Source organism: Callithrix jacchus, chromosome 18 (assembly GCF_049354715.1).
Source record: "Callithrix jacchus isolate 240 chromosome 18, calJac240_pri, whole genome shotgun sequence".
Classification (NCBI taxonomy): Eukaryota; Metazoa; Chordata; class Mammalia; order Primates; family Cebidae; genus Callithrix; species Callithrix jacchus.
Genome location: NC_133519.1, coordinates 8,137,858 through 8,417,648, shown reverse-complemented (window position 1 = coordinate 8,417,648; position 279,791 = coordinate 8,137,858). Strand labels below are relative to the sequence as shown.

Sequence of the window (279,791 nt, the reverse complement as noted above, 5' to 3'; positions counted from 1 at the left end):
CAATCTCGGCTCACTGCAACTTCTGCCTCCTGGGTTCAAGTGATTCTCCTGCCTCAGCCTCCCAAGTAGCTGAGATTACAGGTGCCTGCCACCACACCTGGCTAATTTTTTGTATTTTCAGTAGAGGCATGGTTTCACTATGTTGGCCAGGCTGGTCTCGAACTTCTGACCTCAGGTGATCCACCTGCCTCAGTCTCCCAAAGTGCTGGGATTGCAGGCCTGAGCCACTGTGTTCGGCCATTTTTTTTTTTTTTTCTGAGACAGAGTTTTGCTCTGTCACCCAGGCTGGAATGCAATGGCAAGATCTCAGCTCACTGCAATCTCTGCCTCCCAGGTTCAAGCGATTCTTGTACCTCAGCCTCCTGAGTAGCTGAGACTACAGGCACATTGCCTGGCTAATTTTTGTATTTTCAGTAGAGACAAAGTTTCACCATGTTGGCTAGGCTGGCCTCAAACTCCTGGCCTCAAGTGATCCACCCGTGTCAGCCTCCCAAAATGCGGGGATTATAGGCATGAGCCACCACACCTGGCCACGATGTTTTTGGTTTCTTTTCCGTCCCTTAGTTCAAGGCATGGCTGTATTAAGAAAGAGTATGGTGTAGTGGAAAGTGTGGTAGGGAATAAGAAACCAGGGTCTGGGCCGGGCGCGGTGGCTCACGCCTATAATCCCACTTTGGGAGGCTGAGGTGAGTGGATCACGAGGCCAAGAGATCGAGACCATCCTAATCAACATGGTGAAACCCCATTCCTACTAAAAATACAAAAATTAGCTGGGCATGGTGGTGCGCGCCTGTAATCCCAGCTACTCAGGAGGCTGAGGCAGGAGGATCGCTTGAACCCAGGAGGCGGAGGTTGCGGTGAGCCAAGATCGCGCCATTGCACTCCAGCCTGGGTAACAACAGTGAAACTCTGTCTCAAAAAAAAAAAAAAAAAGAAACCAGGGTCTGTCTTCCCTTGTTGGTTGGTGGCTGTGATATCCAGATAGTTAAACATTTTGCTGGGGTTGGTGACTCATGCCTGTAATCCTAGCACTTTTGGGAAGCCAAGACAGGAGAATCTCTTGAGCTCAGAAGTTCAAGACCAGCCTGGGCAACATAAGAAGACGTCCATCTCTGTTTTACAAAAAAATTAAAAATATATAAATTTTTAGAAAATACATCCCCCCACTTATACATGTACAATGGGATTTTAGTATTTAACCACCCACTGTACCAAGACTATTATGAGACTCAAAACAAACCGTGGAAACTATAATGCATTTCAAACACGGAAGTAACCATTGTCATCTCCCCAGTTACACAGTACACTTCTTGTGCCTCTCTGGCCCGCAGTGGTGCTGAGCACAGGGCACTGCCCGGGGAAGACACTCAGGATACGATGCTGGCATTCCCACTGACCTCTCTTGGGGACAGCTGGCCGGATGAAGTAGGGGAGCTGCCTCATGGCTCCTCGTAGCTCCTGCTTCAGTGCCAGGACATACTCCCCTTCCTCTCCCGAGGGCAGAGGTACTGGGCGAAACTCCAGGGGCTAAAGAGGCAGGGCAGTAGTCAGTTCAGGGAGAAACTGCTGGTACACACCTGGGAGGACCCTCCTCCCAATTTAATCTAATACACCCACTGAGCAGAGGCCAAAAGAGAATGAGGGGAGTAACATATCATTTCGAAAGCTAGGGAGAAGGTGGACACTTCTTTGCCTCCAAAACATCCCCCGTGCATTGGGAGTACAGAGACAGACAGGGGCAAGATGAGGTGCTATCTCGGCTCACTGCAACCTCCATCTCCCGGGTTCAAGTGATTCTCCTGCCTCAGCCTCCTGAGCAGATGGGATTACAGGCATGCACTACCATGCCCAGCTCATTTTCGTATGTTTACTAGAGATGGGTTTTGCCGTTTTGGCCAGGCTGGTCTCGAACTCCTGACCTCAGGTGATCCACCCACCTCGGCCTCCCAGAGTGACTTTATGATGGTCTGGGAGGAACCCAGAATCATGTAGTCGGCCAGGATCACATGAGAGTCTGGGAAGGGAGTGAAGAGACTCACAGGGAAGAGTGGAGAGGGCTGCAGAGTGGGTGGGGGCAAAGCATCCCCTTTCCCAATGCCCACAGCCTCCATGTTGAAGGTCAGCTGGCCCCGGCCACGACCTCGGCCCCCACCCCGGCTGGCCATAGTGGAGGGGGCCTGGGTATTCAGAGATCCAGTGAGAAAACCTGATAAAGACAAAAAGAAAAAGGAATGTAGTTGAATGGACAGGAAGCCAAGGACATAGAAGACATTTCTTCTCTCCCTGGAACATGAAAAGTCAATGTCATTCAACAAATTTTGACTGAGAAGGCACAGTGTCAGACAGAATTTCTGGAAATATAAACATGAATGAGACATGGTCCCCCAGACAGGTCAGATAATTACAATGTAGTTTAACTAACGCAAAGGAGAAAGTGCCTGGACTCCTGGACACAACTCTACATCCCGAGGACAGTTTGATGTTTATCTCTATCTGCATTCCTTTTGTTGTTGCTTTGTTTTGAGACGGAGTCTCACACTCAGGCTGGAGTGCAATGGTGTGATCTCCACTCACCGCAACCTCCGCCTCCTGGGTTCAAGCGATTCTCCTGCCTCCGTTTCCCAAGTAGCTGGGATTATAGGCGCCTGTCACCACACCCAGCTAATTTTTGTATTTTTATTAGAGACAGGGTTTCACCATGCTGGCCAGGCTGGTCTTGAACTCCCGACCTATGGCGATCTGCCCACCTCAGCTTCTCAAAGTGCTGGGATTACAGGCATGAGCCACCGCACCCAGGCTTCATTTCCTTATTTTTATTTTTAGAGATGTCCTGTCACCCATGCTTGAGTGCAATGGCACGATCACAGCTCACTGTAGCCTCGAACCCCTGGGCTCAAGTGATCCTCCTGCCTCAGCCTCCCAAAGTGTTGGGATAACAGGCATGAACCACTATGCCCAGCCACTATGAATTTCTACGTACAACCTTTGAATTCTTTCTCTCTTTGCCCTTCCAAACCCAACCAGGCCCCAATTCAATATAATGCAATGCATTCAGCAAAGCATTAATTTTTCATCTACCATGAAAACAATAGTGTGCCAGGCACTGTGAGAGCACAGGGATGAATCATCAGCTTCATTGTCAACCAGGGGAAAAGAGACGTTACAATCAAATTGATCTTTTTTTTTTTTTGAGACGGAGTTTCGCTCTTGTTACCCAGGCTGGAGTGCAATGGCGCGATCTCAGCTCACCGCAACCTCTGCCTCCTGGGTTCAGGCAATTCTCCTGCCTCAGCCTCCCGAGTAGCTGGGATTACAGGCGTGCGCCACCATGCCCAGCTAATTTTTTGTATTTTTACTAGAGACGGGGTTTCACCATGTTGACCAGGATGGTCTCGATCTCTTAACCTCGTGATCCACCCGCCTCGGCCTCCCAAAGTGCTGGGATTACAGGCTTGAGCCACCGCGCCCGGCCCTGATCTTTTTATTTTATCTGAGACAGGGTCTCTTTCTGTCACCCAGGCTGGGGTACAGTGGCGTGATGATGGCTCACTGTAGCCTCAACCTCCTGGGCTCAGGTGATCCTCCCACCTTCACCTCCCAAGTTCCAGCTGGAACTACAGGTGTGTGCCACCATGCCTGGCTTTTTTTGTTTGTTTGTTCATTTTTGAGACGAAGTCTTGCTCTGTCACCCAGGCTGGAGTGCAACGGTGCAGTCTACGCTCACTGCAACCTCCGCCTCCTGAGTTCAAGCGATTCACCTGCCTCGGCCTCCCGAGTAGCTGGGAGTCACAGGCACACGCCACCACATCCAGCTAATTTTTCTATTTTTAGTAGAGACAGAGTTTAACCATGCTGGCCAGGCTGGTCTCAAACCCCTGACCTCATGATCTGCCTACTTTGGCCTCCCGAAGTGCTAGGATTACAGGTGTGAGCCACCGCACCCGGTCAAAATGGATTTTTTTTTTTTTTTTTTTTTTTGAGATGAAGTCTCACTCTGTCACCTAGGCTGGAGTACAGTGATACTCTCTCGGCTCACTGCAACCACCTCCTGGTTCAAGCAATTCTCCTGCCTCAGCCTCCTGAATAGATGGGATTACAGGCGTGCACTACCACGCCCAGCTCATTTTTGTATTTTTACTAGAGATGGGTTTTTGCCATGTTGGCCAGGCTGGTCTCAAACTCCTGACCTCAGGTGATCCCCCCCACCTCGGCCTCCCAAAGTGCTGGGATTACAGGCTTGAACCACTGCACCCGGCCCAAAATTGATCTTTTTAAATACCACTTGGAAGCACAGAATCTTACAATTGGGAGGATCCTTAGAGGTCAGGTAGTCTAAGCCTCTCCCAGTGCAGGACTTCACTGGAGGGCAGCAGTGCGATCTCAGCTCACTGCAACCTCCGCCTCCCAGACTCAAGTGATCCTCCCGCCTCAGCCTCCTGAGTAGCTGGGACTACAGATGTGCCACCAAGCCCAGTTAATGTTTGTATGTTTTGTAGAGACGGGGTTTTGCCATGTCACCCAGGCTAATCTCAAACTCCTGGACTCAAGTAATCCACCTGCTTTGGCTTCCCTAAGTGCTGGGATTAAAAGGGGTGAGACACCATGCCTGACATTACTCTGTGAATTATGATTCAGCTTTTGGTGACACTTCCCTAAAGAGATGGTATCCATTCTCCCCCAAGGCAGTTTATTCCACTGTGATCAACATTGATGAATCCAAAATTTCTCCTTCTGCTGAATTTTCACTCTGCCTCTTGTCACCAAACCTGAGAAACCAGTCAGAGGCAGCTAGGATGGGGGAATAAAATCACCAGATGAAAAGGAAACTTGAGAGAAATGATACCCCAGTAGCAATGAGCACACCTGGCACTCAGATCTTGGTCTCTAAAACAATTTTCCAGTAAAAGGTACCAGGGCTCCCTGGAGTCCTAGCTGACTCTAGGACAGGGTAGGAAATACACAAGATGAGTCTAGAGCATCTTGAGGTACCAAAAAGTAAGAAAGTGCTAAAAACCACAACCACACTCTCATATTGATGGTGTTAGCCGGCGTCATGCCTATAATCCCAGCACTTTAGGAGGCTGGAGTGGGGAGGTCACTTGAGCCCTAGGAGTTTGAGACCAGTCTGGACAACAGGGCAAAACCCCGTCTTTATAAAAAATACAAAAATTAGCCAGATGTGGAGTCCCAGCTACTGGGAAGGATTGCTCTGGCTGGGGTGATTGATGCTGCTGTGAGTCATGATTGCACCGCTGCACTCCATCCTGGGTGGCAGAGTGAGACTCTATGTCAAAGAAACAAAAAGCAGAAAAAAAGAAAATAGCTGGGAGTGGTGGCTGACACCTATAATCCCAGCACTTCAGGAGGCCAAGGCAGGCGGATCACCTGAGGTCAGGAGTTTGAGACCGGCCTGACCAATATGGAGAAATCCTGTCTCTATTACAAATACAAAATTAGCCAGGCATGGTGGTATATGCCTATAACCCCAGCTACTCAGGAGACTGAGGCAGAAGAATTGCTTGAACCTGGGAGGCAGTTTACGGTGAGCTGAGATCATGCCATTGCACTCCAGCCTGGGCAACAAGAGCAAAACTCCATCTCAAAAAGGAAAAAGAAAAAAATGAACATTTTGATAAAGCTGTGTCAAAGGGACATTAAGAGCCAGCTGAGGGGCCGGGCGCGGTGGCTCACGCCTGTAATCCCAGCACTTTGGGAGGCCGAGGCGGGTGGATCACGAGGTCAAGAGATCGAGACCATCCTGGTCAACGTGGTGAAACCCCGTCTCTACTAAAAATACAAAAAATCAGCTGGGCATGGTGGCGCGTGCCTGTAATCCCAGCTGCTCAGGAGGCTGAGGCAGAAGAATTGCCTGAACCCAGGAGGCGGAGCTTGCAGTGAGCTGAGATCGAGCCATTGCACTCCAGCCTGGGTAACAAGAGCGAAACTCCGTCTCAAAAAAAAAAAAAAAAAAAAAGCCAACTGAAAAAGCTCCCAACATCAAAGCTGGAACAATTTGAGGAACGAAATAAGTAAACTAGTATTAGATTATAACCCCGAAGTATAAGATAAATATCTGAGTCTATAGTGATATGAATAAATGACTACATCTATTTATAGGGGGAGAATAAACAAATCTCTCACGTAGAATTCCAAATAAAATATGTAGACACTCCCTCCTAAAGGGAGCAGGGGAGCATGACTTCCCACTTCTTTTTTTTTTTTTTTATACTGAGTTTCTCTCTTGTTGCCCAGGCTGAAGTGCAATGGCACCATCTCAGCTCACTATAACCTCCGCCTCCAGGATTCAAGCTATTCTCCTGCCTCAACCTCCTGAGTAGCTGGTATTACAAGCATGTGCCACCACGCCTGGCTAATTTTGTATTTTTAGTAAAGATGGGGTTTCTCCATGTTAGTCAGGTTGATCTCGAACTCCTGACCTCAGATGATCTCCCCCCCTCGGCCTCCCAAAGTGCTGGGATTACAGGTGTGAGCCCCCACACCTGGCTATAACTCCCCACTTCTTATGTGTGGACTGTGTACAGGAAATTTAATTCAATATAATTTAGGAAATCAGGAGGAATATCTTCACAGTGAAGAGAACAGATAAACACGATTTCAACCAGATGATTAAGGTCAGCGTCAGTACTCAGCGATTATGTCTTCAGTATGTGCCCTTATGATAAAATGGTACTTCACTCTGTGATCATCCTCCTAAAAACCCATAAACCCAGGTTAATAATGAGAAAAACATCAGACAAATTCCAGCAGAAAGGCATCCTACCTGTATACTCAACTCCACAAAACTGTCAGTCATCGAAAACAGGAAAGTCTGAGAAACCCGTCACACTTGAGGAGCCTAAGGAGACGTGATAACTAAATATAACGTGGTACCCTAAATGGGATCCAGGTACAGAAAAAGAGCAATGGGTAAAAACCAAAGACATGTCAAGCAAGTATGAACCTTAGTTAAGAATTTGGGACACCGAGGCAGGTGGATCACAAGGTCAAGAGATCGAGACCATCCTGGCCAACATGGTGAAACTCCGTCTCTACTAAAAATGCAAAAAATTAGCTGGGCACGGTGTTGCATGCTTGTAATCCCAGCTACTCAGGAGGCTGAGGCAGGAGAATTGCCTGAACCCAGGAGGTGGAGGTTGCGGTGAGCCGAGATCGCGCCATTGCACTCCAGCCTGGGTAACAAGAGCGAAACTCCGTCTCAAAAAAAAAAAAAAAAAAAAGAATAATGTATTTAATATCTTAATCAACAGCCATTGTTTCCTCAAAATAACTAAGTATTCATTCATTAATCGTAACAAATATACTCTACTAAATCTACAATGTGAATAGGGGAAACTGCACTGGGGCAAATGAGAACCCTTGGCATTATCTGTTAAATTTTTCTGTAAGTCTGAAACTGTTCTGAAATATAAAATCTATTAATTAAAAGATAAAAAATAAACCTTGAGGCTGGGTGTGGTGGTTCACGCCTGTAATCCCAGCACTCTGGGAGGCCGAGGTGGGGTGATTGCTTGAGTCCAGGAGTTTGAGACCAGCCTGGGTAACACAGTGAGAACCCATCTCTACAAAAAATAAAAAAATTAGCCAGGCATGGTGGCACATGCTGGCAGTCCCAGCTACGTGGGAGACTGCGGTGGAAGGATTGCTTCAGCCCGGGAGACAGAGGTTGCAGTGAGCCGTGATCATGCCACTGCACTCACCCTGGGTGACAGAGTGAGACCCTGTCTCAAGCAAGAACAAAAATCAAGTAGCAATTCAAAATTCACAAGACATTAGTTGGTGCAAAAAAAAATTTTAAATAATATGTAGATAGTAATCTCTTGTCAGAAATATATACACACATATGAATTAAAAACCTGTTATTGAAGGATAGGTACCAAAAATTAACCTTCAAACCAACTTGAAGGATCAAGTTTTTTTTGGTGGGGAGAGTTGTGTATCTTTTTTTTTTTTTTTTGAGACAGAGTCTTGCTCTGTCACCCAGGCTGGAGTGCAGTGGTGTGATCTCGGCTCACTGCAACCTCTACCTCATGGGTTCAAGCAGTTCTCCTGCCTCAGCCTCCCGAGTAGCTGGGATTACAGGCACCCACCACCATGCCCAGCTAATTTTTATATTTTTAGTAGAGACGTGGTTTGGTCATGTTGGCCAGGCTGGATTCAAACCTCAAACTCCTGACCTCAGGTGATCTGCCCATCTCGGCCTCCCAAAGAGCAGGGATTACAGGTATGGGCCACCATGCCCAGCCAGATTATATATACTTTAAGTTTTTTTCTATACTGAATAGAATACTATAATAACATTAAAATATTAAAAATCATTAAAATGCGCCAGGTGTGGTGATTCATAGAGGTAATCTCAGCACTTTGGGAGGCCAGGGCAGAGGATCACTCGGGCCCAGGAGGTGGAGGCTGCAGTGAGCTATTATTGTACCACTGTGTACCAGTCTGGGTAGTAGAGTGAGACCCTGTCAATAAATAAATAAATAAAATTCAAATGTAATAACAGAACACTAAATGAGATTAACAACCTGTAGCTAGGAGAAGACAGAAAAATGTCTATCTGAGGAATCGGGAAAAGTTTCAAGCCCAACTGCCAGGAAAATTTTGAGGAAACAATGGCTGTTGGTTAACATATTAAACTTTGATCTGTTTGAAAAGAACATATTATGGGGCCGGGCACGGTGGCTCACGCCTGTAATCCTAGCCCTTTGGAAGGCTGAGGTGGGCAGATCACCTGAGGTTGGGAGTTCAAGACCAGCCTGACTAACATGGAAAAAAACCGTCTCTACTAAAAATACAAAAATTAGCCAGGTGTGGTGGCACATGTCTGTAATCCCAGCTATTCAGGAAGCTGGGGCAGAAGAATCACTTGAACCCCAGAGGCAGAGGTTGTGGTGAGCCAAGATCATGCCACTGTACTTCAGACTGGGTCACAAGAGCAAAACTCTGTCAAGAAAAGAAAGAGAAAGAAAGGAAAGGAGAAAGCGGGGGAGGGAGGGAGTGGGGAGGGTACAGCAGGGAAGGGGAGGGAATGGGAGGGAAGGGAAAAGAAAAGAACACATTATGGGAGAGAAGATGTCTCATGAAGACAAGAGAAATAAGAATTTGTTGACTGAGCACAGTGGCTGACGCCTATAATCCCAGCACTTTGGGAGGCCAAGGTGGGCAGATCATGAGGTCAGGAATTCGAGACCAGCCTTGATCAACATGGTGAAACCCTGTCTCTGGTAAAAATACAACAAGAAAAAATTAGCTTGGTGTGGTGGTGCATGCCTAAAATCTCAGCTACTCAGGAGGCTGAGGCAGAGAATTGGTTGAACCAGAGAGTCGAAGGTTGCAGTGAGGAGAGATCGTGCCACTGTATTCCAGCCTGGCTACAGAGTGAGAGAGAAGAAAGAAATAAAGAAAGAGAGAGAGAGAGACAGAGAGAGAAAGAAAGAAAGAAAGATTTATATCCCTAATTCAGCAATCTCACTTTAAAAATCTATCCCAAAGACATCATCAGATACACAGTCACAGATATAAGTAAGTCACAGATACTCATCGAAGCTATTTATAGTAGCAAAAATTCCGAAATAACTGAAATAATCTAACAATAAATGAATAGTTATAAATATTATTTAAAAAATTAAAAGGGGAATATGTTCAGGCATCTAAATTCACTCCCTATGGTGGGACATTAAGGGTGAGTCAGTTTAGTGGACACCTGTCACATTCATGGTGGCAGCTGGTAATTTTTTTTTTTTTTTTTGTATACAGGTTCTTGTTCTGTTGCTTAGGCTGGAGTGCAGTGGCACAATCTTGGCTTACTGCAGCCTCGACTTCCCCAGCTCAAGCAACCCTCCCGCCCCAGCCTCCTGAGCAGCTAGAACTACAGGCCTGCGCGACCATGCCTGGCCATGTCTTTGTAGTTTTTGTAAATACAGGGTTTTGCCATGTTGCCCAGGCTGGTCTTGAATGCCTGGGCTAAAGTGATCTGCCCACTTCAGCCTCCCAAAGTGCTGGAATTACAGGCGTGAACCACCATGCCCAATCAGAAATGACTTGCGTTTAAGAATGCTACCACTTCCACCGTAGAGGAGGGACAGATTCCTCTCTCTCTCTCTTTTTTTTTTTTTTGAGATGGAGTTTCACTCTTGTTGACCAGGCTGGAGTGCAATGGCGGATCTCAGCTAATCATAACCTCCATCTCCCGGGTTCAAGCGATTCTCCTGCCTCAGCCTCCTGAGTAGCTGTGATTACAGGCATGTGCCACCATGCCTGGCTAATTTTTGTATTTTTAGTAGAAACAGGGTTTCTCCATGTTGGTCAGGCTGGTCTCAAACTCCCAACCTCAGGTAATCTGGCTGCCTCGGCCTCCCAAAATGCTGGGATTACAGGCGTGAGCCACCGCGCCCGCCAGAGATCCCTCTTTTACAGTGGAAGTGTAAAATGCATTTCCTTGAGCTATCTATTTATTTGTAATATTTGTTGGATATTGACTAAAGAACAGATGTTAAACAATGGAATGACTACAAGAGAGGTAAGAGAGTTCCCTCACTAAAGATGTTACATAGAAGCTGAGTAATAACTTACTAAATAGTTTGTTGAAGAAGGATGCCTGGCTCTCGTAGAGGATTCCCTATGATGACCATGGTTTAGCATTGTGTCTGGCATACAGTAGTTGCTCAGTAAATATTTGTTGAATGAATGAATAAATACATGACTTCTATGGGCCCTTCCGAACTTGAGACCTTGTGATCCATAGTCTCCCCTCACCATTCCAGTTCTCCTTGGTTTCTTCCCTCTCTAGATTGTAGAAACAATTATGAAACCCTAATATTATGAACCACTAATTTAACGGCTCTTAATTACATACTGTATTGTCTTTTACTGTTCCCTAGTTATGTTAGGAGTTTAAATTCTGCCTCCCCCAAAAGAGTACTAGTTGCCAGAAACCAACTCTATTGAACTAATGTTTATTGGGTGCTACGTATTAACTACTAGCACCTGTCCTACAAAACCTTCTATTCTAAAAAGCATGGAAACGTTAAAGGGAGAGAGTGCACTAAGTGTTCTAATAAAGGTACACACAAAACGGTATCGTCAGACGGGGGAACAACTCATTTTGCAAGAAAGGCGGCCCAGAAAAACTACAGGTAGAAGGTAGTATTTCCGCTAGTCTTCACAGATAACAGGGGTTCGTCAGGCTCTTGGGATAATATTAAGGGATTCGGGGGAAGGCGATGCTATACCAAAGAGAGGTACAAGAGGCTGTCTCGTTTTCTGCTTTAATCTCTCTCCCCACGCGCGACAGAAAACTACCATTCTCTAGCATACAATCAACACAGAAATGCGAGCCCAGGAGAGAAAGAGTAGGGCTTAGAAAGAGGCTGATCCAACAACCCGCTGGAAAGCGTTGTCTCTTTCGCAGCCTGGCCGGGATGAACAAGCTCGGGAAGTGTGGGACCGAACCAGGTCCGAGCCACCAGGTCCGAGCCTTACCTGCTGCCCCTCCCGCACGCGGAGCCCAGGAAGCGGCCAACTTGAAATGTACTGGGCTTCCTCCAGGCGGCGGCGTTTTAGGCCCGCCTCCCGGAGCTCCCCATTGGTCAGTTCTCTCGGCCAATGCCGGAGAAGCCGAGGAGGGAGATCCGCCCTCCCGAAGCCTCCGGAGAGAAGGAGGGAGGGAGGGAGCGAGTCCGCCGGAACCCAGGCTTGCGGAGCAGGTCGCGGAGAGAGTTGGAGTTGCAGAATCACCTGCGGTCACTTATTTCCGGTCTCACTCCAGATGAAGGAGCCCCTGGCAGGCGAGAGTTCACCGAGGGAGCGTGACACTCATATCTCATCGAGGAACTGTGTTGAGGGAGCCCCCCAGAGAGGCCATAAGAGACGTGGGCCTACGGAGAAATAAACCCCTGTGAAAGCCGCTCTTTAGGGATCAGTCTTTTTGTGGCTCTGGCTTCACAGCTTGGTCCCTTCTCCATTACTCCAGCCTTCCTTTCAATCCTACACTGCCTCTCTCCAGAACCACCAATGGATACTTCTTTTCTAAAAATGTTTTCTCTGTGGGTTGCTGCCGCGTCTGTGCGAAGGTGGGCAGAGGGTTTGAGGAGGGAAGGATTTGGGATCAGAATACTAGGAGAGACAGGGCAGGAGCCCAGCTTTTTCTGCATTTTTCTTATTTTTATTAAAAAAAGAATTTTTACATATAGAGGTGGGATTTCACCATAGTGGCCAGGCTGGTCTCGAACTCCTGATCTCATGATCCGCCCACCTCGGCCTCCCAAAATGCAGGCAATTACAGGCGCAAGCTACCACGCCCAGACTTTTTCTGCATTTTCCACTACCTTCCACCTCCTGCAAGCCCCTTGGGAAACGGGGCAGAGTGGAAAGAGGAGTCCTATTTTCACACACACAAAAACAGAAACGGGGAAAGAGTTCAGAATGGAGATAAAATCTAGGAGTTAGTCAAGAAGAACATCCAAGATGTTAGAGAAAACGGCCTGTAGACTGGGTGGCCATAGGCGTAGTGGCAAGTGCCCAGTCTTTGCCATCGGACACAAATTTAGCTGTGAAGCTTGGGAGAACTTGCTTAACCTTATTAAGTCTGTTTCTTCATCTGTAACAAGATGATAGTTCCTATCTTAGAGAGCTGTGAGGACTGAAGATAGTGTATGTAAGGCACATGGCACATAGTTGACACGCGTCCAAGAACAGACTAGTAAAAATGGGTAGCTTCAGGCCGGGCACGGTGGCTCACGCCTGTAATCCTAGCATTTTGGGAGGCCGAGGTGGGTGGATCACCTGAGGTTAGGAGTTCAAGTCCAGCCTGGCCAACATGGTGAAACCCCAACTTAATAATAATAATAAAAAAATGGGTAGCTTCCTGCAAATATTTCTCTCTCTACCATCCCTGGGAAAACTATTTTCAGTATCTTGCATCTGGGGGGTCTCCAGCCTCTGCATTAGCTCAGGACCCTGAGTGAACTTTCCAAATCCTTATCATTTTTCTTATTCTCCCACTTCCCTTGGTGCCTTCCAGCTGGACACAAACTCAGTACCAAAATATGTAGATGGAAGCTATGGTAACCATGGAGACAGGGCAGGTGGCAAGGAGAGGCAGAGACAGTGTGAGAGACCAATAGACGGATAGGAAGAGAGAAGATGGAAGGAGCCTTTCAGACAGACCTTCAAGCAAGATGGAAAAAATAATACGTCTAAGCAAGACTGAGATTAAAGAGATGCAATGAGAGACTGTATTGCAAGGTTCGCTCTTCTTCCTGCCCGTTTCCTATCTCCCTTCCCACAGTAATATGGGTGGAGGCACCTGGGAATGTCCCTTGCCCTATCTAAAAGTGTCCCCGTATCCACCTTCCTTATAGTTATCTAAAAGGTTTATATAAGGGAGCTGAGGTCCAAATTTCTCTGTGATGGTTGTTCCGTTTTTGAGAGATGGGGCGGGGGTGTATCTGTGTCTGACTCCAGGCTGGACCGTGCTCTCCTTCACAATTAAACTCCAGGAAGACAGCCACATCTCTTGCCTCTCTTTGCACAGTATGGACACCGGGTATGGATCCAAAAAGCCTCTCTACAGCCTTCTGCCCAGTGTGCCATGTGCCGTGTGTGTGGCAGGTCAACTCTGGCGCACAGGAGCGCATAAACACACAAAGTGCGGAGAATGGGGATCTGCTGAAGCTCAGCGAAGAATCTTCATGATGGTCCCTGTCTGGGTCGCAGAGTCCCCTAAGGAACACTTAGGTTTGTTGGGACTGAAGGGAAGTCAGGATTGGAGCCTCTAGGTTTTTTGAGGGTTTATGTGTGCATGAGTGGGGGAGCAGCTTGGTGCCCGACGCCCCCACCCGCAGAGACTAGGCTATAAATAGCACAGCAGAGCTCCGCCCCCCCCAGCTTCTCTCCTCCCGAGCCGGCGCTGTGCCCGGGGCGCTCCGGGAGGAGGGACCCGGATCCGGCGCCGGGGCGCAGATACTGACACCAAGGGAATCCGGGTGCCCCCCCCTCCACGCCATGCGGGCCCCCAGGAACCTGGCTCTGCCACCTCGGCTGCCCCGTGGCCACGGCCCCAATCCTGGCCAGGCGGAGATTCTGCGGACATTCAGGTATCTATCTGGGCGCACGGGCTGGGAGGGGAAAGAGCAAGGAGTGATGGGGAACAACGCCGGGGCAAAAGAATCCCCCAATTGTCCCTCCACCCGTTTTAGGTCCCAAATGCAGGATGCTTCCCTCCCCCCACTCAATTTTTGGGGCTGTGGCAAGCTAAAAGAGGTTAGGAATGAGAATACGTGTGTAACTGTAGGGTCCATGTGTGTGGGTGGGTGGCGTTCAGCATCCTAGAAAGGGGGATCCCAAGTGTGGATAAGAAAAGGGGGATACAGGAAAGGTCTGATAAGCCATGGGGTGAGGGCGGGGGTGCGGACATCCCTGCGCGTGCACGAACGCATTTGCACGCACGCTAGTCCTTCAGTGCGGGTGCACCCTTCCCACCTCCTCAGGCATGCGCTGCGGGGGAAGGGCCAGCTCAAAGGCGTGAGTTAGAGGAAGGACTATAATGCCGTGAAGAGCTCCCTCACCCCACGCTGGGTCCCTGCATCCCTCAATTTCCCTGCCAAATCTATCAATAAGATCTCTCTCTTGCAGGGATCGGCTTCGTCACTGAGACCTCAGGCCTCTGCCATCCACCCCCCCACACACCCCTAGCCATCCTCGGCAGTTCTCAGTCGCGGCTCCATCTGTGCCCTCACTCCAGCCGCAGCTATGTTGCACACTGAGGGCCACGCTCTTCTTCGGGCGGTGGGTCAGGGTAAGCTACGCTTGGCCCGTTTGCTCCTGGAGGGAGGCGCCTACGTGAATGAGGGTGATGCGCAGGGGGAAACTGCGCTAATGGCAGCCTGTCGGGCCCGCTACGACGACCCCCAGAACAAGGCACGCATGGTACGCTACCTCCTGGAGCAAGGCGCGGACCCCAACATCGCAGACCGCCTGGGGCGCACCGCGCTCATGCACGCTTGCGCCGGGGGTGGGGGCGCCGCCGTGGCCTCGCTGCTTCTTGCCCACGGCGCAGACCCCTCCGTCCGAGATCACGCGGGCGCCTCGGCTCTTGTCCACGCCCTGGACCGCGGGGACCGCGAGACCCTTGCCACGCTGCTGGACGCCTGCAAGGCCAAGGGCACGGAGGTCATCATCATCACCACTGATACCTCGCCCTCGGGCACCAAGAAGACCCGGCAGTATCTCAATTCTCCACCATCTCCAGGGGTGGAGGATCCTGCTCCCGCTCCTCCTAGCCCGGGGGTCTGCACGTCGCCTTCGGAAATCCAACTGCAGACCGCAGGAGGAGGAGGGCGAGGGATGTTATCCCCTCGCGCCCAGGAAGAAGAGGAGAAGCGGGACGTATTTGAATTCCCTCTTCCTAAGCCCCCCGATGACCCCTCCCCTTCCGAGCCGCTCCCCAAACCACCACGCCATCCCCCAAAACCACTCAAAAGGCTCAACTCCGAGCCCTGGGGCCTAGTGGCCCCTCCTCAACCAATCCCACCCACCGAAGGGAGACCGGGGATCGAGCGCTTGACTGCCGAATTCAACGGCCTGACCCTGACCGGTCGACCCCGTCTTTCCCGACGTCACAGCACCGAAGGCCCTGAGGACCCGCCCCCATGGGCGGAGAAAGTGACTTGCGGGGGTCCTCTCTCGCGCCGAAACACAGCACCAGAAGCTCAGGAGTCTGGTCCCCCTTCAGGGCTGAGGCAGAAACTGAGCCGCATGGAGCCAGTGGAGCTCGACACCCCCGGACATCTATGCCCTGACTCGCCAGAATCCAGCCGCTTGTCCCTGGAGCGCCGCCGATACAGCGCCTCCCCGTTGACCCTCCCTCCAGCCGGCTCGGCTCCCTCTCCGCGCCAGTCCCAAGAGAGTCTGCCAGGGGCAGTATCTCCGCTAAGCGGACGAAGGCGGAGTCCGGGCCTGCTGGAGCGGAGGGGCTCGGGGACGTTGCTCCTGGACCACATCTCGCAAACGCGGCCGGGTTTCCTGCCCCCTCTCAACGTCAGTCCCCACCCTCCCATCCCCGACATTCGCCCTCAACCCGGAGGTCGGGCACCCTCGCTGCCTGCCCCTCCTTATGCAGGGGCGCCAGGCTCTCCCAGGACCAAACGCAAATTGGTGAGACGCCACTCCATGCAGACTGAGCAGCTCCGCCTGCTAGGGGGCTTCCAGAGTCTAGGTGGGCCTGGGGAGCCAGGGCGCTGAGAGGAGTGAGAGGACCCAAGGAGGGTGGGGACCAGGACCTTAATGGGGTAGGTGGGAGAACCGCTCACACACACACCAGGAAAACAGGGATCCCTTGCATGTGCTCATGGGTGAACGGGGCACCCACACATGGTTAAGCATGTGTCCATAAGCACAGTACTCTTATTAGCAAGAAAGAATAAGTACTCTACTTACTGGATATATAGACACATGTATTCATGCCCTGGTCATTTCACATGCATATGGGATTACTTGTGTACCCACAGGCACAGCTCACCAATAAACACACAGGGCTAGGGTCCCAAACTCTCTTGCATTTGTTCAGAAGCAGTAGGGAACCCCTACTTATGGGCAGTCTCCGATGTCTTTGCCCTCCTGCAGAAGCAGTCCCTTGCTTTCCACGTATGCTCTGCAACACAGCCTATCCTAATTTCGCACACTACTCTCCATGAACATCCTAGCCCATTCTGCAGGTCTTGCTTCTTTCTCCAGCCCTGGCTCCTCAGTCACACCCTGCTTCCAGCCCCAACCACTTTTCAGGATATCTTTTTCACTCTTCTTGGGGGTTCCCGCAGCAACCCCCAGCCTCAGTTCTGCTGCTGTCTTTCCTGCTCTCAACTTCACTTCTCCACTTCCTGCTTTTTATTCCCACCCTGTTCCTCCAACAACTACAACAGATTGTCTCAGTTTCCCAGGGCGTGGGTCATGGGCTCTAAGCTGCTCTTCTGTCTGTCTGAGCTTATGAACACCCCCACAGGTAGAAGTGGGGAGAAACCCTAAATCACTCCTCTCTCCACTTGACATATCAAATAAATGTGTTCAGAAGTCTCTGTTTTGTCACTTCTGCCTGGAGGTGTGGATATGGGGAATGAGGAATGAGGAGGGAGGGTAATACTAACCTGTAGCTGTAATGATCCAGGGGATACTTAGCCATTCCAGCCACCTTCTTTCCAAGAAGCCAACTGACCAACTGTGGCTATAGAGAAAAGGCAAGTGTCCCGTGTCCTAAAGGTTTTAAGGCATTCGACAAGATTTCATTTCCTCCAGTTTTCTCTATGTTCGACCTTGAAATCTTTAAGGTTCCTACAAAGAGTTTCTCCCTCCATCATCAGCAGATGTATCCCAGTAGATTAACTGTCTCTTTTTCAAACTTCCTATTTCCTGACCACTCACAGTTTTTATTCGGGGTCTAATTTTCATTCCACCAAGTGTGTTTCTTCTATTTTTCTTCTACTTCTGGCCTTTATTTCCCCATCTTTGATTTCTGAGCCACTGTAGGAAAGACGATGGGGGGAAGGCAGTTAATATAACCTCACTGAAGTAAAAATGGTACAGTGACTACATGATAAAGGTTATGTAGAGTGTGTGTGTGCATGTGTGCAAGTGTGTGTGTGTGCGAAGTAATCAGAGGAACCCAGCCTGACACGTTATACGAACAAGGGTAATTTTCTTAATCCCCCCACCTAGACTTCTTAGTTTGCTAGTTTTCTGCATATACCCTAACTCTTTCTCACTCTAACGGGAGGCAAAGAGATTGCCCATCCTACTCTCTCTTATTCCCTTCTCCTACTTAGAATAAGTGAAATCAGAAAATTACCCAACAATGTGGCATAGTAAAAAGATAAAAATATTGGGAAACAGAACACCTATGTCTAAACTCTGAATTCCACTTAGTTATTTAATTTTGGGCAATTTATTTAGCCTCCCTGAGCATCTGTTTCTTTACCCTCAAAATAATAAAATCCAGTTAGTGATAGTGATTGTAAATAAGACAGCCACAACAGTACATTGCATAGTTTATGTTCATTAAACGTCAGTATCTTTCTTGCCTTAGCTCCACCACCAATTGCATGTGATGTTGGACAAGTCAAATTACCTCTCTGAGCCACAGTTCCCACCCCTACAATTTATAAAATGAAATGGCAGAACAAAATGATCTCTATTCTGTCTGTAATTCTCCCCAGTCTTACATCCAGGCCCATTTTATTTCTTCAAGCCCCGCCCCAGGGTTCTAGCCTTCTTTCTAGTGCGCGCCGCAGGACTCCCGGAGACGCGCCCAAGCTCCGCGTCTGCCTTTCAGAGTATACGCTTTTTCTCTTTGCAATTGGTTCTCAGAAGCTCCACCCTCCTCAATAATTTGCCTATGGCGGAGCAGGAGCCCTCCAGCTCCCGCCCGTCACTGGTGATTGGCATGGGACCTGGCTCGTTCCCGCCCCCACTTGACTGACGGCTCGGCCCGGGCACCGCCCTCAGTCCCCAGGCGCAAGCTGACTAGGGTGGTTGGGACCGTTAGCTGGCCAGGCTGGCAGGCTCCGGGGCGCTACTCCACTGGCGGCCGGGATGGAGACGATGCGAGCGCAGAGGCTGCAGCCTGGTGTGGGCACCAGCGGGAGGGGCACTCTCCGAGCGCTGCGGCCCGGAGTGACTGGGGCCACGGCTGCCGCCGCCACACCCCCTGCGGGCCCCCCGCCTGCCCCGCCGCCTCCCGCACCGCCTCCGCCGCCGCTGCTCCTGTCTGGGGCCCCCGGACTGCCCCTGCCCGCCGGCGCTGCCGGGAGTCCGGCAGTGCTGCGAGAGGCCGTGGAGGCCGTGGTGAGGAGCTTCGCCAAGCATACGCAGGGCTATGGCCGAGGTGAGTCTGAGTCTGGCCTCCTGCGCGACACCCTCTGTAAGGGAGCCTTGCTCCCACAGTCCTCTGGATCGCTTTTCCTGGCATGGAGCCCTCACATGCATTTCCTTTTGGGGAGTTTCCTTCTGGGCTATGCACACGCACAGACGCGCATACTCAAACACGCGTTTAAGCCTCCTGCCTCCTCCCCGTTACTGAGTTATTAATATATTCTCCAGGGACCCTTTTCCAGACACAATCCGCTTTTCTTCCTGAGCTTTTCTCCTTTAGAAATGGAATTCCTCCTCCGGCTTAATACCTTAACATCTCTCTGCCTTTGAGAACCAGTCCCCATTGTGTGGGGTCTTTTTATTTCAGATCAGGTCCACACCCTCTCAATCTTTCCTCTGTCATCTCTGCAGTTCTTGGACTCCCCTGTTAATTTGCTTCAGCTCCTTAACCTTGACTTTTAAATTCTTTACTTACTTCACTCTGAAATTTCGGTGCAACTTCAGATTTACTGGGGAACTCGGCAGTGCCTCTGCAAGTCACTCATAATAATTGTGCATTTAAATCCGGACCTGTACCATCGATCCCGCAGCAGCTTCCTGTGGCTTAGTACCTTACTTTGGTGTCTTTTTTAGTATGGAGACTCACAACTCCGGCCTTGCTGTCTGGCTCTGTTTTCCTGGCCCTTGCCCAGGAACTGAGGATAAATCCCAGGCCTTGGCTCTTTCAATGTTAGATTCTGTGGAAATGCGCCAGGTTAGAAACTCTATTTGGGTTAGAAATCTTCGTCTTAAAGATGTCTAATTTCTGGAAAGAGGGATGTGAGGGTTTTCTTTGTCGTTTTTGTTTAACCAGTGTAGTGTCCTGAGTTTGAGTTAGAGATTATAGTGTAAGTAATAAGGAAGATACAGTGAAGAGTATGGAATACAGAATTTAAGCCTGGGATTTATAAGACATCCCTCCTGGCCGGGTGCGGTGGCTCACGCCTGTATTCCCAGCACTTTGGGAGGCCGAGGCGGGCGGATCACGAGGTCAAGAGATGGAAACCATCCTGGCCAACATGGTGAAACCCCCTCTCTACTAAAAATACAAAAATTAGCTGGGCTTGGTGGCACGGGCCTGTAGGCCCAGCTACTCGGGAGGCTGAGGCAGGAGAATTGCTTGAATCCGGGAGGCAGAGGTTGCAGTGAGCCCAGATCGTTCCACTGCATTCTATCTAGCCTGGCGCCTGGCGACAGAGCAAGACTGTCTCAAAACAACAAAAAAAAGACATTCCTTCCATCTGCTTGGCCAGGTCCTACTTGACCTGGAAGTGACTATACCTTCAATTTTCTAGTTTTAACAATATGGAGAAAAGTTACAGGGCTTTTCGGTAGATTTTCTTTTTTTTCAGAAAGTTTAGTGAAAAGAACACACGCAGGCTTTGGAGATCTTTGTCACTTACCAGCTAAATTTTTGGGGAATGGACTTAACCTCACTGAGCTTCAGTTTCCTTAAGGGTTACAATATGGATTAACTGAGACATTGCAACTGACATCTAATGGGTACCTAAAAATGATCGTTATCTCAAATTTGTTGGTTCGTCATTCCTTAAGTATAACATGCTTCATTTTTTCCCACTCTTAAATCCTGATAATGTAAACCAAAAAATTCCAATGAAAACAGACTTTTAGAGCCATTTTGCTGTATGTGCCTAATGATTCATTATCATCAATTTCCCTTTGTTCTTCATACAATTTGAACTCCTACTATAGGGCAGGCACTCTGCCAGGTGCTGGGGATGCAAATGGATGAATCCAAAACTCATGAGGAAATATTGTTATTTTTCTAATGTAATCCCTGGATTTAACAAGGCGGTGTGATGGAACTGCTATTGGCTACTGTCCTACTACTTGAAGTCTCTAAGTCAAGATCAAGGGAAGGTTTTTGCCTCTGGGCACAGGAGGAACCCCTAGTAGTCACACTGCATCTGAAGGCTTCCATAGGCATTTATTAACGTTACAGAGGAGTACACCCTTTTTCTTGTTTGTGTTACCTGGAGAGCCTCTGCTTTGGCTCCTAAACTGGGCATCCTGTAAAAACTTTCATTTCCTTAGCAAGGATGAGGAACAAGGGGATTGTGCTGACAAAAGGCGATTAGTCAGGTTTCAGACTCTGTGGTGATTTTCTTTCCTCTCGCCCCATCCTCCCATCGCAGTCTTTCTCATTATTCTTGAGTTTCTCATTTCCAGTCTGGGTGTCCAGCCAGTACTTTAGGAGAGTCTGGCAGATAGTTCAGCTTCAGGCAAGCAGAATCTCTGCCCATTTGGCTCAGACGTTCTTCACCACATGGAATCACTTACTCTGCTTCAGTTCTTAGGCAGAGTTGCCACTGGCATGTACTCACATACCCTTGTGACTGATGGCGTGGTATCTGGGGGAATGGCTGTATTCCCCTGAATGCAATTTACTTTGGCCTCTGACTAGACAATTCATTCCCTCATCCAGCAATGCTTTACCACATCACCTTCAATTAACATCCTTCATCTTCTTCCTGAATGCTCTGAATTCACCTTTCGCAGTCAGTCTTTAGATCTACCTCCACTCATGTGCGGATATCAGTATTTATTTATTTATTTAAAAACACGTTTCTGTCCTTTATCTGCCTCCCTCACCCACTTACCCAAGATACACGCATAGCTCCGTATTCTGTAGGATCTTTTTTTTTTTTTTGAGACAGAGTTTCGCTGTTGTTACCCAGACTGGAGTGCAATGGCGCGATCTCGGCTCACCACAACCTCCACCTTCTGGGTTCAAGAATTCTCCTGCCTCAGCCTCCCGAGTAGCTGGGACTACAGGCGCACACCACCATGCCCAGCTAATTTTTGTATTTTTAGTAGAGACAGGGTTTCACCTTGTTGTTCTGTAGGATCTTAATAAGTTTGTAGTACATGGGATTTGGAATCAGAGGACCCAGCCCTGCCAAATAGTTGGCTGTGTGATCTTGGAGACGTTGCTTGATCTCTGTATGCCTCATCTGTTCTCTCCATTCATTTAACAAATATTTATTGATCACCAGATGCAGTGGTGGACAAGGCAGATACTTAGTCCCTATCTTGATGGAGCTCACAGTCCACTTTACCACGCATGTGTGAGAGGATTAATGGTGTAATAAAGCAGACTAGCCCAATAGAAAGAGGATTGACTTTGGAGCCAAACAAACATTGTTTCTAAATCCAGTTCTGCCATTTCTGGCCTGTTCCTTCACTTGCTTACTTTTTGTAAAATGGGTATTATAGTACTTCTGATAGTTTTGTGTGGATTAAATTAGATAAGGAATAGAAAGTATGCAGCACGTGGTACTCAGTGTGGTTGCTATTATTGTGCATTTGGAAATGCTTTGGAAACTGTAAATGATAGGTATTGTTCTGCATTACCATTTACTCTGCCATTTTCTTTTCTATGGCATATAGTCTCTTTCTGATGTTTGACATCTGGCAATCTCTAAACTGGCAGGATTGAGTAACTCACATTCCTTGCTCTGTAACTGCTACATTTCCTTCTTCAAATGTGTTGTTTGAGGATTGTTGCTATCCTTTTATGTAGCAATATGGCTGTATGATTGGAGATTTTGCCCTGCTATTCCACTAAGTTGAACAAATGAATCTTGTGTGTTATTTTCTGTTTAGTTGTTCCTTTTCCTCAGAATCACAGACAGCTTCTTTTCTGTAAGTGACTGGAGTTAACTGGGTTGAGCTGAATAGTTCCAATTTTTGGAAATGCTGAATTAGTGCCTTATAATAGTTTCCTGTGGCGGCTGTAACAAATTATCACAACTTTAGTGGCTTAAACCAACAGAAATTTGTTCTCTCATAGTTCTGGAGGCCAGAAATCCAAAATCAGTATTACTGGGCCAAAATCAAGGTGTTGGCAGCACTGTGCTCCCTCAAGAAGCTCTAGGGGAGAATCCGTTCCTCGTCTCTTCCAGCTTCTGGTGGCTGCTGACCTTGGTTTTTTACTTGATTTATTACTGTATCATTATAATCTCTGCCTCTGTGACTCCTCCTCTTCTGTGTTTTGTCAAATATGTCTCTTTTTTTTAAGAGATGGGATCTTGCTGTGTGGCCCAGGCTGTACTGCAGTGGTGCAGTCATAGCTCACTGCAGCCTGGAACTGCTGGGCCCCAGTGATCCTCCCGCCTCAGCCTCCCAAGTAGCTAGGAATACAGGTGCATGTCACCACACCTGACTGATTTTGTAAAAGCATTTATAGAGACAAGATCCCACGATGTTGCCCAGGGTGGTCTTGAACTCCTGGCCTCAAGTGATCCTCCTGCTTTGGCCTCCCAAAGTGCTGGAATTATAGGCATGAGTCAGTGTGCCCAGCCTGCCTCCCTAGTGCCCACCTATGTAATCTAGGTAATTTCCCCATCTCACATCATTTAAAACCATCTGCAAAGTCTTTGCCAGATAAAGTGACATTCACAGGTTCCAAGGATTAGGATATGGACATTTTGGCAGGTGGCATTATTCAGTCTACCAGAGTTCCCTCTCAAAGTCACTGTTAACTTTGCCGTCTCTCCTTCCGAAGAGACTGTGCACTGTGGGCTATTTAGGGGCAGGTGTACCTTCTACAGATTGAAATAGAAAATAGATGAAATATTTTTAACCAACCTCCCTATCTTCCATAATAATGTGAATAGGGACAATCTTTCTCATCATCCTATATGATCAAGGAGAATCTTTTTATAATCTCTTAATTTCATTGTCGCTTTATTCCTGCTCCTCCACCACAAAGTTGAATTTATTCTTTCTTTTTCTTTTTATTTATTTATTTATTTATTTTTGAGATGGAGTTTCACTGTTGTTACCCAGACTGGAGTGCAATGGCACGATCTCAGCTCACCGCAACCTCCGCCTCCTGGGTTCAAGCAATTCTCCTGCCTCAGCCTCCCGAGTCGCTGGGACTACAGGCGCGCACCACCATGCCCAGCTAATTTTTGTATTTTTAGTAGAGACGGGGTTTCACCTTGTTGACCAGGATGGTCTCGCTCTCTTGACCTCATGATCCACCCTCCTCGGCCTCCCAAAGTGCTGGGATTATAGGTGTGAGCCACCCCGCCCGGCCTTTTATTTTTGTTAATTACCTTCCTGACAAGGTTGTATTTATCCTTATGATATAACAGTTTTACTGTAGTTTCATATATTGTTTTAATATTTTTATCCTGGCCAGGCATGATGACTCATGCTTGTAATCCCAACACTTTGGGAGGCCAACACAGGAGGACTGCTTAAACCTCAGGTTTGAAACCAGCCTGGGCAACATAATGAGACCCTATTTCAAAAAAAAAAAATTTTTTTTAATTATCCAGGCATGGTGGTGTGCGTCTTGTAGTCCCAGCCACTCCGAGAGCTTAGGTGGGAGGATCACTTGAACCCAGGAAGTCAAGGCTGCAGTGAGCTGTGATTGTGCCACTGCATTCTAGCCTCGGCCGTAGAGCAAGACCTTGCCTCAAAAAAATAAATATTTTTAGGCAGGCGTGGTGGCTTATTCCTATAATCCCAGGACTTTGGGAGGCCAAGGTGGGAGGATCACGTGAAGTCAGGAGTTCAAGGCCAGCCTGGCCAACATGGCAAATCCCATCTCTACTAAAAATATAAAAATTAGCTGGGGTGTGGTGGTGTGGGGCTGTAATCCCAGCTACTCGGGAGGCTGAGGCAGGAGAATTGTTTGAACCTGGGAGGCAGAGTTTGCCATGAGCTGAGATCACAGCACTGTACTCCAGCCTGGGTGACACAGTGAGACTTTGTCTAAAAAAAAAGTTTTTATTTTGGCTGAAAAGGATCACTACTTCTCATTCCACTTAGATGTTCACATATTTTATCTCCTAAAAGCAAAAACTTAAATATTCTCTTTTTTGTTATTCTACAGCAGGGTATAGGCACTGAAATGTTCCTATCTTGGTCTTTCTTATGAGGGATTTTGAGAAAATAATTGTCAAATGTGTATATCTCAGCCATCCCTGCCCTTCCGCCTAAATGTTCTTTAAGCATCCTTATGTAAACCATTATATCCATGGCTCCTCACTAAAAATATGATTTAAGAAAAAGTGGGCACTCCACACATACACATGCACAATATTCATATGCACACACTCACATAATTTTACTTAACATTTTTAGGAAGCTTGTGCGCCCCCGTGAAGCTCAGCTATGGATGGGATCTTGGAGCCTGGGTTAAGATTCCCGAATTGGAAAGAATATTAGCCCCAGGATATCTAGATTCATGCCCCAACTCTGCCATAGCTATGTGACCTCAAACAAGTCTTCTGTCCTTCCTTAGCTTACACCAGACCAGATGTCTAAAGTTCCTTCCAGCTCTGGAAATGAATGAGTCTACAAGCATTTTCAAATGCACATCACAATTGCTTTTTCCTTGACCACTTTGCCCAATTATCATTTCATATTCACATTTGTAAAATAAGACTCCGCAGGTCCCTTGGCTTTTAGTAATCCTTAAAAAATGGTTCTTTTAAATAGGACCTGCCCAATCATGGGGGTCTCCTCCTCTTCCTCTTTATTCCAGTATCCCCCTGCTGTTTGCATGTCACGAGAGCTGTCACCCAGTGCATTGTGCTAAACTGTCTCAAAGAGGGAATTGGAGCTGAAAAGATCTCTTGGGAAGAACAAAGATGGCAGAGCTTTCTGGTCAGTATTGACCTTTGAAGAGCCGTGCCAAAACCAAGGGTGGGAAAGAGAGTTTCCGTTTCATGCTGGATCTTTTTTTTAATTTTTAAATTTAAATTAAAAAATTTTTTTTGGCCCATGACAGAGCCTCAGGAGGTCTTGATGACATGTGTTCTCATGCTGTCTTTTAACAGAAGAATGAGCATTCTTAGAAGTCAGTTAAATATATGTTATTAAAAAGAGTTTATCCTGCTTCTCAGACTCAGGCTAGTACATGAGTGTTTATTTAGTCACAGAGCTGGCAAGATCATTTATTATTGGCCACTGATTTTAAATTCTTTCCTTGCTGGGCGTGGTCACTCATGCCTGTAATTCCAGCACTTTGGGAGGCCGAGGCAGGTGGATCACATAAGGTCAGGAGTTCGTGACCAGCCCGACCAATATGGTGAAACCCTGTCTCTACTAAAAATATGAAAATTAGCTGGGTGTGGCAGTGTGTGCCTGTAATCCCAGCTACTCAGGAGGCTGAGTCAGGAGAATTGATTGAACCCAGGGGGTGGAGGTTGCAGCGAGCTGAGATTGTGCCATTGCACTCCAGCCTTGGCAACAGAGCAAAACTCCGTCTCTAAAATCAAATCAAATCAATTCCTTGCTTGCAGGAACTGTGTGTTATTCTTTGCCTGCCCAGTGCTTAGAATAATGGCAGGGACCTGTTAAGTGCTCAAGTTTTTGCATCTGTATATGACAGCCATGAAAATGTGCATCTCAGATCACCTGCTGTAGGGAGCATAAGTAACAGCCTCAGCTACTACCCACTCTTTGCCATCCATAACCACATTTGCACCACAGAGTTGCACATTCGCATCCATAATCACATTTTCAGGAACTATGCTTCCTGTAGATGCTCCCAGCCAATGACTGAGCACATCCTGGGTATTAACACAGGCAGATGCTGGTGAGGTGTGGTATTCTTTTGGCATGAGCACTTCTCACTGGCTTAGCCAAATCCTTTTTGAAACTGTGCTATAGTCTGAGACTGTCATATCCAGATCTCATTTCTTTCCCTCTCTCTTCCACAGTTGTCAGAGCTTCGCTGTGCTTGGAAGGCTCTCCCTGTTGTCTCCTACTTCCTCCCCAAAAAATCTCTTGCAATTGCCTATCCCATCTTGGTGTCTTCTTGGCAGATCTGAATTAAGGAAATATGAAGGAATGAATGAGGCTTTGTTGCGATTAAGAGTAGGAGAGGAGAGGTCGGGCATGATGGCTCACACTACTGGGAGGCCGCTTGAACTCAAAAGTTTGAGACCAGACTGGGCAACATAGTGAAACCCTGTCTCTACAAAAAAATACAAAAATTAGCTGGGCGTGATGGCATGTGCCTGTGGTCCCAGCTAGTCAGAGGCTAAGGTTGGAGGATGCTTGGGCCTGGGATGTAGAGGTTGCAGTGAGCTGAGATCACTCCGCTGCACTCCAGCCTGGGCAATAGAGTGAGATCCTGTTTCAAAAAAAAAAAAAAAAGACAGGCCGGATGCAGAGGCTCCTAAAGTAACCCCAGCACTTTGGGAGGCTGAGATGAGCAGATCAAGAGGTCAGGAAATCAAGACCATCCTGGCTAACACTGTGAAACTACGTCTCTACTAAAAATACAAAAATAAGATTAGCCGAACATGGTGGCACATGCCCGTAGTCCCAGCTACTTGGGAGGCTCAGGCAGGAGAATCCCTTGAACCCAGGAGGCAGAGGTTGCAGTGAGCTGAGATCATGCCACTACACTCCAGCCTGAGTGACAGCGAGACTCTGTCTCAAAAAAAAAAAAAACCAAAAAGGGACAGTGGTCAGTATGTTGCAAGATATTGGAGAGCACGTGTGATAATGATAATTTATTATCATGAGGCTTTAGCTAAAACTATTTGAAATGTTTGGAATCCTAGAGTCAATGTGATCTAAAAGCAAACTGATCTCATCCCTCCTTTTTTTTTTTTTTTTGAGACAGTGTTGCTCTGTTGCCCAGGCTGGAGTAGTGCAATCTTGACTCACTGTAACCCCTGCCTCCTGGGATCAAGTGATTCTCCTGTCTTGGCCTCCCGAGTAGCTGGGATTACAGGCACGTGCCATCACGCCCAGCTAATTTTTGTATTTTTAGTAGAAATGGGGTTTCTCCACGTTGGCCAGGCTGGTCTTGAACTCCTGATCTCAGGTGATCTGCCCGCCTCGGCCTCCCAAAGTGCTGGGATTACGGATGTAAGCCACCATGCCCTGCCTCTTTTTTAAAAGTTACTTTTTGGCCGGGCGCAGTGGCTCACGCCTGTAATCCAAGCACTTTGGAGGCCAGGGCGGGCAGATCACCTGAGGTCGGGAGTTCAAGACCAGCCTGACCAACATGGTGAAACCCCGTCTTTAAACATAAAATAAAATAAAAAAGTTATTTTTCCTCAGAGCTGAGTTCAGAGGAATCCCTCCTTCTTTTTAAAGTCCTCCAATTGCTTCCTATTGCTCTAGAATAAAGCCAATACTCGATCCTAACATGGCCTAAAAGGCCGTACTTGGTCTGGTCCCTGCCTCTTCTTGCAGCCTCATCTTGCGTGACCCTTCCCCTCACTCACTCTTTCATAGCCACAGTGATCAAGTCCCTTTGTTCGTCATGTTCGCTGCTGTCACGCTGCTCCTTATGCTCGGGACGCTGTCCTCTCACCTCTTGCCTAGTGAATCCCTAGTCGTACCTGAGCTTAGATACTGCTCCTCAGGGTAGCTTTCTTTGACCTCCTTAACTAGGTCAGATACTCCGACATCCATCACTCCTTTATAGAACTCGATCACGGCGGCAATTTTACATTTGTTTGAGATTTCATTAATATCTCTTTCCCTCTTTACACTGTTGGCTACATAAGGAAAACGTAGAGGATGAGAGGAAGTGTTCTAGAATACCGTGTCAGGTCTGGAGTTTGATTTTAGGCTACTTACAACTAACAAATTAGCCACTTACTGTTTCATGGATGCTGGCCGAAGTCAAGAGACTTCAAGATCAGAGACAAAGGACTTCATTATTCATAGCACAGCAAGTAGCATGAGCATCATGTCTTTGTTAGTCCTCCTTGCCTCCTCCCAAGTCCAACGCAGAGGGCTAAGGCAGACACTTGCATAGGCCATGGGTTGCTTTGCTTCACAACAGAGGAACACTTAGAGAACCTGCAGCTTGTGGCACTTGCCGTTTTATAACAAGCTGAAGCAAACTTGTTCTTTATCTGAGTGAAGACAGTACCTCATCCCTCAAGGTTTCTTGCTACAAGTAGAGTCCTGAAAAATAGCCCAAGTAAAGAGCAGTCAGGGTTCTGCAATCTTGGTGTACCTAGAAAGATGTGAAGGAGCATGAGAAACCCATGGAGGCCTGCTTCTTTTTCACGTCCTCCAACTGCTTCCCATTGCATTGCTTCCCATCCCAGCAGACGGTTCCTCCAAAAATCATTTATACCCAGGTAGAGCCTCAAAAGAGAAATTTTCTCTCTAATCCCCATGCCCTGGCTTCTCTTACTCATGGTATATACATAGTATTGTAGGTTGAAAAAGGAATCTGGCAATGGATGTGCTCACTAGAAGCACAGGCTCGAGAATGGTTATAAGGGCTATATTTCCTTAAGCCAGCAGTGTTGCATAAAAGAATGCTCACTGGAACCAAGACTGCTCGAGTTGGAATACTCAGACTGCTACTTTCTAGCTGGTATAACCTTGGGCAGGCTATTTAACCTCTCTATACCTCATTTCCCTCATCTGTAAAATAGGGATAGTAGGCCGGGTGCAGTGTTCACCCCTATAATCCCACACTTTGGGAGGCCAAAGTGGGTAGAGCACAAGGTCAGGAGTTCCAGACCAGCCTGGCCAACATGGTGAAACCCCGTCTCTACTAAAAATACAAAAAATTAGCCGGCCATGGTGGTGCACGCCTGTAGTCCCAGCTACTCAGGAGGCTGAGGCAGGAGAATTGCTTGAACCCGGGAGGCAAAGGTTGCAATGAGCCGAGATTGCACTACTGCACTCCAGCTTGGGTGATAGAGCAAGACTCCATCTCAAAAAATGAGAAAAAAGATAGGGATAGTAAAAATATCTGCTTCATGAAGTTGCTGTGATGAAACATGTGAAGCAGTTACAGAAATGCCTGACATACAGTAAGTGTTCGATACATGTTAGCACTTACCGTGCTGGTGGTGGTGATTACCCTGGGCCAGCTAACCGACTGTGGAATAATCTCCTTGTATTTCACCAGGCAGTGATGATGGTCTGCTGACACTGGGAACTCTGCCTCCAAAATTTAGGTTATTCTAGGACTAAGTTAAAATGTGAACTATTCAGATTGGAGTTGGGAGTGAAAACATATTTAAATAAAATAAAACGTGAACTAGAAAAGTGGTGAAGGAGGGCAGGCATACTCTGGTCTTCCTAGGCAAATTAACTTAATCACAGTCTAGATTTATTAATTTAAATGCTTTTAAATGGTGATAGGTAGGGAGCTAAGAGGCAGACTCTTAATGTAGGTACAGATTACAGGTATATTGAAGTGTGGCACCACTTGGAGGTGTTCTCATTGCTGAACTTAACTACTTCTCTCTTGTAGTGAATGTGGTGGAGGCCCTTCAGGAATTCTGGCAGATGAAGCAATCCCGTGGGGCTGACTTGAAGAATGGGGCTCTAGTGGTTTATGAGATGGTTCCCTCCAACAGCCCTCCGTATGTCTGCTATGTCACCCTGCCTGGGGGAAGTTGCTTTGGGAGTTTCCAGGTAAGAGTTGTGAGATGACAGCAGCAGAGGTAAATGCTTAGATGTTAGTAAGGGCTTTCTCCACCACTTTGGCCGTTAAACTGCCTGAAATCAGATATTTGAGGACCTAAATCAATCCTGGGAAAATTATTCTGACAAGCGTCTGAGGCCCTCTTGACCGTAATGGAAGCTCAGTACCATGCTTTCCTTTCAAAAACTCAAACCCATTTTGAATTGGAGCAGTTATGAATATGCCCTTGTTCAGTATATCAGACTGCCGGCATCCAACCCATGCTCTGATCTGGCTTCAGTTACTGCATTCCAACTTTCTTCCATGTCTTACTGAGGATAGAACAGTAGTATTCCTTGCATCCAGTGCTTTTTCATAGGCAGTTACTAAAGAAAGCAGTGTTGGAGTTCTCTAGGAGGTCAGATCGGAGGCACGATGTGTGGGGGAAACAGTACCCATCTGGGAGTTAGGAGATCCAAGTTCCCATTCTTCTGGATGTCAACGGGGCAAATCTGTGGGCCTCACTTTTCCCATCTAGCATGAAGGAGATAGGTTAGATTATTTCTGAAGTCTTTTCTATACTAACATTCTACAATTTTATGAAATACCTATGATGATGAAAAGAATGGTTGCCATTATGAGGTAGTGAGAAATTATGGAGTGGTATGAATAGTCTCATCAAAGATCGATTTTTTACATTGCAGACAGGGAAGCAGCCTTCAGAAATGTCAATTTAGAAGTCTGAAATGGGGTCGGGTGCGGTGGCTCATGCCTGTAATCCCAACACTTTGGGAGGCCGAGGCCGGTGGATCAGAAGGTCAGGAGTTTGAGACCAGTCTGATTAAGATGGTGAAACCCTGTCTCTACTTAAAAAAAAAAAAAAAAAGGGTGATGAAAAATGAGAACACATGGACACAGAGAGGGGAGTACTAAACACTGGGGTCTATTGGGGGGAAAAGGGGAGGGCCAGTGGGAGGGGGAGGTGGGGAGGGATAGCCTGGGGAGAAACGCCAAATGTGGGTGAAGGGGTGAAAGCAAACAAAACACACTGCCACATGTGTACCTATGCAACTGTATTGCATGCTCTGCACATGTACCCCAAAACCTAAAATGCAATAAAAAAATAAGAATAAAAAAATATATATATATAATTTTAACAGTAATAAGGACAAGAAAATTGAGTGAGAAAGAAAAAAAAAAAATTTTAGCTGGACTCGGTGGCAGGCACCTGCAATCCCAGCTACTCAGGAGGCTGAGGCAGGAGAATCGCTTGAACCCAGGAGGTGGAAGTTGCAGTGAGCCACTGCACTCTAATCCGGGCAACAGAACAAGACTCTGTCTCAAAAAAAAAAGTCTGAAATGGAATTTAGAGAAAATAATAAACACCTTTGCTGTTTTCCATATGGTTTGCGTAACCCTTAGACAAGGTTAAAAGCCCTTCTATGTGTCTCCATGGCACCTGGAACTTCCCCTATCATATCACTTATTACAACATATCATAATTGTTTGTCTCTCCTCGCGCACTGTGTTCCGTGTAGGCAAAGACTGTGTCTGTCTTCTTTCACTACTATCTTTGAGTAAGTAATTAATTCTGTCGACAGTTCAAACGGGCATTTTTCCCGTCCAGTGATTATATGCTGACTTAAGCAGCCTTCCTTGTTCTGCATTCAGTTTGGCATGAGCTGCAGCCCTCTCCAGTTCCTTAATGACTTCAGGATGTTGAACCAACATCCCAACCGCTTTACAATAAAAACCTGGGAGAGTGTGTTGAACACAACTGATTTATCCAAAAAGCATCCAAGTGTTTTCTGTCTCAAGTGTTTCCCTCCCACTGTTCCTTCCTCTCTCTCAGATGCACAAATACACGTATTCTCACTCTTTCTCCCCTGCCTAGTTTTGCCCCACCAAAGCTGAGGCCCGGAGAAGTGCTGCAAAGATTGCGCTAATGAATTCTGTGTTTAATGAACATCCTTCCCGAAGAATCACTGATGAGTTCATTGAGAAGAGTGTCTCTGAGGCCCTGGCATCTTTCAATGTAAGTTACACGGAGCTGGAAGGAAGGAGAGTGGGGGATGGGAGAACCTGCCTGTTGGGAAGTTGTGAATTACTGTGAAACAGAGAATGAATTCTTGTTTTCTTTCTGGTCCACTTCTCTGTTCTTTTGGTCTGTTCTCTGTCAGTCTATTGTGTCATGTGCTCCACATGTCTCAGTCTCTAATTCTTTATCTGTTTATGTGTTTTTTGTTGTTTTGTCTCTTTCATTGTCTCTTTAGTATCTAAAAATCTTTAATTCCAGGTTTATGGAATTGTAGAGCTTCCAAAATGAAAATTGAGGTTGAATTTTGCTTTTGCTAATTTTGGCTTAAGACTTAATTCCTGCTGTCCTTTTTTTATCAGACTGCTTCTATTGTTACTTGTCTCCTGCCTCCATTACTTCATCTTATTGATAAAGAACTCGTTTATAATAAAATGTCTTGTTTCTTTAATCTATTTTAGGGACAAGGAGGATAATTTATTTACTCTCTTTATTTACAACTGTTCTTTCAAATGATGATGATAAGAACCATAGTTAATCCTAATTGAGTATTTACCTTGTAGCAGGGAGTCTTCTAGGGGATTTACATGTATTTTATCTCATTTGATATCACAACAATCCTGTGAGGTGTAAGTACTATCACTGCCCCTATTTTACAGATGAGGAGACTAAAAACACAGAAGTAAAGTATTGCTTTACATAATATAGCTAGTAAGTGGTCACACCAAGATTAGAACCCAAGTTGACTTAATATAGAGTTACATCTTAGAAATTAACACTGCCGGCCGGGCACGGTGGCTCATTCCTGTAATCCCAGAATTTTGGGAGGCCAAGGTGGGTGGATCACAAGGTCAGGAGTTCAAGACTAACCTGGCCCAGATGGTGAAACCCCCGTCTCTACTAAAAATACCTAAAAATAACTCGGGAGGTAGAGGTTGCAGTGAGCCAAGACTGTGCCATTGCACTCCCACCTGCATGATAAGAGTGAAACTCCATCTCAATAAATAAATAAATAAATTCCTTGTTATTAAAATTATGGTTCTAGGTCGGGTGTGGTGGCTCACACCTGTAATCCTAGCACTTTGGGGGCTGAGGTGGGCAGATTACTTGAGCTCAGGAGTTGGAGACTGGTCTGGGCAACATGGTGAAATTCCATCTTTAAAAACAAAATTAGTTGGGCATGGCGGCATGCACCTGTTGTCCCAGCTACTTGGGCGGGGGGGGGGGGGGTCTGAGGCAGGAGTATTGCTTGAGACCAGGAGTTCAAGCCTGCAGTGAGCCAAGATTGCGCTACTACATTCCAGCCTGGGTGACAAAGTAAGACCCTGTCTCAAAAAAAAGAAAGAAAGAAAAAAGAAATTATGGTTCCTGGCTGAGCGCAGTGGCTCACGCCTGTAATCCCAGCACTTTGGGAGGCTGAGGCGGGTGGATCACGAAGTCAGGAGTTGGAGACCAGCCTGGCCAATATGGTAAAACCTCAGCTCTACTAAAAAATACAAAAATTGTAGTCTCAGCTACTTGGGAAGCTGAGGCAGAAAAATCACTTGAACCCAGGAGGCAGAGGTTGCAGTGAACTGAGATTGTACTCTGCACTCCGACCTGGGCAGCATAGTGAGACTTCATTTCAAAAAAAAGGTTCTGTAGTCATCATTTGGGATCTGTGTGGGATTGGTTCTAGTACCTTCCAGAGATACCTAAACCCAAGGATGCTCAAGTCCTTCATATAAAATAGCACAGCACAGCCTGGGCAACATAAGGGGACTCCATCTTTACAATAATAAAATAAAATAATTAGCTAGGTATGGAGGCACTTGACTGTGATCCCAGCTACTTGGGAGGCTGAGGCAGGAGGATCATTTGATCCCAGGGAGGTCGAGCCTGCAGTGAGCCATGACTGCACCACTGTACTCCAGCCAGGGTGACAGACAGAACAAGACAGTCTCAAAAAACAATAAAGTACAGTATTTGCATATAACCTATGCACATCCTCCCAAATGAATGCTTTAAACCATCTCTAGATTACTTATAATACCTAATGCAATGTAAATGCTGGGTCGGGCATGGTGGCTCATGCCTGTAATCCCAGCACTTTGGGAGGCCAAGGTGGGCAGATCACCTGAGGTCAGCTGTTCAGGACCAGCCTGGCCAACATGGTGAAACCCATCTCTACTAAAAATACAAAAATTAGCTTAGCAGGGTGGTGCATACCTATAATCCTAGCTACTCGGGAGGCTGAGGCAGGAGAGTTGCTTGAACCCAGGAGGCAGAGGTTGGAGTGAGCTGAGATCATGCCACTGCGCTCCAGCCTGGGCAACAGAGTAACAGAGTGAGACTCCATCTCAAAAAAACCAAATAAATAAATAATAATAATAATTATTATTATTTTTGAGATGGAGTTTCGCTCTTGTTACCCAGGCTGGAGTGCAATGGCGCAATCTTGGCTCACCACAACCTCCGCCTCCGGGGTTCAGGCAATTCTCCTGCCTCAGCCTCCTGAGTAGCTGGGATTACAGGCACGCGCCACCATGCCCAGCTAATTTTTTGTATTTTTAGTAGAGACGGGGTTTCACCATGTTGACCAGGATGGTCTCGGATCTCTTGACCTTGTGATCCAGCCGCCTCGGCCTCCCAAAGTGCTGGGATTACAGGTGTGAGCCACTGCGCCCAGCCCATAAATTTTTATTTTAACTTAAATTTTATTTAATTCTCAAAGCAATCCTTTAAGGTAGCTCTATGATTATTTCCATCTTACAGATGAGGAAACTGCAGAACAGAGAGGTTAAATGACTTTGCCAAGCCCACACTATTTGTAGGAGCTCCATTCCATGCCCTTAACTTCTATGCTGTATTGGTTTTTATACACATTAGGCTTGAATGCAGGGCAGTGTGTCTTGATTCTAACCCTGCAGGGTTACATAACTAATAAAAGACACAATAGGCCAATGTCCAGAAGACCACACTGCTACCCAGAATTTGTCACAGTTATACCAGATTTAAGAAACTCAGTACAAGAATATAAAATATTTCATTAATAATATTTATACTGACTACAGTTGAAAAATAATATTTTGAACACAATGGGTTAAATAAGATACATTATTAAAATTAATTTTACCTGGTTTTTTTTTTGAGACAGAGTATCGCTCTGTCATCCAGGCTGGAGTACAGTGGCCTGATCTCTGTAATCTCTGCCTCCCAGGTTCAAGTGATTCTCCCGCCTAAGGCTCCTGAGTAGCTGGGATTTACAGCACCCACCCCCACGCCTGGCTAATTTTTATATTTTTAGTAGAGATGGGGGTTTCACCATGTTGACCAGGCTGGTCTCGAACTCCTGACCTCAAGTGATCCACCCATCTTGGTCTCCCACAGTGCTGCGATTACAGGTGTGAGCCACTGCACCCAGACTTACCTCTTTATTTTTTTTTGTTTTGTTTTTAATCTTTACCTCTTTATTTTTACTTTATGTGGCAGAGATAAAATTTTAAATTAAATATGTGGCTTGCATTTTTTTTTTTTTTTTTGAGACTGAGTCTCGCTCTTGTTGTTCAGGCTGGAGTGCAATGGCACGATCTCAGCTCACTGCAACCTCAGCCTTCCAAGTTCAAGCAATTCTCCTACCTCAGTCTCCCAAGTAGCTGGAACTACAGGCATGAGCCACCATGCCCGGCTAATTTTTGTATTTTTTAGTAGAGATGGGGTTTCTTGATGTTGCTCAGGCTGGTCTCAAACTCCCAACCTCAGGTCATCCATTTGCCTGAGCCTCCCAAAGTGCTGGGATTACAGGTGTGAGCCACTGTGCCCGGACGCTTACATTATATTTCTCTTGGACAATGCTACTGAAGATGGTAATCCTGGTTGAAAATCTATTTGTCTTTTCTGTTCTTCTACTACCAGGGCAACAGGGAGGAAGCTGACAACCCAAATACAGGGATTGGTGCCTTCCGATTCATGCTGGAATCCAACAAGGGCAAATCAATGTTGGAGTTCCAGGTACTTCCCCATGTACTTCCTGGCTCTAATAACATGGTCAGCCTGCTACTATAATATATAATGCCTCCTACTAATTCCTAACTCTTCAATACTGGAAAGGAAAGAAAGTTGTTACACTGTTTTGCAAATCCTGGCAGGGCGTGGTGGCTCACACCTGCAATCTCAGCATGTTGGGAGGCTGAGGTGGGTGGATCACTTGAAGCCAGGAGTTTGAGACCAGACTGGCCAACATGGCAAAGCTCCAGCTCTACTAAAAATACAAAAATTAGCTGGGCATGATGGCACATGTCTGTAGTCCCAGCTACTTGGGAGGCTGAGGCAGAATTGCCCGAACCCAGGAAGCAGAGGTTGCAGTGAGCTGAGATTGCACTACTACACTCCAGCCTGGGTGACAGAGCAAGTCTCTGTCTCAAATAGATAAGTAAGTAAGTAAATAAATACTTTCCCCAAAGGCCTGTCAGAGTTAGTGATGAGAGATGCTTCTACAAATCCATATTCTAAAAGATTTCCCATGTAATTCTGATGCAACCTCCCAATATAAAATCACTGTCCTAGGCCGAGCATGGTGGCTCACGCTTGCAATCCAAGCACTTTGGAGGCCACAGCAGGTGGATCACATGAGGTCAGGAGTTCAAAACCAGCCTGACCAACATGGTGAAACCCCATCTTAAAAAAAAAAACAATCACTGGTACTTCCTATCCTCTTCCCCTAGGAGCTAATGACAGTTTTTCAACTGCTGCACTGGAATGGCAGCCTGAAGGCCATGAGGGAACGACAGTGCTCTCGGCAGGTAAGAGAGTTTAGGAGTGGGGCCGAATGCGGGAGCAGAATCTGTCAACAGACTCTTTTGAGGTGGTTACTATTACAAATAAGGTCTACTGTGACCTATGGTTGAGAATATTGAAAGCCTTACCTAAGTACCCTCTTCGTTCCTATCATCTCTCCTGTTTAAATCTTAGCTGTGATTGTCTATCTTGCTTCTCCCACTAGGAAGTTTCCTTTAAGAATCTCCTTGAAGGACTCAGGTGCTGACCTCAGTCAGGTCTCTAAAGCTAAGAGTTCCTAGTCCCAGTTCAGTCAGTGTGGTATGTATGATATGAACCTTTACCTTCTCAATGATGTTCACATTCCCCTCCCCTACTAGGAGGTGTTGGCTCATTATTCACACCGGGCCCTGGATGATGATATTCGCCACCAAATGGCCTTGGACTGGGTGAGCCGGGAGCAGAGTGTGCCGGGGGCACTGTCTAGAGAGCTGGCCTCCACTGAGCGGGAGCTGGATGAAGCTCGACTGGCAGGCAAGGAGCTGCGCTTCCACAAGGAGAAGAAAGATATTCTCATGCTGGCTGCTGGGCAGCTGGGCAATATGCATTCTTCCAGCTGCTAGGCATCCACCCACATACTCGCCATCCTCTCCAAGGCCTTTTTTGTATGTCTCCTTTCTAAGATTTAGGATGACGTTTTGTACATACTTTCTCAATTTTATACTTAAATATATATATATATATATATGTACATGTATAAATTCTACACCTAGATTCCTATTTGCTAAGAGACCCCTTTTCTTACTTCCAGCTTTTGGATGCACTTTTATTTGCAACACCTTTACTCCACTTTACAAGAAAGAGCAGGTGGTCTTCGAAGCTTTGTTAGCTCCTAAACTGCCAGTGACTTCTGTAGTCATTTCAGTAGCACTAAGATTGGCTCGGTGTTCATGTATCTCAGTCTTTTCAAGTATCAGGATGAGGATTATATGCCCCATCCTTACTCTCACTCCTGCTTCCTCTTGGGCTCCAACATGGTACGAGTATGAAGATCCTGCCTTTAGTTCTTGAACCGAACCTGCTTGGTATCCCTTTCCTCCCACCGCTACCTTACTCCTCGCTGCCTCCAAATGCCGCTTTGTTTTCAGGCTTCCCTACCTTACTATTCTGAAGGAAGAAGAGATCTTGCTTCTGAAACCACTCCTAAGAAACTGCCCAGGGACAAGGTAAATTACAAACAGTTCATGGGAGTTTACTCCCAAGTTGCTTCTAGGGCATATGCATACCATACTAATGGTCTAGATTTCTGGCTATACGCTACAGTAAGATGGGGGTTTTGTTTGAAACTGATTATCTTTCAGTATTTCTTCTGCACATCTCCCCTCCTCACCCAGCTTAGTTAAACCCTGTGTTTAGACCTTCCTGCCTGCAGATATTAGTAGAAGGTAAAACATATTTCCATATTTCCCTTCAGCCAACATTTTAGTTTTTGGAAGCGTCATCAGTCCTATTTGGTTAGTGAGGACCATGTTCCCCATATTCCCGCTACGTTGCTGCTGTTTACTGCCTTAGAGTCTCACTTGTTTTCTCTCTTTTCTTTCCTCTTGTTCTACATGAACATGAGTTCATCAGAAAAATTAAATGAGACTTTAGTATTTTGGCACTTCCTAATTGATACCTTGAGAGGCTGCAGGAAGGGAAAGAGAATCAATCAATGATCAACTATTTGTGTGTGTGTGTGTGTTTTTTTTCCTGGATACAGAGTCTTGCACTGTTACTCAGGCAGGAGTGCAATGGCATGATCTCAGCTCACTGTGACCTCCACCTCCCAGGTTCAAGTGATTCTCCTGCCTCAGCCTCCCGAGCAACTGGGATTACAGGCACATGCCACCTTGCCTGGCTACATTTTGTATTTTTAGTAGAGACAAGGTTTCACCATGTTGGCCAGGCTGGTCTTGAACTCCTGACATCAGGTGATCCACCTGCCTTGGCCTCCCACAGTGCTGGGATTACAGGCATGAGCCACCGTGCCCAGCCTATCTGTGTCTTTAATACCATTCTTCCCCACCTCTCTCCTGGGTGACATAAGAGAAAAACAAACTGGAGTAGAGTAGCTAAAGTGGTCTCCTTTGGGAGAATTTTTTGGAGGTCTCTAATAGACATATCCCCCTTGTTTCTGTCATCTCTCTTATACCACATTATTGTTCCATGTACTTTCTAAACTGAGCATGGGAAGTTTAGTTTTCCTGCAATTGGACTTTCCACTTAACAATTATACACTTTACCCTTAGAAAAGATTAGGTTCCAAACAGAAAGTTCAAGTGTAACAACAAAAAGAAATAGATTAGGAACTGGGCCATCATTTGCTCTTTTGGATTTGATAGAGGCAAGATGAAAGGCAGCTTCTTGCTTTTGAAATCATGGTGACGAGTACTATGGGATTAGAGGTAGGGAATCCAGCTACACTTTTACTGGGGCTTGAAACAGGCTTCCTTGAATTCTCCAGGCCTCATCATTTTTTTTTTCTTACCAATCAGAAGAGAGGTAGAGTTCTGAAGTCCCATCTTTGTATTCCATGAAACACACGGTGGGTTGGACTAAAGGCACAAACTGCTAGACGTACCATGTGTGTGTGATTGTGTGGATATTTATAACCTGCACTCGTCAACGCTCCAGCTTCTCCTGTGCTCCCTTCTCTGAGAAGAAGTGTGGGTTAAGTGCTGTGAGTTGTGGGAAGAATTGCCCTTGTACCTCCTGGATTTATTACTTTCCTCAAATACCAACCAGTAAGATTCCCAAACAGCTTGAGAAAAATTGTTTCCTGATCTGTCCACTTTCGGTGTCAAAGATTTTACTCATCTTCTTAGTACATTCTATGTATTTTATATGTATAATTTTATACAATTAAAAATAGATTTTTGTCTAGTGAGCCAGACTGACTCTTTCTTGAGACGTATCTATCAAGAGAAGTTCTAAAACATCCCTGCCCTTTTACATATATAATAAATAAGAATTTGTATTAGCATGTTTGGGGTGGTAGAAATGATTGTTCAGCTGGGGAAAGGCAGCCTGCCTCCCTTTCTCCAGACATTTCACCTGGACTTTGTCCTTGGCCCTTTCTCCTCAAGCTCTACCCCGCGACTGGCAATCTCATCCACTGTGGTGGCTTCAATTCCACTATACACATGACTCTCAAATCTCTTCTTCCCCAGCCTGTTTTGAGCTTTTACATCTATTTTCTGCATACTAGACATGGCCACCTGAATATGACAAAAGCACTTTGAAACAGATCTAAAATAAAATCTATTTCTCCATACTCATTCCTCTTTGACTCTCTAGATCTATTATTAGAATTATTGTCTACCCTGTTACGTAAGCCACACGCCTCAGACCCACCCTCAACTCTTCTCTACCACACTCTAACCAGTCACTGTTGAGTCTACCTCCTCATCTCCTTTTTTTCACCCCGCCCTCTAATCTCCTAATACATATATATAAATTTGTTTTTATTTTTGAGATGGAGTTTTGCTTTTCTCACCCAGGCTGTACCGCAATGGTGTAATCTCAGTTCACTACAACCTCTACCTCCCCGGTTCAAGCGATTTTCTTGCCTCAGCCTCCCTAATAGCTTGGATTACAGGCACCCAACACCACACCTGGCAAATTTTTGTATTTTTAGCAGAGACAGGGTTTCACCATGTTGGTGAGACTGCTCTCAAACTCCTGACCTCGGGTGATCCGCCCGCCTTGACCTCCCACAGTGCTGGGATTACATGTGTGAGCCACTGTGCCCGGCCTACCTCCTGATATGTTTTGTCTGTATCTGCTGCCTTAGTTTAGGTTCGGTCCTTTCTCATCTCCAGACTGGATCACTGCTATAGCTTCCCAGCTGGTTTTCACCTCTGATCTTAGCATGCTCCGTACTACTGTCGTTATCTTTTTTTTTCATTTTTTGTAATTTTTACTACTGTCGTATTTCTTTATAAAATACTTATGACTGTGACACTCCCTTGCTTAAGCCTTCACTTAGCTATCTACCTTTAGCAGCATTTCCCAGTGTTTTTGTTTGTTTGTTTTTGAGACAGGGTCTCACTCTAATGCCCAGGCCAGAATGCAGTGGCGTGATTTTGGCTCACTGCAACTCCGCCTCCCAGGCTCAAGGGATCCTCCCACCTTAACTTTCAGAGTAGCTGGTACTACTCTGCACACACCACCATACCCAACTAATTTTTTTTTTTTTTTAGAGATGGGGTCTTGCTATGTTGCCCAGCCTGGTCTTGAACTCCTGAACTCAAGCTATTCACCCACCTTGGCCTCCCAAAGTGCTGGCATTAGTCATGAGCTACAATGCCCAGCCTACCATTTCCCAGTTTTATATGTGTTCCTGAGATTATTTTAGATGATAGATGGGCAAACAGTTTTTGTTTTTGTTTTTTTTGAGATGGAGTCTCGCTCTGTAGCCCAGGTAGAGTGCAGTGGTGCGATCTTGGCTCACTGCAACCTCTGTCTCCCGGGTCCCAGTTCAAGCAATTCTCCTACCTCAGCCTCCCAAGTAGCCGGGATTACAGTCATGAGCCACCATGCCCAGCTAATTTTTGTATTTTTTAGTAGAGACAGGGCTTCACCATATTGGCCAGTCTGGTCTTGAACTCCTGACCTCGTGATCTGCCTGCTTCGGGATCCCAAAGTGCTGGGATTACAGGCATGAGCCCATGCCTGCCCGGCAAACAGTTTTTAATAGTTATGCTTTTATCTAAATTTGGTTGGTTGTGATTCCAGCAATGCAGTTTATTAAACAAAATTATAAAGTGACTATTCCCTTGAAAGATAGCATCAAAAACTAGTTTTGAGAAAGAAGATGAAAGGCTCAGTCTATAATTCCTGGATGCCAAGAAGCAGAGTTTTTCAGAATTAAAAACAAATTAAGAGCTCACTTTTATCTAAATTTGTAATAGAAAAATATTGATTTTCTATTCAGTGTAAATTTATGTTTAAAGTCAGTCTAAGGGAAAATAAGCAAAAACTAGTATGGGGACTATTTGCAAATATTAAAAACCATGAATACTCAAATATTTAAGTAGGTAATTTCTTGCTTATAGGATAAATTCCAAAATCCTTAGCATAGCAGACCTTAAACTGTATTTCCAGCTTTATTTTCCAGTTACATAACAGCAGGAAGACAGAATTTCTTGCTATTCTAATATCCATTCATTCAGTAAGTACCAAATGTCTACTACGAGCCAGACACTGGGCTAAACTTTGGGGGTTTTAGCTGTAAATAACTATCTCTGCCATAAGGATTAATTTTAATGGGAAAAACAGACAATAAACAAGTTAGTGGTAGGCATAGTGGCTCATGCCTGTAATCCCAGCACTTTGGAAGGCTGAGACTGTCAGATCACCTGAGGTCAGGAGTTCAAGACCAGCCTGACTAACAGGGAGAAACCCCATCTCTACTAGAAATACAAAAATTAGCTAGGTGTAGTGGCACACGCCTGTAGTCCCAGCTACTCAGGAGGCTAAGGCAGGAGAAAGCTTGAACCCAGGAGGCGGAGGTTGCAGTAAGGTAATATCACATCACTGCAGTCAAGTCTGGGCGAGAGAGCAAGACTCCATCTCAAATTTTTAAAAAAGCTGCAAAAGCCCTGGGATGAGAAAGAGTACACCACAGTTGACTGAAAGTGTAGGGCGAGCTCAATGGGTAACAGGGAAGAATGGTGGTTGAACAGGTTGAAGACACAGGCCAAGCTGGCTGTGTGAGTTTGAATTTTTATTCTAAGTGCAGCAAAAAGCCAAGGAAAGAGCCAGGTGCAGGGTTACATGCCTGTAGTCCCAGCTGCTTGGGACACCAGAGGATCCTTCATGCCCAAGAGTTTCAGGCCAGCCTGGGCAATATAGCCAGACCTCTCTAACAAAAAAGGGTTTTTGGCTCAGAGCAGTGGCTCATGCCTGTAATTCCAGCACTTTGGGAGGCTGAGGTGGGCAGATCACGAGGTCAGGAGATCGAGACTATCCTGGCCAACATCGTGAAACCCCGTCTCTACTAAAAATACGAAAATTAGGCCAGTGTGGTGGCAGGCGCCTGTATTCCCAGCTACTCAGGAGGCTGAGGCGGGAGAATCCCTGGAACCCAGGAGGCGGAGACTGCAACAAGTTGAGGTTGCAGCGAGCCAAGATTGCACCACTACACTCCAGTCTGGGCGACATAGCAAGACTCTGTCTCAAAAAAAAAGTTACGGGGCGGGGGGGAGTTAGTAGGTATGTAACCACACTGATTTTTAAGACGGTCACACTACCTACTGTGAAAATGCATTAGTGTCTCCTAATTGCTTTTTAAATTTTATTTTTCACTTTATTCTTTTTCTTTATTTTATTTATTTATTTTTTTGGAGATGGAGTCTCAGTCTGTCACCCAAGCTGGAGGGCAGTGGTGAGATCTCAGCTCGCTTGCAACCTCCTCTCCCGGGTTCAAGTGATTCTCCTGCCTCAGCCTCTCGAGTAGCTGGGATTACGGGTGCACTCCACCATGCCCAGTTAAATTTTGTATTTTTAGTAGAGATGGGGTTTCGCCATGTTGGCCAGGCTACTCTCAAACTCCTGACCTCAGGTGATCCAACAGCCTCCGCCTCCCAAAGTGCTGGGATTACAGGCATGAGCCAGTGCACCCGGCCCTCTTTCTCACTTTTAATTTTCAGTTGTCCCACAGAAGGTTCTCCTAATCTCAAAACAACTTCTTTGCCTGGAAAAGTACTTAGCCTCAAAGGTCCAATTGAAACCCGAAGTTCTTGCAGTTCCTAGAAACTTTCCTTGTACTGCCACAGCACTTTATGACAGCAATTATCACTCTCATACAATGTTTATAATGTAATTATTTGCCCTTTTATTGCCAGCAACTCCTTTAATATTAGACATCCATGCAGGCATTCAGAAATAAGTGAATCCGGCCCACTACTTTTTAAGGTTTACATCAGGATTCCAGAATTTGGGGGGCCACTGTTTCAAATCTGAGGTTTGCAAACGTGAAATACCTGTACCATCCTGAAAAAAAGATAAAGCCCCTATTTTGCTGAAGGCCGTAATTGATATAATTTAAAAGCTAATACGAGTAATTCCCAGAAGTATTAAGGGAGTTTTATCCTTTTGTTTTTTTTTTTGAGACGGAGTCTCACTCTGTCCCCCAAGCTGTAGTGCAGCGGCCTGATCTCGGCTCACTGCAAACCTCCACCACCCGGGTTCAAGCGATTCTCCTGGCTCAGCCTCCTGGGTAGCTGGGATTACAGGTAGGGAGTTTAAAAACAAAAAACCCCTGATATCTGTCTCACCAATCGTATTGCAACCAGGTCTGTTAGTTTCTTGAAGAGAAATTCGGTGCTGCAGAATGTTTCAGAAGCAGTTATTTGTGCCCGCACTGCTATCAAACTATTTTTTTTTCTTTTTTTTCTTACCTCAGAAGATGCCGCTTTATATCAAACTATTTTTTAGAAACGCTCCTATCATACAGCACTCTGCCTCGGAACAGGGTAAAGGCCTGGAATTTTTGAAAAAGTTTCTTCAGTTACCATTTCCCGGATTGGGATGAAGCCCTCTAACAAGGAAATTACGCCGATCCTTACTGTGAATAGTACAGTATTTCTCAACAGCTGCCGCGGCTAAGAGGAGGCAACTAACCCCTGTAATCGGTACCTCCCAACATGGCAGCATTTAGGTCGCGACCTGCTCAAGATGGCCATAGGAACACTTCCGGCATCTTTCCGAACTAGGCCCGCCCCCATTGCGTATTTTTACCGTGCCGAGGGCGGGATTTAGAGTTAGCCTTTGATTGGTCAGCTTCACTGGTGACCTTTTCCCTCTGCGACAGTTTCCCGAGGTGCCTAGTGTTTGAGCGGCACAGACGAGAGCTCCATCGAAGGCAAGATGGCGGACGTGCTAGATCTTCACGAGGCCGGGGGCGAAGATTTCGCCATGGATGAGGATGGGGACGGTGAGGACAGTGGAGGCGGCTGCGGGAAGCGGGGAAGGTGCGAGAGAAGGCTGTGATAGGAAAATTTACTCTTTTTTGTCCCCGGTCGTGAGGATGGGAATCGGGTAACCGGGTCTTGGGTGGACTAGAGACTCCTCCCCTTTAGGAGAAGGGAGGGCGGGACCGGGAAGCGACTGAGACTAGAGGCAGTTTGGGTCGGATTGCAGATAGTGTCTTGGGAAAGACAATTGTTACAAATGACTGTCATGGTTACTTACTCTCTTCTTTTCTTGGGCTCCAGAGAGCATTCACAAACTAAAAGAAAAAGCGAAGAAACGGAAGGGCCGCGGCTTTGGCTCCGGTGAGTGTGGGCAAAGTCGGGTAGAGCTGCGGGTTTTGGAGTCCCCACCTAACTCATAGGAACAATGGGAGAAAGGAGGAGGTTTCGGTGATCTCGTGTCTGTCCCTTATAGAAGAGGGGTCCCGAGCGCGGATGCGTGAGGATTATGACAGCGTGGAGCAGGATGGCGATGAACCCGGGCCACAACGCTGTGAGTAATAATGGAACCTGTGAGTTATCCGTGTTTATGGTAGTTAGAAACCAATAAAATAGTTAAACGCAGTAGAAATGGATTCAGAGATAGTTTAAACAATCCCTGGCCTGGTGCAGTGGGCTCACACCTGTAATTCCAGCACTTAGGGAAGCCTAGGCGGCTGGATTATGAGATCAAGAGATCGAGTCCATCCTGGCCAACCTGGTGAAACCCCGTCTCTACTGAAATACAAAAAATTAGCCAGGCGTGGTAGTGAACGCCTTTAGTCCCAGCTACTCGGGAGGCTGAGGCAGGGGAAGCGCTTGAACCCAGGAGGTGGAGATTCAGTGAGCAGACATTGCGCCACTGCACTCCAGCCTGGTGACAGAGCAAGACTCCATCTCAAAAACAAAAACAATCTGAATCCGCACTCAGTCCACTCCTGTGAGCCTGCTTGAAGTGTTTCTCTCATGTACTTAGACAACTTCCCTCCGTCCCTCAACAGCTGTTGAAGGCTGGATTCTCTTTGTTACTGGAGTCCACGAGGAAGCCACTGAAGAAGATATACATGACAAATTCGCAGAATATGGGGAAATTAAAAACATTCACCTCAACCTCGACAGGCGAACAGGATATCTGAAGGTATCCAATGAAGTGATACTTCATTGCCTCTCTTCTTTCATAACTCTTAGTATTGGTAGTTCTGTGTTTGATGTGGTTGGAGCAAAGTTGAAATAAAATGACATTGGAAATCCATGTTTTATCAGACACGGAAGAGACAGAAACAGACATGATGAATATATACAGTAGAGATATATGATGTACATTCATTGCTTAAAGTTTATAGGTTTTTCTGAGATTGAATTTGAGGAAAAGGATACTCAGTGATGCTTGGGGAAATAGGAGGGTTTTCATATCTGTCTTTTCACTTTCCCCAGGGGTATACTCTAGTTGAGTATGAAACATACAAGGAGGCCCAGGCTGCTATGGAGGGACTCAATGGCCAGGATTTGATGGGACAGCCAATCAGTGTTGACTGGTGTTTTGTTCGGGGTCCACCAAAAGGCAAGAGGAGGTAAAATGAAGAGGGCAAACACTGTTTGGGTGAAGGGAATACGAACGAAACAGAATGAGGGCGTAGTATTATGTCCCTCTAATGGACTTTTCCCTGCTTCTTTGTTCCCTAGAGGTGGCCGAAGACGCAGCAGAAGTCCAGACCGGAGACGTCGCTGACAGGTCGTCTGTTGTCCAGGTGTTCTCTTCAAGATTCCATTTGGCCATGCAGGCTTGGACAAACAGGACTGGGGTGGAACTTGCTGTGTTTATATTTAATCTCTTACCCTATGTGTGTAGTATTTCTTTTGAGTTGCAAATAAATGTTCAATTTTTTGTTTTCTACATTTAATGTTACTTTCCTGTCCTAAAATTAAAAGTTCTAAAGCATAGTAAGGCAGTATGGAGCATTGTGAAGATACTCCTAGGGACTGAACTGTATGTATTTCTTTTTTTCTTTTTTTGAGATAGAGTCTTGCTGTGTTGTCCAGGCTGGAGGGCAGCTGCACGATCATAGCTCACTGAAGCTTCAAACTCCTGGGCTCAAGCCATCCTTCTGCCTCACCCTCCCAAGTAGCTGGGGTTACAGGCACATGCCACCATGCCTGGCTAAACTTTTAATATTTCTATAGAGATGAGGTCTCACTGTGTTGCCCAGGCTAGTTGTGTGAGTTTCTGTATTAGACATAGTCTCAAGTTCAGGCAGGGTTTAAAATGGAGACACTGCTCAGTATTTCTTTTTGGGGGGGATTAGGAGAGCAGGAAATTGAGACGTTAAGATCTTATGGTATTAAAGAATTATTGTGTTTCTCTATACTGTGTTAGGATCAGATTGATGTTATAGAAATGTCTTTTGTTTCTCCTGCCTTTCTTGATGTCACAGTTTTTTGTACTTCCGTTTGTCTAAGGGCTTGAATGTCCTGTTGGAACATTCTCCTAGACCCTTCTTCCCTAGAAGAGTCCATACTAAGTTCTTGGTGCCCTCTTCGGCAGCCAAGGGTGAAGGCCCCATAGAGGAGAGGATCCAAAGGAGCATTGAGGAGGCCAAAGAGGAAAAGGATGTGGCTGAGGCTGGGAGGGACTTCACTTAGCATGCTCGGGGAAAACCAGTACCACAGACCTAGTAGGTAATAAGGTGTCCAGCAGAGGATGAAGGTCAGCAAGACGAGCAGGGCCAGTCTCAGGGCCCGGAGACGGACACGGGGACGATTGTCGAAGGAGCGACGGAGGGCAAATTCCCCGGCAGGGGCTAGGAATTCAGAAAATACTCTGTGATTCAGACACTCCGTTTCTGAACTGAGTACAGGGTGAATTGATGGAGGGGCATAGCTGGTGAAGACAGCTTGCAGCCTACAAGGAGAATGCTGCAAATCCTCTTCCCTTCCCAACCGGGGACTCTATGCTCTCTTACCCCCAGCGATTATGATAGAAATGTGGAGCCACCAAGTCTGCTTTAAGACTTGATTGTGTTGAAGAATAAATAGGCCAGGTGCGGTGGCTCATTCCTATAATCCCAGCACTTTGGGAGGCCGAGGCGGGTGGATCACGAGGTCAAGAGATCGAGACTACCCTGGTCAACATGGTGAAACCCCGTCTCTACCAAAAATAGAAAAATTAGCTGGGCACGGTGGTGCGCGCCTGTAGTCCCAGCTACTCGGGAGGTTGAGACAGAATTGCTTGAACCCAGGAGGCAGAGGTTGCGGTGAGCCGAGATCGTGCCATTGCACTCCAGCCTGGGTAACAAGCGAAACTCCATCTCAAAAAAAAAAAGGAATAAAGAATAAATAATACTGAGTGCCTCCCTAGTTCTTGTCCAGCTAACTCTGCTCAGCTCTTTATATTTGAAGGGATTCAACAAAGTTATCTCCAGCATCAGGCACTAGACATGGTGAAGATCTCACTTTGGTTTAGTGACTGGTAGGTAGCCATTAGGTAGGTAATAAGAGGCAACAGGTCTAGCGGTAAGGATTAAGGCCTGGGAATTGGGATTCTCACCATGGCTCCCCTTCCTTGTCCGGGGGCTGGACACACCGAGCACAATGCGGCTATAGCAGATGGCCATGGCAGTCAGTGGCAGCAGAAAGAGGCAGCAGAAAGTGAAGAGGTTATAGGTGGTCTCTTGCCATCGAGCCTTGAAGCTCCCTTTGGTGGCACACTGAGTGAAGGGAACTGGACCAGCTCGGTGGACGGTATGGAACAGGAACAGCTGGAGGGGAGTTGAGGACTATGACAACTGGTTCCCCTCACCACCCAACCTACCCACCTATGTCATACTGTCTCCTCCCAATTCATCCTTAATTCCAAGTGAAGCAGCACAGTGCTGAGAAACAGTTCACCCATAGTGCCACCTTAAAGAGGTTGGGAATGTATCGAAAGTACCTAGCTTCCTCTTAGGCTCGAATAGGATGCTGAGCAGTAAGTTTGTTAAATCTCAGAACTTAATACCGCCTTCTCAAGTATTATTCTAACATTGCACTTTATAAGGGATGGTATTACTACCACCTTACTCATTTTTAGATGAAATGATTTTTCTGATATGTGTGTTATTTTATGGGAAAAGAAATATTGTGTAATATGGGTGCTGCCAAAACTCGAGGCCATTTTGCAGCTACTCTGAAGTGACCTTTAGTAGTAATAGTCTTTTTTTTTTTTTAAGATGGGGTTTCACCATGATGGCCAGGCTGGTCTTGAACGCCTGACCTCAGGTGATCCACCCACCTCGACCTCCCAAAGCGCTAGGATTACAGGCGTGAGCCACCGTGCGGCAGTAGTAATAGTCTTATCTGCAGTAACTATAATGGTGAAATAACGTTAAATAATAAAATTTAGCATTTTCCAAGTGATACTGGCTGCTCCTCCCTCCCCCTGCCCTGCCCTGGTTTTGTTAAATTACTGGGTTTTCCAATTGAATTGGTAAAAACTATCTCAGTTTAGAGCTCCAAGATTCAAGTGTCTGGGTTCCAGTAACAAAGACTGAGTCACTGTTAATTTGATTACAGGTAAGATCAGTAGGTGTCAGATTCCTAGATACAAGACATTTGGGAAAGTGATTTTAGCAGGCATGAGGGACATTTAGGAAAGGTGAATAAAGCCGGGCACGGTGGCTCATGCCTTATAATCCCAGCACTTTGGGAGGCCGAAGCAGGTGGGTCACGAGGTCAAGAGATTGAGACCATCCTGGTCAACGAGGTGAAACCCCGTCTCTACTAAAAATACAAAAATTAGCTGGGCATGGTGGCGCGTGCCTCTAATCTCAGCTACTCAGGAGGCTGAGGCAGGAGAATTGCTTGAACCCAGAAGGCGGAGGTTGCGGTGAGCCAAGATCGTGCCTTTGCACTCCAGCCTGGATAACAACAGCAAAACTACATCTCAAAAAAAAAAAAAGGAAAGGTGAATAGTTTGATCCTAAGACAGAATTTCGTGAACTGTTTGGAGTTATGATCAGGCTACTCTGAGCTAGTTGGGAAATGGTCTTTCCTCTTCCCATCTCTTGCATTCATATATTTCTAAATTGTTTTGTTTTCTGTTTTTGTGCTTGCCTAAGAAGTACTTGGAAATGGTGAGGAGATAAAAATAATGCAAGCTCTTGGATTTACAGTTTGGTCCACGACCTTGCTTTGATCTTTCCTTTCTCCTGTTTTATTGCCATTTATCATGTACTGCAGAAACATTCCTTTCAACTGCTGATAATGTGGAAATTTACGCCTACAAAAATAGGTAATTTCTAACTACCCCTAATACTCCCTCACCACACTAACATAACATTATTACATTTTTTATTTTATCGACACTAATATTTTAACTACAATTACAGCATATGGGCAATGCAGAATTTTACCCAAAACAATACTAATTTGGAACCAAAAAATATCACCTTTTGCACATGTATCATACATGTCACGACCAGTTTGCCATTGAAACAAACAGATGACAATTATTGTCGATTGTAAGGCTGTAAGAAAGGTTGAAATTCATTTCCCATTGCATCAGCCTGTGGCCCATGGATTTCAAGTGGCTTAGCCAAAATCATATAGCTAGTTAGCAGTAGAGCCCAGACTCAAAAAAAAAAAAAAAAGAGCAAAGCAAAACAGGCAAACTGAAACAAAAAGTCTTCTAATTCTCAATCCACATCTACAATGTGCTTCATATAAACAAACCTAATTGTAAATGGCACCACAGCAACAGGCTTCTTTTGGTGGAGGTCCTGTTTATAACATATGAGTAGTATTTGTCTCTGTTCTTTCCCCTGCTCCCCAACAGAGTCTGGCTCTGTCACGCCAGAGTGCAATGGTACAGTCTTGGCTTACCCCAGCCTCTGCCTCCCAGGTTCAAACAATTCTTATGCCTCAGCCTCCAGAGTAGTTTGGATTATAGGCACTCGGGCTAATTTTTATATCTTTAATAGAGACGGGGTTTCATCACATTGGTCAGGTTGGTCTCGAACTCCTGACCTCAAGTGATCTGCCCGCCTAGGCCTTCCAAAATGCTGGGGTTTACAGGCTTGAGCCACCTGGGCCTTTCTTTGTTCTTAGAAGTATAGTCAGACTAACTTCTAGTAATTATATCTCTAATAATTGGAGGAGGTAAATAAGGGTCAAATCTTGAATCAGTAGAATGGACTCTCATTCCAGAGACAAAGCCTAGACCCTTCTTGGCCTCCTAGACATAATTCTGATCCTACAGTCTCAGACTTGGTGCTGTATCCTGTACACCCACCCCATGATAGTGATAGTGGTTTTTGTTTTGGAGGAATTGCTTTGTGTTTAGCTTCCCCCTTCCCCGCTCTGCCCCAGATTTCTAGTTCCCTTTCAGTATTTGATTTACTTGATTAACCTAGTACTCAGGTTCAGAAGCTCGCTTGTTTCCAGTTTTAACACTCATTCCACAATAAAGTCAGGGTAAAAAACACAAATTTGGTTATGTCACTCTCTTTTTACTGTAGTGTCTCTCCACTGCACTCAGGATAAAGTACAATTTTAATATTTGTGATCTGGCTCGTCTTCCCCTCTCAGCTCATTACTCACCATTTTCTAATCCTCAGCTTTAGCGGCACTGAGATCCTCTATCCTCCATCCTCCTTAGCATTTTTCCTATATTAACTGGTCTAACACCTGTCTCTGAAGAATCAAATTTTAACATCTCTGGGAAACTTTCCCTGACTGCATGGCTGCATCAGATACCCTCTCCCCTGCCACTGTCTTCTTTAGCTCCTTTACCATAACGCTTTCGAATACACACTGTATTGTAATTGCCTAATTTATTTGTTTCTTGCACTAGTCTATACATTTCTTGAAGGCAGGATTTTGCTGCTCTATCCTTAGCATTTGAGTGGCCCTGGAGATGCACATATTTTGAATGGGTAAATGATGTACCACAGAGTTTTACCCAAACTACTGGCCTCACTCTCTTTTTTTTTTTTTTTGAGACGGAGTTTCGCTCTTGTTACGCAGGCTGGAGTGCAATGGCGCGATCTCGGCTCAGCGCAACCTCCGCCTCCTGGGTTCAGGCAATTCTCCTGCCTCAGCCTCCTGAGTAGCTGGGATTACAGGCACGCGCCACCGTGCCCAGCTAATTTTTTGTATTTTTAGTAGAGATGGGGTTTCACCATGTTAACCAGGATGGTCTCGATCTCTTGACCTCGTGATCTACCCGTCTCAGCCTCCCAAAGTGCTGGGATTACAGGCTTGAGCCACCGCGCCCGGCCGACTTTACTCTCTTAAAAGACCCACCCCCATGTATGTTTCTCTAACTTGCCCCAGTCTGAAGGAGGTGAGATTGGGAGGATGCAAAGAGGTAGAGCCAAGTGTAGTAAAAGAGATCTAATGGAAGAGGCACAGATACAGGATACTGCTTTTAAAGGCAGCCTCTAACAGATGTAAATTAACATGCAAATAATCTTCCGGAAGAGAGCAGAGGCTTTCTCCCTGAGGATTAACGGCTGATGGCCCCCAAGCACACCCTTTGACTCATCTATGGACCCAAACTCCTGTCCTCCCTGGTCCTGAGTTGCACGTCACTCACCTGGGGCAAGGCAAGCAGGAAACTAAGTCCCCAGGCTGCCCCCAGAAGTTTCCTTACACCTGAGCGGGATCCAAGCGGATTGAGTACTGCTGCCTGGCGATCCAGTCCAATGACCACAGGCAGGAAAGCTGCAGCATACATGGCCATTAGTTTCAGGAACATGAGTGTCCGACATGCGATGTCCCCAGCCAGCCACTGAACAGTGATATTCCAGGTGGCATCTAGGGGCATAACCACAAAAGTGACTAGTAAGTCGGCGGCTGCTAAATGGGCGAAGAGTCTCCTGACCGGAGAGGGGCGGAGCTGGCTGGGTTGCGGCCGTGTCACTGACCACAGGACAGCCAGGTTCCCTCCAGCCGAAGAAACAAACAGCACAATGGTCACTCCCACTCGGACCTTTGCTGCTGTCGAGAAGGTGGGCAGCTCTGAGCCCTCCACCTCCACTCCCGATCCTGCCCAGACCTCCTCCCGCGCTGAGGACCCCCAAGGGGTGCCGTTTACTGCAGACATGGTGGCCTGGAGATAGGAGGATGAAGTGTGAGTATGAAGCGGTTAGATTTGGCCACTGATTCTTCGCCCTCCTTTTCAGGATCTGGAGCTGATTATTGCGAATTTCCTTCCTTAAAGCCTCTGCGTCTGGAGACTCTCCGTATGTTCTGGAGGAGGTCACTCGTCCAACTGTCAGGGTCCTGCAGGGAACGAAGATCTGGTACCAAACTTCGTTTTTTCTTCTTTTCTCTTGGACAGATCAGCCTGGGTTTCGGGCCTCTACTGCCCTAGACCTCTTTAGTCCCTATAGCCCTGGATTCTGCTAGAGCCTGCGTGCAAGTGTGTTTAGGGTGTTCTGCCGGGGGCACACCTATCCCAGCCTCCAAGGCGAGGAGATCACTGCGGCGCTTTCTCGCCCCGCCCCGCCCCTGCAGGCCCCGCCCCGCCCCTGCAGACCACGCCCTTTGTGCGGAATATTTAAATAAGAACGTACCGCTGGAGGCGTGCTTAGAGAGTAGAGGTCGTCTCATAAGGGGACATCCTGACGGAGACAGGCACAGTAGCACGCAGACAGGCTCAAAGACAGGCGTTTCGCGTCCTGAAATTCCGCTTTAAGGGCCAGCTCCACTCGCTTTCTTTTCTGATGTTGTTTGTCCCTCGCAAGGCACCGTTGGGTCGCGCAGGAGGCGTGACTAGGGGCGAGAAGTGGGGCGGGAGCGGGGCCGCCGAGCCGGGGCTGCCGCTGTCATGGACGCCTGGGTCCGCTTCAGTGCTCAGAGCCAAGCCCGGGAGCGGCTGTGTAGGTGCGGCCCGAATAGGAATGGGGGTGGGGGGAGGGACGGGCAGAGGAAGACTGGTGAGGCGAGGTCAGTTCAGGCTACGGAGGGTCAAGAAGGGTTAATACTGGCTACGGGGGCCGGAACGGACCGCGTGAGGCGCAGATTTGAGCCGCTCTTGAGGAGATGATTCTTTTCCGCTCGCGGAAGAGATGGGGAAACTGAGGCATGAGTGGGCCAGCGGGGAGGCCGCTCAGGGTTGCGGTGTCCACATACGACCGACAGCGTCCTCACTGGGCGGTGATGGAATGAGGAGCATTCGCCCCATGGCGGGTAGCCCTGGACTGTACCCCCAGAGCTGAGAAGGCACTCCCAGTTTCCATGTCCCCTCACCGTGCTGTCATTCGGGAACTCCTCTGCCGCCGCTCTGGCGTTTGGTCTCCATTCAGCTAGAGGGCCTTGAAATCTCTTATTCAGCTATTCTGATGAATAAAATGCCCTGCAACTGTCTGCCTCCCCCTCATCGATCACGTACATGCTCACGCCGATGTGCTGGTGATGGACCCCTGCGGCCTTCACTGGCCCCTCAGGCCTCATCATTGTCAGACTTCTTATTTCCTCAACATTCAGTAGTGCTCCTCACCCCTTCCTAGGCTCTTTTTTCTCCTTATCCCGTTCCCTTCCCCTGGCCTGGAGAAATGGTGAGATATGGGCATGGAGGAAGAAAGAGAGTGGTCTCAAACTGGAAAAGGGGGAAGCCTGCCTTTGCCTTTTGGAGGATAGTTTTGAGCGGAAGGTCAGGGAGGTCTCCACCTTACCTTGCCTGCCCTCTCCTCTAGGGCCGCCCAGTATGCTTGCTCTCTTCTTGGCCATGCGCTGCAGAGGCATGGAGCCAGTCCTGAGTTACAGAAACAGATCCGACAGCTGGAGGGCCACCTGAGCCTTGGAAGAAAGCGTAAGTAACTCTGTCTTTTCTTTTATCTCCCCAACCCTTCCTCCGCCGCACCTCTCCTTCCTAGGTCCCTCCTTCCTGTACCTTCTGCCCCTGTTCTTCCTCATTTGGCTCTGCACTTACCCTCTGCTTGCGTCCAGTTGAGCCAAGAGAGCAGGGGTATGGAAGTAATTAGGAGGATTGGAGAGAATGGGGCAAGTTTGAGAAAAGTAAACTGGCACAAAAATTAAATTGGAAATTGGAAAATGAACTGTTGCCAGGCGTTGTGGCTCACGCCTATAATCCCAGCACTTTGGGAGGCTGAGGCAGGCGGATCACCTGAGGTTAGGAGTTTGAGAGCAGCCTGACCAATATGGTGAAACCCTGTCTTGAAAAAAGAAAAAAAGAAAAATGAACTGTTTCTGCTCTTTATTTTTATTTATTTATTTATTTATTTATTTTTGTGAGACCGAGTTTTGCTCTTGTTACCAGGCTGGAGTGCAATGGCGTGATCTCGGCTCACTGCAACCTGCGCCTCCTGTGTTCAGGCAATTCTCCTGCCTCAGCCTCCTGAGTAGCTGGGATTACAGGCACGCGCCACCATATCCAGCTACTTTTTTGTATTTTTAGTAGAGACGGGGTTTCACCATGTTGACCAGGATAATCTCGATCTCTTGACCTCGTGATCCACCTGCCTTGACCTCCCAAAGTGCTGGGATTACAGGCGTGAGCCACCATGCCCGGCCTTAATTTTTATTTTTATTTGAGACGGAGTCTCACACTCACCCAGGCTGGAGTGCAGTGGTGCAATCTCGGCTCACTGCAACCTCTGCCTCTCGGGTTCTAACTATTCTGTCTCAGCCTCCTGAGCAGCTGGAACTGCAGGCGCCCACCACCACATCTGGCTAATTTTTGTATTTTTGGTAGAGACAGGGTTTCACCATGCTGGCCAGGCTGGTCTGAAACTCCTCTGATCTGCCCACCTCAGCTTCTTAATAAAGTGCTGGAATTACTGGCATGAGCCACCATGCCTGACCTGTTTCTGCTCTTTAAAAAAATTGTTGGCTGGGCCCAGTGGCTCACACTTGTAATCCTAGCACTTTGGGAGGCTGAGGCAGGTGGATCACAAGGTCAGGAGTTCGAGACCAGCCTGGCCAACACAGTGAAACCCCATCTCTACTAAAACTACAAAACTTAGCTGAACGTGGTGGTGGGCACCTGTAATCCCATCTGCTCGGGAGGCTGAGACAAGAATTGCTTGAACTGGGAAGCAGAGGCTGTGGTAAGCTGAGATTACGCCACTGCACTCTAGCCTGGGCAACAAAGCAAGACTCTGTCTAAAAAAAAATGGTTATGATTATTGCTCAATTTTTGTCCTCTTTCTCTGTTTCTTGCTATCTGCCTCTCTACTTACAAATCCTTGCTTTCCCTCTCTAATCTCCACAAGTTCTACGCCTGGGTAACTCAGCAGATGCCCTCGAGTCAGCCAAAAGAGCTGTTCACCTATCAGATGTTGTCCTGAGATTCTGCATCACTGTTAGTCACCTCAATCGAGCCTTGTACTTCGCCTGCGACAATGTCCTGTGGGCTGGAAAGTCTGGACTGGCTCCTCATGTGGATCAGGAGAAGTGGGCTCAGCGTTCATTCAGGTTTGATATCCTTTTCTCTCCTACAAGATTTTTTTGCAGCCTCTGTATTGCATAGCTTGTCTTATGTGAGGGAAAGATCTCTTAGGATCTTCCCAAAAAGTATCTAAGTCTTGATCAGTCACTTGACTTCCAATCTTCACTTAGATCTTAAAACTATCAGAGAATAACAAATGGGGGCAGATGGAAGACAGATGCTCTTCCATAATGAATGACTAATTTGTGCAAGGTAAGATATCGTATCACTTTAATTGTGCTTCTATCTATCTGTACCACAGGTTATTCCCCTTCACTACCTGCTTATTCATTCATTACAAAAATATTTATTAGATGCTTACTATGGGGCAGGGGGCATAAAGCAAAGAGCTAAAAAGATAATGTGCCTGCTGCCCTGAAGCTTCCAGTTTAGTGGGGGAGTTAGATACTAACTACAACAAATAACTTCTCATATCTATTTGTGGAAAAGTATACAGTATTATGAAAGAATATAACAAGGGGAGCTAATTTAGGTTGAAAAATCAGGAAAAACACTTTGAGAAAGTAATATTTTAGTTCAGACCTGATTTCTGAGTAGGAGGAGTTAACAAAGCCAACAGTAACAGAAAAGATATTTTGAAACAGAGAAAATAGCACATGCTAAGTAAGGCTTTGAACCAAGGAAGACTTCAGGGAATTGGAGAAATAGAAAGGCAGTGTGATGGACAGCATTGAGTCCGTAAGTTCAAATTTGAGAGACAGACAGGTGCCAGATCATTCATACAGGGCCTTTTAGGCAATGTTAATATTTATTTTATTTAAATTTTATTCTACAATGGGACATTATTAAAGGATTCTGAGCAGGGAAATAACATGATTCAAATTGTGTTTAAAGGACATCTCTTTCTGAGATGTTGAAAATGGATTGTAGCTGGATGCGGTGGCTCACGCTTGTAATCCCAAAACTTTGGGAGGCCAAGGCGGGCAGATAACCTGAGGTCAGGAGTTCAAGACCAGCCTGACCAACATAGAGAAACCCTGTCTCTACTAAAAATACAAAATTAGCTGGGTGTCATGGCACATGCTTCTAATTCCAGCGACTCGAGAGGCTAAGGCAGGAGTATTGCTTGAACTCCAGAGGTAGAGGTTGTGATAAGCTGAGATCCTGCCATTGCACTCCAGCCTGGGCAACAAGAGTGAAACTCTGTCTCAAAAAAGAAAGAAAGAAAGACAATGGATTGCAGTGGGGCAAGGGAGGAGGAGAAGCCCTAATATGAGCAAGAGATGATGTTGGCTTGGGCAAAGGACGTAGCTGACAATGAAGGTAGAAAGAAATAGGATTCGGGAGTAAAATTCTTCACATCTGTATTTGTTTTTGTTTTCCTGTGATTGTCTTTGTACTTTTTCATCATATTAGCTTCTTTCCATCTCCGTTTCTGTCTTGCTTTTCTCTTCATCTTTCTCAGTGATAAACAACTATAACATGGCTCGGGCCGGGCACGGTGGCTCAAGCCTGTAATCCCAGCACTTTGGGAGGCCGAGGCGGGTGGATCACGAGGTCAAGAGATCGAGACCATCCTGGTCAACATGGTGAAACCCCGTCTCTACTCAAAATACAAAAAATTAGCTGGGCATGGTGGCGTGTGCCTGTAATCCCAGCTACTCAGGAGGCTGAGGCAGGAGAATTGCCTGAACCCAGGAGGCGGAGGTTGCGGTGAGCCGAGATCGCGCCATTGCACTCCAGCCTGGGTAACAAGAGTGAAACTCTGTCTCAAAAAAAAAAAGAATGGTACAGGATAAAGTTAGAGCGGTAGGGACTAGATGTTGAGTCTGTAAGACTCTAAGGTATTTAGATTGTATTATGAATGTGATAGGAAGAAAACCATGGAGAGTTCTTTTTATTGTTGTTTGTTTTTTGAGATGGAGTTTTGCTGTGTCTCAATCTTGGCTCACTGCAACCTCTGCTTCCTGGGATCAAGCGATTCTCCAGCCTCCAAATGATTCTCCTGCCTTAGCCTCCTGAGTAGCTGGGATTATAGGCACATGCCACTGGCTAATTTTTGTATTTTTAGTAGAGACGAGGTTTCACTATGTTGGTCACGGCTGGTCTTGAACTCCTGACCTCATGGTCTGCCCACCTCGGCCTCACATAGTGCTGGGATTATAGGAGTGAGTCACCATGCCAGGCCAACCATGGAGGGTTTTAAGAAGGGACGTAATGGGCTAGGCGCAGTGGCTCATGCCTATAATCCCAGCGCTTTGGGAGACTGAGGCTGGCGGATCACAAGGTCAGGAGATCGAGACCATCCTGGTTAACAAGGTGAAACCTTATCTCTACTAAAAATACAAAAATTAGCCAGGCGTGGTGGCACACGCCTGTAGACCCAGCTACTTGGGAGGCTGAGGCAGGAGGATCACTTGAACCCGGGAGGCAAATGTTGCAGTGAGTCAAGATCACGACACTGCACTCCAGCCTGGGCAACAGTGAGACTCTGTCTCAAAAAAAAAATCCCATAATGATGCAGTTTACGTTGATGCTATTGTATGAAAATAGATTGTTGGGGTTGGGGGCAAGCATGGCCCCAATGAGACCAGTTAAAACACTAAAGCAGTGGTCCAGACAGGAGATGGTACTGGCTTAGAGTATGGTGGGGGGCTGTGATAGACAGGTGTGCTGGATTCAGGATGTACTCTGAGGGTAGAACACGCTATTGAGTACAGACCACCACTGTCAGATTGGATTACAAATTTAAAACATGGATTTCGTACTGAAGAAATTTATAACCTCTAACATATTTGGCAATTACGTAAACCCATGGGCCTCTTTTTTTTTTTTTTTTTTTAAAGGAATAGGGATTGGATTTAGATAACTTATAATATGTTTGAGTCTGAAACAACTTCAATTTGTTTTTTCAAAACAAGTTTGCCTTGTTATAGGTCAAGTTGAATGTGTGTGTGTGTGTGTGTGTGTGTGTGTGTGTGTTGCCAAGTAGAAAATGAAATTTGAGATTGACCTTGGAAGATTTTATGATGCTCATGAAGTTTAAACCAGGATCTTATGCAGATCACATAAACGTATATTAGTTACAGAATGATGAGAGGACTTTGTTTCTTTGTTTTTATTGGGGCATAATTCACAAATAGAAATTGTATATATTGGCCAAGCAAGCTAGCTCACGCCTTTAATCCCAGCACTTTGGGAGGCCAAGGCAGGCGGATCACAAAGTCAGGAGATGGAGACCATTCTGGCCAACATAATGAAACCCAATCCCTACTAAAAATACAAAAATTAGCTGGACATGGTGGCACATGCATGTAGTCCCAGCTACTCAGGAAGCTGAGGCAGGAGAATCGCCTGAACTCGGGAGGTGGAGGTTGCAGTGAGCTGAGATCATGCCTTTGCACTCCAGCCTGAGTGACAGAGCAAAACTTTGTCTCAAATAAAAAAAAAGAAAAAGAAATAGTATATATTTAAGGAGTTACAGCTCGATGTTTGTACGTGTACATTATGAAATGATCACCACAATCAAGCATGTCTGTCACCTCACACGGTTACCTTTTTTCTTTTATGGTAAGAACACTTAAGGTCTACCCTCCTGGCAGATTTCAAGTATACAATACAGCATTGTTTTGTTTTTTGTTTTTTGAGTTATTTTGGTTTTTTTTTTTTTGAGACGGAGTTTCGCTGGAGTGTGATCGCCCGATCTCGGCTCACCGCAACCTCCGCCTCCTGGGTTCAGGAAATTCTCCTGCCTCAGCCTCCTGAATAGCTGAGATTACAGGCACGCGCCACCATGCCCAGCTAATTTTTTGTATTTTTAGTAGAGACAGGGTTTCACCATGTTGACCAGGATGGTCTCGATCTCTTGACCTCGTTCATGATCCACCCACCTCAGCCTCCCAAAGTGCTGGGATTACAGGTTTGAGCCACCGTGGCTGGCCAGGTTTTTTTTTTTTTTTTTTTTTTTTTTTTTTTTGAGATAGAGTCTGACTCTGTTGCCTAGGCTGGAATATAGTGGTGTCATCATCTCCACTCACCAGAACCTCCACCTCCTGGGTTCAAGCGATTCTCCTGTCTCAGCCTCCCGAGTAGCTGGGACTACAGGCACATGCCACCACACCTGGCTAATTTTTTTGGATTTTTAGTAGAGACAGGGTTTCACCATGTTAGCCAGGATGGCCTTGATCTCCTGACCTCATGATCCACCTGCCTTCAGCTCCCAAAATGCTGGGATTACAGGCATGAGCCACCGTACCCAGCCAATACAGCATTGTTAACTATGGTCACAGTGCTGCACATGAGATCTCCAGAATTTATTCATCTTGCATAATTGAAACTTGTATGCTTTGACTAGTATTTTCCCATTTCCCTCACTCACTCCCCATCCCTGGCAACCCCCATTCTATTCTGTGCCTCTTTGAATTAGGCTTTTTTTTTTTAAAGACAGAGTCTTGCTCTGTCGCCCAGGCTGGAGTGCAATGGTGAGATCTTGGCCCACTGCAACCTCTGCTTCCCAGGTTCAAGCGAGTCTCCTGAGTCAGCCTCCCAAGTAACTGGGATTACAGGCACCAGCCACCACACCTGTCCAATTTTTGTATTTTTAGTAGAGACAGGTTTTTGCCATGTTGGCCAGGCTGGTCTCGTTCTCCTGCCCTCTGGTGATCCGCCAGTCTCAGCCTCCCAAAGTGCTGGGATTACAGGCATGGGCCACCACACCTGGCCTTATTTTAGCTTCACATATAAGTGAGATTATGCAGTATTTGTCTTTCTGTGTCTGGCTTATTTTGCTTAGCATAATTTCCTCAGGGGAGGACGTTTCTAATAGGGGTAATAGCATTCACTTCACTTCTGGTGATCTGATATGTAATCTCTTTGTGCTTCAGGACAAGAAAGTGCTAAAATATGATGTTGGATATGTTAAGTAGGTATACATGTCCTTACTGACTCTTTTGCTCTGTGTATCAGGTACTATTTGTTTTCCCTCATCATGAATTTGAGCCGTGATGCTTATGAGATTCGCCTACTGATGGAACAAGAGTCTTCAGCTTGTAGCCGGCGACTGAAAGGTTCCGGAGGAGGAGTCCCAGCAGGAATTGAAACTGGGGGACTTGGGGGACCAGGGACCCCAGGAGGAGGTCTGCCCCAGCTGGCTCTGAAACTTCGGCTCCAAGTCCTGCTCCTGGCTCGAGTCCTTAGAGGTCATCCCCCACTTCTGCTGGATGTGGTCAGAAATGCCTGTGATCTCTTCATTCCACTGGACAAACTAGGCCTCTGGCGTTGTGGCCCTGGGATTGTGGGGCTTTGTGGCCTCGTGTCCTCCATCCTGTCTATTCTCACCCTAATCTATCCCTGGCTACGACTCAAGCCCTGACTTTCTGGTACAGGATAAGGAGGGGACCTAAATTGGTGAGATGGAATCTTAGATCGTCCCTCATGTACCAGCCTCCTTCTAATTCTATTTAAAAAGTTAAAATTAGAAATTCAGAGATTTGGGGTGGAGGAAGAGCTTTGGGGAAGAAGAGGTGAGGAAAGGTGCTATGAAGTTCATAGGATGACTAATTTCTAGATGAGCCTGGGCTTCTGTTCTTTTCCCCTTTCATTGTCTGTGTCTCTCTTGAATGTATTTACTTGGTGCCTCTTAGGTCTATTTAAGATACGGTGTCTATGCATCTGTCTTTTTTTTTAACCTTCTCATTCTGTCCAGAGATTTAATCAGCAGAATTACTTTTTTAGGGGAAGTATAAGATTTTGTCTGTAAGGTTCTAACTGCCTTCTTTTTTCTCACAGAGGTGGCTTATGGCAGATTTTTCCTTCTTCACACTCCAAATCATAATTTTTAAGACTTTATGTGCCAGTGGACTCTTCCCTCATATCTCTGCACCATAAGTTGTTGGACGTTTCCTCTTCCTCCCTCGTGTCTACCTCACCAACCTTGCTCATGATTTGGCCCTTATCGTTCCTTGTACCTTCAGATTTCTGCTGACACTGATTTCAGAGCTTTATTCCCTAGCCTGTTCTCACCCCTCCGTTGCTTATCCAGAATGATGCTGTGTCTAGCATCTTGCTGTAAATACTGTACGATGATTCTGTGTAAATAGATGTGGCCTGTGCCAATAATGAAGAGCAAGCCTTTCAGGTAGGCAAATTAAAGTTCAGTTTGCTCATCAACGTTTAGTCTGGTCCCTCATTTTTTGGTCATTTGAGACCCCTATTTCTGTCACTGTGGTTTGGGTTTTTCATGGGATTAGCCACTAACATAATCCACATTACTTTTATTGAGCGCCTACAGTATGCAAAGCAAAATACGAAGGGCATCCAAAAATCTAAGAAGCTCCATGACTTTAAGAAGTCTATAGCTGAGGAGTTGGGGTAGCCGAGGGTTGGTCTAATACTGAAGTTATTATCCTGGCTCCGCAAAACACATCTCATACCAATTCAGACATAGTTCCTCTAAGAAGTAGAGTGCCACATGTCAGCATAGGCTAAGAGCCAAGAACAGAATCAAGTGGAGTGGGGCTGGCAAGGATTTGGAGCTGTATCTTCACATGTTGGGGCTCCCCTAGGTGGGAAATGATTCCACTGCTGCCAACTCTTTGATTTTCTGTATTACAGGTTAAGATAATAAGGTTGGGAAGTGAAAGGAATCTGTCGGCCAGGAGTGGTGGCTCATGCTGGTAGTCCTAGTACTTTGGGACGCTGAGGCAGTCGGATCGCTTAAGGTCAGGAGTTTGAGACCAGCCTGGCCAACATGGTAAAACCCCACCTCTACTAAAAATACAAAAATTAGCCAGGTATGGTGGGATGTGCCTGTAGTCCCAGCTACCTGGGAGGCTGAGGCATGAGAAATGCTTGAACCAGGGAGACAGAAGTTGTAGTGAGCCAAGATTGTACCACCACACTCCAGCCTGGGTGACAGAGTGAGACTCTGCCTTAAAAAAGAAAAGAATCTATTCCCTGTCTCCCAGCCGCGTACAGTGGCTCACTTTGGGAGGCTGAGGCAGAAGGATTCCTTTAGTTCAGGAGTTCAAGACCAGCCTGGGCAACATGGTGAAACCCTGTCTCTATTCTCAATGTAAATAATTTCCCTAGCCAGGTGCGGTGCTCACACCTGTAATCCCAGCACTTTGGGAGGCCAAGGCGGGCAGATCACGAGGTCAAGGGTTCAAGACCATCCTGACTAACATTGTAAAACCCCGTCTCTACTAAAAATACAAAAATTAGCCAAGCGTGGTGGTAAATGCCTGTAATCCCAGCTACTCAAGAGGCTGAGACAGGAGAATCACTTGAACCCGGGAGGTGGAGGTTGCAGTGATCTGAGATCAGGCCACTGCACTCCAGCTGGGCTACAGGGCGAGATTCCATCTAAAAAAAATCGTCTAAAACTTTTAGACAAAAGTTTAAGGTTTTTTCTTATTAAAAAAAAAATTAATTCCCACTCCTGTTCCAAATTTGAGGAAAGCACTATTAACCTGGCAACAATAAAGGGTAGAAAAGATGGCTGAAATGGGCAAAAAAATATGTCTCTTTGGATATAAAGACGAGGCCTGCAGGGGGCAGCACCAAGGCAGAAATAGACTAAGATCGCTCAGTCCTTTCCTTGGTCTGGGGCTCCCCACCGTTCCCCACCATCACTCCTCCCATTCCTTTCAACTTTATTTTTAGCTGCCAGTGGGAGGGGGCAGGATGGGAGGGAAAGTAAAGAAAACAGAAAAAGAGAGGGACAGACAGAGGCCAGAGAACTTCTCATACTGGACAAAACGATCAGGCATGGAGCTCCCCCTCGTCACTCACCTGTTCTTGCCCCTGATGCTCCTGACAGGTGAGGGAGGTTAACTTCTTGGTTTCTGGTGGGAATGGAAGATATATAGATTGTTTGGAATTGGGACGATTGAAATTCTTTGGAATTTAGGTTAGGAAGCAAACACTGGTCCTGTGTTTCTTATGTGTGTATCTGTGTGCTTGTGCATTTTTATTTCCTCACATATGACTGTTTCAATATTGGGACTGGCAGGGGCTAAAGCTGCCTAGGACCTTATGTAAGATTTGTATCAATATTGGTACAAATTTTTATTGAGCGCCTACAGTATGGAAAGTTTCAACATTAGGACTGGCAGGGGCTAAAGCTGCCTAGGACTTTATGTAAGATTTGTATCTAATAATAATTATTATTATTATTCTTTTTTTTTAAAGAGAGGGTCTGACTTTGTTGCCTAGGCTGGAACGCAGTGGCTTGGTAGTGGGGACTACGAGGTGCATGCCACCATGCCCAGTTTTTGTTGTTGTTATTTTGAGACAGGGTCTTACTCTGTCACCCAAGCTGGAGTACAGTGGCATGATTATAACTCACTCTAGCCTCAACCTCCCAGGCTGAGGTGATCCTCCCACCTTAGCCTCCCGAATAGCTGGGACTATAGGCATGTACCACTATGCCTGGCTAATTTTTTGTTTTTTGTAGAGACAGAGTTTTGCCATGTTGGCCAGGCTGGTCTTTAACTCCTGGACTCAAGCAGTCCACCCGTCTCAGCCGCCTGAAGTGCTGGGATTACAGGCATGAGCCACCATGCCTGGCCAAGATTTGTATCTAAATATATAAAATTTTCATCCTAAGCCCTGTAGGAGCAAGAAGATGAAAAATAAATGAGTTGTGACCTTCCACGTGGCTAGTCTGATTCCTATTATCCCCTCCCTAACTTCTCCTTACCCTTGGTGGTCCCTGGGGCCAGAAGCATAACTGTGTGGTCAGAACTCTGGGTTCATCTAACCAATAAGCTGTAGTTTCTGGTCATATAGCCCGGCCAGTTTTTTTTGGATGCAAAACTGCTCACATATAAAACACCCTTCTGCAAATGAGCATGGTTTGGGATACAGCTATAGCCATTGGTAATGGTGTGGGAGGTGGGGGTGAGGGGTAGCCTGAGAGGGGGTTGCTTAGAAGTACAGAGCAAGACATAGTTGGGGAAAGAACCATGGGAAGGACAAGAGGCCTGGAATTTTCCCTTGGCAGTGCCCTGTAATCATTGTTTCCTAAAATACCAGCTCTGATTTTAAAGGCATTGAGGTCAAAAGGGAAGGGGCACCTTTAGAGTGGGCTGAAGGCTGACGAAACTGTGGAGGTAACTGGGAGAGCAGATGAGTTAAAAAGGAAGCAGGTTGTGGGAAACATCAGGGTGACAGGACCCTTGGCAAGGATGGATGGCAAACTATGTGTGTGGGCAGGCGGGTGGCCCCACCCAGTTAATTACTACTGAGATTTCCAAGGCCAACCAGGGACCTAGACGTTGGAGAAAGACAGTGAGAGTGTGACAGTGACACTGGAAGTCAGAAGAGAGAAGGAGGAGCCGGACATGCAGTGCTCCTTAGCTTCCTTTCATTTGGGGAGAATTGGAAGCAATGGTTGTTCTGGGGCTGCAGAGAGGCCCTCTCCCTCTTCTGACCTCACAGTTTGTTGAGGAGAGTGTGTAGGAGGAACGATGTGGAAAAGAGTAACTTGACCTTTTCAGACATGTCTGTGAATGAAATTTCAAGGGTGGGAATGGAAATACAGCTGTACATCAGCGTGGCAGAGGGCCACAGATTAGGCATCTGGACACAAACACAGGAAGGGGATCATCTTTGCCTGGGGCTCTGAGAACATGACTCTCAGAGAGGCCAGAAAAGCTTATGAGTGAAAAAGCAGGCAGACAGATTGAGATTAAGATGTTCCCTCACAGCTTCTCTCTGGCTGTGCCTCTAGTCATTCACTACCTCATGCTAACCTTGTGATCCTGGTCCCTCAGGTCTCTGCTCCCCCTTTAACCTGGATGAACATCACCCACGCCTATTCCCGGGGCCGCCGGAAGCGGAATTTGGATACAGCGTCTTACAACACGTTGGGGGTGGACAGCGATGGTGAGGAAGAAACCAGAGTGCCATGGGCTTGGGACTGCAGTAGTGCTCACAAAGGGGAGGCAAGATAGATGGGACTCTGGGCTCATCTGGCCTTTTGAAAGTGGCTGGGCCTCTAAACTTGCCCCCTCCATGCTCTTTCCCTTTGGCCTGTGTCGAAGGTCATGTTTGCCCTATGCTTATATTCACACCCTCCTCCCAGGATGCTGGTGGGCGCCCCCTGGGATGGGCCTTCAGGCGACCGGAGGGGGGACGTTTATCGTTGCCCTGTAAGGGGGGCCCACAATGCCCCATGTGCCAAGGGCCACTTAGGTAAGATGCCTGACCCTTCTCCTCCTAACCCCTGACCTTGATATCCTAGAAGCTTCAACCCCTTATACCTCAGCTTCTTTACCCCTAAAATTCACATACTCCCTGTCCCCAATCTAATACCAATCCCTGCTTATTCTCCTCCAAAACCACATGAATTCAAGTGCCCTATCTATGACCCCATGATCTCATTTTCTTCCATCTCCTTCCAACCAGGTGACTATCAACTGGGAAATTCATCTCATCCTGCTGTGAATATGCACCTGGGGATGTCTCTGTTAGAGACAGATGGTGATGGGGGATTCATGGTGAGCTAAGGAAAGGGTGGTTGCAGTGTCTCTCTGAAGGTCCATAGCAGAAAAAAGAGCAGTGTGGTAAGGGAACGTGGTCTGTAGCGGTGGGGGGACGGGAGGTCAAGGAGTTAAAAACCCTAGAAAGCAAGGTAGGTAATGTCAGGGAGTGGTCTTCATGTCTCCTTCGACTGGGAGCATGTTCTGAGGGTGCCCTCCCAAGCCTGGGAGTAACTATTTCCCCCATCCCCAGGCCTGTGCCCCTCTCTGGTCTCGTGCTTGTGGCAGCTCTGTCTTCAGTTCTGGGATATGTGCCCATGTGGATGCTTCATTCCGGCCCCAGGGAAGCCTGGCACCCACTGCCCAACGTGAGCCAGAGGAAGGGCCTGAGGACTTAGTTCCTGGAAGGGGATACTGGGAGGGAAAAAGATGGGGCAAAGGGGTATGGTGCCTGGCAGAGGGCCCGCATGGCTAGCCTCATTGCTACCTAATGTGCTTGCAGAAGCTCCATGTTTCCTAACAGATTAGAATTCAGAGTCCTGGCCAGGTGTGGTGGCTCACACCTGTAATCCCAGTACTTTGGGAGGCCAAGGTGGGCAGATCACTTGAGGTCAGGAGTTCGAGACCAGCCTGGCCAGCATGGTGAAACCCCATCCCTACAAAAAACAAAACCAAAAAAAAATTAGCTGGGCATGGCGGTACATGCCAGCTACTCAGGAAGCTGAGGCAGGAGAATCTCACTTCAACCCAGGAGGTGGAGGTTGCAGTAAGCGGAGATCATACCACTGCACTCTAGCCTGGGTGACAGAGTAAGTGAGACTCTGTCTCAGTAATAATAATAATAATAATAATAATTCAGACTCCTTATCAGGAGTCCATGATCTATCCTGGTGCAGCAGCTCATGCCCGTAATCCCAACATTTTGAGAGGCCAAGGCAGGAGTACTGCTTGAGGTCTGGAGTTTGAGACCAGCCTGGGCAACATAGAGAGACCCCCATCTCTACAAAAATAAAAAATTAAAAAACTAGCAGGGCATGGTGGTAAATGCCTGCAGTCCCAGCTACTCAGGAGGGAGGATCACTTGAGCCCAGGGGTCAAGGCTGCAGTGAGCCACGATTATGGCACTGCACTCCGGCCTGGGCGACAGAGTGAGACTCTGTCTCAAAAACAGACAAAATGTTCTCTACCCAAATGCTTTTCCCTATATTCTGTTCTCCTTAAACATTTTCAGTCTTCATTATCTTCTTAGTTGCTACCGTGTTCCATTCCCCATCAGAACCAATCCGCTTTCATTCATTCCCTCACAGTACAAAGTCATGCTGTGTTCCTCCCTAGCATTAATTCCTTCTTGTTTTTTGAACATTTTATGTATAATTTATATTTATGTATATAAATGTGTATATGTGTGTGTTTATATACCTATATATACATATATGCACACACGTATATATATTTATATATATATATACTTACATACAATTACTAAAAATTACTAAAGTAATCTTTTGTTCATTTCTATGCTTACACAGAGCTTGGCACACTACCTTCTCTGCATGTAAGAAGTGCCTTATAATTGTCTAAGTTGAATGTGTCCCCCTGTGGCCTCTTTCCCTTGTCGCCCCAGCTCAGTGTCTTCTACCTCTGTGTTTCCATCACCATGTCCTTCCTTCTAGGCTGCCCAACGTACATGGATGTGGTCATCGTCTTGGATGGCTCCAACAGCATCTACCCCTGGTCTGAAGTTCAGACCTTCCTACGAAGACTGGTAGGGAAACTGTTTATTGACCCGGAACAGATACAGGTAAGAGAAGGCAATATGAGCTGGGCGCAGTTGCTTGGGCCAGCTACTCAAGAGGTAGAGGTGGGAGGGTCCCTTGAGGCCAGGCATTCAAGACTAGCCTGGGCAGTATAGTGAGACCTCATCTCTAAAAATATGAAAAAAAATTAGCCAGGCATGGTGGCATGTACCTGCAGCCCAACTACTTGGGAGGCTGAGGCAAGAGATCACTTGAGCCCATAAGTTTGAGGCTACAGTGAGCTGCGATCACACAGCTGCACTCCCGCCTGGGTGAAAGTGTGAGACCTCATCTCTTAGAGAAAGAGCAAAAGGCAATAATATGGAGGGCTTGGGAGGGGAGAGACAGAGAGGAGATGAATGCTGGTGGTATCTTCAGTAGTACCCAGGTGTTCATCTCTACTCTCTTACATACTTTCTTCTTCCTCCTCTCCCCCCATCCCATATACACCGTTGCATTTGAACGCACTTTATTCCCAGGTGGGACTGGTACAGTATGGGGAGAGCCCTGTACATGAGTGGTCCCTGGGAGATTTCCGAACCAAGGAAGAAGTGGTGAGCGCAGCGAAGAACCTCAGTCGGCGGGAGGGACGAGAAACTAAGACTGCCCAAGCCATAATGGTGGCCTGGTGAGGCACTGGGAAGAGGGCTGTGGGAGGCTAGAGCAATGAAGGCTTAGAAGAGTTAGGGCGCGTGTGGAGTGCAGTGTGTATGTCCCAAGGTGTCTTGCATGCTTATCTTTTTGTATGTACGCGAATGGGGCCCAGAGGAAGGCTAAGTAAGTTGTCATCGCACTCCCTCTCACTGCATTTCTGCAAAGTGTCTATGTCTGTGTCTCTCCATCTTTCACAGACAGAATTCTCTTTCTATCCCTCCACTCCAACAATGATCCTGGCCCTCAGGTTCTCCACTACTGATGTCCCAGCCCGTGTTCCAAACAGGATCCAAAACTCATCTCTAGGGGTGCAGTGGTAAAACTGAAACGAAACAAAACAACTCATCTCTGGGAGGCGTCCCTGCCCGGAGCATTCTCTTCTGTTCTGTATTTCCTTAATATCTGTCCTCTCAAGTGCAATATTTGTTGAATGAATCTGAGTGTATGAATGTTGTACTTATTTGCATTGATAAGCTACTCTGTACGTTCTATGACATTCAAACATTCGAGCTGTCACTACACTCCCGTTTCCATCTTAGATGCTCAGGAAATGGCCTAGAAGGCAAGATGCCTGACCTTAGTGAACTGCTGTTAAATCGTGTGTGTGTGTGTGTGTGTGTGTGTGCATACATATGATCACACCTAGAAGGCAAGATGCCTGACCTTAGTGAACTGCTGATGTTAAATCGTGTGTGTGTGTGTGTGTGTGCATACATCTGATCACACCTAGAGGGCAAGATGCCTGACCTTAGTGAACTGCTGATGTTAAATCGTGTGTGTGTGTGTGTGTGCATACATCTGATCACACCTAGAAGGCAAGATGCCTGACCTTAGTGAACTGCTGATGTTAAATCGTGTGTGTGTGGGTGTGTGTGTGCATACATCTGATCACACCTAGAGGGCAAGATGCCTGACCTTAGTGAACTGCTGATGTTAAATCGTGTGTGTGTGTGTGTGTGTGCATACATCTGATCACACCTAGAAGGCAAGATGCCTGACCTTAGTGAACTGCTGATGTTAAATCGTGTGTGTGTGTGTGTTTGCATACATCTGATCACACCTAGAAGGCAAGATGCCTGACCTTAGTGAACTGCTGATGTTAAATCGTGTGTGTGTGTGTGTGTGTGTGCATACATCTGATCACACCTAGAAGGCAAGATGCCTGACCTTAGTGAACTGCTGATGTTAAATCGTGTGTGTGTGTGTGTTTGCATACATCTGATCACACCTAGAAGGCAAGATGCCTGACCTTAGTGAACTGCTGATGTTAAATCGTGTGTGTGTGTGTGTGTGTGCATACATCTGATCACACCTAGAAGGCAAGATGCCTGACCTTAGTGAACTGCTGATGTTAAATCGTGTGTGTGTGTGTGTGTGTGCATACATCTGATCACACCTAGAAGGCAAGATGCCTGACCTTAGTGAACTGCTGATGTTAAATCGTGTGTGTGTGTGTGTGTGCATACATCTGATCACACCTAGAAGGCAAGATGCCTGACCTTAGTGAACTGCTGATGTTAAATCGTGTGTGTGTGTGTGTGTGTGTGTGCATACATCTGATCACACCTAGAGGGCAAGATGCCTGACCTTAGTGAACTGCTGATGTTAAATCGTGTGTGTGTGTGTGTGTGTGTGCATACATCTGATCACACCTCACTCCTTTCTCTCTCTTCTCAGCACAGAAGGGTTCAGTCAGTCCCATGGGGGCCGACCCGAGGCTGCCAGGCTGCTGGTGGTTGTCACCGATGGAGAGTCCCACGATGGAGAGGAGCTTCCTGCAGCACTAAAGGCCTGTGAGGCTGGAAGAGTGACACGCTATGGGATTGCAGTGAGAATTGACCCTGGATCTGGAAGGGCTGGAGGTGGGGGAGGGCAGTGTCTTGTGAACAGTCCAAGGACTGGGAACTTGAGGAAAACAAGGGCCTGAACCTCTTCCCAGACTTCAGCCTCTTCGTGTCAGTTGACTGTGCCCTGCACCAACTCTTAATGCCTCATTCCCTGATCTCATGACCTTTCAGGTCCTTGGTCACTACCTCCGGCGGCAGCGAGATCCCAGCTCTTTCCTGAGAGAAATTAGAACTATTGCCAGTGACCCAGATGAGCGATTCTTCTTCAATGTCACAGATGAGGCTGCTCTGACTGACATTGTGGATGCGCTAGGAGATCGGATTTTTGGCCTCGAAGGTAGGGATTACACTGGAGAAATGGATAGGATGGGAGGAGCTTTGGAGTGCAGGTGGGGCTCTGGAGTGAGTTCAGTAGGTCAAAGCGGGAGCTGTCTTCCCCTGATACTGTCTCGATATTTTCTCGTGACCAAGGGTCCCATGCAGAAAATGAAAGCTCCTTTGGGCTGGAGATGTCTCAGATTGGTTTCTCCACTCACCGGCTAAAGGTTGGACAGATTCACCCATTCATGACTTCTCCCATTCTCTGATTCAGATAACTTCAACAGCAGGCCCTCCAGATTCCTCCCCTAACCAGCCTCCATGATGACCTTCCCACGCCTTTCCTGCTGAGCCCAGCAGACCCTCAGTGATCTTTTCACTCCCGGAACATTTTTTCCTCTTTATTCCCCACTGTCTTCTCTGTGACCCCATCTGCTCCTGTCCCGCAGGATGGGATTCTCTTTGGGATGGTGGGGGCTTATGACTGGGGGGGCTCTGTGCTATGGCTTGAAGGAGGTCACCGCCTTTTCCCCCCACGAATGGCTCTGGAAGACGAGTTCCCCCCTGCACTGCAGAACCACGCAGCCTACCTGGGTGAGTAGCAGGAGTTGCAGAGGACTTGCAGGGTAGGGGAGGAAATGCATCCCTAGTGGGGGGGTGAGTTTCTCATTGATCTCCTGCTATGCCTTTAAGGAAACCCCCTACTCTGGACCCCATCTTCTTTCCCTTTACCTCTGTTACTTTGCCCACTTCCAGGTTACTCTGTTTCTTCCATGCTTTTGCCGGGTGGACGCCGCCTCTTTCTCTCTGGGGCTCCTCGATTTAGACATCGAGGAAAAGTCATCGCCTTCCAGCTTAAGAAAGATGGGGCTGTGAGGGTTGCCCAGAGCCTCCAGGGCGAGCAGGTAGGGCATCCAAGGAAGGGTGGGACCTTTGGATTCCCAGGGACCTCCGGGCTGTCGGGGAGGAGTGTGAAGTGGGTAAGAGAGAGGCCTGCAAATTCTGTGTGGAATTCTGGTTGGCAGAGTCTGTCAGGGATGTAAGGAGCAGACAGGCAGGCTGGTGAGTGCTTCCCACTGCGTCCGCTTGTCTACAGTCACCTTCCGTTTTCTCTGGGGTCGTCATCACCCACCCTTCCCCAGATTGGTTCATACTTTGGCAGTGAGCTCTGCCCATTGGATACAGATAGGGATGGAACAACTGACGTCTTACTTGTGGCTGCCCCCATGTTCCTGGGACCCCAGAACAAGGAAACAGGACGTGTTTATGTGTATCTGGTGGGCCAGGTAAGACTTGCCGGGACCCCCCAACCCTGGACTTCCACTGTAGGGGTGGAGGGAGAAAAAGAGGAAAGCCGCACACATTTGAGGGTATGCTGAGAGGTTGGGGCTGCCAGATTAGCATCTTCCATCTTCTCTTCCCCACCAGCAGACCTTGCTGACCCTCCAAGGAACACTTCAGTCAGAACCCCCCCAGGATGCTCGGTTTGGCTTTGCCATGGGCGCTCTTCCCGATCTCAACCAAGATGGTTTTGCTGATGTAGCTGTGGGGGCACCTCTGGAAGATGGGCACCAGGGAGCACTGTACCTGTACCATGGAACCCAGAGTGGAGTCAGGCCTCATCCTGCCCAGGTCAGGAGTACCCAAATAGAGCGGGGCACGGTTGTAGGAAGGGAAGGGGAGGGATGCTTTCTGTTTGTCCGTAGTCCCCTTGGCTTGAGACCCAAAGAGAACAAGTGCTTTTATTAGTCAAAAACATAAGGCAGTGGGGTAGGATACAGATTGCTGAATCAAGAACTCCTGAACACAGGCAAGTTTCTCTTACTCCCATGCCTGATAGGAGGATTATAAAGAGCAAGGCATGGCCAAGTGCGGTGGCTCATGCCTGTAATCCCAGCACTTTGGGAGGCCGAGGTGGGCAGATCACCTGAGGTCAGGAGTTCAAGATCAGCCTGGTCAACATGAAGAAACCCCGTCTTTACTGAAAATACAAAAAACTAGCCAGGTGTGGTGGTGCATGCCTGTAATCCCAGCTACTCTGGAGGCTGAGGCAGGAGAATCACTTGAACCTGGGAGGTGGAGGTTGCAGTGAGCCGAGATCATCCCGTTGCACTCCAACCTGGGCAACAAGGATGAAACTCAGTCTCAAAAAAAGCAAAGGAATTGAAAGGAGAAAAGAGAAAGGAAAGGAAAGGGGAGGGGAGGGGATGGGGAAGGGGAGGGGATGGGGAGGGGAAGGGGAGGGGAAGGGGAAGGGGAGGGGAAGGGGAAGGGGAGGGGAAGGGGAGGGGAGTGGAGGGGAGGGAAGGGAAAAATGAAAGGAAGAGAGGGAGAGAGAGAGTGAAAGCTCGAGGCAGGAGGCTTTCGAGACCAGGTGTATGAGTCCCTGCCTCAGTCTCCTCTCTCTTCCTCAGAGGATTGCTGCTGCCTCCATGCCACACGCCCTCAGCTACTTCGGCCGAAGTGTGGATGGCCGGCTAGATCTGGATGGAGATGATCTGGTTGATGTGGCTGTGGGTGCCCAGGGGGCAGCCATCCTGCTCAGGTGAGGGGTCCCCGCTCAGGTAACAGTGGACAGCGTAGCATGTATGTTAAAGTCAAGGGCCTTAAAGTCACAGATTGAGATTGGGGTTTGTTCGTCAACTGACTCCTTGCCTCCATTCCTACTTTATAAAATGACAATAATAGTACCTACCTTATTGGTTCATTGTGAGGATTAAATGAGATAATCCATATACTGGCTTTAACACAGTGCCTAGCATATAAATACTTATTGAAGTGAATCTAGAGCCATGTGCAGTGGCTCACACTGTAATCCCAGCACTTTGGGAGGCCGAGGTAGGAGGATCATTTGAGGCCAGGAGTTCAAGACCAGCCTGGTCAACATGGTGAAACCCCATCTCTACTAAAAATACAAAAAATTAGCTGGGCCTGGTGGTGGGTGCCTGTAATCCCAGCTACTCGAGGGGCTGAGGCAGGAGAATCACTTGAACCCAGGAGGCGGAGGTTGTAGTGAGCTGAGATCGCCCCACTGCACTCCAGCTTGAGTCACAGAGTGAGACTCCATCTCCCCCCCGCCAAAAAAAAACAACCAACTAGTGACATGAATCTATTATCTCACTTCTGTCCGAGGATTTGGGGGTGGGTGACGTGTGCTTCCAGCTCCTCCTCCTTTCTTTTGATGATGGGGAAGCAAACACAGGGCTTGCACTTCTCAGAGGGCTTATCTCCTACTGCTAGAATTTCTTTTCCACACTGTTCCCAGCTCCCGACCCATTGTCCACCTGGCCCCATCGCTGGAGGTGACCCCAGAGGCCATCAGTGTGGTTCAGCGGGACTGCAGGCGGCGAGGCCAGGAGGCAGTCTGCGTGACTGCAGCCCTTTGCTTCCAAGTGACCTCCCGCACTCCCGGTCGCTGGGATCGCCGCTTCTGTGAGTGGCAAAAGGGCATCACAGGCAGCTCTCAACCCCTTGCCTGCTTCCTCACTGGACCTCTTTCCACCCTCACTCTCACTCCTTCATTCAGATGTGCGGTTCACAGCGTCACTGGATGAATGGACGGCTGGGGCACGTGCAGCATTCGATGGCTCTGGCCAGAGGCTGTCGGCTCAGAGGCTCCGGCTCAGTGTGGGGAATGTCACCTGTGAGCAGCTGCTCTTCCATGTGCTGGTAAGGGGAGGGCAGGAACTGCTTTGCATCAGGGCCTGAGCATGAGGGGAAGGCTGGGTCAGAAGAGGAGTTTCAGCTGGATCAGCAAGGAAGCCAAAGCCAGGAAAAGGACATGATTCAGACTTGAGTCGGGGCTGTTCTGGGCTTGAATCTAGCTCTGCCGCTTACCACCTGTGAATTCTGGCAAGTCCAAACCTCAGTCTTCCTGTCTGCAAAGGGGTGATGATGTGATAATAACAGTAACTGTATCATAGGTGTCGTATTAAAATTCAACCTGGTGATACAGATACGCTCTTAGGACGGTGCTCAGCACACAGAAATGCTTCATAAGTGATCACGACAATTAGCACATTTCTTCGGCTTTGTGGCTCTTTTCCTTCAGGATACATCAGATTACCTCAGGCCAGTGGCCTTGACTGTGACCTTTGCCTTGGACAACACCACAAAGCCAGGGCCTGTGCTGGATGAGGGCTCACCCACCTCCATACAAAAGCTGGTCAGCAGTGCCATGCCCTGCCTCCTGGTCCCAACACCCCCTCCTTCAAGAGGAAAGGGAGGGAGAGGACATGAGATCATGGTGAAATCTGACCTGGGCTCCTCTAACCAAAATATACCCACGTTTGTCTTTTCACTTTCCCCCCATTCTATTCCTTTCCCCCTTGCTTTCCTCTCAGCCCTTAGCCCCTTCCCTTTCTTCCAGGTCCCCTTCTCAAAGGACTGTGGCCCTGACAATGAATGTGTCACAGACCTGGTGCTTCAAATGCATATGGACATCAGAGGCTCCAGGTTGGATGGACATGTGCTGGGCAAACCAGGGTGACCTGAGACAGACTGGAAGGGACTCGAAGGGAGCTGGGGGTAGGGGGTTGTTTCTTGCCCATGATCTGAGACTTCTAGCACTCTGCTCCTTCAACTCCTCGTCTCTCCCTCATTCACCACTCCCAGGAAGGCCCCATTTGTGGTTCGAGGTGGCCGGAGGAAAGTGCTGGTATCCTCAATTCTGGAGAACAGGAAGGAAAATGCTTACAATACTAGCCTGAGTCTCATCTTCTCTGGAAACCTCCACCTGGCCAGTCTCACTCCTCAGGTGCCCTTGGAGGAGGGGGTGTGGGAGAAGGAAAGAAAGGAGGAGAAAGAAGATTGGGGTATTGGCCTCAGCTGTGAGGCATTTTAGAGCAACTCAGTGTTTAGAGGCTGTGGGTAGGACAGCAGTTGCAGCCCCAGCTCCAGCTTCATCTTCATTCCCCTGCCCTCAGAGGGACAGCACAATAAAGGTGGAATGTGCGGCCCCTTCTGCTCACGCCCGGCTCTGCAGTGTGGGGCATCCTGTCTTCCAGACTGGAGCCAAGGTGAGTTGGGGTCTAGCCTCCTAGATTCTAGGAGAGCTAGAGTCTAGGGGGGCTCTAGGAGAGCAGGGGCTGGGATTTGAGGGTCCTGGGACTTCAGGGAAGGAGGCACACAAAGGTTCCCGATCCTCTGTAGTTGTTCCATGAGGAAGACTCTACCATTACCCCATGTCCCCTGCCCCTAGGTGACCTTTCTGCTAGAGTTTGAGTTTAGCTGCTCCTCTCTCCTGAGCCAGATCTTCATGAAGCTGACTGCCAGCAGGTGAGAATGAAGAGAACTTTCTTCTAGCCCTCTCCTGCTGAGTCTTGAGGGGTAGGGAGGAACAGCATTGATTCCTCCATTAGCAGAGAAGGGTGTCTTCTGAGGAGGGGTTGAGATGTGAGCCTCTCCTCCCTGACCCTACAGTGACAGCCTGGAGAGAAATATGACCCTTCAAGACAACACAGCTCAGACCTCAGCCTATGTCCAATATGAGCCTCAGCTCCTGTTCTCTAGGTACGCCCAGCTTCTAGGTGGGACCAGTTCTGACCTCAGACTCATACCCTTATGCTTCTTCCCTCCCCTCCATGTGCCTCAGCGTTTCCAGAAACCCAAGCCCTTGTGGCTGCTCAGTCTTTTTGCCCTCAGTCCTGTTCATGCTGAACCTTCCCTTTTAAGCATCTTACTTTCCTAGGGGTAGGGTTTTGCCAGGCCTTGGGCACTAGAGCTGGGATGGGGGATATAGGATGTAGCCACAAGCTTGCATTGTCTGTGTCATGTTCTGCTTCTGTCTTTCTCTTTATCCATGTGCTGGCCCTGCCTCCTCTGAATCCATGTCTGTGTGCTGATCACGTGCCCCTGTATCTGTGTCATGGCTGTGACCATGCACTTCCTGACTTGGTGTTCACACAGTGAGTCTACCCTGCACCGCTACGAGGTTTACCCGTATGGGACCCTCCCAGTGGGTCCTGGCCCAGAATTCAAAACCACTCTCAAGGTGAGAAGCTGGAGGGGTCTTGGCATGAGGGGTAGGTGGGGGAACAACGGCTGTGGGAAAAGGATGGGAAGAGTCTCTCTTGGGTTTTTTATTATTATTATTTTTATTTTTCTCTCTTGGGTTTTAATGGTATCTGGGGTGAACGGGAACAGATGAGGAAGGGCCTTCTGCCTCCCACTTCTTCCTGTTCCCAACCTTCCTCTTAGGTTCGGAATCTAGGCTGCTATGTGGTCAGCGGCCTCATCATCTCAGCCCTCCTTCCAGCTGTGGCCCACGGGGGCAATTACTTCCTGTCACTGTCTCAAGTCATCACTAACAATGTGAGTCTGCTTGAGGAGTGCGTGGAATCCTGCCACCTTGAGTTGGTGGACTCCCTGAAGCTGGACACCACACCGGCTCCCTATCTGTTGGGCCACTGCTCTTGGGGCTCCGCTCTCTGGGTGGGCTTTCTTTTTACATATGTGGCTTATTTGGGAGGGAAAAAAGGGAATTATAAGGGGAAGAACTACAAGAGTGTGGACATGTTCCCGCTCAGCATTGAGTGGCTAGCCTCAGCCCATCAGGAGGGTCTTCCTCCAGGCAAGCTGCACAGTGCAAAACCTGACTGAGCCTCCAGGCCCCCCTGTGCATCCAGAGGAGCTTCAACACACAAACAGACTGGTAGGAGTCACAAGGGGTGTCCAAAGTGGGAATGCAAGTGGAGTCGGGTGCCTTGGGGCAAGGGGGTGGGAACTGGAGTGGGGACGAAGGGCTCTTTCCACCCCAGGGTCCTGGTCTGCAGTAGGAATGAAAATGGAGTCAGGTGCCTTGGGACAAGGTTGTGTGAACTGGAGGTGGGGGAAGGGGATCTTTCCACCCCAGAGTCCTGATCTGTCTCTTTCTTCTGTTAGAACGGGAGCAATACTCAGTGTCAGGTGGTGAGGTGCCACCTTGGGCCGCTGGCAAAGGGGACTGAGGTCTCTGTTGGACTGTTGAGGCTGGTTCACAATGAATTTTTCCGAAGAGTAAGCCTTTCCTTTTCAACTGCTCCCCGCTTCCGCTCTTATCTGGAACTTTAGCATAGGTTTTGGAGGTGGACAGATCCATGTTCAAGTTTCGCATTTGCTTCTTACTAGCTATTTGACCAAGAGCAAGTTACTTCATCTCTCTTACCCTCTTTTTCCTAATCGCTAAAATGGGAAGTAATACTGACTTCATGTGGTTGTTATAAAGAACAAATGAATAATGAGCTGGACATACAGTGAATGCTCAATGGAAGCTAGTTATTATCCTTGTATTTTCCTCCACTTACCATTCCTTAGTGCTGTATGGACATTTACAGGAAACCTACATTTAATCAGTTAGTAATCAGTCAAGTGCCTGCCATGTCAAAGGTCCTGTATTAGGTTGACACTGAGGAGAACATCCCCGACATTTAGCCCCATGCCTAACTCACTGGAGGTGCTTAATATATTTTTGCCAAATGAGTGAATAATTGATAGAACATGCAGGGTTTGTATTGGGAAGTGGTGGGAAGTGAGGTTGCATAGGTGAGAGGGATCTGGATTATGAAAGGCCTCTGAAGCCCGCGAGAGACTGAGCTCAATATGACAGGCAGTGAGGAAGGAGTCAGTGCGAGTTCCTGAGCAGGGAAATGGCATCTTACTTACGATGGCTGCTTGGCATGAGGGTTGATGTGTTGCTTTCCCATATCTACCTTGAATAACACGAGACCCCTGGGATGTCGTCGTGTGTTTTAGGGAAATCAAGTCCAATAAACCACCCGTCTCCAAGTCTGTTTGTCCTTCTTTGGTATCATTTTTTCATTAATCTAGTCATGCTTTCAACAAAGATTTATTAGGAAACCACTGCACACTTGGCCCTGTGCTATCTACTAGGGACGGAAGACACAAAGGTTAGTAAGGCACAGCCTGCCTTTAACCTGGAGGATCTTATAGTTCAGGGGTGAAAGACAAGTAAACACCAGGATTTCCCTAAATCCCAGAGGGGATGACATCTAAACTTCCATCTGAAGGAAGGGTAGAGACCAGCCAAAGGAAAGAGGAGTAGAATGCATTTCAGGTAAAGTAAGCAGCACAGGTATTGACTGTCCTCAGAAAACAAACAGCAGCAGCTGATGTAACCAGGGGTTTTCCATCTATTACCCTTCTCTATTCTCATTGGTCTCCAACCTTTTCTCCTGTCTTGAGAGCCCTGGGAATTGTGCCTTTTCGCCTCAACTTTGCTCTTGAGATTCTAGAGAACGACATCACCTGACGATGGCTCACTTTAAATGTCTTCCCATCGCTTGTTCCACAGGCCAAGTTCAAGTCCTTAATGGTGGTCAGCACCTTCCAGCTGGGAACTGAGCAGGGCAGTGTCCTACAGCTAACTGAAGCTTCCCGCTGGAGTGAGGTGGGGCTGGAGACCCAGTTTGAGAGCTGTGAAAATAATGATGATGGGTATGGGGTAGGGGCACCGTGGGCTTTTCTAGAAGGCAGGTGTCTCCATCAGGCAGCAGTTGTTGAGTAAGAAGTGATAAATTAGGGTCCTAGTGTTCCACTGCTCCATGCCTGCCTCAGTTTCTTTCCTTTAAGTAGAAGGAGGTCATTTATTCTATTTGCGGGCTGGCTTTGCTATAATGTGGGGTGAGACTAGCTGGGTTACGGGGTGCATGTAGAAAACCATTCTTGTCCCCATTCAGAGCCTCCTGGAGGTGGTTCAGACCCAGCCTCTCCTCATCTCCCTGTGGATCCTCATAGGCAGCGTCCTGGGAGGGTTGCTCCTGCTTGCTCTCCTCGTCTTCTGTCTATGGAAGGTAAGCACTGCTTTAGTGGGGAGTGGGGAGCATGGTACCCATGTGTCGAGAGATCCTTGATTATAGCAGAGAACAGAATTTGTGCTGGGCCACTAAGCAGACTGTGGATGTCATGCCCAGATCTCCTTCAATGGACCCCACAAATGGTGGTTAAATTAAACTAAGCCAAATAAACTAAATTTAAATTCCATTTTTGGAAGAGAACAAAAGTGAAGACCTCAGATAAGTCTGAGCGCTGTTGGCAAGGTTCCCAGCCTAGGCATTTGATGACGACTCTTATCTTTTCCTCTACAGCTTGGCTTCTTTGCCCGTAAGAAAATCCCCGAGGAAGAAAAAAGAGAAGAGAAGTCAGAGCAATGAATGCAGAATAAGGCTCTGGAAAGTCCTCCCTGGCAGCTTCTTCAAGAGACTTGCATAAAAGCAGAGGTTTGGGGGCTCCGATGGGACAAGAAGCCGCCTCTGAACTATTTCCCCAGACCAGCAGCCTGAGTTGACTTTTGAGTCCTAGGGATGCTGCTGGTTAGCGGTGAAGCTTTACCTCAGACAAGCAGAGCTGGCACCAAAACCAGCCATGCTCCCACCCTCTGCTTCCCTCCTCCTAACGACCCTGGTTCCAGAGCCAGCACTGGGGCCTTCGTTTGGAGTCCTTTTATCCCCATCCCCAGGAATCAGTCATTTTTCTGTCTAGGTCCCTGACTCCTTTCAGAGTCCCTCTTTATGTTCCCTCACGGTTTGGAAAGGATGAGGGTTATCTTTCTGGATGCTTCCACCATCTCACCTTCCTGCCGGTTCCCCGCTCCACAGGAGGGAGCTGACGTTGGCTTGAAAGAAGTAAAGTCAACATCTGCCGGTTTCCTGTGGACTCTGGTGATTCATAGAGCCGCATGGGGAGAGTCAACAGGAAAAAGGAGGGAGGAGGAAAAGCCGCAAGAGACATTTTGTACAACTCCAAGGAACAGAGAAGCCTTTAGACGGGCAACTGCCATCCCCCCTGAAACCTGAGAGCTGCAGCGCACTTGCCCGCCCTCAGGTGTTGGGGAAACAGAGCTGCCCCAGGCTCGCTGGGCATAGGCTTTCTGACTCCAAGCGTTTTCTGGGAGCAAAGCCAGAGCCTGGTGCCTGATTTTCTGAAGCCAAGAGCCCTCAGGTGGCTGGAGCTGGAATAGCAGAGAGGACCAGGTACCTAGGCAGTATTTTCTCTGTTTCTCTCAAGTCTTACTCACTCGTGAGTCCTCCTTGGGGCCTGCTTAGAAAGCAGAAAGACTCATAGGCAGGTGTTGAACAATTAGAACACGTGGACACAGGGAGGGGGGCTAGGGGAGGGACAGCAGGTGGGGGGGGAGGGGTAACGTGGGGAGAAATACCAGATACACGTGATGGGGGGATGCAGGCAGCAAACCACCTTGCCATGTATGTACCTATGCAACAATCGTGCATGATCTGCACATGTACCCCAGAACCTAAAGTACAATTGAAAAAAAAAAGCAGAAAAGAGAGTACTGCTGCTTTACGGTGGGAAATGCTTTCACTTTACCAGCTTTGAGAAGCAGCAGCCCCATGGGATGTAAACATGTGGGGTCTGCATTAAGAAGCCTGTGTGCGTGGGATGGGGCTCTGGGGAGGAAGACCTTACTTGCTCAGCACTGGTCATATAATACATGTAACTCCTAGGAAAATGTTTCTGGGGCAACCCCAGAACGCCGATCATATTTTACAGGGTTTCTCTGGTGGAATCAGTTTTCCAGCCCTTGCTTCATATTTACCAGAAATCCCCCAGTTAATTTCTATCTCTGACCCCTCCCCAACCCACTCCATATTTGGGTCATGGCCAGGAAAGGCAGTTGGATTATCATAGACAACTGGGTAATGTATTCCTTTGTAATCAAGACTTGAGATATCGAAGTGTGTCATTAGTTTCCAGAGTGCAGCTCTGAGAGCCTGTTGAAGAATCAGCCCTCATGTAGAGCTGAGAAGACTTGATTGGGTGGTTGACTAGCAGCCACAGAACCTGTCCTCCCAGGCTGTTCTGAGGCCTGACCGCAGTGTTTATTTTGCCTTGTCCTGTCCTTCTGCAGAGGCCCACCCTCATGGGCATTGTCTCTGTTTCCCAGCAGGGTGGACAGTATATCAGATGGTCAGAACAAATAAAATTCAGTGTCAAATGACTTTTGGCTCTATTTATGTTCCCTGGGATATAGACTGCTCAGGAATGGTGAGAGGTCGATACTTGTTTTGCCTGGAACTTTACAGAGTCCCTGGAAGACAAAGTTATGAGGTATTTTAAATGTTTTTCGTGACTCTCCCACGGGAGATGTGTTCTAGCATCTTGTAATTATCAGCTACTTAAGTGACCAGAGAGTGTAAAGGTCTGGGAAGTGCAGAGGCCTAGATTGAAATCCCACCTGCCATTTATTAGCTATATGGCCTTCAGCAAGTCCTAACTTCCTTGGGGCTCAGATAATAAGAAAAGGCTGTGTATTACAGTGGTTGACAGTGAAGGCAGATTTGGGTTTCAATCTAGGCTATGCAACTGAAAAAGTCCATTTGACCTCAGACAGACTTCACTTCTCTAAGTCTTGGCTTTCGCATCTTTAAACCTATTAGCGGGGCCAGGCACGGTGGGTCACGCCTGTAATCCCAACACTTTGTGAGGCCGAGTCAAGTGGATCACGAGGTCAAGAGATCGAGACCATCCTGGTCACCATGGTGAAACCCCGTCTCTACTAAAAATACAAAAAATTAGCTGGGCATGGTGGTACGTGCCTGTAATCCCAGCTACTCGGGAGGCTGAGGCAGGAGAATTGCCTGAACCCAGGAGGCGGAGGTTTCGTTGAGCCGAGATTGCGCCATTGCACTCCAGCCTGGGCAACAAGAGTGAAACTCTGTCTCAAAAAAAATAAAAAATAAAAAAATAAACCTATTAGGGTCATGAAGACAAAGCGAGAAAATCCAAGAAAAGTGAGCATGTAGTCAATGCTCAGTAAATGGTAACTATTATTATAAAACTAGTTTGTCATCAAATAATCTACCTTGTCATGCCTTGTGAGGATTAAGGGAGCAAGTACATTGGAGCACCCGGTGGTGTTCCTACTCTCTGACCCATCTCCCAGACCCTGAAGATGTGTTTCTTCCATGTGCTACTGTCTCGTCCAGCAAATATTGTCCTGTGCCTCATCCCCCCACCCCTGCCCACTTTTTGTTTTGAGATGGAGTCTCACTCTTGCCCAGCCTGGAATATGGTGGCACAATCTCAGTTTACTGCACCCTCCACCTCCCGGGTTCAAGTGATTCTCCTGCCTCAGCCTCCTGAGTAGCTGGGACTACAGGTGTGCCCCACCATGTCCACCTAATTTTTGGATTTTTAGCAGAGACAGGGTTTCACCATGTTGACCAGGCTGATCTTGAACTCCTGACCTCACGTGATCTGCCTGCCTTGGCCTCCCAAAGTTCTGGGATTACAGGTGTGAGCAACTGCCTCCGGCCTGCTTCATCCCTTTTGAAATAAGCTGTTCGAGCCCTCTAAGGTGATAATTAGCTGAAGAATTTAAGTTTCTAATGGTAGAGATCGAATCTATTTGATTTCTTTAAGCAGGTATCGTCTAGACTCCTCTTGAGACACCCAGAGTTCTCCTAGTATCCTGAGGAAACGTGCGCTTAGGCAATAGCCTTCTAGAGACCAAGTCTCTGCCCTGTTGCCTAACCTTGAGAACTGTGCCTGTCTGACCTATTTGGCACAAACACCATTCTGTGTCAACCTGCTAAGTTGTTTTGTGGCAGGAAAGGGTCCATTGTGACCCTCAGTGCACTTCATACAGGCTGTAACTTGATCAGCCTTTACAGAGTACACTTTCTAGGGCTGGGACTGTGACCATATTATGGTGGCAGACTTCCCTCTCCTCTTTACCCTCAGTCAGTCCCCACATGGAGGTGGGCTTCCTTGAGGACTGGTTCATCTAATTCTTACACATATATACGTATATATATGTAAAATTTTTTTAGAAGGGGGGTCTCACTATGTTGCCTAGGATGGTCTCCAACTCCTGGCCTTAAGCGATCCTCCCGTCTCGGCCTCTCAACATGCTGGGATTATAGGTGTGAGCCACTGTGCCCACCCTCATGTGATTTTTTTTATCCGTATGCTTAAGAGAATACTTTTAATATATTTTTCCACCTTGAGATTCCCCTCCTATCCATCCTCAGCTCCAGAGTAGGGCATTCTCTAACCCCAGTCTTGTCACCCCATTCTTTGAAATAGTATTAGTTTAAGAAGGAACTGTGATGGCTGGGTGTGGTGGCTCACGCCTGTAATCCCAGCACTTTGGGAGGCCGAGGCGGGTGGATCACGAGGTCAAGAGATCGAGACCATCCTGGTCAACATGGTGAAACCCCGTCTCTACTAAAAATACAAAATTTATCTGGGCACGGTGGCACGTACCTGTAATCCCAGCTACTCAGGAGGCTGAGGCAGGAGAATTGCCCGAACCCAGGAAGCGGAGGTTTCGGTGAGCCGAGATCGCGCCATTGCACTCCAGCCTGGGTAACAAGAGTGAAACTCTGTCTCAAAAAAAAAAAAGCAACTGAATTGTTCCTTCCTCTCCTTGTTGCTCCTTTGCTTCTTCATTTATTTATTCATCAGATATCAAGCACGTAGTATGTGCTTGGCAATGGCAGTGATATAAGACACAACTCCTATCATCAAAGAGTCCTGTCTAGCAGCAGAAGCAAACACGTAAACAAATCGGGGCAAATACAGGCCACATGCAGTGGCTCACACTTTGGGAGGCGAATCACTTCAGTTCAGGAGTTTGAGACCAGCCCGAACAGCATGCTGAAACCCCATCTTTACCAGAAATACAAAAACAATTAGCTGGGCATGGTGGCAAGCACCTGTAGTCCCATCTGCTTGGGAGGCTGAGGTGGGAGGATGGCTTGAGCCCAGGAAGCAGAGGGTACAGTGGGCCGAGATCACACCACTGCACTCTTTGGAGAATTGTCCCTGAGAGACCATCTCAAAGAGAAAAAAAGACAACTGCAAAATTGTTGCTATATATCAACAAGTACTATCAATGTCGTACAAGAGGCACACTTTGTTGGGGGGTGTGGCAGGGTTGTAAGGGAGAACTTTACAGAAAAAAGAAATTTGGCTTGGGGGTTGTTCCGTGCAGGAAATGCACAAGGGGAGAAGAAAAGACATACACACACGATACCTGATACATTTAAGGGTAAACAAGCTTTATCCCATGTAAAGGGCCATGCAGACATAATAAGCAAATGATATAATCAAATTAATATAAGCACATTGATATAAACAGATTATATTATACGCAAATGATATAACAAACAGATTGAGATAACAAGAAAACTGCAATGGGAAGGGGAGAAGGGAAATATATATATATATATATATATATATATATGTTGTTTTTTACACTCACCAGGCTCTGGAGGATCCACAACCAGCCTGGGAAGCAACAGTTGGGGCTCCAGAGTCCGCCACTCTGCACAGACCAGGAGAGGGCTCAGGAAGCTTCAGCATGCTGTGGGAGCCTAGCTTTTTCTGCAACGAGTTGATTGGCATGAGGCCCAGTCATGACAGCCCTTCTCAGCTGGGCTAAAGGAACACCAAAAGGTCAACATGTTGTTGCGATTGTCTATTGTGTTTCAATAACTAATATATAGGAATAGATTGAAATGGAGATTTCTCCAAAGCAGTGCTGGACGAACGCCTCGAGGGGCTCACACAACCTGTTCTGGGACTTGGTGACCATTGTTTGTGTCCATGTTCAACTGAGTTCAAATTTAATATTTAAATTTTTTTTTCTTTTTTTTTTTTTTTTTTTTGAGTCACAGTTTCACTCTTGTTGCCCAGGCTGGAGTGCAATGGCGCAATCTCGGCTCACTGCAACCTCCGCCTCCTCGGTTCAAGCAATTCTCCTGCCTCAGCCTCCTGAGTAGCTGGGATTACAGGCACGCGCCACCATGCCCAGCTAATTTTTGTATTTTTAGTAGAGACGGGGTTTCACCATGTTGACCAGGATGGTCTCAATCTCTTGACCTCGTGATCCAGCCGCCTCGGCCTCCCAAAGTGCTGGGATTATAGGCGTGAGCCACCGTGCCCGGCAAATTTTTAAATTTTCCTCCACATTCAGCCTCAATTTGATACTCAATTGTAGGAAAATACCCTTACAGATACATGGGGAAGGCACAGTTGATATAGATTACAAATACAGGGTAGCACAGGAGAATTAAATGCACAATTAATAAAAACCACACCCACCATGGCCAACACCAATGGAGCTGGATAGCCAGTCCATGATGGGGCCCTGATGGTTGGATTTCAACTTTTGCTTGTTTTTGCATGTCTTGGGCAAGGACTGTAATATTGTGAGAATTGTCAGGGATATTTACACAACATTCAGTATGCAGTAAGGCGCAAACCCCTCCTTGGGCTGCGATAAGCATATCTAATGCCATTCGAATGTGCACCGTACGCAGCTGAGCAAATTCTTCTGATGACAACATAAGTCCAGTGCTACTATCATTAAGAGCTTTTTCTACATGTAAGCTTAATATTATAATTTGTTGCTGAAGCAGGATTGTACCAGCAGAAGCGGAGAATACTATGATAGAGTACCACCACCGGGGAGGCCGGCGCATTTGTAAGCAGCGATGTTTGCAGGCATCTACATTACTGGGGAGGGGAATATTATCCCGGATGGCAAATGGAATTAATGGCACCCCCAGGTGCATCTCCCTGTCCAAGAGATGGCAGGTATCGCCACCCGTAGGATCTGCATACCCAGAGAGCCCCCCCAGGGAACAGGAAGAGTTCTATAATTGTATTGCTGTAATGTGTAATTTAAGTAACAAAGGTGCTGTGGGCCAGGCGTGGTCGCTGGCTCCTGTAATCCCAACACTTTGGGAGGCCAGGGTGGGTGGATCACTTGAGGTCAGCAGTTTGAAACCAGCCTGTCCAACATGGCAAAACCCCATCTCTACTAAAAATACAAAATTAGCAGGGCATGGTGGTGCGTGCCTGTAATCCCGCTACTCAGGAGGCTGAGGCAGGAGAATGGTTTGAACCTGGGAGGCGGAGGTTGTAGTGAGCCAAGAGTGTGCCACTGCACTCCAGCCTGGGCAACAAGAGCAAAACTCCATCTCAAAAACGAACAAACAAAAAAAACAAAGGTGCTGTGTCTCATTTGGGCTTGGGCAAAATAGACTGTTTGGTTTGATTCAAAGAGGTCTAGGTTGTATTACAAATGTTATTATCCCACCCCCACTGATATCAGCATATCCATTCAGCAATGTTAGTAGGGCCAGTTCTCCAAAGTAGCCCATTCCTGGTGACCTCTGGCAACTCGACCCGTAGAAAGCGCTGACTGCATCTGGCTTCTGTTGCACTGGTGGCTACCCAGATGATGAACTCACTCTCAGCCTCAGACATGATGACGCGGGTACTGATTACTAGCAGACAGGTTATTCTCTGAAATAACAAAAATGAAGGGGACCATGACATTATTTTTTCATCTTTAGGAAATTGTACTATGCCTTTATTTTCTGCTCCCATAGCTACCAGTTCACCAGCCTTAAGGGCGGGATCTGATGGACATTGTACCCATATTTTGGCTCCAGGATTTAAGTTGCCCACTCCAGTGGACCCTAATTCTCCAATTCTCTAGGTTATTTCCAGTGGGGCAGAAATTTCCTCAGGGTTTAGTCGTTGACAAGGTACCACTAACAATTGAGCAACCCGCATCTGCGGTTTTATAGCAAAAGAATCTGGAGGGGTTTTGTAGCAAAAGAATCTGGAGCAGTTTTGTGTGAAATGACCTTTAACTCTCCCCGGCAATCACGATCAATTATACCGCCATACGAATAATGCCTCTCATTGCAAGGCTTGAACATGTTGTAATCCGTTCATCTGCATTCAAGTTTGCAGTTGAGTGCATTTGATTTTGGCTTTTTTTGTTTTGTTTTGTTTTTTTGAGATGAAGTTTCGCTGTTGTTACCCAGGCTGGAGTGCAATGGTGCGATCTCTGCTCACCACAACCTCCGCCTCCTGGGTTCAGGCAATTCTCCTGCCTCAGCCTCCCGAGTAGCTGGGACTACAGGCACGCACCACCATGCCCAGCTGACTTTTTTACTTTTTGTAGAGACGGGATTTCACCTTGTTGACCAGGATGGTCTCGATCTCTTGACCTCGTGATCCACCCGCCTCGGTCTCCCAAAGTGCTGGGATTATAAGCGTGAGCCACCGTGCCCAGCCTCCCCAGACCTCTTTCTTCCCAAATTAACCATGTGTTTCATCACCATTGGGGCACACAGGTAGGAAGACCGTGTGCTAGTGACCAAGAGTTGGTATACAAGTGACAAATCCCCGTGGCCTCCTCCTGAATAGCTTGGAGGATGGCTACCAATTCAGCCAGCTGGTTGCTCCCACTGCTTTCTTCATCAGAACTGGTGAGTTTGGGGGAACTCATGACCCAAGTCATAATCATAGCCATCATGGTTGCAGCACAGGTGCTCCATTTCCAGCAAAGCCCAATAGCAAGCTAACAGTTGATTTTTGAAAGGGGTATGTATAAGCTTTGCTGGCCTCTGGCAGCTTCCGGGTTCAAACTCCAAAGATACTCTCTTCCCATCTTGTTTCTGCCTGAAGCTCCAATTAGCATGTTGATCTAGGCCAGTTACTTGCAGTTCTGGCCCATCCCACGTAGGCCATAGATCTGGAGCCAGTTGCGCTGCTTGTTGAACTTGTTCAAAAGCCATGCTCTCGGCTCACGCCTGTAATCCTAGGACTTCGGGAGGCTGAGGTGGGTGGATCACCTGAGGTCAGGAGTTCAAGACCAGCCTGGCCATCATGGTGAAACCACATCTTAAAAAAAAAAAATAATCCATGCTCTCTTTCTCTCCCCAGTGAAAGTCACAGCGTTTTCTAGTGACTGCACACAGAGGTACTAAAATGTTACCACAGTGGGGAATATAATGTCTCCAGAATCCAAACAAGGCAGTAAACTTCTGGGCCTCCTTAGTGGTAGGGGTTGCAAATTCTAGTATTTTAGCTTTAGCCTTTGGTAAAATGGACTATTTCCCTGCATTCCATAGGAGGCCAAGGAATTTGACAGTTTGCGCATGTCCTTGAATTTTACTACGGCTAATTTCCCATCCCTGCAATAGGAGCTGGGTTTTTTTTTAACCTGCTCCAAGCCCCGGCTGACTAGGTCTTTGCTTTTACCCTGACCAGGCCACTCGAACAGCTGCTTTTTCCAGCAATAGGCTGATAGCTTTGAACCTGAGCAGTCAAGACATAGGCCTGGCTTTGGGTCAGGCAATACAGATATTATAAGCAAGTTAATATAAGTAAATTATATAATAAGCAAAAAATATAATAGATTGATATAATAAGCAAACTGCAATGGGAAGAGGAGAAGGGAAAAGATATTTACACTCACCAGACCCTGAAGGATTCACCAGCAGACTGGGAAGCAACAGCTGGGGCTCTGGCATCAGCCACTCATCCCTGCAGAGATGAGCGGTCTCATGAAGCTTGTGCGAAGTCTAGGACCTAGGTCTTTTTGTAACGAGTTGATTGGCATGACGCCCAGTCATGAGAGCCCTTCTCAACTGGGCTCCAGGGACACAAAAAGGTCAACTCGTTGTTGCAATTGTCTATTGTTTTTCAATAACTAACATATAGGAATAGATTGAAATCGAGATTTCTCCAAAACAGCGCTGGATGAACGCCTCGAGGGGCTCACACAACCTGTTCTGGGACTTCACTGTGTCCACATTCAATTGAGTTCAAATTTAATATTTAGCTTTTCCTCCACAGGGGTCAAATGTGATAGGAGGCATTCTTGGGAGGATTAATCACCTGCTCCAAAGGGAATTGTAAATTAGTACAGTTTGAGGCCTGGTGTTCTGGGAGTTGAGGTGAGGATAATCACTTGAGGCCAGGAGTTCAAGACCAGCCTGAGCAACATGGTGAAACCCTGTCTCTACCAAATATACAAAAATTAGCTGGGCATGGTGATGTGCACCTGTAGACCCAGCTATTCAGGAGGCTGAAGTGGGAGGATACGTTGAGCCTGAGAAGTCAAGGCTGCTGCAGTGAGCCAGGATCATGCTATCACACTCCAGCCTGGGTGACAGCGAGACCCTGTCTCAAAACAAAAAAACAACCCTGGCACAGTGTCTCACGCCTGTAATCCCAGCACTTTCGGGAGGCCAAGGTGGGTGGATCACTTAAGGTCAGGAGTTTAAGACCAGTCTGGCCAGCAGGGCGAAACCCCATCTCTACTAAAAATACAAAAATTAGCTGGGCATGATGGCTAACATCTGTAATCCCAGGCACTCGGGGGAGGCTGAGGCAGAATTGCTTGAACTGGGAAAGCAGAGGCTGCAGTGAGCCGAGATCGCGCCGCTGCAGTGAGCCGAGATCGCGCCACTGCACTTAAGTCGAGGTGACAGAGTAAGACTCTATTTCAGAAAATAAAATAAAAACACAAAGAAACAGCTTGAGAGGCTTTTTGTGTGAAAGTAATGAGATGAGACTGAAAACGAGTGGATGGAGTGGATGAATCCTGAAGAGCCTTGTAAATCGCTTAAGAGCTTTGGGCTTTATCCTGTGGGTTTTCATATGAATTTTAGTGGGCTCTCTCCAGCAGAGAGAGGAGAAAAGAGAGACAGGAAAACCGGTTGGCTGCGACTTCAAGAATTATCAAGAGCCTGAAGTTCAAGGGCAGTGGAAACAGTGAAGACAGTTTTTCGTTTGGTTATTTTTTGTTTCTATACGGAGGCGGCAGGGGTGGTTTAAAATTAAAAATGCTCTCCTCTTTGCTCTCCGCTCTTTTCGAATTCAGAAGTGCTGTAATCCCAGCACTTTGGGAGGCGGAGGCGGGTGGATCACGAAGTCAAGAGATCGAGACCATCCGGGCCAGTATGGTGAAACCTCGTCTCTACTAAAGATACAACACAAAAAATTAGCTGGGTGTGGTGGTGCGCACCTGTAGTCCCAGCTACTCGGGAGGCTGAGGCAGCAGAATCTCTTGAACCCGGGAGGCAGAGGTTGCAGTGAGCTGAGATCGCGCCACTGCACTCCAGCCTGGCAGCAGAGAGAGACTCCATCTATAAAAAAAAAAAAAAAAAATTAGCCTAGGTCAGGGACAGTGATGCCTCATGCCTATAATCTCAGCGCTTCGGAGGCTAAGGTGAAGAGAATCCCTCGAGGTCTGGAGTTCAGGATCAGACTGGGCACATAGCGAGACTCCAGCTCTTAAAAAAAAAAATTAGCCAGGCGTGGTGGCGCATGCCTGTAGTCCCAGCTACTCGGGAGGCTGGGATGAGAGGATCCTTTGAGCCCACGAGTTGGAGGTTATGTGAGCTGTGATAGCGCCACGCACTCCAGCCTGGCCGACAGAGCGACAGAGTGAGACTCTGTCTCAGAAAAAAAGAAAGAAAAAAGAAAATTGAGCCTGATCCTCTTTCCTTAGGTTTTGTCCCCCAGGTTATACCGTGGGCGGTGCGTTACCCCTGCTCAGTTCTCGGCCTGGCACTGCAATCTCCCGTTTCCGAGCTGCTCTCTTCAAATACTCTTTTGTGCTTGGGTTTCTGGCCGGGGAATAGAGGCGGGGCGGGCGGTGGGAGTTGGCGGGCGGGCAGAGGAAACTTCGCCAGTGACTAAAAGCGAGTGCGACTGTCCGTGACACCGAAGCCCACGGTAGAGGCCGGGACACGCCCACCTCCAGCGGCAGAGCTCCGAGGGGCGGGGCTGGGCGGGGCTTTGGGTGGAGGCCCCTCCTGGAACCGCGGGTGAGCGGGGAAGGGCGGGGCTTGGAGCGGAGGCCCCGCCTGGAACCGCGGGTGGGCGGGGCCGGGCCTGTGAGAATCTCAGCCGGAGCCCATCCCGCTCCTTTGCGGACTGAGCAGGTCGGATCCCAGGGCGGGTTCAGATTTGGAGGACGAGGTTTGAGGCCAAGCCCCTGTCGCAGCCTGAGACTGCGGGCTTTTTGCCTCTGCAGGGGCGGGGTAGGGCGGAGACAGGGGCGGACTTGAGCCCCGCTCTCGAGTTCTCGCCTCTGATTGAGCGGGCGGGTTTTGAGGCGGATCTTGGGGCGGGGCCCGCTCCGCTTTTTGACAGCTGTCTCTTGCATAGCTGCAGCAAACTCTGTGGGTTCGGGACCTGTGCCCTGGCTGTCCGCGCGTCCGCGTCCCCCGTGGCCCCGACCCCGGCCATGAAGCGTATCTTCTCCTGCTCCAGCTCACAGGTGGCGGTAGGTGCCAAAATGTGTGGGAGGACGGAGCTGGGGTCCGAGCTCCGGGGTGACAGAAGTGCTGAGTTCCATCTCAATGCATCATCGCCTTTCTTTTTATCAGGATTTCTAGCTCTTCTGCTCTCACAAGGAAGCCCGCCAGCTTTGCCTTCCTCAAGACCCTGTCCTGCAGCTTCTGACTCGCCTTCTTCACCTCTGCCCTCCCCAGGGTCCTTTCCCCGGCCCCTTTGTCCTCCTAGCATCTACACTCCCAGTTTCTGGTACGTTTTCTGCAGCCCTTTCCCCTTCCCATGGCCCTGCCCCTACTTCTGCTCTGTCTCCCAATACCAAACCACCCCCAAACAACTTCCCTGGCCCCTGCCTGGCCCCAGACAGGCCCCATTCGACACCACCAGCTCATGCCCGAGAGCCCCATTTTTCAGCCCTACCCTGTCCCCACAATCTTGCCCTCCCACATAGTTCTGTCCTTACAGTTTCCTATTAGTTCAACAATCATTCCCAGCCCTGTGCCTTCTGCTAACCCTTTTTCACAATCTCCTCTGTCATTTTCTCCCGCCCGCCCCATGCCACATTCACTGCCATCTTTCACGAGCACTACTGTTCCTCACACAGCACTCCAAACCTTTTTCCAGTTGATGCTCCCACAACAGCAACCTTCTGTTCTCCCCTTCAACCTCTGCCCTACTCTGCCCGGTGGTCGCTAATCCCACTTTTCCTCTCTTTGCCTGGACTTCCTCCTGCCTGCTTGTTGTGAGTTAATATTGCAGTCTGACCAGCCTCACAGGCACTGCCAGAGGATGCACAGTTGCCTGGCTGCTCCCCAAGGGACTGGGTGAGTTGGCTGCAGAATCCACCCCAGCCAGTTCACTACAGTGTCTGATCATCAGACTGGTTCTTGGGCCAGTCAAGACCCTAATGCCTGCCTTTCCCCGGATTATTCATTTCTTGAACCCTCGCCCAGTTGTTTAGGGATTATACTCTCCATTTCCTTTGGTTGAGTTGGGGGAAAGTGATGATGAGAGAAGAGGATAGAGCAGACTCTGAGTGTTCCCAGCAGAAGTCACTCTATTCTCACAGGAAAAACACACACACACACACACACACACACACACAAAGATTATAGAGGCTGGGAGCGGTGGCTCACGCTTATAATCCCAGCACTTTGGGAGGCCGAGGTGGGCGGATCACCTGAGGTCAGGAGTTCGAGAACAGCCTGGCCAACATGCAGAAACCCCATCTCTTTTAAAAAAAAAAAAAGAGAGAGAGAGAGAGATAGAAGGTGGTGGCTTAGGGAAGGTATTGCTTCCTCTTCTCTAAAGATCTCTTACATAGAGCACCCCCTTACCTGAAAATGGAATTTTCTGTCGAGGTTGGGGTTATGGCTAATTTAGAAGCAAACGAGCCAGCTACTTGTAGCAATATTGCTTTGCTAACTCGACTTAGTAGTATCGTTTATAAGCAAATATGAGAAATGTTCAATTAGCTCATTCTGCATGGGCAGGTCACAGAATTCTGGAAGCAAGCTATGAGGCAAGAGGAGGAACTCTGTTGAGACCTGTCCTTGTCCCACTGACATTTGCATCTCCACTTAGTTTCTACACATTGATCAACCAGTCAAAAGCTATTTACTATTACATGCACCTGAAACTGAGGCTGCCCAGACTCAGTCTTAACTCATAATGATTTCTTAGAAATTCATATGGACTCTCCCTTAGGTACTGAAAGGATTCAGTGTTGCCCTTCCCTTATAGATTTGTGGAGTCTGCCTGCTCCTTAGGAATGGGGAAACTATTTCATTCTTTCTGATCCTCCAATCCTTGGGCAGTACCTCCTGTCCGAGGTGCTGGAGTGAGCCATGGGCTGGCTCTTAGAATTTGGAACCACCCTTCTGTCCTCCTTGACTCCGGCTGCATAGAGATTTGAACATAAAGAATAACCACCCATTCTAAACTCTTAGGATAACAAGATCTTTACTATAATGGGATTACGGGAAGTTGGATGGGTTTAGAATTATCTTTTTTTTTTTTTTAATAAAGATGGGGTTTCACCGTGTTGGTCAGGCTGGTCTTGAACTCCCAACCTCAGGTGATCCGCCCACCTTGGCCTCCAAAGTGCTTGGATTACAGGCATGAGCCACCACGCCAGGCCTAGAATTATCTAGCTGGAAAGAAAACTGTTTCTTCAGAGAGACTGGGGTCATAGAAAACTTGCAAATATGCCAATTTCAGCTGCAAACTGGTTCCCCACGAAACTTCCCCCCATTTCTCACGCTAAATTCCTCCACTTCCTTGGGTGGCTAACTACCCTGGACCCACTTCCCAGAATAGTGTGGCAGTCTTTCTGGCCACTCCAAAAGCCTGGCTTCCCGGTCACACTGGAAGATTGCCTCTACACATCTCCATTCACACACCTGGGTCCAGGGCAGAGCCCTGCACCCTCGGTCTAAAGTAAGGACTCAAAAAGCAGTGATCATTTTTTTTTTTCTTGAGATGGAGTTTCACTCTTGTCCGCCCCATGCTGGAGTGCAGCGGCACGATGTCGGCTCACCGAAACCTCCGCCTCCCGGGTTCAAGCAATTCTCCTACCTCAGCATCCTGAATAGCTGGGATTATAGGCATGAGCCACCACACTTGGCTAATTTTTGTATTATTAGTAGAGACAGGGTTTCACCATGCTGCCCAGGCTAGTCTTGAACTCCTGACCTCAGGCGATTAGCCTGCCTCGGCCTCCCAAAGTGCTGGGATTACAGGCGTGAGCCACCATGCCCAGCATGATCTTTTTTTTTTTTCTTTTTAGAGAGATGGGGTTTCACCATATAGGTCAGGCTGGTCTCGAATTCCTGACCTCAGGTGATCCACCGGCCTCGGCCTCCCAAAGTGCTGGGATTACAGGCGTGAGCCACAGTGCCTGGCCCCAGCATGATCATTTTTTTTTTTTTTTTTTTTTTGAGACAGAGTTTCGCTCTTGTTACCCAGGCTGGAGTGCAATGGCGCGATCTAGGCTCACTGCAACCTCCGCCTCCTGGGTTCAGGCAATTCTCCTGCCTCAGCCTCCTGAGTAGCTGGGATTACAGGCACGCACCACCGTGCCCAGCTAATTTTTTGTATTTTTAGTAGAGACGGGCTTTCACCATGTTGACCAGGATGGTCTCGATCTCTTGTGATCCACCCGCCTCGGCCTCCCAAAGTGCTGGGATTACAGGCTTGAGCCACCGCGCCCGGCCAGCATGATCATTTTAAAGCTAATCTAAGTTATTCAGTATATAGGAAAATCAACAAACAAAAACCCAACTCCTATCATCCCATTTTATTTTAGTCAAGTAGAGGATATCTTTGAAGGTGTCTTAAATATGAGCTTACTCTGCCTAGGTAGTCCAGAAGTAGACCAGAAGAGCGCTTTAAATAATGGGCACTCGATCAGCTTAGAGGAATGTCAATTGCAACTAAAACATTGAGAATTAGGTCCTGGTTCCTCTAGGATAGGCTTTCTGTTTCCACTCACCTGACCTACAGCAGAAGTCCTTCCTTCTCTCTCTGCCGGCTGCTGTGCTTCCACATTATAAGATGCTTATAAGTACACAGGCAGAGAGATAAGGAGAGGGTACAATTACTTCTACAAAAGTCCTCTAATCTCAGCCACAGACACGCAAAGCTTATACTTATTAAGTCTGCTGATTAATTTGGTGATTGCTCCCTTGAGGCTGTGACAGTAATCTAGTGCCTCCTTTCCAAGGTGCCAGGGTAAGCTACAGACTGTGTCTTAACCTTTGAAAGCATCCCTCTGTCCTTTACTCCACCTCTACAGAGGCTCAGCCATGAAAAATTTCCACCCATTCTAAATTCTACTTAGTATAATGAGATTATAGGAAGTAAATTGCGTAGATTTAGAACTATCTAGCTAGAAAGAAAAGTAACCAGGCCAAGCGTGGTAGCTCACACCTATAATCCCAGCACTTTGGGAGCCCAAGGTGGGGAGGATCACTTGAACCCAGGAGTTTGGGACCAGCCTGGGCAATGCAGTGAGACCCCATCTCTTAAAAAAAAATTACCTGGGTGTGCCTGTAGTCCCAGCTACTTAGCAGACTGAGGTGAAAGGATCACCTGAGCCCAGAGGTCAAGGCTGCAGTGAGCCATGATCAGGCCACTGCACTACAACCTGGGCAACAGAGCAAGACTCTGCCTTAAAAAAAAGAGAGAGAGAGAGAGAGAGAGAGAGAGAGAGAGAGAGAGAAATTAATAAAAAGAAGTGGAAAGAAAAGAATCTAAGAATCTATATTGGTGGGGCTGGGCGCGGTGGCTCACGCCTGTAATCCCAGCACTTTGGGAGGCTGAGGTGGTGGGATCACGAGGTCAAGAGATCGAGACCATCCTGGTCAACATGGTGAAACCCCGTGTCTACTAAAAATACAAAAAATTAGCTGGGCATGGTGGTGCTTGCCTGTAATCCCAGCTACTCAGGAGGCGGAGGTTGCGGTGAGCCGAGATCGCGCCATAGCACTCCAGCCTGGGTAACAAGAGCGAAACTCCAACTCAAAAAAAAAAAAAAAGAATCTATATTGGTAAGAAGCATCTTTACCATCTATACAGTCTGGCTGTTATTCACTGGCTGATATCAGCAAGATCCCTTCCACTCCCCTGGCTGGAGAATCCTGAGCCCAGGAACATCTAAAGTGTGCCCAGGAAGGATGGGGACTGGAAGCCACATTTATTGTGCATCTACTATGTGACAGACACAGAGCTAGATGCCTTACACGATGTTACAGTATTAGGAAACTGAGATTTGCCGGGCGCAGTGGCTCACGCCTGTAATCCCAGCACTTTGGGTGGCTGAGTCGGGCAGATCACCTGAGGTTAGGAGTTTGAGACCAGCCTGACCAATATGGTGAAACCCCGTCTTGAAAAAAAAAAAAAGGAAACGGAGATTCAGAGATGTTGTTATATGCCTAAATTCACAGAGGCAGGCAGTGTTAGAGTTGACTTTAAACAGAACTGCAGGTTGAGGTCGGCTGATGGCAGCACCCTGTCATGGGGGCATAGTCCCAGCTCTCTGCTTTCCTGGGGTGACCTGGTCTCCAAAGGGCATGAAAAAATGCATTCTTACGTGTCAGAGCCTGTCAGTATGAGGAGGAGTCCTTTTGCTTATTTTGTCCTTTGAGAGTTAACCTGTTTGGAGTTTCACGCAGGCAGTGAAGTCTGAGGGTGGGTGGCTTTTCCCTGCAGGCAACTTGAGACTGTTTATCTGGAAATAAGTAAACCTTTTTCTTTCTTTTTTTTTTTTTTGAGACGGAGTTTCGCTCCTGTTACCCAGGCTGGAGTGCAATGGCGCGATCTCGTCTCACTGCAACCTCCGCCTCCTGGGTTCAGGCAATTCTCCTGCCTCAGCCTCCTGAGTAGCTGGGATTACAGGCACGCGCCACCATGCCCAGCTAATTTTTTGTATTTTTAGTAGAGACGGGGTTTCACCATGTTGACCAGGATGGTCTCGGTCTCGTGACCTCGTGATCCACCCGCTTCGGCCTCCCGAAGTGCTGGGATTACAGGCGTGAGCCACCGTGCCCGGCCAAGTAAACTTTTTCTATAGCTTGTAGTAGTATGGCCTGGGTTCTTCTTTTTTTGAGATAGAGTCCTGCTCTGTCTTCCAGGCTGGAGTGCAATGGTGCCATCTTGACTCACCGCAAACTCCACCTCCCAGGTTCAAGTGATTCTCCTGCCTCAGCCTCCTGAACAGCTGGGATTACAGGCACCCGCCACCATGTCCGGCTAATTTTTTGTGTTTTTAGTAGAGATGAGGTTTCACCATCTTGGCCAGGCTGGTCTCAAAACGCCTGACCTCAGGTGATCCACCCACCTAGGCCTCCCAAGGTGCTGTGATTTTGAGCCCCCACGCCCGGCCGTGGCCTGGATTCTAATTTCAAGTTTGCCACTCTGTTTCATCATCTTGGATGGTTATCTTATCTCAGTATACTTTCGTTTCTTCTGTCAAAGAGGTGGAATAATAGCCCTAACTTTCCAGGGATGTTGAGAGACTAATTGAAGTAGCACGTGAAAGGGCTGCGAGAAGTTACAACTTCAGTACAGGAGTGTTACCTCAGAATCCATCTCCCTTAGATAATTGTATGGTTTGGACATTTAAAACAAACAAACAAAAAAATGCCGGCGTGGTGGCTCACACCTGTAATCCAAGCACTTTGGAGGCCAAGGCGGGAGGATCACCTGAGGTCAGGAGTTCAAGACCAGCCTGACCAACATGGTGAAACCCCGTCTTAAAATAAATAAATAAATGAATGAAACTTCCCTGTGGTCGAGTAATAATTTGCCCTGGCTACGTAAACAGTATTTGAAAATGAGTTATTGGGCTTCCACAGACCCTATTTTTCTTCCCCACTTCAATAACCTCTTGGTGAGATGATACCTTATAAAATGCAACGTGCCACCCCCAACCCCCACTGCTTCCTGTTTTGTTACAAGGATGCCATACATTGGGATGGCTCTTTACAGTTTATAAAGAGCATTTGTATATATTAGCTTGTGTAATCGTCACAGCATGATGAGGTAGTTGTGCCACATTTTACAGAAGAGGAAGCAGGTTAAAGGTGTCGGATGGCTTACTCTGGGTCACACAGTCGAGAATGTAGCCGAACTAGGTCCCAGACTCAGGCCAGCCAGCAAAATATCCATCCGGCACCCTTTACATCAGACCATAGATCTTTGCCTTTTTCTTTTCCTTTTTATTCCCTTCTCTGGACAAAACCAGGCTTTTCTGTGCTTTCAGCCTTGGGTGTTCTTACATAGCTGTCTCACGCCCGTAACACTTCAATTATTGTAATTACCCCGCCACCCGCCAAACTCAAGCTGGAATGATAGAACAATGCATGCCCAGGTGTGGCTGCTGATGAGACAGCTGCTGCTCCCCGCCAGGGAAACTGGGAGGGAGGAGAAGGGGAGCTGGCTCCTGCTGCTTCCTCGAGCAGAGCTAGAAACCTCTTTGCCTTTTAGTTGTTGTTGCCATGGAAAGGGCAGAGACACTCGCCAAAGGGCATGGATATGATATGGAAAAATAGAAACTAGTTTCATCTTTTTTTTTTTTTTTTTTTTTGAGACTGAGTCTTGCTTTGGCGCCAGGCGCCAGGCTGGAGTGCAGTGGCATGATCTCCGCTCACTGCAACCTCCGCCTCCTGGGTTCAAGCAATTCTCCTGCCTCAGCCTCCCAAGTAGCTGGGACTACAGGCACGCGCCACCACACCCAGCTAATTTTTGTATTTTCTTAGTAGACACGGGGTTTCACCATGTTGACCAGGATGGTCTCGATCTCTTGACCTTGTGATCTTCCCGCCTCGGCCTCCCAAAGTGCTGGGATTACAGGTGTGAGCTACCACACCTGGCCTATTTTCGTCTTTTAATTTTGGGGCCCAAAGCTAGTGAGTAGAGATGGAATGGTTAGGTACTGGGACTCCTAGCTGTAACCTGAAGCTCGGTGCCTTGATGTACTTCTCAAACAACCGACAACAAAAAGTAGCAGGGGTCAGGAGTGGGGGTGGTGGTGAGGGGCAATGTGAGCCCTCAGGTGTGGTCAGGTTGGCTCCATTTGCTCCAGCAAGACTTAGAAAGCAAAAGGGAAAGGATTGTTCTAAGACTGGGTGCCGGACAGCAACCCTCATCATAATGATGATAAAGTGACATTGGAAATTCTGTGCGTTCAGCACTCATACATGATTTTTAATTCCGTGATCCAGGGTCCTTTTGGCCCAGGGCTGGAAATAACCAGCAATAGTTGTGGGTGGCATATTAGCTTAAGATTTAGCTGGAACCACTTACTAAGGAAGGACTAAATGGGGCCGGGTGCAGTGGCCCTTTGGGAGGCCAAGGTGGGCGCATCACCTGCGGTCAGGAGTTGGAGACCAGCCTGGCCAACATGGAGAAACCCCATCTCTAAAAAATAAAAAAAGAGAAAAAAATAATAAAAAGAAAAAATTAAAAGAAGAAGGACTAAATGATCTAAGATGTGTGTGACTTGTGGAAGGGGAAAAGGACCTCAGGGACCTTCCGTTTCTCCTGTTTGGCACCCTGACCATTTGCCTCTTTTCTTTCTCCATCCTACCCCCATCCTATGTTCACACAACCTGGGGTTCTGGACCAGGTGGAGAGATGGAGCCGTCGTGATCAGAAGCTGCTGGAGGCAGTGCAGCGGGGGGACGTGGGGCGCGTGGCTGCCTTGGCCTCCAGGAAGTCAGCCCGACCCACCAAGCTAGACTCAAACGGCCAGTCCCCGTAAGTAAGTCCTCCGGCCCCTGCCCCTTATATGTGGCTCCCTTTCAAAGCCCCGAAATCCAATATGACACAGGACCAGGGAAGGCCTACAACTTCAGAGCTCTTTTCATTGTCTTAATTAGCAAGGATATCCATAGTTTTCGCTACATGGAAATGCTACACCAAGTGAGGGAAGACTATATTGTCCCTGAGTTCCATCCTCCTCACAACCCAGATTGACACCACAGACTTGGGAAGTACGCAAAGCCCATTAAACAAACAGAAAATGAATATATACACTAGAGCGTTTCTCCATTGCACAAGCAGGAAGGTGTGTATGCTTGGGAAACTGGAAATGAAGTGGTGGCTATGGGACTCACATGGCTGGAGGGAGCGCTGATTAAGTCAAGGAATGTTATCTTTTGTCTCTACCCAAAGCCTTCGAATGGGCAGCCTTTTGCTCTGCTCTGACTCTTTCAGCGACACTGCCACTTCCGCTAAGGGTTCAATTATGTATTCCCCTAGACACGCCTGCAAAAACCTGAGATTCCTTGAGACCTGTAGCTCTGATTTCTTCCTGGCTTTTAACTTCCGTTATGATTGGAGGCCATATAGACTTCTCTTTCTCAGAAATTCAAGCTAGGAGAGCTTCTCTTCCTGCTTTTAGGAGTTTGGGGGTAGGGAGCATAGGAAGAAGGGCTTACCAAGAGTCTCCCATTCCTCATGCCTGGTCCCCTCTCGGCCTTGATTCTAGCAGGTTTCATCTGGCAGCCTCCAAAGGCCTGACAGAGTGTCTGACTATACTGCTTGCAAACGGGGCTGACGTCAACAGCAAGAACGAGGATGGTGAGTGAGACGGAGAACTGGGCCACGCTGTTCGCTTGCACCTGTACAGCAGGTGGGGGGTGGTGCTGGGCCCTGCTGGAGGTCCCTACTGTGGCCCCTTGCTCCTCTCCTCAGTAAGGTCTGGCCAGCATCCCTCCAGGAGTTCCCCTCCCTGTAAGCTGGGCACACCTCACCCCCACTCCCACCTCCATCACGGGTACCAGGCAGTTGGGGAACAGGAATTTCTGGCCCCTTGTGGCTGAAAGCTTCTCTCCCTAATCTCCTGATTATCTGTGCGTCTCTTGCCTTCCCTCCCTGTGAGTCATCAGCATGCATGGGGCCACCTACCCTCCTTCTCCCCGTCTGTCTGTTTCCAGGAAGCACTGCCCTGCACTTGGCCACCATCTCCTGCCAGCCACAGTGTGTCAAGGTGCTGCTTCAGGTAACAGCAACCCCTTGACTACTCTTGTGAAGGGAAGAAGTGGACCCAGAGTTTTCTAACTTCGTCTCATAGTCACAAGGAATAGTTGGCCAAACGGACTGGCCTCATCCCCAGTAGGAGGGTTCATAAGAAAACATTTATTTAACACCTACTATGTGTAGTCACCATGCTCGATACTGCCTTTGAGGGCACCTTAGAAAGCAGCGTTGCCAGGAACTATCAATTTGGCCATTAGGAGAGCCACTGCAGACACTTCCTGCTAGGATGGGGCAAGACGAAGGACACAGATATGAAATTAAACCAAAGCCCTGCTGTGTGTTTTTAAGGAGTTTATAGTCTAGTAGTATAAAGAGAAATGTACGTGTGAAATGACATGTAGACAACTTATCAGCGAGGCCCCAAAAGTACAAAAGGCTGTTACCTTAACCGGCCACCAGGCAAATGAATGCTCTGCTTTTGTTCTTCCTAATCCTTTCCACTTTTCACAGTGATTTTTCTTTTTTTTTTTTTTTTTGAGACAGAGTCTCACTCTATCACCAGGCTGGAGTGCAGTGGCGCGATCCCGGCTCACTGAAACTTCTGTTTTCTGGTTTCTTTTTTTATTTTATTTTAAGATGGGGTTTCACCATGATGGCCAGGCTGGTCTTGAACTCCTGACCTCAGGTGATCCACCCACCTCGGCCTCCCAGAGTGCTAGGATTACAGGCGTGAGCCACCGAGCCGGGCCAAGACTCTGCCAAGCCTGACCTTGCTTAACTTCTGGGGCCCTGCCCTCAGGCTTTCTTATTGCAGCCCTGGAGCTCTATATGGGGCGTTTTCCAGTTTCAAGCCATTCTCCTGCCTCAGCCTCCTGAGTAGCTGGGACTACAGGCACGCACCACCACGCCTGGCTAATATTTTGTACTTTTAGTAGAGACGGGGGTTTCACCATGTTGGCCAAAATGGTCTCAATCTCTTGACCTCGTGATCCGCCCGCTTTGGCCTCCCAAAGTGCTGGGATTATAGGCGTGAGCCACCGCGCCCGGCCCACAGTGGTTTTTCTAAAGTACCAGCCATGTAGTCAGGTGTCATTTTCCCTAACATGTTTATTTATCTACCATCTGATTTTTCCTAGGCCCTTGGTTTAGAAACCAGGGCTGATATTCAAGGCTGCCTATCATCAGCAATGAATGAACTGGGCTTGCCTAGTAGACAGCCTTCTCTAAAGTGGTCCTCCTGCCCCCTCCTCATATTACCATGATAATTGGTGACCCAATGTGGGTATGGGATGAGGATGTTAACACCAAGCTCCATGCTGCTTCCCTTTGTGGTCATTTGCAGCATGGTGCTAATGAAGATGCTGTGGATGCAGAAAACCGTAGTCCATTGCACTGGGCAGGTGTGTGCAGGGGACTCGTGGGGACAGGGATGCAGGGCCTACAGGGTGGGAAACGGGAGGTGCGAGGGGGGAGGGGCAGCAAGGGCCAGCCGCTGAAATGGTCGGAGGGGTTGCCGGGTCATAGGCTGAAGAGGCTTTCTTCCTGCTTCCCCCCAACCCGATCTTCCCCTCCCCAGCCTCCTCGGGCTGTGCCTCAAGTGTGCTCCTGCTGTGTGACCACGAAGCCTTCCTGGACGTGTTGGATAATGTGAGTGTGAGATGGGCAGCTGCGCAGTGTCCTACACAGGCAGGCTGCTGCTCTCTCTGAGCTGGCTTGGCGGATTCCAGGACCTAGGGCTGTGTTAGCACCACCCATCTCCTGCTTCTCCTCCTCTTTCTCACAGAGAAGTTAAGCCTTAGCTTCTGGAAAGCTTCCAACCCTCCGAAAGGGAGTGTTTAGACCCAAGATCTGGCCTTTATTTTTCTGAAGAGGTGTGAGGTGGGGGAGCTGTTAGGATCGTGTCAAGCCTCTGGCTCTCCCCGGGTCCTCATGAACCCTTCCTACAACCTGTGCAGGGTGGACGTACACCCCTGATGATCGCATCGCTGGGTGGCCACGCCGCTATCTGCTCACAGCTGCTGCACAGAGGAGCCCGAGTTAACGTTACAGACAAGGATGACAAGTGAGCCCTCCTCATCTACCCACCCGATTCCAGGCCTGACCAATTTAGAAAGAAGCCAATGTGCAAATGTGCAACATGTGTGTGCACGTGTATGTGTGTGCGTGTGTGCGCGTGCACATGTGCGTATGTGTATGTGTGTGCGTGCACATGCGTGTGTGCGCACGTGTGTATATATGTATATGCACGTGTGAGTGTGCGTGCGTGTGCGTGTGTATATGTGTATGTGTGCGTGCGCGTGTGTGTGCATGTGCGTGTGTCTATATGTGTATGTGTGCGTGCATGTGAATGTGTGCGTGCGTGTGTGCGAGTGCGTGTATGTATGTGTATGTGTGCGTGCAGGAGTGTGAGTGTGCGGGCGTGTGCGTGTATATGTGCATGTGTGCACGCGCTTGTGTGTGCATGTGTGCATGCATATGTGTGTGCATGTGCGTGTGTATATATGTGTATGTGTGTGTGCGTGTGTGTGCGAGTGCGTGTGTGTATGTGTATGTGTGCGTGCCGGAGTGTGAGTGTGCGTGCGTGTGTGTGCGTGCATGTGTGTATATGTGTATTGTGCGTGCAGGAGTGTGAGTGTGCGTGCATGTGTGTATATGTGTATGTGTGCGTGCAGGAGTGTGAGTGTGTGTGCGTGCGTGTGTGCTGGGGAAAAGGTTGGGCTCTATGTTCTTGGGAATGCCGTTCCTTCCCAGCAGAGGTTCTGAGAAGCTCAGCCTGCTACCATCACCGCCTTCCTAGCATAGATGACCCCAGAAGTAGAATCGATACTTCTGGACCCATTGGCTGAATTTACTGGTTTTCAAATTATCTTTTAAGCAAGAGGATTCTAAAAAGAAAAATAAATAAATAAATAAAAGAAACAAACAAAAAATAAAAAGAAAGAGGATCCTTTTTTCTAATTAAAAATGTATGTAGAATATTGATATATAAAGAAGATAAAAATGAATCTCGGCCAGGCATTGTGGCTCACGCCTATAATCCCAGCACTTTGGGAAGCCTAGGCGGGAGGATCACTGAGGTCAGGAGTTTAAGACCAGCCTGGCCAACACGGTGAAACCTCATCTCTACTAAAAATACAAAAATTAGCTGGGCATGATGGCAGGCGCTTGTAATCCCAGCTACTTGGGAGGCTGAGGCAGGAGAATCACTTGAACTCGGGAGGTGGAGGTTGCAGTGAGCAGAGATCGAACCATTGTACTCCAGCCTGGCGGACAAGAGCATGGCTGAGTCTTAAAAAAAAAATGGAGGCTCTCTCCAAAGAATGGAGGCTCATGCCTATAATCTTTGGGAGGCTGAGGCGGGTGGATCATGAGGTCAAGAGATCAGGACCATCCTGGTCAACAAGGTGAAAGCCCGTCTCTACTAAAAATATAAAACATTAGCTGGGCGTGGTGGTGCGTGCCTGTAATCCCAGCTACTCAGGAGGCTGAGGCAGGAGAATTGCCTGAACCCCGGAGGCGGAGGTTGCGGTGAGCTGAGATCATGCCATTTCACTCCAGTCTGGGTAACAACAGCGAAACTCCAACTAAAAAAAATTAATAAATAAAAAATAAAGAAAAATGGAGCTCGTTCAGTTGCCCCCTGATTTCTGTTGCTGCACTTCTAAGGAACGGCACTAGAAAAGTCTAGTCTGGTCTAGTGTTGGTCTGTGGTTCTCCTGCCCCCACTGAGTGAGAGCTCACCGTGTGAGTGGAGTGTGGGGAACCAGGACTTCCAGATTCCATGGGGAAAGTCTGTGCTCAGATTTGTCTCAACCCACAGATCGGCTTTGATCCTGGCCTGTGAGAAAGGCAGTGCCGAGGTGGCTGAACTGCTCCTGAGCCACGGGGCAGACGCGGGGGCCGTGGACAGCATGGGGCATGACGCTTTGCACTATGCTCTGCACACACAAGACAAGTCACTGTGGAGGCTGCTGCAGCAGGCCCTGAACCGGCGGCGGGGCGGTAAGGGCCCCTTTGTAACCTCCAGATTCTCCTTGATAGCCGTGGAATCCGAGAGATTTCTTAGAGTCCCATTTGTTTCCATGGAAGTTATCTATCTAATTGTCACCTGCATCAAGAGTTTACATATTTATTGCTGCTCCTGTGAGAGGGCCTCAAATCCCCATCCCGAAAGTATGATCGCAAAATTCTTTAATGCGGCCTGATCTCTCACTGAGGACAGCTCTGGCTAGTGTTGTTTCTAGCATTTACGAGTTATCATTGTACATCTACTTGTGTGATTTAGGTGACAGGCCATTTCCGTTTTGCTCACCACTGAAGTACCAGTGCTTATTAACGTGCCAGACACAGTGACCAATAAATAAATGAGGCTGGGCGTGGTGACTCATGCCTGTAATCCAAGCACTTTGGAGGCCAAGGTGGGCAGATCACCTGAGATCGGGAGTTCAAGTCCAGCCTGACCAACATGGTGAAACCCCATCTTTAAAACATAAAAATAAGCTGGGCATGGTGGCACGCACCTGTAATCCCAGCTACTCAGGAGGCTGAGGCAAGAGAATTGCTTGAACCTGGGAGACGGAGGTTGCAGTGAGCTGAGATCGTGCCATTGCACTCCATCCTGGGTGACAGAGTGAGACTCCATCTCAAAAGTAAATAAATAATAAATAAATGAGTGAACAAAATGAACGAGGTGGCCCATTTCTGGGACAGGAAAGCAAAGTTACTGGATAGTTAGGGATCCACTAAACAAGATTGGCTTGTGGCACCAGGAAGATATGTCATGCGATTGGTCACAGAAAGGCCACCCCTCTCAGAAAAAGTCTGAAGATAAGAATGTGGGCTAGAAGCACGTGGAACCTGTCTTCTCTCTCATTTTCCTCATATCTTTTCTTATAGGTCAGGGGCTAGTCCAGCACCCACATCTTGCATCCCAGGTAAGACCCTAAGTGCCTCTCACTTTTGCTTTTGACACACCCCAGGCTATCCCACTGTGACTATTCCCACCTCCAGGTGGCAAGACATTTAAGAGAAGAAAGGCACTCCTGGGGCTGCCTAGTGGCCACACTTTTTATTTACTATTCTGTTTTCTTTTTTCTTTATTTTTTTTTTTTTGAGATGGAGCGAGCTCCGTTGCCAGGCTGGAGTGCAGTGATGCGATCTCAGCTCACTGCAACCTCCACTTCAGGGGTTCAAGTGATTCTCCTGCCTCAGCCTCATCAGTAGCTGGGACTACAGGTGCACACCCCCACACTCAACTAATTTTTTGTATTTTTAGTAGAGACCGGGTATTACCATGTTGGCCAGGTTGGTCTCGATCTCTTGACCTCGTGATCCACCCACCTCGGCCTCCCAAAGTGCTGGGATTACAGGTGTAAGCCCCCGACCCCGGCCTTACTACTCTGTTTTCAACATAGGCCTCTCCACTGAAGCCCCAGGCAGGTTCTTCCTGTAAGACCCCATGGAGAGCAGAGCCTGAGGAGGAGCAAGAGGAAGAGGAGGATGAAGACCCGTGCTCAGAGGAGTGGAGGTGGAAGTTTGAAGAGGAGAAGAGGAAAGTTTCTCAGTTGGAGCAGGAGCTGGTGCAAAAGATAGAAGAGTGCAAGACTCAAGCTGCAGCCTATCTGGGCCTTGAGAACCAGATTCAAGAGCAGGCGCAGGAGCTAGGGCTCCTCCTGTCCCGGGAGCCCAGAGCTTCAGGAGGGCAAGGCTCTAGTCTCCGGCCTGGAGGTGATGGCATGGAGCAGGGTCATCCTCTGGACCTGCTGGCTGAGCGTATACAAGAGCTAAAGAAGCAACAGCAGGCAGCAGCCACAGTAAATTCAGTATTAGCTCCCAAGAAGGCTGAGGACTCAGCCCCAGGAGAGATCCAATACGAAGTCCATGGAAGGTCCCAACCAGAACAGGAGCTACCCCAGAGCTCAGGGTCTGAGACCATCAGGAAGGCCACAGGACAGCAATTGACTACAGGTGTGGGACAGACCCTTGGCCCTGATCATGCCGACCAGATGCCTGCTGGCCAGGAGAGGCCCCAGGTGCTAGGAGTTGAACCAGGAGACACAGTGGCTGAACCAGCGGGCCCAGCAGCCATGAACCAGCTTGTGCTACAGCTAAGGGAGGAGCTTGCTGCGGTGTGGCGAGAAAAGGATGCTGCCCGGGCAGCTTTATCGAGACCAGTCATGGAGGGAGCCCTGGGGACTTCCCGTGCTGAGGCCGCAGCAGCTGCCTGGGAGAAGATGGAGGCCCGACTAGAGCAAGTGCTGGCGAGGCTGGACCGGGCAAAGGCAGGACTGCAGGTGAAGCCTGAGATTCCTGCTCAGGAGTCCAGAGAGGGAGCACCAAAGGCAGCTGCAGGGAGCACCAAAAAGGGTGAAGAGGAGAAAAGCGTTCCTGGGGCTGGGGGAGAGCCTCTAGGGGCCCCTGGAAGGGAACAGGCCCTAGGAGGCCTGGCAAAGGGACAGCTGGAGAAGGAGGTGTCGGCACTGAGACTGAGCAACAGTAACTTACTGGAGGAGTTAGGGGAGTTGGAGCGGGAGCGGCAGAGGCTGCAGAGGGAGCTGCAGTCCCTGAACCAGCGGCTGCAGCGGGAGTTTGTGCCCAAGCCAGAGGCGCAGGACCAGCTGCAGCAGTTGCAGCAGAGTGTGGGGCTACTGACAGATGAACTGGCCGTGGAGAAGGAGGCCACAGAGGAGCTGCGGAGGCGCCTGGCCTCCCAGAGCAGCAGCCTCCGAGGGCTGTGGGACTGCCTGCCCGCAGACCTAGCGGGCAAGAGGAGCGCACGGAGCGAAGCAGCGGAGCCCCCGGAGGAGCTGCGGGCCTGCATCAGCACCCTGGCGGACCAGCACCGGGAGGCCCAGCAGGTGCTGGCCCGGCTGCGAGAGGAAAACCTGCAGTTGCGGGGGTCCCTGTCCCCACGTGGGGAACCAGGCACCTCCTTCAAGGTGGCGGCATCCCCGCAAGTGGCTGCTCTGGAGCAAGACCTGGGGAAGCTGGAGGAAGAGCTGCGGGCGGTTCAGGCCACGATGAGCGGGAAGAGCCAGGAGATCGGAAAGCTCAAGCAGCTGCTCTACCAAGCCACGGAGGAGGTGGCGGAGCTGCGGGCCCGGGAGGCGGCCAGCCTGCGGCAACACGAGAAAACGCGGGGCTCGCTGGTGGCCCAGGCCCAGGCTTGGGGCCGGGAGCTCAAGGCTCTGCTGGAAAAGTATAACGCGGCCTGCCGGGAAGTGGGTCGGCTGCGGGAGGCGGTGGCCGAGGAGCGGCGCCGCAGCGGGGACCTGGCAGCTCGGGCAGCGGAGCAAGAGCGCCAGGCCAGCGAGATGCGGGGGCGCTCGGAGCAGTTTGAGAAAACGGCGGAGCTGCTGAAGGAGAAGATGGAGCGTCTCACTGGGGCTTGCCGGGACAAGGAGGCCAAGGTGAGCAGCTGAGGTGGCCCTGGGAGCGCTAGGGAAAGTTTCGGTGTATTTGGGAGTTTGCGAACCTGAATCCAGAGACTTTTGTTGCTGCGGCGGGTCAGATTAGTACTCCAAACGAGCACCCGTGCTTTGCAGGGACCACGCTACTGTGTTCTCCTGGGTCTGAGGGGTTTGGGGTTGAGTTGGAGGTGAGGTAAGGCGTAAGTGGAAGAGAGAAGGGGGCTTAGGTAATGAAATTTGGCACCCAGATTCAGAAGCAGCGTGCTCAGGGCTGCCGCCAGTGCAGCACCATCGTTTGTTAGCATTTGGACTTAAATTGCGTATCAGCCAGTTGGGCGCGGTGGCTCACGCCTGTAATCCAAGCACTTTCGAGGCCAAGGCGGGTGAATCACCTGAGGTCGGGAGTTCAAGACCAGGCTGACCAACATGGTGAAACCCCGTCTCTAAAAAAAAAAAAAAAAAATTGCATCTTGGCCTAGGAAGAGGCCTAATAGCATGATGGGTGGCTGGTTTTATTGAGGTTCTGAGGAGGTGACTCAGGAACTAACGGGTTAAGAAAAGTAGACTCAGCGATAGCGGCTCTTCTCCCCTCCACTTCAGAGTGGGTTCTACAGAAAGATGTCCATTGGCAATGAGGGCACCAATGCGGGCACGGTGGCTCTAGCCTGTAATCCCAGCACTTTGGGAGGCCGAGGCGGGTGGATCATGAGGTCAAGAGATCAAGACCATCCTGGTCAACATGGTGAAACCCCGTCTCTACTAAAGATACAAAAAATTAGCTGGGCATGGTGGCGCATGCCTGTAATCCCAGCTACTCAGGAGGCTGAGGCAGGAGAATTGCCTGAACCCAGGAGGCGGAGGTTGTGGTGAGCCGAGATCGCGCCATTGCACTCCAGCCTGGGTAACAAGAGCGAAACTCCGTCTCAAAAAGAAAAAGAAGCTTGAGCCCGGGCGCCGTGGCTCACGCCTGTAATCCCAGCACTTTGGGAGGCCGAGACAGGCAGATCACAAGGTGAAGAGATCGAGACCAGCCTGGCCAACATGGTGGTGAAACCCCGTCTCTACTAAAAATACAAACATTAGCCGGGCATGGTGGTGGGTGCTTGTAATCCCAGCTACTCAGGAGGCTGAGGCAGGAGAATCGCTTGAACCTGGGAGGTGGAGGTTGCAGTGAGCTGAGATCGCACCATTGCACTGCAGCCTGGGCGACAGAGCGTGACTCTGTCTCAGAAAAACAAAAACAAAACAAAAAAACCCCACTATTACATACCAGAGTTTCCTAATGCTTACTCTAAACGTGAGTCTACATGTTTCTTTCTTTTTTTTTTTCTTTTCCTTTTTTCAGGCCCATGCTGGCTAAGAGTCTACATGTTTCTATAAGACATGTTTTATGAACTCTAAATATCAATTTACAAATGGATTTACTAGTTCTAGACTTACCTGTGAAATGAACGAGTTCAGACTTCTTATTAAAACTTGAATACATGATCAAATTTAGGAGGATCAAAAAATATAAAGTGGTGTGGCATGGTGGCTCACGCCTGCAATCTCAGCACTTTGGGGAGCCGAGGTGGGTGGATCACCTGAGGTCAGGAGTTCGAGACCAGACCGGCCAACATAGTGAAACCCCAACTCTACTAAAAGTACAACAATTAGCTGGGCATGGTGGCACGTGCCTGTAATCCCAGCTACCTGGGAGGCTGAAGCAGGAGAATTGCTGGAACCTGGGAGGTGGAGGTCGCAGTAAGTGGAGATTGCACCACTGCACTCCAGTCTGGGCAACAGAGCGAGACTCCTTCTCCTCAAAATAAAATATATATAAAGAATATATGTTTTCTATAGTATGGAGGACATTAAAGTAGAAGGAATGTTATCCAGAATAGGAATCAGTGCGGGTTGAGGTTAGTTAAAAAAGTATTTTTATATTGCAGTGAAGGAGAAGATGGAAGTAGACACTTGGGGAAAAGCAGATACAGTGTCATGGTTAAGAACGTGGTCTCTGGACAGAGGTTGTCTGATCTTGGGCAAGTTATTTTATTTATTTATTTATTTTTCTTGAGACGGAGTTTCACTGTTGTTACCCAGGCTGGAGTGCAATGGCGCAATCTCGGCTCACTGCAACCTCCGCCTCCTGGGTTCAGGCAATTCTCCTGCCTCAGTCTCCTGAGTAGCTGGGATTACAGGCGCGCGCCACCATGCCCAGCTGATTTTTTCATATTTTTAGTAGAAACGGGGTTTCACCTTGTTGACCAGGATGGTCTCGATCTCTTATCCTCGTGATCCACCCGCCTCAGGCCTCCCAAAGTGCTGGGATTACAGGCGTGAGCCACCATGCCTGGTTTAGGGCAAGTTATTCAACATCTCTAGTTCTCAGTTTTATCTATCAAACAAAGATAATAAAGTGGTTGGGAAGATTACATTAAATAAGAAATGATATTTATTTAAAAGATTGGGAACACTTGGCCCATGGTAGGTACTCAGTAAGACTAGCTATTGTTACTCCTGCTACCACTATTCCCATTACTGCTAGTTACCAATAACTGTGTTTGTGCCTCTGCCTCAATAAGTCGCAAGGCCTCATCTCCATGTCCCTTGGTGGTCAGCAGCCAGCATTAGGTTAGGGTCCAGTACTAAGGTAAGAGCATGCACCAAGGAGTCAAAGAGATTGTTTTTCAAATCATGATTTCATCACTTATCAGCTATGTGATTTTGACAAATTACTTAACTCAGTCTCTTTATGTACAAAATGCAGATAATAATACTTCCCTCAGGTGGAGCACGGTGGCTCATGCCTATAATCCCAGCACTTTGGAAGGCCAAGGTGGATGGATTGCTTGAGCCCAGGAGTTTGAGACCAGCCTGGGCAACATAGTGAAACCCCAACTATACAAAAAAACATAACAAAACAAAAAAATTAGCTGAGTGTGGTGGCCTGAGGTAGAGGTTGCAGTGAGCTGAGATTACATCACTACACTCCAGCCTGGGGGACAGAGTGACACCCTGCCTCCAAAAACAAAACTGCCAGGGTATGGTGGCTCACGCCTGTAATCCCAACACTTTGAGAAGCTGAGGTGAGCAGATCACCTGAGGTCAGGAGTTCGAGACCAGGCTGGCCAACATAGTGAAACCCCGCCTCTACTAAAAATACAAAAACTTAGCCAGGTGTGGTGGTGCATGCCTGTAATCCCAACTACCCGGGAGGCTGAGGCAGAAGAATGGCTTGAACTTGGGAGGTGGAGGTTGCAGTGAGCAGAGATGGCGTCGTTGCACTCTAGCCTGGGTGACAGCAAGACTCAGTCAAAACAAAACAAAACAAAAAACCAGGCTGGGCGCGGTGGTTCATGCCTGTAATCCTAGCACTGGGAGGCCAAGGTGGGTGGATCACCTGAGGTCAGGAGTTCAAGACCAGCCTGGCCATCAGGGTGAAACCCCATCTTTTAAAAAAAACCTTCCTTCAAAGAAGCATTGTTCTTCTCAGAAGAAAAGCTCTTTTCAATGTTAAATGAGACAATTTGTATAAACTTGGCACATATTAGATACTCAGTAAAAGGAAGCTGACGTTGACCCTGGGTGATGTTTATGGAGAAATGACTTGAGCCTCATTGGTTGCCTCTATGCTCTTGGCCTCAGATCAAGGAGTTGCTGAAGAAGCTGGAGCAGCTTTCAGAAGAGGTTCTAGCAATTCGGGGAGAAAATGCTCGCCTTGCCCTGCAGCTGCAGGTATGTTTTGGCCGTCAGGGAAATGGACGCTGCTGGAGAAGGTGGACGGTGGAAGTGATGTACGTGTGGGACACATTTTAGGAATTACAGAGGCCTGGCTAGGCAGTGATCCAGGATGGGCCAGTGGTGGGCTGAGGAGCCTACCTGGTCCTGCCAGCTACTTCGGTGTGTTGCTCCTCATGCTTGGGTGAGGGCAGACACGTGACTTCCTGTTGCTGTTCATTTTCAGGATTCCCAGAAGAACCATGAAGAGATCATCTCCACCTATAGGAGTCACCTACTGAACGCTGCTCGGGTGAGCAGGGTGGATTTGAGAGCGGTAGAGACAGAAAGCGGGGGGTAGGCTATTTCATTTAGGGCCCCTCTCCTTTCTCCAGGCTCCCTGTACATATTTGGCATTTCTCAGAAAGCTGCATCCAGTGCCAGGGCTCTGATCTCACTTGGTAGATCAAGAGGTGTCGAGTAGGAATGTGAAGAGAAGAGGCGTTTGCCCCTCCATTTCAATTCCCTGGCCCATTGTAAGGACTTTTTCTATCCCCTATACCCTTTCTCAGTTTCCTCCTGGAGCCACTTAGTCCTAAACAAGGAAAAAGAGGTGGGTGTCTTGCTCCCTTGTTAGGAAAAATAGACATCAGCTGAAGCAGGCAGATCACCTGAGGTCGGGAGTTCGAGGCCAGTCTGACCAATAGGGAGAAACCCTGTCTCTACTAAAAATACAAAATTAGCCAGGTGTGGCGGTGCATGTCTGTAATCCCAGCTGCTCAGGAGGCTGAGGCAGGAGATTCGCTTGAACCTGGGAGGCGGAGGTTAAGGTGAGCCAAGATTGTGCCATTGCACTCCAGCCTGGGCACCAAGAGTGAAACTCCATCTCAAAAAAATATATATATATACATCATTCTCTTCCTTGTGAAGATAGGGAAACAGCCATGAAGATGTTAAATACTGTAAGTGAAGGTACATAGTAAACAGCCTTCCACTGTACTGCAAACCCTCCCCCTCACCTCTCTCCATTTTCCCTTCTTCATCCCCTTTTCTTCCTTTCCTGCCGTCAACAGGGCTGCATGGAACAGAATGTGTACAATATCCTGCTGGGAATCCTTAGCATGCAAGAGGAGTGAGGCAGTCTCACCGTGAGCCCTCAGGGTTACACGATTCTCTGTTGTGAGTTGTGGGTTAATGGTGATGAGGGAAGGAGAAAAAGGGCTTGGGAAAGGAGGCGTATGGAATGAAATTAGTCCCTTTTGCCCCTGTGGTGGCTGACAGTGGGGAGCCTTTTGGGGAATCGGACATTTAGGTGGTTGAGAAGACAGAACATGGAGAATCACTGGGTGGGGTCAGGAGTCAGTGAGCAGGTGGAGTAAGGCGCTGACTTGTGAGATGGAGACGGGAAACAGGGGTTGGGTCTGGGGTGGGGAAATGCCAGGGAAAGATGGGTGATGGGAGGACAGTGGTACAAAGTTGTTCCTTAGGGCAGGACTCTACAAAATCCAGAATCTCTTCACTTTCATACCATTCATTCAAAGAGCAGTCATGCCCCAAACCTCTCCCCACCCCAATGCAGATAGTCCCCTTCCCCAGTCCAGATAGATGAGGATCCCTTTTAGCATGTTGACATGAGTGGGAGGAGACTGAGGATATGGAAGCTGTGCATTTCATCCTTGAATTTCTTCTTTCAGGGAATAAGAATGCCTGGTTGACAGAGGCTCCCTCAGGCTGTGGTGGTGGTGGTGGGGTGTTGGCCATTGGAGAGTGGTAAGGGCAGGGCTTCACCTGACATTACGGACCTCAGACCTGAGAACCTGGACCTTGGAATCAGCACGGATGAGACCAGAGGAGGTGTGGATGGAAACAGGCTCTATGGAAAATAAAGCATGAGGCAGGACGGGGCTGTGTCATTTTTTCCTTTCTAAAGGGGAGTGGGGAAAGGAATGTTTTTTATCCTTTTATTCTTTTGTTTTCCTGGAAAAAATATTAACAGTATGTCTTCTTCTTCTTCTTCTTTTTTTTTTTTTTTTGTCTTTATTCTTAAAAACATTTGTTTGCAAGTAGATTTTCTTTTTTTTTTTGAGGCAGAGTCTCGCTGTGTCGCCCAGGCTGGAGTGCAGTGGCGTGATCTCAGCTCACTTCAAACTCTACCTCCTGGGTTCAAGGGATTCTTGTGCCTCAGCCTCCCAAGTAGCTGGGATTACAGGCTTGTGTCACCACGCCCGGGTATACAAGCAGGTTTCATTTTTTATTTTACAAATAGACTTTATTTTTCAGAGCAGTTTTAGGTTCACAAGAAAATTAAGCAGAAGGTACAGAGATTTTTGTATATCCTCTGCCCCCACATAGGCACTGCCTCCCCCATTATAAACATCCCTCACCAGATGTGTTTGTTATAACTGAGGAGCCTACGTTAACACATTGTTATCATTCAGAGCTCATAGTTTACAAAAAGGTTCACTCTCAGCATTATATAGTCTGTTGGCTGGGACACATTTATATTGAAATGTATCCACCATTATGTTATCTTTTTTGTTTTTGTTTGTTTGAGGCAGGGTCTCACTCTGTTGCCCAGGCTGGAGTGCAGTGGTGTGATCATAGCTCACTGCAGCCTCAACTTCCTGGGCTCCAGTAGTCCTCCAACCTCAGCCTTCTAAGTAGCTGGGACTATGGGTGAGTACCACCATACCTGGCTGATTTTTTAAATTATTATTTATTTATTTATTTATTGAGACAGAGTTTCGCTCTTGTTACCCAGGCTGGAGTGCAATGGCACGATCTCGGCTCACTGCAACCTCTGCCTCCTGGGTTCAGGCAATTCTCCTGCCTCAGCCTCCTGAGTAGCTGGGACTACAGGCATGCACCACCATGCCCAACTAATTTTTTGTATTTTTAGTAGAGACGGGGTTTCACCATGTTGACCAGGATGGTCTCGATCTCTTGACCCCGTGATCCACCTGCCTCGGCCTCCCAAAGTGCTGGGATTATAGGCTTGAGCCACTGCACCCGACCTATTTTTATTTTTTAAGACGGGGTCTCACCATGTTGGTCAGGCTGGTCTTGAACTCCTGACCTGAACACCTGGCTGATTTTTCTGTATTTTTAATAGAGATCAACTTTTGCCATGTTGCCCAAGCTGGTCTCAAACTCCTGGGCTCAAGCGATTCACCCACCCTGACTTCCCAAAGTGCTGAGGATTATTACAGGCCTGAGCCACTGTGCCCAGCCATCTCTATATTATCATACCGAGTAGTTCCACTGCCCTAAGAATCCTCTGTGCTCTGTCTGCTCATCTCTCCATCCCTGCTAAACCCCAGCAACACCTGATCTTTTTCCTGTCTCCAGTTGAGCCTTTTCTAGAATGTCATATAGTTGGAATTACACAGTACGTATCCTTTTCAGATTGGTTTCTTTGACTTAGTAATGTACATTTAAATTTCCTCCATATCTTTTCATGGCTTGATAACCCACTTCTTTTTAGTACTGAATATTCCATTGTCTGGATGTGTCACAATTTATCCATTCACCTGCTGAAGGACATCTTGTTTCCAAGCTTTGACGATTTTCTTTTTTGAGACAGAATTTCACTCTATCATCCACGCTGGAGTGCAGTGGTGCAGTCTCAGCTCACTGCAACCTCCACCTCCTACGTTCATGCGATTCTCCTGCCTCAGCCTCCTAAGTAGCTGGGATTGCAAGTGTGTGTCACCCCATACCCAGCTAATTTTTTTGTATTTTTAATAGAGACAGAGTTTCACCACGTTGGCCAGGCTGGTCTCAAACTCCTGACCTCAGGTGATTTGCCCTCCTCAGCTCCCAAAGTGCTGGGATTACAGGCCTCAGCTACCACGACTGATTTTGGCGATTATCTCATTTTTGAATGAAATTCACAAATGGCCCTATAAATCAGCAACTTTTAAACTTTTTGATCCATAGTAAGAAATTTTAAAAATTGTTTTGAAACAGAGTCGAATTCTGTCACCCAGGCTGGAGTGCAGTAGCATGATCTCATCTTACTGCAACCCCTGCCTCCTGGGTTCAAGCTAGTCTCATGCCTCAGCCTCCTGAGTAGCTGGAATTACAGGCATGCACCACCATGCCCAGCTAATTTTTGTATTTTCTGAAGACAGAGGGTTTTGCCATGTTGGCCAGGCTGGTCTCAAACTCTTGGCCTCAAGTGATCCTCCTCCCGTGGCCTCCCAAAGTACTGGGATTACAGGTATGAACCACTGTACCCAGCCAAGAAATACATTTTATATCTTGTATATACATACCTCAAATCATACTTTACTATTTCTCTTCTTTTCTTTGCTAATATACTCCATCAAAATGCATGTCAAGACCCATGGTTTGAAAAATAGCCCTCAGTGAAAATGGGGTTTGACACACTTCCTCTTTCTCAAACCTGTCACAACTTTTTTCTCTACCTTGGGACTGCTGAATACATGTTTTTTTCTGAGATGGAGTCTCGCTGTGTAGTACAGGCTGGAGTGCAGTGGGGCAATCTGGGCTCACTGCAACCTCTGCCTCCCGAGTCCTGGTTCAAGCAATTCTTCTGCCTCAGTCTCCGGAGTAGCGGGGATTACAGGCATGCTCCACCATGGCCAGGTAATTTTTGTGTTTTGAGACGGAATCTCACTCTGTCACCCATGCTGGAGTGCAGTGGCATGATCTCAGCTCACTGCAGCCTCCATCTCCTGGGTTCAAGTGATTCTCCTGTCTCAGCCTCCTGAGTAGCTGGGACTACAGGAGCGTGCCACCATGCCCGGCTAATTTTTTGTATTTTTAGTAGAGATGGGATTTCACTGTGTTAGGCAAGATATATCTATATCTATATATCTATGTATCTATATCTATATATCTATATCTCTATCTATAGATAGATATGATATACACCTGGCTGAGACCTGGATTTTCTTCAAGATGTACTATCTAAAATATTCTATCAAGTGTTAAACAATGTGTCTGCCCGGGCGTGGTGGCGCACGCCTGTAATCCAAGCACTTTGGAGGCCAAGGCAGGCGGATCACCTGAGGTTAGGAGTTCAAGACCAGCCTGACCAACATGGTGAAACCCTGTCTTAAAAAAAAAAAAAAAAAAAAAATGTGTCTAGATTTGACACACACGCTCTCACTCTTTTTTGTCCCAGGTGACAAGAGGGTTGCAAAGACTGATTCCTGGGTAGAGGATGAAGGGACACCCAAGTTTCATTTTTGCCTGTGATTCCATTCTCACACTGAAAAATAAAGGGATCTCTCTTGGCCACTTGCCCTGGGGTCTCCTCCCCTTCCTGCCCTTCCACCAGCCAGAGTGCTAGGTGGAAATGAGGCAGCGAATTCCTCCAAAATCTGGAATTGCAGTTTGGTGGCCCGCAGGCCAATCCCTCCCCATTCCTTCTCAGTCCACCCTCTGCTGGGTTATGCTGGGTCAGACAGCAGCAGTTTTGGCAGTAAGTAAAGGGACTGGGTTGAGAGAAAAGAGTGGGGAGGGGGCTACATAAGGGCTGCAGAGCCCGGTTCCAGAGTTCTGTCAAGGGTGAAAAAGAGCATCTGAGATATGCAGATCAGATACTAGAGAAGGTGCTGGGCTGCTTTGGGGTTTGTGTGGATGGGCACGGGACTGCTTTAAGGCCAGGAAAATGGAGAAAGGAGGGATTGACCAAGAAAGGGTGAAGAGGCACAGCTATCAAAGACAGCCCATCAAATGGGTCTGAGTCGTCTCTATTGAGGGGAACAGAAACTCTCCTTGCCTTCCTGCTCTCAATTACCAACACATATTAAAGGATGATTACATTCCTTGTTATATATGAGGTGTAGGGTGGGAACTGCAGAGAGAAGGGTCCAGAAAAGGGGAGATCACTGGGCTAAGCTCAAGAATGAGTCAGGAAGCAGCTTTGGTAATGGAAGCCAGGCCTTTGGCTCCCTCCGGGGCTCCTGGAAACTGATCCAAGGATGGGCTGAGCTAAGGGAGTGGCGAGCGATGTTAATGTTAACACAGGAGTAGAACCTTCCTTAGCCCTGTTTTTTCTCAATCTCCCTCCCTAAAACTCCACAAACTATTACCCCAACAATCCCAAGTCTTCTAATTTTTCTTGAGTTCATAGATTTTTTTTCCCTCAAAGTAGCTCTAATCCTCATGTTCCCTTTATTCCTCCTAGACTCTCTAACAGGATGTCAGTAGGGACTTATTCCCACTTCAATTTCCCCCCATTCCCCAGGCTTCCGATGTGGGAGTATGTGGGTGAAAGTGGGTGAAATTTGGTGGGCCGTGATTGGGTTCAGACTATGTTGTGAATGCCTTCAATCTGGAACTTTGCTTCTGATTCAGTTTCCCTCCTTTGGTAAGATTGATTTATTAAACAGATATTTAAGGAGTCTACTATTTGTCAGGCACTGGGGATAGGGTAGGAGCAGCACAGAAAAGGTTCTTATCCTTTCAGAGCTTGTGCGCAGATAAGATTCAGGTGCCTTGGTTCCGTCATCCTGTAGGGATGCTAAAACTTACAACCTCAAATTAACTTTTTGCCAATTTATTTTTTCTTCTCTTTCAATAACTTTGGTAATCTCAAATTAATTTTTTTTTTTTTTTGAGATGGAGTCTTGCTCTGTCACCTAGGCTGGAGTGCAGTGGTGCGATCTTGGCTCACTGCAACCTCTGCCTCCTGGGTTCAAGGGATTCTTCCACCTCAGCCTCCCACGTAGCTGGGACTACAGTCATGCCCTAGCATGCCCAGCTAATTTTTGTGTTTTTAGTAGAGAGGGGCTCTCACCATTTTGACCAGGCTGGTCTTGAACTCCTGACCTCAAGTGATCCGCCCGCCTCGGGCTCCCAAAGTGTTGGGATTACAGGTGTGAGCCATCACACCTGACTTTTAAATTACCCTGTTTTTTTTTTCCTTTCGAGGTGGAGTTTCGCTCTTGTTGCCCAGGCGTAGTGCAACGGCGCTATCTCAGCTCACTGCCACCTCCACCTCCCAGGTTCAAGCGATTCTCCTGCCTCAGCCTCCCAAGTAGCTGGGATTACAAGTGTGCGCCACCACGCTCAGCTAATTTTGTATTTTTAGTAGAGATGGTGTTTCTCCATGTTGGTCAGGCTGGTCTCAAACTCCCAACCTCAGGTGATCTGCCTGCCTTGGCCTTCCAAAGTACTGGGATTATAGGCGTGAGCCAACTCGCCCAGCCCAAATTAACTTTTACAGGAGATTCCTGCTTCATGAAATCACTAGAACTCAAGGTGGGGTTTTCTCTTAAATTTTTACAGATTTATTGATGTGCAATTGACATACATACGTCCATGTCTCTCCATGTAAAATGCATGTATGTGTATACAATTTGATGTGTTGTCATACATATAAACACCCACAAAACCAACACACAATCAAGATAATGAACATACCCATCACTTCTGAAAGATCCCCCCTTCATCGCTTTTTAAAATCCTCCCTACCTTCCTCACCCTGCAACTACTGAAAATGCTCAAAAATACAAACTATGGTAACTTTTGATCTGGAGGACTGAACAGAACAGCAGCAAAAAAGAGCCCAGGGCTAGATGAAGGCTCAGGTGTTGGAGGGGAGCAGCTGGAATTTAGACCTACTTGAGCCTACGTTTAGCCTGAAGCGCTCACCAATTTCAGTAGCAAAGCAGCAAGGAAAGAACCTGAGTGTTGGGAGAGGGTGGCATCTTCCCTAGGGACAAAAACCACAAGGTAGTTGGGCCTAGTTCCAGTTCAACAGGTGTCTGGGAATACTGGTGGGGTGGCACCTTCAATCTCTGGGCTGGGTGGGGTCTTAGGAGGAGGATTATACTGAAACCTTAAGCAAAGTAAAGGAATTCTTTCTATTCACTAAAGCACTTTTTTTGGTTTGCTGATTATAGGTTTTTGTTTGGCTTTGTTTTTTGAGACGGAGTCTCAATCGCCAGGCTGGAGTGCAGTGGCGCGTTCTCAGCTCACTGCAACCTCCCAATCCCTGGTTCAAGCGATTCTCCTGCCTCGGCCTCGGGAGTAACTGGGATTACAGGCACATGGCACCATGCCCAGCTAATTTTTGTATTTTTAGTAGCGATGGGGTTTCACCGTTTTGGTCAGGATGGTCTTGATCTTCTGACCTCGTGATTCGCCTGCCTCGGCCTCCCAAAGTGCTGGGATTACAGGTGTGAGCCATCTCGCCCCGCCCACTGACTGATTATAGGTTTAACTTGTCTTGTCTCTGCTGCTAGACTGTGAACTCCCGCAAGGCTTTTATGTCGTCAGCACTGATAAGCACCCACATATTTATTGAACAAATGCTGCCAACTATAAAATGCTGTGAGGTTTTCAGTATATAGTACTGGTTAAGTTGGTATTTTCATGGATCCAGAAACAGATTTTTTTTTTTTTTTTTTTAAGATGGAGTTTTACTCTTGTTGCCCAGGCTGGAGTGCAATGGCCCGGTCTCAGCTCACTGCAACCTCTGCCCTCTGCCTCCTGGGTTCAAGGAATTCTCCTGCCTCAGCCTCCCAAGTAGTTGGGATTAAAGGCATGCACCACCACATCCAGCTAATTTCGTAGTTTTAGAAGAGATGGGATTTCCCCAGGTTGGTCAGGCTGGTCTCGAACTCCTGACCTCAGGTGATCCACCCGTCTCAGCCTCCCAAAGTGCTGGGATTACAGGCGTGAGCCACCGCGCCTGGCCCAGAAACACATTTAATCTGGGGCCTGCATATGAGTGATCAGCTTGGTTGGTTTGGGGCCTCTGGAGGGTCCAAGGCTTTGGAGGAAGGAGAGTGGGTAGGTAGTTCAGAGAGGGTCAGAAAGATCCCTTTCGTGGGTAAGTATTCACCTTCAGCTACACCAAGGGTATGGGGACTCTGGTGGAGGTATTGTGCATGTGTATCTGCAGTACTTACTGCTAGATACGCTTTGGATTCACCGGCCCAGGCTTTGCCCTAGGAAGGGACAGTTGTCTTTTGAAGGAAGACTGCTTTATACGGTCAGACACCTGGATCACACCGCCGTAACAGCAGCATCCCACCACCCCAATCCCATACATTAGCGTGAGGGGTCACAGAGGGAGTGAGAATGATGGGATCCAAGAATCTCTTTTCTCCAGATCCACTCACACCAGGAGTTAATCGCTCCAGAGCCAGGCTCTGAGTCCCTCCCTCTCTCACCCGAGCTCCGCCCCGCTCCCCTCTCCGCGGTCCTGGCGGGCTTCCCTTGGAGGGGGCGGCCCCAGCCCGAGTGCTAGGCCGGGCGGAGCTCCGGCCCGGGCGGAGCCGCGGCCGCTGCGTCCGGCTCCGGACCGAACTTCTGCCGAGCGGACAGCAGCAGCGGCGCGGAGCCCCTTGCCCCCACCTCTCCAGCCCGCCCTCTGAGCCTCCCGAGCCCTCTCTCCATTCCCCCCAGCTGTGCTGGTAAGTCCCGCTCCCCGCACCAAACTTTTCCGCTGCGGAGCTGAGGTCCTGCGATGGGACCGCGAGCTGCATTGTGGTTGGTGTGTGGGGGAGGAGGAGTGGGAACAACTGAGCGTGGCCGTCTTGAACCGAATGCCGACTCCACGGCTTCCCCACGACGGATCGGCGCTCGCTGACTTCCCGGGCTGGAAGAACTCTGGATCGTAGTTGCTTAAACTTTACGTAGAGCTGGAGACGAGGGTTTGCGCTCCAACTTCGCTGCCCCCTCCCCCATTTCTCTCAGGTCTAGCAGTTCCGGATACTTTCCCTCCATCTTTCAAGGATCTTTGGCTCCCTAAAAGCTCGTCCCCTCCCAACTCTGCTGTGGCAAAGCCACCCTCCACCGGGCACTTCGGGCCCGCCTCCTTCTCCGTTGCCTTCGGGGACCCCGCGATCTTCGGGGCCTTACGCTGCCTCGGAGGCCACCCGTCCTGCCAACCCGCCGCAGACGTGTAGCCGCTGGGTCCGCTGTGGAGGGAGGGGCTCAGGCTGGGGCTAGTCCGAAGCCCGGCGGGCGGGGCCGGGAAGGGGAGGTGTAGGGGGCCGGACGGGGCGGAGCAGGCGGCATTTGCGGCCGGCGCCGGGGTGGAGAGTTGTGCGCCGGTCCCTGGGCCTGAGCTCCGGCTCCGGCTGGGGCGCCTGCGATGTCTCAAGATGGCGGAGCTGGGCGAATTAAAGGTACCGGCCCCCTCCCCCACCCCCATCTGGCCTGAGCCCGGCGGTGCGCCGTGTCCGGGAAGCGACCGGGACTGGGTGCCGGGGCTCGGGTGGGCGCCGGCGACGTGGCAGGGGCGGGCGGCTGAGGATGGGAGAGAAGTGGCTGCGAGCGAGGAAGGGGCTGCGGCGGGCTCCGGGGGCGGGGCTGCGGGGCAGATGTAGGGGTGGGGCCGAGGGGAATTGCAGCTGCTGGGGGCTGAGGCGCAGGGGGCGGGGACGAGGGGCAGCAGGCGGATTTAGTAGCAGGGGCAGTTGTTGGGGTAGGGCCAGGGGGAAAAGCTGCTGTAGAGGCATCCGGGCGAGTCCATCGAGGCCGAGAGATGCGACAGCAGGGGGCAGATGCAAGGATGGGACCGTGGGGCAGATGTGGGGGGGGCTCCGAGGGAAAGGCAGCCGAGAGGATAGGGGCTTTGGGGGTGCTCTCGGGATCCGAGCTTTGGGAAATACCAGTAGGCGGCTGAGATGTAGGGGGCGGGGCTGTGCGGGCCGACACCGAGGGGTGGGGCAGAAGCATCCTGGAGGCGCGGAGGAAGGTGCTGCCTTAGTGAATCGCGGTGTTTGGGCGGCGGCAGAGGCACGTGAAACTGTGGGATAGAAAGGAGGGAAGTTACAGGGAAAGCTAATGGGGAAAAAAAGACAGGACCGAGGAGATAAGGATGGGGAGAAAGAGGAGCAAGTTTCTCATCACGTTCCACAAAAGGGGCCCAAGACAAAGCCTCCTATGAGAAGAATTGTGTAGGACCAGCATGCCCTGCCCACGACATGACCTCCTGGAGATTCACAGAAGGGAGTCCCCTAAGGAGAGCGCTCCCCTTCTGCCTCACAGAGTTTTGAGGATGACCACGTGTGAGGACATCTGATAAAACCTTAAACCACTGGCTTCATCCCCCTGCCTCCTGGCTTGCTTCTTCTGCCCTTTGCAATGAAGCTATGGTCCTGGGCAGGCTGGAGGTCTAGCCACTGGGCCCAGTTACCTTCAGAGAATTTGCGATTCTGTGCCCTGACTCAGAGGCTTTTTCTTCAGCCAGCCAGGGCCTCTGTTTAGAGCTCTGCCCTCTCCTCTTCCACTCCTACAGGGGGGCTGTAGGTTGTAGCGGGGTGTTACTTTCTCTATGTAGGAGAGAAGCGGGATAATGGTTCCTGACAGACAGAGAGTTATCAGGCAGGATACCTGGACTCAGCGGTTTACTGTTAACAGCCCCCCACCCCCAGACCCAAGTTTTGGTCCTGTTTCCCTTCCAGAAAAATAGGACTAAGTCTCACAGAAGGGGCGGTTATATAAATGATTCCAAGAAAGGATCTGGGGGAGTTATGAGCATTGAACCCTGACCTGAAAATCCTGGCCACAAAAGCTTCAGAGGCTTGGGGGAAATAGCCTAGGCAAATTAAGGTGATTGGGGGGTGGGCTGAAGGGCACAATCCTCCAGCCACCTGGCCCCTTTCTTCCCCATGGGTGAGTCTGGCGTGAATTGTCTCCTCTCCCTGGTTCTCCCTGTCTCCTGTCCTCTTCCCAGGAGGCTGGGATGGGTTTGAGAGTCTGAGAAAGGGCAAGAGAGAAGATAAGCAGCTTAAAGGACAGTCCAGACTAGAGGCAGGGATGGTGGTGGGATGCTGCAGTGGACTCGGAGGTGTGCCTGAGGATGGCTTCTTGTCTGCATTCCCTGCCCCACTCTGGCTGCTTGCAGGCCTGGGAAGATAGTGTTGTTCAAGCTCTGGCGGGTGGTGATCTGCTGACCTTTGGGTTGCTAAAGTGGGGCTGAGATGTCCCTTTGGATAGGTCGACCACCTGGCAGTAATCCACTAGCTTAAAGCATCATCTTCCCCATCAGGGAAGGTGGAGGGAAAAAGGCACTGCCCAACTGGTAGCTCAGCCCATGTCTTGGCAGGACAGGCCTGTGCGAGGTAGGATTCTCAGGCTCCTGTGTTCTTCTCCACAGCACATGGTGATGAGTTTCCGGGTGTCTGAGCTCCAGGTGCTTCTTGGCTTTGCTGGCCGGAACAAGAGTGGACGGAAGCACGAGCTCCTGGCCAAGGCCCTGCACCTCCTGAAGTCCAGCTGTGCCCCTAGTGTCCAGATGAAGATCAAAGAGCTTTACCGACGTCGCTTTCCCCGGAAGGCCCTGGGGCCCTCTGATCTCTCCCTGCTCTCTTTGCCCCCTGGCACCTCTCCTGTAGGCTCCCCTGGCCCTCTAGCTCCCATTCCCCCAACCCTGTTGGCCCCTGGCACCCTGCTGGGCCCCAAGCGTGAGGTGGACATGCACCCCCCTCTGCCCCAGCCTGTGCACCCTGATGTCACCATGAAACCATTGCCCTTCTATGAGGTCTACGGGGAGCTCATCCGGCCCACCACCCTTGGTATGGCTCTTTGTGGTCCCTTAGTCTTCTGGACTCCATGGCTGTTCCCCAAACATTTCAGAGGCTTTAGTACTGTGGGATTGGCGGCATGGATGGGGGTGATTTCTGTGGCTGCCTGTGCATGGGCTTGGAATAACTGCCATTTTGTGTCCTCAGCATCCACTTCCAGCCAGCGGTTTGAGGAAGCACACTTTACCTTTGCCCTCACACCCCAGCAAGTGCAGCAGATTCTTACATCCAGGTACATTTCTTTCAGTCTTCCTGCCTCATCCCTGGAGGGTTACCCCTGGGCTCTCCTTTCTCACTTTCTGTCCTTCTGCCCTGCACTCTTCCCTGTCCATCCTCCTATTCCTACTTGTTTCTCGTTCTTTTGTATGTCTCTTCGCTGTCCCCTGGACATCTAACTTTCAGTCTCTCTGTCCATTCACCCCTGCTCTCTGGGGGCTCCATGCTGATATCTCTTCATCTTCTTCCCTGGTACAGAGAGGTTCTGCCAGGAGCCAAATGTGATTACACCATACAGGTGCAGCTAAGGTGAGTTCATCCTCTCTCCCTATGCTGGGTACCCACTGGGGGTAGGACTCAAGTGGGGGTATGACAGATACCCTATGAGATGTCCCTGCTCTGCCACTGGGACTCTTGTTGGATGCTGAGGGCTATAGACATCTATGACTGATTTTCTGGGGTTCCCTGTCTCTCTTCCACATTGAACTAAAGAAATCTGCTGGGCGTGTTGGCTCACGCCTGTAATCCCAGCACTTTGGGAGGCTGAAGCAGGTGGATCACCTGAGGTTAGGAGTTCAAGACTAGCCTGACCAACATGGAGAAACCCCGCCTCTACTAAAAATACAAAATTAGCCGGGTGTGGTGGTGCACACCTGTAATCCCAGCTACTCAGGAGGCTGAGGCAGGAGAATTGCTTGAACCTGGGGGGCGGAGGTTGTGGTGAGCCAAGATTGCACCATTGCACTTCAGCCTGGGCAACGAGAGCGAAACTCCCTCTCAGAAAAAAAAAACAAGGAAAGAAATTTCTTCCCAGTCTTTCTTACTTTTTCATCTCTCACCAGGTTCTGTCTCTGTGAGACCAGCTGCCCCCAGGAAGATTATTTCCCCCCGAACCTCTTTGTCAAGGTCAACGGGAAACTGTGCCCCCTGCCGGTAAATGCTTTCCCCTTCTCTGTCAGTAATCCTTCGCCGTTTCAGTTTATAAATATTAACTACAACACTATTCTGACAGAGAGACATGCCTAGCACAGTGCCTGGCATATGGTAGGTGCTCAGCTCACTGACTGAGTCAGTACCATCTCGAGAATATTAAGATAGGGCTGAACAAAGGTTCTGTGAGAACTCAGAGGAGGACATTAGTTTAACCCAGAGATTTAAGAAAGACTTTTTTTTTTTTTGAGACGGAGTTGTTCTGTTTCCCAGACTGGAGTGCAGTGACACAATCTCGACTCACTGCAACCTCCGCCTCTCAGGTTCAGGCGATTCTCCTGCCTCAGCCTCCCGAGTAGCTGGGATTATAGGCATGTGCCACTATGCCCAGCTAATTTTTGTATTTTTAGTAGAGACGGGGTTTTACCATGTTGGCCAGGCTGGTGTCAATCTCCTGACCTCGTGATCCACCTGCCTTGGCCTCCCAAAGTGCTGGGATTACAGGCGTGAGCCACCGCACCCTGCCAGAAAGACTTCTTTTTTTTGAGACAGAGTCTGACTCTGTCACCAGGCACCAGCAGGCTGGAGTGCAGTGGTGCGACCTCAGCTCACTGCAACCTCCATCACTGCAACCTCCGCCTTCCGGGTTCAAGCAGTTCTCCTGCTTCAGCCTCCGAGTAGCTGGGACTACAGGCGCATGCCACCACACCCAGCTAATTTTTTTGTGTTTTTAGTAGAGACGGGGTTTCACCATATTGGCCAGGATGGTTTCGATCTTTTGACCTCGTGATCCGCCCGCCTCGGCCTCCCAAAGTGTTGGGATTACAGGCGTGAGCCACCATGCCCGGCCCAGAAAGACTTCTTATGAGTTGTGACCCCAGAGCTAAGAGTTGGAAAAGGTGAGGCATCCCTATTCCTCCTCCTCAGGGCCTCAGTGAGTGGGTTTCTATTTTTTTTTTTTTTTTTTTTTGAGACGGAGTTTCACTGTTGTTACCCTGACTGGAGTGCAGTGGCACAATCTCAGCTCACCGCAACCTCCGCCTTCTGGGTTCAAGCAATTCTCCTGCCTCAGCCTCCCGAGTAGCTGGGACTACAGGCGCGCACCAGCATGCCCAGCTAATTTTTTTGTGTTTTTTAGTAGAGACGGGGTTTCACCTCATTGACCAGGATGGTCTCGATCTCTTGACCTGGTGATCCACCCGCCTTGGCCTCCCAAAGTGCTGGGATTACAGGCGTGAGCCACCGCGCCCGGCCTTCCTATTTTCTCAGTCAGTAAATAAGCTCTCCTTTCTCCCCAGGAGTGACCCCACTGACAGCCCTAGACAGTGCTCCAGTTTTCTGAGCTACTGTATGGGCCTCCATCCCCTTGCTCAGTCCCTCCAGTGAGTGAATAACCCGAGACAAGATATCTTTCGTTGATACAGCAGAGCTCCTTCCCACAGCCACCTCTCTCCTGACCAGTCCCTCCCTTCTCCAGGGTTACCTTCCCCCAACCAAGAATGGGGCTGAGCCCAAGAGGCCCAGCCGCCCCATCAACATCACACCCCTGGCTCGACTCTCAGCCACTGTTCCTAACACTGTTGTGGTCAATTGGTCATCTGAGTTCGGACGGGTGAGCACAGCTAAAGCAGGGTGCCTGGAAAAGCCTGCTGGGGGCAAGGGAACCATCCAGTGTCCTGGGTTGGGGAAGCATCTTCCTCTTTATGCATCTGTCTCTGGTCCTCATGGAACAAAGGTGGGCAGTGGTGGTATGAGAAGCGGAGGCTAATTGTCTTCCCCCTGCTTCCAAGTAGAATTACTCCTTGTCTGTGTACCTGGTGAGGCAGTTGACAGCAGGGACCCTTCTACAGAAACTCAGAGCAAAGGGTATCCGGAACCCAGATCACTCGAGGGCACTGAGTGAGTAATGTCTTAACCCCTCTTCCCCGCCTGAGCTGCGTCCGAGTCTCCCTGGCCCTCCAGCTTTCATAATTAAATCCACACCTCTTTTTATATACGCCTCATCAGGCTTCCAGGCTTTGTAGTAGAGGTTGGACCACTCCCAGGCAGTGAGTGACACTCTTGCATTTCCAGTGATATAGCTGCTTTGCACCTCACAGTCCCTAACTCCAGCCCTGCTAGAATATGGGCTCTCTGGACTGGAAAGAATCTTCAAGATCCTCTAATCTAACCCTCATATGATCCTTCAACTCCTCCAGGTCACCTCTTAACATAGCCTGAGTGTCACACAGCTATGTTTAAGCCTCTTCAGGGATGGGAAATCTCCCACACCCAGCCTTAATAATCCATGACCACTCCTGTGGGATGTCCCACTGGCCCTCAAAGACTCTTCACCTAGTAGCCTCTCAGCCCGAGCCATCTACTCCTGGCCCTACCAACTCCTGGGCTTCCTCCAGCCTTGTTGACCCCATGGCTCTGGCCTCACTTTTGTTTCAGTCAAGGAGAAATTGACTGCTGACCCTGACAGTGAGGTGGCCACTACGAGTCTCCGGGTGTCACTCATGTGCCCGGTGGGTAAAAGGGGAGAAGAGAACAGGGTGGGAAGGGAGTTGGGTTTAGCTTGTGGACTTTGATGAGGGTTCCTAGGGATACTGGAGTGAGGTTTTCTGGGATGAAGCCAGAGTGGGGCCTCTGACTAGAGAACTTGCCTCTCCTCAGCTAGGGAAGATGCGTCTGACTGTCCCTTGTCGTGCCCTCACCTGCGCCCACCTGCAGAGTTTCGATGCTGCCCTTTACCTACAGATGAATGAGAAGAAGCCAACATGGACATGTCCTGTGTGTGACAAGAAGGCTCCCTATGAATCTCTTATCATTGATGGGTAGGGCATTTTACTTACTCTTTCCTAAGACATTCACTAGGACCCCCTTTTCTTGGTTTTCTTTCTTTCTTCTTCGTGTGTGATTGAGTCTTGTTCGCTTGCCCAGGTTGGAGTGCAGTGGTGCGATCTTGGCTCATTGCAACCTCCACCTTCAGGGTTCAAGTAATTCTCTATCTCAGCCTCCTGAGTAGCTAGGACTATAGGTGCGCATCACCATGCCTGGCTAATTTTTTTTTTTTGTTTTTTTGAGACGGAGTTTCGCTCTTGTTACCCAGACTGGAGTGCAATGGCACGATCTCGGCTCACCACAACCTCTGCTTCCTGGATTCAAGCAATTCTCCTGCCTCAGCCTCCCGAGTAGCTGGGACTACAGGCGCACACCACCAGGCCCAGCTAATTTTTTTGTATTTTTAGTAGAGACAGGGTTTCACCATGTTGACCAGGATGGTCTCGATCTCTTGGCCTTTGGGATGGCCGCCTCCTCGGCCTCCCAAAGTGCTGGGATTATAGGCGTGAGCCACGGTGCCCGGCCCTTAATTTTTGTATTTTTAGTAGAGATGGGATTTCACCATGTTGGTCAGGCTGGTCTCATCAAATTCCTAACCTCTGATGATCCACCCACCTCAGCCTCCCAAAGTACCGGGATTACAGTGCCCAGCCTGTATTTCTTTTTTCTTTTGCCTGCCACCTCCTTCAGCGTTTTAGGACCCCTTTTTAATTTGTATGACTTACTTCCCTCACGTGAACCCCAGTTCTCACCTTAACTCCTTATCTCTCCCTTTTTCCAGTTCGTGTATGTGTGTATGTCCGTGTGTGTGGAGTAGGAGGGCAACATTAAGGACTTAGTATATATACAAGGCATCTTGCTGAGCACTGTGCAAGATCCTCTCAGTAACCCTATGGATCAGTGGCTCCTGCCTGTAATCCCAACACTGGAAGGCTGAGATGGGAAGATCATTTGAGGCTAGGAGTTTGAGACCAGCCTGGGCAACACAGTAAGACTCTCTGTGAAAACATTTAAAAAATTAGCCAGGCATGGTATAATAGCTCATGACTGTAGTCTTAGCTGCTCAGGAGACTGAGGCGGGAGGACGGCTTGAACTCAAGAGTGAGGCTGCAGTGAGCTATGATTGCATTACTACACCTCAGCCTGGGCAACAGAGTGAGACCCCGTCTCAAAAAAAGAAATAACCCTATGATTGGCTAGTGACACGCACCCAAGGGAAAAAAAAAACCCGTGAAACAGGCAGTATCATTACAGAGGAGGAAACAGGCCTAGAGAGACCGAGTCTTGCTCAAGGTTAGATTGTTCAGTGGTAGAGTCAGTGTACTGAACTGTCACGGTACATCACCTATAACAACTACTGAGTTCCCACTGAGCCTTGCAGTAAGGTTCTTTGGAGGGCCTGGATGTTCTGATCTTTTGCTCTAGCTAGTCTTTTATTCTTTTTTATTTTATTTTTATCATTATTATTATTTATTATTATGACTTTTTTGAGACGGAGTTTTGCTCTTGTTACCCAGGCTGGAGTGCAATGGCGTGATCTCAGCTCACCGCAACCTCCGCCTCCTGGGTTCAGGCAATTCTCCTGCCTCAGCCTCCTGAGTAGCTGGGATTACAGGCACGCGCCACCATGCCCAGCTAATTTTTGTATTTTTAGTAGAGATGGGGTTTCACCATGTTGACCAGGATGGTGTTGAGCTCTTGACCTCGTGATCCACCCGCCTCGGCCTCCCAAAGTGCTGGGATTACAGGATTGAGCCACTGCGCCCGGCCTATTTTTATTTTTTATTTTTTGAGATGGAGTTTCGCTCTTGTTACCCAGGCTGGAGTGCAATGGCGCAATCTCAGCTCACTGCAACCTCCGCCTCCTGGGTTCAGGCAATTCTCCTGCCTCAGCCTCCTGAGTAGCTGGGATTATAGGCACGCGCCACCATGCCCAGCTAATTTTTTGTATTTTTAGTAGAGACGGGGTTTCACCATATTGGTCAGGCTGGTCTTGACCTCCCAACCTCAGGTGATCCACCCGCCTTGGCATCCAAAGTGCTGGGATTACAGGTGTGAGCCACCATGCCTGGCCTGCCCTAGCTAGTCGTAACCCCTTTTCAGAATCTACATTATGGTTTTTGTTCCCATCTCCTCTGCCCCAGGTTTTTTTTTTGGTTTTGTTTTTTGTTTTTTTTTGAGACAGGGTCTCATTCTGTTGCCCAGGCTGGAGTACAGTGGCGTGATCATAGCTTACTGCAGCCTTGACCTTCTGGCCTCAAGTGATCCTCTCACCTTGGCCTCCCAAAGTGCTAGGATTACAGGCATGAGCTGCCACACCTGGCCCCTAGTGCCTTTATTTATTTATTCTTACACAAATGTGTAGAAAGCCAAAGACCCAGTGCCTTCTGGAGATGGTTTATGGACTTCTGTCTCTCTGTTCCTTTTGTTCCTTGTACTACACGTTAGTACTCAGATTTCTTTTTGAGATAGAGTTTCACTTTCACCCAGGCTGGACTGCAATGGCACAATCTTGGCTCACTGTACCCTCCGCCTCCTGGGTTCAAGGGATGCTCTTGTTTTAGCCTTCCGAGTAGCTGGGATTACAGGCACGTGCCATCACACCTGGCTAATTTGTATTTTTAGTAGGGATGAGGTTTCACCATGTTGGCTAGGCTGGTTTTTAACTCCCAGCCTCAAGTGAATCACACCCCTCTACCTCCCAAAGTGCTGGGATCACAGGTGTGAGTCACTCGCCTGGCCTCAGATTGTATTGATTTTAAAACCTACTACTTAGTTTGTAAAACCCTTTTATATACCTTCTGTTATTTGATTCCAGCAACTGAGAGAGGTTCAGTAGGATGGATAGTGTCCTTATTTACAGATGAGGAAACTGAGGTACAGGAAGGTGAGTCATAGAACTCTCTGGCTACTGTTGCACTCATCTCCCAGCCCCATGAATTTTCATCTCTCTCCTCCCCCAGTTTATTTATGGAGATTCTTAGTTCCTGTTCAGATTGTGATGAGATCCAGTTCATGGAAGATGGATCCTGGTGCCCAATGAAACCCAAGAAGGAGGCATCTGAGGTTTGCCCCCCGCCAGGGTATGGGCTGGATGGTGAGTGAACCCCTGTTCCCCAGCTGAGCTAAATCTTGGCTGGCCTCTTCTCTGAGACATAGTCTTCTTACTACCCACAGGCCTGCAGTACAGCCCAGTCCAGGAGGGAAATCCATCAGAGAATAAGAAAAAGGTTGAAGTTATTGACTTGACAGTAGAAAGCTCATCAGATGAGGAGGATCTGCCCCCAACCAAGAAGCACTGTTCTGTCACCTCAGCTGTCATCCCAGCCCTACCTGGAAGCAAAGGGTAGGAGAAAATTGGTTGAATCTACAGCAAAAGGGACAGGGGAAGAAGTCAGAAATGCTTTCTGAGCATTGAACCCTGGAGCAGGGGACATATGGAGGGGACAGAGGGAACCTGGGGACCTGAGCTGGGTGAGGGCCTCTGTGGATTGCTGGCTGCCTCAGCTCCTTTCTACCCACAGAGTCCTGACGCCTGGCCACCAGCCATCCTCGGTGCTAAGGAGCCCTGCCATGGGCACGTTGGGTGGGGATTTCCTGTCCAGTCTCCCACTACATGAGTACCCACCTGCCTTCCCACTGGGAGCCGAAATCCAAGGTATGACATGGATCATCAGATGGGCCCCGCACTGCCACACCCTCTCCAGAGCCGCATCAGAGCCTCCTGCTTCTCCTGCAGGGGGCCGCAATCCAAGTGCTTTGTCTCTTGGGGGTCAAGGGGTCAGGTAGGAGGTTGATGATGATTTTTCTTTTCCTGCCAGGTTTAGATTTATTTTCATTTCTTCAGACAGAGAGTCAGGTAAGTGTTCTTTCTTCAGAAGGTCTCAGATCTCTGAAGCTTCCTTTCTGGGTGCTGATGGGACCCTTGTATCTCTGAGGATCTCTGGGGATGTAAATCTGCTTTTCTATGAGGAAAGTGGGGTGTTGGTAGCCTGCTTCCCTCCTCAGCCCCACTGGTAGTTCCTGGGATTCCTGCGTAGGCCTTCCCAGATCCCGTTACTCTCCTGCCGGGCCTGCTCGCCCCCACCCGCCCCGTGTGCACTTGCAGCACCACGCCTGCCCCAACCGGACATTCCAGACATTTCAGACACCCACGAAGCCAAGAACCTAGCAAGCTGGAGGAGCTCTCTCAAGGCAGGGAAAGGGGTAGGGTGTGGGGAAGTAGGAGTAAGAGGGAGAGGTTCTCCTGCTTCTCAGAGAATACCCTGGGAACCACAGGGGCTGATGGCTCCCATATGGCATTTCTGAGTGATTGGGAGGTGGGGAAGTCAGGATGAGATCTTAAACTACGCCCTTGATTCGTCCTAGCACTACGGCCCCTCCGTCATCACCTCACTAGATGAACAGGATGCCCTTGGCCACTTCTTCCAGTACCGAGGGACCCCTGCTCACTTTCTGGGCCCACTGGCCCCCACGTTGGGGAGCTCCCACCGCAGCGCCACTCCGGCACCCCCTCCTGGCCGTGTCAGCAGCATTGTGGCCCCTGGGGGGGCCTTGAGGGAGGGGCATGGAGGACCCCTGCCTTCAGGTCCCTCTTTGACTGGCTGTCGGTCAGACATCATTTCCCTGGACTGAGTACCTTGGATTATGGAAACTTCACTTTCCGCCAACACTGAGCAGGTATGCTGTGGAGTCCCAAGCCCGGCTACTCTGATCCCTCTGGGGGCTCTGGCCAGGGGCCAGACAGACCTTCACAGATGCCTACTTTGGCCTCATCTCTGCCTGATGAGGCGAGCACCCAAAGGGTTAATATTTAACCTCTTTTTAAGGACACTGGGGTCTGTTTTGGAAATGTTCTTTAGATGGTGGCCATTCCTCTGGGTATGTTAACCTAGGCAGTGGGAGGCAAATGGGATGGGATGTGAGCTGGGAGAAGGCCTGAACCCCCAGCCTTGACTGTGTCTGGAGCCTTCTGGGGAAGGGGCACCTCTCTTGAACCCCAAATGCCCTCTCTTCTTACCCCCAAGCCCATGGCTCTATTCCTTCCTCATGTCCATTGTCTCTTCATGTCCATGCCATTCCCTTCGGCCACAGACAGGTGGAAACACTGAGACAGGCAGTTTCAGAGATGGACAGAGAACTTTATTTTGGATTGTGGATGTGGATTTTTTTGTATTTAAATAAGAAAAACCAAAATACTCCAAAGATGACTTCCCCTGCCTCCTGCTTCCAGTATGACTGAGGAGGATGTAAGGCCTTAGCCATGATCCCCAGGGGTTTGGGAGTAGGGCCTGGCCTGTCGCCTGGGTCTCTCTCTATTTATATATTTAAGTTCACAGTGTTTCTTACGCCAGCCTGAGCTAGAGGCCCCTGGCCCTGTGGTTAGGCCCAGCTCATTCTGCACCTTTCCAGGGAGGTGGGAGGACACGGTGCCCTCCTTCCCACTCTTTTTCAGGCTCATCTAAGGCCTAAGACCTATGTTGTAATTTTACTTTTTATTCCCAAAGTTGTAGTGAAGCTCTCACCATAATAAAGGTTGTGAATGTTCTGTGAGTGTCACGGAGATGGGCGAGGGAGGGGATTTTACACTTCCCTTTCCAGATCCCCGGTTTGGGGGAAGAAGGTCCATGTTCCATTCTTCCTTTGCTGACCCTGGGTCCAGGTGAGCTCCACTTTCATGTGGTGGGGGTGTTTCAAGGATGAATTCCTAGAGAGGTTGTCCTTTCTCCCTTCCTCTCCCCCATGCCTGTAAAATCTAGACCATTCTACCCAGTACCGTGGAGCTCTCCAGTCCTTTTTCACTTTTGCCTGCCCAGATGTTGCAGCCAGAGCCCAAGGGCAAACCTGGTTCCAGTGCTAACCCTCTCCTTGTCCTCTGCCATGGTTGGGATCATCCGCAGCAGGGTGGACATGGGCAGAACCAGAGGCTGGGCGCTTCCATCCTTCTCTACTTCCACAGCACTGCATAGTGAAAACTCCTGTGAGGACCGTGCCTTGCAGCTCACAAAGAACTTCCATATTGGTTAGGTCCTCAGATCCTCCCAGCCACCACAGGGGGTGGGTGGGTGCTGACCTCATTTGCAGAAAGGAAACAGGATCAAGGGGGGTTAAATGACTTGCCCCTGTGTTAGAACTCAAGCTTAGACCTTCAGTGCTAGCCAGTTAGAGCAAGGGTCCTTGGGGTTTGATGGTCAGGGTCTTTGATTTCATGTGCCTTCTAAATTATCAGCTGACCCACTCTCCTTAAATCTCCCCCACACCACAAAATTCCATCCTGAGGAGAGGATGGATGCTGAACTTCTCAATGTGAATATGTTGGTGTATTAGCCCATGAGGGAGAAGCTCTTACTTACAGGACAGAGGGTGGTAGGTCCTCTGGGAGAAGTCTGGGTGTCTCTGTCCCATCCTCTGTGGCAGCCACTGCAGCAGCTACATCTGGCGTCAGCCACGTAAGGGCACTCACCTCACTTGGATTTGGTTGGATCCGGGCCTGGGGTCAGGTATGTTGACCCCTCAGTCATGGCCTCTCCCTGGGAGGCCTGTTTGTGATCAGAACCTACCCACAGGTGGCATGGAGAAAGGCAGGGGCAAGGGGAAAGGTACTTCATTATCTCTGACCACCGCCCGCCCAGCTGCCAATCACTGTCAGAACCAGGTTGCTTGGGCTCCTCTGAGCCCTGTTTCCTTCCCTCATTGCCAGCCCTACCTGCAGCTGCTGCTCTGACTCCTGGGAGATCACGAGTAGATACAGAACAATGTGATGGTATTTGGGTAAACCCCAGCTCAGCCTAGGAGGGTAGGCAGACTAGGAAAAGAAAACAGCAAAAGTGAGAACTTTCTGTCACTTTTTTTTTTTTTTTTTTGAGATGGAGTTTCGCTCTTGTTGCCCAGGCTGGAGTGCAATGGCGCAATCTCAGCTCACTGCAACCTCCACCTCCTGGGTTCAAGCTATTCTTCAGCCTCAGCCTCCCAAGTAGCTTGGATTACAGGCATGCACCATCATGCCTGGCTAATTTTTGTATTTTTAGTAGAGATGGGGTTTTGACATGTTGGCCAGACTGGTCTCGAACTTCTGACCTCAGGTGATCTGCCCAACTAGGTCTCCCAAAGTGCTGGGACTACAGGTGTGAGCCACCATGCCCAGCACTGTCTGTCACGTTTTGAGACTTTGCTAATACAGCTTTAGGGTGAAACAAAATGATGGCTAAAAGCTGAAGGCATGGATGGTACAGATGACACAGCAGGGACACGGTTGATGGTTATGCATTTGGGGACTCCAACCCACTTATGTGCCATTGTTTCCTTTGTAGCCAAGGCAGGTAGAGGCTGATCAATGGACTTTGGTGGGTAGCTGTTGGGGTCTCTTGGTTAACTATGAAGGGGCTTCTCCCAGCTCCTTGTCTCACCTCCCATAACCCCAAAGGGACCCAAGAGAACTGGCCCTGGGGCAGATGTAGTCCACTCTCCTCCCAAAGTTCTCGAAGGCCTCCATCCAGCAGCTGGGAGTCAGAGAGAACACATCAGAGTGGTTAGTGCCTGACTCTTCCGGGTCCTTTTGCTTGCCCCTCGCTCAGCCCACACCCAAGGTGGTCCCAGGCATTGGTCTTTTGGCTCAGGTCGGATCAGCTGGCTGGTTACCTCTTCCTCAGGTTCCACCTGCCCACCTGCAACAACAGTGAGACCAATAGGTAAAAATGGTGGCGGTCTTGACCAGGGACCCCACTGCTTACACTCCTCTCCCCTCCAGTGGACGCAGATGGAGTTGCAGTCACTGTGACTATGAACATGCCACATTTTGGGGCCCACTTCATCCTTGAGGCTGGGTAAAGCATTGTGGGGAAAAAGGGCAAGTTTCTTTCTTGTACGTGGGGCCTTGGCCTCAGAATACTCACCGGGGGGTACCCAGAGGTTGGGGGAAACGCTGAGGGTGCGTGCCCTTCTGGTCAGCAAGACAGTCTGGTCACTGGATTGCAGAATGACGGCCACACCCAGGTCTACACCTCGATCCGTGGGCAGCTTGGCCCCAGGGTCCCTGAGCTGCTGGTCCAGGACCGCAAAAGGGCAGAAAGGGGGTCGCTGGTGGAAGGAAACCAGCTGGGTTAAGGCTTCAGAAGTGGGGTTGGGAGTGGGCGTGCGTGACTTTCAAAAAGGGGGCTACACCACGCATTGGGGGTGTCCCACCCGATTTCAGTCCCCATTCTCGGCCCTTCATGCCCCCTCCTGAGCCCCCCCCTTCTGCCGACCTGGAGCGGAAGCCTAGCGGAGGCGCCCGGGAAGGGCCTGCTCGAGAGGACGAGCCGTCCTCGCTTCAAGCTGCAGTGAATGGGCCACGGCCCGAGCCCTGGCCTGGCTCCCAGGAGGCCACACACACTCCGTGCGAAGCTCGCCGACTCCGGACGCCCGGACAGGAGCAAATGCACCCGCGCCGCGGCCATAACGCGACTCCGGGGTCGCGGCGGCCCGCCTGGCGCCCTCTGGTGGCCCAGCGACGCTTCCCCTCCGAGCGTTTCGCGGAGTCGGAAGGAAGCGGGGTTTCCGAAAGTCCCCGGGAAATAGAGTCCCCAGGAAATACAGGCACAACTTTTGGGGATGACCCATGGGTATAATGTTAAACCACAGAGTACCTCTAAATGCTCAGCTGTTTCCTTCCTATCTTCTGTTCAGGACAATGACCCCCAGACCGAATGACTTCGGGACTGTCGTTACTTCCACCAGCCCTCAGCTGAACTGTAAGCACCCTCCGCAGCACTATGCACACCTGTTACAGCAGGCATCACCTCGAATGAATTATCTCCAAGAGAAACACGCCAAATAACATTCTTGATGCCACCTCTCCTTTCATTTCACTCAAATGGCAACCAAGTGCGCACGTTATCTCCTCCAACTCCCTCAAACCTATGTTCTCTCCAGCCTTCATTCATTGCCCTGGCTTAAGCCTTCCTCATATTTTGCCTGAAATATTGTTGCAAGTCTCCAAATAGTCCTCCCCCTACCAGTTCATTCTCTGCAGTGCTGCCAGAGTGATATTTTGTCTCGTTTTGAGGTAAAGTCTCGCTCTGTCATCCAGGCTGGAGTGCATGGGCGTGATCCCGGCTCACTGCAACGTTCACCTCCGGGTTGAAGCGATTCTTGTGCTTTAGACTTCCAGGTAGCTGAGATTACAGGCGTGCACCACCAGGCCCGGCTAATTTTTTTGTGTTTTTAGTAGAGGCAGGGTTTTGCCATGTTGGCCAGGCTGGTCTCGAATTTCTGACCTCAGGTGATCCACCCACTTTGTCCTCCCAAAGTACTAGGATTCCAGGCATGAACCACCGCACCTGACCACAGTCATGTTTCTAAAACACTGAACTGATTATATTGCTTCCCACTGCTTTTAGGACAAACTGTTTAGCACAGTGTGGCCAGAACCCACCAGTTCCTTGTCCCTTCCTATCTCTAGCCTCAATTCTGACAGACCCATCCATGACCTACTTTCTAATGCCCTGTATGTAGTTTCCCCAAGAAACAGACTGCTCTGGGATTCTTTCCTCATTTCCCTGGAAAGTCCTAATTAAAAAAAAATGGTATTTTTAAATTAATACATAACAGATGTACATGTGAGAATTTGATACATTCCTATAATCAAACCAGGATAATTCAGATATCACCTTAAATCTTTATGCTACGGACATTCAATTTTTTTGTTTTATTTATTTTTGAGACTGAATTTCGCTCGTTGCCCAGGCTGGAGTACAGTGGCGTGATCTTAGCTCACTGCAACCTCTGCCTTCCAGGTTCAAGCAATTTTCCCGCTTAAGCCTCCCAAGTAGCTGGGATTACAGGTGCCAACCATCATGCCTGGCTAACTTTTTGTATTTTTAGTAGAGATGGGCTTTCGTCATGTTGGCCAGACTGGTCTTGAATTCCTGACCTCACTCAGGTAATCCTCCTGCCTTGGCCTCCTAAAGTGTTGGGATTACAGGCTTGAGCCACCACGCCTGGCCTAAAGTTTTATTTTTATTTTTCAGATAAAGTCTTGCTCTGTTGCCCAGATTGGAGTGCAGTGGCATGATCTCGGCTCACTGCAACTTCTGACTCCTGGGTTCAAGCAATTCTCCTGCCTCAGCCTCCCAAGTAGCTGGGACTATAGGCGAGCACCACCACGCCCAGCTAATTTTTGTATTTTTAGTAGAGACGGGGTTTCACCATGTTTGTCAGGCTTGTCTTGAACTCCTGACCTTGTGATCCACCCACCTTGGCCTCCCAAAGTGTTGCGAGTACAGGCGTGAGCCACTACACCTGGCCTATTTTTAATTACATATATCTTAGAGACAGAGTCTTGCTCTGTGGTCCAGACTGAAGTGCAGTGGTGTGGTGATAGATCACTGCAGCCTCAAACTCCTAGGCTCAAGAGATGCTCCTGCCTCAGCCTCCTGAGTAGCTAGAATTACAGGCGTGCCCTACTGCACCAGCTAATTTTTAAATTTTTTGTAAAGATTAAATCTCGCTATGTTGCCCATGCTGTTCCTGAACTCCTGGCTCCAACTAATCTTCCCACCTTGGCCTCCCAACATGTTGGGATTGTCAGATTGACCCACTGTCCAAATTATTCTCTTCTAGTTATTTTGAAATGTACAGGAAATTAATAACGATGCCACTCTGCTGCTCTATCCAATTATCAGATCTTATCTCTTCCAACTGTGTATTTGTGCCCATTATTCACCTCTCTTCATTCTCCCCATCCTTCCTAGCCTCTAGTAACTACCAATCTACTATTTTCTTTTTCCTTTGTTTTTTTTTTTTTTTTTTTTGAGACAGAGTGTCACTCTGTAGCTCAGGCTGGGTACAGTGGCGTGATCTTGGCTCACTGCAACCTCTGCCTCCTGCCTTAGCCTCGTCAGTAGCCGGGATTATAGACATGTGCCACCATGCCCAGCTAATTTTTTTCTTTTTGGTATTTTTAGTAGAGACAGGTTCACCATGTTGGCCAGGCTGGCATTGAACTCCTGACCTTGTGATCCACCCGCCTCGGCCTCCCAAAGTGCTGGGATTACAGGTATGAGCCACCATGCCCAGCTCTACTCCCTGTTTTCTTGAGATCCACTTTAGCTCCAACGTCAGAGAACATGCAATATTTGTTTCTGTACTTGGCTTATTTTACTTAATGACCTCCAGTTCCATCCATGTCGCTGCCAATGACAGGAATTCTTTCTAATGGCTGAATAATACATACATTTTCTTTAGCCTTTCATCTATTGATGAGCACTTAGTCAACTGATTCCACGTTTTGGCTACTGTGAAGTACTGTAGTAAACAAGGGAGTGCAGGTCTCTTTCTCATATATTGATTTTTCTTTTCTCTCTCTCTCTATATATATCCAGTAGTGGAGTTGGAGCATACAGTTCTATTTTTAATCTTTTTGAGGAACCTCTGTAGTCTTCCATAATGGCTGTACTAATTTGCATTCCCAAGAATGTATGAGGGCTCTCCTTCTTCCGCATCCTCACTAGCATTCATTATTCTTTCTTCTTGATAAAAGTCATTAATTGGGGTGAAATGACATCTCATTGTGGTTTTGATTTCCATTTCTCTGATTAGTGATGTTCAACAATTTTTCATATACCTGTTGGCCATTTGTCTTTGAAAATACCTATTCAGATCTTTTGGCCATTTTGCCAGGCTGGAGTGCAATGGCGTGATCTCAGCTCACTGTAACCTCCGCCTCCCGGGTTCAAGCAATTCTCCTACCTCCGCCTCCTGAATAGCTGGGACTACAGGCGCATGCTACCATGCCCAGCTAATTTTTGTATTTTTAGTAGAGATGGGGTTTCACCATGTTGGCCAGGATGGCCTCGATCTCTTGACCTCTTCTGGCCATTTTTAAGTTGGACTGTACTTTTTGCTACTGCTTGAGCTCCTTGTATGTTCTGGTTATTAATTCCTTGTTAGTTTGCAAATAAAACATCTTCATCTTTCAAACTACACATTGCCACTTTGTTCCCTTTCCTGCCTGACCCTTTTCCCTTTCTGGTCTCTCTGTACATAGGATTTACTCTTCTGTAGCACCCCAATACTTCCTGGTATTTGTCTCCTCCTGCTAGACTGTGTGCTCGAGATTTATTCATCTTTGTATTCCCAAGGCTTAGCCCAGTGCTTGGCACAAAACAGGTGCTCAGTAAATGATGGTGACTGGCTTGAGGGCAGAGATGGTGTCTCATCTATCTTTGTATGTTACGATTAGTATGGTGGCTGGCAATTATTTGGCACTCAAGTGTTTAAAGAATTAGAAAACACATTGGTGAGAGAAAACTGAAGGTATTATAAAACATCCGACTGCTTTAAGTGAATTAAAGCTGCTGGGACAGATGATATCCATGATACTGACAGAGAATTTAGTGTTGTCACAGAAGAGGAAGACACTAATTTACTGTGTGCTTTACATATGCCAGGTACTGGGCTGTTCTACGCACATAGTTTCAGACGTCTTAGAAGCCTAGTGCTGACAAAATGTGGCTTCAGTCCACAGATTCTAGCATGACTGCTTGGGCCAATCCACCTGCTAACTCTGAAAACATTTTCCTCTACTCTGTGATAGTCTTTCACATTCCCTACACAGTATGTATGTGTGCATGTGTGTGTGAAAAATTACAGCTCATCAGCCTGGGCAACACAGGGAGACCCTGTCTCTACAAAAAAATTAAAAAATAAAAAGTTAGCCAGGTACGTGTGGTGCATACCTGAAATCCCAGCTATTCCAGAGGCTGAGGTGGGAGGATTGCTTGAGCCCAGGGTCAAGGCTGCAGGGAGCCAGTGATTGCACTATTACACCTCAGCCTGGGTGACAGAACGAGATACTGTCTCAACAACAACATATATATATATGTATATATAGTTCTCAACAAAATAAAAGGCCTAGACATTTGAAAATAAAATTAACTTCAGAAGTTTCCTACTGCCAGGGATGTTCAAACATACGTGTGGGTAACTTCTTTATGGGAACGGATGCATCTGATAGATGACTAATCCTGTGGATTTAAGGTTCTTCCCACTGCCAAGATTTGATGAGGGGACAATATAGTGATGGATCTAAGTATGTCAAATTCTTTCAGGTGTATCCTGGGCTGTAGGGATAGAGAGGCGGTTTTAGTTCAAGAATCTGCAACTTATGCTTTCTTAACTTGGTAAGATTAAAGAAAAAAAGAATCTGCAACTTATCCTACTGCAAACAATGCATCCAGGCACCTCCTTTATTTTGCTTTCCATCCCCCCCACCCCCCGTCTTTTGAGGAAGATCTTCTGGGTCACAGTCTCTTCATGGTGCACTCAATGTAAGACTCCAGCAGGAAGATAGTTTCGTCCACCTGGATCTCACTGGCATCCAACCTGAGTGAAAACGTAAAAGCATTTGCCTAGACTGAATGTTCAATAGCATATTTAGGCTTAGAGGCTGGGTGGATGTGATCATGGAGAACTGCTTGGTTACCCCGGAGAGTGGATGGAAAGAAAGCAGGAGAACCAGTTGATCGTTTTGCCATTTACCGAATATCTTTTATGTGCCAGACACAATGGAAACTGCTGAGAATGTAAAATACAGAGCCTCCGTCCTGGGGGAAGGTAGTCTTAACTTGCAATCAGGAAAGCCAATGTAAAGGCACAGGTATAAAAGGACCTAGTGTGTTTTAAACTAGCAAGAAGCTAAGAGTGTCTGAAGCTTGAAGTCAGTGGTGATTAGGAAGAAATGGAAGCTTCTTCAGCCAGATAAAAGCCATCTAGGAAAAACCCACAGCTAACACCATACTTAATGGTGAAAGACTAAAAGCTTTTCCCTTAAGATCAGAAACAATGCAAAGATGCCTGCTCTTGTACTTCCATTCAACCTTTTACTGGAGGTTCTAGCCAGGGCAATGAGGCAAGAAAAAAAAGGAAAAGGCATATAGATTGAAAAGGTAGAAGTAAAACTACCTCTATTCACAGATGACATAATTCTATTATAAAAAATCTCACTGGGCGCGGTGGCTCACGCCTGTAATCCCAGCACTTTGGGAGGCTGAGGCGGGTGGATCACGAGGTCAAGAGATCGAGACCATCCTGGTCAACATGGTGAAACCCCGTCTCTACTAAAAATACAAAAAATTAGCTGGGCATGGTGGTGCATGCCTGTAATCCCAGCTACTCAGGAGGCTGAGGCAGGAGAATTGCCTGAACCCAGGAGGTGGAGGTTGTGGTGAGCCAAGATCGCACCATTGCACTCCAGGCTGGGCAACAAGAGTGAAACTCTGCCTCAAAAAATAAAATAAATAATAAAAATAAAAAATAAAATCTCAAATCTGCAAAAAACCTACTAGAATTAATAAATGAATTTAGTAAAGTTGTGGGATACAAAATCACAACACAAAAGTTCGTTGTTTTTCTATAACACTAGCAATGAACAATCCAAAAATGAAATAAGCAACCACTAAACTAGCACCTAAAAAAAATACTTAGAAAGAAATTGAATAAAAGAGCTGCAAGACTTCGCACTGAAATGTGGTCTAGGAAAGAGGTTGAAGGCGTGCATATGGACGAAGACGGAAGGCCAGATGTGACACATTACTGAAGTAAAATTAAGCCAGTACAGTGGCACGTGCCTGTAGTCCCAGCTACTTGGGAGGCTGAGCCAAAAGGACTGTTTGGGCCTAGGAGTTCAAAATCAGTCTTGGCAACACAGCAATACCCCGTGTCTTCAAACAGATTAACAGTACTTGATGAACGAGAGAGTGTGTATGGTGATGGAGAAGAAGCTGAGAACATCTTCAGAACTGCCTGTTTACAAAAACAGGTGGATTACATTCCGTTAACTGAGCTGGAGAAGACAGTTTAGGTTTGCTCGTGCTAAGTTGGAGGCTTACAGGACGTGAAAAAGGAGTTTTGGATGGTATTTTGAAATGTAGGGCTGAAGTTTATGGCGCTTACTTGTTGACATTACGTTTCAGGGTCTCTAGCTGCTGACGTTCAGGAGCTGTGATCATCTCCTCTATTTCTTGTAACTGTGCCTCCTCTGCACCTGTAGCCTGCATAGATGCGATGATGGCCTCTACCCTCTGAGATTTTTCTAGTAGACGCCTGTCAAACAAACACAACTCTGAGACATGTTTCCTAACCTTGGAGATTCTCTTAGCATTTATCTCTGAGGCACAACCCATCACTCTTTTACCATTTTCCTGGTCAAAGTAGATGTCACCTTCTAAGGACATTTTCTAGAAACTTATTTGGAAATATAACTTCACTCGTGAAACTCTTACTGCCTCTCATTTGCACTTAAAGTTTGGTGCTTCTGTACATTTCTCATAAATTTAATCTGAAAAAACTATTTCATTGGGAGCGTATTAGAAAAGTGTAGCCTATGCATGATTTATACTAATCTAAGCCAGTGATTCAATGCAAGGACACTGGTTGCTATCTCCATTGTTTCCTATTCCTCAGAATTTTTTTTTTTTTTTTGAGATGGAGTCACACTCTGTCACCCAGGCTGGAGTGCAGTGGCATGGAGTGGCTCACTGCAACCTCCACTCACTGAGTTTAAGCAATTCTCCTGCCTCAGACTCCAGAGTAGCTGGGACTACAGGGGCCCATGACCATGCCCAGCTAATTTTTGTATTCTTAGTAGAGATAGGATTTCACCATGTTGGCCGGGCTGGTCTTGAACTCCTGACCTCAAGTGATCCATCTGCCTCAGCCTCCCAAAGTGCTGGGATTACAGGCATGAGCCACTGCACCTGGCCCAGCCTTCATTGGTTCCTGTTTCTATAGGAAATTTCCCCTCAGGCCGTTGACCTTAAAAAATGTAAATAACTCAACTGAAAATGTTACTTACTTGTTCTCTTTGGTTTCAAATTGCCTCCTTTCTATCAAGTTGGCTATGCTCTGAGGAAAGAGAAGACAGACAAGAAATGCACATAGTTCAATTTCAGCAGCTCAGGTAAAATGGGTGAAATGGGCATATGAGGGGGACTTGTCCATGTGGAGGCAGCAGACTGGGTTACCTTGTAGCACCTGTGCAGCAACATTCGGGCAGCTGACAGGATGTTCACAGTATATAAATAGAAGGTCCTGGATGGGGCATGGTCTGGTGTTTTGGGAATTTCCTATTTGTCCAATAGAAAAAAAAAGTAACAAATTATATTGTTTTGGAACTGGCAAGGTAAACACTCATTCCATCTGGACTTACTCAACTCTCTTTTTCACTTACATTTTCATGTTTCCTAGTCATTCAGTACCTGTGTTTATTTATTTACTTTGAGACTGGGTCTTGCTGTTACCCAGGATGGAATGTGGCAGTGCGATCTTGGCTCACTGCAACTTCTACCTGGGACTCAAGCAATCCTCCCACCTCAGTATCCTGAGCAGCTGTAACTACAGGCATGCGCCACCATGCTCAACTAATTTTTTAATTTTTTTGGCGGGGGAGGAGACATGGTCTCACTATATTACCCAGGCTGGTCTTGAATTCCTGGGCTTAAGTGATCTTCCTGCCTTGGCTTCCCAAAGTGCTGGGATTACAGGTGTGCCCAGCCCAGTCTCTGTGGTTTATGTCGTAATTAATTAAACGGAGAGCTGGGCTTCCCTGTTTTTCTTTTTTTCCCATTTGACTGTCAGCATCCTGAATGGAGAAGAAAGGGAAGGTAACTAATATTTACTGAAAAATCTGTGTACCAGGTAAATTCTATATGATCTTTACAAAAAACCTTTTTTTTTTTTTTTTTTTTTAATACAGAGTCTTGCTTTATTGCCCAGGCTGGCGTGCAGTGGCACAATCTCAGCTCACTGCGACCTCTGCCTCTTGGGTTCAAGAGATTCTCCTTCCTGCCTCAGCCTCCCAAGCATCTGGGATTATAGGCACGTGACACCACCCCCAGCTAATTGTTTTGTATTTTAGTAGAGACAGGGTTTTACCATGTAGGCCAGGCTGGTCTCGAACTCCTGACATCAAGTGATCTGCCCGGCTCGGCCTCCCAAAGTGCTGGGATTCTAGGCGTGAGCCATTGTGCCCAGCTGCCTCTTTCTTACTAGGGCAATTAAGGCTCCACATCTTCCTCTAAGTGCTTGCTACATCTCTGTGAATCATGTTTTCTGTCTCAGAGCTGGATATAGAGTTTGCTTGGGATTCAGTATGTTTGCCGGAGAAGCTTCTCTCACCCTAGGCTAGCCTGTCTGGTTGGCAGTTGTTACACCCTTGGTTACCTGGAGTGATATAAAATTTTCTGAGAGCATCTTATATAGCATATCCTTTGCCTCCTTTGCAGGAATCATTGCAAAGTCTTCCACTTGCTTCTGCTCCAGGTGTTTCTTCTGCAAAACTAGACGGAATATTCTAGCACAGCGAGACCCAAATCTGGAAAAGAATGAAGAAAGCAAATGGCATGCCAACACAGGAGAGTAGCTTTAGTTCCCAGTCATAGATGGGGCGGTGTTCTATCCCATGTGTGGAACCAGGACCAGAGAGGAACAGTAATAAGAAAACTCTTCCACAGCTCCACAGGTTGGTAACTGTAAGTCATCACCAACTGCTGACCTCATCTGAGTGCCATAGTTCCTACATTTGTAAGCAAAGGCTTTAGGGAGCCTGGCTAATTTGCATCACTAGGAACTAAACAGTAGGTTATTTTAGGGTAAAGAGCAGCATTACATGAGATCCACAGGACTCCAGTGAAAAAGTGGGGCAAAGTGTGCCAAGGTGTGCTTATACTAGTTGCTTACATAATGGACAAATTACTTCAGTGGGGATAGGAAGTATCTGATCCCAAACCCCATCAGTGTCCCCCTTACCTCTCTTGTACTACAGACTCCAGAGTGGCTGTGGCTAGAGATGCTAATGCCTTATGGAGGTCTTTATGTAGAGAATTAAGGTCACTCAGTAATGTTCTGGCCTGGTTACTGTGATCTGAATTTTATTCCTAAGTTTCTAATTTATAATTAAATTTTAAACACAACTTTCGTTTTTCACGTTATAATTTGTGGTTTCAATTATGGTACATAAATATTCCAAAACTTTAATACGAGTGTTTAAGTAAGCGTTTTGCTTAACTAAAATTTGGTTAAAATCCTTTTTACTTTTTTTTTTTTGAGATACGGTCTCACTCTGCCACCCAGGTTGGAGTACAGTGGTATGACCTCAGCTCACTGTAACCTCCACCTCCTGGGCTCAAGTGATCCTCCCACCTCAGCCTTCTAACGAGCAGGACTATAAGCACACACCATTACATCTGACTAGTTTTTGTATGTTTTGTATAGATGGCGTTTTGCCATGTTGCTCAGACTGATCTAGAACTCCTGGGCTCATGCAATTCTCCTGCCTCAGCCTCCCAAAGTCCTAGGATTACAGGTGTAAGCCACCATGCCTGGCCTCTTTTTACTTCTTTATCATCAATGCAGTTCACTGTAAATTCACAGAAAAATTTATTTAGCAATTATTTCAATTTTCTAACTTATTTAGTATAATAAACATTACCAAATATTTCTTTCCTAAGGCACCATTCTGACTTACAGGACAGGCTGCCTGACTCTAAGGAAGTCACTGGTAAGGATACTGATGACATACATTCCTCCACCACTGTCGCCAGACTTTCCAACAAACTGTAGCTATTGAGAAAGAGAGAGAGTATTAACTGAATGGAAAGTCCAGTGATTCTGTTTCCAGTGGAACAAATCTGACCGAAAGTCTGTAGCAGGTAGCCCTCCTATCAAATAGTGTGGAGAAACTGTCCGGGCTGGCTAGGTAGAGAGTAAGACTATAGGAGAATGAAACCAGGTGTCAGTGCAGAAATGAACTGTCAACAGAACAGGCTACAGAAAAAAGAAAAAACAGACTTACTGGATCATCTGCCAGCAGAGTGAGATACTGATCAAGAACTTGCTTAGCAATGTTGTAGCCAACAGGTAGGGATCTGAAGATCTATGGAGCAAAAGACACTTAAAATGGGCTTGGAAACTTAGAACTGCTGACTTTACTGAAAGAAAGATCTTTTAGGCTGGGTACAGTGGCTCATGCCTATAATTCCAGCACTTTGGGATGCTGAGGCAGGTGCATTGCCTGGGGTCAGGAGTTGGAGACCAGGCTGACCAATATGGTGAAACCCCATCTTTACTAAAAATACAGAACTAGCTGGGTGTGGTGGCACATGCCTGTAATCCCAGCTACTTGGGAGGCTGAGGCAGGAGAATTGCTTGAACCTGGGAGGCAGAGGTTGTGGTGAGCTGAGATCGCACCACTGCACTCTGGCCTGGGTTACAAGAGCAAAACTCCGTCTCAAAAAAAAGGTGTCTTAATTTTAGATATCACAAAATTGTCCAGAAAGATTTATAGCAGGATTGTTTGTAAGAGTAAAAAACTGGAAACACCCAGAAGACCAGCATGAGTAGTATATTACAATAAAGTATAGCACAGTCATTAAGTGGAATATAATAGAGTCATTATAAAGAGTGGGACAAATCTATAAAAACTGACATGCAAAGAAGTTTTACCAGCCGGGCATGGAGGCTTATGCCTGTAATCCCAGCGCTTTGGGAGGCTGAGGTGGGCAGATCATGAGGTCAAGAGATCAAGACCATCCTGGCCAACATGGTGAAACCCCATCTTTACTAAAAATACAAAAACTAGCTGGGCGTGGTGGTGCGCGCCTGCAGTCCCAGCTACTCGGGAGGCTGAGGCAGGAGAATCACTTGAACCCGGGAGGCAGAGGTTGCAGTGAGCAGAGATCGCACCACTGCACTCCAGCCAGGCGACAGAGCGAGACTGTCTCAAAACAAACAAGACAGTAATATAAATAATACATATTTATTAAATATCAATATTTTAAAAACAAGGGGTCAAATAATGTCCTGAATGCCAAGGCTCTCAGGGTCCAAATCCTAGATTCTTAAAATAATTAGGAATAGGCTGTACTTGACAAACAGATACTTTGACTAAGTGAATGATGTAGATTTTGAAAAGCTAGATCCTAGGAGACCAAACATTTCAGTGCTTACCACCTGAAGATAATCCTTGCCCCACATCAAACAAACGCCCTTCTCTTTCAAGGCTCAGACCTCAACCTAACACCAGGATCTGTATATAATAAATGTTGTTGATACCCAAGAGTGTGTCCGAAAGCTAGCACAAGAACATGACACTCACCTCATTGGAAGACAATGGCTGGGTGAAGGGAGCACTAGAGGAAGTGGTAATCTCGCTCATTCGGAGCATGGTTCGCACGATCTCGCTGCTTGTCTGTTTGAAAGTAAACGGGAATTCAGAAATCACTGTGCTGCCCCCGCCTGCCACTGGCTCTATATGACAGTGGCCACATCTGACAAGTAAGTGAATGCTCCTGATGACCAGTGACAGACACACTTAGGTGTTACCTGGTCCATCCTGTTAGCGACTGCACTCACAATGGCTTGGTCACGGAAGTGTTGGTGGAATCTGTCAAGGTTGGCCTGCCAATAAATCCCATCATCTGGAATGGGCTGAGGAAGAGAAGCATTTAAATACAGCGTAGAGTTTTCTGAGGAGCTTGGATTTAATGGTTCACCATTTCTTTTCCTACATACTAACAACTAAATTCGTTGGAGACAAATCAGTCATGTAGACTGCTGTCTAGACAAATCCCAACTTCAAACGGGTTCTGTAAGCTCATCTCCAATCTTTCCTTCCTATTTTATTATTTTAATTTTAATTTTTTTTTTTGAGATGGAGTTTTGCTCATCACCCAGGCTGGAGTGCAGTGGCGTGATCTCTGCTCATTGCAACCTCTGCCTCTTGGGTTCAAGCCATTCTCCTGCCTCAGCCTCCTGAGTACTGGGATTACAGGTCCCCACCACTGTGCACAATAATTTTTGTATTTTTAGTAGATTCAGAGTTTCACCACATCCAGGCTGATTTTGAACTCCTCACCTCAGGCAATCCCCCTGCCTTGGCCACCCAAAGTGCTGGGATTATAGGCATGAGCCACCACTTTTGGCCTTTCTCTCCCTATTTTAACTCTTCTCCATCACCCTCAAGTCTCTAACTTGACCCTTCTTCCTTCTTGCTCTCAGCAGATGACCTTGTTTCTGATTTCACAAGGAAAATAAAAGCCACTAGGCCAGAATTTATTCAACTTCGTGCATGTCCTCACCACATTTCTTTATGTTTTTAACTTCTATTTTTACTCACTTTTATCACAGCTGAAAAATGTTCCTTTTACCTAAGGTTAATGCCCATACTGGTATTCCAGGCCTTACCCTCTCATTCATTTTTGGGGATCCAGCTCTACTTTACCTTGTCCTCTAACATCTTCAGCCTTTCCTTCACTACTGCCTTCTTCTTACCAGCCTTTATCCTGTCCAAGTCTCTTCTACTCTAGAATTCTCCTTCAATCCTACGCCTCCTCTTCTTTCCCTTACTGTCACAGCCGAGCTTCTCCAAGAGTTGGCCATCCCAGCTGTATCTCCATCTAGATTTACTCAACCCACTTCCACCATCGTCCTGAAATGTCAATTTGTCACTCACATTCCAGTGAAATACCATGATCGTCCTTGAGGACTCTATGTTGTGAAGTTCAAATAATACTTTCCACTTCTGATCTTGTTTAATCTTTAGGAAGCATATGACATGGTCATTTTTTCCTTCTTAAAACCTTATGTGGCTCCTTGCATTTTATGATACCATTTCTTTTTTCTTTTAAAGACAGGGTCTCTGTCACCCAGGTTGGAATGCAGTGGTGTGATCATGTTCACTGCAGCCCTGAACTCCTGGGCTCAGGTGATCCTCCCACCTTAGCCTCCCAAGCAGCTGTGACCACGGGTGCGTGCTACCACACTCAGGTAATTTTTGTATTTTTTTGTAGAGACAGGGTCTCACCATGTTGCTCAGGATGATCTCAAACTCCTAGGCTCAAGCGATCCGGCCGCCTTGGCCTTCCAACGTGTTAGGATTACAGGCGCTGACCACTGGGCTGGCCAACATCATTTTTTCTTGGTGCTACTTTGAATCTTTCTGGCTACCTTTTCTCAGTCTCCACAGATTCCTCTTTCAGACACCACCTATAATACTGATGCTTCCTTTCATTTTACTCTACATGCTCTACTTGGGTAATTTTATCTGCTCTCCAGGTTTCAATTATTAATGCATTTCCAAATCTGTTACTCTATCCTAGAACACTCTCTTTTTAAGATGGGAGTTTTGCTCTTTTGCCCAGGCTCCAGTGAAGTGGCACGATCTCAGCTCACTGCAACCCTCCAGGTTCAAGTGATTCTCATGCCTCAATCTCCCAAGTAGCTGGGATTATAGGCTCATGCCACCATGACTGGCTAATTTTTGTATTTTTAGTAGAGACAGGGTTTCACCATGTTGGTCAGGCTGGTCTCAAACTCCTGACCTCAGGTGATCCACCTGCCTCGGCTCCCGAAGTGTTGGGATTCCAGGTGGGAGCCATTGCACTCAGCTGCTTACTGACATCTTTATGGGCATGCTAAGAAGGCATCTGAATATATGAGTTCAGGCCTATGTCTAATTTTTAGACTAATTTTTCACCACTGGCCCCTGTAGGTCTTTAGGTTCTAGCCATATTGAGCAACCTACACTTTTTCTAGGCCCCTTTTTGCATAAGCTGTTACCTCTGTTCAATGAATGAATGAAGTTAAAGCTCAGAAGGGAGACAGTAATGGTTCATTCTTTGTTAGTCTATTCCTGCTAATATTTAATGAGGTTCACAACCCTACTGCTTCTTAGCTCAAGAATCTTTAAGCTCTCTTGGGGCTCGTTATCTGAGTGCTCTTTCTGGCCTGCTTCAGGGTGAGGACTTCTAATCAAGAAGCCCCATTACCTCCTTGTTATCTGTAGTATGTTTTGGTCTCTTGGCCTTGGGCTCCCCAGCAGCATCTTCATCAGATGATCTCCGCCTTTTGCCTTTCCCTGTCAAACAAACAATTGAATACTTAGGCTGTATCTCACAGGATGACAGGAAATGACCAGCTGTCTTTCATTCCAAAGACAGCTGTAGCTGCATCTAGATCAGAGTTGCTTAGGGGGCTGAAGAGCTATAAGAAACACAAGTAAATGATGAAATAATCTGAAACTCAACATGTTCAAAAACACACTCATAGTCTTTCTCCTCCAAAGACTGGTTCTCCTCTGATGCTCTCTTTCATAGCCAACAAGATCATCATCCTCCCACATGCACAAGTCAGACACACAGATGTCATTATTGATACTTGTCTCCTTCACTGTTTCTGTATTTCATTTTTCACCAGTCTGTCAACATTTACCTTTGCCCCATCCTCCCATCCTTTCTATAGACAAAAAAATCTTTTAAAAGTATAAATTAGATCATGTCACTTCCTTAAAAATCCTTTAGTGGTTTTCCTTTGCCTTAGCATAAAGAACAGATGCTCTATAAGGTCTCACTTGATTTAGGCCCCTGTCCGTCTCCCATCCAAGCACTAAGCAGGTAGATCCTCATTAGCTTCTGAGATCAGAACCCTGCCTATCTCTAACCTTATCTCATACCTCTCTTGCTTTGCTTACCATGCTTTAGCTATACTGACATTATTTCATTTCTTCAAGTACTACATACTATTCCCTTTGCCAAAAATGCTTTTCCTCTGTTACCTCGCTGTTAGCTTCTATTTAAAATCTTAGCTCAACTGCCACCTTCTCAAAGAAACATGAGACCTAAACTCCCAGATGAATCCAGTCCCCCATTATATAGTTTTTTTTTTTTGAGACAGAGTCTCACTCTGTCGCCCAGGCTGGAGTGCAGTGGCACAATCTTGGCTCACTGCAACCTTTGTCTCCTGGGTTCAAGCAATTCTCCTGCCTCAGCCTCCCAAGTAGCTGGGATTACAGGCATGCACCACTATACCTGGCTAATTTTTGTAACTTTAGTAGAGATGGGGTTTCACCATTTTGCCCACGCTGGTCTCAAACTCATGGCCTCAAATGATTCAGCCACTTCAGTCTCCCAAAGTCTCCATTCTTTTCCTTCAGAGTACTCATCACAGTTTAATTATGTATCAATGTGAGTTTCTGATTAATGTATGTCTCTTATACTAAAAGCCCCATGGCAGAGACCATGACTTTTTCAGTGTTATACATCACAATGTCTGGCATATAGCAAATACCTGGTAAATGTTCAGCTGGTTCATACTTTTAACAACCAATCAAGAAGAATCCACCGTTAGCTTAAGTCACAGTTCCAGGGGTTAAAATTCCTTACCTATCAAGCTCAGCTTAGGAACCAGGTACATGTCCTTCTCATTAATGACAAGTGTGGGGGCAGGTGGTGGTGGCCCGGGGTCTGAATTCTCAGTGGTAGGCACTGAGGGGCAGCGTTGTACAAAGTGTGTATCTGCCAATCGTACAAATGTGTTTGATACTTCAGCATAGTCCATGGTCTTGCCATCTGTGTAACAGGAGGAAAAAGGCAGATGAGATGGCCTAAGATAGCTCAGGGTCCACTCATGTAGCCAGCTGATCTACACTTTTGTTAACAGCTGTGGATACAGTACTGACCTTCCATGGTCTCTGTGAGCCGGTCTGCCACCTTCTTCACAACAGCTGACATTGTCAGTTTGCCATTCAACAGAAGCTCCTCAACAATCAGCTCTCCAGTGTCACTGTACAGAGTTTTGGTAGTATAGATGTACCGGGGATATCTAAGCATTCGTAATACCCGGCTGCACTGGGCTTCATACTCCACCACACCACGTTTGTGCACTTGATAACTCACCAGGTTATGTTGGACAAGAACACACAGGGCTTTTTTCACCTGGATGGGACATAAAGAGAAGAAAGAGAGGAAAGACCTGAAGATATAGCTCATTACTGCTGGCAGTTTTTTGTCCAACAGCTTACCAAGCATCAGAAAATGGCTAGGTAAGAATCTTTGCACTTATTTCCTCTCTCCATTGGAGTAGCTAATAAGAATCATATATCAATACAAGAAATCAGGAAGATTCCTTGCTATCGTTTCTCTGATCCTTATCCTTCAAAACAAAACACAATTTACTTTCCTTCTATCATTCTCATTCCTTTTTTTTTTTGAGACAGAGTCTCACCCTGTCACCAGGCACCAGGCTGGAGTGCAGTGGCACAATCTCGGCTCACTGCAACCTCCGCCTCCTGGGTTCAGGCAATTCTCCTGCCTCAGCCTCCTGAGTAGCTGGGACTATAGGCACGCGCCACCACATCCAGCTGATTTTTGTATTTTTAGTAGAGATGAGGTTTCGCCATGTTGGCCGGGAATGGTCTTGATCTCTTGACCTCATGATCCGCCCTCCTCGGCCTCCCAAAGTGCTGGGATTAGAGGCTTGAGCCACCGCGCCCGGCCCATTCTCATTCCTTAAAAGCAGTACTGAGGTTAGCAGACTTACTGTGAATAAATGAGGTCTGGCATGGGAAGAGCAAAGATTTGCCTAAGAAGCTGTGATGAACTAGAAACACTCTGAGAAAGAAAATGTTGATGCCTAAGTCCCATCCTTTTCTCCCCCAAATAACATTGTTTGCTCCCAGGGCAGGCTTTTTCATTTTTTCCTTTTCTGGGGTGAGAAGAACAATATTCAAAGGTGAGTGAAATAAATTAGTGAAAGAAATGAGAGAAAATTAATGTCATTTAGACGTACCTGATCCAGCGATGTCCCTGTGTCATGGGCAATTACTCTTAGTGGCTGGCTGCCAGTTCTTATCAGGTGGACTCCAATCTTTTCTACAATCTCTCCAAAATGCTCTTGCAGCAACAAAGAACAGAGCTTAATTTCTGCTTGAGTCATTGTACTGGGGAGTCTGAGGGCTAGGGGAAAAAACACCGGAACAGTACGATGGAAAGTCTTTCTTTCATGCTGGAAGCAGAGCTGCTCACTGTAAATTCATGCGTTCTCTCTGGAGGGCAGTTTGACAACACATATCAAAAAGCCTTAAAAATCTTGCATATCTTTAAAACAGCAATTTCTTTTTGGATACTATGTCCAAGGAAAGAATAAAAAGTTAATCAAGTCGCCAGGCGCAGTGGCTCATGCCTGTAATCCCAGCACTCTGGGAGGCCAAGGCAGGCGGATCACTTGAGGTAAGGAGTTCGAGACCAGCCTGGCCAACATGGTGAAACCCTGTCTCTACTAAAAATACAAAAAATAAAAAATAAAAATAAATAAATAAAATAAAATTAGCTGGGTGTGGTGGCATGTGCCTTTAGTCCCCACTACTCAGGAGGATGAGGCACGAAACAAACCATAATAATAATAAAGTCGGCCGGGCGTGGTGGCTCACACCTGCAATCCAAGCACTTTGGAGGCCAAGGCGGGCAGATCACCTGAGGTCGGGAGTTCAAGACCAGCCTGACCAACATGGTGAAACCCCGTCTTAAAAAAATAAATAAATAAAATAATAATAAAGTCACTAGTTCTCTGTATGATACCGACTTACTGGAAACAATCTAATGTCTAATAGTAAATGATGGCATACTACACCGACATTTAAAGTTATTAAGTACCACATGTATTCGTGCAGAAAATTATTCATAATATATTAAGTGACAGAAGCTGCAAAAAATTAACATTCGATTATTGTAAAAAAAAGGAAAAATGTATGCATAGAGAAAGACTATGCATCAAATTTATCTTTCTGGGACTATGCGTGATTCTGATTTTCTTTAAAGATAGGGAGTAGATTATTTCGCAGTCTGTCACACTTCATTGCTTAGGAGAATTAAGGTCACTGTTCACAGCCCGGTAGGAGTGAGCAGGTAGTGTTCATTCTCAGTGAACATTCTCAGCCCATAAAGGAAATGATAATTTCGAAAAAGAAATTTAGGAGGTAAAGGACTGCTTCTCAACAGGGCGTGTCAAATAGGAGATGAGGTTACATTGTTTTCAGGGCAGTATTCATTCCTGAAACTTGTACTCCTTGACAAAGTTGACACAATCAGAAATTGATGTAGTTGATTATATGATTATTTCGTTATTACAAATTGCTACCAATTCTTAAGAAGCCAAGTCTTTGGCACCCCCGCCTAAGTATCACCAGAGACCTGTTTGATCCATGCACATATCTTTGGAGAAGCATCCCCAGACCCCTTGCCATCCTCGGAAAGGACTTCCAAGGCGCTTGGCTCCTAGCTCTTCACTCCCTTTACATAGGTTCGCCTTCCAGACTCGGTCTCTCGGTCAGAGTCAGCGCCGCCTCGCGCCGACAGCATTTTCCACTAACCTCAGGGTCAGCGCAATCCAGAGGCTCCAAACCCAACGCCTCCGAGCTCCTCGCGGCGGCTTCCTGCGGCTCCCGCTGGCCTTCCGAGCGGAGGTGGAGCCCACCGCCCTTTCTAGGAAGAGGCCGGCCACGGAACACAACGCAGAAAGGCGAAAAGCTCGTGCCGCTCTACCCCCCCCGCCCCGAGTTTCGGCGGCTTCCGGGGACGCTCTTCCTTTCTTCTCGCTGGAAGGCTGGAGGACCCGCGAGGGGCTGCTTGAGGAGCAGGCAGGCGGGCGGGTTGCCGCTCCTTCCGGCTCCTCTTTGGTTCTGGGAGGCGGGCCGCAGGGTCGCCGTCAGCGCCGCCGCCTCTCTGGGTCGGGCCGGCTCACGTGACCGACGCGGGCTCTGAAGCGGTGGGCCGTACCGAGGCGGCGGCGGCGACGGCGACGGCGACTGCAGCTCGAGAGGTAGCGGCCTGGAGAGGGACGGGCCGGCTGCCCTCTCGGACGGCCGCGGCGGAGGACAAAAATGGCGGAGGCCTCGGCGGCCGGGGCGGACTCGGGCGCCGCCGTGGCTGCCCACCGGTTTTTCTGCCACTTTTGCAAGGGCGAGGTCAGCCCCAAACTACCGGTAAGAGCCCCATGCCCTCTGTACTCGGGAACCGCATAGATTCCTGGCCCCGATGTCCCCGAACTAGGTCTGGGGCTTTCCGCACACGCTCGACTCGCCTGGCATCGGTCTGCCGAGTACCTGCTGCCCTGTGTCCGCAGCCGCTGGCCCTAAGCCCCGGGCGTCACGGTCCCGGCGCTGTACCTCCTGCTCACCTCTTCCTCATCCTGGGCTGTTCCACCTGCCCTCACGTCTTTACCACCCCCCCCCATCTTTCTTTTTCTTTAGCAAGTTTTTCTTTGACAACTCTCCCATCAATTTTCTCGCACTCTTTTATACCTCGTCTTTTTCCCACGGTGACCTTCCCCCGTACTCTTTCCTCTGTGTCTTCTCACCTTCCTCTATTTTCACACTTTTAACCGCCCCCCCCCCGACCCCTCTTCTCAGCGAAGCAAAATAGCGGATTGCTGAGGATTGTCCCTATTCGGTTGTCTCTAGGGAAGGAAGCACAGAATGGGGCGGGAAGGGGCATTTTGCTTTTCAGTGGTTTCCAGGGTCGTTGTGAAGGTGAAAACAGCACCCTATTAATGCCTTGCAGACGGCCTGCACTCCTATCACTGATGAAGGAAATGGCTTTAGGAAGAAGGCAGGACGTATTGTTTCAACTTGGTTTATTTTGATTGTCATGCTGCCAGTGTCTTTAATACCATTGTTCTGCTCCCCCCACCTGCCCCGCGTGCCTTGTGTCTTTCTTCACATAAGAAAAAGGTCCCCGACAGAATGTTTTCACGACTTTTTGCCAGACTGTTAGCCCCTTGAGAGGCAGTGCTGTAGCCGTGAAGAAAATACTTTGGTAGGTCAGGCTCAGGTCTGTAATCTCAGTGCTTCGGGAGGTCGAGGCAGGAGGATTGCTTGAGGCCAGGAGTTTCAGACCAGCCTGGGCAACACAATGAGACCCCTAAGAAAAACAAACAACACTTCCGCAGCATGCTAGCCAGCACCAGCATCACAAATCCAGAAGCTGTTTTGGGTTGGGTCGTAGCTACCATGAGGAGCCCCCCAGGGTGAATGGCAGTCCTATCCTTGGCCAACTGTCTTTATGATTGCTCCTTTCCTTGGAAGCTTCCAGGTTCAGTCCTATGATAGAGTGGCAACATAATAATTGATGTTTGTATTTATGGTGTCTCAGATATAGTCTAGGAGAAAGCCTTCTAAAGTGAGTCTGTGTATCTTATTTCTTAGAAGCATAAATGGAGTCCAGGGAATAAGTGCTTAAAGGGTGTTTTAGTCTTCTCTCACTCAAAAGTTTTGTTTAAGGCTTTATGACATATTCTTTCCTTTCTACTTGTCCCACCCCCAACTTCATAATCATAGTTTCATCTAAATGCTACTTAGCTTTTTTTGTTTGTTTGTTCGTTTGTTTTTTTGAGATAGTCTCTATTGCCCAGGAGCATGATTTTGGCTGATTGCAACCTCTGCCTCCCGGGTTCAAGCGATTCCCCTGCCTCAGCCTCCTGAGTTTAAAGTAGCTGGGACTAGAGACATGTGGCCACCAACCTTGGCTAATTTTTTTATTTTTAGTAGAGATGAAGTTTCACCATGTTGGCCAGACTGGTCTCGAACTCTTGACCTCAAGTGATCTGCCCGACTCAGGCTCCCAAAGTGCTGGTATTACAGGTGCCAGCCACCACTCCCTGCCTAAATGCTGCTTAGTTTTGCTTGCTGATTTTGCTCTGTGATGATGATGATGATTTTTTTTTTTTTTTTGCCATATTTCAGTGCTGGGACGAGCAGTTGCCTTTTTTTCCAGCTAACATCAGAGCCTGCAGAACTCTTACCATAGAGAGGGGAGTCTGGAATTCAGCCACTATGTATGTGACCAGTGGTGTGTTGTTGAATGTGATGCCTTGTTGAATATTGCAGCCTTAGCTTTTTTCAACTTTAAGTTGCTGTTCATTATTTATTATTTTGCCTTTAAGAGTGAGAAGTTGGCCAGGTGTGGTGGCTCATGCCTGTAATCCCAACACTTTGGGAGTCCAAGGTGGGTTGATCACTGGAGCCCAGGAATTCGAGACTAGCTTGGGCAACATGGTGAAACCCCGTGTCTACCAAAAAACACAAAAGTTTGCCATGCATGGTGGCACGTGCCTGTAGTCCCAGCTCTTCAAGAGGCTGAGGTAGGAGGATTGCCTGAGCCCAGGAGGTGGAGGTTGCCATGAGCTGAGATCACATCATTGCACTCCAGCCTAGGCAATAGAGCAAGACCCTGTCTAAAAAAATAAAAAAAGGGAGAAGACAGTCTCAGTTTCCACAATTGATTATATCTTTTCTTATCATCTTAAGTCCTTACTTCAAAGGGATAATTTGAAAGGCTGAATAGGTGTTTTTCTGAGCTCTAGTTAATGCCTGGAGAAGTTTCTTCATCATTTTGGTCTGATGTATTATTTGTCACGTCTGATTTGTAAGTTGAGGTCTAACAATTGGATATAACCAGATGCTGACTAAATACGTCCAGGGTTCTCTGCTTAGTGTCCCAGAGGTGATATGGAGCAATATGTGCTTCTCGCCCTCAAGGACCTTACAGCTTTTGGGGAAAGACAAGGCAAACATGGAAAAAGTAACAATATAATGAAGATACTGGTTTAGAATTCAGAGAGGAGATTTTCATCGCATTGGTGTTGAATTTTGAGGGATAGGTACATTTCAGATTGAGAATTCTAGAGACTGTGAGATAGCAAAAGGACGAGGGGGTTGATGAAGAAAGGAGAAACATTTAATCATTTTTTTTTTTTTTTTTCTTTTTTCTTTTTTGAGATGGAATCTTGTGCTGTTGCTGGGGCTGGAGTGCAATGGCATGATCTCAGCTCGCTGCACCCTCCACCTCCCAGGTTCAAGTGATTCTCCTACCTCAGCCTCCCAAGTAGCTGGGGTTACAGGTGCCCTCCACCACACCTGGCTAATTTTTTGTATTTTTAGTAGAGACTGTTTCGCTATGTTGGCCAGGCTGGTCTCGAACTCCTGACCTCGTGATTTGCCTGCCTCGGCCTCTCAAAGTGCTGGGATTACAGGCGTGAACCACTGTGCCTGGCCTTGTTTTTTTTCCACCACTAAAAATTGTCATATACTGTATTTTTATGGTGTACAACATGATTTGGTGTTATGTATACACTGAATGGTTAAATCAACTTATTTAACATGCGTTACCTCACATACTTACTTTTGTGTGGTGAAAACACTTAAAATCTACTGTCTTAGCATTTTCAAATATACAGTATATTCTTTTTTTTTTTTGAGATGGAGTCTTGCTCTGTCACCCAGGCTACAGTGCAGTGACTCACTGCAACCTCCATCTCCTGGGTTCAAGTGAGTGATTCTCCTGCCTCAGCCTCCACAGTAGCTGGGATTATAGGCGCCCATCAATGCGCCCTGCTAATTTTTATATTTTTAGTAGAGATGGGGTTTCACCCAGGCTGGTCTTGAACTCCTGACCTTGAGATCCACCCGCCTCGGCCTCCCAAAGTGCTGAGATTATACAGGTGTGAGCCACCGCACACACCCGGCCAATATACAGTGTATTCTGATTTTTTCTTTTTAAATAGAGACAGAATCTTACTTATTGCCCAGGCTGGTCTTGAACTTGTGGGTTCAACTGATTCTCCCATCATAGCCTTCTGAGTAGTAGTAGATAGGTGTGTGCCATCATGCCTAGCTAATTTATTTTTCTTTTTTGTAGAGATAGGATTTCGCCATGTTGCCCTGGCTTGTCTCAAACTCCTGGGCTCAAGCAATCTGCCTGCCTCAGCCTCCCAAAGTGCTGGGTTACAGGCATGAACCATTGTCCCTGGCTTGATACATGGTTTTTACTTTTTTTTGTTTTTGAGACGAAGTCTTGCCTTGTCCCCCAGGCTGGCATGCAATAACGCAATCTCGGCTCACTGCAACCTCCACCTTCCGGGTTCAGACAATTCTCCTGGCTCAGCCTCCTGAGTAGCTGGGATTACAGGCATGCGCCACCATGCCCGGCTAATTTTTTGTATTTTTAGTAGAGACGGAGTTTCACCATGTTGGCCAGGCTGGTGTCAAACTCCTGACCTCGGGATCTCCCCGCCTTGGCCTCCCAAAGTGCTGGGATTACAGGTGTGAGCCAACATACCTGGTCTGACCAACGTGGTTTTTGTTTTTAATTCGGTTTATATGATGCATCACATTTATTGATTTGCATGTGTGGAACTAACCTTGGATCCCAGGAGTAAAGACTACTTACTTGATTGTGGTGGATTAGCTTATTTATTTATTTTTATTATTTTTTTCTTATTTTTGTTGTTAACTTTTTATTTTTTGTTTGTTTATTTATCTATTTATTTATTTATTTGAGACAGAGTTTCGCTGTTGTTACCCAGGCTGGAGTGCGATGGCACGATCTCGGCTCACCGCAACCTCCGCCTCCTGGGTTCAAGCAGTTCTCCTGCCTCAGCCTCCCGAGTAGCTGGGACTACAGGCATGCGCCACCATGCCCAGCTAATTTTTGTATTTTTAGTAGAGACGGGGTTTCACCATGTTGACCAGGATGGTCTCGATCTCTTGACCTCGTGATCCACCTGCCTCGGCCTCCCAAAGTGCTGGGATTATAGGCGTGAGCCACTGCGCCCAGCCTTTATTTTTATTTTTTTGAGATGGAGTCTTGCTCTGTCGCTCAGGCTGGATGGAGAGCAGTGGAACAAGTTTGGCTCACTGCAACCTCTGCCTCCTGGGCTTAAGCGATTCTTGTGCCTCACCCTCCCAAGTAGCTGGGATTACAGGTGTGCACCACCAGGCCTTGGTAATTTTTGTATTTTCAGTACAGACATGGTTTCCCCAGGTTGGTCTTGAAATTCTGACCTCAAGTGATCTGCCTTCCTTGGCCCCCCAAAGTACTGGGATTACAGGCTGCTGTGAGCCACCACAACGGCCTGGATTAGCTTTTCAATGTGCTGCTGCTTCGGTTTGTTAGTGTTTTGTTTAGGAATTTTTGTGTCTGTGTTCATCAGGGATATTGGCCTGGAGTTTTCTTTTTTTCATTGTGTCTTTGCCAGGTTTTGCTATCAGAATGCTGCTGGCCTCATAGAATGGGTTAGGGAAGAGTCCCTCTTCGATTTTTTGGGAATAATTTCAGTAGGATTGGTACCAGCTCTTCTTCATATGTCTGGTAGAATTTGGCTGTGAGTCCATCTGGTCCAAGGCCTTTTCTGGTTGGTAAGTTTTTTATTTTTCATTACTTTTTGAGACAGGGTCTCACTGTGTTTCCCAGAATGGAGTTCAGTGGCATGATAACAGGTCACTACTGCAGCCTCAGCTTTTCAGACTCAGGTGATTCTCCCACCTTAGCCTACTGAGTAGCTGGGACTACAGGTGTGTGCTACCACACCTGGTTCATTTTCTGTGTGTGTGTGTGTGTGTGTGTGTGTGTGTCTGTGTCTGTGTGTGTGTGTGTATATATATATTTTTTCCTTTGGAGAGAAAAGGTTTCGTCATGTTGCTTAGGTTGGTCTTGAACACCTTGGCTCAATCGATGTGCCTGCCTTGGCCTCCCAAAGTGCTGGTAGGTATGAGCCATACTGCCTGGCCAGGTTTTTTATTACTGAGTCAATTTTGGAACTTGTTACTGGTCTGTTCAGGATTACAGTTTCTTCCTGGTTCAGTCTTGGGTGGTTGTATGCTTCCAGAAATTTATCTGGAAATTTGGGTTTTCTAGTTTGTGTGCATAGAGGTGTTTGTAATAGTTTCTGAGGGTTTTTTATATTTCTGTGCGGTTGGTGGTAATGTCGGTTTTGTCATTTCTGACTGTGTTTACTTAGATCTCTCTTCTTTCCTTTATTAATCTAGCTAGTGGTCTATCAATCTTGTTTATTCTTTCAAAGAACCAACTTTTGATTTCGTTTATCATTTATTTGTATGGATTTTTGAGTCTTAATTTCATTCAGTTCAGCTCTGATTTTGGTTATCCTGGCTTTGGGTTGGTTTACTCTTGTTTTTCTAGCTTCTCTAGGTGTGATGTCAGGTTGTTATTTTGAGATCGTTCTAACTTTTTAGGTTGGGGCTATAAACTTTCCTCTTAATACTGCTTTAACTGTGTCCTAGTGATTCTGGTATACTGTGTCTGCTTTCATTAGTTTTAAAGAACCTCTTGATTTCTCCCGTAATTTTATTTTTTACTCAAAAGTCATTCAGGAGCAAGTTTTACTTCCATGTAATTGTGTAGTTTTGAGAGATCTTTTTAGTATTGATTTCTGTTTTAATTGCACTATGGTTTGAGAGAGTGGTTGGTATGATTTTGTTTTTTTTGCCTACGTAATTCTCAAAAGAAGACATATATGCAGCGCAGTAAGCATATGAAAAAATGCTCACATCACCGATCGTCAGAGAAATGCAAATCAGAACCACAGTGAGATACCATCTCACACCAGTCAGAATAGCTATTATTAGAAAGTTAAAAAATAACAGTTGGCAAGATTGTAGAGAAAAGGGAATGCTTATACACTGTGGGTGGGAATGTAAATTAGTTCAGCCACTGTAGAAGACAGTTTGATTTCCCAAAAAACTTAAACAGAACTACCATTCTGCCCAGCAATCCATTACTGGATATATACCCAAAGGAAGATACATCATTTTACTGAAAAGACACATGCACTTGTATGTTTATTGTGGCACTATTCACAAGAGCAAAGACATGGAATCAACTTAGATGCCCATCAGTGCTGGACTTAATAAAGAAAATGTGGGGCATATACACCATGGGACACTATGCAGCTATAAAAAAAAAAAAAAAAAAAAAAACGAAATCATGTCCTTTGCAGTAACCTGGATGCAGCTGGAGGCCATTATCCTAAGTGAATTACAGCAGGAACAGAAAGCCAAGTATCACATGTTCTCACTTATAAGTGGGAGCTAAACACTGAGTACACATGGGCACAAACATGGACAGGAGCGCTTACTTGAGTTGGTGAGGGGAAGAGAATGGTGAGGGTCAGAAAACGACCTATCTTGCACTATGCTCAGTTGCTGGGTGATGAAATAATCTGCGTTCCAGATTCTAGTGATACAGTGTATCCATGTAACAGACGTACATATGTACCCCCAAACCTAAAATAAAATTTAAAAAAGAGGTATACATCATCCTCAGCAAACTGACACAAGAACAGAAAATGAAACACCGCATATTCTCACTCATAGGTGGGTGATAAAAAGTGAGAACACATGGACACAGAAAGGGGAGTACTAAACACTGGGGTCTATTGGGGGGAAAAGGGGAGGGCCAGTGGGAGGGGGAGGTGGGGAGGGATAGCCTGGGGAGAAATGCCAAATGTGGGTGAAGGGGAGAAGAAAAGCAAAGCACACTGCCATGTGTGTACCTACGCAACTGTCTTGCATGCTCTGCTCATGTACCCCAAAACCTATAATCCAATAAAAAATAAAAAAAATAAAAAAAATAAAAAAGAGGTATAGAAAACAAAGAGCAAAATGAAGGACATAAAACCTACAAACCATTTATAGGCAATATAAAAAGGCTTAATGTCCTAGTCAAAAACAGATATGGATAAATTTTATAAGAACAAAACAAAGTAAACAAAAAAAGAGGATGCTGACTCTTGTGATAGTTAGATACCAAAAACCATCACTCACGGGCATGCCGTGGCTCACACCTGTTATACCAGCACTTTGGGAACCTGAGGCAGGAGGATTGCTTGAGTCCAGGAGTTTGAGACTAGCCTGGGTAACAAAGTGAGAGTCTACAAAAATAAAAAAAATTAGCTGGGGTGGTGGTGTGTGCCTGTGGTCCCAGCTACTTAGAAGGCTGGGGTGGGGAAGATCGCTTAAGCCTGGGAGGTCAAGGCTACAGTGAGCTGTGATTATGCCACTACACTCCAGTCTGGGTGACAGAGCAAGACCTTATCTCAAAAAAGAAAAGAAAAAGACGATGATATAATCTAAACAACTTCAAAAACCCAACTTATTCCTCCACATGCCCTGTGCTTTGGCCATAGCATTTACCTCACCATTCTTCTATGTGTCATCTGTTTTTGTTTTTTTGTGTGTGTGTGTTTTGTTTTTTTTTGAGATGGAGTTTCGCTGTTGTTACCCAGACTGCAGTGCAATGGCATGATCTCCGCTCACCGCAACCTCCGCCTCCTGGGTTCAAGCAATTCTCCTGCGTCAGCCTCCCTAGTAGCTGGGACTACAGGTGCACGCCAGCATGCCCAGCTAATTTTTGTATTTTTAGTAGAGATGGGGTTTCACCATGTTGACCAGGATGGTCTTGATCTCTTGACCTCGTGATCCAGCCGCCTCGGCCTCCCAAAGTGCTGGGATTATAGGCCTGAGCCACTGTGCCCGGCCTGTGTCATCTATTTTTAGACCTCCATCTCCCTTTGTTTAAAATGTTCTCCCAGCCTGGGCAACGTAGCAAGCAAGACCCTGTCTCAACAACAACTACAAAAAATTAGCCGGGCATGGTGGCATGTTGTAGTCCTAGCTACTTGGGAGGCTGAGGTGGGAGATTGCTTGAGCCCAGGATATTCGAGGTTACAGTCCAGCCTGGGCAACAGAGACCCAGTCTCCTAGAGAGAAAGAAACAAAAAGCCTGTCACCTGTGAGTGCTGTCCTCACTGAACACCAGAGTCTGGGTATTGAGTTTACATCAGCTTTTTGTTTGTTTTGTTTTAATGGATGAGAGGCTTCTGTGTTGCCCAGACTGGTCTTGAACTCAGCCTTGCCTCCTCATGTGCCTTGGACAACAGGCCTGAGTCACCACGGCTCTCTACACCAGCTTTTAATGAGCTATTACTAGGTTTCTTCACCTATTCAGTGGGAAAGACTGTTTCAGAGCAATGATTATGTTTAATGGGACTAGGTTGTAAGGTTTAATAACTTTTTAAAATGTTACTATTTTTTCATCTTTTTTTTTAGATGGAGTCTCTCTCTGTTGCCCAGGCTGGAGTGCAGTGGCATGATCTTGGCTCACTGCAACCTCTACCTCCTGGGTTCAAGGGATATCTTCTGCCTCAGCCTCCCGAGTAGCTGGGACTACAGGCGCGTGCCACCATGCCTGGCTAATTTTTCGCATTTTTAGTAAAAACGAGGTTTCATCATGTTAGCCAGGATGATCTTGATCCCTGACCTTGGTTGATCCTAGAGTGCTGGGATTACAGGCATGAGCCACTGCATCTGGCCTATTTTCATCTCTGTTTTTTAAAGCCACATATAGGCTGAATTCATTTAAATTGGTAGAATAACACTCCCTACTGCTAATCATTATCAGTCCATCTTAGCTTCCTGTGTCTTTGGATTTTATCTACCCAGATAAGAGAACAAAAGAGGGCCAGACTGTAATCCCAGCACTTTGGGAGGTCAAGGTGGATGGATCTCCTGAGGTCAGGAGTTCGAGACCAGCTGGCCAACAGGGTGAAACCCCGTCTCTACTGAAAACACAAAAATTAGCCGGGCGTGGTAGCGGGCCTCTAATCTAAGCAATTTAGTGATTTGACCTGGGCTCAGGAGAGTGAGACAGGAGAATAGCTTGAACCTGGGATGTGGAGGTTGCAGTGAGCTGAGATCACGCTGTTGTACTCATGACAAGAGTGAGACTCCATCTCAAAAAAAAAAAAAGGACAAAAGATTCATTTGGAAAGAAGATTAAGAAATAAGGAGAAATCATGAAGGGAATTTAAAAATGAAAATATATTTAGTGGCATTGTTATCTGTTAGGTTTCAAAAAAGTCTCCATTCCAAGTGAGTATTGGTTTAGGAATTTCTTTCTCCTTATTGTTAAAAGTGTTTTTCTATTCAGCCGGGCGTGGTGGCTCACGCCTATAATCCCAGCACTTTGGGAGGCCGAGGCAGATGGATCACGAGGTCAAGAGATCGAGACCATCCTGGTCAACATGGTAAAACCCTGTCTCTACTAAAAATATAAAAATTAGCTGGGCATGGTGGCATGTGCCTGTAGTCCCAGCTACTTGGGAAGCTGAGGCAGGAGAATCGCTTGAACCCAGGAGGCGGAGGTTGCGGTGAGCCGAGATCTTGCCATTGCACTCCAGCCTGGGTAACAAGAGCAAAACTCCGTCTCAAAAAAATAAATAAAATAAATAAATAAATAAGTGTTTTTCTATTTATAGTGAAAATAACTTTAGTAAAATTTTTTAGTACTAAACTTGGATTGTAAAATCAGAGATTTTGAATCTATAGTCTGGAGCCTCAAGATTTCAACTTTCTGTAGGATTGGGTAAAATCACATTATATATTTTTTGGTCATCAAATGATAGAATAAATAAATAAATAAATAAATAACTTCAGATTGTTATTTTCAAAACCATAGCAGAAGCTCCTAACTTACCTAGCTTATTGAGAGCCAGTGTGAAGCCAAGACTGATGGAGTTACTATGCCATGCTGACGAGTGACTGAGTGGTACATCACAGACGGCTGTGTCATGGAGTGCAAAGCTGTCATTCCATCCCTGTACCCTACCATTCATCTTTCTTCATTAAATCAACGTCAGGGAATATTACCCGATGAGATTAAATCTGGTAGCGTTATCATTAAACAGATAAGTCATATGCAGAGTAACCTACTTTTGGTATTGGTAAGACTAGGGTGGTTCTTAGGTGTTTAATGGAGATCAGGGTCTCTTCCTAAATCCTAGAGCAGTTGAAGGACTGCTCACCTTTAGGCTCCACCTGAAGAAACTATATAGTAGGCTTCTCTCCCACTATCTTCTTTTTTTGGCATTTTTGATCTCATGAAATGTTTTTCCTATCAATAAGTAATGTTATCTAGTTTGGCTCTTTTCCAGGTGCTACAGAAGGCATTCATCATTGTATTGTACTTGGAATGACTCTAATACAGGAAAATGTTCAAACCAACCATAATAAAAGTAGCTAAAAAGCAGATTTCTTAAAGACTTTGTGACCCTTAAAACTCTAAGCTCTCACAGTGAAACGTCTCACATATTTATTACTGAACCCAGCCAACCAACAAGTTCATAACAGATTCAGAGAGGAAATAAAACATGCCCAGCTTTCCAGATAACAGTGACATTTTCAGCTTGATATTATTATGTGATTGTGACCTTCAGAAGCATAAATATGTGTGCCATTTCATGTACAATTTCTCATAGACCCAGCTTGGTTCTTCTCCAATGTCTCCTTTTGGAGTTGCACCTGATTTTATTACCAGTTTTCATCTAAATCCATGGGGAAATGGGACGATTGTGCTTTTGTTTCTTGGCCAGGAATCGCTTAATCCTGAAAGTATTGTGGAAGCGGAGTCAAGCGTACCACCATGATGGCGGAGAAAGGAAGAGCAGGCTGACCTTTCTTTTTAAGTTGTATGATTCTTAGAAAGGTCCCAGAGAGATACCTAAATAATGTTAATAGTGTTGTTGAACTGGTGGAAGCAATTTAGTGGTTTGAGCTGGGCTTGGGAGGTTTTAATGATTGGTTTACCTTAAACTCTGTTGTTGGTGACTTACCAATGAAAAAGTCTGATTGGTTATCTAGCATCTATCTGGTGCTATATAGCAGTTGCTTATTAAATTTTTTTGATTGAATGATTGATACTAGTTGAACACCCAATAGTTACATTTAGAAGGTAATGACTTCAGTGTTTTGAAATCTTTAAAAGGCTACAGTGGTACAAAATGCAGGTGTGCTACCATGTGAAATTTGAACCTACGGTATTAGTACACGTATTCCCTGCAATATCTAGAAATAAAAAGTATGTATTTTTATAGGTAGAGGCTAGTTTAGCCTTGAAATTCTACTGATAAATATAAATGTATATATTGGGGACATTTGTGGGACTTTTTTAGTATAAGGAAGAAAAACACTGAAAATTGAACTCACAGCAGATGAAATTTTTTGTATTTTCAGGGAAGTACCAACAAGGGCCTTACACTTTGTGTTTCTTTATGTTTAGTTGGCTTTTTTTTTTTTTTGAGTTGGAGTTTTGCTCTGTCACCCAGGCTGGACTGCAGTAGCACAATCTCAGCTCACTGCAATCTCTACCTTCTGGTTTCAAGTGATTCTCCTGCCTCAGACTCCTGAGTAACTGGGATTATAGGCGCCCGCCACTATGCAGGGCTAATTTTTGTATTTTTAGTAGAGACAGGGATTCACCATATTGGCCAGGCTGGTCTTGAACTCCTGCCTGCCTCCACCTCCCAAAGTGCTAGGATTACAGGTGTGAGCCCCTGTACCTGGCCTAGTTGGCTTTACTTATGTTCGGAAAGAGGGTGCTATCGTCTTTCAGGTAGTCATCTTATAAGAAGAGGAAAGGTGTGGGTTAATTTGTTTTCTTTGTAGTCAAATTAGATGTTTAAGAATAAGATGGCTGACTGGTGTGGTGGCTCACACCTGTAATCCTAGCCCTTTGGGAGGCCGAGGCAGGTGGATCACGAGGTCAAGAGATCAAGACCATCCTGGCCAACATGGTGAAACCCCGTCTCTACTAAAAAAAAAAAAAAAAATTAGCTGGGCGTGGTGGCGCGTGCCTGTAGTCCCAGCTACTCTGGTGCCTGAGGCAGAATTGCTTGAACCTGGAAGGCGGAGGTTGCAGTGAGCCGAGATCGGGCCACTGCATTCCAGCCTTGCACCTGGCAACAATGCGAGACTCAGTCTCAAAAAAAAAAAAAAGGATGCTTCTGTTGCATCTCTTCACAACCTAATAAGCAATAAAGGAGATAGCAGAGCAGTGGTTTTCAACTTCAGGTAGTTTTGTTCGTCAGGGAACATTTGACAAAGTCTGTAGACAATTTTTTTTTTTTTTTTTTTTTTGGAGACAGAGTCTCACTTTGTTGCCCAGGTTGGGGTGCAGTGGTATGATCACAGCTCACTGCAGCTTCCACCTCCTGGGCTCAAGCAGTACTCCCACCTCAGCCCTGCAAGTAGCTTTACCACCACACCTGAGTAATTTGTTAATTTTTTGTAGAAGCAGGGTCTCACTGTGTTGCCCACACTGGTCTCAAACTCCTGGCCTCAAGCATTCCTCCTGCTTGGGCCTCCCAAAATGGTGTGAGCCACCACACCCAGCCTGTAGACATTTGTGATTTTTATAACTGGGGGCTATAGGAGGGTTGCTACTGTCATCTAGTAGCTAGAGTCCACTGAAAGACCTCAGCATGTTGCTCAGCATGCTACAGTGCACAGGGTAGCCCCCTCAAAACAAAGAATTATATTGGGCCCAAAAAGTTAAGAGGGCTGAGGTTGAGAAATCCTGGGAGGGATGAGGGATAGTCAGTGTCATCTTGTGCTAATGGTGCTTAAGGTTTTGTTTTGGTGTAGGTTTGGTTTTTAAATTTGGGATTGCAGTCAGTTTTCAGTAAGGTAATTGAGACTGTATAATTGTAGCCAACGCTCTGATGGGAGGAATGGTTCAGAACAGGAATTAGGGCTCAGTTAGTGGCTGCAATTCCCCTATAGCAGTATCTGTTGGAGTCACTTGTCTTTCTGGAGTTACTGAGACCAGAGGAATTGGATTACTCCTCTCAAGTTACATACTGTAAGGGCAACTTCTAAAAGAAAGCTATCCAATTTTTTTGTCAGTTGGGAGTTAATTGAGATAGTAACACTGAATGTTATTTAGTAAGACAGCTGGAAATTCCAGTTTGAAAACAAAATGAAACGCAGACAACGAGCCAAACTTTTAGTTTTACTTTCTGTGTTTCTCTTACACCTCTTAGAAGTTTCATGAGCTCTGGAAATTTTGTGTTTAACCTTTTAGTTTCTTCAAATTCTTGGTTGAGAAGGTGTATTGGAATTATTAATCTTCTAAAATTCTTCAGGTGACTTCTAGCTGAGTCATCTGACCTCTCAGTTTACCTAAGTATATTCCTCTGTAAAACGATACTTAGTTGCACATATTGGAACCTTGAATGAGAAACAGATCTGTATAATCCTAATTGAAAGGCAGGGTAAGAATGATGAGCAATCCTTATTTGTAGAGAAATACCGTAGTAGAAACATTTTAGGTTGTTTTTATAATTTCATATATAGAAGTTTACCTGCTGAAAGATTTTTCTTGTTTAAAAATTTCTTTTTTCAATTGTTTGCAGTTCAGAATTTCTTTGAGGTTCCCAGATGCAGAAGTAGGCCAGGTATGTTGGCTCACGCATGTAATCCCAGCACTTTGGGAGGCTGAGGTGGGTGGATCACTTGAGCCCAGGAGTTTAAGACCAGCCTGGGCAACATGGTGAAACCCTAGCTCTTAAAAAAAAAAATTGAAGTGAGTTGGCTCCGCTGATTTTTAAACCAGACATACTTTTCTTTTCTTGAGTGATAAGCAGATCATTGGTGACTGTTTTCTCAGTAGATACCAGTTAGGTTTTTTTTTTTTTTTTTGGGACCTGGACTCTTGCTCTGTTGCCCAGGCTGGAGTGCAGTGGCATGATCTCTGCTCACTGCAACCTCCACCTCCCAGGTTCAAGCAATTCTCATTCCTTGGCTTCCCAAGTAGCTAGAATTATGGGTGCACACCGTCATACCTGGCTAATTTTTGTGTTTTTAGTAGAGGCGGGGGTTTCACCATGTTGGCCAGACTGGTCTTGAACTCCTGACCTCAAGTGATCTGCCTGCCTTGGTCTCCCAAAGTGCTGGGATTACAGGCGTGAGCCATAGCACCTGGCCAGACCAGTTAGTTTTATCTTCCTTGAAAATCTGTTAAAACAGATCTCTCTCCTTGATATTGCAACAAGTGTCACAGGAAACTTCTCAGTAGACAAGATAATATTTACCTCCTTGTCACTCACTTTGATGTTGTACAGATTTGAATAGATTTTTAACCCATAGTACTAGCTTCCAAGAGCAGTTTCATTATGCTTACCTTTCACCATGCTTAGAATTTACATTCTCAAAAGGAAAAAAAATGGTAAGAAAGTTACATGCCCAGGCTGGAGTGCAGTGGTGCAATCTGGGCTCACTGCAGCTTCCGTGTCCTGGTTTCAAGTGATTCTTCTGCCTCAGCTTTCTGAATAGCTGGGACTACGGGGTGTGCCCACGCCTGGCTGATTTTTGCATTTTTAGTGTATATATATTTATTATTATTATTATTTTTTTTTTTTTGAGGCAGAATCTTGCTGTGTCACCCAGGCTAGAGTGCAGTGGTACGATCTCAATTCACTGCAACCTCTGCCTCCTGGGTTCAAGTGATGCTCATGCCTCAGCCTCCTGAGTAGCTGATATTAGAAGCGTGTACCACCACACCTGGCTAATTTTCTATTATTATTTATTTTTGTAGAGACAGGGTTTCACCATGTTGGCCAGGCTGGTTTTGAACTCCTGGCCTCAAGTGATCCACCCACCTTTGCCTCCCAAAGTGCTAGGGTTATAGGCATGAGCCACCACACCCAGCCCTACATATATAATTTAAATAATTCTCTTGCAGTAAAAGATAAATAGAAAATATTTCTGACAGATTCGCTTGACATGACAGCTACCTGAGTAGACTGCTATAAGGGTATTTGCAACTGAAATACCAGGAGAAGCAAATGGGTACAGTGAACAATTCTTCACAAATGTACAAATAAAACCCTAGTATAACTTTCTTCCTTTTCGTCTTTCTTCTCCTCCTCCTTCTGTCTTCCTTCTCCTTTCTTCTTCTTCTTCTTGGTAGAGATGGGGTCTTACTTGGTCACCCAGGCTGGTTTTGAATTAGGCTCACTGTCCTCCTCAGCCTCCCACAGTGCTGAGATTACAGATGTGAACCACTGAATCTGCCCCAAACTACAGTTTTCTCTTACTTTATTCAGCAGTTACTTTTCTGGACCTTTAGTACATATCAAAATTATGGACTGGACACAGTGGCTCACGCTTGTCATCTCAGCACTTTGGGAGGCCAATACAGATGGATCACTTGAGCCTAGAAGTTGGAGAGCAGCCTGAGCAACATGGTAAAACACTGTTGCTACAAAAAAATTTTTAAAACATTAGCCAGGCATGGTGTCACGGGCCTGTAGTCCTGGCTGCCTGGGAGGGTGAGGTGGGAGAATTACCGGAGCCCAGAAGGTCAAGGCTGCAGTGAACTGTGATGGCACCACTGCACTCCAGCCTGGGTGACAGAGTGAGACCCTATCTCAGTAAATAAATAAAATTATGCAGAAGGACTTGGTGCTTATATGTAGAATGGAATTAGGTTCTAGGCTTTGGTAATTATAAAAAAATTTAAAAATTCAGTTAACTATTCGTAAGGAAGTTTGAGAATAAAGACATTTTTTTCTTCGTGCTGGACTTGCCTATGCTTTCCTTTCCTCTGCCAGTTGAATGTCAGTAATGCTTCTTTTGTTTTTTCTTCAACTTTTATTTTAAGACCCGGGGCACATGTGCAGGATGTGCAGGTTTTGGTACATAGGTAAATGTGTGCCATGGTGGCTGGCTGTACAGATCAACTCATCACCTGGGTATTAAGTCCAGCACCCATTAGCTATTCTTCCTGAGGATCCCCCCACTCCCTGCACAGGCCCCAGTGTGTGTTGTTCCTCCTCATGTGTCCATGTGTTCTCATCATTTAGCTCCTTCTTATAAGTGAGAACATGCGATGTTTGGTTTTCTGTTCCTATGTTAGTTTGCTGAGGGTAACGATGGCTTCCAGCTCCATCCACACCCCTGCAAAGTAATAACTCATTCTCTTTAATGGCTGCATAATATTCCATGGTGTATATGTACCACATTTTCTTCTTCCTTTTTTTTTTTGACGGAGTCTGGCTCTGTTACCAGGCTGGAGTGCAGTGACACAGTCTTGGCTCACTGCGACCTCCGCCTCCTGGGTTTGAGTAATTCTTCTGCCTCAGCCTCCTGAGTAGCTGGGACCACAGGCGTGTGCACCATGCCCGTCTAATTTTTGTATTTTTAGTAGAGGTGAGGTTTCACCATGTTGGCCAGGATGGTCTTGATCTTTTGACCTCGTGATCCACCCGCCTCTGCCTCCCAAAGTGCTGGGATTACAGGCGTGAGCCACCACACCCCGCCATGTACCACATTTTCTCTATCCAGTCTATCAGTGATGGGCATTTGGGTTGATTCCATGTCTTTGCTATTGTGAATAGTGAGAAGCACTTTTTAACTGCTCTGACAACCAAAGCACTTCCCTAGATGTTCAGAGTATCCCCTAGATGATTGTGCTGTCCTCATTAAGAATGACCTCTAGTCATACAGGAAACCGTTTTTCTATTTTATCACTCACTCTTTTTTTTCTTGCTTATTATTCACTACTTTAGCACAGCCTTTTAGTCTAAAATAAAAAGATTTACTTGGCTTTAGACAATTCCTGTATGCCTTTACATTTCTTATTTCTCACCACTCTTATTATTGATGTTTGCTTTTTCCTAAGTGTTAGGACGATGCCTTGGTACCTAGTAGATATTCAAATAGTGTTTGTTGAATGAAGGAAACTTACTCGTAGGCTTTTTCTTCTTGCCACTTTCTGCTTTTGTACCAATCCCAGCACTTTGGGAGGCTGAGGCAGGCGGATCACTTGAGGTCAGGAGTTCAAGTCTATGCTGACCAACATGGCAAAACCCCATCTCTACTAAAAATACAAAATTAGCTGGGCATGGTGGCACATGCCTGTAATCCCAGCTACCCGGGAGGCTGAGGCAGGAGAATTGCTTGAACCCAGGAGGTGGAGGTTGTGGTGAGCTAAGATTGCACCACTGCACTCCAGCCTGGGTGACAAAGTGAGACTCCAGGTCTCAAAAAAAAATTAGCTTGGGCCGTTTGCAGTGGCTCATACCTATAATACCGGTACTTTGGGAGGCCGAGGCGGGCGGATTACCCGAGGTCTGGAGTTTGAGACCACCCTGGCCAACCTAGTGAAACCCCGTCTCTACTAAAAATACAAAAATTAGCTGGGTGTGATGGCGCATGCCTGTAATCCTGGCTTCTTGGGAGGCTGGGGCAGGAGAATCGCTTGAACCCAGGAGGTGGAGGTTGCAGTGAGCCAAGACTGCACCACTCCTCTCCAGACTGGGCAACACAGTGAGACTCCATCTCAAAAAAAAAAATCCTTGAAAACAAAGCATAGACCTATAGACCTGTAGACTAATGACTGAAGGGTTGGCTCAATCCTTGAAAACAAAGCACAGACCTATAGACCTGTAGACTAATGACTGAAGGGTTGGCTCAAAGCAGCGGTTTGAGGGACCGCTTGCCATTTGTTAGTGCCTGGTACAATGGAACCTCTTGTGGAATACGGCTTATTTCCACCTATGAGAACCTATAAGTAGAGGAGTTAGCCCATAATGCATGCCTTCCAGATGAGCAGCTGGTGGGCTTTGTGGGCAGTTACTTCATTGATCATTAATAGCTGCATTTGTTGAATGAAAGCTTCTAGAGGATCTTCTCTAAGTACTAATGTGAGGTCCTTTTATTCTCAAACTTATTAACAGTTGTTGGTTCCCTGATTTTGAATTTATGGCGCTAGTTATTAGATCCTGATCTTGTAACATGGTCAGTGCTAAATGTTTACAGGTATTAGTGTACTTAGTTAAGAAAAGTTAGGTTGAGGAATAGGAATTTTTATATCTTAGCCTCATTGGTGTGAAAAAAATTAGTTACTTGGGTTGCTGATATGGTGCGAAAACTATAACGGTACATTTATTTTCTGTTTAATAACATGTAAAAGGCAAAGAGCAAACTAATTTTCACTGCTCGTCTTGATTTGCATGCTTTAGATTAAAGAGTTGTTGAAAGTATGATAAAAAAACAAATAATGGTTGAGCAAAGGACATGAATAGGTCTTTCTCAAAAGAAGGCATATCAGTGGCCAGCAGGTACATGAAAAAGTGCTCAGCATCACTAATCATCAGAGAAGTGTGAACCAAAACCAATATGAGATCTCATACCCCAGGTAGAATGGCCATTATTAGAAAGACAAAAATAACAAATGCTAATGGGGATATGGAAGAAAGGGAACTCTTTTGATGAGAATGTAAATTAGTATAGTCGCTATGGAAAATAGTATGGATTTTTTTTTTTAAAAACTAAAAACTACCATACAATCCAGCAGTCCCACATCCAGAGAAAAATAAATCAGCATGTCAAAGGGATACCTGCACTTCCATGTTCACTGTATCACTATTCACAGTAGCAGAGATGGAATCAGCAGTCCATTTTTATTTATGTAGTAACTGTATTTGTACCTTCTATATTCCAGGAGCTGTTCTAGGTACTTGGGCTATTGTCTTAGTCCATTTCGTGTTATTTATAAAGGAATACCTGAGGCTGGGTAACTTATAAAGAAAAGAGGTTTACGATGGGGTGCAGTGGCTCAAACCTATAATCCCAGCACTTTGGGAGGCTAAGGCAGGCAGATCACCTGAGGTCAGGAGTTCAAGACCAGCCTGGCCAGCTTGATGAAACCCTGTCTCTACTCAAAATACAAAACTTAGATGGGCATGTTGGCGTGTGCTGATATTCCCAGCTACTACGTAGGCTGAGGCAGTAGAATCACTTGAATCCAGGAGGTAGAGGTTGCAGTGAGCTGGGATCCTGCCATTGCACTCCAGCCTGGGTGACAGAGAGAGACTCCGTCTCAACAGAAGATAAACAAAGAGATTTAATTAGCTCATTACTCTGCAGACAGTACAGGAAGCTCGGCACCAACATTTGCTGCTGGTGGGACCTCAGGAAGCTTGCAGTCATAGCGGAAGGCAAAGAGCAAGCAGGTGTTCCACATGGCAAGAGACAGAGCAAGAGAGAAAAGGGAGGGGTACCCATTCGTAAAAAAACCACATCACTCATTCTCATAAAGACTGCACCAAGACATTCTTGAGGGATCTGCTCCCATGACCCAAATACCTCTCACTAGGCCCCACCTCCAACACTGGGGATCAGATTTCAATATGAGATTTAGAGGGGACAGATATCGAAACTATATCAGTTATATTCAGAAAGAAGTAAGGAGATTAATAAAATATTGAGGAAAAATGGGTAGTAAAATATGGATTTAAATATTTTCTCCTCCTTTTGGCTTTCTTTAAATTTAATATTAATTTATTTATCTATTTTTTTTTTTGAGATGGAGTCACCCTCTGTTGCCCAGGCTGGAGTGCAGTGGCATGATTTCAGCTCACCGACACCTCTGCCTGCCGGGTTCAAGCAGTTCTACCGCTTCAGCTTCCCCAGCAGCTGGGACTACAGGTGTGCGCCACAATGCCCAGCTAGTTTTTGTATTTTAGTGGAGACAGGGTTTCACCCTGTTGGCCAGGCTGATCTTGAACTTCTGACCTCAAATGATTCACTCACCTCGGCCTACCAAAGTGCTGGGATTACAGGCGTGAGCCACTGTTCCTGACCGTAAATTAGTATTTCATTTAAACGTTAAATTAATGTAGCTATCTCTGGATTAGAGCAAATGCCTTTTTGCCCATTTTAGTTCTGAGATATTGTTGCTGTAAGCTGTAGAACTAACAACTAGTCCTCATTTTGCAACTGTTAGCCCTTTTTAAAGCTGATTTTGTTTATTTAAATTAATTCTATATAAATCGTATTACAGTACTGTAGAAAAATGTTTTATGTTAGCTGTTAAATTCTTGACCCTTTCAGGGTCTTCATTTTCCTTGTCTGTGAAATGAGATAGTTGTGTTTGTTTCTGCTAGCTATGGTTTAGTGATTTGAGCTTTGGGGTAGTTTTGGATTTTGTGTAAGGGAATTTTGTTCTGCAGTTTTTCCACATAGATTTTGTGGTAGCCACTGACATACTAGGATTTAAATTTTACCGCTGAAACAATCTCCTTCATGAGTTACAAACTATTAGTACATATTTTATCTTATGGTGATGAACAGTCTTGAAAATATTAGGATGGAAGACAATGCAAAGCGATGTCAAGATTTTCCTTTTATAAATCAAATCAGTAATGCTGGTAATGTTGACTGAATAAATTAAAACCTCGTCTTTTTTTTTTTTTGAAGACTTGAGATTCAGTAACAGGTAAACTTGGCCTGGGATAATTTTTTTTAGAACTATTTTATAAATATTCTTTGTTTTGCTTTGAGGTTGCACTTATGTTGCTTTTGTTCTGGAAGTTCTATTCAGTTAACTAATTGTTTTCTTAATCCAATGGTAAGTGGCTACCTTTCTTTTTTTTTTTTGAGGCGGAGTCTTGCCCTGTCACCCAGGCTGGAGTGCAGTGGCACTCGCCTCACTGCAACCTCCTCCTCCTGGGTTCAAGCGGTTCTCCTGCCTCAGCCTCCCGAGTAGCTAGAACTACAGGTGTGCCACGCCTGGCAATTTTTTTTTTTTTTGTATCTTTAGTAGAGACAGGGTTTCACCACGTTGGCCAGGCTGGTCTCGAACTCCTGAACTCATGATCTGCCTGCCTTGCCCTCCCAAAGTGCTGAAATTACAGGGGTAAGCCACTGTGCCTGGCCAGTGGCTACTTTGAACAACCAGTTAGTATGTGATCTTTCCTGACATATTCAGTTCCTGCTGTGAATTGAATTAGACCGTACTTGTGAAGTTCTCTTAATGGAAAGTCAATACTAGAATTCCAAGTATTACTTTTACTTTGATGAAGAATTCTCAATCAGAAGCTCTGGATTGCTCTATGGATATATTGTAAAATAGTACTTTTTAAAATGAAATGATAGTAAATATTAAAAAAAAAAATTTTTACTTGGCAAAATAAAAAAGTTGGCAACCCATGCGGGTTTTCAGTTTTTTAATTTAAAAATTGAACTGCTTTGTGGGAACCAAAAGTGTGGAAATCAGTAGTCTAGATCAGTGTTTCTCAAACTGTGTGCCAGGAGATTTAATAGGAGCTCAGAATTATGGTAAAATACTGCACACCAAATTGTTTCCCTATCTCCATCCCTTCACATCCCCTTTTATGACACAGAATGGCATATTAATGGTTCTGAAAAATCATTCAGTAAAGCAGCATGTTTAATACTGTTTGGTTTAGGCTTTTCTAAATCTAGTTTTTTTTTTTTCTCCCTTAACCACTGATTACTATCTTGTGGAACATGGTTTGAGAAATATTCCATATCCAAATCACTCAGAATAATTTATTAGAACCTACAGTTTGTTGAGAACTTAGTATCTTCTGTACTATCTCATTTAGGTGAAGTGACCTACCCAGTATCATACAACTGATGGGTTATTCTGTGTTTCCTGTCCAATTGTGTGTGTATGTCTGTGTGTATGCGTGCGTGCATGCATTTAGGATGGATAACGTGATATTTTGAGGTGCACATACATAGTTGAAATGATGACCAGTCCAGCTTTGCTTTGAACCACTGAGGCTGTTTGAAGCATTGCTCACTTCTCATTTTGAGGCTCAGTACCTGAGACTAGGATATTCAAAAGTTTATTTCATAGGCCTTTTGACTTCCTGAAGTACTAGAATATAGTTAAGGGAAATATGATTTTATCAGAGTATACACTTTGTTGGTGATTTTAGTGACTTTTAATCCCAGGTTATTTTTCTTTCTATACAATGCTTGGAATATAGAGCTTAGAATTTTTGCTGCATGAATGAATATTGTCATTTTGTGAAAGAAGATTCTGTCAGCCTAAGCTAAAAACAAGAAGATACATTTTACTTCTAAACTATTGTGGTACATATCAGAGGTAAACATCTGTACTTTTTGACTTACTTATCATTTTATATTTATGCCACTGGGTTATTCCCCTTCTTGCTGCCTTTAGTGTGAGCAAGCAAAAAACACTAAGTCTTTTCTGCTATATTATGTTGTCTGAGGTTAACATTTTCTCTGATAATTCTTGTAGTCCAGTGTGTTTTTCCTTAGAAAATTTGGCTTCTTGGCCATCTGATCAAGCTTGTATCAAGTAACACTTTGTCCCGTGACCTGATTTTCTGCGTTGGTACACAATGAGCTAAAGAAGCTTGCTTGATTATGTACTCCTGTTTGGAATCTGTAATAATGTCAGTGTTCAATCATGGCCTGAATTAAGGAACAAAATGATAAAGGTAGCCGGGTGCAGTGGCTCACGCCTGTAATCCCAGTGCTTTGGGAGGCTGAGGCAGGTGGATCACTTGAGGTCAGGAGTTCAACACCAGCCTGGCCAATGTGGTGAAATCCCATCTGTACTAAAAATACAAAAATTAGCCAGGCATGATGTAGGGCACCTGTAATCCCACCTACTGGGAAGTTGAGGTGCCTGGGAGGCGGAGGTTGCAGTGAGCCAAGATAGTGCCACTGTACTCTAGCTTGGACAACAGAGTGAGACTGTGTCTCAAAAAAAAAGGAAAAGCGTTGTGCATGTTACTGTTCTTAAGGGGTGAGGCCATAAATCAAGGTAGTTTTATTGGCCTGTGACTGAATCACAGCTCTTCGAGAGTATTTAAATTGTATAGGTACCTTGTGCAACTCTGAAACTGTGGCCTACTGTCTTGGTAAACTCATTTTCTTTATTAATAGCCAAGAGAACAATTGTTTACAACTTCTTGAGCTCAGAGAACTAACTGCAAAATGTTTCGACTGGAAACTTTCTCTTTCTTGTAATGAATGAGAGGTATGTCTTCCTTCTTTTCTTGAAGGAGAGTGAGAGAAGTCAGTGAGGACAGTATTTGTACTCTAGAAACAGATTTTCACAGAAACTTTGAAGATAACGGTGGAAGTGGGGACAGAACTTATAAGTTCTGTTGTCTTTGTTTTGGGGTTCACTTGATGCTTTTGAAAAGGGAAGACATTACCTGGCTTGAAAAGGTAACCAGTCTCTAGAAAAAAACAGGATCTTTGACCTAGTGCTGTGATTTAGTGTCAGATTAAAAATATGATGGGTTCTGGCCTAGGAGCTGTGAGGTGTAGCAAACATTTTGTATTCTTAATCCTTCTAATTAGGAATTCCTGAACTGCCTTGCCATGTGATACTCAAAGAGAATATGAACATTAGCATGTGACTAACTTAATATTGTGACTGTCAGACTAGACAGAAAATGGGCTGCTTTTCTTGACACTTTAATCACTATTGGAACCTTCATTTGTTTGATGAAGAGGTAGAAAAACAAGGCTGTGAAATGAGGAAATAAGTAGTAAGTCTTTATGTTACATCTCATGTACTGCGTAAGTATTGGATATAGGCCGGGCGCAGGGGCTCATGCCTGTAATCCCAGCACTTCGAGAGGCCGAGGCGGGCGGATCACCTGAGGCCGGGAGTTTGAGACCAGCCTGGCCAACATGGAGAAACCCTATTTCTATTTAAAAAAAAAAAAAAATTGGATATTATAAACTTGTGTAGGGTTCAAGAGTATATAAATTTCACATTATGGGACTTGATATAAATAGGTCTGACTTTGTAGCTCCTTGTCCCCTAAGATGTCATATATTGTGGTAACTAATCCCTTGAAATACAGGAGGCAAAAGAAAGTAATGCATTAAAACCCCCTTTCCCTTTCCTTCCTGTATTTCTAGTGCTTTGTCCTCTTGGGCTGTGTTAAGTGAGTAAGCATCAGGGCTAAGCAATAATTAGGGAGTTGTTCTTCATTCAGAACCTGCTACTGGGTATCTTAACTACAGTTGTTTACAGTAATCTTTTAGATCCTAGGGGGAAAGCAGCTTAGCTTGGTGGAAACAGCTGGGTTCCTGTTTTTAGTGATTCTAGGTTAGTAACTTAGGTTTTGGTTATGTATCTCTTTTACACATGGTATGATAGAAATGACTCAGCTGGATGTGGTGGCTCATGCCTGTCATCCCAGCACTTTGGGAGGCTGACACCAGAGGATCACTTGAGCTCAGGAATTCATGACTAGCCTGGGCAACATGGCCAAACTCCATCTCTTCAACAAATAGAAAAATTAGCTGGGTGTAGTTGCATATGCTTGTGGTCCCAGCTACTCAGGATGCTGAAGTGGGAGAATCCCTGGAGCCTGTGAGCAGAGGTTGTAGTGAGCCGAGATTGTGCCACTGTACTCCAGCCTGGGCAACAGAGCAAGACGCTGTCTCAATTTTTAAAAAAAGAAAAAAAAGACTTACTGAATTTTGAGGAGTAAGGTTTTGTGACTCTACAAATTGGAAATACTTTGGGGAGAGGCTTGTTGTAAAGACTTGATGTGTTAATATGTAAGCATAAGATAGATTTCCACATATAATTTAATTTCCACATATAATTAAATGCTAGACATATAATTGGCATTTAATACATTTATTATTCTTCATTTAGTGTTCCTCCCTTTGAAAGCATACTTATTTTATTTTTCTTTTCTTTTTTTTTACACGGAGTCTCACTCTGTCACTTGTTGCAACCTCTGCCTCCTGGATTCAAGCAGTTCTCCTGTCTCAGCCTGCAGAGTAGCTGGGATTACAGGCATGTGCTGCCACACCCAGGTAATTTTTGTATTTTTAGTAGAGGTGGGGTTTCACCATGTTGGGCCAGGCTGGTCTCGAACTCCTGGCCTCAAGTGATCCCTCATCAGCCTTCCAAAGTGCTAAGGTTATAGTTGCGAGCCACTGTGCCTGGACTAAAAGCATAGTTATTTTCAACCAACATGGTGTAATGAAAAGAATATGGAGTTTTGGATTTAAGAGAGACCAAGGTTTAAAGCTCCTTTTCATCCCTTGGGCAACGTTCTGGTTTTCTATTATTGCCTAACAAGCCCACCCAAAATATAGTGGATTAACATAGTAATTTATTATCTCTCTCATGTTTCTGTTGATTGACAGGGTTCAGCTGGACACTTCTCCCCTTAAGGTCTTTCATGTGATTGTGGTCAGATAGTAGCTGGAGATGGAGCCATCTGAAGGCTCTGCTAGGCTGGATCCAAGATGGTTTCTTCCTTTTTCTTCTCTGATGTCTCAGTGCTCTTTGAGATGGCCTCTCATTCCAGCAGAGTAGCCTAGACTTATGTGGCTGCTTAAGGTTTCAAGAGTTAAGAAATAGAAGATGTCAGGTTAGTTAAGGGCTTTGGAACTGGCACAATATTGTGTCTATTAAAGAAGTCACAGGGTGGCGGGGCATAGTAGCTCACCCCTGTAATCCCAGCACTTTGGTTGGGAGGCCGAAGTGGGTGGATCACAAAGTCAAGAGTTCGAGAACAGCCTGGCCAAGATGGTGAAACCCTATCTCTACTAAAAAACATTTAAAAATTAGCCGGGTGCTGTGGCAGATGCCTGTAATCTCAGCTACTTGGGAGGCTGAGGCAGGAGAATTGCTTGAACCTGGGAGGTGGAAGTTGCAGTGAGCTGAGATTACGCCGCTGCATTCCAGCCTGGGTGACAGAACAAGAGTCTATCTCAAAAAAAAAAAAAAAAAAGAAGTCACGGGACCTCCCAGATTCAAGGAGGTTGAGAAATAGATTCCATGTCTTTAAAGGGAGTGGGAAGGTCACATTGCAGAAGACTATAATGGGCTGAGAGATCTTAATGGGGCTGTCTCTGGAAGGCCATCTGGACACAAACAATTTTCTTCTTTTTCTTACCTGTAAAATAAGAATAACAATATTTGCCTCACAGAGTGGCTGAGTGTCAAGGACATCATGTGTTTAGTAAATATAAGTAGACTTCCCCTCTTAATTCTCTAACATAACAAATTACTTCTGATCTACTTTTACTTCAATGGCCACAAGTTTGCTCAGTACATGGTTTGGTTAACTTTTTCTTGACCTGACTATGTTTCTCCGACTGTCGTAACTTAAAAAACAAAACAAACTTTATCATGGGAAAATTTCAGACACATCAAAGTAAAGAGAATAACACGTTAGCAGAAAAAAGGACAAAAACTGCATGATCATCTCAATTGAGGCAGAAAAAGCATTTGACAGATCTAGCACCCTTTCATGATAAAAACACTCAACAAAGTAGGAATAGAAGGAAACTCAACATATCAAAGTATATTTATGAAAAGCCCACAGTAGACTGGGCATGTTGGCGCATACCTGTAATTCCAGCACTCTGGAAGGCAAAGGCAGGAGTATTACTTGAGTCCAGGAATTTGAGACCAGCCTGGGCAACAAAATGAGACGTAATCTCTACAAAAAATAAACACAATTAGCCGGGCATGGTGATGTTCTAGCTCCTTGGGAGGCTTTGGTGGGAGGATTGCTTGAGCCTGCAGTGAGCCAAGATTGTACCACTGCACTTCAGTCTGGGAGACAGAGCAAGACTATTTCCATCCCCCCTTTCCCACACACACACACACACACACAAAAGCCCACAGTGAACATCTTTCTCAGTGGTGGATGACTGAAAGCTTTCCCCCTGACATCAGGAATATAGCAAAGATACCCATTATTGCCACTGCCATTTAAACATAGTGTTAGGAGTCCTAGCCAGAGAAATTTAGGCAAGAAAAAGAACTTAAAAGCACCCAAATTAGAAAGGAAGAAGTAAAATTATCTCTGTTCATAGATTATATGATCTTCTTTGTTGAAAACCCTGAGGCTGAGCTCAGTGGCTTACGCCTGTAATCCCAGCACTTTGGGAGGCTGAGGTGGGATCACAAGGTTAAGAGATCATCCTAGTCAACAGGGTGAAACCTCATATCTACTAAAAATACAAAAATTATCTCGGCGTGGTGGTGTGCACCTGTAGTCCCAGCTACTCGGAAGCTGAGGCAGGAGAATCGCTTGAACCCAGGAGGTGGAGGTTGCAATGAGCCAAGATCTTGCCACTGCACTCCAGCCTGGTGACAGTGAGATTCCATTTCAAAAACAAAAGGAAAGAAAACCCTAAAGATTTCACAAAAAACCATGTTATAACTAATAAGTGAATTCAGCAAAGTTGCAGGATACAAAATAAACACACAAAAATTAGTTATGTTTCCATACACAAACAGTGAACAACTTGAAGAATTAAGAAAACAATTTCATTAACAACAGCATCAGAAAGAATGAAAGTTAGGAATGACCCTAACCAAAGAAGTGAAGAATTTGAATATTAGAAATCATAAAATACCACTGAAAGGAATTAATGTACAAATAAATAGAAAGACATCCTGTGTTCATGGATTGGAAGACTTAATATTGTTAAGATATGAATACTGTTCAAAGTGATCTACAGATTCAACACAATACCTGTCAAAATCCCAACAGCATTTTTTTTTGCAAATAGAAGTTTCATCATAAAATTAATTTGGAATCTCAAGGTACCACAATAGCCAAAACAGTTTTGGAAAGAAGAATAAAGCCGGAGGACTCAAACTTTCTTATTTCAAAATATGCTACAAAGCTATGGTAATAAAACCAGTGTGGTACTGCCTTAATGACAGAGATATAGACAATAGAATAGAGAGCCCAGAAGTAAACCCTTGCATATATGGTCTAACTATCTTGGACAGGGGTGCCAGGACTACCCTGTGGAACAAGGACAGTCTCTTCAACAAATAGTGTTGGGAAAACTGGACTTCTACACACAAAACCGAAAGTTGGACTCGTATTTTATACTATATATAAAAATTAACCCAAAGTGGATTAATGACCAAAGCATAAGACCTAAAACTATAAAATTCCTGAAAGAAAACTTAGAGGAAAATCTTCATGACTTTGGATTTGACAGTGATTTCTTGCATATGACACCATAAGCACAGGCAACAAAAGCAAAAATAGACAAATGGTACTGCATCAAACTTAAAAACTTTGGTGCATCAAAGAACACAATCAACAACTTGAAAAGGCAACCTGTGGAATGGGAGAAAATATTTGTAAATTGTGTATCTGTTAAAGTATTAATATTCCGGAATGTAGAAAGAACAACTCAGCAACAAGAAATCAAATAACCAGATTAAAAAATGGGTGAATGACTTGAATAGACACTTCTCCAAAGATAATATACCAATGATCAAGAAGTATTTGAAAAGATGTTCAAAATCATCATTAATTGTCAGATAAATGCATATCAAAACCACAGTGAGATATCATCTCACACCCATTAGGATGGCTACTATTAAAAAAAAAGTGTCAGTTAAGATGATGAGAAATTGGAACCATTCTTGTGCACTATTAGTGGGACTGTAAAATGATGCAACTGTGATGGAAAACAGCATGGTAGTTCCTCAAAAAAGTAAAAACAGAATTATGTAATCCAGCAATCTCACTTATGGATATGTGTCCAAAAGTATTCAAAGCAGGGCCTCAAAGAGATATTTGCACACCTATGCTCATAGCAGCACTATTCAGGATAGCTAAGAGGTAGAAACAACCCAGATGTTCTTGATGAATAAATAAACAAAATATGATATATACACACAATGGAATATTATTTAGCCTTAAAAAGGAAGTAAATCCTGTCACATGCTACAGTGTGGGTGAACCTTGAGGACATTGTAAGTGAAATAAATCTTAGAAAAAGACAAATACTGTATGCTTTCACTTACATTAGATATTATTACTGAAACACCAGGGGTGCGTTTTAGGTCTTGCTGCTTGCTACACAGAAAGCCAGTCACTGAGACAATGAATATTGCCAGGGAAGGAGGTTTTAATTGGGTGCTGCCACTGAGGAGATGGGAAATTTTTCTCAAATCCGTCTCCCTGACTGACTAAATTAGGGACTTATATAGCAGGGAAGAACTGTAACTACATGCAGAAAAGCAGGAATTAGGGAGGGGTAAGGAAGAGAAGTTGGTCAACAGGAAGCAGGAGGTCGCTTAGGCAGTCATGATGGGTTGAAGGGTCTGAGGTCTCATTGTCCAAATGCAGTGATCTGGTAAGTTTAAGTTCCTTGAAACTATCTGGGAGGCCTGATGGTTGGTTTCTTGAGAAAGGAACTCAGATAAGACAAATGTAACTTTTTCGGGTTTTAAGACTGGGAGGGTCAGTTTCTGTTTTTATTCAAAAGAATCTATAAAGGTCATTTCTATGGGACAGTTGGATTGTTGGTGTCAGTATCAAAAATTATAAATTCATAGAAACAGAAATAGAATGGTGGTTACCAGAAAATGAAGGGGAGAAATGGGTTGTTGTTGTTTAATGGGTATAGAGTTTCAGTTTTGCAAGATGAGAAGTTCTGGAGATCTGTTTCACAGCAATGCGAACATACTTAACACTTCTGAACTGTACACTTAAAAATGATTAGAAAGGGCTGGGTAGGGTGGCTCATGCCTGTAATCCCAGCACTTTGGGAGGCTGAGGCAGGCAGATTGCTTGAGCTTAGGAGTTCTAGATCAGCCTGGGCAACATGGCAAAACCTCATCTCTACAAAAAATAACAAAAATTAGCCGGGCACAGTGGCATGCACCTGTAGTCTCAGGAGGTGGATGTTACAATGAGTTGAGATCATGCAACTGTGTTCCAGCCTGGGTGACAGAAGGAGACCCTGTCTCAGAGAAAAAAAAGGTTAAGATGGTAAATTATTATGCATTTTTTACTATAAAAAGTGTAGACAGAATAATTTAACATCTACATCTGTACAGTTTCAACAATTATCAACTTATAACCAATCATATTTCATTTGTGTCCTCATCTAATGCCTTGTCTCTTAATTTTGATAGAGTTTTTTTTTTGTTGTTGTTGTTGTTGTTTTTTGAGATGTAGTTTCGCTTTTGTTGCCCAGGCTGGGTTGCAATGGAATGATCTTGGCTCAGAGCAATCTCTGCCTCCTGAGTTCAAGCGATTCTCCTGCCTCAGCCTCCCGAGTAGCTGGGATTAACAGGCATGCACCACCACACCTGGCTAGTTTTGTATTTTCAGTAGAGAAGCGGTTTCTCCATGTTGGTTAGGCTTTTCTTGGACTCCTGACCTCCCAAAAGTGCTGGGATTACAGATGTGAGCCACCGTGCCCGCTCTAGAGTTTTTGAGCTCCTAGAATGAAGGGGTGGACCCTTAACATAGCTGGAAATCATGGGAAGGCTAGTGACTTGTGTGAATCTAGAAGAAAAGTGGTACTAGTAAGTGAAGTGATATGAAGCCTTTATAAAGAAAACCTAGAAATAGGAAATGTAATATCTTTAGAGTATTATTTTGGAGTTTTCCGGTATCTAAGAGGCAGATTAAGGAAATGGAAGTGAGATAGTTTTCTGAGACCAGACTTTGTTCTGAAATCAGACTGCTCAAGTATGTAAGAGACGAGTGTGCATTTTTTACTTTGATAATTAGAGAATGAAGATCTTGTATATTCTAAAAAGTTCTCTGATTTTCTAGTAATGTTGATTGCAGGAGAGATGTCTAGGGCTGTGAGGTTTGCTTTACAATTAGCTACTTTTTTTTTTTTTTGAGACAGAGTCTCACTCTGTCGCCAGGTGCCAGGCTGGAGTTCAGTGGCACAGTCTCAGCTCACTGCAACCTCCGCCTCCCGGGTTCAAGCAATTCTCCTGCCTCAGCCTCCTAACTGGGACTACAGGTGCGTGCCACCATGCCCAGCTAATTTTTGTATTTTTGGTAGAGACGGGGTTTCACCATGTTGGTCAGGATGGTCTTGATCTCTTGACCTCATGATCCGCCCACCTCGGCCTCCCAAAGTGCTAGGATTACAGGCTTGAGCCAATGTGCCCGGCCTATTATTAGCTACTTTTATCAAGAATAATTAATAGAGCATTTGGGAAGAGTTTGGCTTTTCTTCCCTGAAATCAAAATAGAACTATTTAGAAAGCTTTTATTGTTGCTTATAAATGGAAGGAGCATTTGTCACTTCCAAATGACAGGAAGAACCATAGAGCACTTCTACAGTTTGATTTCTATCTCCGAAGTGTCCTGTTCCTGTGAAGGAACTATAGTGGTTGACAGCCTGTTCCTAGAACCATGACTGGGATCATGTGAAGAGGGGACTTCACATGATCCTGAGCCGAGGTCATGCCACTGCACTCCAGCCTGAGTGACAGAGCAAGGCTCTGTCTCAAAAAAAAAAAAAAAAAAAAAGAAATAAAATAAGGAGATTAGATGCCACTTGCCATGCAGAAAGCTAGGGGAATAGTCTTCCAGTTACAGGAAGCTTTTAGGCAGTGCTGAGCTTGATGGGTTCAAAGAATCAAAAGAGGCCAGGCACAGTGGCTCATGCTTGTAATCACAGCACTTTGGGAGGCCGAGATGGGCAGATAACTTGAGGCCAGGAGTTCGAGACCAGCCTGGCCAATACGATGAAACCCAGTCTCTACTGAAAATACAAACATTAGCCAGACGTGGTGGCACACACCTGTAATCCCAGCTACCTGGGAGGTTGAGGCTGGAGAATCTCTTGAACCTGAGAGGCGGAGGTTACAGTGAGCCGAGATCACACCACTGCACTCCAGTCTGGGCAACAGATCCGGACTCTGTCTCATTAAAAAAAAAAAAAGAAGAGGAAGAAGAAGAAGATTCAAAAAAAGGCCAGTATGGCTGGAACATACTGAGGGAAGAGGAGGGTAGCCTAAAATGAGGTTGTTAAGTTGAGCAGAGACCCCCCTTTATAAATCATGTTAAAGAGTTTAATTTTATTCTCAGTGTTTTGGAAAATAATTGAAAGATTTTAAGCTGGGAATAACATGTCTGTTTTGTTTGTTTGTTTGTTTGTTTTAGACAGAGTTTCGCTCTATTGCCCAGGCTGGAGTGCAGTGGCGCGATCTTGGCTCACCGCAACCTCCGCTTCCTGGGTGCAGGCAATTCTCCCAAGTAGCTGGGAGCACAGGCGCGTGCCACCATGCACAGCTAATTTTTGTATTTTTAGTAGAGATGGGGTTTCACCACGTTAGCCAGGATGGTCTCTGTCTCTTGACCTCGTGATCCACCCACTTTGGCCTCCCCAAGTGCTGGGATTACAGGTGGTGTGAGCCACTACTGGCCAGATGTCTGTTTTATGCTTTTAAAAAGATGGTTCTTTCTTCAGTGTGCAGAGCAGATTGGAAAGGACTAAAAGAGAAGCAGGACACAACTTAAGAGGGAAGATACTCAGGCTGGGCGCGGTGGCTCAGGCCTGTAATTCCAGTACTTTGGGAAGCTGAGGCAGGCAGATCACTTGAGGTCAGGAGTTCGAGACTAGCCTGGCCAACATGGTGAAACCCTGTCTGTACTAAAAATACAAAAATTAGCTGGGTGTGGTGGCAGGCACCTGTAATCCCAGCCACTCTGGAGGTTGAAGTTGGGGAATCACTTGAACCCAGGAGACAGAGGTTGCAGTGAGCCAAGATTACACCACACTCCAGCCTCGGTGACAGTGTGAGACTTTGTCTCCAAAAAAAAAAAAGAGAGCCAGTGCTGGCTTGGGTTAAGGTAGTGACAACCGCACAAGGAATATGTAGATTTGGGAAATGTGTTTGTGTTTGGAGTACCAGGATTTGATGGTGGGAGGTGAAAGAGAAGTGTTAGGAATGACCCCTGAGTTTCTAGTATGAGCAATTGGTATGCCACCTCTCGAGGGTGTGTGTGTATGTGTATAAGAGAGAGAAAAAGCAAGTGAGAGACCAAACATATGAGAATAAGTGAGTCTGGAATTCAGAAGACTGGCCTGGGATAGGGATATACATCTGTGGGGAGTTGGCATATAGGGATATTTAAAGCAATAGGAATGAGTAAGAGAAGGAGAGAGAAGAAAGAAGAAGGCCTAGCACTGTTATTTCATTTTGCTGTTGACTCTATTTTTGAATTTAATTTTAGACATTAGAATAGATTTAAGGTTAGTTTTCCAAAATCAATCTCATTTGCATTCAGCATTCAGATAAACTTACCTTATTTTTTTTTTTGATACAGGGTCTTGCTGTGTCACCCACACTGTAGTGCAGTGGCACAATCATAGCAAACTACAACCTCCACCTCCCAGGTTCAAGTGATCCTGCCTCAGCCTCCCAGGAAGCTGGGACTACCGGTGTGCACCACCATGCCTGGCTAATTTATAAATTTTCGTGGAGACAAGGTCTCACTATGTTGCTCAAGCTTGTCTCAAACTCCTGAGCTCAAGCAATCCTCCCACCTCAGCCTTCCAAAGTATTAGGATTATAGTTGTGAGTCACGGTACCTGACCAGCTAAATTTTCTTAATGGGAGAGAAAGGGATGGAGTTGCGGCTTTCTGGGAGGCAGGGGATGAAGGAGTAGAGGGGGACTCAGGGATTTATGTGGTCTCCAGATTACTTCACTTCTGGAGTAGTTTATGGTGTGCCCGTTATGAATGTGTCTCATACTTCATGTGTGTAGTGGAGAAAAAAGGTTAAGTTTCTGATCCTCAAGGTAAAGTTGATATTAATAGTTATCTAAAGTTTTCTGCATTCTGGCCCTGTCTGCCTGTTTACATATCACATTCATACCACTCCCCTCTAATCTCCATGTGTGCTGTTTTCTATCATCATGGTCCTAAACCTAGAATTTCCTTTTTCATTGAACAAACACATATTTTAGGTCTCTGTTTCAGTCAGAGGTTTCCCTCGTTCCCCAGGAAAACTCTTTATTGTTACTGTTTCCAGTGTTCATTGATTATAGATTATTTTATTATATTTGCTGTTCCTGGGTTTGACTGTCTCCTCAAGAAACTAATCTTTTTGACATGAAGGACTTCTTTTTATCTTTTTTCTTTTAAGAAAACACTTCTTTGGGAGGTTGAGGCGGGTGGATCACGAGGTCAAGAGATCGAGACCATCCTGGTCAACAAGGTGAAACCCCATCTCTACTGAAAATACAAAAAAATTAGCTGGGCATGGTGGCGCGTGCCTGTAATCCCAGCTACTCAGGAGGCTGAGGCAGGAGAATTGGCTGAACCCAGGAGGCGGAGGTTGCGGTGAGCCGAGATTGCGCCATTGCACTCCAGCCTGGGTAACAAGAGCGAAACTCCATCTCAAAAAAAAAAATAAAAAGAAAGAAAGGAAAAAAGCACTTGAGGGCCAGGCATGGTGCTTATACCTGTAATCCCAGCACTTTGGGAGGATCACTTGAGGACAGGAGTTTGAGGCTGCCATGAGCCGTGATTGTGTCACTGCACTCCAGTCTAGGTGACAGAATGAGACCCCATCTCTTTAGGGGGAAAAAAAAAAGCATTTGAGTGTTTGAATTCCCATCCTATCTTTGTTTGAAGAGCCAAAGAGAGCTTACATCATCTTCAGGTAGAACAAAATGTAGGGTTCAGAAAGTATAGGATATAAGAAAATAGTTGAACTGGGCACAGTGTCTCATGCCTATAATTCCAGCACTTTGGGAGGCCAAGGTGGGCAGATTGCTTGAGCTCAGGAGTTCTTCAAGACAAGCCTGGGCAATGTGGTGAGATTCCCATCTCTTTTTTTTTCTTTTTTTTTCAAGACGGGGTTTCACCATGTTGGTCAGGCTGGTCTTGAACTCCCGACCTCATGCTTGGATTACAGGCATGAGCCACCACGCCTGGCCGAGATCCCGTCTCTACTACAAATACAGATAGCTGGGCACAGTGTGTGCCTGTGGTCCCAGCTGAGGCCAGGAGGATTGCCTGAGCCCCGGAGGTCAAGGCTGCAGTGAGCCAAAATTTTGCAACTGCATTCTGGCCTGGGCGACAGAGTGAGACCCTGTCTCAAAAAAAAAAAAGAAAGAAAGAAAAAGAAAAAATGGTTGAAAATGTCTTTCCCATGCCTTTGGAGTCCAGGATGAGGTTAAAAAGAAAAAGAAAATATGTTTCCCAGATCTATTTTAATAGGTAGTTAAAATATACTTTAAAAAATTACTATAAGGCAGTCTCTAAAATATATTCTGATCCTCAAAGCTTGATATTACTTAAAAGAAAGATTTATTACTGAAGGAAATAGAAATTGACTTAATGGCATTGTTTTGGTTATTTGAATTGTTATTTCTGTAGGGCATTTTAGAATGTTAGGTTTTATTTGAAACCATTGATAAACAGAAGATAGATGAGAAATATTGTACTGTCTCACTGTAATTTTCTAGTCTACAGATTTATTTATGCTGTTACTTAGTTTCTATCTCTTGTATGCACATAGTAAAAAGCAGCAGTTTTTTTTTTAACTTTTAAAACATTTTTATTTTATTTATTTATTTTTTCTGTTTTTCGTCTAATATCCTTGAATTAAACTTTTTTTTTGAGACAGAGTCTCGGTCTGTCACCCAGTCTGGAGGGCAGCAGCACTGTGGTCTCACTGCAACCTCTCCCTCCCAGGTTCAAGGGATTCTCCTGCCTCAGCCTCCCGAATAGCTGGGACTACAGGTGTACACCACCATACCCCAGTTAATTTTACATTTTTAGTAGAGATGGAGTTTCATCATGATGGCCAGGCTGGTCTTGAACTCCTGACCTCAAATGATCTGCCCACCTTAGCCTCCCAAAGTGTTGGGATTACAGGCGTGAGCCACTGTGCCCAGCCTAAAAGTAGCAGTTTCTATACCCATCAGTATTACATATTTTACTGCTTTGATATGTATATATATAGTGGAGCTTTTTAAATTAGATTTGAAGAAAAAAATTAGATGATAGATTCATTCTAGTCAAAAAACAACCTAAATTTTAGGCCAGGTACAGTGGCTCGTGCCTATAATCCCAGCGCTTTAGGAGGCTGAGGCAGGTTGATCATCTGAGGTCAGGAGTTCAAGACCAGCCTGGCCAACATGGTAAGACCCTGTCTCTATTAAAAATACAAAATTAGCTGGGCATGGTGGCAGGCACCTGTAATCCCAGCTACTTGGGAGGCTGAGGCAGGAAAATCGCTTGAACCCAGGAGGCAGAGGTTGCATTGAGCTAACGAAACTCTGTCTCAAAAAAAAAATAATAATAATAATAAGAAGAAGAAGAAGAAGAAGAAGTAACCTAAATTTTGAAATAAAGAAAAACATCTGACACTCCCCCTTTGAGCTCTCAGTGGGAACCACTTAGGTAGCTCTGAAGCGATTCTGCAAATATCTTATGGAATTCTATATTTACCAGAGTATAATAGAAAAAACTAGGCTGGAACCAGGAGCTGTGGCTCATGCCTGTAATCCCAGCACTTTGGAAGGCCGAGGAGGGTGGATCACCTGAGGTCAGGAGTTTGAGACAAGCTTGACCAATACGGTGAAATCCTGTCTCTGCTAAAAATACAAAACTTAGCCGGGCGTGGTGGCGGATGCTTGTAATCCCAGCTACTCGGGAGGCTGCAACAGGAGTGAACTCAGGAGGCAGAGTTTGCAGTGAGCTGAGATCACGCCATTGTGTTCCATTCTGGGCAAAAAGAGCTAAACTCTGTCTCAAAAGAAAAAGAAAAAACTAAGCTGGGCTCAGTGGCTCATGCCTGTAATTCCAGCACTTTGGGAGACTGAGGCAGGAAGATCGCTTCAGTTCAGGAGTTTGCAGTCAGCTTGGGCAACATAACAAGACCTCATCTCTACTAAAAATAAAAATTAGCCAGGTTTGTTGGCATGTGCCTGTGGTTCTAGTCACTCAGAAGGCTGAGGCGGGAGGATCACTTGAGCCTGGGAGATTGATGCTGCAGTGAGCTGTGATCACACCACTGCAGTGCAGCCTGGGTGACAGAGTGAGACCCTGTGTCACAAAAACCAAGCAAAGAAAGAAACTACTCGGGAGTCATCTGGAGTCAGCAATTCTATACAGCATTTCAGAGCCTCAGTGTATACTGCATATTACTCTGAAACAACATATGTCACTTAACTTTCTAATGAAAAACATTTATTTATTTCTTCCTTTTTTTTTATAGGAGTATATTTGTCCCAGATGTGAATCAGGCTTTATTGAAGAAGTGACAGATGATTCCAGGTATTGTATAAGCTCATGAATAACTCAGATATTCTGTTATCAAAACTGTTTTCTCTCAGCATTGAGTGAGTACATTGAATTTGTTTTTTAACGTAGACTCTCTACAGAGAGAGAGAGAGAGAGTCAGTGAATGCATGAGCTTGCACAGAGAGGGCAGAAAAATGGGAGAGGAAAAAGAGAAACGGGAAAATTTGGAAAGTGATGTGATAGTGGATGTGATGATGTTCCCTGCTCCTGACTGTGCGTGGCGTTCCTTGGAAACATCTGTGCGCATGTCAGAGTAAATGTGGTCAGTTGTCATTTATTATCTGAGACCTGGGGCTTCTCTTAGATTATTAGTTCTCTTACATTTTTAGTGACCACTCTGCTGCCTGAAGGTAAACTGCTGTTACACCTCTTTGTTGGATTAGGTAGTGACTTCTGACAAAGATGTCTAATCAGGTAAACAGGCTGTTGTAGCCAGGGAAACCAACTGTTACTCTGCTTTGAGGAAGCCTTGGGTCTCTTGTTCTTACTAAGATTATTCGGCAGATGCGGTGAGTCACGCCTGTAATCCCAGCACTTTGGGAGGCCGAGATGGGTGGATAGCCTGAGGTCAGGAGTTTGAGACCAGCCTGGTCAACATGGTGAAACCCTGTCTCCACTAAAGATACAAAAATTAGCTGGGCATGTTGGTGGGTGCCTGTAATTCCAGCTGCTTGGGAGACCGAGGCAGGAGAATCACTTGAAACAGGGAGGCAGAGGTTGCAGTGAGCTGAGACTGTGCCATTATACTCCAGCCTGGGTGATGAGAGCGAAACTCTGACTCAAAAAAAAAAAAAAGAAAAAAGAAGATTATTGCTGTCAAACGTAGGCCATCTTTCCAGTGTAATATTAATATACAGGTTTGTAATGCTTGGAATTTGTTCTTATTGGCCTCAGTAGAGGTATATTAGCTGATAGGGGAAATATTTCTGAAAGTGACTATTATATGTTCCTCTTTATGTGAACAAAACTATAAAATCTTTTTTCTTTTCTTTTCTTTCTTTCTTTCTTTTTTTTTTTTTTTTTGAGACAGAGTCTTGCTCTGTTACCCAGGCTGGAGTGCGGTGGTGCAATCTCGGCTCACTACAACCTCCGCCTCCCAGGCCTCAGCCTCCTGAGTAGCTGGAACTATAGGCGTGCACCACCATCTCCTGCTAATTTTTGGTATTTTCAGTAGAGACGAGGTTTTGCCATGTTGGCCAGGCTGGTCTTGAACTCCTGACCTCAAGTGACCCACCTGCCTTGTACTTCCAAAGTGGTGGGATTACAGGTGTGAGCCACTGCGCCCGATCTAAAATGTTAATAAATATTAGAATAGCGTTGATAGGATGGCCTCTTTGGCTAATCACAGTGGCACATTTGTTATTTTGGGGCGGTTTGGTTAAACATTGGTATGAAAATTGAAGAAGTACTGACTGGTCGAAAAGAATTATGATCTGAAGCATCTTAATCTAGGAGTGACTCTGGGGATTTTAATGGCAGTAGGTAATTCCTTTACTGTTGCTATTGGCAGAATCTAAAGTTGAAGGTTCCTTCCACAACCAGGAAAAACTACACATTTTACAGTATGTACTACTAGTTTTACTTTACTAATGATTGGTGATTATATGTGTAAATAAGCTGGAGCTTCTGGGGCACTATGTGACATGGGATCTATTTTGATACAAACACTTAACTGTTAGTGTAATCATCTTGGTTTTAAATAGCACGATACCAACACTAACCCTGTAAGATTAGCATGACTGCAAAATTAGCAGTTTTGTGTGGATGGCATGCTGACCTGGGATAGCTTTTTTGTTTGTGTTATGATAATTGCATCAAATACTTATTTGAGGCACGTGTGCTCTGCATGTGCTAAATAAAGGATATATTGATAGTGGGAGAATAATTAATGGGGCTTGTTTTTTGCTAAGTTTTCAAGTAGTAACTGGTCTCTTCAGGCAGATAGTACTTTTATGCAAATACAGTTATAAATGAGAATGATTAACTGCAGGGCGAATCTTTGTCTAGCAGGGAGCTATGAATTCTGTTCTTAATTCTTTTATTTGTCTTTGTAGATCAAAGGTGGTCTTATTTAGGTGCTCTTGGTAGCAATTTACTCAAATACAAAGACTTTTGAAAGAGATCTGTGTTTTAAATGAAAGAAGAAATCTTTTTCTTAGAATCCTTGTCTTAGAGGCAATATGATATTTCCTTCTATAAAGTTCATAATTTAAATACTTAGCAGTTGCAGTGGTAAGTAGTGGAAGGGTTTACATTGGATAATGGGGTCTGTCTGCTCTTAAACTTCCATGTAGAGGAGTACCTTATACTATACGTTTCCTTAAGCTTTGTAACACTTCCCAGAGCAACATGGTGGTTTTTATTGTCCCTTCTCTATGATAGGCTCTGTTACTCTTAAAATGCACAGGAATTTTAAGGAAAGGGAACAGTGAGAGCAGAACCCCAAGAGATAAGAGTTGTGGTTTCACTTACCAAGGATATTTGAATCCCTGAAACTGTGTAGCAAAGGCAGGAAGAGTCTTGGAAGCCTGTCTGGGCTTGAACAATTAAATGGATACATAGCCACTCAACTTTGTTTTTTATGATATGTGGTAGTTCAATTGGCTGTTTATTTAGCATAGATGTACAAGTACTTTTGGGCTTCTTACACATTTGGAGTGATTTTTACAAAAGTGGTTTTCTGAAATAAATACAGGTATTAAATGGTTTCTAATCAAGGAATAAGGCTTGAGAATGATTACATAAAGAATATAATTAGCTTTGCTTTTTCACTTTTGGTTTCAGACTGACTGGTGTGTTTGTTTCCTTAGTGAGCACACCACAATGACTGGATTGGTACTGTAATCCTACAAATGAAAACTATTTGTAGTCGTTTGTGAACTTTTCATTGGGGTGTTTGTATGTATGTTTGTGTCCTTAAGTGTGTCTCTTAAGGTAAAAGTGGTATCCAGCAGTTTCTGTGATTCTTCCCATCCCTGCTTCCCTGATGTGTTAGCTTGTTGTCTTTGTTCTTTACAAATTTCATGGGGACAATGGGATTTCATATTTCTTTCCACTCTTCAAGGTCTTTGGGAAGAGGTAGTTATTTTATCATTTTCACATGTGATATTCAACAACTTTTGAGTATCAATATAGGATATGACATAGCAGGTTTTTTTAAAGGCGATAGTGCTGTGTAATATCTGACAATTAATAATCACTCTACATGTATTTGAGGCATTAATAAATTGCAGTCTTTGCCTAATGAATTTATGTTGATGATAGGAGGGAAATGGGTTGAAATGGATGAGGCAAATCCTAAATATTCATAATACAAGGTAGGTTTTAGAATCAAAGTCAGAGGGCAGAGGGGTTTAGAGGAGTCTTATTTGGTTGGAGAGTTCAGAAAGGCTTAATGAAGGAGGTAGCATTTGAGATGGGTCCTGAGGCTGGGTGGAAGGAGAAATATTTATTGAATTCTTTTATAATGTTTTAAATACAGTACCAGGCCTCTTAGGTTACTACAGTTGATGATTCTTTAGAAATATTAACTATTGTAGCCTCAGATGTTGTGTTCATCTGGTGGTTGAATGGTTTTTTAGTGAAACCTTTTGTTTTGTGAGTGTCTTTGAGGATAAATGTTTTTCTTTTGATAGGTCAAATTTGAATTGCATTGCTGGCTGTGGCAATTGCATTGCCTTCTTCCTTCTCAATGGTGGCTTCTCTCTCCAATTTTTCACTGGATTTAGCTTTGATTCCCTTGAAAACCACTTGATTTTGTGGTTTATGTTACTTTTCATAGATGAGTTCACATGCCAGTTCTTCATAATTTTCTTTATAGGTGTTGTGTTGGGATGAGTTCTTTTTCCTTATTGGGCTTTGTTCTCATTATGCCATTCTATATTTAGCTCTGGGATGGAAGCTTGTTCCTGGGGATAGAATCACCACTCATTCCTCTTCTCTTTAGTTTTTTAGGTGGTGGCAGCAGTCGAATAGACAATAGCACAACAACACATTTTGCAGAGGTAAGTTTTCCTTTAGCTATAGGAATTCTTTAAGAAGTGAGTGAGTGTTAAAATCATGGCAGAACTAATTTTCCAGTGTGGCAAAACATCAGAGTTTAGCTGAATGTATAAGAAAAATGTGGGCCAGAGTAACCCCTTGTTACTCTTGTGGAAGATTTGTGTTTTCAGTAGCTGGGGCTTGAGCATGTTACCTTTGATAAACCCTTGATTAGGAGAAAGTAATAGCTTTAAACTGTATTCTCTTAAACTGGTAGTATTTTTAATTCTTGTCTTCTGCTCTGTTACTGTGTATATAGTGTGAGAATAAAAAGCTTGTGCTGTTTTTGAAATAATAGTGTTGCAGACTCTGCTTTAGTGGTATGACAACCGGTGTAAAGTGCAGGCCAGGATTAGTATGGTTTTCAACCTGGTACAGAGTACTGGTTCTAGGGCTTACCTCTAGTCAACATAGTAGTTTGGTGTAGATGAAGGGTATTTACTTGCCTTTCAGATCCCAAGATGGAATCTGTAAATAATTTCTATGTCTTCTTATAATGTGGCATCCGTATTTTTTGGAAGAAACAAAAAGCTCTGATTTGACAATAGGGTATTAGTCTTCATTCTTGAATACCATTTTATATGAAATACAGAGTAATTTTCTTTTTTCACTTTATTCATTGACCCAAAGTCACTTGAGTTGTCTTTTTTTTTTTTAAGAAACCATTGTAACCATTTTTAAGTGTGTAATTCAGTGGCATTAATACTCTTTGTTTTTAAACATTCAGAGACTACAGCCCAGAATGTACAAACCAGCCAGCCTGCAGAAAACACTGATGTTTTCCTTTTGCTTGTTTGTATGTGTACCCTCTATTGCCATACAACTTGTTCAGCTCTAGAAAGCTGACAGATGCTAAAAGGGAAAAGTAAGTGAAATCCCATAATCAGGATTTATTTGTTTAGGGTCACATTAGCCTTTTCCAGAGATGGCTGAGGTACCTAGAGAGCTGGCATAATATTTCACTGTTGTGTATGTAAATTGAAATTGTACTAGTAGTATATTTGAAAAGTGCTATTTCGTAAGAAGCCTGTAAAACCCTAAGCTTCTCTCCCTTATTATTTGAGAAATCATTTGAAGATCTATAGCCCCCACATTTTGATGTGATTAGATTTGTCAAGTATCTGGGTAATGGTCCTGTTCTACTTACCCAGGGTGGTTTTCCTGCTTATGGGCTGTGCTAATTCTTAATATCCAGTATTAAGAATTTTGGTTAACTCTGAACTACCTTGGTAGATGGGTTGATTAGAGTGATTTCAGACAGGTCATGTTTTGAACTTCCATTTTTATTTTCCCATTTCAATGGGTTGAAAAACATTTAAAATGTATCCTGGGCTGGGCACGGTGACTCATGCCTGTAATCTCAACACTTTGGGAGGCTGAGGTGGGTATATCACCTAAGGTCAAGAGTTCAAGACCAAGACGGCCAACGTGGTGAAACCCCATCTCTACTAAAAATACAATAAATTAGCTGGATATGGTGGCATCTGCCTGTAATCCCAGCTACTCGGGAGGCTGAGACATGATAATCACTTGAACCCAGGAGGTAGAGGTTACAGTGAGTCAAGATCATGCCACTGCACTTCAGCATGGGTGACAGAGCAAGACTCCCATCTCAAAATAATAATAATAATAATAATAATAATAAAATGTATTCTGTTTGCCAGTCCCGGAAGACTTTATGATTTCAGTATTCTTTCCCCTTGCATGTGCTATTTGTGATAACACAGATTGTCACTTGCTGATTATGCATATGCAGAATAAGAAATTTCATTTGGTTTTCCTTTAGTGTTCTCTTTTAGGTAATGGAAATAGATGGGTCTGCCAATTTTGTAGGTATGACTCACCAGGAAGAGATGCATTAAGTAAGAAGAAAAATAAATATATGTAGTCAGTTTCCTAACTTTAGTAATGCTAAATGTCACACTGATGGCATGAGTTATCCTTCAGGTGTTAAAGTAATTTTGCTGATTCATAGCCTGTGACTTCACGTTCTAGATGTTGCCAGGGATTTTTGAAAAACTAGCTAAGAGGAGAGAGAGAGAGAGAGAGAGAGAGAGAGAGTGTGTATGTGTGTTGAAAAACTAAGAACTGTGTGTGTGTATGTGTATGTGTATGTGTGTTTTAAGAGATGGGGTCTTACTGTGTTGCCCAGGCTGGACTTGGACTCCTGAGCTTAAGTGATCCTCCTACCTCAGGCTCCCTGTAGCTGGGATTACGGGCAGGTGAACTGTGCCTGCTGGAAGCATGTATTGAGTGTTTCATACACAGCACTCTGCTTAGAAATAGGGGTAGGAAGTAAATGTCATGGTTGCCTTGCCTGAAAGGAACTTAAAATTTAGTTGTGGAGCAAGTGCAAACACATAATAGAACAAATAAGAAAGCCAGGAAGGCCGAGTGCAGTAGCTCACGCCTGTAATCCCAGCACTTTGGGAGGCTGAGATGGGTAGATCATCTGAGGTCAGGAGTTCCAGACAAGCCTGGCCAACATGGTGAAACCCTGTCTCTACTAAAAAATACAAAAAATTAGCTGAGTGTGGTGATGGGCACCTGTAATCCCAGCTACTCAGGAGGCTCAGGCAGGAGGATTGCTTGAACCCAGGAGGCAGAGGTTCCAGTCAGCCAAGATTGCAGCACTGTAATCCAGCCTGGGCAACAAAAGCAAAACTCCATCTCAAAAAAACCAGAAAGGTAAACAAAAAAGTGTACAGAGTATAATAAATTTACTGTGGTGTATATGTAACAAGTATAGTAGAAGGAAAAGAGAAGGTGGACCACAGTCTTGAGGAGAGGTCATATAACAGTGATTAAGAACCGCCTCTGGACCTGGGTTGCCTGAGCTCAAATCCTGTGTCTGCCACTTACTGGCTGTGTAACCTGCTTCCAGCGCCTCTCTTGTTTCCTTGTCTGGAAATTGGGGGAAATAATCATACTTTCCTCATAGGAGTGTTGTGTTAAGTGAGTTAGCAGATGCTAGGTAAGTGAGTTAGTAGATGCTAGGTATGTGAGTGTTAGATACATTGTAGCCATTATCAAGACTTCATGAAGAAGGTAAAACTTGCACTGGAGCCTGGAAGAGTAGGTGGAATTTAGATAAGCAAAGATGCGAAAATTATCTCAAAATAGTATTCATAAGCTCTAAGGTTTTATGCTCCTGTCCCTGAAGAAAAAACTTAGAAATAAAATCATATATAGAAACTAAAGTTATTTTTCTTTTCCCTATTTTGGTTGGTAATTTCAGCAAAGACTTAGGCTCAGTTTTGCTGTTTTTCTTTAGCCAGAGCTGCTTGTACAGTGAAGTGGTTATTTTCTATAAGTAACATTTACTGATAGCTGAATTCTGAAAATACTGGCTATATTAGAAGAGGCTTTTTTCGAGAAAATTTCCGACAAAATCAGTATTGACTTTAAAAAAATAATGAGACTGGGGTGAGAGATAAGCGACTAATGGGATAGAGAGAACTTAGGGGAGGGTTGCCAGTTAAATGGAAGCAATGTTTGAACAATGCGTGAGGGCCAGTGGAGAGTGAATCTGAAAACGTTGCTAGCAGTTTGTAGAGAGAAGACATTGCTATACTAAGCTTCCTGATGATAATCTGGAAAGTGAGCCCCATAGCCACCTGAAGGTTTCATTGATGACTTGCAAACTTCTGACTGTGACCTGGTGCCAGTAAGTCATCTGATCGTAGAGTCTCAGCTTACCCAAATGGATGACTTCCATGCGAGAATGGCTCTGGCTGCTGCCTCAGATTAGGAGAAAATACGATACATGGCTTTCTGGAAAAAAGAGCTCCCTGGTATGCACAGGAGGGCAAGGTGCTCTGAGTTGTCTGATTTATATTTATTTAAATAAAACTTGTTTTTGTTATATAAGCAGCATTGTAGTGCCAGTAAAAAAAATTTAAAAATATTTCCAGGACATTAAAAAAAAATTAAAAAATATATATATCTTGAGTTTTACTATTCTGAGAGCTCCCTTTTTCCATATATATCCTTTCAGATTTTTTCCTAAGGCATAAATTCTGAAAAATAACAAACTTAAGCTTTTTTTCTTTCTGTCTTTCTTGAGATGGAGTCTCACTCTGTTGACCAGGCTGGAGTGCAGTGGCGTGATCTCAGCTTACTGGTAACCTCTGCCTCTGGGTTTAAGCGAATCTGTCACCTCAGCCTCCTAAGTAGCTGGGATTACAGGCGCCTCCCACCATGCCCAGCTAATTTTTGTATTTTTAGTAGAGATGGAGTTTCACCACATTGACCAGGCTGGTCTGGAACTCCTGACCTTCAGCCCCACTCATTCTCCCAGAGTGTTGGGATTACAGGCATGAGCCACCTTGTTCAGCCCTAAGCTTTTTTAAAAATGAGAAATATCAGCTGGGCACGGTGGCTCACACTTGTAATCCCAGCACTTTGGGAGGCTGACGCTGGTAGATCATGAGGTCAGGAGATCGAGACCGTCCTGGCCAGCATGGTGAAATTCCATCTCTACTAAAAATATTTTTTTAAAAAATTAGATGGGTGTGATGGCACACGCCTGTAGTCCTAGCTATTCGGAGGCTGAGGCAGGAGAAGTGCTTGAACCTAGGAGGCGGAGATTGTAGTATGCCAAGATCAAGCCACTGCACTACAGCTGGGGCGACAGTGCGAAACTCCATCTCAAAAAAATAAATAAAATAAAAATAAAAATGAGAAATATCGACTGGGCGCATGAATTACTTGGGGTCAGGAGTTCCAGACAAGCCTGGCCAACATAGTGAAACCCCATCTCTACAAAAACATGTAAAAATAAACCTGGCTTGGTAATGGGTGCCTGTAATCCCAGCTACTTGGGAGGTTGAAGCAGGAGGATCGCTTAAAACCGGGAGGTGGAGGTTGCAGTGAGCTAATATCCGGCCAATGCACTCTAGCCTGAGAGACAGAAGGCTTTGTCTCAGGAAAAAAAAAAACGAAGGGCCGGGCGCGGTGGCTCACGCCTGTAATCCCAGCACTTTGGGAGGCCGAGGCGGGTGGATCACCAGGTCAAGAGATCGAGACCATCCTGGTCAACATGGTGAAACCCCATCTCTACTAAAAATACAAAAAATTAGCTGGGCATGGTGGCGTGTGCCTGTAATCCCAGCTACTCAGGAGGCTGAGGCAGGAGAATTGCCTGAACCCAGGAGGCGGAGGTTGCGGTGAGCCGAGATCGCGCCATTGCACTCCAGCCTGGGTAACAAGAGTGAAACTCCATCTTAAAAAAAAGAAAAAAGAAAAGAAATTTCCCATATTCTCATTACTTGATTATAGCTTTATGTATTTTTTAGCATAATACTTCTCATTTCTCATCTGCATACCTCATAACTTTAGAGTTGCTGTCATAAGAGTATATCTATTGTATTTCTGCTTCTAAAAATTTACTTGGTATTATGTTATGAATCTTTTACTTGTTTCTTTATAGTTATTAGAATTATAGCTGAACGTGGTGGCTCATGCCTGTAATCCTAGCACTTTGGGAGGGGTGAGGGAGGCGGATCACTTGAGCGCAGTTCAAGACCAGCCTGGGCAACGTGGTAAAACCCCAAGTCTACAAAAATAAAAATAAAAATATAATTAACCGGGTGTGGTGGCATATGTCTGTAGTCCCAGCTACTCGAGAGGCTGAGGGGAGAATCGCTTGAGCCTAGCAGGCAGAAGTTGCAGTGAGCTGAGATCATGCCACTGCACTCTAGTCTGGGTGTCAGAGCAAGAAACCCTGTCTCAAAAAAAAAAAAATTATATTCTTTAATGGCTACATTATATTTGTTAAACTGTTACCCTGTATTAGGCATGTCATGGTTGATCATTGATCATACTTCCTCTAGCTGAGTCTAGAACATACTGAGAAATAAAGCACAGAACACCAGACAGATGGATATAAAAATTTACTTTGCCAGGCGTGGTTGCTCACACCTGTAATCCCAGCACTTTGGGAGGCCAAGGTGGGTGGATCACCTGAGGTCTGGCGTTTGAGACCAACCTGATTAACATGGAGAAACCTCATTCCTGCTAAAAATACAAAATTTGCTGTGAATGGTGGTGCATGCCTGTAATCCCAGCTACTCAGGAAGCTGAGACAGGAGAGGGAGGCAGGGGTTGAGGAAAGCTGAGATCACACCATTGCACTCCAGCCTGAGCAACAAGAGTAAAACTCTGTCTCAAAAAATACATATAATTTATATTCAGCTGAATTGGAGCACAAAGTTGAACTGTGGCCAGATGGACATCCTAAGTTTATACAGGATGACCTACCTAAGAATCAGAGGCTGCAGAGCTGGCAGACAAAATCAGAACCACTTATTTTGCATTTGTGCAACTTCCTAATACGTGAACTCCACTCACTGGAGAAATGTGAAATCAGTAGAGATTAGACTTTTGCCATTCACCAATTAGCTACATCATTCCTCTGGTGAAGAGTACATACGTGTGATGCCCTTTACATGAAATTCTAGAGAATGCAAACCACAGAAAGACCTGGTTGCTTGAGATGGGGAGGGTCAGAAAGGAAGGATTACAAAGGCACACTAGGAAACATTTCGGGGTGATGAGTATCTTCCTTACTTTCATTTAATGTTATGACAAAATCGCCTGTGAACTTTTTCGAGATTACATTTCGAAGGTTAATAATTATAAAATTATCTATCCTTAATCAACTCATTTTTATAGACTAATGTTTCTTTTTTTTTTTTTTGAGATAGAGTCTCTCTTTCTCCATGTCGCCCAGGCTGGAGTGTAGTGGCACAATCTCAGCTCACTGCAACCTCTACCTCCTAGATTCAAGTGATTCTCCTGGCTTGGCCTCCTGAGTAACTGGGCTTATAGGCACACACTACCACGCCCTGCTAATTTTAGTATTTTTAGTAGAGACGGGGTTTCACCATGTTGGTCAGGCTGGTTTTGAACTCCTGACTTTGTGATCTACCTGCCTTGGCCTCCCAAAGTGCTGGGATTACAGGTGTGAGCCACCATGCCCAGCCCTAGACTAATATTTCTTAATTGAGATGTAATTTATATACCATGTAATTCCCCCTGTTAAAGTGTACTAAAACCAACTCAGTGGTTTTAGTAAGTACACAGAGTTGTACAACCATTACCACTGATTCTAGAACTTTTTCATCATCTCCAAAAGAATCCCCACATACATTAGTAGTCACTACGTATTTCTACACAGTTCTCTCAGCCCTAGGCAACCACCAATCTATTTTCTGTCTCTGTGGATTTGCCTAGATAGAATATTTGTTATAAATGGAATCATGTACTGTGTGAACCTTTGTGACTGACTCTTTCCTGCTTAGCATGTTTTCAAGGTTCATCCATGCTGTAGCATGTACCAGTACTTCATTCCTTTTTATGACTACATAATATTACATTGTATGGATAGTCCACATTTTGTTTATCCTTCATCAGTTGATGGACATTTAGGTTGTTTATACTTTTGGCCTGTTGTCAGTACTAATGTTGCCATGAGTATTTTTGTACAAGTTTTTGTGTGATCACATTTTTAATTTTCTTGGTTATATAACTAGGAGTGAAATTGCTGGGTCATGTGGTGACTGTTTAACTTTTTGAGGAGCAGACCATAATGTTTTAAGAAGTGCTGATGTGATCACGGTTAGTACAGAGCAAGTTCTGTCTGCTAAATGGAAGATATGTCCATCCTGTTTTTTATTTTGAACGTGTAAATAGTTCACCCCAAATATTTTAGGAAGTATTGCCATTGTACTTCTATCCAGAGTACAGTTTTTCAAGGCAAAACTTGTCCAGCTGTCTCTGATTCTTTAGGCTGTTTTGGCAAAACTCTATGATAGTGTTCCATATTAGTTTTTACTTATGTAAGCTGTGTCCTGAATACCCAGTTTTGGTGTATGAACTATTTTTTTTTCTTTTATGTTTATCTAAGTCTACGCAGACAAATGACCCGAAGCTATTTTTATCTTTAGCGTTGATTTGGTATAAATTTGTGAGGTGTGCTCTTCTATGCTATGTTCTCTTTGGTCGGGGTACACTATTATTTTGAGATGAAAATAGGCCACGGATACATTAACTGTTACTATTAGTTGGCACTAATTTGCACTTTCTATGCAAGTAGAAAAATGCCTCATGCTGATATCAAAGGTGTTTTTGGCTTGGATCCTTTAGAAATTATATATGTTATTAGGTGTGGTAACAATTTATAGTCATCTAAAGTATGTAATTATCAAAGCAGATTATTGTGAACTTGCTGCTTGACTTCTTCCAGTCAGAATTGTACATATTTCATTTTTATATTATAATGAAGCTAATGGTTAATTTGAGAGTCGTTTTCTATGAGCAAATGTTGTGGAATTGTATATAGTAAGGGAATCACAGATTCCTTATATAGTGAGATAGATGATTGAGAACATGGAGTCTGCTTGTACTGTTTCACTTACTGAAGACAAGTATAGTTTTAGGTTTTTAAATATCGTGTTTACTTTGGAATTTTGGGTCAAGAGAATTATTGTGTTCTAGACCATTTTTCAGACTAGAAACCAGTGATCTCTAATAGATAAAGACTAACTAGAAAGTAAAGGGAAATCAGGCAGATACCATAAGAAGTGTAAATGGCGGTTAAAATGAAAAGGTGTTTTACGTCACCAGTATTTAGAGAAATCTTTATTATTATTATTATTAATTAATTTATTTTTTGAGACGGAGTTTCGCTCTTGTTACCCAGGCTGCTGGAGTGCAATGGCGCAACCTCCGCCTCCTGGGTTCAAGCAATTCTCCTGCCTCAGTCGTCCCGAGTAGCTGGGACTACAGGCGCGCGCCACCATGCCCAGCTAATTTTTTTATTTTTAGTAGAGACAGTGTTTCACCTTGTTGACAGGATGGTCTCGATCTCTTGACCTCGTGATCCACCCACCTTGACCTCCCAAAGTGCTGGGATTACAGGCGTGAGCCACCGCGCCCAGCCTGTTATTGTTATTATTATTATTTTTTTTTGAGACAGAGTCTCGCTCTGTCACCCAGGCTGGAGTGCAATGGCATGCTCTTGGCTCACTGCAGCCTCCACCTCTTGGGTTCAAGCAATTCTCCTGCCTCGGCCTCCCAGGTAGCTGGGATTACAGGTACATGCCACCACGCCCAGCTAATTTTTGTATTTTTAAGTAGAGACAGGGTTTCACCATGTTGGTCAGGCTAGTCTTGAACCCCTGACCTTGTGATCTGCCTGCCTCAGCTTCCCAGAGTGTTGGGATTACAGGCATGAGCCACTGCGCCTGGCTATTTTTTTTTTTTTTTTTTTTGAGCTGGAGTTTCACTCTTATTGCCCAAGCTAGAGTGTAATAGTGCGATCTTGGCTCACTGCAACCTCTGCCTCCCGAGTTCAAGCGGTCCTGCCTCAGCCTCCCAAGTAGCTGTGATTACAGGCATGGGCTACCACACCTGGCTAATTTCTTGTATTTTTAGTAGAGACAGGGCTTTACTGTTTTAGTCAGCCTGATCTTGAACTCCTGACGTCAGGTGATCCACCCACCTCGACCTCCCAGAGTGCTGGTATTACAGATGTGAGCCACTGCAGCTGGCCAAGAAATCTAATTGATATTTTTAGTTTGAATATTATTTTTTGTTCTTCAGCTTCTATATTAGAATTATAAAAACTTTTTGAAAATATTGGTCAGGCCGGGCATGGTGGCTCATGCCTGTAATTGCAGCACTCTGGGATGCTGAGGCAGGCAGATCACCTGAGATCAGGAGTTCAAGACCAGCCTGGTCAACATGGTAAAACCGCATCTCTACTGAAAATACAAAATTTAGCTGGGCATGGTGGCAGGCGCCTGGAATCCCAGCTACTCTGGAGGCTGAGGCAGGAGAATGGCTTGACCCCAGGAGGCAGAGTGTGCAGTGAGCTAAGATCATGCCACTGCCCTCTAGCCTAAATGACAGAGTGAGACTCCTTCTCCCAACGAGAAAAAAAAAAAGTTGATCAGAGTAGGGTTGGATGTAAGCCTTTTTACTCTGGAGGAGTCTAAATTGGTACAGTACAGCACCCACCCACCCTCCCCGCTCAATCCTGCGGTCTCATGGTCTAAAAATAGGTGAATATACTACAAAAGATAATTTTATTTATTTTTATTTTTTGAGACAGGGTCTTGCTCTGTTGCCCAGGCTGGAGTGCAATGGAGTGATCTCGACTCACTGCAACCTCTTCCTCCTGGGTTTGCAACCTCAGCCTCCTAAGTAGCTGGGACTACAGTCGTATGCCACCACGCCTGGCTAATTTTTTTGTATTTTTAGTAAAGACAAGGTTTCACCATGTTGGCCAGGCTGGTCTCGAACTCCTGGCCTCAAGTGATCTGTCCACCTCAGCTTCCCAGAGTGCTGGGATTACAGGCATGAGCCACTGCACCCAGCTACAGTAAGATATTTTAAAGTAGGACACAGGCTCATGGTTCAATTGCAGTACTTTGTGAGGCTGAGGCAGGAGGATTGCTCTAAGCCAGATGTTTGAGACCAGCCTTAGCAACAAAGTTAGACACCATTTCTAAAAAAATTTTGTTTTAAAAATTAGCTGAGTGTGCTGGTATGTCCTTGTAGTCCTAGCTACTTGGGGATTGAGGTGGGAGGATCACTTGAACCCAGGAGATTGAGGCTGCAGTGAACTGTGATTGCATTATTGCACTCCAGCCTGAGTGACAGAGTTGAGACCTTGTCTCAAAAAAAAAAAGACCACATTTACAAAACATTTATTATTGTATATTGTTATAACTGTTCTATTTTATTATTAGATATTGTTGTTAATTTCTTGCTATGCCTAAGTTATAAATTAAGTTATAAGTTATAAATTAAACTTTTCCATAGCTATGTATGTATAGGAAAAAACATAGCATATAATTAGGGTTCGGTGCAGCTGACTGTAACCTCCACCGCATGAACTTGAGCTCAGGATCCTGGGTGCAAGCAGTCTTCCCCACTCAGCCTCCTGAGTAGCTGGAACTTAAAGTGCATGCTACCGCACCCAGCTAATGGTTTAAAAAAAATTTTTTTTTTTTTTTTTGAGACGGAGTTTCACTGTTGTTACCCAGGCTGGAGTGCAATGGCACAATCTCGGCTCACCGCAACCTCCGCCTCCTGGGTTCAGGCAATTCTCCTGCCTCAGCCTCCCGAGTAGCTGGGACTACAGGCACGCACCACCATGCCCAGCTAATTTTTGTATTTTTAGTAGAGACGGGGTTTTCACCTTGTTGACCAGGATGGTCTCGATCTCTTGACCTCGTGATCCACCTGCCTCGGCCTCCCAAAGTACTGGGATTATAGGCATGAGCCACCGCGCCTGCCTGGTTTAAATTTTTTATAGAGATAGGATCTCACTGTGTTGCCCAGACTAGTCTTGAACTCCTGGTCTCAAGGGATCCTCCTGCCTTGGCTTCCCAAAGTGCTAGGGTTACAGGCATGAGCTGTGCACACAAATTTCTGTGTATAGAAATTATTAGAATTATTAAGAGTTCAGCAAATTTTCTGCTTACTAAGGTTAATATACAAAAATCAGTTGCATTTCTGTCACCAGCCATAAACTATTAAAATATAGAATTAATAATACTAAAGCGATTAAACTCGGTGTGATTTAGCAAGATGTTTCAAATTTAAGAAATAAATGTGGCTGGGTGCAGAGGCTCATGCCTGTAATCCCAGCACTTTGGGAGGCTGAGGCAGGTGGATCACTTGAGATCAGGAGTTCAATACCAGCCTGGCCAACATGGTAAAACTCTATCTCTACTAAAAATATAAAATATTAGCCATGTGTGGTGGCACGCAACTGTAATCCCAGCTACTCGGGAAGCTGAGGCAGGAGAATCGCTTGAATCTGAGAGACGGAGGTTGCAGTGAGCCGAGATCGTGCCACTGCACTCCAGCCTGGATGATAGAGATGCTGTCTCAAAAATAAATAACTAAGTAAATAAATATTTGGATTTCTAAATACAAAAAGAAAAGGAAAGAGAAGACATGAATGGCTGGTAAATACTATGTGACAAGATGTTTAGCCTTATTAGTATCGGGAAAAGCAAACTAAAACCTCAGTGAAGGGTGACCTCAGCGAAAGTGGCAGAGTAGGGACTTCTGGAGGTCATCCCTCCATAGAAACACCAAACAAGTTGACAAAAAAGTCAGAATAAAGCTTATCAGAACTCTGGAAAGATAGTCAAAGTTTTACAGCAGCCAAGCAAATACTTAGCCAGAAGAAAGGGCACTGAAACAAGATAGGAGATCTTTGTAGCATTTTAACTTACCCTAGCCTCACCTGCCTTCCTGCTACGGCTCCAGTCTTGAAGATGACAGCCTGTGTCCCCAGGTCGGTGCCTGATTCCAGAGAGAGCAGAGTGGACCCTCTTCCTTCTAAAGGATTGTGTTTGTCTGTTTTGTCCTTTTCCCAAAGGACTGCCACCTGGGGGAAAAAATTAACAGGGCAAACAATAGGATGTTGGAAGCCTGAGAGGAAAAGCTGTAGAGTGAGTTTTTGTGGAGGAATAGGGGCTTTGAAAAGCTATTGTGATGGGAAACCGACAAGTGCAAGGCTCAGGGCCGTATGCATACTCAGAAAAGACCCGAAAAGCCCATTAGTTTTCACCCCTGGCTTGTCTTCAGGCTCAACATAAGCCGGAAGTGAACGTTAAGGCAGCTTTATAAAGACCCTGGATAAGTTTTGAAGGAATGCCCCAACAGCTAATCAGCAAAGACCCGGGCATTCAGCAAATGTGTACATTCATGTACTGCCAAATTTGAAATGGTTTTGGCAATTACTTCTTAAACATGTGTTCTGCACCGTTCTCCCTCTCCTTTCCATGATACATACGTTGGTGTCCCACACATCTCTTGGGCTCTGTTCATTTTTCTTCAATCTTTTTTTTTTTTTTTTGAGACAGAATCTTGTTCTGTCGCCAGGCGCCAGGCGGGAGTGCAGTGGTGCGATCTTGGCTCACCGCAACCTCCGCCTCCCGGGTTCAGGCAATTCTCCTGCCTCAGCCTCCCGAGTAGCTGGGACTACAGGCATGCACCACCAAAGGGCTAATCAGCAAAGACAAAGCATTTTGTTTTTCTTTTTCTTTCTTTCTTTTTTTTTTTTTTTAGTTTATTTGTTTTGGAATGTGGTCTTGCTGTGTTGCTCAGGCTAGTAGGTGCAAGCGACCCTCCCACCTCAGCTTCCTGAGTAGCCGGGATTGCAGGGAAGTACCATTGCACCCATCTCTTTTTGTTTTGTTTTGTTTTGTTTGTTTATGGAGATGGAGTTTAACTCTTATTGCCCAGGCTGAAGTGCAGCAACTTCCGCTGCCTCGGTTCAAGTGATTCTCCTGACTTAGCCTCCCGAGTAGCTGGGATTACAGGTATGCGCCACGATGCCCGGCTGATTTTTTTATTGTATTATTGTTAGGGTTTCACCATGTTAGTCAGGATGGTCTTGAACTCCTGACCTCAGTGATCGCCAGGCGCCAGGCTGGAGTGCAGTGGTGCGATCTTGGCTCACTGCAACCTCCGCCTCCTGGGTTCAGGCAATTCTCCTGCCTCAGCCTCCCGAGTAGCTGGGACTACAGGCATGCGCCATCTGTAGAGCAAGATTCTGTCTCAAAAAAAAAAAAGAATGAAGAAAAATGAACAGAGCCCAAGAGATGTATGGGACACCAACGTATGTATCATGGAAAGGAGAGGGAGAACGGTGCAGAACACATGTTTAAGAAGTAATTGCCAAAACCATTTCAAATTTGGCAGTACATGAATGTACACATACAAGGAACTCAACTAACACTCAAAAAGGATAAACTCAAAGACATCTATATGAGACACATTATAATGAAAATGTCAGAAGCCAGAGATAAAGAGAGATCTTGAAAGCAGCAAGAGAGAAGCAACTTGTAACATATAAGGGATCCTAAATAAGATGAATTTCTGCTGATTTCTTAGTGGAAACCATGGAGGCCAGAAGACCAAAAAGAGAGAAACTCATACCTTTGCAGCAGAAGGCACGGTGGCCATTTGTAGTAGCAAAAAATTGTAAACAATCCAGACATTTATTGATTCATTTTTTTAACATGTGATTTATTTCTGGTCTTTACTAGCTTTGGGGCCATTTGGATCACACGATGATTTTTCAAGATTTTAGACCATTTCTAAGTAGCAGTCCACTGGACCAAGATAATAGAGCAAATGAAAGGGGTCACCAGACTCACACTGATTTCTGGGGAGCAAGGCCTCCACGGCTGCCAGTGGGTCGGAGATACAGATCTCGAGGAAGTACTCGTCCTGACAGATCTCCAGCTATTGAAGGGTGAGTTGTTTTAAGTTCTTTTTAAGGTAGTTTCAGTGAAGGACAAATTGGTATAATTTAATCTTTATAAGGTCCTCATACTGCTTTGTGGACAAGATGGACACAGAAAGGATGAAAGTGAAGCTAAGTTGAATGTTAGTACTCACCCAGTGATAATCTAGAGCATGAAAAATGTTACAGGTCTATGGTTAACATTTTCATTAATGTCTCAGATTAATATATAGATGGTATGTGTCTCAGTCCATTTTGTGTAGCTATAACAGGATACCTGAGACTGGGTGATTTATAAAAAACAGAGATTCATTTCTTCTATTTCTGAAGTCTGGGAAGTCCAAGGTTGAGGGATCCACATCCGGTGAGGGCCTTCTTGCTGTCATTCCGTGTTGGAAGGCAGAAGGGCAAGAGAGCATGCATGAGCCGAAAGAAAGGTACCAAAGTCCTCCTTTCATTAGGAACTCATTCCACAGTACCTAATCCACTTCCAAGATAAAGGCATTAATCCACTCTTGGGGGATTCATTTCTTAAAGTGTCCACTTTTCAACACTGCTGTGTTGGGGATTAAGTTTCCAACATGAATTTTTGAGGAAGGTACATTCAAACTATAGCAGCATATTTATCAAAATTTCAAAAGGGTTTCACATATATTAGGATTAAATATTTCAGCAGATTGGAGCAGTGGACTTATGAAATTTAATCAAGTATCTACTTTTTGTGAAGAAAGAAAAATTTAATAGGATAAATATGAAGTCTTGTGACTGTAAAAACTCATGTAATGAGTGTCTTTTTTCTGGGGGGCCCTGTACTGGGCACTGGGAACACAGTGGTGAGTCGAATAGATGGTTTTGCTCATGGGTCTCATTTAGTTGGAATAATAAATGCTAATTTTAAGTGTTTGCCATATGTACAGGACTGTGCTTCATGCTTTATCTGCTTTGTGTTGTTTAATTTGTGTGAAGTAATAGGTGCTATTGCTGTTTTCATTTTATAAAATGATAAACTGAGTCTCAGAAAAATCAAGTAACAGCCATTGGTGGATCCAAGACTTGAATCCAGGGCCGTGTGAATCTAGTGTGGCATTGTCTTACATGGCAGCTGCTAGCCACATGTAGCTATGTCAGTTTAAATTTAAATTAACCAAAAGTTAATGAAACTAAAAATTCAAAGTACCTCAGTCCCACTAGCTATATTTTGAGTACTCATTGGCCACATGTAGTTAATAGTTACCATATTTGACAGAACATATTATAGAAAATTTCCGTTATCTTAGAAAGTTCTATTGAACAGTGCTATTCTAGAGCCTACACTCTCCCTCTCAACTTTAACATTTTACTGTACTTGCTTTATTACTTACCTGTTCATCGAACTATTAGTTCATCTTAAGTTTTGTGCATTTCAAAGTTAGTTGCAGACATCCCTTCATAGAACAAATATAGGAGATGGGAAATCTGATTTAATGAGATTGTCTAGGACAAAAATCAGTGAAATCCTAGATTAATAGCTTATGGCACCCAGAGTTAAAGCTACTATATCCTGGCCAAGTGTGGTGGCTCATGTCTGTAATACCAGCACTGTGGGAGGCCAAGGCGGGTGGATCCAAGGTCAGGAGATTAAGACCATCCTGGTTAACATGGTGAAACCTCGACTCTACTAAAAGTACAAAAATTAGTTGGACATGGTGGTGTGCGCCTGTAGTCAGGAGGCTGAGGCAGGAGAATTGCTTGAACCCGGAGGTGGTGGTTGCAGCAAGCTGAGATTGCACCACTGCACTCCAGCCTGGTGACAGAGCAAGATTCCATCTAAAAAAAAAAAAAAGCTACTATATCCTGTGCCAGTTAAATGGTGCGTAGATCACTTTCCCTTCTCTATCTGTTTGAGACCTCATTGTTGAGTTTCTCAACTACAGTTCATCTAAACTTTTACCTCCTATGAATCTTTTTTTTTTCCCATTCCACCCACTAAATGGCCAATTTTGGAGCAGTGCTATGGTCCCCTTTTTGTTGCTCCTCTACTAGGGGATGGTTCAGCACTGCTGGAGAAAAATCACATAAATGTGCCCAATGGTGCCCCTGCAGATAGCAAGGTACATTTCATCTCTACTAGACTGTTGACGTTTTTGGTTAGGCTTTTCTTTTGCATTTCCTGAACAGGTATTTTGAATTTTCACTAAATTTCGCTCTTCAAATTTCCTATAGCTGATGCTCAGAAGTTGATTTATATTCTCCTTTATGAAAATTGGGGCCTTGGACGTGAACTTCCCAAGTCCCTGTGCCCAGCTTCTCTATATCAACAATCATTTATCCCTCCCCCCTCTTGAGATGAGGTGTCCTTTCTTTTTTCAAGGCAAGCTATCAGCCCCTGCTCCTGACCCATTCCTTAGCTGTTTCATCTGGGATTTGTATCATCTATCTTCTTCCTGCTCTCTTTCCCAGTTAACACCCCTTGAGCACTGTTACTCTTTAGCTCTCTGTTTTTCAATCCTGGCTATACATTAGTGTCACTGAGGATGTCTTTTTAAAAACTGATACCTCGGCTCCATCCCCAGGGACTGTGATTTTATTAGTCTGGGTGATTGCAGTCATTGGTAATTTTTTAAAGCTTCTAGTCATTATGGCCAGAATTGAGAATTACTGTTCTAGTTACTGCCTAGTAATCTTTTTCCTTTCTTTTCCTTTTTTTTTTTCTTCCTTTCCTTTTCAATAATTTTTTTTTTCAATAAAATTTCTTAAGAGGTGTCTGTGTTTACTTTTTTATCTTTCATTAGTCTTCTGCCTACTGTAGTCTGGCCATCCTTTCGCTAAAATCTCTGGTGACCTTCTATTAAAAATTGCAGATCAGTGGATACTTTAAAATTCTTATTGTATAGATCTACAACCTTTTTGATCTTTTTTCTTCCCCCTTGAAATTACCTTTTTTTTCTTATTATTTATTTATTTTGCAATAGGGTCTTGCTCTGTTGTGCAGGCTGGAGTAGAGTGGCATGATCATACCTCAAAGAGCCTCAACCTTCTGGGCTCCCACAGTCCTCTTGCCTTAGCCTCCCAAGTAGCTGGGATTAGAGGCATGCACCACCATGCCTGAAATGCTTTGCCAGGTTTTAAATTTTTTTGTAGAGATAAGGTCTCACTAGTTGCCCAGGCTGGTCTCAAACTTCTGGGTGGATTGCTTGAGCCCGGGAGTTTAAGATCACCCTGGCAACATGGCAAGACTCCATCTTTACAAAAAAATTAAAAATCGCCGGGCGCAGTGGCTCACGCCTGTAATCCCAACACTTTGGGAAGCGGAGGCGGGTGGATCAAGGTCAGGAGTTCAAGACCAGCCTGGCCAAGATGGTGAAACCTCATCTCTACTAAAAATATAAAAATTAACTGGGCATGGTGGTGGGCACCTGTAATCCCAGTTACTCAGAAGGCTGAGCCAGGAGATTCGCTTGAACCCGGGAGATGGAGGTTGCAGTGTGCTGAGATTGTGACAGAGCATGACTCTGTCTCAAAAAAAAGAAAAAAACTAGAATGTGTTGGTTCATATAATTCAAATGGTTGTTAGCTATATCAGACCCAACATCTCTCTTTTTATAACAATTACCTTGTAATGCCCTCTACTATCCTGATTTGAAATTCATTGACGATATAAGCTATAAAGCATACTAAAATACATATGCATATATATACCATTCTCCAATTAATATAAAGGAAAAATAAAAATAAAATATGCATTTTAATATGTAAATGCCTAGCCATAAGTATTCTGAGAGACAAAATGAAAAATTAGGTGCTTGCTTCCGTATATAGAACCATTAAGAAGGCGATAGCTACAAATGCAGACAGTACGAGAGTATTACATTTACAGTTCATCTATCAGAAGCATGTTTGGTACAAGGTTATGATTTTTCAAAATGGTGAAGAACTCTTAGGAAATTTCTGGGGAAGCATAAACTTCCCTCAGTTTTCACAGTAGTTATATCCCTGGAAAATTCAGTATATATTAAAACCAAATGGAAAATAATTTGTGTTTAGAATGGAGCTGGATTTAGTCTCAGTTAATTACAGGTCGTTTTTCACCAAATGAATGTCCAGGCAGAATGTTCAAAATACGCATGTTGGAGGGCAGTTCTTTGTTGGGCCTGGTGCCATCCTATTTATTGCAGGGTAGTTACCTCTCATTTTTCCTACTTAGTAAATGTGAATGGTACCTACCATTTATTGTGACTAGCAAAAACGGTCCCTTCAGATTTCTAAATCACTCCCTAGGAGTGACATTGAGAACCACTGATGTAAATTAAAAGTCTACAGGTGGATCTAGATGGTCAGTCAGTATGTTCATCTGCCTGTCATTCTTCATCTCTCAAATCTGCTTTCCTGTGTTATGATGATTAGATAGCTTTCCCTTTCTAAAATGAAAGAGCCAGTGGTGGCTCCAAATTTATAGGAATTACGGAGCATTCATCCTAGAGGATATGTTCATCCATACACTTTTTTTTTTGTTTTGAGATGGACCCTTGCTGTATTGCCTAACCTGGAGTGCAGTGGCGTGGTCTCTCAGCTCACTGCAACCTCTGCTTCCCATGTCCAAGCGATTCTTGTGAGCTGGAATTACAGGCACATGCCACCACGCCCAGCTACTTCTTGTGTATTTTTAGTAGAGATGGGGTTTCACCATGTTGGCCAGGCTGGTCTTGAACTCCTGACCTCAAGTGAGCTGCCTTTGGCCTCCCAAAGCGCTGAGATTACAGGCGTGCTCATCTGTCAACTTTCATGAAGGTTTCTGGCCCTGATTGGGGACTATGCCCACATCACTGGTGGGTGGTGAGTATTTTTGTGTATTTTTGAGTTAAACATCTAATTTCCCCCCGCATATGAGTATTCAGTTATTTACAGCATAATATATTGCATATCTGATTTGAAATGTCACCTTTATTATGTAGACATTTTCATACTTAGTTTTCTCTTTCTAGATTTTCTATTATGTGCTGTAGATCTTTATTTTTGTGTTCTGTTCATGTACCATTCTGATGTACTCACTGTGTTTTGTTTTGTTTTTTTTAATGGAGTCTCGCTCTGTCACCAGGCTAGAGTGCACTAGAGCAGTCTCGGCTCACTGCAACCTCCGTCTCCCAGGTTCAAGTGATTCTCCTGCCTCAGCCTCCCGAGTAGCTGGGACTACAGGTGTGCACTACCACGCCCAGCTAATTTTTGTATTTCTAGTAGACATGGGGTTTCACTATATTGGCCAGGATGGTCTTGATCTCTTGACCTTGTGATCTACCTGCCTTGGCCTCCTAAAGTGCTGGGATTACAGGTGTGAGCCACTACACCCAGCCAATTTTATAGTATGATTTGATACCTGATAGGGAAGGTCCCCCTCGTTATTTCTTTTTCTTTAAAAAAAAATTCTTCCTTGTTTACTCACTAAGGAACCAAAAATTTATTAATGCTTCTTGTGTTTACCCTTCCTAATGGATTTTAGATGCAGTTTTTCGATGTCTGCCCCTTTCCCATCCCATCGGGATTTTGATTGGAAGTGCGCTGAATTTATATATTAGTTTGGGGACAATTGGTACCTTTTTTTTCTTGAGACGAGGTCTTGCTTTGTTGTCCAGGCTGGAGTGCAGGGGCGCGATCTCGGTTCACTGTAACCTCCGCCTCCCGATTCAAGCAATTCTTCCTGCTTCAGCCTCCATAGTAGCTAGGATTACAGGCATGTGCCACCACACTCAGCTAATTTTTGTATTTTTAGTAGAGACAGGGTTTCACCATGTTGACCGGGCTGGTCTCGAGCTCTTGACCTCAGGTGATCTACCTGCCTTGGCCTCCCAAAGTGTTGGGATTACAGGCCTGAGCCACTGTGCCTGGCTGCTACTTTTTTTTTTTTTTTTTTTTGAGATGGAGTCTTGCTCTGTTGCCCAGGCTGGAGTGCAGTGGCAATATCGTTTCACTACAGCATCAAATTCGTTGGGCTCAAGCAATCCTCCCACTTCAACCTATGGAGTAGGTAAGACCACAGGGACATACCACCATGCCTGGCTAGTTTTTCAATTTTTGGGAGAGACTAGGTTTCCCAGGCTAGAGTCTCTTAATACATTATTGGAGTTGATTTTTTTCTTTTTTTCTTTTTTTTTTTTTTTTAAGGATTTTTACATTCATTCAACGGGGTGGGTCTCTTTAACAAGTCTTGGTGTCGGGATTATGTTAGTTTCATAAAAGGAACTGGGAAAACTTGCTGTATTATGCTCGGGAATAGTTTAAATAACACAGGAATTGCCTATTCTTTAAAGGTTTGATGCAAGTTACCTGTAATTCCTTCTGGGCCTGGCATCTTTTTGGGAACTAGATCTGTCACAGTCTTTGCAGTTACTTCTGGGGTTAATGGTATTTTATTTATCCTTGTATTCTCAGCTTCTGACTCAGTATCGGTTTTATAGTGGCTACTAAATGTGTTTGCTTTGAATGAGTGGATAATTGTAATTATGTCTCTAAAAGGTATATAAAACATATGAATTAGTAGCAATAGTAGCCAAGAGCATGTGCCAGAAACTAGACTAAATGCTTTACAGGTGCCAATTTATTTAATCCTCACTCTAACCCTGTGAAGAAGGTATTGTGAATATCTCCACTTTACAGGAGAAACTGAGGCACAGAGGGTTAGGTAAATTGTCTGATAAAAGGCAGTTAAATAGCGGAGCCAGGATAGTACAAAAATGAAAACATTTTTATTTGGTGAGGGGTTTTTGTATGTTTGTTTGTTTTTGAGACAGAGTCTCGCCCTGTCGCCCAGGCTGGAGTGCAGTGGTGTGATCTTGGCTCTCTGCAACCTCCGCCTCCCGATTCTCTTGCCTTAGCCTCCCGAGTAGCTTGGGACTACAGGTGCATGCCACCACACCCAGCTAATTTTTGTGTTTTTAGTAGAGATGGGTTTTCATCATGTTGGGCAGGATGGTCTCGATCTTTTGACCTCGTGATCCGCCCGCCTCGGCCTCCCAAAGTGCTGGGATTTACTATAACTGTTTAGTGTCAGTCAAAAATTTTAAGAGTATTAAGTAGTCTTCTCATTAACCAAAGAATTAAGCATTTCCCTAATTTCAGACTTTCCTTCCAGGGCAGCAGTATGTCAGTAAGTAGAACTTGAAAGTTTTTAATCCAGTTTCTTTTCTCTTTTCTTTCATAGAAGTGTGAATAAGCACAGTATATCTTTGTGGCCTATTACTATACCCACTTAGCAGGCCTGTCTGGATTGTTCCATGTGGTTGTTACTTTACAGTAATTGTCATTATGATGTCACTGTATGTTATGAAAGTTTAATTTCATAGTTTATAAAATAAAAAATTGATTAAACTTTAGCATGGCTTCTTCCTGATAATAGTTTTGTCCTGTTGTTTTCAGAAGGAGCATAGGGGTTTTCCACTTGTGGTTTCCATGGGCCACATCTCAGATTCCTGTTCATTCTGCCGGTTTCACTGTAGACAGAGTACTTTGTATTTAATGGCCAGGTGTCATCGCTCACACCTGGATTCGGCTTTGGGAGGCCGAAACGGGTGGATCGCTTGAGGTCAGGAGTTCCAGACCAGCCTGGCCAACATGGTAAAATCCCATCTCTACTAAAAATTCAAAAATTAACCAAGCATGGTGGCAGTTGCCTGTTACCCCAGCTGCTTAGGAGGCAGGAGAATCACTTAAACCTGGGAGGTGGAGGTTTCATGAGCCAAGATCGTGCCATTGCACTTCAACTTAGGCAACAGAGCAAGACTCCATTTCAAAAAAACGAGTGCTCTGTATTTAAGAAATCAGATGTCAGAGATTAGCCTTTGTGGGATTATTAGTGTGTTCCTCCCACCAACTTAATAGTTTCCCTGAAATGAGAGCCATTTTCCTTGACTTCTTCATTGGCCTGAGTAAAATCTTTCAGCTAACACAGAAACAGGAATTCTCACATTGTTCACTCATTCTGCCAATATTTATTCAGTGTCTTTAAAGTGTGTGCTCTGTTCTCCGATCGGCAGCTTGTGAATGATAGTTAATTAGGTCTCAAATAGACTAGCTCATCTTAATCTGACTTCTAGGTGCATGTGACCTGTGTCAGAAGATTAATTTATAAATTTATAACTGAGGGTATTCTGTTTCAGTGACTAGAAGACTCATTTGCTTGTTAGCATACTGTTGTCTTTCAATTTCTCAGATATCAAAAAATCAAAAGCAATCAGATGGTTGTTTGGTACATATAGAATCAGCAAAGGAAACTGCATGGTCTTTAAGAGAAATCCATTCAGATTGTGATAAATGCTAAGGAATTATTCATATTTCATTTCAAATAATTTTGTTAGGATGGTAAAATATTAATGTTTGTTAGTTTTTTTCCTTTGTGTTAGGTCAACACCCGCACATTCATATTTTCCAGACAAGTAATAGAGATTACTACCCCTTGGTCTACACTTATCACATTAAAACCCATCTTGCTGTGTCACCAGGCTGTAGTACAGTGGTGCAGTCTCAGCTCACTGCAACCTCCGCCTCCCAGGTTCAAGCAATTCTCCTGCCTCAGCCTCCCAGGTAGTTGGGACTACAGGCATGAGCCACCATTCCTGGATAATTTTTTGTATTTTTAATAGAGCCGTGGTTTTGCCAGGCTTGTCTTGAACTCCTGACCTCAAGTGATCCACCTGCTTTGGCCTCCCAAGGTGCTGGGAATTAAAAAAGGAGTGAGCCACTGTGCCCATCCCTATTTTTATTTTGGTGTGCTGTACTCTTGTTTTTTTGTTACTTTTTAGCCTGATGTTTTAGCCTCCTTCCTGGCTATATAAAAAAGCTTCTTTGATTTTAGCAGTAAGCGGTTTCTGATTTGCTTTGTAGGGTACATTACTTCTAAGAAGGTGTCCCACCTAAAGAATACGTTCTTTTTAAAATGTATTATTTTTATTTTAGATTCAGGGGATACATGTACAGGTTTGGTTTTAATTTTTTTAAATTTACTCTCCTGGTAACTCACAGAGCAACAGGTTTGTTAAACACGGGTATATTGTGTGATGCAGGGCTTTGGGCTTCTAATGACAACATCGTACCTGTAGGTAATTTCTCAGCCTTGCCCTTCTCCCTCCTTCTCCCCTTTTGTGATCCCCAGTGTTTATTATTCCTATCTTTGTGTCCCTGTGTACCCAATGTTTAGCTCTCATGTATAAGTGAGAACCTGTGGTATTTCTGTTTTCTGCTCTATCCATGTTGCTGCAAAGGACATGATTTTTTAATTTTCTATGACTGTGTAAAGAGTATGTTGTAAGATTTTCTACCTTGAGAATATGTTCTTTTGAAGTTAACCTTGGGTTCTGGGACCGTAGTTTTTTGACCACATGATCACAGTTTAGACTTTGAGAATTGACTTTTTTCAGTTAACTTTTTTTTCTTATTTAAAATTTTTTTCTGGTGTGGAATAAAAAGACAGCCTTATCCAGAAATAGCCATAGTTACACCTTGCTATATAGTGCTGTAGACCTTTTTATACATATATATGAGATGCATATGTATTTATACATAATATGATAATTACATCTGTATAATGGAAATCGGATTGATTATACTACACATATTTTATAATATTTTTTTATCTGAATAGATTATATATATCTTTCAAGATACGTCTGATTGGGACCTTTATTAATTAGTCTGTTTCACACTGCTGATAAAGATATACCTGAGACTGGGAGGAAAAAGAGGTTTACTCGGACTTACAGTTCCATATGGCTGGGAGGCCTCAGAATCGTGGCGCGAGGCAAAAGGCAAAAAGCAAAAGTGGAAACCACTGCTAAACGCATCAGGTCTCGTGAGACTTAATTCACTATCTCGAGAATAGCATGGAAAAGACCAGGCCCCATGATTCAATTACCTCCCCTGGGTCCCTCCCACAACATGTGGGAATTCTGGGAGATACAATTCAAGTTGACATTTTGATTTTGATGGGGACATAGCCAAACCATATCAGGGCCCATCTGGGGGACGTTTCTTAATTAATCAATTAATTTTTTGAGATAGGGTTTTGCTCTGTTCCCCAGGCTTGAAAGCAGTGGTGTGATCATGGCTCACTTCAGTCTCCACTTCCTGGGCTCAAGTGATCCTCCCATCTCAGCTTTCTAAGCAGCTGGGACCACAGGTGTGCAGCATTAGGCTTAGCTAATTAAAAAAAAATTTTTTTTTTGTAGAGGTGGGGTCTCCCTGTGTTTTCCAGACTGGTCTTGAATTCCTGGGCTTGAGTGAACCTCCCATCTTGGCCCAATCTGCTGGGATTATAAGTGTGAGCCACTTTGCCTGGCCCGTAAGAGGTCTCTTAATTTACTCAACAGATGGTGTGTATTACTGTTGCCAGATGTTGGCAATAAATAGTCAAAAATGACTGCCCTTGTGTAAGTACTAATGGGCAAAGATAGATAATCAAAATAGAATGTTAAGCAGTAGTAAGTGCTATGGTGGAAGACAAGCAGGGATGGGAGATAGGGAATATAGGCGAAGTGAAGTTTCAAAAAGAACACAGTCAGCAAAGGTCTTGTTGAGAAAGTGTTAGAATAGACACCAAGGAAGTGCAGGAATGTACCAACAAGGAGAGAGCAGTATGGAGTAGAGAAGGGGAGGGGAATGGTAGGAGAAGTTGATGGGAGTAGGAATGGGGAGGTGGGCAGTCGATTATATGAAGCCTAGTTGGCGACTGTAAAGCTTCTATTCCAGTGGAAAGTTTAGGTGTCATTTATATCTTGAAATGATTGCTCTAACTGCTGTGCTGAAAATAGAATGGGGGGCTGCAAGTGTGTGAGGCAGAGACACAGCAGAGAACCCATTTAAGAGGCTGTTGCATTAATATAAGCTAGAGATGCCAGTGGTTGAGTTGAGAGTAGTGAAAAAATGGTTTGATTTCAGATAGTTTGGCAATATGCATGATGGGATTTGCTGATAGATTGGATGTGGGGTATAACAGAAAGTAGAGTTATATCACCAGGGTTTTTGGCCTGAACAACAAAAAAAATGGAGCCACCATCCGCTGACATGGGAACACTAGGAGGAGTGAGTTTGGAGTTACATGGGAACACTAGGAGGAGTGAGTTTGGAGTTACATGGGAACACTAGGAGGAGTGAGTTTGGAGTTACATGGGAACACTAGGAGGAGTGAGTTTGGAGTTACATGGAGAACACTAGGAGGAGAAATTTAAGTTCATTCAGTTTGGAACATAAGTTTGAGGTGCTTACTATACAAGGGGAGATGTTGGGTAGGCAGAGGTCTTAGCTGGATGTAAAATTTGGAAGTTGTGGCCTATATATGGTATTTAAAATTATAAAACTGGGGCTGGGCACAGTGGCTCAGGCCTGTAATCCCAGCACTTTGGGAAACTGAGGTGAGGATCACAGGGTCAGGAGATCAAGACTATCCTGGCCAACATGGTGAAACCCTATCTCTACTAAAAATGCAAAAAACTAGCCAAGCGTGGTGGTGTGAGCCTGTAGTCCCAGGCTGAGGCAGGGGAGTCGCTTGAATCCAGGAGGCAGAGGTTGCAGTGAGCCAAGATCGTGCCACTGCACTCCAGCCTGGTGACAGAGCAAGACTCCATCTGGAAAAAAAAGATTATAAAGCTGGGTAAAATTGTCAAAGAAGTCAAGATAGGAAATAGTAGCGCTCAGAGAATCGAGGCCTGGGCCCTCAATGATTAGAAGTTTGGAAGATAAGGAAGAATAAGCAAAGGAGACTGAGAAGGACAGCCAGGGAAGTATGAGGGTACACCTCTGGAAGCTATGAAGACTCTTACCTGGTTTTAGCATGTGACTTCCCTTCCAGACCCAGTGGGTTGATTTTTCTCTTGTGTAAGTTTCTAAAACAAAATGTACACACTAGCTTCCTTCCCTCCACATCCTCCCAGACATTTAGCTTTAACAAGATTGTGTTTTTAATGAACAAAATTCAGTGTAAATACTCGGTCAACTGTTGTTCTTGAGCAATAGCTTGTATGCATTGGGCCTCCCTGAGCAGTCCCTGTCACTGCTGCTCTGTTACTACTGGAGCTAACATCTGACTTCCGGAGAGTAAGCAGCCGAGAAAGAGGAGTCATCAGCTCATCAGCTGCTGGCGAATTGTTCCTGCTGATCCCAATCATTCGTACAGAGTTAACTTTTACAGCTTCAAGGACTAGGCTGTCTCTTAAACTTGATTATTACCATTTACTTACTGGTCAGTTTAAGCATGTGATTATTTGCCCTTCTTGTCACTGGTAAATAAAGTGGGTATATGTTAGTTACCTATTGCTTTTTATAACACATTACCCCAGAATTTAACAGCCTATGACAATATTTATTTTCTCACTATTTTTGAGGGTCAGGAATTTGGGAGCAGCTTAGCTCTGTGGTTCTGGTGAAGGGCTTCATGAGGTTATAATCAGCATGTCCGCTGTGGCTGCAGGCACCTGAACACTTAACTGGGCCTGGAAGATCCACTTCCAAGATGGCTCCCTCACATGACTGTTGGCAGGAGACCTTAGTTCCTCACCATCTGGGCCTCTCCATAGGGCTCCTTGAATGCCCCTATTAATTGGCAGCTAGCTTCTCTTGGAGTTAGTGATCCAAGACAGTAATAGAGGAAGAAGAAAAACCTCATAGTGCCTTTTTATATCCTAAATTTGGAAGTCACACACTGTCGTTTCTGCTCCATGTTATCTGTAAAAGGTGGTGAATCACTAAGTCTAGCCCACATTCAAGGAGAAGAGAATTGTCTGCTCCACCTCTAAAGAATTTATGGTTATATTTTAAAATCACCGCAGTTTGCCCTCTAGCCACAAACTGTTTACACTTCTCCCATGTGAAGATGCACTCACTTTCTCCAAAGAGCTATCAAAAGTCTCCTTCTTCTGTAGCATCTGCTTGAAATATAGGTAGGTTGTCCTATATTATAAATAGAAGTTGTCCTTTAATTAGGTCCAAGTGTGGGCATGGCTCCTTGGGTATAGTTCCTCGGGTACAATTCCTTTTGATATGAGGACCTGTGAACTAGAGAGGACAAGTTATCTACCCATCACATACCCAACATACAGTGATGTGGACAGGCAGTGATTTTGAACAGGTATAGAGATTTCCTGTTCCAAAAGGGAAAATGGAGGCATAAGGAAGTCGCTGGTTCATAGCAATTCTGATAGTTGTCTCGACAGATGTCAGAAGTTCCTTGACTAGGACTTAACTTCCACTTCTACCCAGGAGTTTTCTGTGACTCGGGAGTCCACCCTTTTAGTCATCCTTTCTTTTCCATTGAAAGTAAATTTGTAGCTGCATAGTTTTCTTAGCCTGCTTCTTGCTGGTAGAAATTTGAGGGCCCAAAGACCTGTTTTCATTTTGTACTATTTTTGTACCTTTTAGTTTAGGCTGGAAGTGTTTCTTTTTAAAACTTTGAGTATCCTGTGAATCTTACTGGGATTCATGCCATTAGGCAAAAGCCACACCCACAAATCTCTTCTAAATAGGCTTTTTCCACCTTGGGCTTCTACTGGGATTGCTGAGGGTTTCCACTTGTAGTGGGTACAGTCGTGTCCCCCAGAAAGCTTTGCTCACATGCTAATCCTGATAAGGTCACTGTGAATATTACCTTGTTTGGAAATAGAGTCTTTACTGATATAGCCAAGTTATAATAGATGATACTGGATCAGGAAGGGCCCTAATTCAATCGTTGATAGTCTTATAAGAAGAGAGAAATTTGGCTCAGTGCAGCGGTTTACTCCTGTAATCCCAGCACTTTGGGAGGCCAAGATAGGTGGATCACCTGAAGTCAGGAGTTTGAGACCAGCCTGGCCAACATGGTAAAACCCCATGTCTACTAAAAATAAAAAAAAATTAGCCAGGCATGGTGGTGCATGCCTGTAATCCCAGCTACTCAGGAGGCTGAGGATGAGAATCGCTTAAACCTGGAGGCAGAGGTTGCAGTGAGCTGAGATCACCCTACTGCACTCTGGCCCGGGTGAGAGGGAGACTCTGCCTCAAAAAAAAAAAAAAAAAAGATAGAAATTTGGACATGAACACAGAAGACACAGGGAAGAAAGCCATGTGATGACAGAGACTGGGGGGACATACGTCTACAAACCAAGGAATGGCAAAGATTGCTGGCAACCACCACCAGAAGCCAGGAGAGAGTCATGGAACTGATCTCCCTCAGAACTTCCAGAAGGAACTAACCCTACTGACACCCTCCAGAACAGCAAATAAATTCCTTTTGTTTTAAGCTACCCAGGTTGTGGTAGTTTGTTATAGCAGCCCTAGGAAACTAACACAACACTCTTAAACTTAGTCCAGCTTTCTAACTGAATGATTTTTTAGGTACCATTTTCAGTCTTTCTGAGGTGGTAGTGGTTGTTTTGGAGACAGAGCCTCACTCTGTCACCCAGGCTGGAGTGCAGTGGTGTGATCTTGGCTCATTGCAACCTCTGCCTCCCAGGTTCAGGTGATTCTCATGTTTCAGCCTCCTGAGTAGCTGGGATGCCCAGCTAATTTTTGGATTTTTAGTAGAAAAGGGTTTCTTCATGTTGGCCAGGCTGGTTTCAAACTCCTGGCCTCAAGTGATCCTACCACATTGGCCTCCCAAAGTGCTAGCGTCATAGGCATGAGCCTCCACACCAGGCCCTTTCTGAGGTCTTAACAAAGAATTGTTTTAGCCTAATCCTTGGCTTCATCTGAAATCAGTCTTTTGGCGGTTCCCTGGATTCAATCTTTGTTTGAAATCTGTTCCTTAATTTTAGTGTTATTTACTATCTGGAGATGCTGGGAATTCTCAGAATTATGTAATTTGTCTGTCCTTCCTTTAATTCATCCCTCTTTTGCATTTTAAAGTAAGCAACAAGAAACCAAGAGGTACTTTCAAAAGTGGGTATCTCTTTAGTTAGATTATCAACCAGTCTGTGGACCACATTACCTTCCATGTTATGGTAAGGCAACAACTTTGCCAGTGTGGAACAAGGATCCCTTTCCCTCCAGTTTCTAATAAGATTTTTTCTGCGTTTTCCTAATCTCTCACCCTAACTTCCTCAAAGGCCATTAGTGTTTCTACTGCTTTTTCAAGGCTCTTCAAACTTCACTGATCCGCTCCTCAAAGTCCTAACTTCTGCCCAACTGCTGGGTTCAGTATTCTCATGTTTTAGGTCTTTGTTATAGCTAGCTGCACCCGTATCCAGATACCAAAATCTGTATGTTATCTATTGCCGTATAACAAATGACCTCAGAGCTTAGTGGCTTAAAACAACAAATATTTAATATCTGACAGCTTCACTTGGTCAGGAACAGGTTCATCTGGAGCAGCGTAGCTGGGTGGTTCTGGCCCAGGATTTCATGAGCTTGCAGTCAGATGTTGGCCACTGCGGTAGTCATCTACAGAACTGACTAGGCTGTACACATAATCTGGCAGTTTTGCTCTGGCTGTTGGAAGGAGGACTCAGTTCCTCATCACGTGGACCTTTCTGTGGGACTGCTTGATACGGCACTCTCCCAGAGCAAGTGATTGATCCAACAGAAGCACCAGGAGAAAACACCTTATCACCACCCCCACCTTTTTTTGAGAGAGAGAAAAAAAAAAAGGCTGGAGTGTAATGGCACAATCTTGGCTTACTGCAACCTCTGCGTCCTGGGTTCAAGTGATTCTCCTGCCTCATCCTCCTGAGTAGCTGAGACTGCAGGCACCTGCCACCATGCCTGGCTAATTTTTGTACTTTTAGTAGAGAAAGGGTTTCGCCATGTTGGCCAGCCTGGTCTTGAACTTCTGACCTCAAGTGATCTGCCCACCTCAGACTCCCAAAGTACTGAGATTACAGGCATTAACCATCACAGCTGGCCATTTCCCCCCGTTTTTTGACCTTGTCTTGGAAGTCACAGATTATCAATTCTGCCATATTCTGTTGTAAAGTGAGTCACTAAGTCCAGCCCATACTCAAGGGAAGATTATCAAATAATTTTTGGACATACTTTAAAAATAACACTAAGCATTCTGAAAAACAAATTGAATTTATAGACGCTGAGAGTAGAACGGTAGTTACCAGGGGCTGTAGGGCAGAGGGGGTGAATTAAGGTGATAGTGGTTGAAGGACACAAAATTTCAGTTAAAAGTTCAAGACATCTGTTGCACAGCATGGTGACTGTAGTTAATAATTCTGTAGTGTTTTCAGCCACGTGTGGTGGCGTATGCCTGTAATCCCAGCACTTTGGGAGGCCAAGGCAGGCGGATTACTTGACAGCCCAGCCAACATGGTGAAACCCTATCTGTACTAAAAATATCAAAAGTAGGCGGGCGTGGTGGTGTGCGCCCGTAATCCCAGCTACTTGGGAGGCTAATGCTCAAGAATTGCTTGAACCTGGGGACAGAGGTTGCAGTGAGCTGAGATCGTGCCACTGCACTCCAGCCAGGGTGACAGAGCAAGACTCCATCACAGCACAGAACAGAACAGAACAACCACCCGTGTTTTGTACATTTGAAAACTGCTAAGAGAGTAGATCTTTAGTGTTACTGTTGCAAATAAGTTTGTGAGGTAATGCATATGTCATTCCACAGTGCGCACATGCTTCAAAATACGTTCTATACCATAATAGAGACAATTTTTGTCAGTTAAAAATAACGAAAAATTTTAAAAAGGCAAGTAAACAAACAAATGGAACAGTGTAGTTAGCTGCTGTGGAACTTTAACAACAGGGAAAGTGTAATGTTGGCTGCTACCCTCGTTATGCTAGTTGGCCTAATAAGTAAAGTGGGAACCAGGGACTTAAAATTGCATGTAATTGCCCAGTGCAGAGGCTCAACGCCTGTAATCCCAGCACTTTGGGAGGCTGAGGTGGGAGGATCACCTGAGGTCAGAAGTTTGAGACCAGCTTTGCCAACATGGTGAAACCCCGTCTGTATTAAATATACAAAAAATTAGCTGGGTGTGGTGGGCACCTGTAATGCCAGCTACTCAGGAGGCTGAGACGAGGATCACGTGGACCCAGGAGGTGGTAGTTGCAGTGGGCCGAGATTGAGCCAGTGCACTTCAGCCTGGGTGGTAGAGTGAGACTTCGTCTCCAAAAAAAAAAAAAATCAGATCATCCAGAACACAGAAGATCTAAGGGAACAATTTCTTCAGGTTTTTCTTTTGCCGAGGTGTCACTTCCATATCTCTTTGGGTAACAAAGACTCATTTGTATAAAGAGCTGTGTTCCTGTGCCATCTGGAATATTCAGAGTGACACATGCCAAGCATGGATGTACTTATATGTGTTTGTGTCATAGTCATTGGAAACAACCTTAAAATGGAATTAGTGATTAAACTTTTTTTTTAAAAAAAGGACACTTTAAATGATATTCAGAAACCCAATGTGTACAACATACAAAAATGGAACTACCCTTGTTAAAGGGAGGTGGGTCCAGAATTCCACGGGCTCAGCATCCCCTTTAACCCTACCTCATATTGGTGTCAGATATACAAAGAACATAGTTTGAAAACTAGACTATACCATCAGATCCCCTTCTAGCATAATTCACAAAAATCTATTAATCTATAAGATAGCAGAGCAGCCGGGCATGGTGGCTCACACCTGTAGTCCCAGCACTTTGGGAGGCTGAGGTGGGTGGATCACCTGAGGTCAGGAGTTTGAGACCAGCCTGGCCAACATGGAGAAACCCCATCCCTATTATTTAAAAAAAAAAAAAAAAAAAATGATAGCAGAGCTCAGGAAGATAGCCATAATAACAAAATAGCACACTGCTGCGTGGCAGGCTGATTTCTGATGCTGTCTCTTGTGTAACAGCCAAGGAGAAGCCATTTTGGTTTTGGTTTAGGGACGTAGCTGGTGATCAGGCAGCCATGGGTCTGTAAAGTACTTTCATTAGTCTGCTGTCTTATCTAATTTTTTCTTCTCTAACAGAATACTACAACACATCTTTGCAGGATTCTTTGCAAATTCTGCCATTCCTGGATCTCCACACCCTTTTTCCTGGTAAGTAACTAACTGCTGTCTATCTTACTCTGTTGGAGTGACATCATTTTATTAGGTGCTGTCATTTCTGTGCAGTAGAGAAAAAGAGCTGCATAGGTGAGTATGTGGATGTAACTGGAGGCTGCTAGACTGCCATTATCTGCTGAGCCCAAACTTAATTAGAACTTTTTTTTTTTATTGCTCAGGCTCAGGAAGAGAGCTGTCCTGGTCCCCCAGGATGTTTGGGTGCTAGAATTGTCTTGATTCCTTTTATATGCAGGTCTGAGAGTTCTGTTGAGGTAGGGAATGAGTTGGTCCCTGCCAGGCTTGGTATCTGATTTGTGGGTTTCCCCTGTACAGGAATATTTTATTCCTTAAGAATTTCTGAAATTGAAAATATTATGCTGAACTTTGTTTTTTCAAAGTGAGAAGATTTGTCAGAAGAAACAATAGGCTCTAATTCAGAATCAGAGTGACGCTTATGTATGATAGGCATTAAAGATGGAATTTCTTCTTGTCTGGAAAATTATTTGCCACTTCTAACAGTGGCCCAGAAGGCTTCTTTGTTCAAAGGAACCTCAGTCCTTCTAGGACCTCTGTCATCTAGTAGTCTGGACCTCTGCTGATAGTATACCAGCAGCTGGGGAGGTGGGGAGAGAAGGTGTTGCCAAGTCCCTTTTGTAATTGCTCTGAGTTGTGATTCAAAGAGACTGCTATGGCTGCTTCTCTACTTGAAAGCTCCCCATTGTCCAGAACTGTGGGTGGCTTCTTATAATGAGGGATGTTTGGTGTAGATTTTGACCAGTTATGAAGGAAAACTCTCCTTAAAAAGCAGCTCCATCTGTGTTTAATATAAGTGGGCACAGAAAAGACACATTTTTGAAACCAACAGGCAATGAGTCACTCTTTTTGTTCTGGCATGTCATGTGGTACTTTAGGTAGCTTCACATTTTATGTTCTAGTTAAGTAAAATTCCTACAGAATGAGATAACTATCTCTAGATAATCTGTTTGATCTTGAAAATACACAGAATTCTTTGCCTCTTGATCCTGGAGGACTAGTGACTTTCCAGCTCTGAGAGAGAACGGGATCCCTCTGCCAATGTTTTTTCTGTGGTGTAAGGCAGAGCCTGGTCACTCCATCTAATGCTGTCTGTCTCATCTCATGTATAGGAGCGGGATGCTGCACTCCAACCCTGGGGACTATGCCTGGGGTCAGACAGGGCTTGATGCCATTGTAACCCAGGTGAGGAGCTGCCTTTTGAGGGTGTCTGTTCAGTGTGTCTCATGGTTCCACAGACTTCCTGCTTTCCTTCTGCTACTTTCTGAAATGGGAGTCACTTTGCTTTCTCTAATATTTTGAGCTTTGTGGTTTCCATTTTACTAAAGGGATGAATGATTTATGGGGTGAGCTCGGCATCCATGCACTTTCTAGATCCGAGAGAATTTCTAGAAGATGATTTCACCTCCGCAGGAAGAAAAGACTTCTATAACAAATTGTATTTTGTATTTTTGGTCTCTCTTGTTCAGTCCTATAAGGATTCTATTAACAAGTATTTCACAAAAAAGGAGGGTTTCCTCACATGTTGAAGCTGGGGTTTCTGCTAGATGGAACAAAGTAGGGGAAGGAAGCAGAGAAAAGGGTATTCCCATGCCGTGTATAATTGCTTCCATTTGTTTATGTTCATTTTAATTTGATTGGTTTTTCATTTCCCTTGCGGATTTCTGAGAATAGAAAGCATGTCCTTTAAATTCAGTCATCTTATAGGCAGTAATTTACCTATTTCTTGGCTTACGTTATGCTACTTTTCATACTCCTACTTTTTGTTCTTCCAGCAGAGTGAAGCTTTTGGACCAGTTACATATTACTTTTTATTAAGCTGTAGTTTCATTCATGACATCACAACCCTTTTGCTGCCTCTGACGTTGCTTTATGCCCAAAGGTGGGCCTTGCAATCAAGGGTTTGTCTGTAGGCTTATACCAATGTCACTCTGAAATTGTGAAGCAATTATGAGTGTTCTGGCAGCAGGAAAGGGGGAACCCAAGCCTCTCAGAGCCTTGCAGAAGTAAGAGTAACTAACATACCTGATATCTGCACTGTTTGTTCTCAGCTGGAGCAGCTCCCTCTCCAGGGATACTGAGATGTCTGCCACTTCGTCTTTTTCTTTCTCTCTCTCTCTTTTTTTTTTTTTTTGTAGCTTTTAGGACAACTGGAAAACACAGGTCCTCCCCCAGCTGACAAGGAAAAGATCACGTCTCTTCCAACAGTGACAGTAACTCAGGAACAAGTTGGTAGGTTCATTTTTATACTTACTCTGTCAGCTTCTGATCTCTGTTCAAAATCCCAGGATTTTCTGACAGGTGAAAAGTTTAAAAAATGAACAAAAAGAAAAAGAAAAAAAAAAATCCGTGATATCTTCCTATATTGAGGACCTTTTTGTGAAGCCATAGCCCTAATTGCTACCTGAGTGCCAGATCTGGAGAGTTCCTACCCCTTAGGTTAGTCGGTAGGTATTTCCTGAGCAATGACCATGTCTCTTTTTTAGGTGCCGTGGGAATAAAGGAGGTATAAAGATAGATGAGACTTGATTCTAGTAAGTTGAAGAAAAACTTACCAAATGATTAAAAACTGTATTGGACACATGATACTGACATTGGGGAAAGGAGAATAGAAAACAGTAGGAGGCTGGGAGTTTGTTTTAAATCTCCTTTGTGTCAGGTACAGTTAGGTATATTAGTCATAGATATTCTTTTATTTATAAGCACTGAAGGAATTTAGTGACGAGGGATAGCATTTTGGAGCTAAACCATCAATTTAGGTTTAGAATGAGAGATTTCAAAGACAAGGTGGGCCATCTTAGGTCATTCTATTTAAGGAAAGTATGAACTAACATAAGAATATCAACATATACCTGGTGTGTGAGTTCAGTAAAGTGGTCTTTAGGGAAGATTAGTTTGGGGCAGTGTGTGAAATATATTGGAAGCGAGAGAGAGCAGGAACAGGTATTAGAGTCTGTCGCAGCCGTCCAGGTGGGGTTCAGGTGATGGTGACAATGCTAAGAGAAAGGAAAGCATAGATTAAGATCATTTTGTTTTTGTTTTTGTTTTTTTAATTTTTATTTCTTTATTTTTAAAGAGACAGGGTTTCACCATATTGGCCAGGCTGATCTCAAACTCCTGATCTTGTGATCTACCTGTCTTGGCCTCCTAAAGTGCTGGGATTACAGGCGTGAGCCACCACACCGGCCAGATCATTTTGGAGAAAGGCTTTCCTCACTGATTGCATAATGGGATGAAGGAGGGGAAAGAGTCAGAAATAATTCTAAGATTTCCCAGCTTTGTAACTATAAACACGGTGCTGCCATCTTCAGGGATGGGGAAATAGTGAATGGCACTGGTTTGGGTAAGGAGATGAAGTGATGTTTTACATGTTTAATTTATTGGTTTTCGAGTTTCCAGGTGAGAATCCAAGTGAAGAGGAGCTGGGAATTGCTCTGAAGCTGATTTTAGGGAAAATTAAGTTGTAGCAAAGTATAGGATATGTTTGGAGGGTTAAGATAACAGAATTTGGGATACTAGCCGGGAGGCCATTGCAGCACACCGGGCATGAGAAGTAAAAGAATTAGGCCAAAGTTGGTGGGAATGGAGAGTAAAGAGTAAATCTGTTAAGTAGCAGACTGCTCCAAATGCCTTATCTGCTGTTGGGGCATGGAGCACATCCCAGCCGCTAGGCATATAGACTAGCTGGTAGTATTAGACATATTTGGTAAACTCAAAACTTGCTGCTTGGAACTCCCAGTATAGTTCGTGACTGTTTCTTCTCAGAGAAGACGGCTTTCTGCTCTTGATTTGGTGACCTGAGCTAAACTTTCGATTTGCAGTTCTGCAGCACCACTTATGATATAGCTTTTCATTAACTCTTTTTTTCTTTTCTGGGGGGATGGAGTCTTGCTCTGTTGCCCAGACTGAAGTGCAGTGGTGCAATCTCAACTCACTGCAACCTCCGCCTCCTGGATTCAAGCAATTCTCTGCCTCAGCCTCCCGAGTAGCTGGGATTACACGTGTCCGCCACCATGCCCAGCTAAGTTTTGTATTTTTAGTAGAGACGGGATTTCACCATCTTGGCCAAGTTGGTCTTGAACTCCCAACCTCAGGTGATCCATCTGCCTTGGCCTCCCAAAGTAGTGCTGGGATTACAGGTGTGAGCCACCATGCCCGGCCCTCATTAACAATTTTTACAGAGAACTTCAGGGTAGCCACACTGAAGTAGGATCCTTCATTCCATGCTGCAAAGAGCATGGTAAAAGTGGCAAGTGGCTTAAGACACTGAACTGCTAAGATTGCCGAGATGAATTTCTTGGCTGTGGTGGACAGGTTGACAATGGAAACTGACTGCCAGAGGGCTATCACATCTTTGGGAAGATGTTTTTTCTGTTTTACTCAACAGATCATCTAAGCCCCAGTTTATTTCTTCCAACTCTTTACATCAAGAAATGGGCCTTATGTAGTTCCTCTGTAGGCCTTTTTGGAGTAGGCCCCATTCATCATTTCTCCTTTTCATGTCTCTGTTTACTACCATCGTTACCCTCATTTTGAAATATAATTCATGCCTCTTACCTGCCTGCCACTCGAGTATACATACATTTTCTTTTGTCTCTTGTGCCTTTTCTTTTTCTTTTTTTCTTCGAGACAGAGTCTTGCTCTGTTGCCCAGGCTGGAGTGCAGTGGCTTGACCTTGACTCACTACAGCCTCTGCCTCTCAGGTTCAAGTGATTCTCCTGCCTCAGCCTCCAGAGTAGCTGGGACTAAAGGCACACGCCACCATGCCTGGCTAATTTTTATATTTTTTGTAGAGCAGGGATAATAGGCGTCAGCCTCTGCACCCGCCTCTTATGCCTTTTCTTTATGCATTTGCAGGGTTGGTAGAGACATTGGGTTAGTTTTTCTTCCTTTTCTTCGTTTACTGTAAAAGGCATTTCCTTCTTCAACAGATATGGGTTTAGAGTGTCCAGTATGCAAAGAAGATTACACAGTTGAAGAGGAAGTCCGGCAGTTACCTTGCAATCACTTCTTTCACAGCAGTTGTATTGTACCGTGGTTAGAACTGGTGAGTACAGCAAGTCATGGCTTCTTGGGGGATGATTGAGAGTACAGGTATAGTTAACAGTTCCTCGAGATCCAAGTAGATCAGATTTTATCCTGTAAATCCCTAGCTCACTCTGATAACTGTTACTTGTTTAGAACTTTTCTGGCCAAGGGTTACAAACTGTGTTCCACAGGCCACTGTGGCCTCCCACCTGTTACTGTAAATAATTTTTTTTTTTTTTTTTGAGATGGAGTCTCACTCTGTCACCCCAGCTGGAGTGCAGTGGTGTGATCTCTGCTCACTGAAACCTCCACCTTTTGGGTTCCAGTGATTCTTGTGTCTCAGTCTCCAGAGTAGCTGGGATTACAGGCATGTACCACCATACCCGGCCAATTTTTGTATTTTTAGTAGAGATGGGGTTTTGCCATGTTAGCCAGACTGGTCTCAAACTCTTGACCTCTAGCCGCCTGCCTCGGCCTCCAGAAGTGTTGGGATTACAGGCGTGAGCCAGTGCACCTGGCCAATTTTCTGTCCCTTTAAACAAAAAGTTTGCTGACCTCTGCTCTCGATCGTATGGAAAGTAATGGGCAGTTACCCTCTTGTCATAGATCGCTCACTGTTTGTGCTTAGCTCTGTTTGGTGGTACGTGTTAGCTCTTACTAAGTTGCTGGACTAGAATTGTACCTGTCAGCTCTGCTCAAGGTTCTGTTTGGGAGATATCCTGGCATCACACCTTAGACCCCAGAGCATGCAGTATGAGGATGCATTCCCTCTTGTTTTTCTATTTCAAGTCAGGAGTTTTGATGTGACAGTTCTCAGGGTTACTTAAGTGTGCAGTACTCCCAGCTTCTCAGGCCAGGATCTTCACATAGACTAATACTTTTCTGTTTCAGCATGACACATGTCCTGTATGTAGGAAGAGCTTAAATGGTGAGGACTCTACTCAGCAAAGCCAGAGCTCTGAGGCCTCTGCAAGCAACAGATTTAGCAATGACAGTCAGCTACATGACCGATGGACTTTCTGAAGCTAAAGACCACACCTGAATCAGGGCTATGGTAATCATCTGACCATAGCTGTAAATTGTATCAAAACAAAAAATTAGTAGATGGATATAGGAATCACATAAGAAACCCAACGCATAATATTAATGCAATGAATGTTTTTCTTCTCTAAATTTAAAGTTAGTATCTACAGATGGAATTGTATCTACAACCAAATGCCTCTTATTCGTGAATTCAGAGTGATAATTTTATAAGTGTGAAACTGAATTATGTAGTACTCCCCCCACCTGAATGGAATCAATCCCTTAGTCTGGTTAGGGTCCTGCTATCTGCCATGTCGCCTTTGTAACAGAGGTTTCCACCTCCTTCTCCACCCTCTACCCCACCATTAGGGTATTTTACTGTAAAAACAGTGGAACCACAGCCCTAAAGTCCTGCTGATATAAGTCCTTTTGTCTTAATTATATTTAAAAAAATCTACTCTTGATCACATTAGCTGTGAGGTGAGGCCAAATTAATTCAGGAATCTAAGACTAATGATTTTGTTTTGTCTTGATTCCTGGAGCACAAATCAAAGAATTACGGTGAGAAGGGAAAAGGGCTTTACCATCATGTGCTTAGTTTTCTTACTTTCATTTTTAAAGACTACTTCTGTTGATGCAGTTTCCCCAGAAAGCTACATAATGTATTTTGGGAGCCTTATGTTGGTAGGAATCTGATTCCATTTCCTTTTTGGGAAAGAGTTGGGCAGCATACATTGCTTTGAAGAGTGTAAAAAATGATCCCCAACTCACTGATTTTGTTTGTTTCTTTCTGTTGCCTAGGCTGGAGTACAGTGGCACGATCTCAGCTTACCACAGCCTCGACCTCCCAGGCTCAAGTGATCCTCCCACCCCAGCCTCCCGAGTAGCTGGGGCTACAGGCGTGTGCCACTATGCCTGGGTAATATCTGTGTTTTTATAGAGACAGGGTTTTGCCATGTTGCCCAGGCTGGTCTCAAACTCCTGGGCTCAAGCGATCCTCCTGCCTCAACATCTCAAAGTGCTCAACTCATTGTTTACTGTCTTTTTTCCTAGTAATCTTAAAATAATTTGTGTCACAGAAATAGATGCAGTAAGCATCTTCAGCCAGTTCACTGTTTTTAGTAACTCATTGGTCTTCAGGAGTTCAGATTTTACGTTGTCACATTTTAACTCTTTAAGCCTATTTTTCATCTTTTCCGCTTGGTTCTGGCTATACTGACCAACGTGATCATGTCCAAATCAGCTTGGCCTGGGAGAGGTAGGCCTTATATTTTCAGCCTAGTAGCACCCCATGCCCATGCTCTTTGTAGTATTTAAGTGTTTAACGTTGAATAAATGAAGAAGGTAAGGAATGTTGTGTAAACTTCAAAATCTCAAAAGGGGAGACATGTAACAGCTGTTGGTGTGCCTGAAGAAGGTATAGAGGGGCACCATTAATGTTGTCACATTAGCCTTTGACAGTTTACTATGATCAGAACAAGAGCACCACTCTCTAATGGGTTTCTTTCTTGGCTAGAAGTCTTTCCCAGTTTCTGTTGACTATCATATGCTGATTTGTGGGTGATGGAAGGGGGCTAGAGATACCTTTTCCTGTACTTTGGTAGCGGATAAAGGAGTCAGGGAGGGCAAAGAAAAAGTTGGGGAGTGGCCTGCTGCAATAATAGCCTGCTTCTAAAAGTTGTGACCAGAAAGTATGATTCAGCTGGGCTCAGAGGGAATAAAAGATGTTTTCTCATATACCTCCCATATTACACCTCTGTAGTGATTGTTTATTTGGGGAATGAGATCTACTTACTGTGGGTAGCCCCTGAAATATAGCTTGAGAATACACATTGGTTTTGAACTGGGGAGGGAGACTTAAGGAAATGAGGTGAATTATGAATATTTGGCCGTGACTTAGATGGAGGAAGGCTGTGTTGAAGTTGGAACACATTAGAGTTTTCAAGAACACAATGTCAGTTGTCTCATTAGAGTTTTCAAGAACACAATGTCAGTTGTCTCAGAAAAATTATCACAGCCTGAACGCTTTTGTTTGTCTGTCAGCGTCTGGAAATGCCAGGACAGGCAGTAGTTTTACTTTCTGCTAGAGAACTAATGCCTAGAGAACTAGAAAGGATCTGAGTTCTTTACAAAGATCTGAAAGCTTTACAAGTGGTAGAGACAAAGTGCTGGATAGGGATCTGCCTTTTTATACACAGTATAGCACATAGCATCAGACTAAGTTACCTGAAATTTTCTTCACTGTTTTTGCTCTGATGGATAGAGGACGTGAGACTCATTTTGCTGTTTCCCAGACCTGTCCCTCTTAACAAATCTGTTGTGTTTCTTCTCATAATGGGAGGTACCTCAGATGTCCAGGTTAATTTACGTTGAGGAGTTAGGGTTCTTTGTGGATTTATTATTATTATTATTATTATTATTATTGAGACAGAGTCTCTCACTCTGTCACCTACACTGGTGGGCAGTGGCATGATCTCAGCTCACTGCAACATCTGCGTCCTGGGTTCCAGTGATTCTTCTGCCTCGGCCTCCCAAGCAGCCAAGATTACAGGTATCTGCCACGATGCCCAGCTAATGTTTTATATTTTTAGTAGGGATGGGGTTTTGCCATGTTGGCCAGGCTGGTCTTAAACTCCTGACCTCAGGTGATCTGCCTGCCTTGGCCTCCCGAAGTGCTGGGATTACAGGTGGGAGCCACCATGCCCAGCCTGAGATTTATCCTAAGGAATTGGTTCACACAGTTACGGAGCTTGCGAAGTCCCGAGATCTGCAGTGGGCTAGCTAGAAATCCAGGAGAGCGGCTGGTGTAGTTCCAGTCTGAAAGCCAGTATGGAGACCCAAGAAGGAGCTGATAGTTTCACTCCAGTTCAAAGGCAGGAAAAGACTGAGGTCTCAGCTCAAGCAGTCAGGCAGGAGGAGTTTTCCCTTACTTGTTCTGTTCAGACCTTCAACTCATTGGATGAGGACCACTCACATTAGGGAGGGCCGTGTGCTTTATTCAGTCTGCTGATTGGAATGTTAGTCTCATCCCAAACCACCCTCACTGGCACACCCAGCATACTGTATGACCAAATATCTGGGCGTCCTGTGGCCTAGTCAGGTTGACACATAAGATTAACCATCACAAGAGGAAAAACAGAAATGATGCATATATACAGAGTGTGCCCGATCTCCCTTAAGTTTCACCAAGTGAATAATGTGTCTCTATGAGAAATGCTTGCTTTGGCTTAGAGGCCTCAGTACTAGTTACCGAGTTACTGACCTCAATACATAGTTAAGCAGTGGAAGAAATGTATACGGGATGTAATTTGCTGTGTATATAATCTGTTTTTTCTTTTTAGCCTAAATTAGCCTGGAAGGCTGAGAGACCTCCCATTCTGGGAAGAAGCATTTTAGATTATTTTGTCTAACACCAGAACATGGTTGTGGTTAAGCATTTACTTCTAGGAATGGCTTGTCCTTAAATGTTTCAGACACAGTTTAGATATAATGCCCAAGGCAGGAGGCTAGATAGCCTGGACTTTTCAGATGTTCATTCTTTACAGCTGGAAGGCTTACACTCAGGAATCTGGAGCCTTTATAGGAGTCAAGGGAGAGACGGTTCAACTTGCCCTGATTGTCAGAGAGAAGAGAAAACTCGCAGTTCTGATCTTGGAACACTTAGTCTGAACTTGAGGTCTTTAACTTCATGTTAAGCAGCCTTCGAATTTTATGCAGTGCTGAACAGATTATTTTCTTATTCTGAATGACTTTTCATCTGTATCTTTTCCATTATAATTCAAGTAGTGCATATGTATCCTCTTGGCTGTTACAGTTTGAAACAAGAGGAAAAAATTATTTGGTGAGCACATAATTAGAAAGATTTCTTAGAGACTGGTAGACTTGGGAGTTGTGAGGTCATATAGGGCAGTGCCTTGGTTTATTGCCTCTCTGGTAGTTTCCAGATAGGTTAGTCTGACCCATCTTCACGTGGGTTAGTTGTGGTTGGACAGAACTAGAGAGTCTGATGGGAAGAGCAAGAATTAGGTGCTATCTCCAATATCTTTAGAGTTTCAGAATTAATGAGTTGGGAGCAAGGAGAAGAAATAACCCCAGCATTAAAAATTCATTTTCCCTCAAAGTTCCTGTTGCCGGTTCTCTGAAGAGTTAAGAAACTTGGCGAATCCAGAATGACATTTTGTCCCTGTTGCTGTAGCTCTTTGACTCTTTCCCTGCAATAATGCTTTAATTTATGAGAAAAAGTCTGGAGGATGTAGAAATGGCTGTTAAATAGCTTCCTTTTAGCTCATCGTAAAGTGTGTCAGCATTTGCTGCGTAATAGTTGGGCAGGTGCTTCTTAAATGTTTTCTTTGAGCAGGAATTGGTCCAGGAATTGGCTCTTAAGTTAGAAGGGAAATTTTGGGGGGAAGAACTTGAGTTTTCTGCAGTCTTTGATTAAATAGTTATTAGGAAAAAAATTTCTTGCTTATGTCTTTGTATTGCATATTTATATATATATATATATGAATATATGTGTAAATACAGATATTTATATTCACACACACATCTATGCACGTTTCACACTGGAGGAAGAAGGGGTATGGTATGCACTGAGGTAAAGCGAGCAGGGATACAGAAGAGGGCTGGAGCCTCACAGTCTGATTCATTGTATATAACCTGATTGTCAAAGAGAAGAGAAAACTTGAGATTTCTGATCTTGGAACCCTTAGTCTGAACTTGAGGTCTTTAACTTCCTATTAAGCAGCCCTTTGAATTCCATGCAGAGGGTCTGTGTTTCCCGGAGTTCTCTGTTACAGGGCACTGTTGGCTTAATCATTTCCAAGGGTTGAGACTAAATGACTTTGAGGAAAGGATATTCAACATCCATTGTTTCTAATTATAATTATAAAATAGAACTATAATACAGTTATCTATTGCTATTGAAAAAAGATTTTTCTGACAAATTATTGACACCAAATTGAATAATTCATGACCTTCTACATGCTTCAGCTTCTTTCTCCCTGGTTTCCAGGTGCTGTTTCTTCAAAAAATACAAATTAAATATATTGGTCTTAATAAATCAGGAGGGAAGCATAGTCTGTGTCTGTTTTAAATGACAACAACAACAAAACAGCCTTTGGGGCTTAAGGAGTGGAAGACAGAATTTTTTTTTTTAAACACAGTTTCACTCTTTCACCAGGCCAGAGTGCAGTGGCATGATCTCGGGTCACTGCAATCTCTGCCTCCTGGGTTCAAGTGATTCTCTTGCCTCCGCCTCCCAAGTAGCTGGGACTACAGGCACGCGCCACCACACCCAACTAACTTTTATATTTTCAGCAGAGACAGATTTTGCCATGCTGCTCAGGCTGGCCTCGGAACTCCTGACCTCAAGTAATCACCGCCTCGGCCTCCCAGAGTGCTGGGATTACAGGCGTGAGCCACCACGCCCGGGTGAGAAGACAGATTTTAAGAGAGGGAGCAGGGCTGGTATCTGAATAGGTATTCGGATGTTAGGGGAAAACGCTTTTTGGCCTCTGTGGTAGAGAGACGAGGAGATAAAAGTGCTGTTTACAAGAATAATGCACTGGAGCTTTGGGGATTGGGAAGGACTGCCAGCGTAGAGTTCTGTTACTGAGAATTTCCAAAATGAATCTCACATAAGTTCTGATGCAGTCAGATGGAGGGAAACTTTGACGTGATAAACATCACAAATGGCTGTCCTAAAGGGGGACATCCCAGCCTGCAGCAATGTCAGTGTCTCAGTAGTCACTGGGAGCCGCTGCGCTGCTCCAGGGGTTTGAAATAGAACACAGAGAATATAATGTCTTCAACTGGAGATGCTTTCCAGGATCAAAATAGAGCCGTTGTCTGATCCAAACGACATTGTAAGGTTTTAATCTCTCATACCTGCCACAGACAGGTGCATTATTGGCATTCAACTTTAAGGTTTTATACATACAGACTTTATGTTTTCCTGCCAAGCTACACTTGGTGTCCACAGAAGTGTAGTTTGTATGTTGCCCTTTTCCCTTCTTTCAGTCAGGACACTTAGATCTGTGAATCATAGGATGTAGGCTTGTGGTTCTTTACCTTTTCCAAAAATTACTAGATTCTTGGCTGGGCGTGGTGGCTCACGCCTGTAATCTCAGCACTTTGGGAGACTGAGGCAGCAGATCACTTGAGGTCAGGAGTTCAAGACCAGCCTGGGCAACACAGTGAAAGCCCATCTCTACTAAAAATACAAAAATTAGGCGGGTGTGGCAGCATGCACTTGGAGTCCCAGCTACTCGGGAGGCTGAGGAGGAAGAATCACTTGAACCCAGGAAGCAGAGATTGCAGTGACCCGAGATCATGCCACTGCACTCCAGCCTGGGCAGCAGAGAGACCCTGTCTCAAAACGAAAACAAAAAAACTCCAAAATTATTCCCTTCCAACAACATGACAGCCATATTACTAGTATTTTTGGTAAAAGCTTACATAACAAAAAGCTGCTGTGATTTCAGTTTATCTTTATGAGTCACACTAGAATCTGTATCCAGTTGAAATATAGTATATACAAATACTTGAAAGGTGTTTATTCAGGCTGAAGATTATGGTATATCGATTCCTTGTAATAACCTCATGGCCTCACAGAGGTTCAAAATCACTCATATAGATCAGGGCTAAGATGTGTGCCCAGAAAACTACCTGTTCATGCATGGAAACCTGTAGGCTTGTTTGAAGTCAATTGTATCAATACATTTTGAAAACCAAGAAACAAATATCCTAAATTTCTGTTGAACCAAGCCCTGAGATAAGCAGAGCAAATAAATTCTTTAGAAGCAAGACTTAGTTGCTATGTACAAAGTATATTTGCTTTGTATGTATTTTCCTTGGTTCGAGTCAGAGCTACTCGTCTCATGCTCTTAAATGTCTTGATAAACTTGGGCAGTGTATCCTTTCTGTGATTGTGTGTCACAGATTGTTATATATGGACTATAATTAAGTATAGTACAATGGCTGAAACTTTTCATATAGTTGGATATAACTTGTTACTGAGACTTCTGGTGATTATATAATGTTGAGTAGCTCTAGGAGATTCTTTGAATAGTAAAAATAAAAGACATCTCTACCCATGTGAACTTACTATTTAGTTAGAAACAAAACAGGTAGAGAAGGATTACAACGAATATGACGTAAGAGAAAGCTTTGGAGACTGGAGTCGGAATTCAAATGGTTCCAGGTTCCGAATACAGACTGTCATTTGATTCTCAGAACAATCCTGTGGAAACAAGGTGGCGTAGGCAGTATCACTTTTTACAGACAGGCAAGCAGAAATAGCATCTCAGAACTTCATTTGCCCAACGACAAATAACTGCTGTGTTACAGAGCCAGAATTTGAATCCAGGTCTTTGACTCCATGTCTAGACCTTTTATCTCCATAGGATACAAAGTCTAAAATCCTTAGTTTGAGGTTCAAGATTACCACTAATAAGGGTCTTATCTCCCTCAGCCATCTCTCTCTTCGTTCCCACAATCCTTAGCTCCCACGTTTGGCAGGTCCTTGCCAAAGATCACCACAGGTCAAGTGTCTCTTTCCTGTTAATGGCTCACCATGGAGCTGTAGCTAAATTTCTGTGCTCTTACCCCTTTATTCATGTAGTTCCTCCTATCAGGGATACCCTGCCTACTGTCTGCTTCACTATGACAAGAGGTCATCTGTCCAGAGAGAAAGAAGAGAGTTTGTGAATTTAGGAGAAAAGACTGCACATCCTGTGATGGGCATTTATTTACAGAGAGAAATGACCAAAGAGGTTAACAGGCATTGAGTTGAGGCTGGGCAGTTGTAGTCTGTGGTGCTCTGCTCTGCACAAATCTTGCTCTTCCTCCAGCAGTGCTGTGTGGTTGCTGTTGAACGTCAAGGTCTGGCTGCATTTCCTCGTTTTCATGCCACGTCGGTCACTGGATCTGGCTGTCTTCCTTTCCGTCCTACGTATCTTTGCTTGTTTTCTCTCTTTTTCCTTTACAGTGTTAAATAAAAATTTCTTCCCCCCAAATTTGGTGTTCTTATTTTCTTTTGACATGACTTATTTTACTGTGTTGATGAGGAGAGAGGAAAAGTTCTTCTGGGGTACAAAAAAGCATGTATTTATCCAATATTTGAGACCGGTATACCAGCCACTTTGTTAAAGCTGTTTTAGGTACGGGAGCTTAGGAGGGCAGAGGCAGGTTTGCTCTGACAGTGAGGAGGGAAACTCAAGGCTCACACTGATGTTTCCACAGATTCTTGGTATCTTAGCATCTCTCCCCCTGTGCTCCATCGCTTGCTTCTTTGTGCCTATATTGTAACGAGAAAGATACTAAGCCAGAGTCAGACTTATCTTCCTGTAGCTTTTTAAAAAGTTTATTTTGGCACAAGGCTTACAAAGCTGTGGAAAGAAAAAGAAAGTCTGTATTACTGCCTTATAACTTAGAATAGCAACAAAAATACCTGATAAAATGAAGTCTGACCTGTCCTGAGATGTGCGTTTGATAGGCCCTCAGGACTGTAAAGGGACTGGAAAAGAAAGTAGGAACCATTTTATGTGTTGTGTCTTATTACTAAAGTTAGGGCTGTGATCCTGAGCAAATCTCGTTCTGGTGGGAGGGGGGAGGGGCTAGCCTTGGATCGAAGCAATAGACGCCACTCAAAAAGTTGAAGGTAGGTTTTCCACTCGTAACTCTGAATTGGCACAGTGATAAGACAAGGATATTCACTGAAATTAGCTTCATGAGCTGAGAGGGGCACAGAGATCCAGGGAAACTCCCTCCTTTTCCCCATGTGTAAACATGATAACGATCTGTGTGATGTTTCTAGACCTGAGAAAGCGTGTGTACTATTCTGAATAATACCTCTTTCCATAATTCTACCAAGCCTTGAGCTGGTGGAGACGGGTAAACAAAGCTTGTAAGTAGTGTATATTTTCTTGTTTAATCAAATGTTGAGCTTTAGTTTTTTCCTTGTGTTAACTTTAAAGCTACTTGAAGACCGGAGAAAACAAAAGATTGGATTCAAAAGTTCATTCTCTTCACCTGAGTGGAAAAGGGGGAAAAGCACAGTCATTTTTTTTAATTTTTTTTTTTTTTTTCCTCTAGGATGACTTGGGAATCAAAGATAGTAACTGGTAGTAGGTTGTATGACTACTCTCAATTTCCCCTTTAGAATTTTTATTCTAAAATAAAATGTATTTCATTGGTTACAGTAGCCTAACCAAGGGAAGTTAGGCTAGTTACTCAGTTAGTTAGTCAGTCAGTAAAAAAATTGTGTCTAAAGGGTCAGACTGTTATTCGTGTTTCCTCCTGAAAACTGGCATACGCTTAAACTTGGAAGATCCTCACCAAGGATTACAGATAAGGTCTCTGTTTTCTTTTTGAAATCTCTGTTTTCTTTTGATGACTTGCAAATAAGGGACTGGAGTAGGGAATGTTTTGGGGGTCCTGTTTCTGGAAAGGGGGGGAGGCACTCTCAGAATGAGGGAGGTGGTGGAGGTAAGAGGTTCTTTGCACATAGTAGGTCATTACTGAGTGTAAGGTTTTAGAGTGAGAAGGATCTGGATTAATTGCTGTGAAGGGCAACATAGAATGTTTTTTTGAGAAAGGGTCTCACAGTGGCATGATCGTGGCTCACTCAACCTCAACCAACCTGGGCTCAGGTGATTCTCCTGCCTTAGCCTCCTGAGTAGCTGGGACTATAGAGCTTATATTCTGATGCCACTCAAAACAGTGATAGTTATTGATTTGAGGAAAATCTAAATAAAATGGAGTTAAGAATGCCAAGGACAGGCAAAAACCTGTATCAGTTGCTTGTTAAACAAAAACATAATGACAAATTATTGGAAGTTTCACTTTTTGTTATAGGGAAAACGGTAATCCATATGGATAAATGGTGCTCAGAGGACTCAGCTGCATGTGTTAAAAAATACTCAGTCTGGCCATCAGCCTTTGCTGAGGAGCCGCATTGTTCAGAACCCACCTCCAAACCAAGTATCGCGTGCCTTGTTCTTCCTGTAATAGCCAAAAACCTGTTGCCTCGACTTGTAGCCCTCTGTTCATGCAGTGAGTAGAGGCAGCTCTACTAACTTGCCTCTCTCACAGGCCTTTCCTAACGAGTCTGACCTCCTCCCCACTGAAAAATCAGATTCATTTGTCTTCCTCTAGATACATGAAGTCTTTAGTGCCTTTGGATCAGGGAAACTGGTTGGAACTTCCTGTGGATAGCCTGGGCTTGAGAAACATTTTTCTCTCCCTCTGGACTTCCTTTCCAACCTTCTCCTCCTGGAGAATAACAATGGTGGCAGAAATCTAATAGTAGATTTACAGCTTGGGGTGCTTATGGCTCTTCTGGACATACCTTGAAGGGCCACCAGGCTGGTGACCAGCATCGCCCAGACCTTTTCTTGTAGGAAGCCTGAACTGAGAGTGCCTTCGCTATGGCCGAACTCAAGGTGGTGCCGTCGTTTGGATCCCGTCACTGTGTAGTTCCCTGTGTCTGGTTCAAAAGAGAATCGTGGGTCAGGGGAGGGTTCAGAAATCATCAGTACCTCCCTTTACATCACCTCTGACATCGCTATGATCTCCAAGGCTACCTCCCGCCATAATTCATTACCCAAATAAGTATTTTTCACATTGTGGGGAATGATGATGTCCTTAAGCAGCCATAAATAAGGATAGAATCTCCTGTGCGTTAGATGCCGGGGATGCAAACAGACCTTAAAGTAACTCTAAAGTTTTGCCACAGAGATAGCTGAAACAGCTTAGTCACCTTGGACTTGGGTAACCCCAAATACCCCCATTTTCTGGAGTGCGTCAAGCAATTTAGCCTAAGTTAAAATCTTGCTCTTTGGAGTAGATGTGGGTTTTTTTGGTTTTTGAGACAGGGTCTTGCCGTGTCATCCAGGCTAGAGTACAGAGTTGTGATCACAGCTCACTGTAACCTCCACCCCCTGGGCTCAATCGATCCTCCCACCTTGGCCTTCCTAGTAGCTGGGACTACAGGCATGCGCCACCACGCCCAGCTAATTTTTGTATTTTTTTTTTTGTAGAGATATTTTCAGTGTGTTGGCCAGGCTGGTCTTGAACTCCTGGGCTCAAGTGATGCACCTGCCTTGGCCTCCCAAAGCGCTGGAGTTGCAGGCATGAGACACCACACCCAGCCTAGATTGGATTTTTATCCAGCATTTACTAGTTGGATGAACATAAATTATCCTCAGGCTGGAGTCATCATAGAACAGTAGCTCAAAAGACCATGGAGATTAAGTAACATAATATCACTTAGCACAATGCCTGGCCCACAGTAAGCACTCAGTAAATGGCAGAAATTTTCATTTTATTTATTTGACAGAGTCTGGCTCTATTTGTTTGTTTGTTTGACAGACTCTGGCGCTTTCGCCCAGGCTGGGTGCCTCAGCCTCCCGAGTAGCTGGGATTACAGGCATGTGCCACCACACCCAACTAATTTTTGTGTTTTAGTAGAAACTGGGCTTCACCATATTGGCCAGGCTGGTCTCGAACTCCTGATCTCAAGTGATCTGCCCACCTTGTCTTCCCAAAGTGCTGGGATTCCAGGTGTGAACCACCACACCCAGCCAACATTGTTTATTAATATTATTTGTTACCTGTCTCCTTTTTTTTTTTTTTTTTGAGATAGAGTGTAACTCTATCGCCCAGGCTGGAGTGTGGGTGCAGTGGCACAATCTCGGCTCACTGCAACCATTGCCACCCGGTTTCAAGTGATTCTCTTGCCTCAGCCTCCCAGAGAGCTGAGATCACAGACGCATGCCACCATGCCCGACTAATTTTTGTATTTTTAGCAGAGATGGGGTTTTACCATATTGGCCAGGCTGGTCTCGATCTTCTTACCTTGTGATCTGCCCACCTCGGGCTCCCAAAATGCTGGGATTACAGGCCTGAGCCACCACACCTGGCCACCTGTCTCTTCTTAACTAGTTTTACCTTCGATGGGGTTTTACCATATTGGCCAGGCTGGTCTCGATCTTCTTACCTTGTGATCTGCCCACCTCGGGCTCCCAAAATGCTGGGATTACAGGCCTGAGCCACCACACCTGGCCACCTGTCTCTTCTTAACTAGTTTTACCTTCCAAAATGCACCTAATTTCCCTATTTGGGGAATCATCTAGATGTGCTGACTTTAATACGTAAATATGCTGAGAAGACGAAGAAAGCATTCTCTCTTAGGGACAATCTTCACAACTAGAAAATACATTAGGAGAACAGGGATTTCAGGTTATAAGGAGCATGGACTGTTGTACCTCAGTCTTGCTCCAGGCTTAGCGCTGGGCCTGGGATGCATAATACATACTTGTTAGATGAATGAAAGAGGAGTATCCACCAGTGCAGTTTAACTGAAGCAATGGATTCACATAAAGAGAATGAGATTTTATGGAGTCTCTAGTGCCAGGCTAAAGGAATTTAGACTTTATCCCATAGACAGTGAGACGCCATTAAAACTCTGAGTGGTATGGCATGTCCAAATTAGCATTTTAGAAGGACAAGCCAGTGGCAGTATGTAGAATGGATTGAGAGTTGCTGGACCATTCTTAGGGAACATTCAGAGCCAGGCGATGGAAGGATGAATAGGGCACAGCTGCTGAACTCAAGGGACTCACTCGTTAGGAGACTACTGGAATATGTTAGATGTGGGGTGATGAAGACCTGAAAACCACCTTTGGAAGGAAAGGAGTAACAAAGTACTGCTGTTTCTCCCAGTAAGTACTGCCGTGGGGAACAAGAGCAGTGCTTAGTAACTCTCTGAACTGGGGGTTAAGAAAACAGGAGGAACCAAAGTTTACTCTGAGTCATGAACAGAGACAGGATCACACACAGGAAAATAGGTTTGATACTGAGTTTGAGGAGATGATAGGGCCTCCAGGAGCTAAGCGTACAGTTAGTTTAAACATTCAATTAAAACTTAACGGAAGAGGTTCGAGCTGGAGAAATTGATTTGCTAGTCAATTGCAGAGAGATGCTGGTTTAAATCATGGGTAGATGAGAACTTGGAAGAGAGTAAAGAGAAAAGGTTGAAGGGGCGAGGAGTGAGTGTTGGGAAATACTGAGAGGTGGGAAGGTGGAAGTAGAGAAGGCAAAAGAACATCCAAGCAGGTAGAGAACCAGGGAGCACAGTCACTCCAGCCTGGTGACAGCAAGACTCCGTCTCAAAAAAAAAAAAAGGTAAGATAGGCCGGGCGGTTTGGGAGGCTGAGGCGGATGGATCACCCGAGGTCAGGAGTTCAAGACCAGCCTGGCCAACATGGCAAAACTCCATCTCTACTAAAAATACAAAAAAATTAGCTGCAGGTGGTGGTGCGTGCATGTAATCCCAGCTATTCGGGAGGCTGAGGCGGGAGAATCGCTTGAGCCTCAGGGGCGGAGGTTGCAGTGACCTGGGATCACACCACTGCACTCCAGCCTGGGCGACAGAATGAGATTCTTTCTCAAAAAAAAAAAAAAAAAAAAAGTAAAATACTTGTGAGTTCATAGGGAATAATAGCAGTACTGTTATATCCTCCTAGGCTTATTGTCTGAGACAGCCACTGCCGACTCTTTGAGATGTCTTAGCATATTCCTGAATAATACGCTCACACGGCTGCTTCCTAGGGGCTTTCGCTACAGTAGATGAGGGTGTGGTCTCTTACACTTTCACCTGTTTTCCTTCTCTGCATTCTTCCAAAAATAATTATATCACCAATTTATTTAGATTAGTCATGTTCACATAGTTTGGATTCTGTTATTTTTTGCAGAATCAAGTTGGGTGCTATGTTTCTTTTGTAAAATTCCATTTTCTCTAGAGGTAATGACCACCTGAATTGATTTTATTTATTTTTTACTAGGAGAGTTTTCCATATCCCTTATTGAATCCTTTTATCAGGTCTTTAGTGGGCCTTTAGAAAGATGATCTGTCAATTCCACTTTTACCTCCTAGAGATCTGCCTTCCAGAGTCCTCTTTCCCTTGTTCTCTTCTGGACTCACTGCCCTTTTTTAATGTTAGAACTTCCTGGTTTTTTTTTTTTTTCTTTTTCCACTAGAGATGGGGTTGTCCTTCCTATGTTACCAAGGCTTGTCTCTTAACTCCTGGGCTCAAGTGATCCTCCCACCTTGGCCTCCAAAAGTGCTGAGATTACAGGTGTGAGCCACCGTGTCCAGCCTAGAATTTCCTTTTCCCTGTTAGATTCCTTGTTTCCTGCATCTCCTTTTACCCCTTTATGGATTCACTTCTTGTTTTAGTGAAGCACATCCTCTGGTAGCTTCTTTGAAAAGATCTCTTGGGGCCGGGTGCAGTGGCTCATGCCTGTAATCCCAGCACTTTGGGAGGCCCGGGTGGGTGGATCACGAGGCCGGGAGTTCAAGACCAGCCTGACTAACATGGTGAAACCCCGTCTCTACTAAAAATATAAAAATTAGCCGGACATGGTGGCAGGTGCCTGGAATCCTGACCTCGTGATCCACCCATCCTGGCCAATATGGTGAAACCTCGTCTTTACTAAAATACAAAAAATTAGCTGGGAGTGGTGGGGCGCAACTGTAGTCCCAGCTACATGGGAGGCTGAAGCAGAGGAATTGCTTGAACCCGGGAGGCAGAAATTGCAGTGAGCTGACATCGTGCTACCACACTCCAGCTTGGCAACACACCGAGACTCCATCTAAAAAAAAAAGTCACATGGAAGGCAATTTTTTTTTTACTCATAGCATCTTGTGAGTGTCTTTTTTCCTTTTCTTTTTTCTGATAAAGCTTATAATTCTCAGATAGTGTCTTTTCTCTTTCCTCACATTTGGTTTATAGTTGGGCTGAATATATAATTTTAGGTAAAGTTTTTTTTTTCCCCCACGGTATTTTGAAAGCTTGCTCTATTGTCTGGGAATATAGGAACGCAGGGATGCTCTCTGTAGGGCAGAATTTGACTGAAGGAAGTCATAGAAAGCTGGGGCTGGAGCGGCCATATTTAGGATACACCAAAGTAGTAATGAGCAGGGAGCGGACACAGGGCCAAACAGCGGCAGAAGCTGGAGGCCTCGCTGCCTCAGAGCGCGACAGTAACCGTTTTAGGTCCTGTCCCGTTTCTGGTTTCTGATTCCAGGAACTGGAACTCATGAGGGCCAGCTGTACTTTTTGCTTTGTTTTTTCCTCCTATAATTTATGGTACTTTGAATGGGTTTCTGTTTCTTCCAACTAACCACTCCTTAAGACAGATACCCATTTTATCTCACACCTGAGCTCTTTGTTGGCCTGAATTTAGAAATAACAGCCACATTTCTGGGAGACCTCCGAATTGGGAATCAGGAGGCCTAATTTCTATCTGCTTTTACAGCACTGGACAAGCCTCTTCAACCCCTGTGACTCCATCTCCCTGTCAATAAAAATGCAACGGCCACCCCAGTAAGAGTTTTAAAATTAAAGGCAAAATGCGATGATGTTTGTATGTGGACTTTGAAGGAAGGCAGCATCTGCCGATGGGAGGGACGGAAAGCATTGAGGAAGAAGGAAACATCCCCCAGGGCCTGAACCATGTGGCTCTGTCTCCAGCTGTCAGCCCTGGTCACTGCCCCGCCTGGTGGCATTAGGAGGACTGGAGACTCACCTGTGACTAGAATGGAGAGAAAATGGCCCTGAAGGCGGATGTCTGACTTCTGGTTTCTGGCACAACACTGGTAGGTCCCACTGTCCGATGGTGTGACCTGGCTTATGGTGAACACCAGCTGGGATGATACTTCACCAGCACCATCTATCCCGGGATCCCTTTTAGGTCTCAGCTGTTTCAGACTGGTCTCGGGAGAACAGTTTCCAGACCTGTCCTTGCACAGAAACACTATAAGCCCCTCAGCCTCTTCTTTCTCATGCCACACAGTACAGATTAAGTGTAGTCTCGTTCCCTCCCGGGAGGCTGAGCTGGTGATGTTCATGCCCCCTGGAATGGAAAGGGAAGAATTACCCAGAGGTCAGGGCGCGTTCTCTGAGTTTCACCATAACTGCTCCTTATCGCTGGAAATCTTCAAGGAAGGACTGGAGCAGAAGCTGGCAGCAGTGCTGGCAGACAGGAAATACACATGACGGCTCTGTCGATGGCCGTGTGACTGTAACAAGTTACCTAACTCCTTGGGCAGTAGTTTATTCATCTGGAAAATGAAAATTAAGGGTCTAAATAATAAGCTCAAAGTGTCCATTCATTCACAGGTTTATTTGTTCCTCCACTGAACAAGTACATTTAGGCATTCACTCTGCCAAACCTGGTGGGGCTGTGATGACGAGGACATGAGCCCCACTGTCAGACCTTTATTTTCTCCCTAACCACTAGATGACTGAGAATTTTTTTTTTTTAAGAGAAAGTCGGCCGGGCTGGTGGCTTACGCTTGTAATCCAAGCACTTTAGAGGCCAAGGCGGGCGGATCACCTGAGGTCAGGAGTTCAAGACCAGCCTGACCAACATGGTGAAACCCCGTCTTTAAAAAAAAAAAAAGACTTGCTCTGTCACCCAGGCTGGAGTGCAGTGGCACAATTGTGACTCACTGTACCCTGAACTCCTGGGCTCAAGTGACACAACTGTGACTCACTGTACCCTGAACTCCTGGGCTCAAGCAGTCCTCTCACCTCTGCCTCTTGAATAGCTAACACTACAGGTATGCACCACTATGCCTGCCTAGTTTTTTATTATTTTGCAGAGACAGGTTCTCACTGTGTTGTCCAGGCTGGTCTTGAATTTCAGGCATCAAGCGACCCTCCTGCCTCTGCCTCCCAAAGTGCTGGGATTACAGGCATGAGCCACCGTGCCTAGCCACTCTCAGTTTAAAGTCTAGAAAAAGATTAGCAGCACCCAGTGGGTGCGGTGGCTCACACCTGTGATCCCAGCACTTTGGGAGGCTGAGACAGGCAGGAGTTCATGACCAGTCTAGGCAACACGGTGAAACCCTGTCTCTACTAAAATACAGACAGAAAATTTGGTTGGGCATAGCAGTGTGCACCTGTAGTCTAGCTACTCAGGAGGCTGAGTGAGGCAGGAGAATTGCTTGAACCCGGGAGGCGGAGGTTGCAGTGAGCCAAGATCGTGCCACTGCACTCCAGCCTGGGCAAGAGAGTGTGACGTGACATCGTCTCAAAAAAAAAAGAAAAAACAGATTAGCAAAAAATTGCAGTTTAATTCCACAGTTATTATTACTGAGGAATCTAAGAGATTCCTCTGTCTGACGAATCAAGGAAACTTCACAGTGAAGTTAGTGCTAGAGTTGAGACTTGAAGGATGAGTAAAAGTTTTTCTAAGAAATACACAGCATGAGGCCACAGAAATACGAGTTGATTAAAAACAAGGTGGGGCCCGGTGACTCATGGCTATAATCCCAGCACTTTGGGAGGCCAAGGCGGGCAGATCACCTGAGATTGGGAGTTCGAGACCAGCCTCACCAATACGGCAAAACGCTGTCTCTACTAAAAATACAAGATTAGCCGGGTGTGGTGGCCCATGCCTGTAATCCCAGCTACTTGGGAGGCTGAGGCAGAAGAATCATTTGAACTCTGGAAGTGGAGGTTGCAGTGAGCCGAGGTCTCAACATTGCACTCCAGCCTGGGCAATAAGAGGGAAACGCTGTCTCAAAAACAAAAATAAAAACAAAAAACACCCACTGTGGAAATGGAGAATGGACTGGAGGAACAGACTAATTATCGAGGGACCACTGGTATCCAAAGACCATGACTGATGGTGCCAATCTGCAGACTTGATTATGTTCCCTGCAAGTAATCTATGACCTGGGTACAGAAGTGGAGAAAAGGGTTGGGCTGACGGAGGATACTGTCCTGGCTCAGGGGCCGTGTCTGACCTGATTCTCCAGTGCATTGGCCCTGCCGCCTTTGTGCCGTCCCTCATTCTCAAACTTCACTGCCTTCTCTAGCTTATGTTTCGTGGTCAGTCCATTGCTATAATCTCCCCCTTACACCCTCCCTCAGCTCCCTTAGCTTTACTCCCACTATGACGAATCCTTGCAAAACCCCAGCCTTGGTTAATAAAGCTCTCTGCTAAAAACCCATCAGGCAGACGCTGAGGCTGCCAGCCCCCTCGCCTACTCCCTTGGCAGCGTGATCCCCTATGACTTGCTTTGTAAGACTCCCCTTGGTGGCCGGGCGCGGTAGCTCACACCTGTAATCCCAACACTTTGGGAGGCCGAGACGGGTGGATCACGAGGTCAAGAGATCGAGACCATCCTGGTCAACATGGTGAAACCCCGTCTCTACTAAAAATACAAAAAATTAGCTGGGCATGGTGGCACGTGCCTGTAATCCCAGCTACTCAGGAGGCTGAGGCAGGAGAATTGCCTGAACCCAGGAGGCGGAGGTTGCGGTGAGCCGAGATCGCGCCATTGCACTCCAGCCTGGGTAACAAGAGCAAAACTCCGTCTCAAAAAAAAAAAATATATATATATATATATATATATATACATACATACATACATACATACATATAAGAGCCTAAAGGAATCTTAGGTTGAGGCACAGATTACCAGGGTCCTTGACACAGATAGCAGAGGCAGAATGGTAGAGAGGCAGTAGTATCAGTTCTAACAACAAAAAAAAAGATGCCATATTTTTTACTCTTACTTAACGTCTAGAAGAGTGAGTTGGCCGGGCGCCTGAGGATCACCTGAGGTCAGGAGTTCGAGACCAGCCTGACCTATATGGTGAAACCCCTTCTCTACTAAAAATACAAAAATTAGCCAGGCATGGTGGCATGCGCCTGTAGTCCTGGCTACTCGGGAGGCTGAGACAGGGGAATTGTTTGAGCCTGGGAGGTGGAGGTTGCAGTGAACTGAAATCACACCACTGCACTCCAGCCTGGGTGACAGAGCGAGTCTTTCTCCCCACCCCCACAAAAAAAAAAAGAAGAAGAGTGAGTCCTTTGCTTCTGCACCAGAGAAAATCACGGGATCCAACCCTTCCCACAAGCCCAGGGTCCTCGCCACGGCTGTCTCTGCTCTAGGGCCTATCCTTACCACCAGACTGGATGCCCAGAACTGCCAGCAGGATGGCCAGGGCACAGCAGCCTCTGCCAGGTTCCATCAGCATCCTGCACGCTGTCAGCAGGCCCAGGAACTTGAAGCAAATGTTGGCTCTGCTGGTATTCTTGGCTTCAGTCTCCTGAAAGCACAGGGGGACCCACTAGACGAAGCTTTCCAGGGCTCCAAGACTATCTCCCCAGCCCAGGCACCAGCTTTGATTGGCTAGAGTATGATGGAGGTAGAGGAGGGTCTGGGCATGAATGTTCAGCTGGCTGGGAAGTGAGGTGGTAAACCACGTGAAATATACTAGGGTGGGGGTGGGGAGAAGGGAGAGATGTGGGGAGACACCAAAGCCTATTTTCTCACATTTTTTTTTTAAAGTTAAATTAGATTGCTGGGTCAAAGACTATACGCATTAATACTTTTTTTCTACTATATCAGATTGCTCTCCAAAAAGGCTGTTGAGAATCAGATGTTCTGTAGAGATCTGTTTTATTTTGCATTTCCATGATTAGTGAGGTTGATCTTTTCATAGGCTTCTTGGCCACTGGTATTCCCTTGTCTATGACTTGTGTGTTTATAGTTCTTAAAAACTCAACTTTCAGGAACTTTCTCTATATTAGAGATATTAACCCAGCTGCCATTTTTAGGCAAATACTTCCTCCCAATTTGTTCTTTATCTCTTCACTTCGTTTATGACACTTTTTTTTCCACAAGGAAAATTTACATCATATGTGATTAAAGTCAACGTATCTATCTTTTCCTCTAAGTTGTCTGGGCTTCCTGCGTTGTTTAGGAAAAGTTTCCCTCCGATTGAGGCTATACTTTTCATTCAGTATTTTTTTTGTTTTACTTTTTATAATTATACCTTCTAATCCTGGCTAAGAAAAATTACCCCTGTTTCAAAATAAACAAACTGAACAAAAACAAAGACCTGAATTTCATCAGTAGGGAAATGGTTTAATAAGTTTCAATTAATCTATACAATAAAATATTAGATATTGTTAGAAGAATGAGATACTTCTATAAATATGGGCCTGAACATCTGTTCATGATACAGCATTAGGTCAAAAAGGGCAACTTGCAATTACGTATATAAAATAAATATATTTTTTTAAAAATCCTCTCTCTGTATATATTTTTAAAATATATTTGAAGTTTTATAGTTTATAACTTTTAAATAGGTAATTACATTCACAGAGTTCAAAATTCAAAAGGGGAAAACAAGAAGTTTTCTATAAATGTATTTTTCTGATTTTTATAATCAGCTTGTCTCGTCTCTCCCTTCCTACCATGTACCACCAAGAAAAGTCCTATTGGTATTTTATTTATTGGGATATGTTCAATTTGTGTTTTAACTTAGGGAGAAATGAATTTTTTTGTGACACTGATTCCTTTGATCTGAGAATGTGATACTCATTTTTCAAATATGTACATCTCAGATGTGTATAGAAGTTTTCTTCATAAAGTCTTGGTCCATTTCTTAGCTGAGTTCGTTTCTTGAGTAATTCATATTCTTTGTCACTACTGAAAGTGTCATCTTTTACCCGTTGTGTTTTTTAACTTGTTTTTTCAGTCTATCTTTTCATTTTTCTTTGTCGTTCGTATATGAAAGGCTATTTTTTTAACCACATATTAATATCATATCCAGCTACCCTCCCTTCATTTTATTGATTTTCAGTTATTCTCTTGGATTTTCCAGTCAGGCAATCACATTATGTGTAAATAACAATTACTTCCTTTTCTATTTTATACCTCTAATTTCTTTCTTCTAATTGTATTGGTTAATATCTCCAGAAAAATATTAAATAATAATGGTAATAATGGATCTCTGTGTTTTTTCTAAGTTTAATGGGGGATGCTTAAATATTTCCTTATTAAGTATTATAGTTTTGAGAATGAGATGTATTTTATTATGTTAAGGAATATATATTTATTTCTATTTTATTAAGAGTTTTAGGCTGGGCATGGTGGCTTATGCCTGTAATCCCAGCACTTTGGGAGGCCGAGGTGGGCAGATCACCTGAGGTCAGGAGTTCGAGACCAGCTTGACCAACATGAAGAAACTCTGTCTCTACTAAAAATAACAAAATTAGCTGGGCATGGTGGCACATGCCTGTAGTCCCAGCTACTCGGGAGGCTGAGGCAGGAGAATCACTTGAACTCGAGAGGTGGAGGTAGCAGTGAGCCGAGATCAAGCCACTACACTCCAGCCTGGGCAACAAGAGGGAAACTCCGTGTCAAAAAAGAAAGAAAGTTTTAAAATGTCAGGGATGGATGTGAATGTCTTATTAGTTGCCTTTAACGATCAACTGAAATAATCATATTATTTTTCTTTATAGATTTATAAAGATGGTTATCTACAGTAATAGATTTCCTAAAATTGATACATCTTTGCAGTTCTAAACAAACAAAAACGGAAACCATTTGGTCATAGTATGTTATTCCTTTCACATGCTGCTGTATGCTGTTTCATAGTATTTTATTTAAACTTTAAAAAAATTGAAAGGCCCAGGTGCAGCAGCTCACGCCTGTAATCCCAGCACTTTGGGAGGCCTAGGTGGGAGGATCACTTGAGCCCAGGAGTTTGAGACCAGTCTGGGCAATGAAGTGAGACCCTGTCTCTACCAAAAATACAGCTAAAAAAATTAGCCAGGTGTATTGTGCATACCTGTAGTCCCAGCTACTAAAGAGGTTTAGGTCGGAGAAGCCCAGGAGTTCAAGGCTGCAGAGAGGTATGACCTCCACTGCACTCTGCCTGGTTGACACTGAGAACCTGTCTGTCTCAAAAAAACAAACAAACAAAAATTACACACATACAAAAATCAACTAACCAATCCAGCAAGATATTAAAAATATAATGCACCGGCCAGGTGCGGTGGCTCAAGCCTGTAATCCCAGCACTTTGGGAGGCCAAGGCGGGTGGATCACGAGGTCAAGAGATCGAGACCATCCTGGTCAACAAGGTGAAACCCCGTCTCTACTAAAAATACAAAAAAAATATGCCTATAATTCCAGCTACTCAGGAAGCTGAGGCATGGTGGCGCGTGCCTGTAGTCCAGCTACTCAGGAGGCTGAGGCAGGAGAATTGGCTGAACCCAGGAGGCGGAGGTTGCGGTGAGCCGAGATCACGCCATTGCACTCCAGCCTGGGTAACGAGCGAAACTGCGTCTCAAAAAAAACAATAATTATTATATATATATATGTAATGCACCATGACAAATGGAATGAGGTTTCATTTTTAGAAATTCTTGGATAATTTAATATTAGGATTCTATTAATAACATACTACTGGATCAAAAAAGAAAGTCAATATTACCTTCTGATAAAATCTTACATTAATTCCCACTGAAATCCTAAGTGAGGTGGTAATGGATGAATACTAGTCAATATAGTGGTGAAATGTATATCTTAGATAAAATTTCAGCATCACATTTAATGGTCAAATATAGGATAATTTCTATTAATATTAGGAACAAGGCAAAGATGCTTCCTATTATTTCTGTTATTTTACATTGTTCTGGAAGTGTCTGACATTACATTTAAACAAGAAAATAAAGCAAAGGGTATCCATATTGGAAATCTTAAGGCAAAATTATTACTATTTTTATGTGATATAACTTACATCTGGAAAACCCAAGAAACTTAATTAAGAATTATTAGAAACAGTAAAAGATAGAGTATCTGAATAGGCAGCTCACAAAAGAGGAAATGGAATAAAAAGTTTTTCAGTCTTACAAGTTTTCAGGGAAGTACAAATTAAAAATTCAGAGTTCAGAATTTCAGAATTACCACCTGTTAAGTGAACAAAAATTTAAAAGTTGATAAATTCAATTTTGGTAAGGGTAAGGAGGAATGGGGTAAATCATTCGCTCTAGGTAGAACTATACGTTGTTACGGCGCTTTGGGGGAATACTCATTATATATTAACCTTTAAAATGAGCATACCCTGTCCCTTTGGCTATAGCTTACAGAAATAAAAGCATGAGTGTGCTAGTATATATGTACAAGAATATTCACTGCAGCATTGTTGATAATACCAAAAAATTAGAAACAGGTGAAGACCAGGTGTGGTGGCTCACACCTGTAATTTCAGCACTTTGGGAGGCTGAGGTGCTCAGATCAGCTGAGGTCAGGAGTTTGAGACCAGCTAGCCAACATGATGAAACCCTGGCTCTATTAAAAATAAATACAAACATTAGCCGGGCTTAGTGGCAGATGCCTATAATTCCAGCTACTCAGGAAGCTGAGGCAAGAGAATTGCTTGAACCTGGGAGGTGGAGATTGCAGTGAGCCAAGATCATACCACTGCACTCCAGCCTGGGCAGCAGAGCAAAGCTTTGTCCCCCTCCCGCTCCCACACAAAAAAGAAACAGGTGAAGACCCCATTGGTAGAAGAATGGCTGAATAAATTATTGCATATCCACAGAATAGAATGTTCTGTAATTATAATTTGTATAAAATAATAAACTAAAATAATGTATATAAATAAATATAATTTAATAAGGTACTTATGAATACATAAGATTAATTTTCCTAAATATAATTATGAGTCAGAAAATATGCTAATAGGAAAAAGTCCCATTCATTGTAGCAACCAAAAAGCCCGTAAAATGTCCAGAAAAATGTAACACGATTCCAAATAGGACCCATAGGATAAAAACTATAAAGTACCGCTAAAGAACGTAACTGAAAACCTACGTAAAGACGATTGTTAATTCTGTCTGTACTTACCTATGCATTTGTCACCGTACCAACAAAACAGCCGCAGCAGCCCATGGTGCGGCCCCAATGTCCTTTCCTAGCCTTGACCTCTTCTTGCCCCCTCTCTCGCGTTATAACTTCATGCTACACCGGAATGTCCTGGTGACTCTTGAAATGAAACATGGAATATTGAGTGACAAAGCATCATTTGATTCAAAGAGGAAGATTCATTCAGTCCAGGATTGTGGTTAAAAAGCAGAGTCTAGAGCCAGAGTGTGTTCAAATCCTGGTCCTAAAACTTAATAGTTGCATGACAAGGTCAAGTTCCTTAGGTTTCTGGGCCAGGCAGTATGCTCAGCCCTTAATAAATAGTCCTATTTTACAAACACGGAGCATGTGTAATGTGTCAGGCACCGCGAGGCACGGAGAGCTCACTGGCACAGCAGAGGCAGATGTTGTGGTGCTTTAATCGTGTCTAGCGTCAGACCTGCCTGTTTGAGATCTGGCTTTAACACTTACTATCTGTGTAATACTGGGCGCGTTTCTTAACGTCTCTGAAAAGGAGTGTACCTGTACAATGGTGACAAAATATTGCCTTCTAGGGTTGTGAGGGCCAAATTAACCTATGTAAACTACTTACCGTAGTGCCTGGCTGGGAATAAGGGCTCAATAAACGCTGGCTATGATTGTGTTTTTTGAGACAGAGTCTTGCTCTGTCGCCAGGCGCCGCGCAGTGGCGCAGTCTCGGCTCACTGCAACCTCCGCTCCCCCGGCCACACCCGGGCTCAAGGGATTCTTCCGCCTCAGCCTCCCGAGTAGCTGGGACCACAGGCACGTGCCAAACGCCCGGCTACTATTTTTAGTAGAGACAGGGTTTCACCATGTTGGCCAGGATGGTCTCGATCTCTTGACCTCGTGATCCACCCGCCTCGGCCTCCCAAACTGCTGGGATCACAGGTGTGAGCCGCCGCGCCCGGCTAGCTATGATTGTTTTTATGCTTTCTTATACTGGAATCCACGGACAGTGTTCCAGGGACATCCACATGCAGGAGACGGTGTTTAGTCCTTATTAAACACTAAGCCATTATTATTTTTAAAAATGTATTATTTGTACGAAGCATATAGAGGCTTGGAGAGGCCTTGTGGCACAGCTCCTAATTTGGGGAGCAGAATTCTAACCCAACTTAGGAGTCTTTCTCCTGGGGTCCCCCTTGGCCCTCTCCTCACAGCCTCTCATCCATTCACGATCAGCTGCGACACAAGAACGACCGTACGAAGAACGGTAAGAAGGTCATAAAGTGGCAGAAGCAGGAAAGGGGAAATTCTGCATGAAGGATGCGGAAAGGCTGCAGGACAGCGACGAGTTAGGTCTTCACAGAAGTTAGTGGGCCATGGGGAGCTGGTGCCTCTAACCCGGTGGTGCGTGAAGGCGGGGAGTGGGCTGAGGTCGGGGTTCCAGTCCTGGCTCCGCATTAGGTAGCTGTGGACCGCTGAGAAGGTCGTGTTCCTCCTCTAGGCGTGTTTCCTACGGGACTGGGGCAGCGGGGATGGGAGGGCCGTGGGGTAGGCCCGGCTTCCACGGAGGGAGCGGCGCCCGGCTCGGAGCGCGGATGCAGCGGTCAGCCCGCTGGAGTGGCCAGGCTTCGCGGTGCCGAGGCCCGAGTTCAAGAGGAGCGTGTAAGTCCGTCGTGGACCCCTCAGCCGCGCTGGGGGCCGGCGGGGTCACGGGACGGGGATGCTGTGGGAAGTGACCTTGGTGCCCGGGAGGGGACACCCTAGGGTGACGGTGGCCGGCAGCACCGATTCCGCACCGTGGCCGCTAGAGGGCGCTGTGTTCCAGCCGCAGCCGGGGTGACCCCAGCCCGCCCCGCGTTCGTCACTCGCGCCGTGGAGCGTCCCGCGGGCATCGGGGCTAGCCAGGAAAAGCTAAACTAGCAGAGGAGACGAGCGGGTGCGAAATTGGGCCTGCTGGGCCCTGGGGACCCAGTATGTGCTAGAGCGGCACCTGGCCCTCAGTGCGAGGAGTGGGGGGGTCGTGAGAAGTTTGTGAACTTTCCAGGGCACACACGCCAGGGGCGAGTCTCCCCTCTTAAAACGTCGCAAGCCCCGGCGCGGGCAGGGAGGAGGGTGCCCGTGGAGTTGGCATCCTCACCTTTGATATTCCGCGGGGCCCGGGGCCTCCCAGGCGAACGCTCGCAGACAGCGGGAAACGCTCCCCTCCCTCCTGCACCTTCAGGTGAGAGACGCCTCGGTGGGGGTCCTGGCGTCTCCCGGGCGCCTGGGGTCAAATCCCAGCGTTGTGTGACCTGTGGCACATGCCTGGACCTCGCCCAGCCTCACGTTCCTCTTGTGTTTAAAGCTCCCTCGTGGAAATGTGGTGACGGTCGGATGACACAGAAAGCCTTGCCACAGGTTTTCTGGGGAGGGTGGGGACAAGATGACAAAGTAGAGACTCCACTTCCCCTGCCATCGGAGCCCGGATCTAACCCCTCAGAGGAGCTGGAAGGTCAGCTCTGAGCTCCACAAATACCTCTGTATACAAAGATGCCCAGAAAGATCTCATTTGCAGCTGTGAAGGGGCTCCTTGTTCAATCTCCACAACCCCAGCTGCCTGAGTAGAACCAGACTTGTTAGGAAACAGAGGTTGGGGGGCGCTGGAGGCACATGTCAGATCCCAGGCTTCCTGCTCAACACACCCAAGTAGGCACCTGACGTAAAGGCGCCGTGGACCCCTTTGGTGGTCTGGGAAGGCACGTGGAGCCCCTTCTCAGAATAACACTTAAAAATTAATAAGATACATGGGCTAACAAAGGAAACAAATTATAACAAGACAGTTGTCAAAACCCTAGAAGAGGCCGGGCGCAATGCTAGCACTTTGGGAGGCCGAGATGGGTGGATCACCTGAGGTCAGGAGTTCAAGACCAGCCTGGCCATCATGGTGAAACCCCATCTTTTTGGGGAAAAAAAAAATAAACCCTAGAAGAATGTGTGATAGGGCAGTACAGGTGCTTCTTTAGATCTGGCATCAGCCTAGTAACTGTCACAATTTTGTAGTAGTGCTGAGTGTTAAGGACATTTGGAGAAATCTGTAACAACTGTAATGAGATTTGAAAATATTTGTCTTTTCTACTGATGGCAAATTCTATTGTGGTTCCTTGTCTACATTCATAACTGAAACAAGTGCTAACTTTCAATTACAGATTAGTGAAAAGCCAGGCGTGGTGGCTCACACCTGTAATCCCAGCACTTTGGGAAGCTGAGGCAGGCAGATCACGAGGTCAAGAGATCGAGACCATCCTGACCAACATGAAACCCCATCTCTACTAAAAATACAAAAATTAGCTGGGCATGGTGGTGCCCGCCTGTAGTTGCAGCTACTCAGGAGGCTGAGGCAGGAGAATTTTTGAACCCAGGAGGCAGAGATTGCAGTGAGCTGAGATTGTGCCATTGCACTCCAGCCTGGCGCCTGGCGACAGAGTGAGACTCTGTCTCAAAAAATAAAATAAAATAAGATTAGTGAAAATACAGATATATTTTCTCCCCAAATTCACAAATCCCATGAATGAATCTGTTCACGAACTTCTTGGAGGTCCATGGACCTGCAGTGAGAACTCCTGCTGACCAGCCTCCTCGTTTTATAAGTAGGGAAACTGAGGCAACCAGATCTCCTGGTTCTTTGGTTAAAGGTCTTTCCACTGAAGTGTGCAATGATGGAACTTGGGAAAATGATTTCTAAATCATTTTTTTAATCCTGAAATTTCCAGGTTTACTTTGTCCAAAACACACCAGTGGCTAGAAGCTTCTGTTATTTCCATCACCCCCACAGCACACCACCTAGGACATGAACTTCCCCCAGATGTGCCCCACAGGGCCGGCTGCCAGCCCTGTGGAGCCTCCCGGCTTGTCTCAGCCCAGGTCTTGAAGGGCTCCGGCAGAACCTTGATCTAACTTTGGTGACTTTCCTCTGGTAATTAGCAGAGTTCCTCTATTTGAGCAGTGTCAGAATGGGGCCAGGACCCCTGAATGCCCATGGAACCAGCGTGCTCGTCCGGCAGGCAGAAGTAACCTCTCGAACTCCTCACCTCAAGTGATCCGTCCATCTGGACCTCCCAAAGTGCTGGAATTACAGGTGTAAGCCACCTGCCTGGCCGATAACTTTTAAAAATTATTTGCATTGGGTCTCCCTATGCTGCCCTGCCTGGTCTTGAACTCCTGGGCTCAAGCAATCCTCCAGCCTTGGCCTCTCAAAGTGCTGGGATTACAGGCCTGAACCACCACCCCCAGCTTCCCACCCATTTCTATTTTGCTCTGTTTTTCCTCGGTCAGTGATGGCTTGGGAGATTACAATGATTATTAAAAGTTTAATTTAGTTTTAAAAGTTTCCAGGAGGCGGAGGCAGGAGAATTGCTTAAACCTGGGAGGCAGAGGATACGGTGAGCTGAGATCGTGCCACTGCACTCCAGCCTGGGCAACAGAGCGAGACTTCTCAAAAAAAAAAAAAAAAAATTCATTCTCCCCAGGTTCCAGAGGGCAGAGGACATTTCCCTCCAAAAAGCAGGTTTCTCAGGGTTGAGAAGCCTGTCCTGTCAACCGTCCCATTCCTCCTCCTGGACCCCAGGTCCCCAACGGCCTTTTTACCTCAAGATGGAAGTTCTTTCTTGCTCTCAGACTGGGGTCTCACGTTGAAGTGAGCTCTCAGCTCTCAGATTGCTCTTGCATCTGGTTAAAGCCCCATCTCTCCAGTTTCGTCATGGCTCACACTTTCATGGCTGTTATACGTGGTCTTTGAAAACCACAGGATGGGTTGTTAGCACTCAGAGTTCTTCCTCCACCCCCACTGTGGATTTTTTTCTCCTTTCTCTCCTGCAACTCATCCTCCATTTCCTTTCTCCTTCTCAGTTCCTTGTTTTGTCTTTTTGCTGTTAGAAATAGACTAGGGTGCTGAGAGGGCTGAGAGAAAACCACCCCTTAAAATTCTTTTCTTTACCCTGAGGAACAAAGCTTTTGTATTGCTAATTCATAAAAGGGAAGTGACTGATCATAGAATAGAAGATAAAAGGACAGAATACCCTCTCAAGTATAAAGAAAGGTACTAGGTCTTCTCTCGAGAGTAGGTTTTGATTAGAAGGAGGACAGAGAACACAGCTGCTCCAGGCTGAAAGGGAAGAAGAGCAGGAAGCTGTCAAGAGAGCTTGAGTGAGGGTGTCACGATCGGGGGAGACAAGGAGTGGGGGCAGCCAAAATGGTCCCGATGTGTTGGGGAGAGGATGAATGACTGACCTTATCTTCCTGCCCATTTTTTTTCTTCCTCTCCCTCCCTTCCTTCCTTCCTTCTCTCTCTCTCTCTTTTCTTTTTTCTCCCTTTTATTTCTCTTTCTTTTCTTTTCTTTCTTCTTTCCACAGGGCCTTGCTCTGTCACGAAGGCTGGAGTGCAGTGGGGCAATCATGGCTCACTGCACCCTCAACCTCCTGGGCTCAAGCAGTCCTCCCTGCTCAGCCTCCCAAGCAGCTAGGACCACAGGTGTGCGCCACTGCACCTGGATAACATTTTTTTTTAGATGGAGTCTTGCTTTGTCATTACGCTGGAGTGCAGTGGTGTGATCTTGGCTCACTGCAACCTCTGCTTCCTGGGCTCGAGTGATTCTCCTGCCTCAGCCTCCTGTGTAGCTGGGAGTACAGGCGTGCGCCACCATGCCAAGCTAATTTTTGTATCTTTAGTAGAGACAGGGTTTTACCATGTTGGCCAGACTGGTCTTGAACCCCTGACCGCAAGTGATCTGCCCACCTTGACCTCCCAAAGTGCTGAAATTACAGGCATGAGCCACCGCGTCTGGCCAATAACTTTTAAAAATTATTTGTATGGGCCAGGCGTGGTGGCTCACGCCTGTAATCCTAGCACTTTGGGAGGCTGAGGCAGGCGGAACACAAGGTCAAGAGATAGAGACCATCCTGGCCAACATGGTGAAACCCCGTCTCTACTAAAAAATACAAAAATTAGCTGGGTGTGGTGTCACACGCCTGTGGTCCCAGCTACTCAGGTGGCTGAGGCAGGAGAATTGCTTGAACCCGGGAGGCGGAGGTTGCAGTGAGCTGAGATCGTGACACCTCACTCCAGCCTGGCACCTGGCGACAGAGCAAGACTCTGTCACAAAAACAAAAAACAAACAAACAAATAAAATACCCCGTGATTATTAGCAACATGAAGAGAAGTGAACGGTAACCAGTGTTGCGGATGAGTGGGGTTGGGGCCCGTTAGGTATTTGCAGACACACATGGTTATTGCAAGGAAACCTCAAAGCTCTGCAGAGACCTCAGGCTCAAAACTGAATGGCAGTGCACTTCCTTTTCACCAGCTGTGCCGTGTCTGTCCAGCCTGCAAACGGCTGCGTGCACAGTTTTCTGCACATGTTGCTTTGGTCACTCCTCACAATGTTGTGTGTGCCGGGCCCCGTGGGGTTGACGATGACTGAATGGGGCCTGCTGTCAAGGTGAGCATGCTGTTGAGAGAGGCTTGCATCCCCAGGAGATGAAGCGGAACGCACCAAGAGCTCTAAGTACCCCGGAAGTGAGAGAGAACCCAGAAAGCAGGGGAGGTTGGGAGGAAGAGAAGGAGACTGCCCTGTGGGGCGGACCGTGAGGCGCTCTGTGTGGACAGCAAGACATTTGAATTGAGCTTTGAAAGAAGGCAGGACTTCAAAAGGCAGGGGTAGAGGAACAGCAGGAACGGGCAAGGAGCAGGGACATATATGTGTGGCTTGGAAGTCAGTGAAGCAATGAGGTAGCTGAAATCTAGGCTGCTCCCGCCCATCCACGGCCTCCCAAATGTGTATCCTGTGCGCCTTCAAATGTCTGGTTACACAATTTAGCAACTGAGAGATTGTATTCAAGATACTAATAGTAAGCACTTGACATTAAAAAAATGAAAAACTTGGCCGGGCGCGGTGGCTCAAGCCTGTAACCCAGCACTTTGGGAGGCCGAGGCGGGTGGATCATGAGGTCAAGAGATCGAGACCATCCTGGTCAACAAGGTGAAACCCCATCTCTACTAAAAATACAAAAAATTAGCTGGGCACGGTGGCGCGTGCCTGTAGTCCCAGCTACGCGGGAGGCTGAGGCAGGAGAATTGCCTGAACCCAGGAGGCGGAGGTTGCGGTGAGCCGAGATCATGCCATTGCACTCCAGCCTGGGTAACAAGAGCAAAACTCCGTCTCAAAAAAGAAAAGAAAAGAAAAGAAAAACTGGGTGGATGTGGAATCTTACTTCTATAGAGCTATGGGGTTTTGGCAGGGCGCAGTGGTTCACGCCTGTAATTTTGGCAGTCAGATCACGAGGTCAGGAGATCGAGACCAGCCTGGCTAACACAGTGAAACCCCGTCTCTGCTAAAAATACAAAACAATAGTGAGCGTGGTGGTGCACACCTGTAGTTCCAGTCACTCTGGAGGCCGAGGCAGGGGAATCGCTTGAACCCGGGAGGCGGAGCTGAGATCACTCCACTGCACTCCAGCCTGGGCGACAGAGCGCGACTCCACCTCAAAAAAAAAAAAAAAATGATGGGGCTTTGGGTTTTGGACGCAGAAGAGACTGCGGCAGTCTCCTAGTCCCTGGAAGTGTGCCGACACTTGCATACCAGTGGTTCTCAAATTTGAGCGTCAATCAGAATTACCAGGAGGGCTTGTCTGAGCAATTCGGATGGCTGGGCCCAGCTGCAGAGCTTCTGATTCAGTAGGTCTCAGGGCAGGGGTGGGGGTGGTCCTAGACATCGCATTCCTAACACGTTCCCTGGTGCTAGTGCCGCTATAATGGTCCTTGCAAACTGTTGTGGGTAATACCTTTGCATTCCCGGCTTAAATCGCTCTGCTCTTCTGCAGCTCACCACTTCCCAAAGTCTAACCAGTATCCCTTGTGGAATACTTCCAGTTGTTTGCTGGTTTGTTTGTTTGAGATGGAGTCTCATTCTGTCGCCAGGCTGGAGAGCACTGTGGCATCTCGGCTCACTACAACCTCCACCTCCCACGTTTAAGCGATTCTCCTGCCTTAGCTTCCCAAGTAGCTGGGAATACAGGCTGGTGCCACCCTGCCCAGGTAATTTGTTTTTGCATTTTTAGTAAAGATGGGGTTTCACCATGTTGGCCAGGATGGTCTCGATCTCCTGACCTCATCATCTGCCTGCCTTGGCCTCCCAAAGTGCTGGGATTATAGGCGTGAGCCACCGCGCCTGGCCATACTTCAAGTTACTTAAAGATTCTTCCTCGTGTTGCCGTCAGTCCTGCCTTCTTTTAACTTTCAGCTAATTCTGCTGAGGGCCCCACAAGGGACATGTCTATGGATGGCAGGCAAGTTTCAGGCACAGGAGGAGACTGCCTGGGTTCACATCCTGACTCCACCATTTACCACGTGACCTTGGATAAGTCATTCAGCTTTCCTGTGTTTTCCTCAACTGTGGAATGGGGATGATAACGCACTTCTATCACAGAACTGCTGTTTAGAGTAAATGAGAAAAATGTGTAAAACAATTGACATGGTGCTTGGCATAGAATAAGTACTCAGGTGTGGGCCACTGTCATTACCTAGTTTTCTTTTCTTTTCCTTCCTTCCTTCCCTCTCTTTTCTTAGTCTCTTTCTTTCTCTCTCTCTCCTTCCCTCCTTCCTTTCTTTCTTTCTCTTTCTTTCTTTCTCATTTCTTTCTTTCTGACAGAGTCTCCCTCTGTTGCCCAGGCTGGAGTGCAGTGGCACAATCTTGGCTCCCTGCAACCTCTGTCTCCTGGGTTCAAGTGATTCTCGTGCCTCAGCCTCCCGAGTAGCTAGGATTATAGCCACACACCACCACACCTGGCTAAGTTTTTGTATTTTTTTAGTAGAGATGGGGTTTCACCATGTTGGTCAGGCTGGTCTCGAACATCTGACCTTAGGCGATCTGCCTGCCTTAGCCTCCCAGCTGCTGGGATTACAGGCATGAGCCATCGTGCCTGGCTGTCATTACCTGGTTTTCCTTCCTGCTCAGGAGTCTATCAAATCTCTGAAGAAAATTAATCATCCTAATGTTTCTCCTTTCTGGGCTAAATATCTCCAGCTCCTGCAATTATTTCTTATAATTACTTCAATGCTTTCATGGTTTCGGTATTTTGTTTGTCCTCTCTGCCCTTCTCTGAATAGAGTCCAGTTTGTCAGTCTCCCTTGTCAGGTGCATGGCTCAGACCTGCCACCTGCCTCGGCTTCGTCCGGGTCTCGTCTGTTCACTGCAGCCAAAGGTCACTTTAGCGCTGTAGCTGTTTCCACATTTCTCTGGACTATTTCAGACTTCCAGGCCATAAAGGTGCCAGAGGTTGCAGCTGCGTGCGGAAAGTAGCATTCATTCTCCTGTCACACTTCCCTTTGTTGCTTAGCACGTGCGAGTTTGGGGAGCGTCAGTCGGGGAGAGAGACTGACCTTGGCCAGTTCAGGGCCTGCTGTGACGGGTGGTGAGCAGTCCCAGTGGCTGTAGGGAAGCACATTTGAGGCTCCAGGGGCCTGATGGGAGGCTCAGCTTCTCCCCCCGAGAAGGGTGAACTGGCACCTGGCACAGCCAACAGTTTTCTAGAAGGAAACCAAGCCTCAGAGCTGGAGGCACAGACAGCAAAGCCGTTCAGGCGTTTCAGCCCCTACCCCAGCCCTGTCCCTGCTGGCCTTTTGCCCCATGCAGGCGTTTCAGCCCCTACCCCAGCCCTGTCCCTGCTGGCCTTTTGCCCCATGCAGGCGTTTCAGCCCCTACCCCAGCCCTGTCCCTGCTGGCCTTTTGCCCCATGCAGGCGTTTCAGCCCCTACCCCAGCCCTGTCCCTGCTGGCCTTTTGCCCAGAGTAGTTGGTAATAGATTATGATAGAATATGGAGAGGGAGAGTCAGGGCTGGTTTTTGGTTTTGTTTTTTTGTTTGTTTGAGATGGCGTCTCGCTGTGTCGCCCAGGCTAGAGTGCAGTGGCGCAATCTCAGCTCAGTACAACCTCCACCTCCCAGGTTCTCCTGCCCCAGCCTCCCGAGTAGCTGGGACTATAGGCACGCGCCACCACGCCTGGCTAATTTTTGTATTTTTAGTAGAGACGGGGTTTCACCATGTTAGCCAGGCTAGTCTTGAATGCGTAACCTTAGATGATCTGCCTCCTCGGCCTCCCAAAGTGCTGGGATTACAGGTGTGAGCCACCGCACACCTGAACTCAGGACTGTTTTTGTGGAGACAGGGGTGGCAGCTTCGGGGATTTGGGTATCAAGATGACAGGGCAGGCCCTGGAAAAAATGTCTCTCTCAGTCTCTCTTCTAATTTCCAGCCTGCAGTGAATGGCTCACCAGGTATCCTCACGTTCTGTCTTTTAAAACAGAAGGCAAAGAAAAATCTGCGCAAATCACTCTGATGTCCTGGAGAGCCTGTCTTGTCCCTCTCTGGTGATAGAAGACACCAGGTGAATTTGCCGTCAGGCCTCCTCCTGAGGAAGACCCGGCCCATGGGGCTGCTGGCTCAAACATTGCCACAGGCGCTGCACACCGATTTCTACAGGGAGAACCTGAGTTTCTCCAGGACACACCAGCCTTGTGGCAGAGATGGCTACAGTCCTAGCTCTGTCTGTACGGTGGGCTGGGTCCCCCTCACCCATCCACACACTCTGCTGTGTGAATGCCTAGAGGAATGTGCCTTTCCCCACCGCAGGCCCCACTGCCGGCTGGACGCCACAGTGACAGGGTGTGGCCTGCAGCTGCAGGTCCCCCATCCTCCTTGGCTCATCACCCACGAGCGCTGCCTGCAAGCCACACCATGTGAATTCCAGGGCACGGTTCCTCTGCAAGCACCTGCCAAGCCGTCTTTGGCTGAAGAAGTTGGGGAAACTGGTCTCCCACACCTGGCAGTGGTCATTCTTTCTCAACCTTCCCTCAGGCATGAGGTGTCCCCGGCCTTGATGCCTCATTCTTCCATCTGGGATTTCACATTTACCCTCCGTGGGATTTTCAACTGATCCGGAGGAAATTAACAGATCGTACATAGCAAAGGGTGCTTAGCAACAAAAATACTCTAGGCGCTCCTACAGCTGTCTGGAGGCGCTAAGGAAACCGGATGGGGCCATCCTCATGCTGACCTGGGCTTCAAAGGAGAGAATGTACTTTCTTCGGTGGATAATGAAGACAAGCATTGGTCAGGTGCGGTGGCTCACATCTGTGATTCTAGTACTTTGGGAGGTTGAGGCAGGTGGATCACTTGAGGTCAGGAGTTCAAGATCAACCTGGCCAACATGGTGAAACGCTGTCTCTACGAAAAATACAAAAATTAGCTAGGTGTGGTAGAGCACATTTGTAATCCTGGCTACTTGGGAGGCTGAGGCAGGAGGATCACTTGAACCCGGGAGGCAGAGGTTGCAGTGAGCTGAGATCATGCCATGGCACTCTAGCTTGGGTGACAGAGCAAGTCTACATTTTTTTTTTTTTAAAAAAAGACAAGCATTGCTTTTTTTTCTGGCAATAATTTTTTCTTTCTTTCTTTCTTTTTTGAGATGGTGTCTCACTCTGTTGTCTAGGCTAGACTGCAGTGGCGTGACCTCTGCTCACTGCAGCCTCCACCTCCCAGGTTCAAGTGATTCTCCTGCCTCAGCCTCCTAAGTAACTGAGACTACAGGTGCCCACCACCAAGCCCAGCTAATTTTTTTGTATTTTTAGTAGAGATGGAGTTTCACCATGTTGGCCAGGCTGGTCTCGAACTCCTGACCTCAAGTGATTGACTTGCCTTGGCCCCCCAAAATGCAGGGATTACAGGCATGACCCACCATGCTCAGCCTCCTGGCAAGAATTCTAAGCAACAGAGAAAACAGGATGGGAACAATTATTTTGCTTTCCAAGCTAGAATGTCAGGGGGCACTGGAACCATTCTGGGGTGGTAATACTTGAGATGGAATGTCTTTTTTTTGTCTGAGACAGAGTCTCTCTCTGTCTTGCCCAGGCTGGAGTGCAATGGCACAATCTTGGCTCATTGCAACCTCCTCCTCCCACTCCCCTGGAATGTCTTTTAATTATTTATTTATTTAGAGATAGATCTTTCTGTTTTGCCCAGTGTTGAGAAATGTTAAGTTTGTGAATATTGAGAAATGCTGCATATATGATAGAATATATTGCTTCCTAGGAAGAACGATGGCAAGGAAAACCTAGCCCCCTCCCCCCACCAAGTAGAAAACTACTTGGGGCATTCCAAAGTGGCAGGACAATGTATAAATATCATACACCGGTCACGACAATTCTTTGAGATATCTGCCCCTGCCCCTGTGGTTCCCTCGTGGAGGATACGTTTTAGTTTGTCTGTGATCAGTGGTAAGCGGGCACCAGCTGCCTACTTGGCATATTTTGTGTTATGAGAAAATACTGAACATCTGTTTGTTGATAACAACCACCTGTTCAGAGAGAATAAGAATGTGGGTCAGAGTCTGTTCCAGGCCTTCAGCCTGGAAGGCTGTCCGCCCCTGAGGCTCTCAGTTCGATAGGCTGCTGGCCCCCTGGATAGACCCACTTTGCTGTTCCATCTGGCTGTCTGCCTCTCCGTTCCTTCAGCACCACCTGGGAGGAGGTCTCATGGCCGAGCTGGTTCTTGGTAGCCCAGGCCGGAGTGCAGTGGTACAATGATAGCTCAGTGCAGCTTTGAACTCCTAGGCTCAAGTGATCCTCTCATCTCAGCCTCCTGAGTTGCTGGGACTACAGGTACGAGCTACTGGGTCCAGCAGGGATGGCTTTTAAATCAAGCTACAGACTTGGGCCAGTAGACTGTTTGTAGTTCCTGATTCTTTCTCACTGACCCTTTACCTCTGGATGGGATGGTCCCCAGAGCATGAGGTCAAGCTAAGGCTGTGGCCTTGAGATCCCTGATGCTTTCCTTGCCCTACTCCTGTTTCCCATCTGGGACATCTGGGGGCCCTTGAAGGTCTGGCTCTTTAAGGCAGAATCCAGACTCCCCAAGGACCAGTGATTGTTTCTGTGTCTCCAGAAAGGGCATCAAATACCTTTTCAACCCACACTCCAGGAGTTCCCAGACCTTGGTCCACGCAGGAACCCAGAATGTGGCATGTTCTTGTTCTGCGAGTTTTTCTTTCTCTCTTTTTTTTTTTTTTTTTGAGAAGGAGTTTCACTCTTGTTACCCAGGCTGGAGTGCAATGGCGCGATCTCAGCTCACCACAACCTCCGCCTCCTGGGTTCAAGCAATTCTCCTGCCTCAGCCTCCTGAGTAGCTGGGATTACAGGCATGCACCACCATGCCCAGATAATTTTTGTATTGTTAGTAGATACGGGGTTTCACCATGTTGACCAGGATGGTCTTGATCTCTTGACCTCATGATCCTCCCGCCTCAGCCTCCCAAAGTGCTGGGATTACAAGCTTGAGCCACCGCGCCCGGCCTGTGTGAGTTTTTCTTATGGTGAAAAGGATTGTGTATTCTGACTCCTCAGCTCGGAAAAGGAAGAGCAAGTGAATTCCTGCTCCCAAGTGTTAAGAATTCACAGCTCTCCAAGGACCCTCAGGCCTCCCCTGTCCTGACAACTGTTACTGGGAAGAACTCGAAAGTTCCAGTCAGCAGTCATGTGGGGCCAGAGTGTATGCTGCAGCCAAGTGGCATTGCCCTGTCTGCAGCCTGTCTCTCCACACTGCTGTAAAACATTTATCTCAGTCTTGCATCTGGACCCTGGCCTAATAAATTCCTCCAAAGCTATGCAGACTACACGGGCTGCCTCTTCAGGTGACAGGAGGCCACAGTAACAGAGAGAGTGGAAAGGGAGCATGTTATAAATATTGACTCTAGACAGGGACAGAAGACCACTGGAGCTTAAAATTCCAGGCTCAGAGAAAGTTAATGAGCTACTGAAAAGACAAGGTAATACTAGGACAATCAGACCTGAAGTTGGAGGAAGAATTTGAGATACCCACTGAGCCAGGCAGACCGTATAGTAGGAAGAGCATTGGCTTTAAAAGCAAAAGCACAGGGTTTTTAGCCATGTTTTTGCCTGCGGTGGATTTGGCTAAGTCACTTCACCTCTCTGAGTCTTTGTTTCATAATAAAGAAAAATTGAGATGATACAATTCAATAACAAAAACAACTTGATGTTTAAAATGGACAAGTAAATTGAAGAGACCTTTATCTAAAGAAGATATACAGATGCCTGGTAAGCACCCGAAAAGACAGCCAGCATCATTACTCATTAAGGAAATGCAAATCAAAACCACAATGAGATGTCGCCTCAAACCCATTAAAATGGCCATTATGAAAACAAAACAGAAAATAACAAGTGTTGATGGGAATATGGCGAAAATGGGAACCTTCCTGTGTTACTGATGGGAAGTAAAGTGGTGTAGCCACTATGGAAAACAGTGTGGTGTTTCCTTAAAAAATTAAACATACGCCTGTAATCCCAGCACTTTGGGAGGCTGAGGTGGGCCGATCACGAGGTCAAGAGATCGAGACCATCCTGGTCAACATGGTGAAACCACATCTCTACTAAAAATACAAAAATTAGCTGGGTGTGGTGGCGTGCACCTGTAGTCCCAGCTACTCGGGAGGCTGAGGCAGGAGAATTGCTTGAACCCAGGAGGCAGAGGTTGCAGTGAGCCGAGCTCCCACCATTGCACTCCAGCCTGGCAACAGAGCGAGAGACTCAGTCTCAAAAAAAAAAAAAAAATTAAACATATAATCCAGAAATTCAAGTTCTGCGCAAATACCTAAATGATTTGAAAACAGAGACTTGAACAAATATTTGTACATGCGTTTTCATAGCAGCGTTATTGACTACAACCGAAACGTGGTAGCAACCCATTCCTGGATGGATGAATAAATGTGGTTTATGTCCACAGTGGAGTATTATTCACTCTTCAAAAGGAAGGAAATTTGGTCATGTGCTACAACTTGAATGAACATTGAAGATATTTGCTAAGTGAAATAAGCGGGTCATAAAAGGGCAGATAGTATATGATTCCACAGATAGAAGGTGCTGAGAATAGTCAGATTTGTAGAAACAAAGTAGAAAGGTGGTTGCCAGGGGCTGGGGAGGAAGGAATGGAAATCATTGTTCATTAGCTACACAGTTTCTTTGGAGAAGATGAAAAAGTTCTGGAGCTGGATGGTGTGAGGGCTGCCTGACAGTGTGAAAGTACTTAAAATGATTAAAATGGTAAATTTTTTTGTTGTGAATATTTTACCACTATATATATATATATATATATATGTGTGTATATATATATATATATTTTTTTTTTTTGAAACAGGGTCTCACTCTGTCACGCAGGCTGGAGTGCGATGGCATGATCACGGCTCACTCCAGCCTCCACCTCCCAGGCTCAATCCATCCTCCTGCTTCAGCCTCCTGAGTAGCTGGGACTACAGGTATGTACCACCACACCCAGCTAATTTTTGTATGTTTTGTAGAGACGGGGTTTTGGCATGTTGCCCAGGCTGGTCTCAAACTCCTGGACTCAAGCACTCCTTCTGCCTCGGACTCCTAAAGGGCTGAGATTATAGGCCTGAGCCCCCTGGACCCAGCCATTTTTTAAAAATTGAAGTGGAGGCTGGGCACGGTGGCTCATGCCTGTAATTGCAGCACCTTGGGAGGCTGAGGCAGGTGGATCACGAGGTCAGGAGTTGAGAGCAGCCTGGCCGACATGGGGAAACCCTGTCTCTTAAAGTACAAAAATTAGCCAGGTGCCATGGTGGTGGTCGCCTGTAATCCCAGCTATTCAGGAGGCTGAGGCAGAAGACTCGCTTGAACCCAGGAGGTGGAGGTTGCAGTGAGCTGAGATTGTGCCACTGCACTCCAGTCTGGGCAATAAGAGCAAGACTCCATCTCAAAAGTGGAGAGATCAAAACTTCCTGACCAGCTGGCTCAGATGTGGCACATGTAGGTTATTGGCACGCCAAGATATTGATCCCGTTCACTTTCGAATAGGTCATGCAGAGCTGAGCGAAGCTGAAATCCTCGGCAGGTCACTTCTAGCCTTGAAGAGCTGCTTCTTACTCCGATGTGCTATACACATATTGTAATGTTTAAAATGTTTTAACCTCCTTAATTATTAAATATTTATACAGAATAAGTGCATGAAACAAAAATGCATAGCTCAGTAATTCATCTTAAATACCTGTGTAACCCTCACTTAGCGCAAGATCTAGAATCTTGCCAGCAAACGAGAACTTAGGGTCATGAGTTACCACCTAAGCAGGAATCCCCCAAAGTTCTGCCCTATATTTGGACATTATGTAAATAGAATCCTAGTATGAAAACAAATGGGCCGGGCATGGTGGCTCATTGTAATCCCAGCACTTTGGGAGGCTGAGGCAGGTGGATCATGAGGTCAGGAATTCAAGAACCAGACTGACTAACATGGTGAAACTCCATCTCTACTAAAAATACAAAAATTAGCCAGGCGAGGTGGTGGACACCTGTAATCCCAGCTACTCGGGAGGCTGAGGCAGGAGAATCGCTTGAGCAGATGTTGCAGTAACTGCAATTATGCCATTGCACTCCAGCCTGCGCAAAAGAGTGTGAATCCATCTTTTTTTTTTTTTTTTTTTGAGATGGAGTCTTGCTCTGTCGCCAGGCTGGAGCACAGTGGCGCAGTCTTGGCTCACTGCAACCTCTGCCTCCTGGGTTCAAGCAATTCTTCTGCTTCAGCCTCTCGAGTAGCTGGGACTACAGGCGCGTGCCAAACGCCCAGCTAATTTTTGTATTTTTAATAGAGACAGCGTTTCAGCATGTTGGCCAGGATGGTCTCGACCTCCTGACCTCACGATCCACCTGCCTCAGCCTCCCAAAGTGCTGGGAATCCATCTTTAAAAAAAAAAATTCTCGCCTCTGATGGAATGGATTTTAAAGCAACAAAGATCAAAAGAGGACATAATGGTAAAAGGATCAATGCAACAAGAAGAGCTGGCGATCCCGGATGTGTACGCACCCAATACAGGATACATAAGACTTGTAAAGAGACTTGGACTCCCACACAATAGTAGTGGGAGATCTCAACATCAATATTAGATAGATCAATGAGAGAAAATTAACAAGGATATCCAGGACTTGAACTCAGATCCGGAACAAGTAAACTTAATAAACATTTATAGAACTCTCCACTTTAAACACACAAGACATGCACTCTTATCAGTACACATCACACCTACTCACAGGTTTAGATGAAATATTGGTTGGCCATTATTAAGCACGATTGATGGTATAAGGGAGGTTTTCAATAGACTGCATTCTAGCCTGGGCAACTAAGCAACACTCCCGTTCTCTCTCCCTCCTCCTCTTCCTCTTTTTTCCTCTTGTTCATTCCTTTATTTCTCTTTCTCTCAAAAAAAATTTCTAAATTTCTAAAAACCATACAATAACAACTATTGATACATGATGAAGGTGAGACCCAGAGAGTTAAAAATGAGTTAGTGTAGATCAAACACCTGGGAAATGGCAGAGTCAGATTGGATTCAGGTGTTCGTTCTTTTGTTCTTTCTTTTCCCTGGAGACAGGATCTTGCTCTGTCACGAGGCTGGAGTGCAGGGGCATGATCACCGCTCACTGCAACCTTTGCCTCTCAGGTTCAAGCAATCCTCCCACCTCAGCCTCCAGATAGCTGGGACTACAGGCATGTGCCACCATGCCTGGTTAATTTTTGAACCTTTTGTAGAGGTGGAGTTTCACCATGTGGCCCAGGCTAGTCTCGAACTCGTGAGCTCGAGCAATCCACCTGCTCCAGCCTCCCAAAGTGCTGGGATTACAGTGAACTCAGGTGTTCTGATCCTAAATGCAGATTTTCCCATTCTACCTTCTGCTTTGAAAGATATAGAGGAGCCAGGAGGGCTTAGCCTTCAGGCGGAGGACGATCAGCTGGCATGAGGAAGCTGCTTGGTGTCTGTCATTTTAAACCGTTTACCCACTGGCTCAGGTCATGCCTTTGTTGGGGACAAAGCCAAGGCCCAACAAAGACAAATGGCCCTTCCAGCGTGGGGGAAGTGGGGTGAGGTCACACAGTCCTCGGCCTGTAGTTCACTTTGCTTCAGTGCCGGGAGCAATCTCTTGCCCTGGTTTGCAGTGTCGGCTGAGGATCCAGGTCAGTGAGAAGCCCGGTGCTGGAATTGTCTGTGTGGGTGCTGCTGATTGATAGGGATCAGCTGCCGATCGTAGCTAGGGCTGAGCACACCGGCCGCAGCCCACTGCTCAGGCAGCAGGATGGAGTTTGTAAGAATAACTTCCACCTACCCTGCTGGGCTTGCCCTAGAGGCTCTGAGCGTGTGAAAGGGAAGACAATTATCTCTAGGCTGGAGAACAGAAAGAGCACCGTCAGGTGAGAAACATTTAAAAAAAAGCGAGGGGAGAGAGTGGGTAAGAAGGAGAAGGAAGCCTGGGACATAAGAGAAAGGGCTTTGCTTGCTGAACTAGGGAGCGTGCAAGTAAGAATCCAGGGAAGAGGGAAGCAGGATGGGTGGCCTGAGCGCTTGGCCCCGTTTCCTGGGGCTTACTGGCCTCCTGGGTGTGAGTTTTACAGGCTGCTGCTCCTCGGGGAGGCCGCAGTGATTGAGGATGCTCCTGCAGGAGCCTCGGCCCTGACCCTAGGATGTGGGACTGGAGGATCTTAACAGGGCTGGGGTTGTTGGGTGTGACCAAGGCATCTGCCCAAGGGAGAGTACCAA

General features: G+C 45.9%; 13 protein-coding genes and 2 long non-coding RNA genes across 39 annotated transcripts in view; 8 read left to right on the top strand and 7 right to left on the bottom strand.

The window, feature by feature from the left end:
• The window catches only part of POLR3GL (RNA polymerase III subunit GL), an 18,039-nt gene extending 2,175 nt beyond the window's left edge, over nt 1-15,864 (bottom strand). The window contains exons 1-4 of one of the 6 annotated variants that reach the window (XM_078355463.1): nt 15,558-15,864; nt 14,959-15,170; nt 1,938-2,206; nt 1,398-1,527 (exon numbers count right to left, since the gene is read on the bottom strand). In XM_078355463.1, the coding sequence (XP_078211589.1) occupies nt 1,398-1,527; nt 1,938-2,165 (358 nt within the window). In that variant the 5' untranslated portion in view covers nt 2,166-2,206; nt 14,959-15,170; nt 15,558-15,864. Of the gene's footprint in view, nt 1-1,397; nt 1,528-1,937; nt 2,207-6,781; nt 6,857-11,502; nt 11,556-14,958; nt 15,171-15,557 lie in introns of those variants that run through there. The other 5 variants (XM_078355466.1, XM_035279355.3, XM_078355464.1 and 2 more) reach the window with 5 other exon arrangements.
• On the top strand, nt 13,908-17,091 carry ANKRD34A (ankyrin repeat domain 34A). Its single transcript, XM_035279352.3, has 2 exons — nt 13,908-14,117; nt 14,656-17,091. Exon 2 carries the CDS (start codon nt 14,773-14,775, stop codon nt 16,261-16,263), a length of 1,491 nt encoding a protein of 496 aa, XP_035135243.1. The 5' UTR covers nt 13,908-14,117; nt 14,656-14,772; the 3' UTR covers nt 16,264-17,091.
• A 1,423-nt stretch (nt 17,092-18,514) lies between these two features.
• LIX1L (limb and CNS expressed 1 like) lies at nt 18,515-40,023 on the top strand. 2 transcript variants are annotated; one of them, XM_002759810.7, is made up of 6 exons: nt 18,515-18,895; nt 30,152-30,315; nt 32,199-32,339; nt 36,234-36,329; nt 37,043-37,120; nt 37,475-40,023. In XM_002759810.7, exons 1-6 carry the CDS (start codon nt 18,604-18,606, stop codon nt 37,715-37,717), a joined length of 1,014 nt encoding a protein of 337 aa, XP_002759856.3. In that variant the 5' UTR covers nt 18,515-18,603; the 3' UTR covers nt 37,718-40,023. The 2 variants fall into 2 exon arrangements, with proteins under 2 accessions (XP_002759856.3, XP_054103738.2); XM_054247763.2 differs by lacking the exon at nt 36,234-36,329.
• A 4,958-nt stretch (nt 40,024-44,981) lies between these two features.
• On the top strand, nt 44,982-46,985 carry RBM8A (RNA binding motif protein 8A). Of its 2 annotated transcripts, none has more exons than XM_008984181.6 (6): nt 44,982-45,075; nt 45,356-45,415; nt 45,531-45,605; nt 46,093-46,229; nt 46,526-46,662; nt 46,775-46,985. In XM_008984181.6, exons 1-6 carry the CDS (start codon nt 45,009-45,011, stop codon nt 46,818-46,820), a joined length of 522 nt encoding a protein of 173 aa, XP_008982429.1. In that variant the 5' UTR covers nt 44,982-45,008; the 3' UTR covers nt 46,821-46,985. The 2 variants fall into 2 exon arrangements, with proteins under 2 accessions (XP_008982429.1, XP_002759858.1); XM_002759812.7 differs by having other exon boundaries at nt 45,528-45,605.
• A 100-nt stretch (nt 46,986-47,085) lies between these two features.
• GNRHR2 (gonadotropin releasing hormone receptor 2) lies at nt 47,086-53,734 on the bottom strand. 2 transcript variants are annotated; one of them, XM_035278937.3, is made up of 4 exons: nt 53,644-53,734; nt 52,662-52,882; nt 48,636-48,846; nt 47,086-47,889 (listed from the first exon to the last, which is right to left on the bottom strand). In XM_035278937.3, exons 1-4 carry the CDS (start codon nt 53,678-53,680, stop codon nt 47,468-47,470), a joined length of 891 nt encoding a protein of 296 aa, XP_035134828.3. In that variant the 5' UTR covers nt 53,681-53,734; the 3' UTR covers nt 47,086-47,467.
• Nucleotides 53,735-53,862: 128 nt separating this feature from the next.
• PEX11B (peroxisomal biogenesis factor 11 beta) lies at nt 53,863-62,648 on the top strand. The gene is made up of 4 exons (XM_002759814.7): nt 53,863-53,953; nt 54,766-54,881; nt 56,305-56,506; nt 61,446-62,648. The coding sequence occupies exons 1-4, from the start codon at nt 53,898-53,900 to the stop codon at nt 61,849-61,851; spliced, it is 780 nt and encodes a 259-aa protein (XP_002759860.2). The 5' UTR covers nt 53,863-53,897; the 3' UTR covers nt 61,852-62,648.
• Nucleotides 62,649-64,225: 1,577 nt separating this feature from the next.
• ITGA10 (integrin subunit alpha 10) lies at nt 64,226-82,533 on the top strand. Of its 4 annotated transcripts, none has more exons than XM_078355460.1 (30): nt 64,226-64,299; nt 66,257-66,368; nt 66,568-66,677; nt 66,891-66,982; nt 67,218-67,332; nt 68,638-68,765; nt 69,240-69,388; nt 71,092-71,242; nt 71,433-71,598; nt 71,733-71,806; nt 72,029-72,173; nt 72,336-72,484; nt 72,722-72,865; nt 73,011-73,211; nt 73,994-74,124; nt 74,845-75,011; nt 75,106-75,248; nt 75,631-75,744; nt 75,949-76,034; nt 76,194-76,335; nt 76,505-76,597; nt 76,780-76,856; nt 77,001-77,090; nt 77,487-77,571; nt 77,778-77,891; nt 78,151-78,231; nt 78,462-78,575; nt 79,870-79,965; nt 80,255-80,368; nt 80,663-82,533. In XM_078355460.1, exons 1-30 carry the CDS (start codon nt 64,248-64,250, stop codon nt 80,726-80,728), a joined length of 3,501 nt encoding a protein of 1,166 aa, XP_078211586.1. In that variant the 5' UTR covers nt 64,226-64,247; the 3' UTR covers nt 80,729-82,533. The 4 variants fall into 4 exon arrangements, with proteins under 4 accessions (XP_078211586.1, XP_035135349.3, XP_035135348.3 ...); XM_035279458.3 differs by having other exon boundaries at nt 73,008-73,211; XM_035279457.3 differs by having other exon boundaries at nt 75,631-76,034.
• Nucleotides 82,534-87,719: 5,186 nt separating this feature from the next.
• On the bottom strand, nt 87,720-91,499 carry LOC128930108 (uncharacterized). Its single transcript, XR_008477740.2, has 3 exons — nt 91,378-91,499; nt 89,824-89,891; nt 87,720-87,854 (listed from the first exon to the last, which is right to left on the bottom strand). It is a non-coding gene; the product is annotated as an uncharacterized LOC128930108 (long non-coding RNA).
• A 1,030-nt stretch (nt 91,500-92,529) lies between these two features.
• ANKRD35 (ankyrin repeat domain 35) lies at nt 92,530-115,142 on the top strand. Of its 2 annotated transcripts, XM_078355461.1 has the most exons (15): nt 92,530-92,643; nt 92,747-92,903; nt 100,780-100,910; nt 101,647-101,735; nt 102,092-102,156; nt 103,477-103,534; nt 103,711-103,781; nt 104,090-104,196; nt 105,955-106,136; nt 107,031-107,068; nt 107,549-109,543; nt 113,174-113,263; nt 113,493-113,558; nt 114,319-114,424; nt 114,940-115,142. In XM_078355461.1, the coding sequence occupies exons 8-14, from the start codon at nt 104,108-104,110 to the stop codon at nt 114,379-114,381; spliced, it is 2,523 nt and encodes an 840-aa protein (XP_078211587.1). In that variant the 5' UTR covers nt 92,530-92,643; nt 92,747-92,903; nt 100,780-100,910; nt 101,647-101,735; nt 102,092-102,156; nt 103,477-103,534; nt 103,711-103,781; nt 104,090-104,107; the 3' UTR covers nt 114,382-114,424; nt 114,940-115,142. The 2 variants fall into 2 exon arrangements, with proteins under 2 accessions (XP_078211587.1, XP_002759862.3); XM_002759816.7 differs by lacking the exon at nt 92,747-92,903.
• Nucleotides 115,143-122,501: 7,359 nt separating this feature from the next.
• On the top strand, nt 122,502-142,432 carry PIAS3 (protein inhibitor of activated STAT 3). Of its 4 annotated transcripts, none has more exons than XM_078355440.1 (15): nt 122,502-122,643; nt 125,337-125,754; nt 125,911-125,995; nt 126,238-126,288; nt 126,822-126,912; nt 128,387-128,521; nt 128,703-128,808; nt 129,346-129,419; nt 129,568-129,728; nt 132,699-132,832; nt 132,913-133,081; nt 133,260-133,393; nt 133,557-133,594; nt 134,104-134,415; nt 138,400-142,432. In XM_078355440.1, exons 2-14 carry the CDS (start codon nt 125,340-125,342, stop codon nt 134,368-134,370), a joined length of 1,860 nt encoding a protein of 619 aa, XP_078211566.1. In that variant the 5' UTR covers nt 122,502-122,643; nt 125,337-125,339; the 3' UTR covers nt 134,371-134,415; nt 138,400-142,432. The 4 variants fall into 4 exon arrangements, with proteins under 4 accessions (XP_078211566.1, XP_078211565.1, XP_017821678.3 ...); XM_017966189.4 differs by lacking the exon at nt 122,502-122,643 and adding an exon at nt 123,246-123,360; XM_078355439.1 differs by lacking the exon at nt 138,400-142,432 and having other exon boundaries at nt 134,104-135,283.
• Nucleotides 134,856-138,187, bottom strand: NUDT17 (nudix hydrolase 17). Of its 2 annotated transcripts, XM_002759830.5 has the most exons (8): nt 137,979-138,187; nt 137,628-137,811; nt 137,374-137,399; nt 137,142-137,234; nt 136,442-136,540; nt 136,089-136,225; nt 135,544-135,696; nt 134,856-135,428 (listed from the first exon to the last, which is right to left on the bottom strand). In XM_002759830.5, the coding sequence occupies exons 1-8, from the start codon at nt 138,168-138,170 to the stop codon at nt 135,257-135,259; spliced, it is 1,056 nt and encodes a 351-aa protein (XP_002759876.2). In that variant the 5' UTR covers nt 138,171-138,187; the 3' UTR covers nt 134,856-135,256. The 2 variants fall into 2 exon arrangements, with proteins under 2 accessions (XP_002759876.2, XP_035135351.2); XM_035279460.3 differs by having other exon boundaries at nt 134,856-135,808.
• LOC144580182 (uncharacterized) lies at nt 138,317-138,836 on the bottom strand. Its single transcript, XR_013529303.1, has 2 exons — nt 138,729-138,836; nt 138,317-138,493 (listed from the first exon to the last, which is right to left on the bottom strand). It is a non-coding gene; the product is annotated as an uncharacterized LOC144580182 (long non-coding RNA).
• A 496-nt stretch (nt 142,433-142,928) lies between the features above and the next one.
• On the bottom strand, nt 142,929-157,224 carry POLR3C (RNA polymerase III subunit C). Of its 4 annotated transcripts, none has more exons than XM_035279461.3 (15): nt 156,735-157,224; nt 155,335-155,501; nt 154,226-154,481; nt 153,930-154,115; nt 152,538-152,626; nt 150,094-150,198; nt 149,867-149,959; nt 148,565-148,645; nt 148,281-148,332; nt 147,520-147,580; nt 146,935-147,085; nt 145,737-145,838; nt 145,568-145,617; nt 144,667-144,816; nt 142,929-143,097 (listed from the first exon to the last, which is right to left on the bottom strand). In XM_035279461.3, exons 1-15 carry the CDS (start codon nt 156,751-156,753, stop codon nt 143,016-143,018), a joined length of 1,644 nt encoding a protein of 547 aa, XP_035135352.3. In that variant the 5' UTR covers nt 156,754-157,224; the 3' UTR covers nt 142,929-143,015. The 4 variants fall into 4 exon arrangements, with proteins under 4 accessions (XP_035135352.3, XP_002759865.3, XP_078211567.1 ...); XM_002759819.5 differs by having other exon boundaries at nt 156,914-157,224; XM_078355441.1 differs by lacking the exon at nt 147,520-147,580 and having other exon boundaries at nt 148,238-148,332.
• RNF115 (ring finger protein 115) lies at nt 157,219-242,515 on the top strand. 2 transcript variants are annotated; one of them, XM_078355455.1, is made up of 10 exons: nt 157,219-157,525; nt 194,986-195,044; nt 196,582-196,633; nt 199,018-199,075; nt 213,191-213,399; nt 231,279-231,350; nt 232,502-232,574; nt 233,528-233,621; nt 236,321-236,436; nt 237,309-242,515. In XM_078355455.1, the coding sequence occupies exons 2-10, from the start codon at nt 195,035-195,037 to the stop codon at nt 237,438-237,440; spliced, it is 816 nt and encodes a 271-aa protein (XP_078211581.1). In that variant the 5' UTR covers nt 157,219-157,525; nt 194,986-195,034; the 3' UTR covers nt 237,441-242,515. The 2 variants fall into 2 exon arrangements, with proteins under 2 accessions (XP_078211581.1, XP_078211580.1); XM_078355454.1 differs by lacking the exon at nt 196,582-196,633.
• Nucleotides 242,516-245,169: 2,654 nt separating this feature from the next.
• CD160 (CD160 molecule) lies at nt 245,170-261,291 on the bottom strand. Of its 5 annotated transcripts, XM_054247761.2 has the most exons (5): nt 259,103-259,218; nt 256,426-256,570; nt 253,032-253,358; nt 247,789-247,926; nt 245,170-245,827 (listed from the first exon to the last, which is right to left on the bottom strand). In XM_054247761.2, exons 2-5 carry the CDS (start codon nt 256,496-256,498, stop codon nt 245,820-245,822), a joined length of 546 nt encoding a protein of 181 aa, XP_054103736.2. In that variant the 5' UTR covers nt 256,499-256,570; nt 259,103-259,218; the 3' UTR covers nt 245,170-245,819. The 5 variants fall into 5 exon arrangements, with proteins under 5 accessions (XP_054103736.2, XP_078211584.1, XP_078211583.1 ...); XM_078355458.1 differs by lacking the exon at nt 259,103-259,218 and having other exon boundaries at nt 256,426-256,631; XM_078355457.1 differs by lacking the exon at nt 259,103-259,218 and having other exon boundaries at nt 245,435-245,736; nt 256,426-256,631.
• Between the last annotated feature and the right edge of the window lie 18,500 nt (nt 261,292-279,791).

Coding starts and splice junctions, on each gene's coding strand:
- ANKRD34A (XM_035279352.3), top strand. CDS start 14,773: ATGTTGCACACTGAGGGCCACGCTCTTCTTCGGGCGGTGGGTCAGGGT.
- LIX1L (XM_002759810.7), top strand. CDS start 18,604: ATGGAGACGATGCGAGCGCAGAGGCTGCAGCCTGGTGTGGGCACCAGC. Junction 30,316..32,198: donor GTTGCTTTGGGAGTTTCCAG/GTAAGAGTTGTG, acceptor TCCCCTGCCTAG/TTTTGCCCCACCAAAGCTGA. Junction 32,340..36,233: donor AGGCCCTGGCATCTTTCAAT/GTAAGTTACACG, acceptor TTCTACTACCAG/GGCAACAGGGAGGAAGCTGA.
- RBM8A (XM_002759812.7), top strand. CDS start 45,009: ATGGCGGACGTGCTAGATCTTCACGAGGCCGGGGGCGAAGATTTCGCC. Junction 45,076..45,355: donor CATGGATGAGGATGGGGACG/GTGAGGACAGTG, acceptor CTTGGGCTCCAG/AGAGCATTCACAAACTAAAA. Junction 45,416..45,527: donor GGGCCGCGGCTTTGGCTCCG/GTGAGTGTGGGC, acceptor TGTCCCTTATAG/AAGAGGGGTCCCGAGCGCGG.
- GNRHR2 (XM_035278937.3), bottom strand. CDS start 53,680: ATGAGACGACCTCTACTCTCTAAGCACGCCTCCAGCG. Junction 52,883..53,643: donor CTCTAAGCACGCCTCCAGCG/GTACGTTCTTAT, acceptor TTATGCCCCTAG/ATGCCACCTGGAATATCACT. Junction 48,847..52,661: donor TCCTGCTTGCCTTGCCCCAG/GTGAGTGACGTG, acceptor ACTCCCCTCCAG/CTGTTCCTGTTCCATACCGT.
- PEX11B (XM_002759814.7), top strand. CDS start 53,898: ATGGACGCCTGGGTCCGCTTCAGTGCTCAGAGCCAAGCCCGGGAGCGG. Junction 53,954..54,765: donor GCCCGGGAGCGGCTGTGTAG/GTGCGGCCCGAA, acceptor CCTCTCCTCTAG/GGCCGCCCAGTATGCTTGCT. Junction 54,882..56,304: donor CCTGAGCCTTGGAAGAAAGC/GTAAGTAACTCT, acceptor AATCTCCACAAG/TTCTACGCCTGGGTAACTCA.
- ITGA10 (XM_035279456.3), top strand. CDS start 64,248: ATGGAGCTCCCCCTCGTCACTCACCTGTTCTTGCCCCTGATGCTCCTG. Junction 72,485..72,721: donor AGAGCCTCCAGGGCGAGCAG/GTAGGGCATCCA, acceptor ACCCTTCCCCAG/ATTGGTTCATACTTTGGCAG. Junction 75,249..75,630: donor AGCTGCTCTTCCATGTGCTG/GTAAGGGGAGGG, acceptor CTTTTCCTTCAG/GATACATCAGATTACCTCAG.
- ANKRD35 (XM_002759816.7), top strand. CDS start 92,605: ATGAAGCGTATCTTCTCCTGCTCCAGCTCACAGGTGGCG. Junction 103,782..104,089: donor TCCTGGACGTGTTGGATAAT/GTGAGTGTGAGA, acceptor CAACCTGTGCAG/GGTGGACGTACACCCCTGAT. Junction 113,264..113,492: donor GCCTTGCCCTGCAGCTGCAG/GTATGTTTTGGC, acceptor GTTCATTTTCAG/GATTCCCAGAAGAACCATGA.
- PIAS3 (XM_017966189.4), top strand. CDS start 123,337: ATGGCGGAGCTGGGCGAATTAAAG. Junction 125,755..125,910: donor CATCCGGCCCACCACCCTTG/GTATGGCTCTTT, acceptor TTGTGTCCTCAG/CATCCACTTCCAGCCAGCGG. Junction 129,420..129,567: donor GGGTGTCACTCATGTGCCCG/GTGGGTAAAAGG, acceptor GCCTCTCCTCAG/CTAGGGAAGATGCGTCTGAC.
- NUDT17 (XM_002759830.5), bottom strand. CDS start 138,170: ATGGCCGCGGCGCGGGTGCATTTGCTCCTGTCCGGGCGTCCGGAGTCG. Junction 137,235..137,373: donor AGGTGGAACCTGAGGAAGAG/GTAACCAGCCAG, acceptor TCTGACTCCCAG/CTGCTGGATGGAGGCCTTCG. Junction 135,697..136,088: donor GACCTACCACCCTCTGTCCT/GTAAGTAAGAGC, acceptor TTCACTATGCAG/TGCTGTGGAAGTAGAGAAGG.
- POLR3C (XM_035279461.3), bottom strand. Junction 150,199..152,537: donor ATACTACAGATAACAAGGAG/GTAATGGGGCTT, acceptor TCTCTTCCTCAG/CCCATTCCAGATGATGGGAT. Junction 148,333..148,564: donor CTCTGCTGGCAGATGATCCA/GTAAGTCTGTTT, acceptor CTTTCTCAATAG/CTACAGTTTGTTGGAAAGTC.
- RNF115 (XM_078355454.1), top strand. CDS start 157,424: ATGGCGGAGGCCTCGGCGGCCGGGGCGGACTCGGGCGCCGCCGTGGCT. Junction 199,076..213,190: donor CAACAACACATTTTGCAGAG/GTAAGTTTTCCT, acceptor GGTCTTTACTAG/CTTTGGGGCCATTTGGATCA. Junction 233,622..236,320: donor AGTAACTCAGGAACAAGTTG/GTAGGTTCATTT, acceptor CTTCTTCAACAG/ATATGGGTTTAGAGTGTCCA.
- CD160 (XM_035279464.3), bottom strand. CDS start 256,498: ATGCTGATGGAACCTGGCAGAGGCTGCTGTGCCCTGGCCATCCTGCTG. Junction 253,359..256,425: donor TCTGGGCATCCAGTCTGGTG/GTAAGGATAGGC, acceptor TTTCCATTCCAG/GGGGCATGAACATCACCAGC. Junction 247,927..253,031: donor TCTCTCCATTCTAGTCACAG/GTGAGTCTCCAG, acceptor CTTTTGAACCAG/ACACAGGGAACTACACAGTG.